A 267,677-nucleotide genomic window follows, 5' to 3' on the forward strand; every position below is an offset into this window, starting at 1 on the left:
TGGAGTAGAGTGGAAGACTGATGCTCTATACAGAAGAATCCTTCTGTTGGATGAGGCATTGACCACAAACTTCATCCCTGGTTCTGCAAGTTGGTTGGGGAGAAGGAAATTTAACACGTACAACCAGAGAACAAGGAAATTGTGGAGCAAGATATTGTTCTGGCAGCCAGTCAAAATACTAACTCTTTGTGGTGTGTCTCCGTTGGACATTCCAAACCAAGAAAACAAAAGTCAAGAGGTCTATGTTGGATGTGCATTATATTCTTCTGCTAGTGAGCGATCTTACAAGGGAGCACTGCTGTCATGGGCCATGTCATTGCTCCAGTCATAATCAATGTCCTGCAGCTTTGCCAGGGCATTCTAACGAAGGGATTATTTTTGTGTTTCATGGGAAACCAAATATATGAAAGCTATCCTGGGCCGTCACCTGCTGAGTGTGTGTATTACATGGAGACTCATCGCAACAGTATCTCTACTTGAAACTTATTTGAAGTTGCTCACCTAATGTATTCCACTGTATTCCAGTATTTGTGTGCTTAATATATTAAATGCAACCTAAGCACAACTTTATGCAGTACTTTATGAATATTATAGTAATTCTACAGTGGAATTAAGGCCATTGGCTGAATGTACTCCTGAGTGATTTATCCTGTGTTTACAGTACTAGAAGATTAGATGGACAGCTACCCTGAACACTATGAGCTCACAGCTACCAGTGGACACTGAACCAATCGCCCAGTCATCTTTAATCTTTGTCAGCATCTCTCTCTACAACTAAAAGCCACTGATCTATGAGCAGCTGACTCAATCCGACCTACCTGACTAATCCTACCTCTGTTGCCCCTGCCAGTATTCACTTTTAGACTTGTACAGAGCCTTATAGCAGGTATAGACGTTTGGCTTTATAGAGGTGGGACCATATGACTGAGCAATCGGGGAAATGCTGCCACATCCTTAAAATAAATTGGTTTCACTTGCATTGATGGATTGGATTTACAGCATGTTGGCTAATCTCATACACAATGAATAATCACTGTATGTGTTTTAATACCTGGAAATTAGCTGATCAGGTGTTTTAGGACAGTTTATATATGGCAATATATTTTAAACTCTTTATTTTTGCTGCCTCTAATTTTGGTGATCTTCAAATTTAATGATCAACTTTAAACTGTATAACCTATGGGTCAATTTTGCTAACTTTTCATTTACTTAGTTATCATTGCCACACATAATCCACATGAATGGGGATTCATCTTATTCAACAGGACAAAGTGTGTCCCAGTATGCACATTTCCCTTGAGATGTGAAACCAAAAGTCAGTTTGCCACTCTCTCTCTTGGTGTGGGGGAGGGTTGTTATTGTTCTGGTAAATGAGAGAGACTCTATAAATACTCCCAAGGCTTCCTTCTTGGTCTCAGCCACCAATCAACAGTCACTGTTCGGCAGAGCAGCTGAGAGAGGGCAATAAGCCTGAGTCAAGGCTAACGGGGGAGGGAGTGGGGGAGGGTCTGACTCAAACATATCTTGGTGAAGAAGTGGGTGAGGGACTTTGGAAGGGACTAAGGGGGACAAACCTGGTAACTACTACTCACAGATTTGAGGCCACGAGTAGGGGGGTGAGGCCTGAGTGAAACTAGTGATTTGGTGAGGTGGGGGGTTGTTGGAATGTACCACATGAAAGCAGTTTTTCCGACAACATTTGTGATTGTTCCATGTGAAGTTAAATGAACAGTCCTTTTTTTTTTTTTCTTTAAATAGCCATGACTTCCCTTCTGTGAACTTTGGTCTGTCACTGTTTTGTGGTGACACACTTGATTTGCTTGTTTTTACACACTTCTTTCGTGCCACTTGAAAAGCTCTAGTAGTAGGAGCTTCATATGACCTGTAAGAAGCTACCAATAAAGAACATCCAGAGAATGATACACATCAGAGTTGATTTGTGAAGCCTGTTTTATGCTTGCTGGAACAGGAGTCCCACTATAGATACCTGCGACATGGTTTTGGCTTACAGCTGAGCGTTATATTTCACCTGTTGATAGCACAGATATATCATACATGATCGTGCCATATGGTGCTTTAATTTTACTTCCTTCTGTAACAGCATTTGCATTCTTTCATTCACCTTCTGTTACAGAGCCACAGTGGGAAAGTCCACCTTGTTTCATTACTGGATAAGGGACTACTCTGTGCAGTAACCATTTTAATGTAGTTCCATTCAGAAATAGAGAGCGGGGTTTTGTAGTGAACGGAAAGTTTCCAGCGCAGTCTTTGCTACATGTGTATTACTAAAAAGGAGACTAAAATGGAGGGTTTTTTTTAAAAACACATTGTATGTTAGATTCACCATGAACAATCTCTGCAACTTGCAAGAGACATCCCAACAGCTTACCACAGTTCTTGTTTTCCCCATGTGGTATCTCAGTTGTACACACAGAAAGTGCCAGGAATAGTTGAGTATAGAATGAGGAGAAATTCAAACCCTTCTCAGTTTCTCACCTCACAATTGGCTAATCACTGCTTGAAGTGGTTGTGCTTATTGTATTATCAGTTTCAGAAATGTATAGAACTATTTGAACGCAGTCCCTCTCATTTCCGACAAAGAAAAGTGTGGGAGGAGGAGTTTTCAGAGGTTGTTCAACCATCCAACAAGCACTTTTGGTTTGAGTATACTATTATATACTTTATGCTTCAAAGGAAGAGCTTGTCAATTTGTCTGATACAAAGTGTCATAAACATACAATGTGATAATTACGACATTACGCAGCGGTTAACCCTGTGTGCAGAGGTGTGAAAATAAGTCAGGGTTTGAACTTCTCTCTCAAACTCTCTCAAACTGTACACCTGACCGCAATACCATGACAGATAGTCCAAAATTTTTCACCCTTTTGTCTGATTTATCCTCCAACGGCTCCCCTCTCTGTGACGGCAGGCCCCCCACCTATAAACACGTAATGCTACATCCACACTAATATGTTTTCATTTTAAAACGCATAACTTTTACTATGTTTACACCTAGCATCCACACCACTCTGGCATTTTCAAACCCCTAAAATGGAGACATTTGAAAACGCTGCTTTAGTTTAAAAACTGCAGGATTGCGTTTTAGTCTGAACAGGCAGAAATGGAGACTTCTGAAAATGATGATGCATACAGCCATGTCCGCTTCCTGACTGGGTCTTATCACTCATAAATTATACTCGTGTTATTTTCAGTAAGAGTTCCACCTCCTCATTGGTCCAGCAAAGAAATCTCTGGTCAATCTCTGGTCTTACCATTGCCGTTCTTCCTCCATAGTATTTACTGCAACTGAGCAACCAACCGCATAGTAGACAATCTGCTTCCTGTTTACACTGGCGTGCGCATGGCTATTTTATGTGACTGGTCATGTGATATGTGTTTTCAGGCGTGTTAATATGGACAGGGATTATTTCTGAAATGGTGCTAAAACGCACGTGTGGACAGGAATCGTTTTAAAATGAAAACGTATTAGTGTGGACGTAGCCTAAGACGTAGTCGACACGTCTTATGACTTTGTTTGTTTGAAACATACTGAACCCTGGAGTGAAAAGAGTTGTCATAATGCTTTAAAGAATGTGAACTTCCTGTCAGCTGAGTTGAGACCATGAAGGGATGTCTGAGGCACCAGATAACCACTGAAACAACGTCCCCACCACAGCTGAGAATTCCCAGCATACTTATCATGATACTAAAGACATGATAAGTAGTATTAGTGCCTGCAGGTGTTCACACACTCCAGTCATGACTTAATGCAAGCTATACAAACACGACTGGAGTTCTCCCTGGTTTTACGTATCCAATCTTGGCTCATTACCAAGCAATGTCAGTCATTTACAGTCAGCACCACAAGCCCACTGCTTGCATTTTCCAGGCAACACCATTCTTCAGCATTTACTAGCCTGAGGGATCATTGTCGACACAAACACTAATCATGTCCCCTTCACTGCACTTCCTGCCTCACAGCCACTGATGACGTTTCCAGTTACCTCTAGGAACGTACACATACAGCGCAGGAGTGTGGGGGAAACACAGACTAAGTGGACAACAAGAGCCGGCACAACCTGTCAAACAAGTTGTCATTATGGAAGGAGGGAGTAGGAGAGAGTGGGAGAACACAGTGACGATGTGAAGAATGACCTATTAATCATTCATTATCTCCCAGCACTGTTAATGAGGTGACGACTCTTAAATAATTAGCAATGTGACTGAAGCATATTTCCATAGCAGTAGCCTGAGGACGTGGAGAGCATTGGGGACGAGTGGGGAAGGGAATATGGGATGCACCAGGCACAAAAAAGAACAGCCCCCACACCAGCTTAGCAAACAATAACTATCCTGATAGGGGGCTCTGGGAGGAATGGACAGAGAGATAGAGATAGACATAAGAGAAGAGAGATAATGAAGCTATATGCAATATTTAGACAAGAATGAGCCATGGAGGAAATAACACAGTGAAATAGTTATGTCTATAGGTAGTGGGCGTTTAAGTTGTTCACCCAGCAGCCTTCATTATCCGTCTGTCTCATTTCAAGAGGAGCAGGCCAGGGCCTTCAGGCTTTTCTAACACACAAGTCAACGGGGAACCACAGCCGGCTAGCACCCCAGCCTGCCATGGGCCTATTCATCTTGCACAAAACACACAAAAGAGCAGACCATGAGCCGCATTCTTGACATCCAACCTCATCACCCCCACTACCCTCCCACCCCCGGCCCTGACTAGTGCCCCTCCCCCATTGCCTCACACCAGCCTGGGCAGACAGGAGCTGCTATGCTACACTACCTAACTGGCTGGCTGGCTGGTTGGAGTTGTTTGGTGGAGGAAGGGATGCATGAAGGGAAGGGAGGGTGTGGGAGAGAGGGGGCAGGGATGTTTTCTCTTCAGTCAGCTAATTGACTCACAGATGTCAGGAGGAGTCGGGTTTGTGGTGGGGCTCAAGCACCCGGTGACACTTTTCCCCTCTATAAACAAACATAACACCTATGCACACGCACGCCAGCAAATATGGTGCACATGCCCGCGCACATGCATGCACATGTACCTGTGGCCTTACCGTCTGTTTCTCTCACACACACGTTTTCAATAAACAGATATGTCTCTGTGTCGAGTAGGGGAATTGGGGGTGGGCTTTGTTCACTTCTCCAAAATAAATCTTGAGGTATAAATATGACAGTGAGCTGTGAGGCAGCTCTCACTGTAGCTCGGCCTTACAAAAACACCAGGAACTAACTGCCTTTTGCGGACAATAAGAATCTGGAATGTTCTGGGCATAATTTCATTTTTCTGTTTGCCATCTGGGGAGCCTCTCTGGCTGTCAAGCTAAAGCAGGTCTCATCTTCTGATACATTGGTGCAATAACACTTGAGGCAGTTCAAATGTTGTACAACCTATGATATGACCTATTTCCAAGCCAAGGTTTCATGTCACGCCATGTTTGCACACTGCAGTTTCATCTCCTACATGTATGCATTGCAGAATTCAAATGTCTTCTGTGAGCACCCAAACCACTGACAGCTGTGTGTCTGTATGTGTGTGTGCGTGCGTGCGTGCGTCTGTCATCATGTTCACGTGTTTGTGTGTTCCAACTAGACTGCTAAACAGCTGAGCCCAAATTGAAAGTCACTGCTGTCATTCCCTATATTTACCAAATGACTCACTCACAGCAGAAATCTGTTTGGACACACAGTTAGTATTCAAGCAGTTGGTTACAGCATCTTTGACAGCAGCAAAAATAATTAGGGGGGAAAAAATAAAGTGTGTGAGAATAAAGAAAATATTGCAGAATTACAGTGGTGTACTGATTCAATGCTACAAAAAAACAGTGTAGAATAGGATACCTTTGGTGTCTGGGGTGGTGATAAAAGTAAGTTCTAAAAGGCACGATGTTGTATCTTTTAGGGTGTATTCAATAACACTTGAGGGATCCGTACATTTTTAGAGATATTCATCCTCCAGAGAGGCATTCAGTAAAGCAATCATGCTGTACTACCAAGAAAACACAAATCATGCATTATTGAGTTTCCCCAAAAGCTCTATGCCTCAGTAAAGTTTCCCCTGTGGTCTTTGTCCACTGGCCTTCCCATCATGAAGTCTGTTAATGGTTGAGCCATATCCCGCTCGTACATGGGCGCTGACAGCTAGACGTCACCCGCCAGGAAACAGCTAGTTCTCTTTCCTGACTGGGAAGCCTATCTGTGTTGCACCACCATCACTTCTAAATGTTGAGCAATGTCCTAGTGAACACATGTCTTAGCTGGTTAACACATATGCTGTATATACACATGCACAGGCTTCAGCACAGATGCACATACATACACACACACACACACACACATGCAGGCCAATCCACTGCCCACTAGAGCTGCCTATGGTCTGCCTGTCCTCTTCCTGTTTTTCCACTCACCCACACTGTTGTCACTCTGGCCAGGAAGCTGTGGGAGAGATACGCATGACAAAGTCTCTCTTTATTAAATTGGCAAAGAGTGTCTGTGCTTTTGGATTCCCTGTATGTGTGTGTGTGTGTGTGTCTGTTTGAAAGAGGGAGAGAAACAGAGGGAGAAAGAGAAGGAGCAAGCACCAGAGAGATGGGGGTGGGGACCTAAGCCAAGGGCTAGAGGCTTATCCAAGATCCACTCTAGGCTCATCCCTGGATATTGCTGTTTGAAACCATGAATCAAGAACAGAGGATACAGAATAAAAACCAAAAGGCCATGGTCATATATCCATAACAATATCTATTCATTGCAAGAAACTGAAAAATAACAATCTGAGATACTGATTTAATAATTGCCTTAACTGCCTGTTCAAATATTTTTCTAAGGTCTCTAGTAACAAAGACTGATACGGATCATCTCATTTACACAGGACTAAGAAACAATGCTGTCATTAAATTGCGCAAGGCTAAGACAAATTACTTCTCAAAACTTATTGAAGAGGGTAGCAGCACCAAAATGTGGGTACACATCAATTGTTTAACCAACTCAAACACCCATAAGCATCAGAGAATAAAGGAACTAAGAATAAACATTGAACATATCTCTGATAATGTAACAATTGCAAATGAATCCAATGCTTTTTCCTTTATAGAGTCAGTACAGGAACTTGCCAATAATTTTAAACCAGTTGAGCTGCAACCCAATACGGAGGACCAGAACATTCAAAATCTATTTTACATCAAAAACAAAAATCTTGAAAAAGTCATCAAAATTATGAGTCACTTTAGCAACTCAAAGGCCAAGGACATCCATAATCTTGATTCTGCACTGATAAAGAAATACAGAACCCAACTACTTGAGCCGATAACACACCTTGTGAACTCATCAATCAAAAGAAGAACTTTCCCTGAGACCTGGAAAACAGCTGTTATCAGTCCAATCTTTAAATCTGCTGAGCAAGACTTGACATGTAATTACAGACCCATTGCCATTCTCCCAGTTGTCTCTAAGATACTGGAAAAAATTGTAGCAGGGCAACTCATATTGCATCTAGAGACAAATCAGTTACTGCATCAACAACAATTTGGATTCAGACCCAAACATTCTGCAGACAAACTGCTTAACTGCTTTAACTAAAAAAATAAAAAGTCTTTTTGATAAAGGTCATGCTGTGGGAGCAGTCTTCTTAGACTTGAAAAAGGCCTTTGACACAGTTAACCACAGCATGTTAATATCCAAATTTCCCAAATTCCAATTCTCTGACCATGCCTCTCAATGGTTTGACTCGTACCTCAGGGAAAGAGTACAGTGTTTGAGAGTCAATGGGGAAAAGTCTACCCTCTGCGCCAACAACATGGGGATACCACAGGGGTTGGTTCAAGGTCCATTGCTATTTAGTTTGTATATCAACGACCTACCTGAGAGATGTCCTGGGGTTGGCTGCCAAATGTATGCTGATGATACGGCCATTTATACATCTGCCAGAACATCTAGCAAGGCTGCTGACCAGCTTACTGAATCCCTACATTCTGTATCGCAATGGCTTAAGTCCTCTCATTTAACTCTGAATGTAAAAAAAAATCTGTTTTACGTAAACAACACAATAATGTAAGATTTATGGTCAAAATAAAGATAAATAAGTGATTATATCTGCAAAAAAGTAAAGTCAAATTTCAACTGCTTCAGACTCATCTGCCTTTCAGCACAGCTCAGCTCTACATGCATGCCATGATATTCTCATGCCTATCATACTGCATCACTACTTGGTCACAAGCCTCACAATCATCTATAAAAGCTATCATTTCACTATATAATAAAATAAAAAAATATTTTTAACTTTTATATTCTGAATTCTTTTTATTAAAAAAGCATCCTGTGGACAGGCGTTGTAATTTAGTTTTTCACTACAAACACTAAACATAGTGCAGCTGGTGCCTGTGCATAATTGTATGTTGCAGTTCAAATGCTATTGTGATGTCCATGTCAAATAAATAAACTTAATGAGCTAACTAATATAAATACTAGCCATTCAGTGTAGGATAATATTATGTGGTGCAGGTATATATTAACTATTATTTATATAAAAACTGTAAGAATCAGACATTAGCAGCCAAATTTTGGACAGTTAATTTCAACGGGACTGCAGCTATCAGTAGATTCACTTGTTGAGGCAAAGTAAATTGGCACTGAGCTTTTCCATTGAGTTTGACTTTGATGAACTTGCAGACCAATTGCAAGCCATCCTAACAGTGCTGACTTTTGAGAGAACAGACTCTAAAATAAAGGAAGCTATCACATTAGCTATGCCCAATTTTATATAACCGTGCTGTCTATCTGTATAAATTGCTCCAGAAAAGATTTGGCAGTCAGCTGCAAGACGTGGGTGGATAGGACAAATACATTTTCTTGAACTGACTAGCTAAATCTCGCACCCGAACAGCAATTGTCCAATCAGAGCTGCAACCATTACTAGACACGAAAGGCCTGCCAAGCCTTTTTCACATGCCTAAATGGTGCACATTGGGCTCTAATAAGAGTAATACTCCGTATCTAAAGGGTTTTTATTACCGTTCCAAAACCAAAACCACATGACCAAAAGTGTAAGTATTGGATTAAACTGTGAGTTTATCTGCTAATGCAAATGTTAGTGTGCCTGGCTAACAAGCTTAAGTACCTACAGTAATAACCTAGTACGATTTCCAAAGAGGTAAAGGGCATGTCATTAACTAACTATATTATTATGTTGGGTCACAACTTACGCAAGGCTTAGCGAACAGTCAATTAAATGTGTTAACTAAGCAACTGAGAGCGCATCTAGTCACTACACTACATTGCTGCTCTGACTGAGGACTAAAGCTATTAGTTTTCTACCCTTAAAACTAAAATTATTTTACTCAAATACTTATTTATACTTTTTTTTATCTCTTGATCTAACAGCATTCTTCTGCCTTTAAAATATTACATAACATTATTGGCCTGCCGCCAAAACCAAATCACACATTTTGGGGTGAAAGGGAATATTTTGAGCCACGACTGTGACACCTTGATTTTTACTTGAGAACTGCACACTCAATTATTTGTTACTTATGTAGTTTTACCTTTATGTGAGTTATTTTACCTTTTCAGTAATAACTGCTTCAACACTTTCATTTGTATAAAGATTACATTCTTATTTCCATTTCTGCTGGCAGCAAACAGCTGTGTACAGTCTCCACGTCCATGTGCAGGAGATAACGTCAGGGAGGACAGAGGACAAGATAAGACATTGTGCTCTGCGGTCAGGGAGTACGCCCTCCTCTCCTTCCTCAAGTCTCCCTCTTCTCCTCTGTCCCTCTTATCTGCTGCCTCTGTTTTGACCTCCACCCTGCTGCATGGTGTTTAGTCAAGGGAGAAAACAGCATGGGACTGGAACAAGTACAAGTGAATACAGTTGAAAACATTGTCCAGAGCATTGCTCTCAGAGAAATACTTCATAATGCTTTAATTTACCATTTGTTCAAAAACGGCTATAAAATTGTTACATAATAGACAACTTTCAGCTTGGTGTGCAATGCATTTGCTAGTATAGAGTAAAGGCTGTTTGTGCTTCATGCTGAGAATATTTTATTGAAGACGTATACCTAAAACAAATGAAATGGCATTTCATGGACAAATTAAACAAAAAACCCTTAAAGTATGATGTACATTGTTAGCAAATGGTGGGCATTAATTTCTGATTATGGCGGTGTTCCTCCACCAATACACTCCAAGTAAATGCACACGAAAATGGCTGGTTTATAGCCAAAATAACATTTCACTGCACATTTGGTGGCAGGACATATATTTTAGTATAGCTTTCTACACTCTACAGTACTACTTCTACAGTGAAGTGCGTAATAAAATACTTATGAAGATTCATGTGGCTATTTTGTGCTTTTTTGTTAATAAACAAAGATAATGTGTTGAATGTGACTCCTTGTATTTTATTCACTCATGAGTACAACATCATCTGCTTTTTATAACTGTGTGTTACTTGTTTCTTTTTTTGATTTACACTTTCCCCTGCTCCTTAACAAGATTATTCAGTAAAGACAGTAAACTTGTTGTTGTTGTTGTTGTGAGAAGCAACTGCACTTAAAATGTGCAAACAAGGACAACAAAAACACTTAGTGTCTGTCCTGTTATGTCACAGTTAAACCATGATTCCCATTCGTTGTGGAGTGTTATTGTGTAAATCGACCTGAAGTGCAAGTTCACTGACATTTGTTTGCCATCTGGTCTTTGATTACAGTTTTTCATCAAGTTTCATGTGTATATGGATAATCTCTTAATGACACAGACCTTGTTAGCGATGTTGTCATTCAGAATATCAGCGTTGTCCAAATATGACCACCTGAGTCTGATGTTATTACATTTTTACTTATAAGTGAATTCTGTAAATTATTTGCATATTAACAATAATTTTCACTCACAAGCAGAGCCTCTGCTGTATTAAAATGTGGAGGTATTTCCTAATGTTGAAACAGTAAAGATTACAACAGACTGTGAGTCAACACATGCTGGGAACCAAGTCACAAAGTAGAGTTGAGGTTTTCGAATAAAAAGGAACCGTATAGTAATATTCACTCATTTATGTCGAAAGCACGGCTTGTAATGAGTTGCTGTTATCGCAGCTCCCTCTATTCACAGCAGCCACTTGTTGGTTTGTTTCTCTTGGTGTTGAGGATCGTGGTATCATGTGAAAAAGTGAATACATGATGAATACAAGTGAATATGTCAATACATAGCCCCTATAGTTCTGCACAGTGTCATATAAGAAATCATATAAGAGCTGCAAACAGTCAATTGTTATTATACAACCAATACTGTTACTGCAGTGTGTTAAAAAAAATCACAGTGGTCTACTAGTGCAGTTTACCATCCTTAAAATCAATTTAAATTGGTACCTGAGAGATTCAGTGGATGTCTCAGTTTAACAGAGGAAAAAAAATCATGTTAAAAACCTGGCAGTGATTCATTTGGCTTGGCTCAGTCCTCCATCAGATGTTATTAGCAATGTTTGCTTGATAGGAAACCAATGAGAATGCATGCTATTTCAAATCTGGTATGTATTCCTAGCTGGTCGGTGTGCCTGAACACATCTGGAAGAATGAATCTCTGCTCACATCTAAGCATCAGTATTAGGAATATGTTCCTCCAATTTGTCCTCTCTGCTCAAAGATGCATTAAAACAATGTCAAGGGCTGTGTTAGTGGGGTCATGTTGCTACAGGTACCAGTGAAACATAAAATATGATCCGGGAAGTCCAGTTTAAGATCAGATCTGTGAATTTGACTTATCAAATGTCAAAACACTGTACAGCAGTTTATAGTACTCAGAAACAGGATTTTGGTGTGGTTATCACAATGGCAACTATTTTATCTTTTGTAACACTGATTGCAAGTAAATGGTAGAAATACTCTGTTTACATTGCAAAATAATGTGGCAAGAAAATGCACTTACATGTACGTGATTAGCCAATGCAGCATGATACAGAGAGCAGAAATTCAGACAGATTAAATGTGTACTCGATAATTGTTGGAAGCTACTGCTGTTTCTCTTTAAAACCCCCCATCGTTAAAAATTTGTCCTGGCTATGGGCCTCAACAGGCAACTCCATGATTACCTTGGGAGGCACATGATAGTCTATATCCTCCCCATGCCAGCAGCTGGTGTTGGCAGTAGGTTGGCAATGATCTAATTTCAGAGGGAAAAGTGGAAATTTTTTGAATAATTAAGAATGAATCCCTTTTGTAAGGTCATAAACTTCTAACAAAGTCTAACAAAAGTTTAGGCCCATGGGGTTTTGTTGTTTATATGTTTAGTTTCAACAAACTAAACAATATAACTATAATAAAGAAAAAACAAAAAATGTTGACTTTCTAAAAGGAACTCTCATCTCAATAGTGGCTACAGTAAAAAAAATACAAAAGTAAATATTAAGTTTTAATTATACTGATGAAAATATCCATTTTAATCAATGTTCTTCTTTTTCCTATCTATGTTGTTTTACACATTATGAGGGAAGGTAAAAAAAAATCTCACCTCTACTTATTGAAATATGAGTGCAGGTGAAGTTTTTGAAATTAGAATGGGCAGCAACCAGTCACTGGCTAGCTCTTAACAATTTCCTAGTTTTAGTATTTGTTCCAACTGGCTCAGTCAATTTTTTGAGCAGAAGATGGCAGAAGATGAAATGACTTCACACCTCCAGTTACATTTTGGGAGGTGTGAAGTTTATTCAAAAATGGTGGCACAAGGTTAGTTTTCCATTTCTGCCAAGGGGAAGAATACAAGTAGAAGCCATCCCCAAGTCAGTGTTAGTAACTCCAGTTCCTAGTGAAAAAAAACTGTGATCACCCTGTTGTGATGTGCCATTTTGCCTTCAGGAACTGAAACACCTACGCAAACCAGAGCGATTGCAAATACACTATTAAATTGTTTTACAGTTTAGAGCTGTTTTAAACAGCTGCTTTACTGCTGCTGTTCACTTTTAATGTTTCATAAACCCTCTGCTGTGCCAAAATCATTACGTACACATGATAAGAAGTGGAAAATCAACAATAGGTTTGGTGATCCAGAGTGGACAAAGACATCCTTATTTGACTATAGCAGCAAGTCAACCATAAGAGCAGAGCATAGCTCATTTCCATCCCTTACCAAAAGGACAATGATGGCATTATCACTGAAATGGGATGAGGTGCCACAAGCTGCCTCCTGTGGGGATTTCCTGGCGATGTGGTGATCAGGACACACACTTCCTTACACACACAAATACCATGCCTACTTGACGGGCTTTGATGGACTTATATCCCGCTTCAGCCTGGCTGACAAACACAACTCCCCTGCTACCAAATGTCACAGTGTGAACACACACTGTTTGACTGGTGATGTGTCTGACTCATGGACACATTCATAGGATGACAAAGGCAAGCCAGAATCAGTCATAGTTGTCTAGATTTATAGGCTACCCGTAAGTTACTGTCTTGTTCAGACATTGAGTCTTAGTGTATGTGACTGATAAAGTGACAGTTAGTGTTTGACAGAAAACAAAATGAAGTCTGTAACTGAAAAACATGTTTCCTTTATATGGTCATCTGTCTTCATATTAAGCTATTTCAGTGTCAAACTATTTCTTCTCCACAACAGGCAGATGATTCAGTTTCTATGAGAGGTTTTTCAGCAGTGAGGCAGTAGTAGAGTCTACAGCAGATTCCTAAGTTCAAATGAGTTGAATACTGCAGGGGAAAAAAAGCTCTTCACATCACAGCAGAGAAGTATTTGTCAGTGTCTCTTTCTGACTCACTTCCTTGTCATAAAACAGCCATACCATCAAGGCTTTTCAAAATCCCTACAGCATGTATGGGAAGCTGTGGAAATCAATAAGCTTCAAGTGCTAAATTGTTTGCTGGCCATTGATCGTCTTGAATCTACATCTCTGTAATTCAATCCACCTAATAACAACCAATTATTGTTTCCCTTGCTTCAAATCCCAGAGTTCAAGTTGCCTACCCTTGATTTGATTCCAAAGAGACAAATCTATATATTGATGCCTTATTTCTTTTCCTTAGCTGACCTTTACAGGTGTGAGGTTGAATACATAACTGTGTGAATTTGTATGAGTGAATGGTGACAACACACCACAATGTGAGGCGCTGTCACTGGCCATCACAAGCATGTTTCTGGCTGCTCACAGTTATAACTGTCCACAGAGTTATAACAGTCAGGTCAAACCAGTGTGCTGTACCACTGGATACACTTCATTCTGCCTGGCATGACATGACCTTTAGATACTGTTAATGCATTTATACATGATAAAAACTGCCGGTCTGTGACTGCTAAAGTGCAGCTGGTCATTCAGCACAGATTTGAGAGCTGTTGTTCAGTTTGGAAAGCAGAGACTAATTGAAAGAAAGGCTGCTGGGAGATATTAGTCTTTAACATTAGACTCCACCCTTCAAGGGATGAAATGACTCCATGAAGGTACATAAAAAAACTGTCTAGACAGTGCTGGTGATGAACACTACGTCAATAGGTAAATGAGAACATTGATACTACTCGTATGTCTGTATAGTAAATATGAAGCTGGAGCCATCTTAGCTTAGCTTAGCATAGCATAAAGAAAGGAAGTAGGAACAGCTAGCCCAGCTCTGTCTGAAGGCAAAGAAATGTTCCTACTAGCACCTCTAAAGCTCACTAATTAACATGTTATATCTTGTTTGTTTAATCCATACAAAAAATGAAAAACTGTGGTTTTACGCGCTGGAATTATTTCTTGGCTAGAGGTTGGCCTGATTACCTCATGGTGACGACTCCAGAGAAGCAATCCAGCACGTAACCCTCTGGTAAAACCCCAACTTGTGGTCTTTAAATTTCCGTTTTTGTACAGATTAAACCAGCAAGATATGACATGTTAATTAATGAGCTTTAGTGGTGCTGGTAGGCAAATTTCTTTCACCACTGGTCAGAGCCAGGCGAGCTGTTTCCCCCCTGCTTCCGGTCTTTTACGGTAAGATAAGCTAATTCGCTGCTGGCTCTAGCTTAACATTTAGTGTACGTGCATGAGAGTGGTATCGATTTTCTCATCTAACTCTCAACAAGCGAGCAAATAGGGAAATTTAAACTTTTGCCTGAAGAGCTGAATGGATGTCTCCTGGAGCAGGATTCTATGAAAAGCTCACTGGACTGGATCTGGAGCAGAATCACACTCTGGGCCTAATTCTCATGAACACTGGAAGTGGAGGTGGTGGTGAGTTGTGTCAGCACTGAAATGACAACTGACAACATTTCATAGATAAAATCAGCCTTCCTCTATTTGAAAGACAACCACACATCTCTAACAGTGTGATGCAACTAGTTAACATGGGAGGAAACAAATGAAGCCAATGAGTAATATGAGGTATCTTTGTACTCGATGACAACTATTACAGAAAGTGGTGCAATCTTTTGTAAAACCATGCATGGGGCTCAGGAATATAGTGAAGAGAATGTGTCACCTCTCTGTTGGTGAGATGGTGATTGCCTTATCAATATTTGAGGGGCAAGGTAAGTAATTTATAGGTGCACCGACACAATGACGGTGTAGCCAAGTGGGTCCTTGCCACCGTAGAGTCTCATGGGCTTCAAGTGGGAATGCTCGTAAATAATGTTAGTGCAGTTTGCTTATGTGTTTTGGGGGAGGGTCAGGGCGCTTGAGGCATTGATCAGCCTATGTGTGCATATTGCCAGACTTTGAATTATATATGCATGTGTGTGTGTGTGATTGTGCACACATGGTGTATTGTATTACAGGCCACAGCATCCAATCTTTTTCCCTTCTCCTCTTCTATCCAGTGAGACCCCCACTCTGTTTCTCCACCAGGCTTATCTTGCTCGCTCGTTCATTCTTGCGAGAAGCAGCGTTCAGCAGAAAGAGACATCTGCTCAGTGAGAGAATGCCCTAATTATTCATGACCATTTAACCATTCAGGATTTGGTCTGCGCGGCATATGTGGCGTTTCTCATAAGTGCGTGTCAGCCACACTTGTTAATGGCAGTTTCATTGCTGCTGTTTTGTATTCTTTACCTCCAAATTATCACAACACAGCACGCAATAATTACTATAGTTATTAGTTGTTTTTGTAATTCTAGAAAAATATATTTTGTTTGCTGAAAGGAAATAAACACAACACAAGAATGAGGACTATAATGTGTTTCTTCTTCACTTTTTTGTGGCTGGTTGTGTTTTTCTTGTAATTTGCTGCAGTTTGGATGTCTGTTCTCAAACATTTGTGACATCACACTTATATTATTGTTCAGCACTTTCTCAGGTGTGTTCAGGAAGTGTTTTCTAAAGGGGATTTCAGACACACACACACAAACTCACGAATGGACAAACTGCACTCTGCATTTGTGTTTTTTTTTTTTCATTCTGACTTGACTTCTCACTCTCTCTGTCTGCCTTTCTTCTCTCCCTCCCTCACCCCTCATCTGTTTGTCCCTATCACAACAAAACCTTGTCACCACGGTAGCTGTGGCCACGTAAATCAGCCCAGCCAGCATCATCTGTTCCCAGCTGTTTACCTCTAGCCAGACAAAGGAGTCTGCCTTTTTGTTGTCGCTGGGGTGGAGTGCTGCGTCGGCTGAGGGCTGTTATTCAACAGCGCATGCTGCTATCAGCCCCCCTCTCTGAAAAGGCCAATTCAACACAGAGAATCAATAGAAAAGGAGAGGAGACAAGGAGAGAAGATGTCAGTGTGGGGGTTGTTGGACACTTAGAAACTATAAGCAATCCTTCTTCCCAAAAGAGCAAAGACAGACTGGGCACAAAGGAGGTAGATCACAGGCAAACGTGAAAAGCAAATAAATAGTTGCGCATCCCCTCTTTTCTCAGCTCAGGTGTATGCAGGAGCTGTTCTCCGGGGAGGAGGGGGTTCAGTTTGTGTCTCCAGAGGAGGAGTAGCAAGCGTCAGTGGGAGCTGCGAGGTCTCGTTTGCATCTGCAAATGAGACAGAACCCGGCTGGCCTGTGTCACCTTGGCAACAGGCCATCAGCACCTCCCTCTCTGCTATATTAGCAGCCATGGTTGTCTGTCTGCTTGTCAGTCTGCACCCTGCCTCCCTCCATCCCTCCACTGCGGGTCTCATCACCACAACAGCAGCAGTAGCAACATCCATCTACCTGACTAGACCCATAGGATTAAGCATCTCCTTAAATCTTTCATTGAGACCGTCATATAGAGACAAAAACAGCATTATAAAAGATTAATGCCCTAGGCTTTTGTGGGTGTCCCAGTGAATCCGACTCAAAGCGAAGAATTGGCAGCAGTAACATGCTGTGGTCATGAAATTTACATGGTGTGCCTGTGCCAAGTGATGGGAGGTTGGCAGCCTGGGTTCTTTAGGTTTTTTGCATAAGGCATGCTGTTGATCAATGAAGTACCAGCAAACAAGTTGCATGACAAAAGCTACAGATACCAGGCAGGTCCGTGACACTACTACCAGCACTGTCAGAGGAAAGATACAGGTCATAGTTAACTCATCATTTCAATTATCCTCACTGTTGATCTTCAGAAGGTGGCTAATGTGTTAAACTGCTCGAAGTGAGCTGCTGTTTCAGTGTCATGTGTCAGACATATCAGCGACAAAATTTTGCACATCATGTTTCTCTCTTCCTCTTTTGAGCACTATTTTTAAAACACACAGGAATGTCAGAGTTGACTCTCACCAATGATATGTGACCATGACTTTTGTTGTCTATTGCCTTTCCACCTCCAACTTTATTGTCTTTCTGTAAACTGTTAAAGTGAACATATGATATATATGTAGTATAAACTGTATGACTGTGTAAAACTGCTTAGTTTTTCTTTGTTTGTTTCTTTCTGTCTTTCTGTCCTTGTTTCCTATTTTTTTTCTTTCCTCCTAAGTTTTGCCTCCCCTCCCCCTATTATAACATGCCACACACTTCCTGTTTACTCTTAATACAACTGGAAGAGGAGCAGACTATTTGGCTTGGGTTTGGCTCCACAAAATCCCCCAAGACATACACCACAAGTCATCGGCATTTAAAAATCATGTCAAGTGACCTCTTATCAACTCAGCTTCAGTGTTACCCAAATGCTTGATTACTGATCAGATAGAGTCATCTTACTGATTAAGCTTTTATATTACAGTAAATGTCAAGATTTGAGTCAAACTAGGTGTGCTAACAGTATTGCACACAGAGTGTCAACCAGTGTCAGCCCTCCCATTCAAATGATGCAAATATGATTTCCGTGGAAGAGATCCAAACAGTTCATACTGAAAGCAATTAAACCCAACTGATGCAACTCTGCTTGACTTGAATTGTGCACATGCTTACATCATCACATCCAGAGTGACTCTGTTTATAAGAAAACAAGAAAACATTACTACATAGATAGAAAATTAGATTGTATGTAAAATCCTGTATTGGATTTGACTATTTTCAATAGTCAGATTTTCAGTTGAGCATTTATTCATTATAAGAATCCTTGTTCATTGCTCCTTTTGTGAGATATGTATTTAAAGATGATTCAATGTAAATCAATTCATGTGATGTATTAATTTTAACTGCAATAGAGTAAAAACACTGTGTTACCTAGAAATCCAGTGCATTCACAGCTTATGGGTCAAAGAATGTTTTATGCCACTATAAAACAGTATGCCTTTACAGAGCTCTTCAGTCTGCTGGTTTCACCTTTTAACATATACGTGGTCATGACACTTAAATGATAATTTACCCTGAGTGTAAAACTTAGATGTTAATGTGACCTCTTTGGGTATTCATGTAAAAACAGAGTCCAGCACCTTCTGACCTTTGAGCCGGTTAGTGCAGCGTGCTTATGTTTGCCTTGGCGACCAGTGTAACGCTAGCCCCAGCGCTGTGGCCACAGGGTGTGTAACTTAATCACGTCCGGTGTGATTGGCAACGCTGATGAATGTCCACTTTGTTTGCACAGCACATTCATCCCCCCTCAGGTTGGATGCTACCAAGACTAAATCTAATTTAAAAAGGCCACCAATGCTCCATGCCCCCAAAATGCTATCTCATCAGTACTGATAGAGCCAGGGTCCCTGTGTGTACTGTGACAAGTACGAATCCTTTTGTTTTCCTTAACTCAGATACAAGGATCAGTCCTCCCACATGTGTGACCCATTTTTCAGACATCCTGTAGGCAATGAGCCACACCTCCGGCTGCCTTGTCTGATTTCTCATTACAGGTCACAGCACTTTTTATGGTTCCCGTGGAGTGAAACACTTCCAGTGCTCATTGATTCATTGTCATTGTGGTAAGATCGTCTTTAGTCATGAAGGTAAATTGGAAATGGATCAATGCAGGGTGATGTAGTGACAGGGAGAAGAGGGGGTCCTTGTGTCCTTTTCAATACAATGTCCTTTTCATGCCTTCAGTTGGGACTGATCCATGACCATCCAGCGTGACTCATTTATCATGAATGTACATTTAAACTATCAAAGGACATTGTGTCTGGGTTGGAGAGCAAGAAACAACACTATACAGTATATTTCACTGTATATTAGTTACAGTATGCACTGTCACTGTAGTTCTATGAAAAACTAATCATTGTGGTGTCTGGATTTTGTGACAAAAGCCCAGATGCTGGGATGGTTGAGCCGCTCCTTATATATGCAGATTAAATCAATCAAGCCATGTAAATAATGCAAATGACTTGTGACAACATGTCGCACAAAAACAAATGCATATGGATGTTTCTGCTGGGTGACAACACTGGCTAAGTCACACAGCCTTAAACACTGTAGATTTGTATTTTTGAACCAGAGGAGTGGAACACATCAGAAAACAAGTAACAAAATGGACAGTTTGTTTACTGATGTGTGGGTGAATACTGATGGGCTAAAAAATGAGACCAACTTTTATTTGCCTACAACAAATATATATTCAAACAAAAAAACTTGATATATTCTGCAGTTTAGTCCACCTCTCCACTCCATCCATATGGCTTATGAGTTCCAAACAGTCATATTTTTGTCAAAATACAGCTAAATACACTGCTTCTGTCTTAATCCTTAATGTACAACGCTGTTAAACTCGCAAACCGCTCTTCTGTTCATCAGAGAGACTTAATTTTAGCTTTCTTAGCATTTATGATACTTCTGATGAATCCGCCTCCAGCCCCTTACTCATTCATCAAAACAGTGACTACCTCAAGTAACAAAACACCACGTTCAAGAAAGCCAGCGCACAAACCAACACGTGTTTGCTTGTTAGCTTGTAAGCATATTTCAAACATACCGAAGAAAGAGATTAACATTACAGAAGTGACTGGCACTGATGCACACTGCTGAGCTCAGAGCAGCAAAGGAGCCAGTGGGTGCACAGCAGGTAGCTCGGTCTTCTTTGCTCAGCAACTTGACACATTTAGAAAAGAAACTCTTCACAACATGGCTATAGCTCCATGATCAGCTGCTGCTGTCATCTTGTCTCTGATAAGGTCTAGCAGACTGCACACTGCACTTCCTCTTCCAGCACACATGCTTCCAAAGTACTGAAATCAAACCTAATGATTGACTGTATTGACCAAGCAATGGCAGAATAAGAACTTCATGACAGGTTAAATACTTCATAAACACATTTCATAATGTAGTCTGGATGAGGGGCAGCATCCTTACTGCCTTTTGATCATGGGTCATCCCCATATATTGAGTATGCCCATCCTGATTGGTTGAGTGCCGACATGCTGATTTCAGGGTGAACATGGTTGGCTAGTTATATTTTATTAAGATATTGAAGTGGCTTAATTTATATTTTTCTTACTTCAAGAGAGAGCCTGTGACAAAATGTGTCACATGTGTGATGAAGTCATACTGAATTAAAATGAGTGATAATGGTTTTTGAAAAGCAAAGTCCTCATGAAGTAATCTTCCAGTATTAAAAAACAGCATAATTTTATCACTGAACATAATCATCTATGACCGTGATCAAATACAAGCAGTGGCAGAATGACAAAGAAATAGGTCGTTGCGATCGGTTAACAGTATAGGCTTTGTTTGACAAAGTAATTATGCAGGAAAAACTTTAAAAATTAAAGTTTCTGGCATGATTCATACCCCAAACTGTCCTTGGAAGACTGCAGTGAGCCTGGATGACAATAACAAAGTAATGCGTGCTGATAAGGAGTAGCAAAGAAGTGAAGGCCTGAAGGTCAGTCCTGGTTGTGCTGGGAGCTCCCAGAGCGCTGAGGATTCTGCTGACATCCGCCGTCTTTGTTCTGCGTAATTGGCTAAAAGACTGAGCAACTATATTTACACATCCCCCGAAGAACATTAATTACTGACTGAGGGGGAGAAAAAAGTAGCATTACTTCTCTGGTAGCTGCGCCTATGAATGCTTATTAAGGATGGTAGATAATATACTGGCTTTGATACCATTTAAGATCATGTATGGGGTTCAGAAGGCTCGAAATCATGAATATCCATTTGTATGTATGTGATACAGAATGATTCTGTATTAAATCCAACAAAACTTAAAATCATATATGACAGCCAATCGCTGTTATTGAGAAGACATTACAAAAAAAATCAACTACAGATATAAAGTGACAGATAAGGTCAGAGGTTTAATCTTTCCCCTTTGCTTCCATTGCAGGTGCAGGTTCCTTAAACAAATAATCTTTGGAAAGAAATGGAGCTCTTCCATTCAGCTGTGGATTATACACTGAGATCAAATGAGCAATACAAATAGCAGGAGGAAAGAAAGAGCAATCAAGAAAGAACTAGTCATGCTCCAACTCTAACACAACATGTCCTTTGGCTACATTGCATCATGGTCTATTGTGGCTATTGCCAGAGAAGAAAGTTGGTATTGCTTGTCTGTTCTACAATAGATTTGTCCCAGTGCAACCCTGTCTCCTAGAAATTAGGTTTATGTAATACTAATTATAAATGACTAATACATTTGGGGAGAAATTAAATATTGTTGTGTTTTTTATCAACATAATTAGGAAATGTTTTTTAATGAATATGCTTGCCAAGTTGCAAAATGTTGATACCAAACATAGCTGCGAAAGGGACAACACATTTCATTTGTTTTCCCAACAGTATCCACTCTTGCAACACAATGTCACCTCGTAGCAACTAAAGCCTGATTAACATTTATTATGTTTATGTTTAAGCACTCAAAACACTTGATTAAGGTTAGGGAAAGATCATTGTTTTGGTTAAATATCAGAAAAGTCAAAAGCAATATTTCCCTTACCTTAACCAAAGTGATTTTGTTGCCTAAACCTTACTGCACATGGGAGTGAGGAGGCGAACCCTGGTGTCTGGTGTCAAAGCCCTGCAGTTTTTACACCCACCATCCACCCCAGCCACCATATTTCCATGTGGTACAAAAATGCAGCCCTTTCTTTATTAGTAAAAACATTGCCACTTCACCTACTCCATTGAGATATTCAGTTTCTCTCATAACATATTTGACACATATTAGTAGTATCTAAATATCATTTCTAGGAGAAGGGGATGCCCAGTGAAATTATATCCAGACAGACATATTTCTTTAGTATGACACCCAACCACTGACAAAAGCACTAATGACTTCTATTGAATATATTTATGCAATCATTTCCAATTTTGATGTAGCTACCCTGAAAATATCTTGACAGATTGTGTTCTTTATTTGCAGACACAAACTAATCCAGCACCACCAATCCAAACCACATCCAGCAACAAAATGAATCCAGAAGGCAAGTTATAACAATAACATCTGTTTCAGTTTACAGTGTTATTGTTTGTATTTGAGCAAATCACAAGTTTTTTTTAGGGATTTTTATTAGCATTAACTAAGACAGACATCCCCTCATAATCTGTTTGTACATGGGTGTGTGGTGTGGGTGGGTGAGCTAAAAAAGCAACCTCACCTTTTTCCTGCTGTTCACACTTTGTATCCTGCATTTTTGAGGACAAAATAAATTTTGTGGGAGTGTCCTGTAGTTGTGACTCAGTGCTCTTTGACATTCAGTTTGAAACAGCCATGTTGCTGTGGAAGGAATTGGAGCATTTCCACTACTGGGGATGCCTGTTGGGGACCTTGTTAACCACTTCCTGTTATTGTCTGTCACAGGAAGTGGATGCCCATTGCAGAAGTTCAATGGCAGACTTTCAATTTTCCTGTGTCTGTGTTCATATTTTGCAACGGATAGGTGCAGATTACTCCATTCAGGAAAGAGGAAAAAAAAACATAAATGACCTGACCAAAAAGCAAACAAACATAATGTGATTACAGTCATTGTAAATAATAACTGCAACTCTTTATTATGTGCAATCATGGCCAAATTGACAAAATACCCCTCTAAGTAAAGCAATAGAGTAATCATTTGTGCATCATGCGGCTTTAAACATTATCACAGTTCATTTTACTATTATAGGCAACGAGAAAATCCTTCAGAGGTTATTTTCAAAAGGCAGTTGACTGAGTATAGTGTTGTGCAAGAAATACAATGGTAGCACTTGACCGGAGAGCAAGGAAAGTAGCTAGGGAATCATGATAAAAGGCAGCAGGGATGCGAACAATCTGGATCATCAAGCCATTTTTCTGATACTTCACACCAGAGTAGTGATGAAATACTACAAAGAAGGGTTAGCAATAGAACAGATTGGATGATGTGACAATATTGTTTGCAGCAAGACACCTGTGACTCATAAACTTCACTGAAAAAGACAATGTGAGGGTAAAACCTTAGCTGCTATGGCGAGTTAAAAATCAAATCTGTAAAAATGATTTATGGTACTCTGAGACCCTAATCTTTCACTTTATGGCTCTCCTGCCACGGAGAATGATATACCTCAGCAGGTAAGGAATATTTAGGATTTTCTTCAGCATTTAGAAATGATTTCTGAAGCTGAAAAAAGGAGGGAAACATAATTACAGGAGCACATAACCATGAGCACAAGAGAGCAAATAATAAATCATATTTCACAGGCATTGTTGCATCTTGTCTGATGTTTGTCAAATTACATCATGCTACGCTTTGCAAATCTTTGAGTTTATTATGTGTGACCAGTGCGGCTTATTATTTGGAGTAACCAAGAGCGGTGATGCAATTGAATGCAACCGAACAATCATTTCCCATAGAGCATGTTTTTGTGCACCTTTCTTATTTGTCTTAAATCCACATTTTTTTTGTTTAGGTTATAAACCATCAAACTAATGCTTTCACCCTATTGACACAGATGCCAATCACACTGTTAATATTTATTTTTTTTATACATTCATCTGTATATGGAGGCTATTATTACATAACACCGAATGCTGTTTAAAGGAGACATAAAAAACTGACAGAGGGTACAAGTGCCAGCATAAGGGAAGAAGAAAAACAGTTCTTGCTGAGGAGGATAGGGAGTTGGCTGATGTAATTGAGATAGAATGAGATGGTATCAGCACTGGGGTCGCCATGAATAAACAGAGGGAGGGCACTGAGGACAATTGAGTGTGTGAAGGAGAAAGAGGCCAACCCTGTGCATGTGTGTGTGTGGAAGCATTCTCCTATGCCTTCGAGCATATGTGTAGCTCGCATGCATGCCCATGTTTGTGTGTGTGTGTGTGTGTGTGAGAATCATCATTGTGATGGGGGGAGGGGAAGCCTTCGCTATAAGCCCTGGAACTGACTGACTGGTGCTTTTCCCTGTGGAGCTCTGGCTGTGTTTGTGCTGCATGGAATAAAGACCTCGCTCGCGGGGAATACCCGGGGGACAGTCACCTACACAAAACACCATAACACACAACGTTGTCCTCTCTTTGTCTCACCCACACGTCTATCTCACGAATGTATTTACTCAAACCCCATGCACTCATGCACACACGTATCACCGACACACCATCCACATCAACAATCAACAGCTAGCACAAAATATAGACTGACAACCGAAGGGTGTGATCACGAAAAAAAAGAAAACACTTTATGAATATGGAGAGCAGATGCCAATCATCAAGTATTTGCAAATAAATAATAGCATTTTCCACAACATGCTTGGAGTACCAGATGGATTGAGTTTACACATCTCTACAATGTAAACAGTGTCAGGTAATTTGTCGTAATACTTGTCACACACTTGACTTTTAGATACTTTTTTTTGCAATGTGTAAGATCACAATGCATGAACCAAATAGCTGCATGTGTGACACCAAAGAAAGAAATATCATAACATATGGCCTTGATCGGCCCTGGGATGTGTTGGGTGTGACCAACTGCCATGCTCAGGCAGTTCAGATTTAGTTACTCTTCCCTTCCCCCACGATAAGAAAGGGTAAAGCCTTTTAGGATGAGTAGAGTTGGAATGTACACTACAGTAGAGATACTACTGATGGTATCTAAACATGACCTCCAACAAGCTTGAACATTTCCTTCTTGAGCATTACAATTAAAATGGATGAGCAGAGGATAAATGTACATTAGGTCACTTGCTTTGTTGGCAATAAACATGTAGATAGCCTATGTCCTCTGATAGCATCACACACTGTAGAGAGTGTGGAAGTTTATCTTTTTTTTTGTACACAAACTTCAAAACTGTTACAGTAGGGGTACAAGTACAGAAACAATACACACACACACACACACACACACACACACACACACACACACACACACATATATATATATATATATATATATATATATATATATATATATATATATATATATATATATATATATATATATATATATATATAAAATATGAAGCTAGGACCTTGAGATGATTAGCTTAGCTGTATACATCAGTACTGGTTTTACTGGCACATGTTGATCAGAAGGCACAATATCAGAAATCTGCATTTACCCTTGTAGATCTCAAAGGTTGTTTTGAAATGTTTGTAATTGTATACTGACATTATTAAACAGGAGTCTCTCAAAGCACAAATATGATTTAATTTGGAATATTCCCAGAGGCTTTTTATTGTAACAACCTCAGGTATGTTCTTTGGGGCTTGCTGGAAGATATTCTGGGAAATGTTCGATCATGCGAATCATTAAACTGTGTCAATGTAGATGAGATGGGTTGAGGATATTCCACTCAAAATTAATCTTTTGAGTACCAACCACTCACTTCCTTTTTGCTTTCTTGCCCAGAGTTGAGAAGATTGAAGCCACTCTTGTGTTTTTACTAAATTTGAAGCTATAGCCAGCAATAGTAACTTAGCTTAGCATCAAGACTGGAGTCCAAGGGCAAACAGCTAACCTTGCTATATTCAAAGGCTAAAAAACAATCCACCCACCAGCACTAATTAACACAATAGATTTTCTTTTTGTTTGTTGTTTGTTTGTTTGTTTAATCCCACAGTTGGTATTTTTTATGGGGGTCATATGGTAGACTTTCTTATTACTTAGCTGGGTGCGGAGACCTCCTGGAGTTTCAGCTGGTTGCCTGAAGACAAGTGTTAGTTAATTTCTATTGACTTTTAATATGCACATAGATGCTCAACAGTCCAAAATTGACACCATCCAAGTGCCAAATGCGGGTAGATTTTCCGTTTGGCAAGTAAATCTCAGAAGGCTATCCGCAACACTGGCAGGTAAATGTTTGTACCAAACAGTCATGTAATAAAATACTTGGCATGATTCTCGGAGGAAATTACTAAAGTTTGTCCCTATACAGTGAAGACTGTGTGTTTTTTACATGCCTCTAAATAGTGCCCCGAAACCGTAGGAGCACTTGAGACGGACTGAGGCAAAGGAGAGCCAGCCACAGACTGTCTCGAGCACTCCTAGTTTTGCAGCACTGTTTACTGTACAGGACATCAGCTACTCGACATTGCAGCTCTCCGCTGAACTGTCACTTGCCGCCGGTCTGCTGCTAGCTACCATTAATTAAATAGCTATTATGAATATAATTTTGCTTCAGATTTTGCTCTGGCCTCTTCTTTAAATTTATTCAACATAATACCTTATTATCAATAAAATGCACTGAAAAAAATCTATATGTGACACAAAAAGGCAATTTATCATTTTGGTCATTAAAAAATATGCTTAGCTGGTGGATTTTTTTCATCTACCAGTCCCCTTGGCAGGCAAGTCAAAAAGTTAATTTCAGGCACAGCACACAGACATACACAAACACACAAACGTGTCCAAAACAGAGACAGACATGTCTGCCTTGAATATAAGCATGTCCTGGCTAGTCTCCCTGGAAGCAGCTCGTGGAGAGCCAGGGGACTGAATGAGGCCTTTTGAGTCCTGGCTGGTGAGGGGCAGGTCCATTGTTAAGGACAGCTGGGCCTCTTGTTTCTTGCTTTCTCTCTGGGGGCAATGTGCACCCAATATGAGGAGATTGGGTTTCTACCACCCACTCCCTCCCAGCCCCCCACGCATCTGCAGCAGCATTGACTGTGACTGTCTATCCTTCTGTCTGAGGCCACTTCTGGGCACCTTGCAGCTCATACGTCTGGGCATGAGAGGAATGTAATTTGCCAAGAACTTTATTTTTACAAGCAAATGCATAAAGTACAAGTTCAAAAACTTGTTTTGAATAGGATTTCATAATAAATGCTATAAAATTAAGTTGCATTTTAGCTCTAAACATGTGATGATAAATGAGAAACAATCTGTTGAATTTAAAAAAATAGCATGTATATGCAGAGATATCATACACTTGTATATTACATGAAGCACCAGAGAATCTGATATTCCTGGTGGCGGAGCGACTCTGCTCTTTTATAGTATCATTCATAAATGGTTTTTCAAACAACACACACAGCTCCAAGCTCATTCTTGTCGCCACATCTTGTCCTTCTGTATCTCCATCCCCCATTCCTCCACCCCTCTCCTTTTTCCCACACTCTCCTCCTTCCTTCTCTGCCCGAGGGAGCGCTGTGATTGGGTGAATAGAGCCGCTCTCTGCGCAGTGTGCTCCGTCTGTCACTATCCTTGTGGCAGGAGAGTGGAATGGAATAAAGCTCCCAAACTGGGCTATTAAAGGCTATTTTCATCCCTGCACGTCTGTTTCTGTGGGCTCATGCTCCAAATATAGATCTGGCACCAGTGACGCTAATGAAACACGTCCCCCTTTTCACTGGTTTAAATCTACTTATGTAATCTCTTCCTTGCATCAACAGGAGCTGGCCGTACCTTACCATCTGGGCCTGATCCTGCAGTTAACTCCTCCTGTCATTGCTGTCTTACAAACTCAGGCCTGTGTTTTTATTCCTGCAGTTCTTGTAGGTCAGGTGGAAAGTGGAAGTACGGAATGGAGCAGCACGTTTCCATTTGGATGCTGAGCACAAATCCAAGAAAAACATGCTGGGTGTGACCTACAAGTTCCAGCCGGTATCCTGTCATTCCAGTGCACAATGCAGGGAGGGAGGTGACAAATCCCTAAGCCACTTTGTGTCAGAGGCAGACACAAATAGAGTGGCGTTCCATGTGACAGATGCCGCACGCGCAGGGCTGTGTTAAAAATCAATGACAGTTCACTTCACCTGATGTTCGACGCTTTGTTTCTCTAAAAAAATAAGTAAGTGAAATAAATAAATAAAGCTGTTGAAACAAAAAGTCTGCATGCTCTGGAATTTAACAGAAAGCAGTAATGTCACCAACACCCCAAAGACACAACCATGGAAGGATTTGTTTGTGTGACCTGTTTTTGCAATAAAACACTTTGGTACATGAGGGGGGAAATCAGCAAGCCTTCTTAACAAGTGACAAAAGTTTATTGTGTGAAAGATGTAAAGTCAGGCAGTAAATACAGAGAAGAATAACATTTTATGCCATGTAGGACAGGTACACAATGTTCTTAAAATATGCTGATATGTTTCATTTTGGAGCTGAATCTCAAAAAATCGTAACTATGCTGTTTCAGCAGCATGTAACAGATACAGAGTGGATTTAAATAATACTTGATTTATAAGAACAGAGCATCCTTCTCAGTTTGCGGTTCTGCTACACGTGAGCGCGTGTGGCAACATTCCCCTCTCTCTCCTGTGTGTGTTTGCTGAATAGAGGTACTAGGGGTCAGTGGAGCAGCTGGTGACTGGGAGGAAGAACTTAACCAGGCCTCCTTTGTGGATCAGCTGTCTCTGCCTGAGCTTTGTCATTCCAAATTGGGTCCCTTACATCCAGAGCCTGGGGAGGTTTTGACATGTAAATGGAGGAGTGAGAGCTCCAAAGCCCCACGATTACTCACTAAAATGCTACAGGAGCCAAAAACGGTTCCCTGAGATGCACCGCTGGGGGGGGGGGGACACAGCCTCACACCACAGACTGAAGTGTGCCTCACAGTCTGGAATTATGTTAATGATTGTGCTTCCGTCTGGACACCAAACAGTCTCCACCCTAATAGAATTATTTACGGATGATATGGGCAGCCACTATATGGGCAGTTACATGAAGCATGCAAACTCTATGAAGCCCATTGGGATACTGTATGGTATATTGGGCTATAAAAACAAACTTGACTTCCCTGCACTATTTTATTTTATGGTTAGTTAATTTAAAAGGGCATTACAGATAAACTTTGCTAGGAAAAGGAAGGGCATCATATGTAATGTACTGTATATAGAGCTAATTTGCAGACCTTGTCCCTTTTTATGCATTTGAAATTCATTTGAATCACAGTAAAAATGACTAAACAAACAATTAATAGAAGAGTCAGGATAACAACAACAGAGCATTGTCTATGTCTACTGTATATGCATTTACATAAAGGTGCAAAAGTGTATGTGTGTGTTTGTATGCATATGTACATGTATATGAACTGCATATGAACAGCTGATCCATTCAAAATGCATTCAATGCATTGTTACACTTGCGTACTGAAGACTTTAACCTTTATAAAATTTTCAAGTTTTTTGGCATTCCAGATTTGTGAACATATATCCATACATGCAGATAATTACAAATGTTTTTACAAATTACAAAATCAGTTTAAACACCTCATTTACAAGAGCAGTATTTAATTAAAAAAACAAACATGATGAGTCTTTCTAGAGGATATAACAATGGTGATGGACTTTTCCATATTTCTCTTCTAAAGACACTGATACTTCATATGAAGGAGCATGAATGTTGCTGAACGTGTTTCACCTCGTTGTTGTTGGTTTGCAATGTAAATGTAATTGACCACAATGTGAAATTAACTTCAATATATTCTGTATATTTTTTTAGTAGAGGGATGATGTCAGACAACATTGGCATTGTCACTGGTGCAACCACAGGACAAATGCACAGAATGCATATTATGAAGAGTACATCAAACCAACGTTCCATTTTGAATTTTGTCTCCATAATGATAATATAATGAATTTAAAATACATTACAGATTTCACCTTAAACTTATCCAGAAGTATCTGAATTACAACAGTTAAGAAATGAGTATGCTGAACTAAAGGTGCCAGTGTACTCCAATCAGAGGTGTTTGTTAGATGGTCATCTTTCCAATGTCCAAAATTTCATTCAAAACATTCACACCCACTTTATGCAGTGATTGGCCAGATGTGTGAGGAAGTAAGGAGGGTTTGAACTTCTTTTAAAGCTCTCTTTTTTCATTCTTCACATAAATATGTCATTTTCGTGTTTACAACCAAGTGCAATACTATGAATACCTTTCAGGAGAGACTGTACTCTGTTATCCTCATATTTCTAAGGACTAATGCCTCTCGCCCATCTCTATGATGGCCTGCTTTCACCCTGCCTTCCAAGTGTAACCACTCAGAGAAGCTTTAAAGACTTTTGCCTTCCAACATTGTTGGAAAACAAGTCATACGAACTACCTCTTTTCTAGCATAACGCGACCATAAGGTGTATGCTGAACTCTTGCATCCATTCACACAGGAAAATAAGTAGAAAATAAAATACTCGAAAAGCGATTTTACACAAGCCTAACCTTTGATCATTTCAGTAGCTCTATAAAATGAAGCTTATGGCCAGACAGCAACGCCCCAGAGAGCTGGTGTTCAGCACGTCTGTGTGCCACATGTGTGCATGGGCTGTAAAACGACCAACACCTCTCACTCTGTCACTCACAGGAGAAGCTGCCCATATGTAGTTAAATAGTTACAATGCTGCCTTAACCAAGAGAGCAAACAAACAAGAAAAACTCTACACATTTGAACAAGCGCCAGAGCTGCAAACATCATTGCACTAACACAAATAAAATACTCTGTGGCCTCAATAATGCACAACATCACACATCTGGAATATGTGTTGGTCTCATATTTGTAAGAGTGGAGAAAACCAACAGCAGAGAGCTGCTGAGCAGCAGCAGCAGCAGCAGCAGCAGTACGCACATAGGAAGTGATATTTGCTCAATATACTGTAGCCTGCGGCAGTTTGGGGGATAATTGCTGACACTCCTGGCTTGCTAGATAGCCATTCCATGCTGCAGTGGTCAGGGAAACCCTCTGTTACTGACAGCTGTCTGAAGCACAGCACACTGTAAGGACATGACACGAGGCATGTAAACATGGATTTACCCATGTCCTCCATACTGCCCGCACAGCTTATTATAGAAGGATCCTGGCAGAATAATAAACCAGGAATTGCTGCCTGCTGTGACAAAGTGCTTCTTTCCAGGCTGCCCTACTTTCTGCCTGTAGTTTTTGACTTGGGTATTTGTTCCGAATGGCCACTTATCGCTGTTTTTTTCTTTACTTTTGCAGGTTATACGGAAATAGAGTGGCTCTACAATTGGGGGCAGAGTACATTTAGGCCTACTGCTGTGCCTCTTTGAATATTTTCCATCATTGATATCAGGGTAGAGCACATTGGAACTATGTAAACAAGGAAACATTTCACATTCACAGAGAAGACCATGATAATTAGTTTTAATTGACAGAAGAGCAAACAGTTTAAGTTGCTTAATGTGTGTGTGTGTGTAATGTAAAGCACTTAATAATGTGTTTGCATTTAATGAAAATCACACAGGAGCTGAATTGATATGTCTTTGCAGTAATGTGACGCAGTAAGAGAGGGGGGGGGGGGGGGGGGGCATGGGGGTGTGGGGGGTAAAGAGATGAACAGAGCAGCAGATAATGACCTCAGCTTCCATCTGCTGGGCACCACGGGGCGGAGACACCTTCAACCTGCCACCGGTTGGTCGCCACGGCAATCTGCCGCTCCCCATCGTCCTGGTGACATCTGCTTTTGGGTGACTGAAAGATGAATGCAGCACCAGCCGCATTGGGCACAGAACAGACGTCACGCAGGCCACTAGACACACACACTAACACTGCGGCACAGATGGCCACAGACACACTACTGTGGAGATTACAATCCAGGCATTCTCACTGCCTCTAACCTCTCAGTAAAGTGGATGTAATATTATCACAGATTTGTAGCGCCGTTAGCTGTGACTATGTTATGGGTCTCTTCCTAAAGAGCTGGCACTGGCAGCCTCTGGCTGGTATTCCAGAAACCTTGCCATAGTGCATTTTATTTAGACTATCTTACACCAACAGCCTCCTGTTACACTGCTTACACACAACAGATTTTTTCACCTGTTAAAGGAATCAGGCTCATGTTTATGGCTGTTTGAGATGTTAATACCAATTTGTTTGTTTTTATAGCATGGGGAATAAGTGTTGTTGTTTACTAGTATTCTGTATCTATGGCGATATCGTTTTGCTTGACTAGAGTCCCCAGCCACAGCTGTCACAGTTATTTAGTGCCTCTGCGGTAACCTTGGAAACACCCACCCTGCATACAAGTGTTTTCACGAAGTGAGATCCCGATAAACAGGTGAAGAGCTGGGAATATGGTGATTACACAGAAAGCGGCATGAAAAAAGTAACAACAGCATCTTATGTGTTGGGTTCAGTTTGAGGGGAAGGGCAGCTGGAGGGAGGACAGAAAGAAGAGAGAGAGAGAGGAAATTAAGGGGTGGTGTGGCACTGACAGAGGAACAGCGAAGCAGAGGAAGCCAAGGAAAAAGAGGGGAATTCAGGTCAGTGTTGTGGATTATGCATGCTGGGCCGGGCATTTTGATCCACCTCTGGTTTTGAGAGGGAGAGAAACACTGGGTGAGAAAGGGCAATTGAGTGATAGATGGATAGAAAGAGAGACCGAGAGCCTAGGAGAGGAACAGCAAAGTGAGAACATGATCAATTGTAACTGGCTTTCATAATTTCTCAGGGAGCAGGGCTGAAACTTTGTCGCAATCATCTCATGAGACAGCCGGTTAGATTTAAAGGGAGTGCTGACAGGTTATGCCAGACTTGAAATATTACACTTTGAATATGATCCAAAACAACAAGGCTTTTTGAAATCAAGAAGATGGAAACTGACATTTGCAAGAGGACCAAAGTTAAACCCAACTATAGATGTTGAAGAACTCTAATTGTTAGCTAAAACAGACCAAACATTAATGGTTTTGATTTCAGTTTTCAAAAATATCACGCAAGCTTAGTTTATGAAGGAATGATTCCACATTTCATGCAGCTCTGTTAAGCATCACTTCTTAGAGTCCAGAATAGTCCTTTTATGAGTGTTAGAAAAACAGAATATCTCCCAGACCAGTGTCAGAGGTGTCAAAGTACAAAACTATGTCAACCCTCAGTATTTACCGGGTCAAACGATTTGGGTCAACCTGGGTATTCTGATTTTTGTGTTTTGATAACCAGCTTAAGAGCCAGAGTTTATCACGCAAACAGTAAACTGGCAATCATTTTATTGTAATATATTAGACAAAACTTTTCTATATTGACTTACAACCCATTTATGACAAATCCCACCCTCCTGACACGTAAAGGGTTATTTCATCAAATTTCAACTTGAATCCTATCATTCTAATGTTATAATAGTAACCTAAAGGTTTTGTGTTTTTACATTGTGCCCCCACTCTGTTTCTTTGCCATTATTGCTGCTGTCTCTGCTGGAGAAAACCGTTTACATATGACAGCGGTCTGGAAGACAGGTGGCTTGAACTACAGCCTCAACTAATTTTCAGTAAACGCACCTTTAGGAAAAGGCTAATGTGTCTCCAAAGTTGTGTGAACAGAAAGAGTAAATATCCACAACTTCATCAAGTTTCGACCATATACCATAAATTTGGCCCTGGCCAAATGGCTCTATTTCTGAAATGTTTTTTGTTGTGGCTAGTAATGTTAATGTCACTTCCAGACCTTAGCATTAGCTGATTGTGGTAGGCTACCAAGCTAGCACAGATAATGTTCACTGGCACCTCCCAGCTGCACAAAAAAAAAAAAATATCCATTGCTCAGTGTGTATCCTTAAAGTAACTAATATATTTATATTGTTCACCTGTCATGCACACAATTGCTGTGTCATGTTAGCACAAAAATATTAGCCACGTCAAGGTCTTCTGCTAGCTGGGGGTGTGACAGGCCTCATCTCGGGATGGGCATGGGCTGGGCAGAAATGTTTGTGAGGCATTAGTCCATATGTTCAACATTTCTTCACCAGCTAATGTCTTACTGTCTGTCTGTGTGCTGTCTTGTTGCTGGGCAAACTGCATACAGTCTGTTTACCAGCATTTGTTTGCTGAAAACAGTTGCTTGCAACCCCATTACTGGAAATTGGGTTAATGGCAGCGGTGAGACATACAGTAATGTGTTGGCTTTTGATATTGTTAATTGTAAATTGTAGATCCACAATAAACAATAAGAAGATAGATCCATGAGTGCTGGTGTTTTATTTGTTTCATAATTGTAAATTGTTAAATTATAAAAATGATGTTGTGATATAGGCTATTACTCTGTAAAAACGTAAATGCTAATAAAGCTAACTTACATACTGACATAAACTGTTTTTGTTAGTGCAAACAACAACAAAAAAGTACAGTTTGTAGAAAACAAAAACATTGTTGTATAGCAACTGACTTGTAGAGGACTCACCAGCCTATTTCTGGCTCTACAGACTCTGCAAATTTAACATCACACTCCGAAGATTCCACTCACTACCACCAGCCAAGTGTGGAGGGCCACAACAACCAAGCCCCCCACCCCCAACACACACACACACACAATAACCAACTCATTTAAACATGCACACGTAGCCACAAAATCACGTTCTCCAATATACATGCGGGCCCCCTACTCACGCATGCATCCATGCTGACTTACATGTGCACGTACACAAACATACACACACCTCCCCTGCTGTGCCTGTAAAATCAGCATAGCTCTCAGAAATTCCACTCCACACCTCCCACCCTATGTGGACGCACATGTACACATATACACACACACACACACTCCCGTGAACCCACACAATTAATGTGAAATCACATCCATCTTCCACCCCTCTGCCCCTCCCCTGTTCTCCATTACAAATAGCTGAGGATTGCATTCTCTCCCTCTGGCCTTGCCTGATGTTGTTTTTACATGTCTTGTTGTGTGCAATACTCTCCCTTATGTAAGACAAAATTACCCAACATGAGTGTTATTCTCAGTGGGGATGATTGCACTGGTGCATTCCAAACTCAATGAGAGATGGAGGAAGATTGAGAGTGAGGTGAGAGGGAGATAATCTTTCTTTAATGATTATTTTTATGGCAGCCATGCTTCACTAGATAGTGTACAATGAAGATGGAGGGAAGACTGGGGAGCAGGAGGCATGGAGCAAACATCATGAGTCAGATTCAAACGCATGAGCACCTGCTGAGCTGCCATGATTCCTTAGAGTCAACAATCCTAAGTGGATCATTTCTTTGCAAATTTAACCCCAGCCTCAGCATGAGTACTGAGGATTCCTTGATAAACATTGACCAAGAGATAAGGAGGCTCTGTGTGAAGTTTAGATCCTGTTTACCCTGTACAAAGTCACAGGAGGCAGGAATCTAATCCAGTATACAGTGGATGGACAAGAGTAAAACATCCTGACAGTACAGTTTACAATGTATGTATGGTAGGAGAGTGTGCAAACACTACACACAAAGTGCAGGGGGATCCACTACTGAGAAGCAACAGAAGGACGTGAAAATATGTGCTGGTCAATAGCTTTTTGTTTCTGATGCTTCATGCACTATGTACAACAACTGACACATTGAGTCTTTTGGTCTCTTGCCTGGAATGACCCATACAAGTCTTTGAAGCACAGTTTCATGGAGGACCTTGATGAACCTTTGGTCTCTGCAGCAACTCAGCGTTACAGCCAGGCTTGTTACCAAACAGTTCACAATCCACAAGGGCCAAACCACATTGGTTCTGGCTGGGTCATGTTCCTGCATTCTTCCATACATGTGATCCAAAGTGATATGTCCTCCAATCAAGTTGTCCATTGTCCTTACACTCCTTCATGAAGACTTCCCACAGACAAAGCAGGGGGCTGAGATACTGACAGAGACAGATCCTCTATTGATAAGGCGACCAAAATAGAACACTACATTGTATAATACTGTAGCTCCTTTGTGGGCATAATGTACTGGCAAGCGCACATGAGGTATAGGACAGGAATGGAGGCAGCCTTTTGACTGATGACTGTGTCCTGTTGGCAAAATAAAACGTGTGTGGAATTGGGAACATTGTATGGTTATGGAAATCTCTCAAGCATGGTAAATATGAAAGCAATGGAAGAATGCTTATATACTGACATTTTGGGAATTAAAGCTTAAAACTGCACTACTCAATATTTTTGTATTAAAAAAATGGGTCAAATGACTATGTGTTATGTGAAAGGTATTGTTCATAGTATGAACCCACAGATAATCATCATTATTAGTTCCCCTCAGCTCTATGGAGCTTTTTAGTGTCTTCCAGCTCATTGTTTTGGTTTTCTGGCCTGCAGCTTTACTGTTCTGGTTCAATTTCAGACACCGCAGGCTGTTTTCCATGAAAACACTCTAAAAATTCATTGTACACTACACTTGTACACAGCACCAAACAGCAGACAGCAACTGGCTGGTAAATATAGTGGGCAGTTTAGCAACTAAACAGCCATATATTTCCATCATGAGTTGGTGGAGACAAAAAAACAACACAAAAACCAAGACTATCTTCGGGTTGCCAGAAACACAACTTCAAATGAATGCTAATGTAACTCCTTGTCTGTTGGGTGTGGAAATAGACCACAGTTTCACTTTATTTGATGATAATAAATCAGTGTTGTGTTAACAACTTGTTCGGTTGCCCCCAAGCGCCTAAAAGGTGATTAATGCATGTTTAAATAAAACCTTTTGTGGTACTTCAGTGTACTGTAGCGAGTCAGAAAATATTTTCCCCTGACAACAACAACAAAAAAAGACCTTTAGAGATATGAGAATTATTTGCAGCCTTGAACAAAATTCTGTAAGAATGTTGGGAAATATTCCTGTCTTACGGCAGTATGAGGAAGGAAGTAACCTGAACTGTATCAAACCGTATGAACATGAAGTATTTGAACTTGATGTGATGTGAAGTGTCAGCAGCCAGTCACACCTCTCCTGCCTGTAAAGGATGCTGCCACAGCTAAGTGGTGTGAGTGAGCTGAACAGTCTTCAATGCATGAAGAGGTTGAAATAATTGAATAACAGAGTTAGTGATAAAAGGACTGCTTGTTCATCCCAGCCTAGCATCTGACTTGAGAATGACATGTGGTCTACAAGCGCTAATGCACGTGGTCACAAGGCATCAGGGTACATCCTTTCTCTATCTTTGGTATGATCTGTTATTAGACTGAGTACTCAGTGTCCAGGGTGTTATGTCTGCCACCTCAGTTATTTTGGGGCGCAAGACTGAAATTATGTGTCAGTGTGTTTCAATTTGAAAAATAGTACTTTAATTACTGAATGGAATCCTTTACATTAAACTTACATCAAATGGAGGTGATTATTGTGATCATGAGTGCACTAATGTGGCTGTTTGTCAGTGTCCCTTATATTAATCATATCCTGTCTTTATTTAAAACTTTCAATATGCTTTTTAATGAAAAACAGAATGTGGAGCTTTGTGTTTTCATTATTAGAACAACAAAAGATTCTCTCTCTGTTTGGCTTGGCCTTGACATATCGATCGTATCATCATTCGACCATCAAAAAACACAGAACATTCACAGAACATATAATAGCAGTCCAGGTCAAAGGCCACAGCCTAAGTACTCAGGCTTGTTTGCACATTACACACATTATTTATAATGGAATACATGGCTTGATGAATGAGCCCCCATGATCTTCCTCTCAATCTCTCTATTGAGCAGGCATGTCCTCCTGAAGGGGGGCTCAGTGGAGAAAAAAGAGGAGAGCATGCGTTTTAAATTAATCAATCCTTCTCATTTCCCCCTCTCCTTCTAGGCAGACAGACCTCTCCTGGAGGGGGGTCTGCAGTAGTGGGAGGGGGGAAAAAAAACAACAAATCACTGTCATCTGTTTTCATGGAGGTGGCAGAGGCCCAGCCTCTAGCTGTGCTTTGGCTAGGTGGAAAGATAGAGAAAGGAAGAGTGAGAGGATGGTGAGGAGGATTAGGGGGTTATGGAGATAGAGGAGAGAGGAAGGGTAGAGGAAGGGAAAAGGGAAAGGTGCAGGAGGAAGGAGGTCGAGAGAAGCAGGGAGAGAGCAGGAGGCCACATGCTAGGAGTTGGGTCGGGATAATAGTCGAGGACCATGGGATATTCTGGCCTCCATACGTGTACAAAGGCAGCTCACAGATGACAGTGCTGTGGCATACCGGGCACTGATCCAGAGTCTCATTCCCCATGGGAAAGATCTCTCTTTCACTCTATCTGAGTGTCTCTCTCCCCTCTCTCTCTTTCAAAATCACTCAATTTCTATTTCTCTCCATTTCACTCCCTCTCATCTCTCTATTGTCATCCTTGGTGCCATGTTATCCAATAAACTCTCTCCCTCAATGCCTTTCTTCACTGGTGCTCATAATCAAATTAGATTTGCTCCAAGTAGCGAGAGGAAAGACTAACTCTCAGTGCAGACACCAAACAGACAACGCCCTTCAACTGACATTTGTTTTCTCAATAACTTGTGGCTTAGGCAATAGATGTCACACTCCCACACAGGCACACGCACACATGTGTACGCACGTAGCGTAAACAGAGTATTAACTAGGTTTAAGACAATGACAAGAAACTCAGAGTGTGGGTTTCCCCAGAGGTCTATGAGCTGGATTTCTCAGAGAGCCTATTGTTTGCCTTAGGCTCCTGTTTACAACCGCACCTGATCTTGTCGTCACATGTGTGTCACTGAAGCTGTCAAGGAATTTTTATATGTATGTGTGTGTGTCACATAAGAACTTCTACCTTTTAAGCAGTGTCTCTGATCTTGCATCGGTAAAAACGTTGGTTCAGAAAATATAATTGAAGCAGTATTGAATAAAAGTAGAGTGCTCCCATGACGGTGAGTGTATCAACACTCATGATTAGACAACTAAAAGATTGGCTGATTGGTAGAAAATGAATAGACAACAATTATGATAAAATTGTTTAAGTAATTTATGACACAAATAAAGGAAATTGGTTCACTGGTTCCAGTTTGTCATGTTTATTCATGTGAGGATTTGATGCTTTTGTTTGTTTTATATCATTTGAATTGGATTTTGTGGAAAAATAACAAGTAATTTGATGATGTCCCCTTGGGCTCTGGGAAACTGTGATGAGCATTTTTCACTATTTTCTAACATTTTATTGACTAAACAATTAATTGATTAATTTAAAAAAATAGCACATTAGCCAAAAATGTTGACAACAATGATGGTTTGTAACCCTGTAACACCTGATGCACAGAGCTCTCTGAACCTCAGGATTCACCTGAGCAAGAGAAACCTATTATATTCTGTCCGGCACCTGGTTAAGATTTGTGTTTTTGTTCCGCTGCAGTACTGCACTGATCATCATTATCCATGCTCACCCACATGCCTAACCCCTTTGCCGCCACAGCCACTGTTTATCCAGCCCACCAAGCACATGAGCAGCCATAATGACACTAATTGCTCAAGAGCTCACTTTTCCTCTGAGTGGTTGTGTACTGCATTGTGTCTTAAGAGCCATCTGTGTTCCCATCTTAGATCGATCTACCACCTTGCACATTCCAAAACTACAAGAGGACAGGGAGAGGCACCACTCCCATTCATAAATAATGTGTATGGGGTGCGGGGGATGTGGGCTACTGTTTCTTTGTGTGTCTCTGTTTGAGCTGGGAGTTGGACTTCACCAAACCACTGGAGGTCTTTGAGAGTGAAGTAGCTCATGACATCTGACTCCAGTGCTATCTAACTTCACAGGGTGGATGTGAAGAAAACACTGCCAACACTAACTGATATTTTACTTTGGTAGAATGTTTTCACAACTTTGGCTTGTGAACAGCTTACTTTGCATTTATATTTTTGATATGAACTGTTTAGTTTGTGCCGTATTACAAACAGTAAAATATGTAACACAGGGAACACATTTGATCAGTTAATATTCCAAAAACCTTAAAAAAATAGTGAGGAAGTTAAATTTAAACGTGAGTCAAAAAGGCAAACATACTGTTATTTAATAGAAGTCCTTCAAATTAGCTCCAGGAATCATTAGTCAACAGCCATTTTCTTATGATTTGTGCTGCTGATAATTGGCATCACATTAAACTATAAGAGACTATAGAAACGGAAGAAAAGTCTTTTTCTTTTTTTACATAGAACAGATAAGTGATTTAGTAATGACATGTTTAACTTTGCCAAGGTGAAAAGTGAGAGTTCCCAACCAAACCCACAAACCTGTTTTCCCTCAGCTGTCACTGTAAAGTCTGCAATGCAATGTATATATTACGATATGTCCATTTTAACAGTAGCAAAGTCTATCAATTTTGTATGAGGTCCAATATGATTTCAGTGGATAAATTAGGTCAGGCCCATCTCCCCCCTTTGAAAGACTTATAGCCTTGAGATATTTTGAGTAAAGTTTCATTCAGTATTCAGATCTCACCAGACTCGTTGGCCTCCCTTCGGCTCTTTGTGGAAGGTAAAAAGTATTTCAGGATTAACATTTATAAACAATCATTAACAAACAAGCGTGAGCATTCACAGCTGACTTTGGCCACAGTCAGACACGTGACCAAAACACGCTGTACAACATGGCATTGTATGGCACTATCTCGTGGTCTTTAACAGAAAACAGGAACATACTGTAGGTGGATGATACAAATGACTGCCTGCCATCCTCAGATGTGTTTCCCAAAAAGGTGAATTCAAAGAGGTGGAATTACCTTTGAATTGCCCTCTCTGTTATTTTAAGATTGCAGAGAGATGTGGGAAGCACAGAACCTCTTCATGCAGGAGGTTAATGCGTGTCTGTGCTCACTTGTCAGATGTAATTGAAGGGAACAGCTTACGAAAATGAGGTGGCAGGGATGAGGTCTTTAATTAGATCAAGATCATGGACAGAAATGAATTAGAATCACCACTCTCATTACCCATAGCAAAACTGGAGCAGCACATCCGTGAATACATGAAGGAAAACTTTAGTATCAGTTGTAAGTGGGGTTTTGAGGGGGCACTGCTGTATTTTGTTGTGGCTCATTTGACCAAGCCTTAATCTATGAGGCTACCTATATGCTTACACCTGCATTGATCTCTATGTCACAATAACTGATAGGCAACCTCATGTACTTCCATAAAATTATTGGGTTCATTATTTATAAGTAATCTTATGCATATTAAAAGCTAAATTTAGCCTGCATATATATATGAGATAACGCACTGTGGAAATTATATGCCATCTAGTGGTGAGAATATTACTTGAAAAATATAAATAAAGAATAGAGGAATAGCTTTTGACTAAATTAGAGAGTGTAAAATAATCAGGACATTGAATATTTTTTAATTAATTTCGACCCTATTACTATATGAACTTACAATGACCTTGAAATACTTGTTGCTTGACTCCAATACATGTAAAGTGAAAACCTTATAAGTATTTTGGGAATTTTTTGCCCATAATTTTGCCTCTCAGGAAGACTTCTCCGTAACCAACCCTGAACTCATCCACCTGATTGGTGGATCCTGTGGGGGTGGTACAAATCCTGGAGTAAGGGCCGCCTGAGGGGCTCAGGAAAGGGCGTAAATGTTTTAAAGTCACACACAAACGGAAGGAAACAAGCTGTAGGCTCCTACTGGGGAGAAATGTTTCGCCCAGAACCGCTGAACCTGAACTGCAAGATTGTAGCAGCTATGATGACGAGTGAAGGGAGCTAATATTTGCACTATAAACATGACATTATAGGCCTATTAGGGGTCTGCTGGGGAAGGCATCATGGAAAGTACACAGGCTTTTAATCAGCTACTTAAAAGAAACATAAATACTGAACGCAAGTACAACTTTAAGGCATTTGTACTTTACAGGAGTATTTCCATTATATGCTATTTTATGCTTCCACTACACTACATCTCAGAGGGAAATATTGTACTTTCTACTCTACTACATTTATTTGACAGCTTTAGTTAATAGTTAATTTTCAGATGAAGATTTTACACAGTGGAAAATATAATGAGCTTTTAAAATACAACACATTGTTAAAGATTAAATGACAAAAATCAGTGTGTAGTTGGGTCACATTTCAGATGTTTATGAGTTGTTAACAGCTCCACCAAATAGTTATTATTCCCTCTGAACTCTCATGTTTTCATTTCAATAAATGTTCAAATGAGCCAATATTTCACCAAAAATCAAAGATTAGAGAAAAAAATCCCCCCAAAAAACTGAAAACAGATTTGTGTACCAGAACTTTGTTTTTTCTTCTTTCCTCTCCCATTAATCATTTCAAGACCCCTCAGATTTATCTGGTGACCCTTTGGAGGGGCCGACCCCTAGGTTGGGAACCCCTAGGTCGGACTAAACTACCTAAATATATATGAAGTAGTTCAAACACAAACAGTAACATGCTGCTTTTACATTGATGGTACAGTATTAATAATTATTAATAATCCAATGATGTCATAACTAATAATATATCAGTCACAGAGATGAAATGAGTACTTTTATTTTAATACTTTAAGTACATTTTGCTGCTAATACTTTATGTTTACTAAAGTAGGATTTTTCATGGAGGACTTTTACTTTTAATTGCGGTATTGGTACTTTTACTTAAGTAAATGAGTAAATGATCTGAATACTTCTTCAACCACTGAACAAAAGAAAATGTTCATGTCTGCTTATGCTCCACACTCCAATCCAGTAGGTGGCGGTAATGCACCTGTAAACTGGTTTGCGACTGCCAATAAACATAAAGAAGAAGAAGTAGCTCAGTCAACAAAGGGAAAGGTTCATAATAACATGGAGGTATGATAAGAGCTCTTATCATACATCCATGCATAATATCCATTGGAAGATTGCATTGATGTAGTACAAGAACGGAGGGTTGATTGAGTTTAGATCATAGAGTTTAGAAACATGTAGGTCAAGGAAAGAAGAAGTAATTTGTCACAGAATAAAACTTGGTAATTCCAACTGGTTTATGAGCATTACTGAACATCAGGTTGAGGAGTCTGTTGTGCATGTGGGCCTAATCATGGGTTGTGATAAATAGATTTAAGATTCAAGATCTCTGCAACACAGCGGATGGCAATATTGAAGGTAATGAAATTTGGATTCTTCGAGCTCCAATAAGAAATAAATATTTACAATTATAAAAAAAGGAGAGAGAAGAGAAAGATAAGATAGAGATGAAATAAAAAATACAAATGTGCATTATATATTGCACATACTGTATATGATACAAATATAAACTAGAAGAAAACGTAATAAACAAGAACTCAGTCAAAGCTGGAATTAAGGATCTTACTATAAAAATATGAATGAACCTGTCAAGTGGGTCATGCAGTAGAAATGTATTTGAATTCTTCAGACAGTCAGGATTTATAGGATTTAATATCTGGTCCAAACCCCGAAGCAGAAGGTGGCGGTAATGCGCCTAATACACTGGTTGCTAACTGCCTTTAAAAAAAAAAACAAGAGAAGAAGAAATCAGCCGTCAGTCTCCCCTACACGTGCTTGAAACGCGGTGGGGCCACTACAGCTGGTGACCCGTAAACAGACATAAATAGACAAAGTTACGGAGATATAAACCACCTGTCAATCAGCCTTCGACGCCAGTTTCTCTTTAGGCGCTAGGTAAGTTGGCTTTAATGGCACCAGTGTTTGTATGCTAGAGAGTCACTAAACTGCTAAATATGCTGTCAAGTTAGTCGCTAAGAAATTGTTGCCATTCGTTAGCTAACATAAATACTGTTCGTAGCTGTGTAGGTAACGCAGGCTGTACATATTTATCTCAGTGTCGATTAGCATTTTGTCTCAAAAAGGCAACGTCTAGCTTGGGAAACGGTGGTTGTGGCAGTTTGGGGGATTGAGAGCTAAGCTAGGTCAAACTTCCCTGCCGCTCCGCTTTAAGTACTTTATACAATGTTAATGAAGTACTGATTGATTTCTTTATTAAGACTGCCATCATTATGTGAAGATTGTTGGAGGGAATTTTCACAGGAAGCTCATAGGAATCATCTTCCTTCTTCTTTGCGCGCTTAACGCGCCGCGTGTTCCCGCCACTACATTTCATATACTATGATCGTACACAAAGGTAACCCTGATATAGTTGTAACATGTGTACAGTCGTATACACACATTCAACTTAGAACAACAACTTAGACAACATTTGTTTCTGTTGGAGTGACTTGACTGTCAATGTCATTGTTCCCGGGTATTGTAAAGACACAGCCCGCCATCCAGATGTAAACAAATGCGTAGCCCCACCTCCAAAATTCAAAACAAGACTGTCAAATTGAAAGTTTTAACGTTTCTTTAAAATTACAGTATAAAGGTTTGCAAACAAAGGAGTAAAACTTAAAATTTCTTTCAGTTCTGATCTAATGAGAAATGCATGAAATCATTTTTTTAATCTAATTGCAGTTGCACGGTCAATATACCTGTTAATTATATTGATTGGGACGTACAATATTGGTAATCCATTCGGTAAAGTTCAGTATGTCTGTATTGCATCACCTCTACAACTGACAGCTGGTTAAGCAGGTTTTGTTGGACACATTTCTTGGGCTTGCTGGTTTCATTTACTTGGCTACGTTCCTTCTTGTATTTTGTTTCTAGTCGTTATATGCCACTATGAAGTACATCCTGGTTACTGGTGGTGTAATATCCGGCATTGGTAAGGGCATCATTGCCAGCAGCGTGGGAACAATCCTCAAGTCCTGCGGCCTTCATGTCACAGCCATCAAAATCGATCCTTATATCAATATCGATGCCGGGACCTTTTCACCTTATGAACATGGTGAGTAGTTGCTTTTATTTACTTTGACATATCAACTGCTTTTTTTTTTTTTTGATTGTGTCTTTGAGTCCTACAGTTAACATTTGACAAGATGTAGTGGGGCAGCATGGTGGCCTAGTGGGTACACAAACCACCCTCAGCTAAATGGCATGAGATCAACCACCTGCTGGTCTTCTCTGTTTCCATGTGATATTTTTGTGTCAGTGAGCAAAGTATTTAATTAAAAATAAAAAAAATACAAATTCCCCTGAGATGATCATTCAGCTATCAAACAAAGATATAATTGCTATATGACAAATAATTATAATATCTGTGTTCAACAGGTGAAGTTTTTGTTCTTGATGATGGTGGGGAGGTGGATTTGGACTTGGGAAACTATGAGCGTTTCCTGGACATCCGTCTGACCAAAGACAATAACCTCACCACAGGAAAGATCTACCAATGGGTAATCAACAAGGAGAGGAGGGGAGACTACCTGGGCAAAACTGTGCAAGGTTAGACACCGCTGTATTTAGCTTATTGATAACTATTTGTTGTTGAGCTGAGACCTTGATACACAAGCAGGTTATTGGTTAAAGCTGCTCTATGTGTGTTTTTATATAACTTTAAATTCCTTGCCCTGACCTTTGGAAGACGCTATATGTGCCCATACAGGCAGCACAGCAAGGCTTGTTGGTATTTGTGTTTTCCAGTTTGTCTTTATAACAACGAATTTGGCAAGCACTGTATTGACATCCAGAATCTGAGGGAATGGTGGCGTGGTCCTGTGGGTGTCCTGCCTTGACACCCTCTCCTGCTATTATTGCTATTATTATTACTAGTCATATCATTATTGTTATTATTGTTGTTATTATGCCTCTCTCTGTCTCTCTCCCCCCCTCTCTCCCTCCCTCCTTCTTTCTCTCTCAACCCAACTGGTCAAGGCAGATGGCTGCCCACCTAGAGCCCAGTTCTGCTTGAGGTTTCTTCCCGTTAAAGGGGAGTTTTTCCTCGCCGTTGTTGCCAAGTGCTTGCTCATGAGAGGATTGTTGGGTCTCTGTAAATTAAGGAGTACGGTCTTGAACTGCTCCATGTGAAAAGTGCCCTGAGACAACTTTTGTAATGATTTGGCGCTATATAAATCGAACTGAATTGAATTGATTTATATTAATATTATCCTATCAATCTGTTTTCTCAGTGGTGCCCCACATCACAGATGCCATCCAGGAGTGGGTGATGAAGCAGGCCGGGATCTCAGTAGATGATGATGGTGTGGAGCCTCAAGTTTGTGTCATAGAGGTACATTTTTCTTAGATATTTGTTTTTCAGCAAGCAGGGGTTTATGTGCACTAGAAGACTGGGCATTCAAATTTGCATTCAGTGTGAAAGTACACTGAAAATCACCATGTCAAGTCAAAAGTGTTACATTTATTAAAACTCCAATGAACCACTTTTTAGTCATTATTGACCAGGGCATTTTTCTACTGTGTTAAAGAGGAATGGTGGAGTATTTTGATCAGAAATTAAACTGAGCATGTTGCCTGAAGCGATAGAAAATATTGGCACCATTCTGCAAGCAGTGTGAGAAACTGCTGAACCTTGCACAAATGGGTGTGTCAAGTGAAGCAGAAAAATAGACATTGTAAAAAAAAAAGAAAAATCAAACAGTATAATTGAATTAAATTGATTTTGTTGAGAAGAGTCTGTAAAACTGTCCTTCTGCAAGCCAGTGTTTGTTTGCCAATATGCACTGCAAAGATATTTCATCTTTAGTGAATTTGTAGCGGCAAAGGGTCAGAGCCGCATAAACAAAGTTAAATTATTACCCTGCCTCCAGCAATTGTTTTCTTTCGGCACACATCAAGAACAGCTCTGGCAGTATTATGGGCTCAGTGCAGCTGACAACATTCTGTACTTGTTAAGGCTTTGTTAGGGTTACGTAAGGTACTGAGAACCAGCCTGTGTGTTCATGCATGCAGTTCTGCAGTCTGAGCTAGTGTTTTATGTCAACAGCTGGGAGGCACAGTGGGGGACATTGAGAGCATGCCCTTCATTGAGGCCTTCAGACAGTTCCAGTTCAAGGTGAAGAGGGAGAACTTCTGCAACATCCATGTCAGCCTTGTACCACAGGTATGTCACACTGGTGGACACACTTAACCATTAGGAATCACAGAAAGTGTGATAATGGCAGGATGACTGCATCTTCATTGCAGTCTGTTTTTAAGAACTGTGGAATAACTTCTGCAGTGTCCTCACATTTATCAGCTTGTTTATTTTGCAAACACATTTGTGCTCCAATTTGAGGTGAATTTACTTTCATGTTCCCAGCCCAATACCACAGGAGAGCAGAAAACTAAACCAACCCAGAACAGTGTGCGAGAGCTCAGAGGTCTGGGCTTGTCTCCAGATTTGGTGAGTCAGATTATACTTTGTTCCCAAGCTTCTTGCACCCCAGATACAAACATGCCATGCCCCTCCTTTCCCTTTTGTGTGTAGTTGAGTAGTGTAATTATGCATTCTTCTCACGGTAAACACAACCAAATATATAAGCAAAAGTCTGACAGAATGTGCACTTTAAAGAGAAATCTTCACGTTTGTGGTCTGGTATTGTTTTATTTATTTTTTGTATCATAATATACATTATTCTTTGTCAGATTATGTGCCGCTGTTCAACGCCACTAGAAACGGCCGTAAAGGAGAAGATCTCCATGTTTTGTCACGTGGAGCCCACACAGGTGAAGTACTGTGATCTCTGTTCATTAAAAGAACCCCAATTTAAGCTCTGTGTGTAGAATATGTTGCTTAAATAAGTTATGACCCCATGTGTCTGCAGTTGTGGTATTGTGAATTGTGTTTGATAATAAAAGAGGTCTATATATAAGAAGGACCCGGGCTTATAAGGAGAACTTCTCCTTCAGTTTATGCTATCATCAATGACGGTTGAGTAAAGTTTTATTAAATCTTTAACTTGATGATTTGCGAAAGTCGTCGGCTCTGGCTGATGAGTCAGACTTCCTTCGGCTGGAATCAATGAGGCGTGCCACAGAATTGATGAAATATCAACCACACTTAAAGCTCCGGTGTATATTTTGAAAAATGCGACTCTCAAATGTTGAAAATGAAATATAATTTAAAAAATAAACACACAAGCCACTACTACATCAACAACAGTATACCTATGATTTATTTCTTATTTTTATTTTTATTTATTTCGATGTTGAGTAATTTTCAAGGCTTTTTTTTAACAGATAGCTTATTTATGGGGGATAGTATTATATCATATATCACAAATTAAAATCACGGTGTAAAAACAATTGCTCAGCCTTACTCTCATTTAAAAACTGAAATAACACGTTTTGTAACTCTTTCCAGGTGATCTGTGTCCATGATGTCTCTTCAGTCTACAGAGTGCCCCTGCTGCTGGAGGACCAGGGTGTCGTGAGCTACTTCTGTCACCGGCTGAACCTGCCTATCGAAATGAGGCCGAGAAAGATGCTCACAAAGTGGAAGGAGATGGCTGACAGGTGAGGAAAGTTGTCTTTTTACGTTGATCCAATTCAACGCGTTGGTCTCATGTCTGAGTAAGCATCGGGAGTCACTTTTACATAAAAGATCTGTCTGTAAATGTCCTGTCATGTCTGAATAAAGCCGTAAGAAACATTTACACAAAAGACATGTCTGAATGACAAAAAGTCATCACTTTAATGGATAGATGAAGCCAACAATGTTCTGTATTCCATGTCTGGAAAGGGCTTTTTTTTTCATTTTGTGTGTTGCTCAAGGAAAGTAAGGATATGGACACAAACCATTTACCTTTCAATTATGAGATAGTCGTTTTAATTACTGAGAAACTTCTAGGACGCTTGCCAACCAAAAAATGTAGGATTCTGAAAGACAAATGTTCCTCGATCACTACAGTGCTGCATACTGGAAGTGGAAGAAGCAAGCACTGCACCCTCTATTGTTCTCTGTGCAGCTGAGTTGATTAAATGATGCATGGGGTCAGTATCATCTCACTCCCTTTTTCAGATCTGACCGTCTCCTGGAGCATGTTTCTATCGCCCTAGTGGGAAAGTACACAAAGTTATCAGACTCCTACACCTCTGTTATCAAGGCCCTAGAGCACTCAGCCCTCGCCATTAATCATAAACTAGAGGTCAAGGTATGGAAACATTTCAAACTTGTATTTTTTTATTAAGATTCCCAACTTTGGCATCATCATGTTTTTTCTGTTTTTGTGTTGACTGTTGTAACTGAACACTTGTTTAACTGGTATAATGCCTTAGATATTCTCATATTTATACAGTAGTTACCCTGTCATGATGTTGATTGATCTCCTTCCTAATGACGTTGTTTGTTGCTATTACAGTACATAGATTCTGCAGACCTGGAGACTACCACTCTGCAAGATGAGCCAGTGAAATATCACGAGGCATGGCAAAAACTCTGCAGTGCACAGTGAGTAAATAAACCAGGGAGAACATGGATGCCAGTAGGCTTGTTAGTATGATATAGAGCTTAACGACCATCAATATTCATTTTTTCCTCCTTTTTGCCACTTGATGGCAACAGAGAGCCGTCGTGCCCAGTGGGTTATGCAGCTGTGCTTTTTTAGAAATGCTTAATGTTCTACTACATTTTAATGTATAGATTACACCTCTAATGTACTGTAAAGCTTCATATTGCAAAAAATGAAAGGAAAGTATAAGAGTTAATTTTGCGGCTCTTGTAGCTCTTTTCATGGCCTGAGTCTGTGAATGAGTAAATATAGGATTGTAAAGGTTTTGTTGTTAATGAACAAACGCAGGCTTTTTGAGTTAGCTTTTGGGATTGATTAGTTTTGAAAGTCCACGGAGTAAACCAGTGTATCTTGAGCAGTCATTTATTAACACATAGCATCTTACAAAGTTTTGCAAATGCAAGCAAAATTGCAACCTGGTTTAGTATCCATACAGCATGATGTTCAACTAGTTTATTAGATTGACTGTTACAATAACAGGCCAGTATTTTGCATTTTTAATATATAATGATTGAATCTGTAAAAGTTATTATGTCAATCAATGTCTTAGTCACCAAGTATTCTAAGAAAATATGTAGTTTTTCAAGAATAGTAGTCAAATATTGGATGTCTTGTACAAAATCATCTTAGACTTTACCTCTAAAACCGTCTTTTAGTCATTGCACCGTTATCAGTAATGTGTCTTTGTACACAGGTCATTACATTGCGTAACGTTGGTCTCAAAAATAATCTGGACTACATTATGAAATGAGCTGAGACTAATTTCTTTCTTCCTACCACAGTGGTGTGTTGGTACCAGGAGGTTTTGGTGTGAGAGGGACAGAAGGCAAGATGATGGCTATTAACTGGGCGAGGAAACAAAAGAAGCCATTTCTTGGTGAGAGAGAAATGAATTCATGCTTTTTTCATCTTATAAGTTCTCGATGCTGACTTTCTTCACACAAGTGCACAAGCAGTCATTATATTATATGTGTGTAGTATAAGAAAACCAGTTGAATAGTAGACATAAAATGGTTTGTTTCTTCCCATGTGTTGACTGTTGCTTAATAAGTGGTAATTCTTTTGTATGCAGCGTCATACTGGTTTTACGGTTCTAATCTTTGTGGGTAAAACACTTGAATTAAAAGCTACAGCGCTGCTAAAATATTTGCTGCTTTGGATGTTGTCATGTTTTATTGTTTGTCAACATTGAACATTGACACAGTGGATGTAGCTGTTTTTTTTGCACAGCTTAACAGAGAAATGAAAACAAATCTCTTAATATTTTAGGTAAATTTAGTAGGAATGTCCTGATCAAAACATTTTTTCATCAGAGTCCTTTAATAACAGATATCTGCCAATACTAAGCTGACTAGTGCATAATACAACCTGAAAATGTGACCATGTAGAAGAAAGTCTAATTCATCCTGTGTACATAGTGAAAATAATTATTCATAGCAGTAGAAGATATGCAGGTTTGATGAAATATGTATCTGGCACATTAAAATAACAGGTGTAGTCTTAATTTAGCACTTCTTGTTTTTCCTGTGCTACTTAATCCAAATACTGAAGGTTCTGGTGGGAGAAAACGACTCCTGAAATGAATGTGACACAATCAGCTAGAGAGAAGATGTATCACTCTGTCGGAGTTGTTGGGACTACAAAAACGCTCAGTAGTGTTAACATCAATTAGCAACAGCTGATATAACCTGCAGCTGCTGACATTTTTCATTTTAACCAGTGACAACAACAGTTAGAGCCAGCTAAAACTAAAAAAGCTGCTACTTGAATGTTTTTGTACACTTCTCTTTGCTAAAAAAGAAAGAGAGAGGTGAGATAATAGATTTATTAACTTCTGAGCACATCAATGTATTTTCCAATCCAGGTGTCAGTCGCTCACACTGCTACGCCCGAGTAACATTCATATACAGGGAAACGCTCACACTGGGTGTCCAGAGCAGCTATGTAGCAGGCTGATGTAGGCAAAACCCAGTTAAGATTTTAGCTGATACTAATCTATTACAATATAACCAATGGGACATGTCTAAAATTAAATACATAAGTATATAAAAAATAATTAGGTCCAGATCTCAAACCAGTTGAGAATTCGTAGCAGGGTTTGCTGTAATTTGTTGTCCACTCACAATACCCAATTGGGGAATTCTGCACAGAGGAATGAGGAAAAACTTAGTGTCCCGATATGCAAAGCTGATACAGACGCGAGGCTGTGACAGCTTCCTCTGTTAAATACTAACTCGAAGGAGGAGAATTCTTATGCACTAACTCTGTGTTTTATAGTTGTACTTAATTTAGATCCATTGTAGAGATTTGTTTTCACTTTGACATTAAAAAATATTTTTGTTAAGAAAAAAAAAAGCTTAATTACCCCCATTTACAGCATTCAAAGTTGCAAAAATAATGAAACACGAAAAGTCCAGAGAGGTGTGAGTACTATTATAGGCGCTGTATAATTATATGCAAATACAGTAGTGTTAGTCATGAAAGTGGTTTGCACAGTGGGGATTGTGTTCAGTCTTTATAAATGAGTCCTTACAATAGCACAAATTATGCAAGAATCCTGCTGGTCTTCTTTTGTGCAGGGGTATGTTTGGGCATGCAGCTGGCAGTGTGCGAGTTCGCCCGCAACGTTCTTGGATGGGAAGGTAAGTAATTGCGCAGTTCACCTGGGGTGACTTCTAAGCAACATTTGACTCCTGTGGTTCCTAATTTAATGATTAAAGAACATTATGCCAGGAGCAGACTACATGATATTTTTGTCTTTCACAATGGTCACCGAGTCAGATTAGTGCCATAAATTCTTGCTGGTTCTCAGCAACAAGTATGACCCAGACCAAGCATTGTTTGGGACCTAGCCCAAGTTCATAGGTCGTCGGGGAGGAGGGTTATGAAATTGTCAATCATGGCTACAGAAGTGCTATGTGTGATGCTGGCTGTCTTATGTTCCAAAAAGAAAGAAAAAAATGACTGAGGCGTTCCTATGTGTCATGAAGAGGACAGTATGGGCAACTTGAGATAACAAATGTGTGAACATGTCAAGAACATTAAAGAAAGAAGAACATAAAGCTACCAGGGTCACTGTAGGTAAACAGAAGGTCTTGTGGAGGGGAAAAATGATTGGGTTTTGAGAATTGTATACTGTGGTAAATGAAGATACAAGGATATGTTCTAATATCAGGTGGTTTCACAATCACTATAACTGAAGTGGTCTCTGTATGTAAACACCGACAGAGAAAGTCAAAGCTGTCCGGCGGCTGTCCAGCTGAGCTGAGCCGTATTTAGTGTCTCAACACAGCGGGGAGAGCAGCGGCTCATCTCCCCCCCCTCCTCCACAGGCTGACTCAGGCAGAAAAAAACCTGCTGCTGTCATCAGAGGCTATTAACTGAAATCAAGAAAACGATGTTGGAAATTTGTCGGTGACGCTAAAGTCGGGGCTGAATTTTTGTGTGTAGTCTGATCCTGGCAACATGTCCAGAAGTTAATTTGAGCTTAGATCAGTTTCGCTTATCTCTTTTCAGATGCGAACTCCACAGAATTTAATCCTGAATCCAAACACCCAGTGGTAGGTTATCTTTTTTTTTTTTTCCGCTGTGCTCATATCACATCGTGTCAGCAGAGTTGTCCCCAGAATGGTGTTAATATCCAGTTTTATCTCGACAGGTGATTGACATGCCAGAACACAACCCCGGGCAGATGGGTGGGACTATGAGGTTGGGGAAGAGGAGAACCATTTTCAAATCCAGCAACAGTGTACTGAGTAAGCATGCTTCTGAATTAAAGATGCATTCTTGGACTGTTTGTTTGTTTGCAGGCTGTCATGTTTCTGATGACTGATATTTCATCATTTCAGGAAAACTGTATGGAGATGTGGAATATGTTGAAGAGAGGCACAGACACAGATTTGAGGTAGAGACCAAACCCAAGTTTTAAAGCTTTTTATCTGGGAGCCCACCACCTCACTACTTTATAAATGTAAACTTTATTTTTTACATGATAACACATGCATATCCTGTAGTATCTTATTCAGCCAGTACACATTACAGGGACTTGAGATGTTCCCTTGAATCAGTAGTTTTTAAATATTATAGGATAACCTCTTTATTTCTCCAAAACCTCTAAATCATTGAATCTCTTCTCATTTTAGGTGAACCCTGAGCTGAAGCACCACTTTGAAGTGAAAGGTCTTCAGTTTGTCGGCCAGGATGTGGAAGGAGAGAGAATGGAGGTCATTGAATTGGAGGGTGAGATCAAAGTTCTCTTAAAGAGAAGTGTCAACAAGCAGCTGTTATTGAGTACAGTATCATGTATATCACCTAAAAGCTTCCACACCATCTCTGTTTTCTTTAACATGCTCTGAATCGAATCATCTTTCTTTGCGAAGAGACAATATTTTAGCCATGCGTTTTATTACTGGCCTGACGAAGTGGAGGTGAATACGTCTGTACTAATCCACTCGACCTTGTTGTCACAGATCATTGTTACTTTGTTGGAGTGCAGTATCATCCAGAGTTCGCCTCCAGGCCCATCAAACCTTCTCCTCCATACCTCGGACTCCTGCTGGCTTCTGCCGGAAAACTCCAGAACTACATGGCCAAAGGCTGTCGCCTTTCTCCACGGTAAACTTTGACTCAGCAATGTGTATCATTCCAATTTATCTGGTGGAAGGTCGAATAAAACTACTAAACTGCAGCAGTTTATAAGTTTAGCTTTACTTATTGTGAGTTCTCGTTATTTGTGTTCTATCTGGTTTTTACAATTCTGTACCAGTTTCTATAATTTTTTTTTCCTGCTCTGACTAAAGTACTCAAGTTGCATCAAATTGCATTTAAAGTTTAAACACTTTCAATGCAACACTTTTTATATGAAATTTATTAACTTAAATCAACAATGTTGGCTTGAAATCTAAAATCTATCTTTGCAGCTGTAGCAACGACTTTAGCTATTTTAACCACAATGTATAAAATAAAGTAATGCTAGATTTTTTGTTTAGTGTTTCATGATTTGTTGTTTTCTTAACTCAGATGTAGTTGACTTGTTAACATGACAGTTTCTAATGGCAATTCACAGGCATATTCTTAGTCTGTGTCATTATCTGCACTCTGCTATTATGCAGTGTAATTAAATCAAAAGATCCGTGGCAGTTTACAGTGACAGTATATTGTCAACATTACACCTCCACCTGCAATCACAATAAACAATCCCTGCAAGGCATTACTGCCGCAGCACTAATTTCTTGTATTTGTTTTCCATCACAGGGACACTTACAGTGACCGCAGTGGCAGCAGCTCTCCTGAAGCTGACATCTCAGAGCTGAAGTTCCCCTCTTTGTGATGAGACTCAAGTGTTTGTGTCACTCATGCAGATAAATGCAAGGTCTGGGAAGAAATACTGGGCTGCACGTTAACTGACTCTGTAAAACCAAAAATTGTTTAAAACTGTTTTTACACTCTGGTTGTTATAATATATTGTTAATAATTTATACTCTAAATATATTCAGCGATTGTATAAAGCTGAAGGGGCATCCCGTTAACTCTGTTGGTTCATTAGACTTAAAGCTAGGGTAGGCAATTTATTTTAGAAGCATTTTTTTGTTATATTTGTTGAAATTACATCCTGACGGCAATCAATAAATCAAATGCTCTGGCAAAAAAAGAGAAAAATCCAGTATCTTTGGCTGTCTCAAGCCCGTCCAATCATTTCATTCAGCCCACTTGAAATGATCTGATGGCCTATCTGCCTACTTACCTACTGCCTATCTACCCACGCTCTGCTCATCTCTTTTATTGTCCAACTCCAAAACCTGCTCAGTCATCAGCCCGTCAGCAGCACCAGGGTGCAGAGACTGGTCAGTATCTGACCCAAAGCCGCAGTGATGCATAAAAATCTATCACCGCTTTCCACTTCTGGGAGCAGAGTTCATTTCCACTGAAAGTCTCTCGCTCTAGTGTTGATAAGGTTATGCGCTGTTCAGTTTTGCCTGCACTACAGACAATAGTCTTGTGATCACACTTTGCTTTTCATTTTGCTTTATTGATATTCTCGTCTTTTTTTTTTCTATCCTTCTGCAGTTCATGCAGTCCCGTCACAACCTATCTGTCAATGTCCCACTGCTCACCTGGCCTCCAAACTTTCTGTTGTGTGAGTGAATGCAGTAGTAAACTGTTAAACTATTGTGTTGCGTGCATGTATGAAGCACGTGCATATGTTTATGCTCGTCTGGTGGAGGGAAAACTGCCTACCCCAGCTTTAATGCAATAAGTAAAACCAGGATAAAATGTTTGTGGGGGAATTACGGACATTGTTGAAGATCTGTAAAGAAAACTTTTGTAGAATGAAAATAACAGAATAGGGTGAGAGGAAGACCCTATCAATATACAGTATGTGCAATGTCTTTTATTTGTAAGGTACAGATGATTTGGCAACATTATGAGGAGATGTACAGTGTATTTTGCAGTAAAAATAGCAATGGTGACAAAGTGAATCAGGGTCTGTGCAATCAGGTTTCTCATTAGGGCGAACCAGTCCAATGCTTAACAGTATGGAAATCCTGATAAGAAACCCCATACAGTTTTTTGAGACTTGTGTTGTCACAATTTTGCTTGTGTGTCGTGACAGACTATCATTGGTACATTTACCTCTTTTAAATGCTTGTTATTGTCTTACAAATTAATTTTATGACATTTTGAGTGTGTGTGTATATATACATATACATATATATAAATGTATTTCTCCTTTAAAATTTAATACAAGTTAACTTATAACACTCATTCAGGGTTACTTCACAAGTGTGTAAACAACATTTGACTCTGGTTTCAAATAATGTTGCATTGCATGCATATCTTTACAAGCATGAGATAAAACTAAGTCACAGTCATGCTTTTGTAACTGGGTTATTTATGGGGTTTTTTCTGTTGTAATAATGTAAATTGTTAAAGTTTTGTCAATATAACAAAGATAATTGGTTTTAATCTCTACGTTAAAGTTATTATTGCAAACTTGTGCACTTTGAGATGTTTTAACGCTTTGAACCTGAACTTTTTCAGGTTGCATGACTTTAATGTTTGAGACCTTTTACCTGCTGACATCAACAATGAAAGTTAGCTGAAATAAATGGACCAAGCTAATGTTTTTTTGAACTCCATTGCCTTTTACTGCTATGTCTGACCTGTAACTTCCTCAAATGAATTCTACTGATGCACAGTCATCTGACAATCTGGCCAACTTTAAGTGACACTTGAGTCATCACTATTAACCGGAAAAGAAAGCTTGGCATATGAAAACTGAAGTCATAAAACCAAAACATAAACCTAAATTTGATCTCAAAACATCAGTAGCATCCAACTGCAGATGATAGGCATCAAGCTTCCAAGTTACACTTCCATTTGGAGTCTGAGGTGTCAAATTGAGTGACATGAGCTCAAATTGGCCTGTTAAGTTTAATAAATGCTTCCGTTTATCTGTTGGTGGTGCAAATGTGGGGCAAACATGCCATATTTGTATATTCAGATGCATGTGTGATGTGTGTTTATCCAAAATAAATCTATTTTTATTCCTCATGAAAGTCTGGTCTTCATTTAGTGGAGCTGAAAACTGCTTTTTATCAGTAACTATGTGCCAGCAAAAGTAATGCAAGATACTCTCACACCCTTCACATTGAAAACCATAGTGTTCACTGGTTTGTTCATGAAAAAAATAACAACCATACACATTTACGATCAATAATAACTAGTAAATAATTACAATTTCCATTGTAAGGTGCAAAAGAATATCCAAATATTAATGAGTACTGTATTAAATTTGAAATTACAGTACAGGAATCACATCTAAAAAATTGACAAGATTTTAAATATGTTGGTAACTGCTAGACAAGAAGTAAATTTGAGTTATTAATGTTTTCTTATGCTGTAGTAGGTTTGTTAAATAAAAAATGTAGAATACAATCAAAGCAGTCATGACTGTTTAAATTATGTTCACAAATATTACCAGTATAAACATATATATATATACATATATTTTGAATCCCTAATATTTATTTTTTGTACCACAAACATACAGTAGTAGACATGACATCATCAAATGATATAGTAAACATAAACATAACGTACATCCCCAATAAACTCATCATAGTAAAATTAGCTGAGCCCAGAAGTGGACAGTAACAAAGTACATTTACTCAAGTATTGTACTAAGACTCTGAAGTACTTTAGAATTTCCATTTTATACTGCTTTATACTTCAAAGCCAGTACAATTCAACTCCACTACATTTATTTGGCAGCTTTAGATTATTGCTGTTTTCCAGTTGAAGTCTAGTTTTTCATTCAAAACATATCAGCTTATAAAAATACACTGCCTTGTTATAGATTAAACTACTCTTCAATAAATAAAATGGATAAAAGTAGTTTCACCTTGACTTGCTGCAGCATTAAAAACATGAATGCATGAGTAATAATTATTCAGTAATTTGTCTGATAATACTTCTGTACTTTTACTTAAGTAAGATTTTATGGGCAGGACTTTCACTTGTGACAGTTTTTTTTTTTTTTTTTTTTACATTGTTGTCGATCTTTCCTCACAGTTAGTGAAGGGTCTGAATGCTTGTTTCACCTCCGCCTGACTCTTTCCTAGTGCTTCCCAGGGGATATAAAGCGGTATTGTTATCAACTTCCCTTTTTGGTTGCAACTCCAGTCTACGGACAAGACCATAAAGCGATAAAAACTACTACATAATAAACGGGCAAACAGATGCCCACACTCACCCTCACTTTCTATGATTGTTAATGATGGCATGTAATTATAAGTTGATGAAAGCAGAAAACTGCAATGTTTGCCTCAATATGGTATCAAACGCAACTACTGCTTCCTTGTAATCCTCCCCCCCCTTTCTCTCCCACATCTGGTCTTTCCTATGTCCTTGCGCTCATGCCCCTCCTTTTGTCAAGTATCAACAGGCAAACTTTAGAAGTCCACACCCCTGCATAACCACCCTCACAAGCACATGCTTACAGTAGCAGTTAAGATCAGCAGCTCAGATGAGAATCGCAGCCATACTGGAATCTACTCTGTGTGGGACAAATTTTTCTACATAGCTGCTTTTGTGGAGGATTTTAGGAGCCAGCATGAGAATGAGACGGACGGAGTTGTGCTGCAACAATCAACTGCATAAAAGTGTGGGATGTCGACACAGACTGCTCTAATGGTTGTGAGATTCATAAGGAGTGGCTGCCCTGGTTGTTTCTCAACATTTGGAGCGTCACAAATAGGAAACCAACTGGTGGGAAGCTTGTGTGGGGGGTTCTAGTCTCTTGCAGGTTCTTCTTTATTTCTCTCTTTCTCCAACCCCTTTGGTACCATCTAGGCTGTTCACTATTCCTCTTTAACCATTCTTAACCTTACTTACAACCCCATTTGTAATTCCTGCACTGCATATTTTTCTTCTTCTCTAAGTCCCTCTCTCTATACTCCCCTCTCTGTCCCACAACTTTTACACACCTCTGTATTCCCACAAGCTCTCCTCATCCCTCATTTCCCACTGCCAGCAACAATGGACTTGACTTTGTGGCAGTACCAGTTCAGGGTCATCATGCTGGGGGACTCCACGGTGGGCAAATCCTCCTTGCTGAAACGCTACACTGAGGATTTGTTCCTGGAGTTCATCAACGAGACGGTGGGTGTAGACTTCTATGTCCACTTCCTGGAGGTGGCGCCGGGGGTCCGTGTCAAGCTGCAGTTCTGGGACACAGCTGGACAGGAGAGGTTCAGGTGAGGATGAACACATCTTGTGACAAATGAGGAAAATAGGTGTCTGTCTTCTACAGTGGTACCAGTCATAGCTTAACATCTCCCCTAGAGCAGATTGGATGCCCCAATATATCAAAACACACACCTACAGTATGCACCAGGCCTGGTAGTACAGATATGTGTCTCTTTGTATAACATGGTAAATGTTTAATGAAAACAAAGATCACAATTCTCTTGATGAATATTTAAGAGACGTGATGTGCATGCAACTATTCTATCCAAATAAACTACCACTGGTTAATCCGTTCACGACAGAGCTGTTATCAGTGTTTGCTCTCAGCTACGATTGTGTATCCACCCCGTCACCCTCTCAAGATCAGTCTACAGTGTGTACAGAGATGCAGTGCTTAAAGTGGAAAAGGCAGCTCTCTCAGCATATTAAATGCAAGAGCTAAGAGTGACATGTTCCCTTCTGTCTCAAAATTCATTATTTCAGTTCTCCAGTTGAATGAACCGCAGCAAATTACAAACTGTGCCTGTTTTTGTTTACCTACGTCTGTAGCCTGCTAATCCCACGAGTCAGCTAAAAGCTCAGCTAAATCAGTCTGTATTATACTTCAGGTTTTGTTTTTATGAAGAAGTACTCTAATAAAGAAGTAATGTTTCACCAACCGGCTGCTGAGAGGACCCTTTAGGTTATTACTTTGGTTTAAACATTCGGTGACTCATGGGGGAAATACATGCCTTTCAACTGTGTCAGTGGTAGAAGAAGGATTCAGGTCCTTTACTAAGTAAAAGTACTAATACCACACTGTGAAAATACACCACCACAAGTAAAAGTCCTACATTCAAAACCTTACTTAAGTAAAAGTATGTAAGTATTATCAGCAAAATGTACTTAAAGTATCAAAAGTTAGGGTTAGTTAGGTTAGTTTAATCCACAGTAATGCATCATAATCTATAAGAGCTTCATGAAAACGGTTTTCAGTTTTGTGAGATTTGTGCATTTCCCGGTAATCCAAGTGGGTTTTTAAATAATTTATTTAGCTTAAGAAGTAGGAGAATTTTAATCCTTCAGTTTATCAGAAAAAAATTCAAATTCATAATCACCAAATTTGGAGATACATAGTTTTCACTGGACAGGAAGGGTATAAAAAATTGTAAAAGTATAAAGTAGAAGTATAAAGTTGCATAAAATGGAAATACTCAAGTAAAGTTCAAGTACCTCAAATTTATACTTAAGTACAGTACTTGAGCAAATGTACTTAGTTACATTCCACCACTGAACAGTGTCATGATTAAGGTGAGAAAACACAGTGGTTGTCAATTTCTTACAAAGGAGCAAACTATTTGTCAATCTGCTTATCTAAAAGAGCTCAACTCAAACAGTGCACAGACTCAGCTGATTATTTGCTCACTGAAACAGGAAATAAGTTGGTAGCAAAGTCTGAACACTGCCTGGTGTGAGTTTTGGGAGGTTTCCGTGTGTTGAAATTCAAAATCTCCTTCTCTCCTCTTCCTTTTCTTTTTTGCCCTTTGTCTTTATTCTTTCCTCAGGTCGGTCACCCGCTCTTATTACCGCAACTCGGTCGGAGGCCTGCTGGTGTTTGACATGACCAACCGAGCCTCATTTGACCATATTAAGGAGTGGCATGCCGAGGTGTGCGAGCGGGTGCAGCCACATAAGGTTCTGTTCGTGCTTGTGAGCCAGAAGAGTGACCGAGATGCTCACGGGGAGAGGGTAGTGAGTCACGAAGAGGCTCAGAAACTTGCCGGACAGTTAGGGATGCCCTACGTGGAGGCCTCTGCCAAGACAGGCCAGAATGTGAGGGAGGCCTTCGAGCTCCTCACTCGAAGGATCTACCAGGGTCTGTTGAGCGGAGAGGTAGAGCTGCAAGAGGGCTGGGATGGGGTCAAGTGCACTTCCCCACAAGCGCTGCAGTTACAGAGAGCCAGCCTGACTCAGCTCAGCAAACCCCCCAAGACCAACAACAAGAAGTGCTGTAGTTAAACTGTGTGCTGGTGGTTGTCACCTATATGCACTCATGTTACTGTAAAACCAAAACCAGCTCCCTGAGCTAGATTTGTGGTGACATTTTACTGTATGACGTGATCATGGAACACACTGATTTACATCTTTCTGTGACAGATATTCTGTGACTCTGTATGTAGCTATGCGTGTACTTTCAACATCCTTGAAATCAGGTTTTGTGTACTTAACTAAGTGTTTTTAAAATGTTAAATCTACATTTTGTGTTTTTAAGATTTTGTTAGGGTCTACACTTGGATTCATGCTCTCTTATGGGAGATGCTAGGGCACATAGCTGATCAGATGCGGTCATTGCTTACCTCAGTTCAGCAGGGTCATGGGTTGTAATGATGATATCCAGTAGTTGAGGCTTTTTCCCTATTAAGTCTAATAGGTGCTATAGATGAAACTCTGTTACCCATTTAATGTGTTAGGACAGGATACTATCACATCCACTCTACTACTGATTTTTGGATCTCGGGACCTATTAACTAGAAAGGTGGCTCCCAGCTGGAGGGGGGGGGGAAAGTATATTTGGTAAAACTCCTCCTGAGGTCATGATTTGTAACCAGGGGTTGCAAGTTTGATTAATTGTGAGAAGTCACAAGCACAAAAGGTTGGGAACCACTGCACTAGAGGGACATCCTGCTTTTTCCTCAGAACCCATTTCTGTGCATAAATCTGGGAATTCTTGTCTATGTTGGTTGTTTAAGTCCAGTGTTGTGCAAATTACTGAAAATTAGTAATTAGTTACAGTTACTACTCTCAAAAGTAACTGAATGACCAATTACTGCATATAAAAGCCTAATTAGTTACGAGGGAAAGTAACATCTGTGTCACTTCTAAATGTCTGCTTCAATTCTTCTATCAATGCACACATAGCTATATTATTTTAGTGTTGCTTTGGTACATTGTGGGACAAAACAACCATCAAATTTTATCTATCATTGTACCCATTATCACTATGATGATAAGTAAGTAGTGGAACAATAAATCAAAATGGATGTTTTGATAGGCCTATTTATTGTAGCCTCAACAGGCCTTCAAATCAAACACTAGTGCACAAGTCAGTTTTAATACTCTTTTGGCAGTGTAACATGAAATAGTCCCAACAACAGTTTCTCTGTAGTGGAATTACTAACACTGGCAGCAGAGGAAGATGGGGTATTATATTGGGTCCCCTGCTTGAGATCAGAGGCATCACTCTGGGCAATTATGCTGCCAGTGCATCTTTTGGGACTGAGCAGGTTTTTGGAAAGAGCTTTGTCGCATCACCAATAATTGCACAGCGTTCTGCAAGTTAGCAATTTTAGCAGGTGTCAGTGTTACCTCGGGGTTCTACTCAGCACAAACAGAGTCGCAAGCAGTTCTGTCCACTTTAGGTCATCCCTTTTTTATTGACCACACGCATGCTTTCACAACATAAACATGTTTCTCACTCTTAACTCCTCCGCTCACTTGACCGGTGTTTCCGGAGGGCACACAGTCCACTTTCTCAAACACATAATCAATATACAATTATAACTGAGAGCTGGCATGTCTTATTCTGGCTCCAGTGTGTGTGTGTGTGTGTCTTCCCAGGTCCAGCATGCTACTGCATCAAGAGGAGAGATAATAATTAGACGACAGGTAACACCTGTGCCAATTAGACTACCCCAGTACTGCTCCCATGAGCCACTCCCACCCGTCTCTCCCCTGCAGCTGAACCTGAACCACATCCCATCACCTCAGTGCTGTTGTTGAAATGAATTACACAAAAACTCCAGGGTGCCTTTGGATATTGTTCTTTTGAAATGCTGTGAGAGGTTTCCATAGCAATTACCGTTCCTCTGGCTGATGAATAGTCTCCTGTGTTTCTGCATACCAAAATGCAGACAAAGACGCCCAGATTAAGGATTCACTGACTGGTTGTTAACTGTTGAGTCTGTATGATGGTTTGTGTACTCGGTTCTCTACACACTGCAAGTTCAATGATTATGTTTTGTACTTTTAAATGTTTTAACTCCACTGGACCCTTAAAAACTTCAATGTAGTCAAATACTGTACAGTGTAGTCCTTTTAAGAGACAATAAATCACTTTCAAACTAACAGCAATAAGCATTTTTTTCTTACAAATTGAAAGCCTTCCCTACAAACTCAAAGATAATCCTTTCTAATAAATGCAGACACCATGTTGAACTTCTCCTCAGTTCAGTCTGGCCTCCTCATTTGGTAATATCAATCATTTATTATTTTTTATGACATTATGAAAACATCTGGAGATCATTTCTTCCATCATTATTTTGATGCAATATTCTGAAAATGGACAAGAATAAAAATAAAATTTACATGGATGTTTGGAGTAAATTACTGTAATAAAACCAACTACATTCAGTTACAATAGACAACAGCACATACAGTACATGTTTAACACAAAGGCAAATAATCTACTGTATTAGAATCTATCATGTGCAGTAGGAATTTGGTATTATAAACTATTTATATATTTAAAAAAAACAATAATCAACATCGTTTGAGTAGAGTGGGTAAACAGAGGAGCCGTAATCTCTCACTCAATGTTTATGATTATCTATTATTGGCAAGATAACACCAAAGATACTTTTTTTAAGGAGGCAAATGAATCTGTAACATTCACATCCAAATGCTCTAGAGTATCAAAAGGCATACTGGATACAGCAGTGGTCACAATCCAAAAGAAGGTGTAAATGTTTATTGACAAAAATGCAATGAATAGAGTTTTGCCAGACTTTGCTAAATGGCAACAAAACTGTATCAAGGGACAAGAGTTACATTATTAATGATGCTGGCAAAACACTCAAAAATTAGGGGGAAATGACAATCAAACACTAATGTCAAAAAAATGAACCCCCACCCAAACCCACTATTTCTTCTTCACCAGTCAAAAAATCCAAGTTGAAAATGAAAAAAAAACAAACAAACCAACAAACAAAAAAGAAAATACAGAGTGGGGACAACACATTAGTGTACAGTCTTGCTATTTTTTGGTCGTCTTGCGGATCAGAGCCATTCTCTGAAATGAAAAACAAATGCAAAAGAGTTAACCTCATGTTCATTACAACACAAACATATCAAAAATAATCTATCTGTAATATTAAATCTACCATGTCCAATAGAAACAAAGCATCTTATGTTTACCTGTTTGTGAGCCTCTGTGGTGCAAGCCTTCTTGAACGGCCGGATCTCATCTGAGCCGTAACCAGGGATCCACATGTTCCACTGACGCTCTGGGAAAAAAAACACAAAGCACAATGTCAGCAGGACCGAGGCTGTATTAACATCTCAGGACATCCAACACATTTACTGTGACATTAAACACTTTCTAAATCAAACAACTAAATTTGCTGTCAGAGTTATCATTTTTTTTCTGATTAGCTCAGTCTTTCAGCATAGTGTCACACTCTCAACCTCTAATATCCATAGCATTTACAAAAATTGTTAAATATCTCGTCAGGAGTAGAAAGCAAAACATTTCAACATCCATGACTGCCTTGACTACACAAACACCGTGATGTCCTGTGTGTGCTTTAAACTAAACACTGGAAAGCAGCAGAAATGACAATACGCCCATCAGTGATGTGGTTGACACATCACCTGAAATCTGCCTATACATTTCTAAGGAAGCTCTTGCATTTTCTGACTGCGACTGTGTGTAGTCACTCTAGAAGTTTTCAAACATGTTTCTTTTTCTATTTTCCCTCCAGCATGTGGATATTTGACGCCTTAAAGATGTCACTTATCAGCAGTTTTTGTTAAATTCTAAAGGGGTGAATCTGCTCCTATCAATTACCCATGTTTTTAAATGAACACAAAGTTTGATAAATAACTAGAGTCACTTGAAATGCACAGTGCAAGTTGTAATTAAATTAAAATCACCCATGCATCAAATCTGTGTGATATACAGGGCATAATCTTTGACACCAGCAACTTACCGAGATGTAATTGGACATCTTTCACCTCCAAGGTGTTGGACTTGCGATGGCGTGCCAGTTGACAGGCAGCTGTCACTACACTCTCAATAAAGTCATCTGCAATTTGTAGCAGCATCTGCGAAGAAAACGACAATTTGAGACCCATCAATTAATTAATAAGCCATGCTTAGTAAAGTAAACCAAATCAAAGAAAAAAATTCACAACGGCTGGAAAATCTCTCATATCTCCACCAATCTCTGTTGCAAAAATAATTTATCATGCAGCCAAGCTTTCAGTGATTAAAACTTTAAAATGAGAAATGTGGAAGCAGGTTAAAGAAGCTTTAAAGCAACAGGATCCTGCAAGATGAAAGAGATATTTTCAAAGTACTTTGTGCTTATTAAAATACAAGTACAACATTAAAGTGAAACTGTAATTAAAACCACGTACCTCCTCAACGTCCTCATCCAGCTGCTCATTTGGGTCGATCTCTCTCACCAGGTCTTGCAGCTTCTTCTTGCTGAGCACCTGGGAAGAAAGCAGATGTTCAGTATCCACTTACTGTGTTATTAAGACTACAGGATATAGACAGCAACCATAGGGTGTTTTTTTTTTTTATAGGAGTCTAATGATGGCCCAAAATGCAATAATGACAACAAAGCACTCACAAGAAAATGGATTGTGGCGCCAAAATGTGAGTTTGACAGTGAAATTTATAAGGTATCACCATATTCTTTATATATGTTATCAATCGATCTATCTATCTATCATTTTGTCATCCTGATTTTCCATATTTTCATTTTGCTGTTTTGGTCTGTTTCTTCCATTTTTCCCCCATTAAAAGGTTTTTTTTTGGGATGGGTTCCTTAACCTATTTGAGGGTCTCATGACAGAGGGTGTCATATGTTGTACAGACTGTAAAGCCCTTTGGGGAAAATCTGCGAGTTGTGATATTGGGCTATATAAATGAAACTGATTTGACTAACTGATGAATTAATGGTGAATGTAGCCTATGAAGACCCTGTCTGAAAAAGGCACAACCTGGGCTATGATCAAAATGGCACACACATGAATAGAGCAACACCCATGTTAAGTATACAAAGCTGTGCTAGTATATCCTGCTTTTCCACGTGAAGCATGTTTCAGTAACCAATTGTTAGCTCACATGTGTAAGAGTAACTCTCCAAAACTATATAATGCTGCCACAGAATAAGGAAGGATTTACCGATTTGACAAAAGTCACAGTAAAATGTCACAGGAAATGTTATTCTTTGTAGCTTCTAAAAATCCAGAGTTCATTTTATTTCATGTTTTTTTTATTTGGTAAATGATTGGTAAATGGGCTGCATTTATATAGCACTGCTTAACAATTAGCCTCTCATTCACCAGTTTACACACAAACATCACACTTCGACATGGGAACAGGAGTCAGGGAGCAATTAGTGGACTGCCCACTGCCCACTCTACCGCTCAACCTCCTGAGCCACAGCCAGTTTATGTGCTTTCATTAATATCAATCAAGAACAGATCTTATTATAATCATATTAAACCCAACAAATTTGGTGACACTGCATAGAAAAAAAAAAAAAGTTTTTCAGACAGGAAGTAGTTGGTGTTATAGCAACCAAACCAAGCCCAGCACCGGTGTCAAAATAAGTTTTAATGAGAAGAAAATGGACTAACCTGAGATCCCTCTGGACTACTTCTGCCAGCAGGGCCAGGGGTTCCCAGAGCCTTTACTGCTGTTGTGGTGCTGTTAGCCATGCTGGTGGCCACAGGAGATGTGGAAGGACTCTAGAGTTTCACAGGAAGCAAAACTGTGTGTCCTGTCTGTGCCTGTATATGTCAGACTCCTGGGTAACAGTCCAAGTCGGGCACCGATGTGATGGATTATCTTTTAACAGGGACCACGTCCATAAATCTATGGAAAAAAGCCAGAAAGTATAGAAATCAGCATCACAGAGGCACCTCTCTTATCAAATACGCTTCTTGTTAATTTTAACTATGTTATAGATTTCCAGTTGTAATATGTCTCATCTGTGTTTTGTTTTTATTTCTCCTACTTTTACCTTATCTTATTGTATTGATTTTTGATTTGTTTCTATAATTTTTTCATATTTGTTTACACATATGCAACAGATACAAATTACTGTACACATAAACTACAGAAAATGTGATGGAGAGGTGCAAAAAAGAAGTAAAAAGTACACAAGTAATTAAAATAACTGATGTATTTTACGCTACAGTTTGTATTCTGTTATTCGTCTGATTTTATGTAAGTAGCTCTGATGTTTTAATATTTTTCGACTATTTCAAACAATTTGTAACTTTGTTTTTGAAGGTGCTATATAAATAGTTCATTATTACTATCTTATAACATTTTTAAATATCGCACTGTATACTACGGTAGCCGTTTTAGCTAACTTGCAATACATATACAGGAACTAGCCGTATAACAACGTTTAAGGATCTACTCAAAATATTAACCGAGTTAGCAAATTAACACCACATTCACAAAATAGAAACACCTAACAGATATCTATTATGTGGCTGTGAAACCTCGACAAATAAAACAAACGTGTAAAATACAGACCCCAAAGTAGCGTTATGTGCTAAAAACAATAGCAGCAATCGAGCTTTGACGTTAGCCGAACAGGCTAACATTAGCAACTAATCTAGCGGTGTGGCTTTATGCACACTGCAGAATACATTTACGCGTTAAATTACCAACTTACCCAATTAAATAAACATTATCTGTCCATGTTTCGGTGCCGTTGCGACGACAATGTATAAGATTGATACAGAAAGACTCCCTCGAACAGCCTCAACACAGCAAGAAAAATGAGCGAGGATATTTTTCACTACTTCCGCTTTGTTTATGTCTGTTTCCTGCGGTAACATGTCGCCTCTGCTCTGCCACCTGCTGGATAGTTTGTAGAATTACACCGAGATTGAACACTGATGAGCGCTTCATTTGTCTCAGTGTAGTGAGCGCAAATGTGCTGCAAAACCCGCACGATGTCATAGGAATAAAGTAGAATCTCTTCTTCTTTTTTTCAAGAAATGAACAATGAACAAACAAACAACAACACAGCGCTGGAAATATAATGCAATAATACATAATTATCCTATACCAGAGGTGTACTCCATCGATAATAAAATATGTAAAGGCAATAATAATTCGATAATTATTAAAATATTATTCGGAAAGAAATACCTTGAGGAATCAGGTTCAGTGAGACTTTATTTAACCACTTCACTTTTAAGGAACTATTAACTTCAGGAGGTGCAATACCTCCAAACTAACCTCAGAGCGTTTTTATTTTTAAAGACCTGTTTTGTGTTTATATGGCTTATTCTTACAAATGAAGTCACAAAAGGCATGGCAATATCCTTAGCAGTGAGGCCCAAATGTCCTATTAATTTGCAGCCAATTGTTTTGTTGTTGTTGTTTTCCCTTCACCCCTCCCCCTCCCAAAACAAAAAACGTATTTTAGATACTACCTAAGCATTTTACTCATTATTTGACAGATTTGCTGTTGTTACTTTAGGACACAGGTGACCAATTTCAACAGTATGGGTCCGCGCAGGACGCACCAATGCATCCATCTGAGACTGATAGTGAGAGAATATTTAGTGTATTAGTCTGAGGATGACTCTGCATTTTATGTCAGTTTACACAGCAAACTACCTTCAGACAGACAATCTTTTTCGATTTCATCCCCTGTACATCTCTGGTTAACAGTTGATCAATCAAAACTCGATTCAAATGACGCTAAAATGTTTGCTTGGTCGGTATTACATGTCACGCCAGGTAATTGCAAAAGTCTGCGGTAACACAGCTTTCAAATTCCCATGAACTTCCTCAGAAACACAAACCTTAACAACAACAAGCTTAAACTGAAAACATTGATACGGCTGATTGACCCAGAGACAAATGACGCACTGGGAGTGAATTGGTTATTGGAGCCGCAGCAATTTTTGCATTTACTGTCGACATACAAAATATTTCTGACATAAATGCTCATCAGCTAAAATTAGTCCTTAGAAATAAGGATAAGGAAATAAGGCTCTTTCAGCAATTTATGTCAAACTGTAGTATGGAGTTTCCCTGTCCTTTCGGAAGTTCAGAATATTTTCAGGCCATTTCCTGAAAACACAAGAATCAAAGCCCCCATGAAGCCACACCCACCTCGTTATACATAAATACTGAGCAAACTTTCGTTTCAAATTAGAAGCTGCGCAAGACTGAGTTCCGGTTGTTTTGCTACACTGTAAAGGTTTTTCACAGCCATGAAAGTACTTCTAGTTGTTGCAGCGGTCGCCCTGATTCAAAGCAGTTATGGTAAATATGTTTTTTTATGGACTGTTATACAATTTGCTCAAAGTATTTAATTTTATTGTTGCTCTGCAATTAACCATTGGTTTGATTTGCAAGTCTAGCTGTGGTCATTTCTCAAAATATATTTTTACTGTTGCTGGTACTGAGTTTTGTGTGGTTTGCATGTATATGTGTGTGGGTGTGTGTTTGCTTGCTTGCCTTGTTGTCGACTGTGTTGTCATTGTCAACTCTGTGTTTGTCTGGCCTCTAGAGGAAACAGTTTACTTTCTCCTCTGTCACACTGACGCGCCTCTTCTTGTGGTTACATGACTCGAGCTGAAACAGGAAATGTTCGGGGAACTGAAATGAGTAACAATTAAATAATTTTATGTAAATATATACAGAGGCCTCTTAACCTTGTTCTCACTCTTAACTGCGAAAAGTGTCGTGCAGTTATATTTGCCTGTAGGGAAAGACAGATGGCCTCTGTTGACAATATCGCAATAGCAGTAAAGTTGAAGAACCTGTTGCTGGTCATGTGGCCATGGTGATTTGAGAGTATTGCCAGTTTTCCAGCAGGAGCCTGAAACAAATGTCAGGAAAAGGGAGAGGTTGTTTTTGAAAGTGTTGCCCAGAACAGCAGCTAGATCCCCAGTGCAAGTCATCACGTCTTTTCCTCTGAGCCCCATGCCTATTCATGTTGTGATCAATAACCTGCATCTGTAATCTCTGTCCACATGCAGCTGCTTTGCTCATTAAAGGGCCAACCGAGCCGGTTCTGGAGGGAGATCTTGTCACACTGGAGTGTCTGTACACAGACTCTGAACACAACATCAGTGAGGTCCACTTTGAGGTGTTCTCCAAGGTGAGCAACAGGAACAAATGGGTTTGAGAGCAAAAAAGTGTTGCATTTCAAAATTCAGGACTTTGAAAGGTCAAAGTCCTCAAATGTTTTTGTTCATTTTTTTATAGAACAGATACTGTAAATGAGCATAGTGTGAACTGAACAATGTCACATGTCATAATGTCACATGTCAACTAATTTGCAATGCCTGTCCCTAGATGGGCAGTCAGCTGCTCTATGTTAATATCACACAAAGCAGCTGACTGCTGTACGGTATAATAATGTAGTGGAGAGAAATTTGTCTCTATAGTTCTCAAAATATGCAGCCAAATAGACATCTAAAATATTTTTTTAGTTTCAATTCAAGTTTTTACCATCACCATCATTCACGACAATGATTAGTCATTTTTATCAAAAAACTGTGGTGATATAATTTTTCCATTTCTTGATTCCACTCATATGTAAACTATTGTACTGCTGCTGTAGTTTGCTGTTGTGCATTTGCAAAGTGAATAAAAAAGTTAAACAGAAGTCTCTTCTCTCTCTGTCTCTCTTATCTTCTACTCTCCCTTCACTAGTACATGCAGGGCTGGCGTTCGATTTGGGAACGATCTTGGTGCTACTATTCGATGCAGATCGAGCAGTTGTCTGACAGGCTCGTCCTTCTAATTCCCCGTGCAGGGAGGTACTATGAGGGGCCCTACCGCTGTGTTTCCGACACCGATAACGTGACTGCGCCAGACAACTCCTCCCAGCCGCTGGTCATCAAAGTGCATTGTGAGTGCCTGGGTTGATACGGGTAGGATCCGTGTAGGAGCTGTCTGCTGAAAGCCTGTAGAACAATGACTCTGCGACACCGCATTTCCCTTTTACCAAATAAAGAAACTTTAGATTTTTCATAGCGCCTGTGTCCTGCAGAAGTCAAAGAGGTTTCTGTAAGAATCTGACAGTCGGCTAGATAGTATGTGACATGCAAATAAGATGCACAGTTTCTGAGTTTCGCTTTTCTTAAGTTGAGAATACTGACATGCACCACAAAGGAGGAAGCAAACAAAACAAAAAAAACTTGTCTCTGGATGTACATTGGTAAACAGTCTAGGTGAGAAGACAGAACAGAGAGACTCTGAAACCTTGCAATTTTCCTCATATTTCCAACCAGCGGGAGGTGAAGACAATCTTTCAGACACTGTGGACACAGCTTTCTTCACAGTGAGGGATAGAAAAACACATTAATAGTTAATAACACAAGACATATCTATGCAATGCAGCTGCAGAGGAGTACACAACAAAACATCACTGTTCCCTATGATAGGTTGACAACAGTTATTTCTGATTTTTCTTTTTTTTAGCACTCCAAGCAAACAAAGACGCATTCCCCTTGTGGGGCTCAAGATTGAAACTATCAGTGTAGGATACACAGTTGTGTGAAACGGCATCCATGGCGCAGCTAGTGAGATTATCAGTGTCCTCTATCTTCTCAGTGGCCATCAAATCGACCGTAATGCTGTTTGATAGGATCCTCAGCCTCATGGGGGGAATCAATAAGAGGCAAAGATTAGAATGGACTAAAGGAGATAGAGGGGGGGAGAGAAGCCAGGAGCTGGAAGGACGTGGGCCATCTATTGAGATAGAAGAGAAAATGAGCCATTATTCACAACACTGCCTCTCTAAAGACTTCGATAAGATGAAGCCCATTATCATTATTATTGATTGCTTGGTACAGTCAGTACCACTGGGAGGCATTCATACTTGAGCCCATATACTTAAATATACTCAGAAAGATCTGAGTGTTGTACCAGCTGCTACCACTGCAAACATATGTTCAGTCACGTCCCAAACTCTGGAAGAAGTATACATCTGTAGCGTGATAAATAAATCTCTTCCTTCATTAATGCCTGATCGTGCTTCCTCATTCCCACTGCGTTTTAGATATGGGAGAGCTGTCGCTGACCAGGGAAGGCTACACCAGCTACCTGGGTGTCTCACAGGAGCTGAAAGTGCGAGCAGGGGATGACGTGGTGGTGAAGTGCTCTGCCAGCTCATCAGAGCAGCCGAGCTTCTACTGGCAAAAAGAGGTGAGAAAGCCTCGGGAATGTGCACAGCGACAGCGTCCCCATTATGCTTCTGGAAACCTGTCAATCTCTCTCCCTGCTCCCTCTCTCGGCTTTTGATGTGACCTCTTTATTCTGGTCTTCGTCTTCTTCCAGTCTCTCTTTCTGTCTCGGCTTTGTTCAAGGATTCTTTTAATTCTCTCTCTCCTCCAACACACATCTCTTTTTCTCTCCCTGTCTTCCTCAAGCCACTTGTTTCCCCTCGCCTGTCTTCTCTCCATCCCCTCCACAGAAGAAGTGCTCTGTATTTAAGTGACCAGTTGGCTTAGGCCCACCATTCGCTGGGGATTGCAGCTTGCCCACTTACAGAGAATTAATAGTTTAATGAGGTCTAGACAAGAGCCAGTCAACCTAAAAACAATTATGTGGATAGATTTCTAATGATTTTTTTAGTGTTTGGTTAACCAGCGTTGAATTATTCAACTCGGCTCTTCGCTGCGATAAAAAACTCTCACTCGAGGGAAATTAAGACATCTCAGTGTAAAATGCCATGCTGACAACAGGCGTGTAGAACAAGCAGAAGTTGATGTGTTGGGAGATACACTGTGGCCTTGTGGTGAGAAAATGGTATTACACCTTCAAGATGTCGTTCAAAATGAACAGCACCGCCACTTGCAGGTAACAGTTGTAATGAAGCTATGAAACTATGAAGATATCTTGGGAACAGGCAGACGTAATTACCAAGTTTCCCCCAAGTTTCCCTTTTGTTATTCTTCTTGATAAGTCGGCTTTGGGTTAATATGCTTGTTAAAGGGTCACTGCTAATCCGGGTTTTAAATGGGCTTACAAGTCCAAATCCAATTCAGTTCAATTCTATACTGCTAATACAGTTTGTCCGCCACATGATCATATGTATTGCTTCAGGTTTATGTCATTATTTGTTAAATATTCAGCCACTGTCATTATGGTGAGGAGGAAAAATCTGCATTATTATTACTGTCAGCGTGACTGACAGGTCCATCACTGTATGGAGGTGCAATCATTTTGCACATCAACATGCCTGATTCGCCTGTCGATCTCTTTGTGCTCCATTTACATAAGTCACGAGGCCTTTGGAAAAGACATTCAAGGAAATGATCAGATGAGATAGAATGATTAAGTGTATTTGTGTGTGCATTTTTCCACTGAGTATCTGTGCATGTTCACTGTACGAATGACAGGAATGGATATGGGGCAGAGAGTGGCATCAGAATGGCCCACTTTGACAGACAGCCGCTGTGGGTACAGTGGCCCCCAGTAATGACAGCAGGACAGAAGCAGAAACGGGCCACTGCTTTGGGAGCCTGTGGATTTGCATACAAAATGCTGCTTTGGCCAGACCTGGCCTTTATGGGAAATCCTCTTAATTCAGATCCATTCAAATTGAAATGGACTTTCTTGGCAGGAGCTGCAGCTCCCAGGAGCCAAATCATTTGCATGGTGTAATGTCTTTTTTTTTTTTTTTTACCCTCTCCTCCACGTTCGTTTGTTTTCCAATCCTTGTGTTTGGCCTATTATTTGTTTCCTCCCATGTCGGGCTCTAACTCATAATAGTGCTGCTATTTTTGTGTCAGCAATTCATCCTGCTCCCTTGCCATCTCATTACGTGTTGTGTTAACACTGTGTGTTGTTGCTGCATCATTCTTTGCGGATGATTCTGTTATCTGGGTTTTTGACTTGTGTTGATGTGTGTTCATTCACTGGGATTACTGCTCAGGTAAATACACTTCATTTGGGACCTTGGGGACTGCTCTCTGAGGGCCACACAACAGCAGATATTTCTGTCTTTCTGCCTCTTTCTGTCTTTGTCCTACTGCCATTGCCAATCTCTCTGTTTTTCTTTATCTCACTTATTCCGTTTTCCTCCTTTGTCCCTCTTTACTCTTCACTATTATACACAAATCAGCCAAAATAACACTTTTTACCACCTTTCTCTCTTTAGCATTCTTTATGTCTGACATTCTTTGTCTGTTTCTCTCTCTCTCCAGCAAGCATCCTCCATCTTTCATGTGTTTTCAGTTAAGAACAATTTTAATTTGAAGGAGTTTGTCGATCCTATTAGGGCTGCAAACAGCTCAGACAATAAAACATTTTTTACTCTCTGCCCTGCTTTCTGTTTGTTTCACACTCTCCTATGCTCTCTCGTATGTCTCAATCTTTCTCTCTCAGGGTGATGACTGGATCCTACCTTCCTCTACGCTGACGCTGAGGAAGGTGAGCCCAATGAATGGAGGGCAGTACACCTGCATGGCCGAGCACCCCTCTGTGGAGTCACTCAACAAGAAACGCACCATCAGCATCACTGTGCTGCCTGGTAAGACAATACTTTAGATCTACCTGGACAGGGACTGAGTCTAGAGCGGTTGTTTCCCTCTTCCTCTGTCTAAAAACTGTATGGGCTTTCTTTTTAAATGTTGGGAAATTCAGCTGTCAACATTCCAAGAATATTATGTTCCGTTTCCTCTTCAATCGGCCAATCCTGACTCTCAGGTGTGACCAAAGAGGTCAGGTGTTTAGGTGGAATTGCGTCATTGAAAGTATTATGCAGAAGTGCTCATTCCTAAGAATGAAACCTTTAAAGCCATACATTTCCGAGAAAAGCAATTTCAGTTGAACTTACCTGTACATAGAAATGAGAAAAAAGTCAAAAGCTGCATTATAGAGCACAAACCGAAGAGACAAACACTTAAGAGAAGTTACTTTGCCATTAGCAAGCCATTAGACATATTTCTATAGAGTGACAGTCTTTGTTTGAATGCGTATGACTGACAAACTGTATTATTTCTCTCGGAACATGAAGATTGTATTCAAGTGGAGAACTAATTTCATTACAACATTATAGCTAATCTAATTATGGCACTTCATCTGTCTTCATCATCTTTATCAGTGACCTGTGAGATGACTGCACTATGTTAATGCAAGGCAGTTTTTAAACACCGTCCTCTCACCCAGTAAGATTCACAGGCCTTGTGATTTAAATCGTTGAAATTATGCCTCCTCTAAAAATGCAATTAAGCCAGTGCATGTTATTTATTATGGTAGAGTTATCTTATTACTGTCGCAATTGACTCATTGGTCACTGTGCTCCACAATGTCTCAACTATCGCCTCTGAAGCACATGTACTAATTAAAAAGCTAATCATTTCTAGATGCTGGAATAATGTTTTCTCATCCTTGAAGGTATGGTGAGCAAATGTTGCATGTCACTACTGCTGCTTTGAAGTTGTACCACAATGGCAGTACAAACCTTCAGCAAACAATCGTGGTGCAAACCTGTCTGACTAAAGCTGCCAAAGAATCCTCTTAACACAAGGAATTTGAACAAAAGCATTTGTTTGTTGCTGCCTCAAATCCTCATAACGCGAATTTTTCAATGTTTACCCTGTCTGTTACTTTAAAGTAAGGTCTCAGAGCATACAGTCCATGAAATACCTGTCTTGAAATGTTATATATAATTTTAAAATTCATGCACATGAATAGGATAATCAGCCAGTTTTTAAAATTGTAAAAGGCAGACTTCTTGAAGATCAGGGCACCACAACTGTCTGAACTGCAGACAGATGCTCTTTTATTCAACAAACAAACAGGAGGTTGCCTTTAGAAGCTTTGCTTTGAGGTGGGAAGCTCATAGTTTTGCTGATTCCAGTTTCTGTGTGATGCACAATTCCCTTCACGTCTGACTGATCTGTCCCACAGAGGATGCCCCCTGGTATGAGTCTAGTAATGGCCGTCTCACGTTGATGACCTCGGCAGCGGCTGCTGCTCTCTTGGTGCTCATCCTCTCAATGAGTGTATTCCTGTGCTTCAGGGCCAAGCAGACCAAGACCAGCAAGGGACCCATGTAAGGAATGACTGTTTGTGTTTTGCGCTTTACTTATGATCATCTTAAATCATGTTCAGTCTGATGGATAACGTGCTTCTGAAAGCTAGTGAATGTGTGCGTGTCTGTTCAATTTCTTCACCGGGTTTTATCCACGCTCACTTTCCTATTTTCCCTAACTCAGCCCCAGTTTTTCCTTCCACGGTTTAGCTTTATATTACGGATATGAAAATTGCTGCAATATTTCATTCTGTCTCATGTGATAGAACCAAGGCCACTTCAGCTACAGAGTGTGTGTCAGTGTGTACCCTGGTGTATACTTCACATTGTGTTTGTGTGTTATGTGTGTCAAGTGTTCTGGCAAAAGAGCACATGTGCAAACCTTTTGTGTGTTTAAAAGGCGTTGTCCATGCTGAATATTAAAGTCTATCTCAGCAGGTCTGACCTACTTGACCCTATCCTTGATCTCCTTCATGCTCTGTCCTCCCATGTGTTTCCACGCTTTCTTTTGAAAAAACCTGACCTAATAGCACCAGGTTTATATTCTGTGGTAGTATATCGGGTATAAATAGGGTCCTAGCAATGATAAGAACATTAGTGGAAGTCCCATTAAACCTGTATGCTGACAGCATGTTAATGTGCACTGTGACCCCCTGCGACTCCGCTCATTAACTTCTTTTCCATATGGGCTGAAAAAAAAATTAAATTTTAAAAGGAATTTCCATAAGAGCCTGCTTCATTCAGGATTTTTGTGCATTTGTGGTGGAGAAAAATTGACTTTTAAATCAACAGCCAGGTGTGGCTCCATTGCTCACTTCTAGTCTATAATTTCCCTCACTTATACTTTTCTAGTGCTTACTGGGAGGTCGATATACTGATAATCACACTCCTCTGTCTTTCCCTCTCTCCCTCTCTCCAGTGATGACAAGTCTCAGAAGAAGCCCATCTACAAATCCAGTGTGGAGTCCCTGCCCTCCACCTGTGGAGACAAACAGCCTCTGGTGTGACCGCATAGCCAGGTGGCAGGATGAAGAGGGGGAAGGAAGATGGAGTGAGAGATGAGGAATATGGAATGGGTGGTCAGAAAATGAAGGATGGCATTGAAGGGATACTTAAAGACGGAGGAGATGGTATAGGGTTATAGATGGTCACATTGGGGGAGAGGAGAGGGAGGAAAGGAGGGAGGCAAAGAGGAGTATTGGGAGACTGCAGGGAGAGCAAAATCGAAATCAGTAACAAGCAGGATGTAAAAAAAAAAAAACAAAAAAAAAACCTGAAGGGCAAATGATTGCTTTAGAGACATAGAAGCTGCTTTGCTTGTGGGTGTAGCCTGCAGTTATGCGTCTTGTACAAAAAGGTGGGCAATTTTCTCTTCATTTATTCTGCAGTGTGGAAAGTGGTGAGCTACATTCTTAGCAAAACCTTGGGGGATGAGTCCTGTGTACTGTAAAAGCTGTAAAGACTCCACAAGCAATTTTCTCCTCTCAGTTGCAAGCATAATTGCTCAGCTGTACATTATGAATGAACCATTTGGGTGATAGGACAAGGTTTTATTTTGTTGATTTCCTTCCCTTTCAGTCTTTTTTCCAAAGCAGTACCAGCTCAAAGCATTTGTGAGAAGGTTTTGTTATAATCTCTTTACTGTGACAGCTCTCAAGCACATAGCACTTCACTATTTAATTTACTGTACTTTGGATTTCTTTTATATTAAATTGCTTTGAAGAAATATGATTTACTGTCCTCCTGTGTGCCAATGATTTTGTTCCATTTTAGAGATACAAAAGAGGCTGAGAGAGTATTGACAACATGGTGAAAGCCGGACATGCATGCTCACTCAGCCGCACACCTTCTCAATCCAATGCCATCTCAGGTTTGCATCAGCTTGTTTACCAACCTTCCCTTTCAGTCTGTAAGACCTTACTCTAAAGCTATGACCTTTACACAAAATACCGTGCCCATGAACGCTTGTGTTTTCCCCCCATCAGCCTGTCAGCATGCACCCCCACCCCAACCCCCCCATCAGTCGGTTCAGCTACATAAACACGTGTGGAGTTGCAGTTACACACATAAACACTCACACATTGCACAGTGAGAATAATGGAAAAGTCGGATAACCTTGAAACTTTGCCCATCTATTATAAGAGCAGGCAGAGTTAGCCACAGCTAGTTCTATTGTAATCTAAACTACGTTTAGTCTCTTTTAATCCCCACCCACCCAAAATAACCATCACAACTTCATATTTCTAATTTTCTCCTCTGTTGCCTTGTGTCACAGCCTGTGGCAAAAAAAGGGAAGTCACAGTGGTATTCCATATATTAAAGTGAATTTATTTAAAACAAAGCACTCAAAACAAACTGAAATAACAAATTGGTGGGGTGAGTCTGAGAAGTGTAGTTTACACTGACATCTTGACCTTGATAGTGCCTCATGGATAAACCACCGGACAACAGCTTAGGGCAATGTAGGAGCTGTGCAAAGAATACAGAGCAGCCATTTTTTTTGTCTGTAGTGCAGGCAGGATCCTAACAGGACAAGGAAGCAGATTTGTGACATTTAAGTCAGGCAACTCCTCACTGAGTGTCGACATTTTGTCAACTGGGCCAATGTCCTGGCAGCCCTCACACTAACCTATATGTAAAAGTGAATTATACCAAACATGACATCTCATTGACTAATGCCCTGAAGTGCCAGGCATTTGTAACTTTGTGCCAGTGCCCACTGCTGTTCTCGTCACGGTCACTTGGTTTTGTATGTGCATCCTGCATATGTTGTGTCAAATGGCTGAAAATGAAGGAGTGTATTTCGCTGGAGAAGCAGGTGTTTTCCCTTCATTACTTCCTGACAATGCCCCATCTGGTGCGGCGGAGCTGCTGCCACCGACTCCCTGCCAACCAGGGAACAAACACTCGCAGAGAGGCTGACAGGGAAAAATGGGATGGGATGGGAATTGGGGAATGAGTGGGGCAGATATTATCCTCGCCAAAACAACAAGGTTAAAACTTGTGTGGTGGAGGAAATCACCAAGAGAAGAGAGCCTGAAGCTAAGACTTAAAGATTTCACACAGATCCATGTAGTCAGAGATCAGATATGAGGTGGGTTCAAAGCAACTTTAGGGAAGTCAAGGGTAGCTATATTAATATTAATGTTAATCATCTGCTTTGATGCTTTACTGGCTGTTTGAACTTTTCTGACAGTTTGAACCAAACTGACCAAAGTGTCTGGAGGATTTGTGACAGATGAGAGAGAAGCCAAAGCAGATTTGAGACCCATGACTTGCTATACCTAATGTCACCTGAGGGAGGCGCCAAAGATACAGTTTCAAAAGGACGCCTTCAAGCCTTGGAGGCTTCAAGCCCATGGTATAAGATCAGGAGGGAAAAAAGAGACGTGGAAAGAGAAACAATTTTCATAATGGAGCAGCACTCTCTGACTGGAAAACACAATTATGGGTAAACTGTGGCCACAGCGTGATGCTAAAGTTAAAGATCCCCTTCAGCAGGTCCTAATAGGCCCAGACTACAGATGAGCAGGAACACTGGCTGGTCCGGAGCACAAGTTTTTGCTCCGGGCCATTACCGTCATTGTGAACGGTGATTTAACCGAATACACTCAGGTCTGCTCCCTGCTCTCCTTGATGAGTCCTATGCACATTTTGGAGACAAAGCAGCTGCAACAGAATGTCCCCCATTCTCACAAAACCCAAAGGCTGCTGCATGTATTCTGTTGCTCCATCATTTAGCCTATAAGGAAAAAGAAAATCACAGAAAATAAGATCTGCCACCATATCAGTCTTCAAATGTGGGAAAGATGAGTAGGCTGTAGGCCAGTCCTCTACTTGATAAATGGCATGCAGATAAATCAGTTTTTCCAGTTGACTTCAGAGGACTTCAACATTATTGTCTCTTCAAACAATAAACATCAGTTTCATTTTCGTCATCTTTGTGCCACACGTCCATTTCTGTCTGTGAGACTGAATTTGAAATAAATTGGTTATTTGCGTCGGAAAATTAATGTTGGCTATCAATCACATTTAGAGCGAATTGATTTCAATTAATTGGAAGATGCATCCCTTCTTCCCTCCCCTGCTTCTCCTCCTGTGTAGTCTTTCTTTTTTAAAGCCCAACCCCTCTTTCTTATCCGCACACCCCTCCACCTGCTCCTACTCTCTGCAATTGGTCAGAAAGACACACAGGCCCGCCCTATTGGCAAGCTTTTAAATATATTTACAATGTAAAGTAACCAAGAAAAACCGGCCAAGCCATCATACTGAGGCATACTGAGAGAGAGAAAGTGGGTGTGTATGCGAGGGAGCATTACTATGTAAAGACCTGCTGTTACGCACAGAGCGCTTGATAAAACACACACTCGTTCACGCACAGTCGCAAGCGCGCGCACTCACACACACATACACAGACGCTGAAGGCGCTGTCGGAGAGTGAACCTGCGGGTTCATGTCACTCTGATTTCTCCAAGGAAGAGGAATACTGAGGAAGACATCAGAGGGGAATATCAGCGACAGCGATGGCGTTCGCGTCCCTGTGGAACTACTGCGTCCCTCTCACCATCATAACCGTCGCCTGCTTGGCGCGCACTGGTAAGGCTGGAACGAGAGAGAGTGAATGAGTGTGATGTGAATGAGAAGAGTGCTAAGCTGTCTCGATGTGTTGGGGCTTTTCAAGTTTGTCTAAGTCCTCAAAGATGAAGCTGAATTACGCTTGAAATGCACTGGGTCTATTCTGAGAAGAGAGGTACAAGGAGCGCACGGCGGGACAACACGTGCGGATATTCCAGTTTACAATCATACTGCGGACCACTGTTGGTATTCATCACTGTGTAATTAGAATCAAAGCCCTTTGCGCAAGTCTGTGCTACATCCTTTCTGCTACTTGAGTATGAGTCATTGTGTTGACCACTACACGCAAGCTGGAAAGACCCCAGAAAACCTTGAGATGAAAACAAAAGTGAAAGGAGGAGGTTCCATGTCACTTTTTGCCCACGTAGAAATATATTGTGAAATCAGTCCATGCACTGTTGACTCTCGTGCGTCACAGTATTTTGATTTTCTTCTCCGGACAGACGGTGATTGGGGTGTACTGTATCATAGCTGCTGTATGCGTGACGGGACGGGAGGCTGTGGCATATGCCGAGTGTGCGCCTGTGCATACAGCTATGCATGTAGTGGGCTCCGATTGAATATGCTGACAGCCACATGAGAGCTCATAACAAATGCCCGCAGTGGACCAGATGTGTGTGACACACCAGACTCGGCAGTGGTGTTATACTGCTATGATATCCTGCAGTGTTGTTGGGGACTGAAAGGACCTTTGAGACCTCACCTTATCCGATACAATAACATCCAGCAATCTATTATAAAGCCCTGTAAAGGCACCTGCTGTGCCTTTGTTGCTATCATTCTCCCCCTGGAGCATCTCAGTCTGGGACAGTCCTGCACTATTCCCTTATAGGCACCATATATTTTACAGTCATTATAACATGTGCATCTATTTCAAAAACATGGATTTGGATTAGGCTTAATTATGACTCTAAGCAACTTCAGTCTTCAGTGGTATTCTGTGCCATCTGCTTGGATGTAGATTGAAGTGCAGACTCATAACAAACCTTATTAAATTCCAGTGTTTCTAATTGAGCAGAAATAGTAATAAGGAAGTGTGCGGGTATGCACAGATGTTGCTTCACTGGTTTCTGTCCTGTTGGTGGTTGTGCTTTGTTTACGTTGTCCTGAGGCAGTGAAGGGGTTAAGTGCAAGGTCGGATATTGTCACAGTCAGACCTGTGCTGTTCTGTGCTGTGTCTTTTGTATAGAGGGAGAGCGCTACATTGCTCCATAGCCATTCTCCTGGTTGCACTGATACCAACCTCACCATGGCCTGCGCATTGATTTCTTCCCTCGTGTATGTTAGTGCGTGTGTCTATTTGTATGTATGCTCCAAGAACACTGGAGGGTTGATTTATATGCACGAGCGTGGAGGCATTTGTATGTTAGTCTAACTGGAGTACTCTGTAAGAGGGTTGTTTGTGTGTGTGTGTGTGTGTGTTTGTGTCCAGGCAGTCGTTTATGAATATGCTCGTGTGCTGCATGGAAATGTGCTTCACGTCTCTGTATGTGTATGTGTGTGTGTGTGTGCTGCTTACAGTGCCGGGTTTTGCCTGAGCTGCAGGCAACCTCTGCTGGGGGCTGCTCACTGATCACTGTCATTAATCTAGCCACTGACAGGGGCCGGGAGAGACAGGGGGGCAGGGAGTGGGGGGTGGGGGGAGATGTTAGAGGCAGGGGGTGGATGGAGGAAGGAGGGAGAGGAGGAAGTGTAAAGATGGTCTGTTTCTGAGCAGCCCGCACATATCCGTACAAACAGTGCATGCGTTAAGAAACTGTGTTTCTGATAACAAATCAGCATGTCTTGGTCCTTGGCAAAAGTAATCTAGAGGAAAGGGAAAGGAGCGAGAGGGTGGGAGGAGATGGGGGTTGATGGTAGTTACTATGGCAGGATAGAGATGCACAGATTGATTGGGTGGATAGACAGACAACTGGACAGATAGATTGAGAGGGTGCTGTGAAGATGCTGAAGCTGAAACACTTGGTCGTCCTTTGTAGAATGAAGGAGCGACAGAGGGCATGGAAAGATGGAGAGAGTAAAAAAGGCAGAGAAGAGCAAGGGAGAAAGGAAGAGTAGGAGAAGGAAGGCAGAAAGACTTCACAGTATGTCTGACAGGCAGGCCTGAGGGACACATGCACACAAAGTCAGTGCTGTGTGTTTGTGCGCTGAGTGCATGGCTTTGTGGGGGTGGCTGATCCACAGCAGCTGTGGGCCAAACTTGCACCCCACGTAAAGTAACAAATGCCGTTAACTCCACCTCAGTTGCTTGCCCACCTCTAATAGCTACTACACACCCCTCCATCACGTTTATTCTTCCACCTCCTCCCCATTCCTCTCCTATGCCTCCATTACCACCTGCCTTATCGCAGTGTGCATTAAATCACCTCCATTTGTTTATTTGAATGTGTGCAATGAGAGCCATCCGTTAAGGCTTGTTCCCCATCATGCTGTTTGGACCTTGGCTTGGGCTCTGGTGGTTGAAAAACGGCAGCAGTTGGACGTACTTGTGGGAGGAGATTTGAATACCAATTATAGCTGGTATATGTGTGCAAGCATATACTCACACACAATACACTCTCAGACACACACACACACAGAGGCCATGCATAAATCAATGTCGCTGTGAGTCACAGAAGGGAGGCCTGGCGTGTAAACACAAACATCAAGGGAAATGCTGTACACAAAAACTAAAAATATGGATGCATACGGGCAAACACATACATGCAGAAACACACATGTACACGAACACACAGTACACTTACCTACAGATAGCTTACATAGTAAATTAGTTTCTTCGGAACATAGGAAAAGGATTGCTTACACAAGAGTTTGTCTGAGCCGAATTGAAATTTTTGATGCTTGTCAGGTGCAATTTGCATCATGCCAGAGTTAACATTGCCTTTTTACTTACCACATTACGCTAGGCTTGCTATTTCAGTGTCTTTCTTTGTTCTCTAATGCGCTGAAAAAGTCTTCACCTAAGCCAAGGTTTATCCTTTGATCCAAACCTTGGAGGATAAATCACCCCCAAAAATAAAATAAACTTGTCGACAATTTAATTAAAATGAGCGAAACCTCCCTTCCATGCTCTCTACCCTGCCATCTGCTGGTTCATGGTTAAAATTTGAGCCCAGTACACAATGAAATTTCTCAATGTTACATTTTTTTTCCCTGTGATTCCCTGTCTTTTGTAGGTTTAAATAATAGGACAACCTGAACTTGGCAGACAGAGCTGGCATGCCCGTCAACACAAGAGAAGCTGAAATGAGCCTATTTTAGAAATACACTGCTGTTGTTGTGCACGGCCCTGTTTGATCAACTGATGCAGTCTTAAAGGGTCCTGACAGGGTGGCCCACTATCTCAGTCGAGCAACTGCCTCGGCATAAGCTCCATAAACAAATTGGACTGTGTCGCTTCTTGGGCAAGTCACGACTGAAAGAGTTGCAGAGCTTAGTGTTGGGTGGTTTTATTCTCCCTTAGGCATTTATGGGTCCATTACTCAGGAGTAGAAGAAGTTCCTGGGCTCACCGTTTAGTGCAGGTGAGGTATTTTACAGTAATTATCTTCTAATCTGCCCCCCAGTCTTCAACGCAATCCGTAATTCCTTGTTTTGAACTGCTGTTTCACACAATGATTGCATCACAATAACCCCCTCCTGCATCGTAGACTGGGTGCGGAAAGGATTTTATTTTTACATTGATTTGAATAGAAATAAAGGGAAATAAGACATTACGAGTCATTTTGTTCCCATTTCAGTCCATTCCATATCCCTTTTTCACATCCTGTTTACAGTATACTGGGCTGCATTTCAGTGTACTTTTTGTTCTTATGGAGAACTTTGTGTGTAAACAGAATACATGAGGCACAATGACTGGAAGGGGCAAACAAAGACACCAATAGGTAATTGAAGCCTTATATCTCATTTTACCATTTGTTTAATTGTCCATTAGTGAAACTTTCTGTCAATCTAATCAGACCAGTGCTAATGTAGACACACTCTTTATGGCTGCCACCTCATCTCCTTCCCATTACTATTCCCCAGACAGTGCCGCTTGTGATTATCATAATGGTGATCTATGTCGTCCTTATGTGTCGCTCTCTGAGAACAACTGGCGTTTCACCAACTTTCCAGCTGAAGTTTTTTAATGTTGAGTAGGATACCAAGGACGTCTCATCCATTTGCTGGCATCTGAAGCCTGCCAATCAATCCAGCACTCTTAACTCCATCCGATGTGATTGGCTCAGTGCAAAAGTGAAACGCCCTCCCTGGGTGCAGCTTTCCACACTGTGACCTGATGTCCCCTGAGCCAGCAGCTTTTCACCAGCCGCTGACCCATCTCCTTGTATATTTGTCTTTGCCATGAAGGTGTGAAATCAGTAAACAATGATTCCCTCTGCACTGCTTCTTGGCATTACTGCTACTATACTACACATAGGTATTAATCTCTCTAAACAGATATCTGCATATGAATGCAGAATCTGTAGGCAACAGGAAAAGATTTTGGTACTAGAAGCATTGTTGTTAATGTTTGTATTCCATTTTGTAGTCTGAATAGTATTGACCAATCACGTTTGAGCTGGCTTTGGTTGCATGCAGGTAAACATTCCGTGTGGAGAGCAAATGAGGCTAATGCATTGGCAGAAATGCAATCTCAGAACCCATTGGTTATTGTCTGATGACAATTTAGCTTTTTATTAGCTTTTAAAATAAAATTATAGGCATTCATATGCATATATCTGTTTATAGAGATTAGCCAACTTGTCGTCCGGACCGTCTCAAGTTGCTAATTCGACTATAAACAACGACCGGTGCACGGAAGAGGAAGTTTTGGCCAGGATATCCGTTATCTGTTATCTGGATATCCGCTTGCTAAACTGGAATCCCTGAAATATTGGCTGTTGCCCCCAGAGGCTAAATCGTCGTCAGACAGATAGCCGATGGGTTCCGAGATTGCATAGGCAGTTGCTATGTATTCTTTCTACCGGGGTACAAGGTGTAATTATGTTTAAAGTCAGTCAGGGTTGAATTGCAGTCAGGAAAGAGAGACAGAGGGAGAAAGATGGAATTGCGAGTCTGAAAAACATTACAATACACTAAAGCCATGGGGTGAGCATTCCTCACTATTGGTGACACAGTTTCCATGACTAAAAGTAAATGTTTATACCTCCTTTGTGGCCCTGGGCTTGTTTAACACCCTTCCTCGCTGCTGTGACACCTGTCTCCACAGCTCCCGCAGGGCACAGTGCTAACGTGGCCAGACAGCGGCCTCCGGTAACGCCGGTAACCAAGGTGATTATCCCCACTCAGGCGCTGTGACGGAGCCCTCACTAGCTGTGATTGGACAAGAGAGGTTGATTGAGCTGAAAAGGGCAAGTGCCTAAAATTGAAGAGCTGGAAACTGTGTACTCTGCCAATGTGGAGGCTAATACACATTCTGTCTGAAAGACTTGATGTAGACACAAGAGAAGAGGGGAGGATGGCTGGTAATGAGGTGCTCGTCCGGGGGTAAGGAGGATCAGAAAAGGACTTACACCTAGGTGAAACTGTCAATGCTGGGCACGAGGTTGCCAACAAGACCCCATTTCCCCTTACCCTTGGGAGGTCTGTGTGTCCAGTGGGGGCTGGCTGATGAAGAGTTACAAGGCTTAGCTTGGGCATCGAAGGACTGATGGGGTCAGAGAGGGAGAGTGAAAGAGAGAGGAGGAGAGAGGGAGAGATGGCTGGCTGCACAGTGTATAAAAGAGCGAAAGAAGGGAGCAGGGAGGGGAGGGAAAGCACCAGGGGCATGCGTCACAGACCAGTGAAGCAGGGAGGAGCAGAGCAGAGGAGAAAGTCAGGCAGAGAGTCCAACAAACGAGTGAATGATTGCAGGATTTCAGCTCTAAAATGAAAGGGTGTTAAAAAAAAAAAAAAAAAAAAGACAAGGGAGGGAGAGCAACTCCCGCTGTGGCGAATGATGGCTTTAGAAGGCAAAAAAAAAAGTGAGGAAGGAAGGAAGGAAGGATGAGATTAAGAAGGTGGGTCTGAAAAAGAAAAGTACAGGGTGCTGGTGTGAGAAAAGGATGGGGGTGAGGAGGAGGAGGAGGAGGATGAGGAGGAGGGGAGACAGAGAGATGGATTGGTGATACACGGAGATAAAGACAGAGAGAGGGCAAGCACTGTGTAGGTGACCACACCACAGGGATAAGGTGTCATGATCGATGAGGTCAGGATGCACACACACTCTCACACCCACACACACACATAGACACAAGCAAACAAGTATTGAAATTGTTTCCCAGCTGCTCATGGCTAGTCCTCCTCCACTTTCAGAGAAGCTACATGGTACTTCAGCTTGGAGAATTAAACACCCACACACGCACCGGGCTATTCATCTGTCTGCCATTTACAATCCGTCTTCGTATCATTGCCATTAATAGGTTCGCTTTGATAAGATTGTCGGATGCTGAAAATTGCCAGTCAACGCAGTACACTATCTACTGGGAAATCAGATGGAGATTTTCAGTAGGCGGACACAACAATGCTGAAGAGGTCTCAGATGAGTTTTCTATCTTAGAAAACTCTCAAAATGTCTCTGCCATGAATGGGGAATTCATTTGAGCTGTGACCATGTCTGGCATAGATAAAGTGTCAGTGATTTCAGAAACCTCAGTAATGACTTTTTCAGTGTTCTTTACTTGAGTTTGACCAGACTTAATTAATTCAGTTTCAACTTTAAGTTGGGAGAGAAATCAGGATGTTGGTTTAAGATCACCGCAGTTGATCTTTGCAAATTTTACAGAAAACCCTGTGTTTTGTTTTGCTGGTTGCACTAACAAACAGTATCACTCATTGAAAGACATGTGATAACAGCAGCTGCCAATAGATCAAACTGAGATTGCCCCGTTCCATTCTGGACTGATGCCTAGTGATTGTTGACACAGCTACTGGAAAAAAAATATCTACTGCAGCTTTCACTGTACATCCCTGATGATGCACCCCTACGCTCTCTCTGATGTTTGTCTCTATTCGTCTATTTTCTTTATCGCTTTCTCGGGCATAAGACAAGAGCCTCAACATCAGGAGTAGTAAGCTTTGAGCCACTTCATTAGCAAACCATAAACAACCATTAATTAGAGGCAATTAATTAGCAGCACATGAAAACAATCCTCAAAAAGTTGGCCGCTCTCAAAGACCCCCGAGCACTTGTAGGAGGGAAAGAGTGAGAGAAAGATGGACAAAGAAGGAAGAAAGAAAGAAAGAAAAGAAAAAAATTGAGAGGAAAACGCCTGCGGTCATGCTTAATGTGCTGGGGTGAGATTTACCGCAATGATTTGCCGAGCTCTTTTGAGATTCATAAGGTCATCAATTCATGCTCTGCTTTCAGCCGGGCAAAACAAAAGTGAGGCTATGCAGCCGTCTGCACTGAAGTAAAGAGAAAAGAAAAGAAGCCGGGCCAAATTGGATTGGTGCTGCGATTGTTTCTGCAGAGGTTGTTACAGTTGGCAAGGCCACTTAAAAAGTGGCCAAGCACCAACGACCTTGAGGAAAGCTCTGGCTGATTCTCTCCCAGGATTCATTTTCTCCTGAGCAGCTGAAGGGGCATTTAAGTGCACGACTGCTGATTCACCTTATGGCCGTTAACATGGACACTTTTCTTCCCTCACCTCCCATAAAGTACAACAGCAGATTGAAGCGGTGCTTTGACTCATGTCCACAGATGTGTTCCTATCTCCATGTCCATCTGTTGAGTGAATAATGTTATCATGGACTGCAGAAGGACCATGTCTCTTTTTCCTGCTCATTGCAATAGAGGAGTGGAACATCCGTACAGTCTGTGATATTGAATGAGTTTGACACAGGCCTTGGGGATTGGGCACAGTTGCGGGGAAACCGTGGCAACTGCCACCTGCTGGGCCATACTGGTGAATTGAGCTGTGAAGCAGCTTGCAGAGACCAGTGGGGTTCTGCGGTCGGTACCAAAGTCATTTTTAGCTTCTGTGGATACTGTAGCCATGGACAGCAAGTGGTTTTTGTGTCTGTAATATAGATCCTACAGTCCAGAGAGCCACATAGTACACACAGCACGATGCTGTCGCCTCTTGACTGCATATACAGTAACATACTTTATTGCAAGAGAAACTAATAAAAGAAAGCTGTGGGGGAATGTGCTTTCATTCTTGATTGGTTTTTTTTCTTCCCAGGGGCCAAGATGGATGCAATCTGTATTCCACCTAATCAGAACAACTCTGTCCACTGTTTTAGTCACCAAGCATCCAGTGTGCTGTATGTCTGATCCAAAATGACACGATACATAACTTTTTTAAAGAATCCTATCAATATTGACAATATAAAATACATTTACATTTCATGTTGGTGAATAGAATGTTTCTCCATTGAGTCAGTGTTAAAAATGATTAAATGAAAGTAAGAAATAATAGGTGTCATTCTATGAGTCTTGCATAGTGTAAACTTCAGTGTAAACTTGAATTGCATGAATTTGAGGTTATGTCAAGTCACTAAACTGTTTGATGAATACTCTATATGGCAGGAAATTGAGGTTACCAAGAGGGATGCAGGCTCAATAACATGAGGAAAGTAGATGTGTGCTTCTGCAAAAATGACCAGAGGACAAAGTTAATTTCACAATCAATGTCAAAACTGGAACAACTGAGATAACTGAGGAGATATAGCTCATATCTGGTTAATGTGTCACTGTTGGTTAGATAGCTTTTCCAAATGCAGAACATAGCTTAGTAGGACAGTTTGGACAAGTTTCTTATATAATATCATACAAGATATCAATAAATTACATCAAGTTTCTTTTTTTCCCCCATTTAGCTCAATTAGTATTCAAAGACCAGTTTTGACATTGAAAAAGGAATTGTCAACCCAACAGAAAACATTTTACGTATTCTAGACAACTCTATTTGTTCAGAGTGCAAGTACAAGAATAATATTTGCACCAAGATTGCACCTAATTATGCATATTTTCTTATTATTCTTTAATATCAATTTAAATAAAAATCTTCTTTATAATTGCAATTCATTGTTAAAAAAATTATATTCATGACTTCAATGACTTAAGTTATTTGTCAGGGAAGTTACACATCGGCAAAAGATGTCCTGCTTTAAAAAATATCAAAAGCTTTTAGACAGAAAATCAAAAACCTTAAATCCCAAATTAGATTAGTGGAATCATTACAATCAAATCAACATCATCCTACTGTATATTTAATTATTACTTTTAGCTTCTAAACCAATTCTCTTAAAACCATGACGACATTGGTAGGAAGGTCGAATTTAGATTTGTGATGGCAGTATTTGTATATGCAATTATGACTGATGCTTATTTACCATGGAGATGGATCTGAGTTGTGCTGTGGGGAAAGCGATTTATGGGCTTATGGAGAAAATAAAAAACAAACATAAAGCACTGGTAATTAAAAAGCAGGTTGATCCCAAATAATGACTGATGTGTAAATCACTGGCCTTGTTACAGAAGGTGCACAAATCTGTAGCAAAGCAGACAGGCAGGTTGGCAGGTTGGCAGGTTGGCTTAAGCACACACACACACACACACACACACAAATACACAAATTTACATATGCATGGATACAAACATTACGCTGCAATCAGGAGACTGTAGAGACCTTTTAGAGTTTCCAAACTTATTTATGGTGTCATGTTGTGTCCTGATGCTCTGTGCTTTTTAAATGCCACATTCCCACTCTGGCCTTCTTTTTATAAGCCCCCCCAGGATATTGTAGACAAATGGAGAGACACGCCTGGTTATTGTGTTTCAAGCACACAAACATATTCATAAATGCACAAAGACTGTTTTTTTTTTCATCCACGTAGCACCCTTTTGCTGCCTTTTGTTCACAAACAAAACTTGTTTTTCACTCTTGATGGCTATACTGGTTCCCCTCTCCCTGTCTTTTTTTATAGCTCATTCTTTTTTTTCTCCCCATCTGTCTTTCTCTCCTTCATTCCCTCCCTGCTCTCTGATCCCCCACTCCCAATTTTCCCGCAGTGTGAAGCCAGTTCAAGGGCCCCGGCAGTCTGCCTTTTTGTTTGTACTCACCTTGATCACTCAGAAGCATTTTTGTCCCTCCTGCCCCTCCCTGTGTGCCTGTCTTTCTATTGTATGTCTAACCTTGTTGGTGCTTAAATGCCCATGCCCATGCACACCCTCCACTTATGTGCTCCAGGTGCATGTGCCTGCATCCATCTGCTCCGAATGTTACTGGGAGTTTGCAATGAGAGGGAGACTCGCTTGATAGTTGGAAAGACAGATTTTGGTGAAGGGGAGGGGAGGGCTTTTTGGTGCAGGGAAACAGCGTTGCCAGATGGGAAATGTTAAAGTATTGTAATAGAGGCTTAAAACGATCGTATTTTGAGGAACATTAGCGTACATGAGTCATAACCAAGGGAACAAATAGGCGTAAATGTGTAATTTCAGAAAACATGTATTTACTGAGACAAATAACTTTTTGACACCGGCTACAAAACTAGCCACATTGCTGACGTAGTTATATGATGCACATTTGCACGAGAACGACAGCCCTGCTTGTGAGTCACGTTCATCACAACAAACATGATTGGCTGGAAAGACGTCACATGAGAAGAGATGCGTAAACACAGACGTATGATCCATATTTTACTATCCTGATTTTGTCGGGAAATGAATTAAAATGACATAGCCTAGACTGATTACAACTACTAATACTAAGTGTCACAAAATGATCAAATTATCATAGATTATGGGACTTTTGGCATTATTGATCGTACAGAGGGAAAAATTATCGTCCAAATACGATAATTATAGTACATCTGGCAACGCTGCCAGGAAAGCTTGCTGATGGATCTTTTGGCTAACAGTCTCCCCTGTCCTCCCGCTGTTTGCACCCTGTTCCTGCTTCCTCCTCATATCTACCCCTTATACTGTAGCCGCAGGGTATAGGGATGCCAGGGCCAGGTGTAGAGAGATAGACAGTGAGAGAGAGAGGGAGAGAGAGAGAGAGAGAGGGAGGATTGACAGGGCCCAGGTGGCCAGCTTTAGCGCCTGTGCCTCTGCTTTTCTCTTCTCATTTGCATAAACAAAATGTTTTTTTTTTTCCTCTGACTCTTTATTTTCCTCTGACTCTCTTCTTCCATTTACATATCGATTCATTTACAATATGATTTTTCTTTTTCTCCCCGCCTCTTCTCCCGCAGCTGTACCTGTTTCTCGGAATAAGTTACACTTCCACATTTTCCCTTTTCTTTTAACTTTCTGTTTTCTTTGCATAGTCAATTTCCCTTTTTCCCCCTCTTTTTTTTTTTTTTTTTTTTTTTACCGTACTCCAGATTTACCTTCTCTCTCCATCTCTCTTGCTCTGGGCTTGCTGAACTGTGCATTTTACTTATGTGCTGCATTGCAATATTCTGGAGGTGGAGGCTTATTTTCACCGTACGTACACTTCAGAGACCTCACAGTCCCCCAACCATCTCCATTCATCTCCCACCCACCTTCTCTTGCTCCCATGACTGTTTTTAACTAATTCTATGTCATCTCTCCCCCTCCTAACACCCTCGCCTCCTTCCCCCTCACTCCCTTTATTTCTCCTGAAGCCTGTGCATAACTTTGTGTTCCTGTTATTTCCAGCAAGGCAGAGTTTAGCTCCTTTATATTTAATTCCCTCATATACCTCCTACCAATCTTTTATGATCAGGCCGTCACTCACACACACACACACACACACACACATACACACTTTATCACACTTCTCTTTCCTTCTCTACTTTTTCCATCAGTCTTCTCACTTTATCTCACTTATCCATCATAGATCATGATTTACCTCTTCCGCTTGGCCTGTTCTTGGCATATTGGGCATTTTACAGTTGTGTGTATGTTTTATGTGTGTGTGTGTGTGTATGTGTGTGTGTGTGTTTGTAGGGGGCTGAGTAGTATTCTGCTCACACATGCAGGCACATACACATGCATCATTGTCCTGCCGTTTTTGTCATGCCAGACACACTCCTGACTGGCTGAGCTTGATGATAAAATGTGCGTAAGCAAGCATGCGCTCATAAAAATGTATTTTAAATAGTTTTGGTACTTTTTTTTATCAATTTCAATACACACACACCTTAACACACCTTCCTTTTCGAGATATGTTAGGCTCTCGTCTGTAAAATTACACAGAGTTATATAGTCCCACATATATACTTACATCTATAAACCGTTGACAGTGTCTGTCAGATAGCCACACACAGATTATTCTCACACACACACACACAAACACACACACGAGGAAACAGCCATCAGGTTCCCTTAGAATTGCTGAATTGAGTTATGTAGCCTGTCAGTCAACTCCCAGCTCCCACACATACACACACAACCCTGATAGATTCCTTCCACACACACATCTGCCCGTCTGACGGTGCATATTTCGCATGGGGAAGGGACTCAATTACGGCGAAGGTGAAAGAAGCAATAAACACAGCACAGATACAGTGAGGCTCGCTCAGCACTGCTGCAGTCAATCACAGAGCCAGGTAGGTAGCCGTTGCCGCTTTGCTCATCCAGTTGTGAAGTGCCAGGAATGGCCAGGGGTGGTGGATGGATAGAGGGAGGGAGGGAGGGAGGGAGGGTAGTGGGGGTGCAAAATGCTGCCATCCGACCCTCCTGAAAATGATGTGGCTGTAACCGATGTACACGGACCTGCAACTGAGAGGACAGAGAGGTGGAAAGAGGGAGCGAGGCAGTGGGAAATGACAACAACCCACCATAATTTCAGCCCTCAATGTACACACATGGATTATATTCGGTATATATACACAAACACGCACACACACACTTGACCATCACTAGCACTGTAGCATAGCTGCATGGATTTGGTCACCCACCCACACGAGAGGACCAACAGCACAATCACACAAAACAAAATAATGCATCATTTGCTCAGGATGCATCTGATGTCCTTTTCCCTTGTGTGTGTGTGTGTGTGTGTGTGTGTGTGTGCATGCATATGTGTGGGTTTGTGTGTGAGGATGATCAAACATTTCACCCATTATATTTTTTGTTACTGCCAATATTAATGCAGTAGACACTATTGTATAACAGGGTTACCATACTATGATTGGTAAATCAAACATCCTTGATGAGAGGCAGAGATTTGTTTATTAAGGCAGAAGAACAGTTCTAATATCAGAGATGGTTGATAATTCTGGTTCATTCCAGTGTGGATTGAAATATGAGCAGTCAGATGATCGTTCAGGTTGTAAACAAACCCCTATGGTAGCCAAACTTAATTGGAAGACAAAACAAAAGGCAAAGGGTGAAAAAGTGTCATCCAAACTATTTGATGTAAACATCTTAGTTCAGAGAACAACTTTCTCACTTTGTTGACTCATTGACCCACCGTATTTATTGTAGTTCTCTCATTATCAATTTTTTTTAGTTTATATGAACTGATCGTCTTGACAACTTGTGGTTTTTGCCTCATTAGACTTTGTTGCTGTGATTTCTCTGTGTTCTGTGACCTCAGCAATTCCTTTGATGAATACAATGTTATCATAATCAATATGAATGATGGTTAAAACTTTGAAAAAAGACCCACAATGTAATACATCAGAATTATTCCTCAAGTACCAGTCCTTGGTTGTAAATATCACTGAGCTAGGATATGAATCTTTGTTAGTGATACTGATATTTGCCAGCCTTGGGTATGTTCACAAACTGACAGTGTGTGTTACAACTGGCAGGTGAACCAAAAAAAACCAAAAACTAAAAGAGCTAGCCAGCTGACAGAATTCTGCTCCATCTCAGCTGTAACAGGTAGCCTAGATGGCTGTGTGGCAAAGGTCCGGTTTGCTTACCCATCTAGTGTTAAAGTATGTGCGTAACCTCTGCAAATATTTAAATCCTGTTTCGTGATTTACCTGTGGTGTATTCAAATGAAGAATTTAAAATGTGTGTCTGCACGTCCACAGAACCAGCAATCTGTGGCTGTCAGTGGATCTAACAGGCTTTCACTTACAAGTAAGCAGAGATATTCAGCCACACACCCACATAGACACACAGCTCTGAAAAGTTCCCTTCATGCCGTGTATTCCCACGCACATGTAGGGATACAATCCATTCTATGATAAGTACTGTACATACATGTGAAGCACACCAATGGTAGATGAATAAGCGCTTACTTGTGCCAACTCACACACACATATCACACTGTGTGTGTTTGGTACTGTATTTGATTTAACAGCATCACACAAAGCTAGACTTGATAACTACAGCAGAGGTAGAGAGGGAGCATACACCTACCGAGAATCTAATAGTTCCAGCAGCTCTCTCACTCACCTCCCCTACATTAATTTCTGTTCCCCTCAGCACAACCGTATTTCTCTCTGCCTCCTCCTCTGTCTCCCTCTGTCTCCCTCTCTCTCCACCTTGTCCGACTCTGAATTTACCACCAAGGCTTCCCTTTTGGCAGTCCCTCCTCTATTTCTCCCGTCCTGCTCTTCTCTCCCTCAGCCTTTTTCCTCTTGTTCCTCTTGGCCTCGCATTCTTTCCGTCGTAGTCTCTTTTGCTCAGTCTCGGTAGCAAATCCCGTTCTTTTGTACTTGGCCCAGACCTTTGCTCTGCTTTTTCTGTCTCCCACTCCGCACCTTCTTTCAGGAGTTTGAGTTGGCAGAGAGCTATAGACAGGGGGAAAGACTAGAGAGAGGAGGAGGAGGAGAAAAAAAAAGTGAGAGGGGTATGATGAGGTCAGGCGTACCATCAGAAAGAGACCCGCACTGTAAAGAGCATTGCAAACACACATCCGCTAGCTTTAGATTAATCTTATTAATTGCTCTGTGCAAAACTCAGGGTTGTGACACTCTTGTTATTGCTTTGTGTTATTAATAAAAAGAGCTGCAGATTTGAGGGGGTGCGAATCAATAAGCAGGCTTAAAGGGAAATTATACAAGGAGAGAAGGGGACAGGGCACAGGCACAAGCTTGGTGAAGCTCGGACGTTGTTATTAATTGCTGCTGCCCTTTTAATGAGGGTTATTTAACAGGCTAGGAGACAGGCACACACAGTATAGCCAGCAAATAGAACGCTGATTTGCATTTGCAAGCACAAACCAAAGTCTGACAGAACTCCTTTTATACCAAACTGGAAACAATGGGAGTGAAATATGAAGGTGCTGGAAAAAGCAAAGAACTTGGCCAACCCCCACCCTGCTGACCCTTAAATCCCCCACTCACTCTTGCTTGTGTTTGCCGTTTGTTACACTTTTATCCTCATTTACCTCTCTTTCTCCCTCTCTCCCGTTTTCCCACAGCACCTTACTTTTATGGGAAATGTATTCATTATAGGACAATAAAAGCTTGATAGGAAAGAATGGACCGCCTTTCTGAACAGTGTCTTTAAAAGCGAGACAAGAGATGGGGAGAGAGAGTATATGATGGCATTACACACCTGATATCTTCACTCAAAGGCAGAGTGCTGATTTTTCTCTACACCGCTGCTTACCCCTCGCAACCCTCAACAGAGCTCCTGTGATAGAACATCGTTTTTTATGCTATTAGAGCTGAGGGGAGTTCTAGGAAATCATTTGTGCTCAACTTCTGTAGTCAGCCTGCTCCGCAAACATAAAGCTATTCATAGGCCAGTATGACTGCAAAATGGATTTCAGAAACACTTGCGATATAATATTTACATTTAACAATTGTCTGGATCCGAGTGTGACACCCGTTCAATTATGTGATGTGCCTCCCCTGTGTAAACATGGCACAGCAGTGTAATGTGATTCATTGCAATAAAGACATCTCAAGGGTGGATGACAGAGATGGATTGAGCAAAGCAGTCACAGAACCTCATCTGCATGGTGTTCAGCCAGGGTTATCGCCTCCAACTTTTCTTTATTTTTTTCCTCTCACTCCTCTGGTGTTTGTTTTTTTTACCATTAAAACAATGAACAAAAATTTTGGATGTATTTGTTAATTTATGTTAATGACAGGTAATCGTATTACTCTGATAACACGTCTGCACATCCTTAGAAATATTTGTTCATGTAGACACAGCATGTGCATTACCAGAAACACATTACATGGCTACAATGATGTATCGGCTAGTATTAGCTTAATGCTGATATATCGGATCAGTGCTATATTGGCTGAAACCACAAGTAACAGGAATTTGCAAAAATTTGCTTAAGATACACTTGAGATCTTTTAGAATCAGTGTTTCCATAATACATTTTCCTTATCATTTTTATGGTATGTGTTTATGTAAGAACATGATCAGATTTTTTTTAGAAAAATCTTCTTCATTTTCTCCATTTATTCCACAAACACAACATTTTTAGTAAGTAGTAACACTACAAAAACACTAAAATATGTCTCACATAAACTAATAATGGAGATTCAGGTGAGTGACATGTACTTTTGTAATAATAACCTTCTTTTTGAATGTAGAATGAGGAAGAAAGCACAACCTATTCCTAACAGAATTTACTAGATTGATAAACTACTAAACTATAAATCTATGCATTTAGGCACTAGAGAACAGATTCTGAATTAAATTGATCTTGGGACCAAAACACATCTCAGAAAGAAAATTAAAAATACATTTTTTGTTGTTTCCTTCTGAAAAGATGCCAAATATGAATGTGTTGACATCATCACTGGCCTCCCTCAGCCACCATTAATGATCCGTAGAAGACCATAACCAGCCGGCACTTTTATTACATTCTGGCTCAGAAAAGCTCAGTGGCATTTGATTTGAAAGCAGTCCAGTAACAGAAACAATAGAAATGCTGCACTGCACTGCACTGCACTGCACTATACAACCCACAGAAGAAGAAAATGCTCGTGCTACACAAACCACACCATAAATAAAAAGAACTAATATTGTAAAAATGAATGATTAAAAGATTAGGGAAATGGTACTACTCAGTAAGATGCAGGTGTGTTAGCTATAGTTTAATTACAAATGCTTCTAATCTTTTTTTTTACAATTCAGAGATATTTTCTTCATAAAGCACCAACAACAGAATTGTGTGATATTAGCTGTAAATGCTTGTAATGAAGAATAATCTAACCTCAGGCTTAATTACAGAATTTGTCAAGCTCACCTGAGTGCAGTTCACTGAGCTCAGGTCCCTTAGTGTGGGCTCATACTGTTCATTTGCACACTTTCTGAGCAGACGGAGTGCAAAGCGCTGTCAGCACTGATGAATATAGCCTGCAGGTGTTTACAGGTGTAGACAAGTGTGGTGTAGATGCTCTGAGGATCAAATAGTTCAATTCTAAAAGTCTGTGATTATACAAAACCAGAAATATACATGCACAAACTCTGTGCCAGATTTGTTAACCCCTGTGTGTGCATTGTCCTATAAAATTCATCTCATGTCAGTGTGAAATTTTTCGCAAGGGCACACGCGTAATGCCTGTTCCCACAATTATCCAATAATGGATGTCAGCAAATCCCTGTTTGACCTTATTTGGACATAAACCAGACTTGTTTTGTCCTTAATCTGGAACTGGCAACATCCTCTGACAGCTTCACAGCAGTCATTTTTGTAATTACACATATCCATTACACACCGATATGTTGTGAGCTCTAACAGCCTGTTCATGGCACATGTACAGCTCATAGTATGATCTCATGCGTGTTATCCTCACATTAATGTACAATTGGAGGGAACATTGTGTATGGTAACCTTAACCTATTTCCTCGCACAAGAATCATCACACAGTAGGATGTTAATGCACTCCTTGATTAATGTTGTGTGGAGCTGTGTTGAGAATCTGTTGATACCGACAGCATGACGTGCTGGAAAAATTAGGTTCCAAATAAAATGTCGCCCAAAGCTGCTCTTTGATGTTATCTTTCTCTTTGCCACATTGCTATTTCACAGTCTTTGCTTGGTGTACTCATGAAGGTCTTTGTACGCATGGTGTAAAGTGTGGAGGGAAGTGCTGAAACAATGAATCAATGAATCAATTAGTCAATCAATAGAGAATGAATCAACAGTTATTTAGATAATCATTAAGCGTAAAGGCAAACTCCAGTGATTCATGCTACACTTAAAGTCGGAAGGCTCACAAGAGACACATATGAAAAACTATTAAAATTGAAGCAGCAGAGACTGAGATAGTTTGTAATACAGGCTTTCTGTTATCTGAGATAACCCTAATGACATTACTATGACATCCCCAGGGGTAAATTTCTCATCACAGCTCCTCCACTGCCATGTGAGATATTATAAGTGTTTTCACTGGCTAAGTACTAACATGACGAGTAAACTGACCTTCATGTGTAAAATTGGTGGTGTGGCCCCTTTAAGTCATTTATAAAGCAAATGGCAAACATTTGATGGTTTTCTCTGTTTTATATCATTTTAAAATTTAACAATTTGGGGTTTTATACCATTGGTCGGACAAAACAAGCATTTTGAGATGTCACCTTGGGTTCTGGGCAGTGGTGATGGCTATTTTTCAATGTTATCCGTCACTATTTTCACTATAATCACTTCATTGACTAAAAAATGTAACAATCAAAAAGAAATTAACATAATAAAGCACAATATAAATAGTAGTAATGGTTAGTTGCAACCTTAGAGAAGATACATGCACTCATGATTTGTTCTTCCTGTGAAATACGTGTGGAAAGTGACACATTGATTCTCTATGTGCACAAATGTATTTTTGTTTTGTGAATGACATCCAGTTCTGGTGAAAACCTAATATAAGAGAGCAAGAGTTACAGGCATATGTCACTTCCACTTGCCACTTCCTTTTCTGGATAAAGTATAAACCAATCAGTATGGATCTCAGTGTGCAAAGATTAACCTTTGCTGTGTAGAAATGACGCATTTTATTTGAAATTAAAACACATCAGTTATCACCTAAAACTGTTAGTACATCAACGTTATGTGCCACATGAAACACACAGCACAAGGGTGAAAGTGTGTAAGTTTCTCGCTATAAATCAGTTTTTTTTTGCCTGCGCATCTTTGCTTTTGCTTTTTCATTTGAGTGTATTAATGTGTTTCAAGAGATGTGTATGTGGGTGAGTGTGTGTGGGTATTATCCGCGTGCGCTCGCTTAGACTTGTGTTTGTTGCCATTTCTGTTTTGAAATTTCACAAAGAGCCCGCGGTGGGAGTGAAAGCTCAGCCTCTAGTGCTATAGGGCTTCGATGGAGAGATTACCAGGGAGAACTGTGAAATAAAGAGTGTTAATTAAAAGAGAGTGGGGGTGTGGGAAAATCAGGTAAGAGAGATAACGTGGAGTCAGAGAGCTGAAAAAAAATATTTACCTGCCCACACACACACACACACACACACACACATACACACAGAAAACCCCATTTTAACCTGAAAAGATAGGGGTTGAGGAATAAAATGAGCAAGTTAGTGATGTGAAAAGTGTGCAAGGAAGGGAGCATCGCTGAGTAGGAGGTGATGGGAATAAGGGATTAATTAATTGAATCTGATTTTAATCCTCCTGTTTGTGTGTGCTTGTTGTATACATACATTTAAAGGGTGGGCTGGTGTGTGTGTGTGTTTTCCTGTGGTTGTGCTAGGTCAAGTAAGGCAAACAAAAAGTGAAAGCCATCGGGGCTATGATGGCAGATTAAGAAGAGGAAGGAAACTATCCGCCTCGCTTCCTTCCTTCATGTTTGAAAAAGAGTAAATGGAAGGAGATAACATTTGAGTCGGGCAGCCGAAATGATTACAGTTTCTAGCCATAACATAATTATCGAGTAGAATAATGTTTATGTGTTTGAGAGAGATGGGGCAAGGGTGAGGAGAAAGGAAAGGAGGATTTGAAGGAGACAATATGAGAGGCTCCGCTCACTCATAAAAACAGTTAAAAAGTTGGCCGAGGATGGAGAAAGTTGCCGAGGTGTAAAGGGCAGTAAGAGAAATGCATGTAAACAGAGAGGTAGTGAGCAAAAGGGATTAATCGAAAGGGATTTTAATCCCGCTGGTGATATTAGGGTGAGTTATATTTGGGGGATGCAAGGGGGCGGGAACTTGGAGTGAGAGGGGGTGAGAGTGAGAGAGAGAGAAAGAAAGAGAGAGAGTGGAAGGGGAGGGGGGATTACATCTGTAAATCATTTTAATGACGCCTCTCCTCTGCATTAGGGGGCAGCCAGGAGGCCAAACAAACTGTGTATAATTAGAGCAGGGGAATGGGAAATAGAGATGGCGAGAGAGCCGGGGTAAGGGAAAGTCATTTGGTAAAGTAAAGGATTGGAACAGGAGACCTTTAGACAATAATGGTTATGGCTCTCATTATATGGTGCCGCTGTTAAGAAATAAGACCTGACAAGCTCTGTAAAACCAGAGAGGAGGAGGAGGATGATGAAGCTGCAGGCTGTGGCGGTGACGTTTCTTAGCATTGCTGTGAGGATGATGTCGAAGGTGATAATGTAAGTTACCATCCTCCAGGGACGATGATGGGGATGGAGATGAAGATACTGGTGTAATGATGATTATGATTATGATAGTTGGAATTGATTACAGTAATAGAGATTATGATAAATGTGATGACAGTGTCAGTGCTCAGTTCTGGTAATTATCCATCCATCCAATTTCTATGGCGGTCCCAGCATGCAAGGTGAGAGAGGAGAGGTATATGACAGGGTTATCATATGTCACACACTTACATTCACTTTGGAATTCCCAATTCACCTAAACTGCATATCTTTGGACTGTTGGAGGAAAACTAGAGCCCCCATGCTGACCACTCTTCTAATTATTGTAAGCTATCCCACATAATTGTGTGTCTGAGACGTCAGTGTGCTCCTTGGGTTCATTACAAGCTGTGCAGTAGTCTAAAATGTCCAGTGTCCAGGCATTTCTTTTCACAAAATTGAGAAAGGAAACAAAGGTTACAGAACTCCTGCATCTTTTCCCCCCATAAAAAAATAATTGTTTCTGTATAAATAGAGGTGAATTTATATTCAGCTAAAACTAACAATTAGTTTCACTGTTGATAAATCAGAAAGAAAAAAAATTCCATCCTTTTCCAGAGCCAAGGTTACATTTTTAAATTTGTTGAGTTTATTTGTCTGACCAACAGTCCAACAGTTTTAATTACACTGAAATCAGAGAAAAGCAGCAAAAGCTGTTTGAGAATCTGCATGTGTTTGGCATTTTTCAAGGATCTGCTAATAAATTAATTGACCAATCAACTCAGCCCTAATTCAATATTTAATGTTGATCTTGAAACATATTCTGCACTTTATTGCCAATGATCATGTACAGGTAAAGAGTGGGTGTTAATGTTTTTTATATGTTAATCGGTGTATGGTAATGATGAAAACAGCATTTCCCATGATGCACATAATGATTACCATAATGATGTAAATTGCAATTAAATTCATAATACTTGTATGACCAAGGGCAACTGAACATAGACCCTCAATATGGTCAGTTAAAGTTATGGCGATGATAGTGACAGTTGTGTGGGCACCTATGATGATGATGATGATGATGTAATTTCATTTTGTTAAGGTCATAGGTCAGCCCCCATATATAAAGATTTTTTTCTCAATCTCACATGTTAACACCGCCATTGTAAGTGTTTTTTATCATCACACAACGCTAACAATGATGATGAAAACAAGCCATTAAATTCGCTGTCATCAATCATCTAACAGGGCCCGAGAGATCGCCCTTTGTTGCTCCTCTCTGACCTCCTCTCCACACTTACACCAATACATAATTCATGTGGTGTGAAGTGGCTGCTGGATGGTGATACTGAGATGCTATCTGCTGTACAAGAACGGCTGTTTGTTTTGCTGGAGAGATGCATATAAATGAACGCAGGCAGGAAGGAAAACCATACCTGCTTATCTAAGGTGCTACGGATGTTGGCTCGGCAGTGAATGAAGGGGAAGATGAACAGAAGGATGAGAAGGAGCCAGGTGGAGAAGTGCGGCGCTGTGCACTCAGCTGATGCATAGGTGTATGTGCTCTGTATGAGATTGTGTGCGTGATTACAGATGTGTTTAACGGCGTGAAGAGGAGCGGGGATTGTGTGAAAGAGAAAATAGATGAGGAGAAGGGATTAAGGTGATCATTGATTAAGTGTTTGTGTGTGCGCGCGTGTTTCTGGGTCCCATGACCATAGTCGTGTCTGTGTGTGATTTCTCTCTGACCTGTCGCCTCTGGCTCTGTGTCTACATAGACCCTCTCATTTGCACCACACACACACACACACACACAAACACACATATACGCTCTTCTAAATCCAGTGCGTAAATCCAGCCAAGGGCCACAGGGCAGGCAGGAAAAGTACCTCAGAGACACAGAATCTCTCCATTGCTCCCTCTTTTTCACTCTCTGATCTCTCCCTCTCTCGATTTTCCCCCTCTTTCCTCCTCTCCCTCTCTCCTAAATCCTCATCTACATATTCATAGACAGAGGGGCTCTTTAAGAGGGCTGCTATCTAAAATGGGCCGGCAGCACCTCTTGTTTGTGGCTCTCCAAATGGAGAAAAGCCATTTCCTCTTCCTGTCAAGCATGGAGGTATACCAGCGTGTGCATGTGTATGTGTTTGTGCATGTACGTCTGTCATGTGCGCCTATGTTTGGATGGAGAGTTGCGTTGTCAGGCAGGCCAACTGTCGGAAGCTAAACCTCACATCTACTTTCACAATCACACTTTTCGTAAAACCCTTAAACTGCAGCAGTGCTGGAGGAAGCGAGGAGATGCAGCATCAAAGGCAGAGTCAAAAAAAAAAAGAAAAAAGAAATTGGAAGATTTAGACTTTGTAAATGTTTGCAGTTTCTTTTAAAAGATTGTATTCATATGATTCTCACATTAATATGAAACAGTGGGTTGAATTTCTTTCAAATTGCAAAAACCCGAAACCTCATATTATATACAGCCTCGAAAAGAATGACTGATTGCATCCCGTTCAGTGATGAATTATCTGTAAGATGTTTCCAGAGTGGTCGTCTGTGCTGTTTATATGGATGGGAGTAAATCACATTAGATTAAAGAGATGCTGAAAAGATGTGTACAAAATGAGTACAAATTCAAATATTACTGTCAGTCACCTGTAAAAGACAAAAACACGGAAGCTGATTGTGTTTATGAGACTTTTAAAGTTCAAGTTTAAGTTTATTTGTCACTCAACCACAGATGAATTCACACATATAGTTGAACAAAACGTCTCTACAGGGTCCAGTGCAAGTCAAACATACCCTTGTGAAAACCCCATAAACAACACTTGATTTACTCTATACATAATTGAATTCGTGAAAGGAATCTAATTCATGTAACAGAGCTATCACAATACATTCTATCTGCAGTAGAATGATGCAACACCATTGTGTTTTGTAATTTGGAGTGAATTAACATACCAACACTAGACTAGAGAGCAATCCAACACAATTTTAGTGCCTGAGGGATGAGGAGAAGTAAGAGAAGGAGAGGAGGTGAGTAAAACAACACGGGGGGGGGTGAAACAGAAAACGAAATTGAGCAAGTTGAGGAGTCAAAGAGTTTTCATTGCCTGCTCTCACCTTCCCCCCATGTGTTTTATTTCTTTCTCATCTTTGCTGTGTCCATGATGCAACTGAGGGCAATTGCTGCTTTACTTGGAGATTCATTAACTCATCAGCAGAAAAAAAAAAAAAAAAAAAAAACGACTGATGAAGGAGGTGACGAAGGGTGGCTTTCGTCCCCAATCTTCTTAGTTTTTCTTATTTTTCTCCTACTCTTGCTTTCTCTACCTTCTGCTTTGTGTAAATTGAGTTCACCTCAGTAGGATCAAAGGCATGCTGTTGCATTAATGGTACGTCACACGTTGACTCGTGTCAAGCCATCCCAAAAACACTTGCGTGTCTGGCTCAGAGTCAGACTGCTTCTTCACCGAGTCAAATGTTTGAAGCTTTTGTCTTTTAAATCTTAAATCCCACAGAGCTTTGAGTAAAATATGGGTGGTTGTAGGGTGCCGCAGATTTTGGAGTGCGTGCTCTAGGGCAGAGACAAACACAGATAGATCGAAAGATGGATAGATGGATTAATAGATGGATGGATAGATGATTCAACCCTGTCTCCTAAACCTAATGCTCATATACAACTAATTTAGATTAGTAAGTCTTTTTTGTAGGAAATGTCACGTTTAATTAAATACGTTTTTAATCAACATAATGAGGAAACCTTTATACTGAACATATCATTCACTGCCAATTGTTCATTAGTTTCCCTTACAACATCTGCTCCTGGCAACTAAAGCATGATTAACTGTTCTATCGTCATGTGTAGGCAACTCAAAGCACAAAAGAGTACTCCACTGATTCAGCATTGCACTCCTACAACATCAGACTTATGATTAATAGTTAAAAAAAAAAAAATATATATATATATCAAAATCAATGCAAGAGAAAGCCTGTTACCTAATTTACCAACAATGCAACCCAATCGTGGAAAGTTTGGTCAGAGAGCCCCATAGTTCCCCTTTCAGGTTAGGGAGGGACTGTTGTCTTGATCAATAACATAAAGAGCAGCTCTTTGAGGCTGCAGTGTACAGTGCTTTGAGCAAATATGCTCACAATGACTATGTTAACATGCTGATGTTTAACAAATGTAATGTTTACCATACCATATTTTTATTGGGCGTGCTAGCATGCAAACATTGATAAGCAGTAACAAAGTTTAGCTAAGGCTGATGGGAATTTCATTAGTTTTACAGGTAATCCAAAGATGACCAAATCAAAAGTTTGACCTGAAGATGACCCTAAATGAAAAGTCAAGGGATCAGCAAAGTTATTGTGATTCATCCTGAGGGGAGAGGGCATGAAATCTTTTTATAAAGCATCTAGTAGTTGTTGAGATATTTCAATCTGGACCAATGTGTTGGAGCGACAAGCCAATATTTCAATCCCTAGAGTCACGCCGATAACATGGCTACTAAAAAGTCATTGCTGACTTAAAGCAGAAGATGTGAGGTTTTTTACATATTTAACCAAATCCATAATCTTCCATGAATAACACTTGTGATGCAGAATGCAATCCCCGGTTTCCGGAGTCAAAAGCCTGTGCTATATATACCCAGCAACCCACCCTGACCTTCTTCCTATGAGCTTTGTGCTGAAGGAAGTCACACTTCCTGGATTGGAAATGAATGCTAGTGAATTTAATCCATGCAGAAATTATGCCTCCTTCAAAATATATTTGGCAAAGAAAATTAGCAATGTATTTGTGTTTTTTCAGAGGACAAGGTTGCATGATTGAACTACTGGAAAATGTTTGAGGCACCTCAAGATAGAGTAATGGAGGTGTTATCCATCATCAGTTCTAACTTCAGTCACAAATAAATACCTGTGTGAGTGACTGATTGGCAAAAATAAAGCACTAATGACACACATACCAATCTGCATCCTCCGCACTGCTTCCAAGCAGTGTGTCATGATTTGATTGCGACCGTTGTTGAAAATGGGTATGTATCAGCAGGTGGACAATGATGTGGCCTTAGATGGCTCTGATTCACGGTGTTTATGTGATTGTGTGTGTGTGCATGTTTGTTTTTAAGGTGACTTTGGTTCTACAGAAGGAATGTGTTTCCTCCCAGTCCTGTCAAGCCTGTCTTATCTGTCATTTAGACATAAATGTGATGTCACGCTCCTCACGCACACATGAGGGTGTGTGAGAATTCGCCTTGGTGCCTAAAAACAGAAACATAAGAAATGTGTATAAGTGTAGGGGCACACATACACTCACACACACACATCACACTGTACATTTATCCTCATTTACTCCTCCTGCCTCCCCCTCCTACTCTCCCTCTCCCTTCACTAATCCTTTTCTCTCAGTGTTCTCTGTGGGCTGATTTTCTCCCCCCCCCCTCCCTCCATCCTTCTCTCTCCTTTCTCCCCATTCTTTTCATTTTTCACTTTTCCCTTGTTTATTTCCCCCGTCTTGTTCCCTTTTCTTCCCAATCCCTCCCTGCCTGCCTCCTGTCTTTTCTCCTTCCACCTGCACTCATTTCTCTCCCTGGCTCATTTTCTCCTTCTCCCCCTGTCTCCTAGTGTATCACTGCAGACTCTTGTAGTCAATTATCCCTTCTGTTAATGAGCAGATAAATCTAATTGCTCTCTCCTTCAGTGCCTGACGGCGTCTCTCTTCTCTGCCTTTCTAAGCCCGCAGGACGCGCATCATTCTATACCCCCATCATTTTTCAACCCTTCCACCATACAGTGGTACTATTCCACTTTTTCATCATCTGCTGTGGCCTCCTGGGCCTTACAAGGATTTGAATTGACATGCCTATTGGTTTACTGCCTGCATCTTTCACGTCATCCCTGTTTATTCCTTCCCACTGCCCTGGCCCTTTTCTTTCACCTCATCTTGTAAACTTCACCTTCACCTCGACTCTGCCTCCGCTCACTTTATCACCCCTCTACTCTTTGCTTCAGTGTGACCAGTAGAGGGCTTGTGAAGGGCTTGCGGCCATAGAGATTGATGGCAACTCAGGGCATGGCTGGTTTATCTTCTCCACTCAAAAGCCCAGCTCTGTTTCTGATAATCTTTCCACTATCAACAAACTTTTATAGCCTTACCCACTGCAGTCACAGGACGTGTTAGTCTTGGTCAACAGCAGCAACTGAGGAAACATAAACTTTACTAGAGAAGGAATAATGTTGCTAATGTTTTATTGTAAATAAAAGTTTATATTTTTAACCGTAGACTACTCAAATGGACAATAGCCTCACTTAGTATTCAGTCAGCCGGTAGCCTACTGATGAGTTTTGGAGAAAGTACTGGTAGCAATCTCTTTTTCCTATAATGGAAATAGCCACTGAGGCAGTATTCTTCAGTCAGTGACATTATACTGTCTGCTTTTTGACAGGACATAAGGAACAAAAACTGTATGTAGTAAAGTCAGCAACACTGATCCCTGTGCTCATTTCAGTGATCTTCATGAGTTTCATTTTGTAGACTTACTTCCTCAGTGTGTGGTGAGTAGCGCACCTCCTGCTGCAGTCACAATAAGGTGAAAACTGATGTGTCAACACTCCATAATGTATGTGAAACGTTGGCAGAGGAAGCGTCTTATTGACATAATTGATGTCGCTGGATGGCAGGGTGACTGTAATAACAGACATTACACAGTAGTAGCAAACAGAATGGACATAACCCTGAATCAGCTCGCTGTGCAATGCAAGGGTCAGCATGAATTATCGGTTACTGTAACGCTTGAAACAAAGTTGGCCAGGCGAGCGTGCTAATCGTAAAGGATGTTCATGCCATGATTCAAACTCGATACTTTCACCCAAACGGGATGAATGGGTTAGCATTATATTGGACTTAACATTCAGTGTAGCCACACAGACAAGTGGAGTCAGTATTACAGCTGTTAGAGTGTAGTGCTAGATTTCCTCAATGTTGCTTCTTTTGATAAAGCTATTAACAAGCTTATATTAGATAGGTTAGATTGTGTAGCTACTAACATGGCAAAAAGTTTTCCAGGTGGTGAGTAAAATTCTAATTAGCAGGTAAAAATATCCAGCTGTACATAATGCTAAGTCTTTTTACATGAGAAACTTGTGTTTGTTCAAATATTTATTGCTAGACACTGACTGGCTTCACACTTAAATCTATTATATTTGCTACTCTTAGAAGACAGAGGGGTTCCATTGTGCGTGGTAAGAGTTTTGATCAACAGACCTCTTTGGCTTAGACAAGGAACAAGCAATGGGCAATTTGATATCATTGCCCATTGCTCATTGTTGCCAAATTTAGATTCTGGGCTGAAAAAGTCACTGAATTGATGAACAGATGTCACTAAACCAAATTGGCAGTAATACATTCAAGGTCCCCTTTTGTGTGACCAGACTGCACCTCTGATGAATATTTAAGTCAATGCAGCAGGACTTTAAAATGCTGCTTGTTTAATTGTCACTCTACACTGGCCCCAAAAGGACTGAAACTATATTGAGTAAGAGTGTAAGAATGTAGGAAGTCCATCAACCTGTTATTTTTTTTTTTTCCAGAAATACAAACTAACTGTCTAAGCTAGCTGACAACCTATACCCAAACTCCAGGCTTCAATATAATCCTTCAGAAACTTCACAAAAGTCATAGCTGTGTTTTTCTACATTTCATACTGTATGTGTCTCCCAGCAGATAGATAGCCGCAAGGATTTCCTGCATTGCTGAGGAAAAAAAAAAATTCTGCCACTGAAGTAACCAGAGGGGTGTCATAACAAAAAAAATCCCCTCTAGACTTTCACAGTTGGGGGGAAAAAAAACCCCTCTGATATATGACTTCGTGAAGTATAGAAGTGAAAGCAGGGGAAAGCAAGTATTTAACTCATGCACTGGCTCTGCATTAATCATGAAATATTATGAAAAAGGCTAAAATAATCTTTAAGTGTAACGTGCCATAACCACATTGTCAAAGCAATGTATGTGTTTCATTACGCATTGTGCAGTTGTGTTTTGTGCAGGCACACTAGAATAGCACTGGCAAGGAACCCAAATTTATTTTGTGCTGGCAGGATTTTAGTCTTGGTGATGTAAGTGATATACATAATGTCCCAGTATTTGGAAAGCCAAAGGGTGCTAAAAATAATCCACCACATCCATGGTAGACCTGTGAGAGGTTCAGAAAGGCATATGCACACACACAAGGGAGAGAAGACACGGCACAGCACACCCAAGCATAGGTAGGAATGATATTTCATATAATTCACACTTGTGCATACGTAAACATCAAAGCGTTCAACTATCTGCAGCCAAACACAGATGCATAAAAATGGGCACATACACAGTGGGATATTGGAAAGATAAAAACATCTCTCTAACGCACATAAACATGAAACCGCACTGAAACGTGAACCTGCTGTGCATGTACACAGTGGGATGTGGAAAATTAAGAAAATAATGTAAGAACATTGCATGCAAACAAACACACACGCAGCAAGACCGGGGGGAATACAAACAAGAGAGCGATGAGCCATCATATGGTGTTATCAAGCTGTGGGACACCTATATATACAGATGAAGTGCGTATGTGTGCATTTAATTTAAGTGTAAATGAAATGTTGTATCAAAGCATATCCGAGAAGCTTTTATCAGTACAAGTGTTTATGTGTCAGTGCTTGTGTACAAGAAAAAAACGCGAAGGGTTTGTATGTGTGAGAGACTGCGTGTACTTGCACTGCAGGTCAGGCTTAGCTCATTTCCACCTCATCTACCTCAAGCTCATCGTTTCCCGCAGAGCCAATCAGTGTCCTCCCAGACAACCTATGTCTCCAGCAGTGCCCTGAGAGCCAAGTGCAGTGATGAACGGAAGCACGGTTTTCAAAAATGCACACCTGCACGGATTCAAACACACACACACACACTCACACATAGAAATACACAATTCAGACACGCTCGAGTCTCCTGGTTGGCCGGGCTCTTTTCTCATCATGGCAGAAGCCTGTGGGAAGTGAGAAGAGGGGGATAAGGATGGTTGGGTAAAGATAAAAGAGATAGTTAAGACATAATTTGGAGCCGCACCCATTTTAGTAGTGCTGCTGTCATCAAACATAGCTCCCATCAAGAGCCAGCCAATCTTGGCCACCCCACACACGGTATAGGTCAATGGCAATGCCTCTGGCTGCCTACATCAAAGATGGTCATTCTTTCAGAGTGGGTGGCCATGCTGGTAAAGCTGCCATCCTGGGCTTTGAGACTCATTTACCACCTGCTGGCACATTAAATGCCAAATTAGGAAGCCTGTTGTTTCATCAGAAGCCTGCAAGTGTGACATTTGTTCAGTAGGGAAAAAAACTTGAGTCTGATTACAGGCAGCGATCACAGCCCTTAGGTGCTTCTTTTCAGGGCAAGAGTGAAATCTTAAATCATAATTCTTGTTTTTTATCATGTGAAATATGAAATATTCTTTAGCCTGAGGCTGAGTGAGATAAAACCGCATTGCATAGTTTGGTTTAGAGTGAAATTCATGAAAACATCATTACTGTTTAGTCTCTGACAGCCAAACAAAGTAGAACTAGAGCAGACAAAATAAGTAAAAGGAAAAGGATCACCAGTAATTATAATTTAATATTAACCTTGGGAATATTGTCACAAAAAAATACTAGTTTAAGTCCAAACCAGTGACCTGAAAAGCAACTGACACAGCCACATTAGTGACCAATGGGATTCTCATCACTTCCTCACAGGAGACAGGCACATTTCATTTCTGCTTTTCTATCGGGAAGCCGTCAGATGTGATTGATTCCATTGGAAGATACACCTTGATAATATTGATCACCTGCCCTGCCTTGGGCAACATTCCCTCCACTAACAGTGAGATGAAATCTGCTGCAAACAGCTCAAAGCCAATTTTATCCAAGCCAAGTCCTGTTTGTCTTGTGAGGAACAAGAAGCAGCAGACTTGACAACGGGAACCTTCAAGGATCTATAAGGAGGTTTTTTATAGATTTTTAGTTTTAATATTGATAACGTAGGCAAAAAGTTTAAAATCCTGGTATTTTCATTCATAGATTGGGTGGGTGGGTATTTCTTGGTAAGAGCTCTTCACTGGATTTTCTAGTCTTCCTTTCAGCTGCAGGTAAGGTGCTATTAGAGGTGAGTACGAGGGAGCCTATTCATTATGCATAGCAGGAGGGCACTACTGGACATTCATGCAAATGCGATTTATAAATAGCAACTGTTGGCAAAAAGATGATGTTCAGTTCAAAGTCAGCTATCTCAGGTGTAGTTGCTGCAGTGAGAGGTACTTGAGTTAACTGGTTTTGACCAGTGCCAAGTATATATATCCATATTTTGTTGGATGACTTTGATTTAAAATTCCTGTTACTGCAGCTAATCCGACCAGACAGCAGCAGGGAGAAAATAATTCATTATATGTCTGGTTATTCTTAGTTTTTGCTTTCACTTTTATGAGAGTGATGAAATACTGTATAGCAGATCATGAAAAATAATGAAAAGGCTTGATCTGTCAGAACCAAAAAGCAGAGTAGCTCATGCAAAACGAAGCTTGTGAAATGAATTTGGAAGGGGAAAATGAGGCACTTGAGAAGTGGAGAAGAGCTGATTAATGGTAGGGAACAAGTGTGATTGATTATATGATGAAGTTAATCTTTTATTTCCTTCCCACTCTCCCCAACCCCCTTTTTTCATATTAAAGCCCCCTCTGCTGACCTCAACACCCCTGTGAATGTTGGAAGCTTTTTAAAAAAAAAAAAACACTCCATTTTCGCAGAAGGATGTGTGATTATCTCCACTTACTGCACTCCAAATCAAACGCAGTTCACCCCATGCAGCTGACGGATCGGTGCAGAGATGCACAGCTGTGTCTTTTCCTCTTAGCAGATATCAGTGTTTCTCCCTTTATGCTCTACAAACCAAGGATAAGCCTGAAAGATTGTCCAAAAAATCCAGAAGAGCTGAATGAATTTACAAGTGAATTTGAAACAAAGAAAATGTATTATCTTGAAAGTGCAACAAGTGAGAAAATTTTATTTCACTCAAAAACAGTGCACATGGGTTTTAAAAACTACACATCTCAGTACCTGGCAAAGGAAATGATTCATTTCATTTTTATTGATCAACAACCCCATTAAACCCCTGCAGAAGTATATGTGGATTTTATTTTATTGACTTATTTATTGACGTATTCAGACTTATTCCACTCATTGAGCAGTTAAACAGAGAAAAGATACAGACTGAGATAATGTCAGATTTTAGATGATATAATGAAATTCTGACCTGGCTTGAGAAGTGCAGATTCTGCAGATCAGGTAATCATCAGGTAAAACATTAAAAAAAATTTTCCCTCACAGATCAACAAATCTAATTTCAAGATATCGTAGTTGTGCAATTTTGAATTTGTTTTGATGTAAACTTCCAGCTAACACTGGGTACTGAGACATGGCTTCACATACTGAATATGGTTCATCATTTCCACAGAACAAATCAATTGAAATTATTACTGAATATTGCAATAGCCTGGGTTAAAAAAGACAGTTTACCTTGTTACTAATCTTGTAATAACCTGAGGCAAAATGCATTAGGGTGCATTAGTGCAGGAAGTGTGTGTTCGTAAGCTGTACTGGATCAGTGATAATCGTTCTTGCATTCAGACATTTCAGTTCCAATAAAGCCGTATTTAACGTATCTGTGCATCTCTGCGAAGAAAAACTGCTGCTTATGTGTCTGGGGAATGGGAACGGAGTTTGGTCGGAGAGAATGGTGAACTGTTATTCTACATGCAGAGAAAACATTGATTGGCTGGTGTGGAGGCAGAGTGTTCGTTGGTTGGTTGGTTGGTTGGTCTGGGTCAGGAGAGTCCCCAGACAGCTCTGGAGCTCTGACTGCAGACAGAGCTTGCCCTCATCTGACTCCACTGCCTTGACAGTCTCATGTGGGCCTACATCAGTGTTCTCCCGCACGTCTTACCCGGCTCTGATTGATCATGACGACATGTCTTCTCTTTTCGCGTCTCTTCTGTGTGGTTACATTGTGCTTCATGGCAGCTGCAGTCAGAGTCAAAGGCTATGGGGGCTTGCATCATGGCAGGAGATTTTTTTGGCTTTTAAAAACCCAGTATTCCTGGAAATAGCTTCAGCAAGGTAGGCTTTATTTCAGCAAATAAATATGACAAAACACAGTGAACAAAGCGGTAAAAGGATTGTGGAAGTAACAGTAATTGAAGAAGACAATAATAAAAAGCAAGGGGCATATAAAACAACACACTTTAAAAGTGAAGTGACAAAAGCACTACTGAACTGGACTGAAGAAAACAATGAAAACAAAACCCAACTAACAAGACATTGCGGATATTTACACACTGAAAGTAGTTTCACATCTCTATTTTATATGAACAACAAGTTTTTCTACATTTTTTCATGCATTATCAGTGAGTCCATTAAAGTGAATGAGTCATATTCTTGCTACAGAAGCACATTAATAAGACAAATTGCAGTTGTTCGACACATTAGATGTTGTAGGGACTGAACCTGTGGACTCTCTGTTGAGGGTAAAGTCTTTCTAACTATTGTATCATCCTTTCTTTTTCCAAATAACCACATTGCCTCACTGTTTCAAGTTAAAACAAAGATAAAAAGGTGATGGTATATTAATTTAGTTTACCGGCTATGTGATATTGGCAAAATACTTTTGGGGGGTTTCCCGCTGAGCACATTATTTCAAACAGTATCTGAAAACTTGCTGCCGGTTATCAAAGTCATTGTCTGAAATGAACATTGGGAAAAGGAAGCTTTTTCCTCGCTGCATTTACATTGATGGATTGCAGCCGCAGATGGACAAAATTGTCTGTCAGCAGGGTATTTGATGGAGATCGAAATCCTGTGTATACCTAGGAGACCTTGTATCACACACCCAAACATCAAAATATAAAAACAAAAAAGCTAAAAACTGCTCTGCACTAAATGACAACCTAGGTGGGTCAAAAGTAGTGAGGAAAAATGGTGGAGATAAAACTGGAGGAAAAACTCAATAACCCCTGTGTATCCCTTCAGGTTGATATTTTTTTTTTCTTTTTGGCATGTTCATCTTTTGAAGTTAAACTTCTCAGTGACTGCAAAGTTTGCTTCTGGCATTCAAAGCCATGTGAGAGAGCAACGCAGTTTCTGACTGCCTGGAAGCTCTGCTGAATTACAGAGGCTGTTAAGACTGTTAGTCTGCCGTTTCAAGTCAGCGATGGATGCTTCTGCACTGCTTATAAGCTAAGCCAGGCTATGACAGGTAATCACTATTATGCCTGCGTTTCCATTTGGGTTACTGATCACGGCATAAAAGCCCATAGCCCTGATTTGTGTGCTCTATAAAGCCCAGGGAGTGAAATGAGAGAAAAAGTGAAGTGGAATGTGGGAATGGTGTTGAGAAGGGTGGAGAGATGGAGAGCTATAAGTGTTAGGAGGTGTGATAATGAAAGAATGGAAGCAGGGATATGAAGGTGGAAGAGGGGTGGTGGTGGGGGGGTACTGAAAGCTATTCTCATATGGAGATGTGGAGATTGGACAGGAGTGTGAAAGACTGGAAGAATGACAAGTGTGTGGGCCAATCAATAAGATCCTGTCAGGCAGATGGCAAATTGGAGAGTGGCGTGACACTGAGACAAATTGACACAATCAGATCTACGAAGATGAACAGTCATTGGAGGGTGTGTGTGTGTGTGTATGTGCATGTGTGTGTGACTTACAGAAGACAAATAGGCAAATCACTACACACATGCATGGAGAGGGAAGGGGGGTGGGGAGCAAGAGGATGTGAGAAGTGGGAATAGAAAGGCAGAAAGAGAAGTAAGAGAGACAGCAGTCAGAGCGAGAGGGGGAAATGAGAGGAGGGCGAGTGGGAGAAAATTAAGGTGTGTGTGTGTGGCAGGGAAGGAGAAGTGCATGAACCATAACCTTAAATCTGTCAGCGTTGGGACCAATATTCTCTTCCTCTGTCCTTGTGTCACTCACGCATTCGCTTTCCATCTCAGTCTCCCACATTCGCTTTCCATCTCAGTTTCACACACATCCCTCTTTGCAATTGCGCATTAATTTTTCAGTGTCAATCTGGCTTGTGCCCTTAGCCCTACTATCTTCTCCACTCTCAGCTTTTCTCATTTCTTTGCCACTTTTCTCAGTTTCCATATTTTTCTTCCCACTCTCAGTTTTCCTTCCCCTTGGATTTGTTTTGTTGTTGTTGCTGCATGCCCTTGGTTAATATGTGTGCTGTGCTCATGTGTTTGAGTGCCTGTTTGTACCCATTCAGCTTTAGTTTATTCAGTCAGCACCATTTGTCTCTTTTGTTTGTTTGTGAGCGAGAGATAGATAAATATAATTAGACAAATGAAATAGTGCCTTCCCTGTTTTATCTCTCTTTGCTCTCCCTCTGTTGGGCATAATCCATCTCTGGCTCCTTCCTTCTGTTGCCCCTTTTACCCTTCCCTGTCTTCTCCCCCTTGTTTCTCTCACCCGCCCTCGCTGTCTCTCACTCCCTCCCTCCTCTTTCCTTCGTGTCTTGCCCTAACGTATTTTCATTTGGGCTGTGAAAGTTGCTGTTTGAATAGGCATATTTGTCCTGCTTAATAGCATACCTCCTCGCTCACTATGTGATTTAGCTCCTTGGCCTTATCTCGTGCAAACACAACCACTTCTCTCTATATCTGGGGGCTTCTCACACTCTCTCTCTCTTTCTTTCCCAGTTTTTTTTTTCTCCTCTCGCGTGGCTCTCTTTCCACCCACACCTCTGGCCGTTGCAACGCCCCACGGCTTTATCGAAATAACGCAAAAAGGTGGCAACCATGCCTTTTGTATGACAAGATATGATAACTGTAGCGTTTTGCCATTACACCGGTGTGGGCCGCTGTTAACCATTTATCTAATGAACAGCAGGTAGCTGGATGCAAAGATTCATGAATCTTCTTGAAGTTTGAAAAAACCCTGCAGCTCCAGTATTTGGTTTTCACGGTCAAGACAAAGACACAGTCCTTGTTCTTCAAACAGTTTACTGGGAAGAAATCTGAACCAATGCCAGTAAGAAGCATATTGCATGTGTACCAGCTGGTTGAGCCAACAAGTGGTTTGAGGATTTGAAATGTGTGCAGTTGTACTTCACTAACTGCTGCGGCTTTACAAAGACTTAATTCCTTTCCCTGTGAGATTTCTTTGCACTAATCTGACTTCATTTTACAATTACAATTTATCGAACAATATGAGGTGTTCAAGGTTGACCTTTAGGAAAAAAATCTATGGAGGAGGAGAGGAGAAAAATGCTGTCCTCAGCTCTTGAAAATCATCACCAAGGTTACACTCTCAGAGGATTCACTGGTAACTGTGAATGTGATTGAATGTTAGGGGCGCTGCACGAACAAAACGTCTATGGATAGTGGTTAAAAGGTATTGTTTTGAAACACAAGCGCAGTAGCTATTTGGGTTATTACAATGATAAACTTTGTATTGAATGCACCTTTTCTCAGATAATAAATTTCATTCACCATTTTATACTAGTTTTTATTTGTATAACCATGAGTATTAACACTTCTCTGAGAAAAAAATGTTTTCAATTCTAATGAATGCTATACCCTTGTTATAATCTGTGCCTGGATGCCATCTTATCCATCTTTTATCTACCACAGTGTTGTTTACTAGACAGTATGTGTGGTTTTTCTCAACTCAAATGTCAGTGGTTTTGCAACAGGAAACTCTTTCTGTGTCTCAAATATCACTGAGCCAAACTTGGACCCATTCCCCAGGAGAGAGACACTTCCAAAACCCAATTACATTGTTCTTCTAAACCATCAGTCAGCCATTGCGTGCATCTGCATGAACTGAGGAAACAAGCCAGACTGTTGTTCTGTAGATTGAAAGAACACACCGCATGTTTCGTCTTTCATGAACTAGAAGAGGGAACATTTTATTTGGAGCCTCTTTTGTAGTTTGTTGTTCAACATTTTCTAAACATATCCGAGTGACCTTAGACACACCTCCGGTCTCAGCACTTCTGCTTGTGTAGTTTCTCGACATTTTAGGCACAGCTGTCTCAGAATGAGGATTAACAGATGTAATAAACACAGACAATGCGCAAATGTCGAAACACGCAGGAAAAAAAATCTACATACAGACAATCGATGCGTGCACACACACACACAGGCAGTCATACAACGACACACTCAGACATCCTCTCACACTGTGACTTGCTCTCACGCATATGCACACACTTTTACTGTTTCAGGCAACACACAAATAAACACTTATCCTTGCAGAATTCTTATGTAAGGAGATTTACGTAATCAATGTCTGAGACTGTGGCAGTACTGTCAGTCTTTGTCTGGCCTGTGGATGGGGAGCACTGGGAATTGTAGCAGCATTGTAGCACTCTTAAGGCAGTGAGAAATGGGACCCGATCTTCTTTAGCTTAATTGGTCTGATCTTAGTTACGTGTGTGTGTGTGTGTGTGTGTGTGTATGTGTGTGCATAGGTGATATTTTGTGTCTGCATCCACTTGTATGAGAGAGTTTAAATGAAAATATTCTGAAGATATTTTGTCTTGTATAATGTTAAAAGGAGTTCTTGGATTTGAGTTTTTTTTTCGTGCCCTTTTAAAAGTTCCCTTCTAAAATAAATATTTAGCATCAATGACCAGGTAAAATATATTAAAATACTCTCAGTTAAGAGCAGGGCAGTAGTTTATGGCCATGACCATGTTAACTAAAGTTCATGTTTCATTTGTCAGAATATTGCAGGTGAAAGTGCATGTTTTTGTCTGTTGCCTTGACTATGTTGTGTGTGAGAAAAGGCAGGTCCCAACAGGTTAAGTATAACTGACTATACCTAACCGGTACAGTCATTGTTTTGAATGAAAACCTACAAACTCTCAGCCCTCCATTGACTGTTTGTCATGATTGTTAATTAAATCTTTAAATAATCTGCTCTTGAAAGACATGGAAATATGACACCGTGACTTGACACAATCATTATTTGACCACTTATTTATGGTAATAAAAGTGTGCAGTTAGAAAAATGTGCAAACAAATCCTGCAATGCAAGGCACATAACCTAATATATTTAAATGAACTAAATATGTTGTTTTACATTTTTCCTGTAAGATCACCCAAACAAATACATTAATATAAAATATAAAAGAATTTTTTCCAGCGGGCCATTTTGTTATTGTGTGCTCTCTAAGTTTTAGGAATTGCCTGTTAGATACCAGAACCTATCTCCTGTAACCTATAAAACCATCCTAGGATAATTTGTTGCAGTCCTTTTCACTTCTCATAGCAGTCTGCGCTGCTGTTCATTTGGAATAATACTGAGACCTACATTTCCAATCATTCTGAGTGCAGTTATTCAGTAGCACCAAAGTTAAATCAGCTTTGTTGTCACCTACACAAATAGATCAAAGTAAAGGTGCTATGATGTGAGCATGAATAAACCACTTGCATGCAAACATGTTCTTATGGTAATGGTTTGGTGAAAGCATTCGGTGTTCAGGGATAGGATAGGGATTAAGTGACACATGTGCTACAATAAAATCCTATTTATGATCAGTCAGTTAATGATTATTGTGTGTGTGCGTGTGTGTGTGTAGTGTTGTCATGGGTGTGAACTGTACATGTCTGCAGCTCAGTGTCAGTGTCTGCAAGAAGGTCCAGAATCCACTCCTGCAATCTCATCTCTTAACTGTTGTCAGGGATTGTTTATTCACATCCAGCGTTCTCTATTTCCCAGCACCCCGTATTTGCATGTTTGTGTCACTGTGCTGCAGGTACGCTGTGTGTGGGTGTCCGTGTTTGGCACAGAGCTGTTTCACTGTATGCCAGCTCACTAGTGTGATTTTTCTCGGGGACAAGGCTAGGTCATGTTTGTACTTGTTAGTTTCGGGAAGCCGGCTGTGAGTGTGTGCCAAGGTGTGACTCTGGGTAATTTAGTATGTTAGCCTGTCTCTCTTACTGTGTCTGTCTCTGTCGTTGTTTCCTATATGTCCGTTTCTATCTGCGTGTAAAAGCAGGATAATGACATTTTCCCAGCTACCACCTGTTTTGTTTTATAAATACAGATGACATTTAAGGTTTTCGAAACATCCAAAAGGACGTGAGAGGTTCTTTTTAATAACATTTTGATAATATTTTAACATTACCAAAAGCACTATTGAAATCATTGTTTCCCGATATCCACTATATCATATACACTGCATATGAATCATAGCATCATGGCATGTGAGTGCCACTAGCAGCAATGTAATGATTTTTCACATTATATGTGAGTGTGGAACTTCAAACCTTGAACAGTTAACAATTGTATCTGATTTACTCGAACAATGTAGAAACACAAGTACATCCATTTTGTCCAGGTTCTGAGCCAAAAATATATTTTAAAAGACACTCAACGTTGAAAAGTGAAGAGCCTCTTTGAGGTTGAACTGTTGCACTTCCCTCATGTTATTAAACTTCCATTAATTTACATATTTGGCCACCTGGGTGCAGAAACAGCAGGAACAAGCTGTATGCACAACAATGACACATTAACAGCTTATAAAGTTGTTGTGGTAAAGGTGTTCGCAAACAGTTGCCTATTTATATCCAGCAGACACAGAGAAACGTTATTCATTTGGAGTCGTGTTTCTTACCAGCTGGTGAATGCAAGTCCGACATTCACTTTTCTTTTAGCTCCGTTTTGGTCTCCACCAGTTCTTGGGGTAGTGTGTGCTACTTGTGTACTCGGGGAGAGAGTGTAATGTGTGTTTCTGTGTCAGACTGTTTGCTCGTATCAAGGACAGAGGTGGTGTATGTGAGATTTGTTGTGGACATATGTTTATTTATGTTGCTCTGCATTCGTGTCAAAATGTCAGCCAGGATTAACGTCAATGAGTTAGCGAGTGTTTTAAGCACACTGGGGGTGACTGAGTGTGTGTGTCTGTGATAGCTTAGATGGCCTTGAGTGTCAGTGAATTTTTACGTCAGACTATCTGTTTGGATTAATGTCTTTATTCAAGTCTTTTTTTTGAATGCATGTGTATGACAACTGTGTTGTTTCTATTTTCATCTTTCTTTCTTTGTGCCCTTGTGTGGCAGCATGAGTGGGCTCTTTTGCATGTGTTCATATAGAGTACCACTCAAAAGTTTGGACACACTTTCTCATTCAAGTGAATGGGAAGGTGTGTCCAAACTTTTGTGCATGTGTGCCACAGCTCAGTAAATTGGTAGATTAGTACACAAGGATCTGTTACCAGGCTCAGAGCCATGTGTCTCCCTGCTGTTCATTAGACTGTCTCTCCATCTGGCTATGTGTCTGTCTGCTTGGCTAATAGGCTTTATGGCTTGTTGGCTGCTTGGATCACAGTATCTGTGGGTGCTTGAAAGCCTGAAAATGTCTTAAATTGCCCAAATGAAAACGTCTTCAATACAGTTTAGGCCTTATTTTTCCCTATGCGGTTTCTTTATTCAGGAGGAGTAACGGGGAAGAGGACTGGTAGTTCAATAAACATCTTTTTAATCGTATCTGCATTGCTATGCAATCACACTCAATGTCCCTTAACAATTCCCTGGTGGCCTTTTGTTTATATTGCCAATGTACAGTTTCAAATTTTTAATTTAGCTGTGTTATAAGAGAAATAGGCTGCTTTTGTTAGCTTTGATTGGTATCATTTAAAAAAGTCTGGCCTTAAAAATGGGTTTCTTAAGCTTGCAGATAACCAGAAATGGATGAAAGCATGGCTACCTTGATGATTGTGTGTCTCAGTGCGACCTGTTTGAGTGGATGAATGGATGGAAGTATGAAAGTAGTCTCCTCCTGTCTTTGTTGCTGTCTGAATGTCCAAATAGTTTGCGAGGCTGGCTGGCAGGCTGTCTGTCTGGCACTTGCCCAGAAGCATTACTCCTCAGTCCCAGTTTCCTGTGTGAATATTTAATGAGGGCGGCGTGCATGCTAATAGGCCTGCTGTAATTACCTCTTCCTCAGCTCTATCCCCATTTCTCAGACCGCAGCCGCCCAATGCCAATGTTATTTTTAGATGGCAGTAATGATAACTCTCCCACGTCACAAACATCCCCCGCACGGCAGAATCAAACTCTCCCCTGTCTCTTTTTCTCCCCTGCATTTCCGTTCTAACCCTCATTTGTTCTCCTGTTTGGTCATTTTTTTCTGTGTCTCTCCCCCACTTTTTTTTTTTTCTCTATATCATCAGCTCATTCCTCTTCTCTGCCCACTCTTTTCTAATCCCCTCTTTCTCTCTTTCATCTCCTCTGTGGAAAATGGGATATCAACAAACATTCATCCTGCCTTGCTCTGGTTTCTCTTTTGCTTCCGCCAACCCACCCCCTCCGCCCCCCCATCTCTCCCTACCTTTATCCTTCTCTCCCACCCCTTGGCCACCCTCATGTGCTTTTACTTTCGTTCTTACTCACTTTTCTCCCTTCCTCATTCCTCTGTACCCCTCTGTCTCATGTTTTCCCTGCCTTTGTCATAGCCTGTTCCTTCTTTTCCCAATGAAGTTTTAGCAGCTGTGTCAATGTGTCAACCTGAGCGATGACATATTTTTTTCTCCTCATACCACTCCCTCCATGTTTCTCACTCCCCTTTCTTCTATTCCCTGTCTGTCTTATCTTTCCTTCTTTCATTCTTCCTTCCTTTCCGTCGTTCCTCACCTCAAAGACTGAACCTCAATATCCGACTGGGCTTTATTAGTATGACATTCATGGCTGCAAAGCCCTTTATCCCAGTCTGGCCCCCCACCTCTCTTTGACTTGCTCTCTCTGTAGATGTCTTTTCTTGCACACACACTCACAAAAACCACACACGCTGACAGAGTAACAGGCAACTAAACACCTACACACACACACACACACACACACACATACACACCTCATTTCCAACATTGGCGGTGATTTTCAGACCCTCTGATCTGCCTCTTTTCTTCATCTAGCAACTTTTCACTTCATTCACCTCTTCTCTCACTCTCTGCCCCTTCTCTGTCTCTCCATCCATGCAGTCATTCATCCCACTTTTAAATCTGCCTGTCTCACTTCTCCTCTCCCTTTTTGCTGGCCTTTTTCTCTTCTTTTTGCGCTCTTCTTCTTAACAAGCGCTCAGGTTCCATTAGGGTTCCAGTCAAAATAAAGACAGCCCTGTGTAATTCAAAAGAGGAAGAAAAGAAAAAGTAAATAAAGATGGATCGAAGGAATGAAAGGGGGGGGGGGGGGGGAAGCTTGCCAGAAACTGGAGTAGGTCAAAGTATCGTGTTCTTTATTATCTCCCCTATTCACTTTTTCTTTCTGTTTCTCAATTTCCTCTCCTTTCTCTGCCTCTCTCTCTCTCTTTCTCTCACGTTATCCAGGCCTCCAGAGGGATCTGCTTTAGAGCAGCATGAAAATCAATCACTCCCTCCATCCCGTCCACCCCTCTTTCATCTTGTCGTGACGTGTTTTTTGGAGTGTGTGGGGCTGGTTCTTTCAACCTTCCTCTTTTGTGCTCTCCCTTGTTCTTTTTGGGAGGCTCAATCCCATCCACTTTAAAAACAAATCACTTGGTATTTGCGTAAGGTGGGGTGCTAAAACAAAGCCCCAATTTGGCCTCCCTATGCACCCCTGCAAACGTTTGGCTCAATGATCTGCACAGTCACTGTGGTGCGAGAGGGTGGGCGTCTAATTCGGGTTGCCCATGTTTTTTGAGGTGTGTCCTTTTCAGTGACTGATTGGCCATCTGGAAATCGGGCAGATGCCACAAGGGCTGCCTGACTATGGGCTGCTTGGGCCGCTCAGAATGGGTCATTGCATTGATTAAAATAAACAAACAAACAAATAAATAAAATAAAATAATAATAATTTTGTCTTTGATGATTTTGATTCAAAAAGTTTTACGCATGGAGCCCAAAACATTTGAGATTGGCCATATTATACCTTTTTTAACAAGACTAGGTCAAAACCTTGTATATGGCTGGACTGACTGTGTATGGTCAATGTATGAAATTGCGGCCAGTTTGATTGTATTTATTTATTTAGCAGGACAGTGTATAGTTTTAACATAAATGATGCACTGCACCAGAGTTAGCTCAAAGCTAATTTACATCTGCAGTCTCCCACAAACAAAACATACAACAGCACAACAAACAGTACAAAGCAAAAAACACACAGAACACATTATACAAAATACAAAGCTACACACAATAGCACATCACATTACAGGGATAGTCTGTGATAATGTCTGTAAGGTGAATCCCTGGATAGTAAATGTTAATCTGCAATTTTCTGTATTGGTCTCAGTAATATTTACTGAATGAAATGACATGGTTAGACTACATTTGAGTGAAAAAAAGGTTATAAATGCAGTTGCAAGAACAATACTTTCCACTCATACCTTGGGATGTTTGATTTGAAAGAGAACAGATTTTACTTCTAATTATAACTATTCTAATTATTATTAACTCCCCCTGCTCTTTCATCTGTTTCACGCAGAACACAATGTCTTGTTTTTCACTGTATTGAGTGTTTTGTCAGTGATGGTTATTTGGGGTGTTTTAACTGTGCTTTAACTCCCTCATGCCTCCCTCATAGAGGCTTATCACCGCCCAGATACTGTTGCAGTCAAATCAAACGCACCTGCAGAGCGGTTGCCCTACAATACACTGATATAACAGCTACATGAGTCTACCTGCAAGACTTCTGCTGTTCATCATTTGTGATGTGAAAACATCAGAGAAATAAAAAAAAACTTGCATCATGGTGTTGGTTCAGTTATAAAATACCACAGTGATAACGTTGGTTAGGTATCGTAAACATGGCGTAACCCCAGATTCACAGAGTAAGGGCTTAGCCATAGCAGTCGCTATTTCAGTATGTTTTCAGTTCTTGAAATTTAATTGTAACATTTAGGTCGGCTAAAGTCTTGTCCAGCGTTTGGTTGAACTAAAAGACCCTCTAAGGAGTTGGATGTTCAGTTTTTCCATTAAGTTCATTTTGTTTCAATGGTTTTAAGCCTGTTTTTAGTTAGCGAAAATTAGCATTAGCATGGGCATTATCACGGTTAACCACAGACTGCAAATACACCGTACTAACCAAGCTAGTAGCTAGCGTTAGGGTCGGCTCCATGCTCTCGTCCAAATATGGTCACTTCTTATCACTTCTGGCTCCAAAAATTCCAGATGGCGACGGTCAAAATACCAAACTCGAGGCTTCAATACACGAGTATTGAATTATTCTTGAAACATGTCAGCACCGAGGCAGGCGTAGGTAGGGTCATTTACTGTGTTGCTTCAGCTAGCAGCACTGATGTTAGCATGGGCGTCGACATGGACATTGAATTTGTGGCGGAGCCAGACCAGGGAGACAAACAAGACAATGAGGGAAACAAACAAGAGGAAGAAGCCTAAGAATCAGACTTGGACACTGGACTTGTGGCAGAAACTGACGATAAACAACAAAAAGCCTTAGGAAGTGGATTACCTGAGCCAGAGGCAACTGAAGCAGTAGGGGGGAGCGGAGCAGCGGGTGTAAGTGTGACTTCACAGGATGGTCAATACGACTTTTTCAGGTGCCCAAATTCCGAGAGAATTATTTTTCAAGTTTCACCCACATCAGTCAGCTGACGGACGGAGAAAGAGATGCTAAAGAACCTGGACAATGTGATTGACAAGGTTGCAGAGAAAAGCAAACTCCTTTGTAAGTTAGCTTGTTAACTACATGAAGGCAAGACACATTTATTTATTATTATACCATTATACTGTGGCTGTGCAGTGCTCTTTTCATGTTCTGATGAAGCTATTGTTATATGCATTGTGGCTGTGAATTGCTCTTCTCATGTGTGGTTGGAGCTATTGCATTGTTATGTACAGTGTGCCTTAATGTCGAGTCTATGTATTTGTGCTGAATGTGCCTTTAGTGGAGCGTATCATGTCGTACCACCTATGCTCTGCCAATCTCAGATTGCATTAACTAGTTGTCGGCATATATCAGTGACTGTAGCGATTATAGTTTGTCGTTTGAGTGTGTGTTCTGTGTTCTGTATGGTTTTATCTCAAGCTTTTTATATTAACATTTGAGTGGGGTCGGTGTTGGGTTTGAAAATAGGGCCGGTCTGCTGCAAATTCCAGGGCCACTTTTTGATCCTGGTCCGTCACTGGAGTCCTTTTTAATTCTAAGAGTGGGTGCCTGTTCTGCCGGGATGGTAATCCAATCTGTTGTCCTGTTTAAAAGACTAAATTAACCCCCGTCTAACCTCCAGCCCTCCTCTGTCTGTCTCGGTCTGTCTTGTTCCCTCGAGCAGTGGAGGGGAGGGAGGGAAAGAGGAGGAGAAGATTGTGAGGGAGACAGACTCACAGGATTTCAAACCATGTTATTGTGTTGCAGAGGGGTTTAAGTGCGTGTGAACATGTTTTTTTCTGTGCCTCTATCCTTGTGAGAACCAGTCTGAGCTCTTCTCCTTGAGACCGAGGACATCTCAGTCAAGTGAGGTTAGTTTGGCCAGAAACTCATTAACCGGGATGATTCAGTCAAATCACAAAAAAAAGTATTTTCTCATTTAGCTCTAGAGATATCTTGCTATAATTCGGGTTTTATTTGCTCAGATTTTAAGATATCCATCTCTGAGATTTCTGCCTCCAACTCAACACAACGGAGGTGAATGGAATTGTGTTTGTGATGCTCACAGTAACTATTTGTTGTGGATTATCCACAGTCACTGGGACACCCTCTCTGGAAAGAGGTGTTAAATAGAAATGGACTGCCTTTATATAATGCCTTTACCCTTTACAATGTGCCTTTCGTTCCCCCATGCACGTGTGCAATTATACACACTTATAGCAATGGAGCTGCCATACAAGGTAATAGCCTCACCATCAGGAGCAAATGGAGTTCACTATCTTGCTCAAGGACACTTGACATGTGGACAGGAGGAGCTGGAGATCAAACCGTCAACACTGCGATTAACGCATGACTCTGCCTCTTGAATTTTTAAAATGTCATTTTTTGATGCTGTGAGCACCACATAAGAAATTCCATTCTAGGGCTGTGGTGATTAGTCGATTAATTGATTGACAGAAAATTAATCAGCCGCTATTTTGATGATCAAATAATTGTGTCTGTCATTTTTCAAGCAAAAGGGCCAAATATTCATTGGTTCCAGCTTCTCAAATGTGAGGATTTGCTACTTTTCTTTGCCTTTATGGGACAGTAAATAAAAAATCTTTAGGTTTTGGACTGTTTTACTGTTGGTTAGGCAAAACAAGCAAATTGATGACATCACCGTGGACTCTCATGAACTGTGAATACCCTTTTCCCCCACAATTTTTAACATTTTACAGACTAAAAGATAAATCAAGAAAATAATCGGCAGAGAAATCAATGATGAAAACAAGCATTAGTTACAGTCCCGGTTCATTCAACTGCAAAATAAAGGGTAAGAGCTAGAACTCTAAGAGACTGATATTTTAAAACAGAGTGATCTGCCAAAAGGGGTAAGTGAAAAAACATGTCTAATTTAGCTAAAATGACCCTTTAATGTGGGATGAGTACTGTATAGGCACTACAGGGTTTCTATTAGTGTTAGAAATGGCTTTAGATTAGTCGGTTTAAAATTAAAAACACTTAAGAATGAGGCTTGATAGATTAGGTGTAGGGAATTATCATCAATATAAAGCTGTCATAAGCTTAAAAATAATATGACAAGGCATCATTTTATTTTGTGCGTCATTCCATCCCCAAAACGCGCACATAAATAGCCATAGGGACACAAAAGACTTCTTTTTTTCCCTTTCGGAAATGAAAGCGGAGGCAAAATAGAATACCCTATACACTCCCATAAATGCTCAAGGCGATGGAAGATTTATTTGTAAGACACAGTGCCAAACCCCCAGGAGCTTTCATCATATTAAAATTCTATAATATGTTTTGTTGTATTTGCCAATCCCTCCCCAACACACACACACACACATAAATGCACACACACACATGCCCCCTGTATTTCCAGCACTGTTCAATTTGTTATTCTAAAAATGCAACCGAATATATGCTTTTCTGTTGGCAGCTTTTTTATTCCCTGCTATTCACAGGAATTTCACTCCTCCTTTCCTTCCTTCTCTCTCCTCCTCCTTACCTCTTCCTACCCCTTCCTCTGTCTTTTTTTTTTTTTTTTTTTTTTCTTGTCAGTCCCCACGAGTCGTATCTAAAATGTCCGTTGGGGATTCTGCGCTTTCATTAAAGTCATTATGCAATCGCCCGTGTTCCCTCCTTTCCTCAGTCATTTGCTCCTTCCTTCCCAGCCCTCTCTTCCTCTCTCCTTCTCTTCTGCCGTACTCTCACGCTCTCAGCTGTCTGTCAAATGCTGTAAGAAAAAATACAGGAGATTAATATATTTATTCCCCCCTTTTCTCCTCTCTCCTTTCTCTTTTTTTGCCTCAGTCTCCCTCATTTCTCTTTTACTTTCTTGCTTCAGTTTCTCCCTCTCATCTGTTACTATCATTCTCATCTGTCTGGCAGCCTCTCAGATGCTTCTGTCTCTTTCTCTTTTCTCTCTACCCCCCACTTCTACTCCCTCATAATCTCTCCATCTTCTCTATTACTATCTACCTTTCCCTCCCGGTGCACGACTTGCCTTCATAACATGGGATGTGCATGTAAATCCTTTACTATTCTCTGCAGATTAAGCGGCGACGCAACATCCCCACCTCTGTTTTCTATCTGTTATCCATACCTCCTTTGATCTCACCATGAATTACCTCTTTCTCTGGCTGTCTTTCTTCCCATTTTCACCCCCCATACCTGCTACTTTGATTTTTCCTGGCTCTTCACTGTATTCTGCTTCGCCGTCCCTCGTCTGTGCTTCCTCCTCCCTTTCAACTAACTTTGTTTCTCATCGTCTTTTAATCCCCCTCTTCTCCCCTTCGGTTTCTTCCCCTCTTTTAATCCCTCACTCTCCTCTCTGTCATTCGTTCAGTTTCTGCAGGCTTCATCTGTACTTTCCCTTCATCTTCCTGCTAACCACCCCCCTTCTCCTTAAAATCTATAAAAAGCCCTCTGAGTGTATTAGAATAGTTCGGTTTTGGCTTCCTTTCTCTCTTCTGTAAGTCTTGCTTCCTCTTCACCCCCTCCTCCTCCCATTATAACAGTATGCGTGCTGTATATATATCATCGTGCCCTTGGTGTTGTCCCAGATCTGAATGGGACCCCTGGGGGACCACACCTCCTAACAGCCTAATGAATTCAGGGCCCAACATGAATATTTCAAACTCTGCCTTGTTCCTGTTTACTTAATGACAGAGCTAATTCAAATGGCTCCATTGATTAAAAATTCATTTTATTTGTTAGATGCTTGCCTTTATTTATTCCTACCACTGCCTACATAAACAGCCGGAGTGTGAATGTGTGTGTGCGTGTGTGTCTGTGCGGCTGTTTGTGGGGAGTTGAGACACTTACCGACAAGTGGAGGCTTGCTTTGTGCTTCTTGCGATCCCCTCTGAGTGGGAAACATGTGTTGTGCGGAATAAAAAAAAAAAGAGCATACGTGCATGTTGTGTACGTCTGTGTGTGACTGTTTGCATGGCCTAATTTTCCCGTTGTTTAGATTTTTCCCATCTTTTCTCCAGAGGCCTCACTATCACAGTAGGACAACTTCCTTTATCACAGAGAGAGAACACAGAAACCATACCGCTCTAATACAGTCAGACCTCCTTTATTCCATCTTCTCTCGCCTGTCTGTCATTTATTCCAATGATTGCTGCTATTCCACCTTCTCTGCCCTGCTGTCTCTGTATCTCCTTCCTGTTTTTGTTTCTTCTCCCCCTATCTTCCTTTCTTTTATCCTGAGAAACAAGCCTGTGTTTATTCCTTATATCTATTTTGAGTGTGTTTGTCTCTTCAGGTCAGTGCAAGTCCACAACACTGCGCTTTCACTCTTCCTGACGGCGATCATAATTGGAATGATTAACACCCAAATTATGTTGTTTTTATTTTATTTTATTTGATTACATTTTTTGTGAACAAGGATGACGTGTGTTTCGGCCAGGGGCTGGACTGTTAACCATCAGATTCTTTTAAAAATGTACTTCTAAACAGACTGTTTCCATGCATTTCTTTCTTGAATGTGAGAGCTACACATTGCTTAAAAAAATGTGAAAATTGGAGAAGGAAGGAAGGATTTGGATTTGATTTACCCTACAATCTGCACATGAATATTCCAACCACTTGAATATCTCAAACCAAAATGAGCATCATATCAGATACCTATTACCATTATTACAGGCCTACATGATGGAAAATCCTCAAAACCCATAATACGATGACAATTTCAAATTTCCAAATCATTGAGCTAACAGTCAGTTTGAAAAGTTGACTCACTCACGAGATACGTCAGATTAAATTAGGAAATAAACACTGAATCTAAAATGTTGTTTTATGGAAGCTGTGGTAACTTAGTTGCCAATGTATGACATGATCGGAAAAAAGGCTGGATCAGTTATAAAACTCGCCTCAGTTGTTGTCACTGTTTGTTGGACTGCTAGACCGATAAAATATAAAACTTTCTGGCTATTTAACACAAGACTGGGCTAGTTTGGAGGCACAACTAAGCTATCATTGGTGACAGTTTATCTGGCCACAGTGCAATGCAAAGTACGTTCTCTGTATATACGCTCTGCTCATATTGTGTCCACATAACTTGGAACTCATGTGGACATTTACACACCTTGTTTTCCTGGCTCAGCATGAGAGGATGTTTGTGCCACTGCTTCAGCTTCAACCCCTTTTACCGGTAAAAAAAAAATTATATATATATATATCCATTATTGGTCTTGTCTCCGTTCCGTTCACTGACAACAACTCACAAACTGCTCAAAGTGGAGAATTATTCAGGGCTGAAGAAAAAAATCTTCAGGACAACAGCCATGAATGTCCAGGCCAGGCGATGGCCATGGTTTGGGCAGGTGTGTGCATGCGTGCTTTTCCCCAAAGACAGCTGACAGCTGATCACAAGCCTTCTGTGCTGATGCATGTCTTCCTTTCGGTCTTCTGTTCTTCATCTCTCCACTGATCTTGCCCTTTTCTGACTTTCCACGCATACCTCCTCTCTGATCCTCCTCTTTGTGTCGTTTACACTCTCCATCTTGCCTGCTCCTCTCTATCCTTTATCCCTTTCTACCTCTCCCAGATGTCGGGTGGGGGGGGGTGAGAAATCTTGTTTCATTTGATTTCTTCCTCATCTAATCTCGTCACAAGTCCCTGGCAAGTGAGGAAGAGAAAAGGAGCGTGTGGAAAATGGAAAATGGGAAATGGGGCCTTTATTCATGTAGTTCTCGTTTTCTTCTTCTTATGTGCCGTTTTTTTTGCCAGAAGGGCGAGATTGTCGCACATATCTGAGAGGAGAACAGAGTGGGGGGAAAACACAGCGGAGAAGCGCGGGATGGCACAGAACAGCGGGGAACAGAGTGGAAGAGAGAGTCAGAAAGTGATTTTTTTTTTTTTTTGAAGGGTTGTCAGGCCGTGTCGAGTCAGAGAAAAGAAGGGACAAGAGGAGAAAGGAAGAATGCAGAGGTGTCAAATCTGTTTATCTCCCCTAAAGAAAGTGACAGTCGTTTACCAGCTAAAAATCCATTGCTGCACTTCTCTCCGACTCTCTAGCCTCTGCCTCTTATTCTGTCTTTCACTCTATTTCCCTCCCTCCCCCCCCCCCCCCTCCCCTAGAGCGTGCTTTCAGAAGTGGCCTCGCCAATTTACTGTAACTCTCCATCATCTTTTCTCTCTTTCCCTCGTTTTTTCCTTTTTCATCTCTCTGCATTTCCTTTCTCAATCAAATATACATGGGCTTTCGCTGGCCTCCCTCTCTTTCTCTCTCTTTCAGAAATTCTCTCATGTTTTCTTCCACCACTGTCACGGCATTTTATCTTGACATTTGAAAACCGAGGAGCTCTCTCTCCAAGAAAAATGTCTCAATTGTACACATGATGTTGGGCTTATTCATGTGCTTGAGTGTGTGTTATACTCTGCCTTTATTCAAGAATGTGTGTAGGCCTTTCCATTTCATGTGGTAAGTATTCTGATGCCCTCAGGCGTTGCTCACAATCACACCATTCATATTGTCTGCATGCTGTTGTCAACTTCGACAATCATTTGTGTGTGTATGTCTGTATTTGTGTGCGTGTGTTTTTACGTGTGGACACGGCATTCCAAGATTGCTCATCTGTGGACAAGGATAAATAATTGATTACACTTAGCTGCCATTGTTTCCAACATGACATGTGATGGATGCTGCGCTGGGGGCAGCGTGTGTGTATATATGTGTGTGCTCTCTAAAAGATTAATTATCACTGGAAGGTTGCTGCCCTATTGCCAAATGCCAAATGTTTTGTTCTGCTCTACTCCAGGTTAATTGGCTGATTGAAGTACAAGACTCCTACTAATGTGTGTGAACGAGTTTGTGTGTACGTGTGTCTTCTGCTACACTTATGCTATGCTAGAGAGGGACACGATTTTACACTAAAACCAGGAAAAGCAGCGCTAGGAGTGATAATGAGGGTAAATCCTGTTACATGTGTGCAGACACACTGTTCTTAAAGGATATTTCCAGTTTATTACAACTCAGGTCTTATTTTTGTGGTATGGGCTTTTTCCACTGGCTATAACATTATGCTCATTAAAGAAAAAGTTGAAATCTGAGAGCAAGCTAAAAGTTTAACCAGATTATCTAAACCACTTTGAGGTAAAAACCAAAAGTCAGCAATGCTTCATTGTACAGAAAAACAGTGTGTGCATAACTATGGCAAGTATGGAAGAGGAACTGAAAGTCCATCTGTCAACTGGATGTTTACAATGGACAGTTTAGATAATTTTTTTTATTGCTTTCACTACATTCACTTTGGTGAACCTGGGTGGTTGTTTAAAACCTGTGATCATTAAACTGTATTTGAAGGCTGGCAAACTGGAGAGAGAGAGAGGTTGTGGCCAATTCACATAGAAAGTGTTTACTCACAGAACAGATACATTTCCATTTTATTAAATGTATCAATCCACACCCAATCCGAGACAGTCTTGTGGAGACACCCTGCAATTTTTTACGCTTCGAGTCTGTTTCTATTGTGTTTAGTGAAGTGTAATCTGAGCAGGCAGCTGTTTAAATCACACAAATATCCTGCTGTATATGTAACTTATTAACCAAATCAATGAATCAATAAATACAAATACTGTCAATTTCCTCCCATGGAGCTGACATGCAAACTATTTTGGTTCAGTAAATTTTTGCTGTCATTCAGCCTGGTGAAGGCAATTTGGCGGCTCGCTGTCCTCTCAGCTCCCCAGGAGCTGCAGTCGACGGAAGGCTGCTTCTCTGGACAGAGATGCTGAATGTAGGTGAGTGAGAAGTGGGGAGACGGCAGAGAGGCGAAGAGTGTGGACGGACTGTTGTTCTCACTTGAGATGAAAATTTTTTTCTGCTCGTGAAAGCCTAATGTGTGAGTGGAACAGAAGTGACTCTACAGCTGGCATCGCTCTGAATTCTCGTTCGGTTGTTGCCTTGGCAATGCACCATGAATTTAGGGTGCAGAGCTTCTGAAGGATCATGAAGGTAGGGGTGCATTTGTTTGGGTGTTTCAAATATAAACAGTCTTTCTCCAGGATGATTGACTCTACCCAAGCGGGGCTGAAAAATGAAGCCAATGCGGAAGTGCCAAAAACTGCAGTTCCTCGAATGGCCACTTGAGGCTGGCTCCAAAAGCGAGTCAATCACCATAGACCCCCATGTTAAAATGCCCAACTTTACAGCAGAAATAAACATGTTTACTGCCTGCTACAAAAAATGGTTTTGGTCTCTATAGCTAATTTCCCCATTCATGATAACTATACAGGAGGTGAACTTTTATTATAACTCACCCGTTTAAATTTTAGTAAGCCGTAAAGTTATGCATAATTAAGGATGTGGCCGCTTTGAGTGACAGGTGTGCTAAGTAGCTAAGTGGCTAGTTTCAGCAACTAGGCTTCATTCGGCCGGCCTCAGCTCCACTTCTTTGCTCATTTTGGATTAACCGGGAGTTAGGCGGAGTCAAGCCCACTTTGAGCTTCAAAACCGCTCTTCAGGTACTAATGGGTGATGTTACGGTGGCTATGTCCATATTTTTCACACTCCATGACTCTACCTTTTTAAAGGACGACTCCATCCGTGTTTTTTCTGGGTTTTTCAAGTGGAAATTCCCACTTAGCCTCATAAAAAACCATGACGTGGGTTAGAGCACTGATGCACCTGCCCTCTCTAATAACACAAACACCATTCGCAGACAGTGTCTTCTTAACGTACTCGCTTGCTAGAGTACAAAAAAATTTCCAGATATACTATGAGCGACTATGAGATGTTTATAAATGCACCAGATGAAGTAGAGGAACAGACAGCTGCTCAGTGCTCTAGAGGAGAGAGCCGGGAGCAAAGCCGGAGCTTTGGGACAATAACACTCATGAGTCACACCAGATTCTGCTCTGATCTGGAACCGTTTACTGGCGGGAGGAAAACTCAGATTTTATTTTTTAAACTTTGAGCAGCAGCAACAGTCAGTGCTCAGTCTGTCTCTGGGACTACTGGCTATGCAGGCTAGGGGATTTATTATGGTTTATATGTTGCAACGTCATCATGCAGAAACCTACATCAGGTCACAAGGGAAAAAGTTTTTAGAAGGGATTTGGACAACAGTGGATTATTAAAGATGCAGTGTGTAGGCTTTAGTGGCATCTAGAAGTGAGGTTGCAGATTGTAACCAACTGAATACCCCACCATCCCCCTCCCCTTCCAAGCATGTAGAAGAACCTACGGTGGCTGCAAAAAGTGCAAAAGGCCCTCTCTAAAGCTATTGTTTGGTTTGTCCATTATGGGCTACTGTAGAAACATGGCAGCGCAACATGGTGGGCTCCGTGGAAGAGTACCTGCTCCCTATGTAGATATAAAGGGCTCATTCTAAGGTAACGAAAACACAACAATTTTTATTTTCATGGGATTATACACTAATTAAAACGAATATTATATTCCATTTCCTTTCTGCTAGAAGCCACTATATTCTACACTCTGCACCTTTAAATCCAGAGGGAGGCAGTAATTCAATAAGGATGCCAACTGCCATAAATCCTGAAGAAGTTTTTGAAGGCCTTGGGAAAATGGCATTTTGACACTAAAATATACATACTTTGACCAAAAATTGAATTTTCTGATTTGAATAAATATGGAACATTAGTGACTGATATAAAAACCTCAACCCCCCACCCCCCAAAAATAATGGACCTGCCGCTTAAATGTAATTTAAAAGTTACATTTTAAGTAAAAATAAGCTAAAATAAGACAGGAGACTAACAATTACAGTGCAGCTACCGTGCAGTACAAGATATGAATCAAAAGCCTCAAATTTGATTTAATAAAAGGCAACGGCAAACAGAAAATTCTTCAGCCTTGATTTAAAAGAGCTGAGAGTTGGAGCGCGCCTCAAATTTTCTAGGAGTTTGTTCCAGATATGCGGTTCATAAAAACTGAACACTGCTTCTCTATGTTTACTTTTGACTCTGAGGACAGAAGGCAGACTAGTCCCAGACGACCTCAGAGGTCTGGACGGGTTCATAATGCAGCTGCAGATCAGAAATGTATTTTGGCCATTAAACCATTCTACATTCAACGTAAGAGCGGCACAGATGGATGACGCGAGCTGATGACATGCCTTTGTTTTCATATACTTTTTCTATTTACATTGTAGCGCTATGATTCACCATGCATTCAATGCATAATCTGACAGCCTCAAATTGTTATTGTGCAGTCTGACACAGATTGTGACCAAGATTTTATTATAGGCATCTTGCACAATGTGTCATGCAATGAACTTCGTGAACAATCGTTTTTGTCACACAGTCTAAAGGAGCCTTAACATGGTGAGTACGATGTCATAATCGATACAAATGATCCCAAAAGTATGGAAATCAGACTTAAGTTGTAGTAAATCAGAATTATCCCTTAAGTACAAAATGCAAGATCTCCTACAAAAGACAGTCTGATAGGAGCCAGACACTGACACAGTTGGCTCTCAGGACTGTTGGTTAAAGAGTATCACAGCTGACCTTAGCATTGGAAACACTGTAGGCAACACCGTTCTTCCACTGAAATGTCACGTAAGCATGAAAAGAATGCGCAAAAAGCTCTGGACATGTGTGCACATGCTCATTGTGTGTGTGTGTGTAGGAGTGCTTAAAAGAGAAATGGAGATATAGTGTGCCCTTTCAAGTGTATACAGTGTGTGTGTGTGTGTGTGTGTGTGTGTGTGTGTTTGTGCGTGCATACGTGCGTGCGTGCGTGCGTGCGTGTCTGTGTAAGCCTGTGGATCAGAGTGCTGGTTAAATGAGAGGGGTAATGCTGTAGCTTTGTCAGAGCGACGAGGGGCCTAACTCAGCATTAGTCCGACTGATCTCCATTTGTTCCACCCGTGTAGAGAGAGTCAGAGAGAGAGAGAAAAGGAGGGAAAGAGGGACACAGAGGCAGCGTGATGAATTACATAACCATTTGGGAGTTTGGATGGGGCAGAAAAGATGGAAAGGAAGAGAAAAGATGGAGGGAGGCACATAGACAGAGAAAAAAAGAGGAATGAGACAAATTGGAAAGTTTAAAACTGGGTCCACACTAAACCGGCTGAATTTGAAAATATCGTGTATGTGTGAAAACGACATGTTCACACTAACGTTTTCAAGTGGTTTTCTTTAAAGCACTCTCCGTACATACAAAGGCTGGGATTACTTTAAAGTCAGTGTCAGTGAGTCTCAAGTAAGCGGATCGGTTGATCCAACACCTATCGGGAAGCGTATTCAAAACGGAGAAGAAAAAAAAAAGGACATAAACGCACTACTCAAAATTCATAGTGTGTAATAGAAACAGCCACTCAAACCCCGGTTTCGCAAGGAACGAGGGCCAAAACACAGAGAAAAAGATATGTTTTCGATTGAGCTGTTTTAGTGCGAATGTACTCTTACTGAAGGGAAGAAGTAATTTTAAAGGAGAGGAAAAATGATAGTAAAGAAAAGATAGAGAGGGGAGTGTAGCACTCTGAGGCCTTGTTACTCGGGTATCTCCCTCCCTCTCTCTTCTTCTCTCTTTCTCCACCATTGCAGTCCTTTGATCTGAGCTCATGGCAAATTTAGAGATGTGGTTTAGCCCTAACCTTTCGTCATCTCTCTCTCTCTCTCTCTCTCGTACATGGACGCACACACATTAAGAGGCACATACATACGCACTGATAACTCTCTCTCCCTTTCTAGCTTTGTCTCTGTTTCTCCCTCTTGCACACACACATACACACCCACAGCACAAATCCATGCATTCACATGGCTTCATGCTGTTATAATTTGGGTTCCGCGTGAGTGGGTGCATGACGATGACAGCTAGAGGACAGCATGTAAGTGCTGGCACCCAGTCCTCAGCTTGAGACAACGTCATAGACCCGAACCCTGCCTATCTGCCTAACCAGCACCACATCACATTATAACCAAATCTCAAATGTCTAACACTGACGCCTCAGGCTTTTTTTCTAGATGTAATTATCATACACTACAAATCTCACTCCTGCACTTGCTGTGCCACCGAAATGGATTCTTTGAAAAAAAAATTACCCATTTATGTTTCTTTTCAACAGGCTCAAAGACTGTAATCTGTTTTCTGGAATGAAAAAATGTTATGCAGTCAAAAACCAAGAATGCATGAAAGGTAGTAATTAAGAAATCAAAAAGGACTTATGAAGTTGTACAGCACATGATGTTATCAACAGACCAATATCACATTAAAGGAAAAAAAAAACATGTAGGAAGTTGAAAAACATTGTCACAAACTGAAGCGCAAATAGAAAAATTACATAGTGAATAAAAAACTGAATAATACTAACAAGAATAGGGCATCAAAACTCAAAAAGTAGAAGAGGTTCTTCAGATGCAAAAAGGGAAGACGTGGTGAGAGAAAGTTTGTAAGAGGCTATTTTCCCTCTTACTCACCTTCCTGAATGGCTTCTTGCCTTTTTATGTCTCAAAGATTACATGGTCTGTAATTGTGAGATGGTCTGATGACTAAAAGGTTCACTCAGTCTTTTAACACGTTGGCACCTTTTAGAAAATGAAATAAATGGATAATTTTATTTGCAACTGAAGAGCAAAAACCTCTTCATTGTCAATATGTGCAAAAGCACACATGAAATAATTGTTGCTGTCTTCTTTTTTGCAGAGAAGGAAACGACAAGAGCAACTATCAGTAAAAAATCTGAATACTAACTTCACTATAAGATGGTGCTCTTCCATAAATCAACTCGCTCAGCGCCGTGAGACCTTCTTGCTCTGAGGAGGTATCAGCATTATCAGTGCATCTACATTTGCACAGTTAATGTGAAATGTAATGCCCTGTCCCATAGGGATTATTAAGTTTATTCAGTTATCCTAATTCAGACTGCTGTTGAATCTGACTGTGCATTTCTTTTACCAAATTTTAAGTTGACAACATATTGTAAAATACATCTACGTAATGGATCTTTGGCATTTAGCCAGACAGGACAAAATGACACGAGGTATAGTAAAAAGAGAAAGAGAAAGCTGGCTTTACGCTATTTGAATCGGTCATTATGATCACATGGACCACTAGATCTCCAGCACACCCACTTCAATAATTTTTTGATGGAAATTATAATTTCCCACTGCAAGTGTAAACAAAATGAAAAGCTATATAGTATTTAAATCTAATGAAAACTATAAGAGGCCTATTGTACAGCACATGTTTTGTCAAATGTAATGCTACATTTGAAGGTGATTGCTTGCTCACGGGGACCTCAGTGGTATTTTAAGGATGCAAGAGCATTACTCGCTCAGTTCCCTCTATTTAACCAAACAACAGGGTATGACAACTCTTCTGGCACACTACTAAGAGTATAGACAATCTAGTTAAAGTCAATACATTAGAAGCAAACGTATTGGCCAACCGTCCAGATCCTTTAAAACTGACTTGAATTCACCAAAAGTAATTACTCTGATTCTCCAAGATCCTCGGTACAGCGTTCCAGGAGGAGGCAGTGTATTTAAATGCTTTGCTCAACTCCGTCCTAACTCAGGGAGATATTGATGCATGTCTGATCTGGGGGAATCAAACCAGTGACCTTCCATTCGCCAGCCAGCGTCTCAAGTTTTCGATACAGTTTCAGAACCATAAGCGAGTGGATACTAATCCTGTCCTAATCCCACTGTGACCTTTTAAAATCTCTATAGTGAAGTATACGAGGGTGCATTTATGGAACCTGGACCTAAAATGAAGCTCACAGAAGAAAGTTAAAGGTTGGCTGGCTTTAATGAGCTGATAGGGTTGTGTTTATGTTGCGCCTGTGTAACCGTGTTGCACCCACCCTGACCCTGCTGCTGGCAGGCTTCCAATTTGAGTTTCTGGCCCACAGTGAGAGTGTGTGAGGAGAGAGGCAGGAGCGCTGAATCTGAGACTAGTTTTTAGAATAATGTTGTGGCGGTGCACCGTCTGAGCCTGAGGGGTCGAGCATTAGCTGTGGTGATCTTGGATGAGCGGTCTGTTCATGTGCGATGCGGTGTTTATGTGTGTGCAGGTGATGCTGCTGGGTCGTGTGTTTTTATCTGAACTCGAGAGTTCAAGCAGCGGTTTTGGATGAATTATGAGTAGGTCTCGTGTGTTTGGGACCGCTGCGTTCGTTTTTATACATGCTTCTCCTCTCGCCGTGCGTGTGTGTGTTTGAAGCTCACGGGCGATAGAGTGTGTGTTGTGTGCGCAGTGTTTACTCTCGCTGTGACAGGTGAGAGGTCAGGACATGATAGAACAAGGGGGGAGAGAGAGAAACAGCGGGTGAGCTCAGTGAGAAAGCTATGTCGGCCAAGACTTTCTAATGAGACCTGGCACCTGCCCTGCAGCAAGGGGAGAGGGAGGGAGGGGTATTGAGGGAGGGGAGGAGAAAGCGAGAGAGTGACTCAAGAAGGGAGCAATTAGAGAGGGCACTGAGATATTCTATTTGATTATACATTGCAACCACCATACAAATATTATGATAATTTTCACCTCCTTTCATTTCAAGTTTGCATATCCATCTACTTTTCTTTTTTTTCATTCTTTTACTATTTAATGTGACTGCAAATGTTCCTATTACTTAGCTATGATTTTAATTTTCCGTTGACAATCATTTAAGTCATCATCTGTAATAGCTAGAAAGGAAGGACGGCGAAGGAGGGAAGAAGGAAAGGAAGGAAGGCATCGGCGGTGGAGTCGCAGATCGGGGGGAAAGAATGGCTCAAGGCTAGAAGTTGATTGAGAGAGAGGAGGAGAAAATGAAATGATGAGGGAGACGTATAATGAGAGAGAGGGAGGAAGAGATGGATGAATGGCAGAATGAGAAAAGAAAGATGAAAAGATGAGAATAAAGATGAAGAGGCATGTACGAGTTATCTGCGCGGCGCAAACAGAAGGGGAACAAATGAGATAACCTGAGGAGCAAAAACAGAAGAATGTGTAGCAAAAAAAAAGAGAGATGGGGGTGAAGAGGAGTCAGATTAAATGACAAGAGTGAGCTGAGTGATGCGAGAAGTGGATGAGAGCATGACTTGGGAAGGAGGAAGGAGGAGCTGGATGACAGGAGAGTGAGAGGAGAGCAAGTTCACAGTCTTAGTATCAAAACATCTCCCTCTGCCTGCCAGTATAATGACTTTTCTCATTCAACCACCAGTCTTATTACCACAGCTATTCAGCCAGCCTGCCCTCCTGGGTCAAGTGATGCTGACCTGAATCCTAAGTACCTTGTAGCACCTCTGGACCCATCTCACAAAGTCATTTATTAACAAGCACACTAAAAGCTTGGGGGAGAGTGATTGGATGCCCTCAGCTATGTATTCATACACTTGAGCTTAGGAGTAGATGTTGTAGCTGCGTGTTGTTCAGAAAAAAAAAGATGCTTGTAGAAAGATGCTACAGTTAGCAGAGTTACTGTAAATGTCTGAGTTGATGAGTCAAACATCAGTTTGGACAGTGATTGTTGGTACAATTGTGTTGTTTTTTTTTTCAACTGCAGAGTGAGCACTTCTGAGCCAGCGCAGTCAGCCAGTAGGGCGTAGATTTGGGTATGGACAGTAGAGACATGTCCCTGCCAGTATTTTTACTGATCTCAAACAGCCTAGCTTTAACTCCACGTAATGTTAACTGTAAGATCTCTGCAGAGTTGCCATGTTTGGCAAAAAAGTGTGCTATTATGATAAAGAGTGAAAGAGCAAGATATGGAGGTACTTGACCTGATGATCTTCAAGCATTGTGGACTTGCAGCAGCAGCAGCAATGGAGTCGATGAGGTGGAGGATCTGAAGCAGTTAGTATTTATGGTTCAAATGTTCCAAATGTCACAGAATTGAAATCAACTTCACTTGACAAAACTAAGATCATTTGATATTGTATTTAATTTCAGGTGTTAGATACTAATTTGCGATTGTTGCTCAGGCATGCTGTTTAATTAAACAACTTTATTACTGTTGGTGAAAATTCCTCCCAAAAGCAAATTAAGACATCTGGTCCCTTTTAACAGAAGAGCCAAAGTGTCAGTAACAGTTGAGCTTAGTTAATAAGAATGTTCTGTGATCAATCTAAACATTAATCTTTGAAATTAGTGGGAGAGATAAATATTTAATGCCTTCTCTCCCCTTTTCCATGAGTGGATCAAGAGCAGAGTTATTACTGCGTATGTGTGATTAAGACATGAACATTATTTATAAGCTAAATTAGCCACAGCTTGTCCAACTGATCTGTTTGTGACTGTCAGGCATCATTTCATGAAAATCCCGTCAGCAGCAGCCTGAGCGGCACCGAGACACACGGACAGATGAGCCGTAGCCTCTCAGGTGAGCTCTGATGTCATAGTGAAAGATCCAGCCGTAAGTTCAAGAGTTGAATGAAATATAATACAAATACAGCAGCTGGTTACATAGCAGCACATTACCTACAGGTTTATGTACATTTATTGTATTGTATCATTCATTGTGACAGTTATTTTTAAATATTAATTTTAGTCTCCGATTCATAGGAAAGTAGTCGATGAATAAAATACAATGTGAAAATCAGAGAAAAAAATCATGATACCAGTCTGGTTTTGGGCGAGTCAGCAAATTCAAAGTTAAAACCAAACCTCTGCCCTTCAGTAGTAGCACAGAAATCCATGAAGTTGATTCTCAGAAATGTCTTTTACAGTCCTGTGAGCTGAGGCACAGGTAAGTGTAAATTTGAGAAGTGCTGAGAGTGGATAAAGAGCGCTCCTGTTGCTTGTAGAGTGAATATTGGAATTGTGTTTTTGTGCAGGAGTTGTGGAAAAAATCTGTCACGGGCGGTAGTAGTGTGAAAAACTAGGCCGATGTACCCTTTTTTATTTTGTCATCTAAGCCAGACTGCTGTGTAAATGCTTGGCTTAGATAATGACAAAAGGAAGTGTTAAGCTACATTACATCCCGTGTACTGCAATTAGCACGTGGCTTCTATTACACAAACCTGATAAAAAATTTTTTAACTGTGGTTCAAAGCTCGGAGGATTGTGTGCCAGAATGAGGAGATGGTCATTAACAGGTGTTTATACAAATAAGCTGAGAAATATACACTTGTGCGACAAAGCAAAAGAGTGAAATAATATCACAGCGTAATGAAGGGGATAATTTTAGTAATGATATGGTGTTTTTTGTCTGTGAAGCTATTTACCTGACTGTATAGGAATACCAACTTACTTTAATACAAACAGAATTACAGTGAACACTTAAAGTGCCGTGCAAATGAGGATAATTTGTAACCACTTGTTAGATGATGATGTAAACGCAAGCAATCATGCGGGTTGTATTTATATAATTGGAATAAGGTGGTATTATTTTAAAATTCACATACAGTAGGCAGCTATAAGACCCACTGAGAGAGGGTAGAAGGTGATGATTTGTACATTCGCTATTCTTTTTTTAGCGACGTAAACCCCCAACCCATCTCCTTCTTCTGTCTCCTCCATTAATTACAGTTCCATTCTCTTCTCCTCCTCCCACCTCTCATCACTCTATCATGGGAAAGAGGTAAAAATACCACACCGTAAGACTCCCTCGCCCTGACTCCCATCCTCCCTCCGAACCTTCATCCCGACTTTTTACAGTTTCCCTCCTCTCACATCTGCCCTCTTGCTTCCACATCACCGTCACGATTTTTTTTTTTCACCACTATCTTTCCATCTATCTAGCCCTCCAGAATAGCCATCTCTCCATCTTTTTTTCTCTCTCTATTACTCTACTGCTTTGCCTCCCTGCTCTCCTCATTTCTCACTCTCCCTTTGTCCAATCACCTCTCTCTTTTTCTGTAGCGCTGTTTCCTTTTTCTCTTTCTGTCAGTAGAATTAAAGATAAAAATCTTTAATTAATCAATCCACATACTGTTGCCGACACTGTCTCTAAATCTCATGTCTCAGGCTCTGCCGCTGAAAAAATGACCTTTTTGCACCATTTCTATAATTCATCTTCACTCCAAGAACACAAGAATATTGTTTTTTTCCCCATATTTTGTAAGGTCAGTATGACTCTGACCCTTGCACGCCTGACTGAGCATTCATATAAGATACTGGGTGAAAGTTTACCTGCTGTATTAATCTGAATTAAAAGATAGTTCATGTCTTTTGTGGCATCTCTTTTATGTCTGGTCAATTAGAATCAGTTGAAATTAGGCATCAGTCTTAGTTTTTATTCATGTGTGCATGCAGTTACATTTTTTTTTTAATACAGGTTGGGCAGTTCCAATTAAAAGTCTTTTATTCAGAAAATTCTGCTTTTGTAACCATGTAATGTCACAACCCCAAAGGGCATTTTCCCAGCTGCACATATACTAACAGCTTCTGACATGTAGGAATGTGAGATAATGGATCCTGGGCACAGAAACTGACTGACAAAATACTATAGAGCACTATACTAAATATGACAGCAGACCATCAAAGTAGACCTGTGACGAAGGTTATTGCAGAGCTACTCAGCTGCTGTAAAAATTTTATTTAGGCTTACTGTTGCCTATAAGTGAACACTGTGCAGCTGTAATATAGAAGAAAAATGAGCAAAAATATAATAAAAATACAATTTGGATTGGACTCTATCAGCAGATACTCCATATTAAAGAATCAGCCAGATAATAGCTCTTTAAAGATGAAAGTTGACAAACAAAAATAAATTTCAGTACAGAAATACCGAGATATATTCGAGATAATTTGTAAATGTAATTTAGAGAGCACTGACAAGTTATTTTTTGTAAAACTTCCCACTCAGTACATTTGCTTAAAGTGGCAATCTCATGACACATATAACATTAAGTGGTAATTGCTGGTGTGTTTTTTGACCTCACTGTTAGGGATCGGGCTCAGTATTTGTATTTGTATCTGTATTTGTTGAGGCAGCAAAATTATTGGTATTTGTATTTGAATCAAAGTGGAAATAGGGGTAACGATCCTGTTTTTGTTTTTATTACACTTCTAATTTTAAAGTGTTAAAATAAGTGCTCTATAATAAACTATTTTACAAAGTAGGGTTCCCACACCAGGTCTCAAACCCTGATCTCCCAGACCATGGACACTGACCACCACTCAGCCAAAGTTCAGTCCTGCCAGACACACAGACCTGCAGCTATTTATACATCCATGACACAGAAATAGAAAGAATGGAGCAGAGGAGAGAGACGGAGACAGGCTCAATCACCATTGTGTTACCTCATTCGGCAATAGATAGTGACTTAACAGACATTTATTTAAATGAAAATCTTCAAGATTAAAACTTTAAGGGCTTTTTATTAGAAATATTTAAAGTCAAAAGCCGGGACTTCAGCCTGCTCTGTATGTTTTGTTTCAACTCTACTTCCCCACTGAACCTATGTCAGATAGTTCGTGCATGCCCAAAAACAGCCGTCTGTTCCAAAGCCTTTGTTGCAAAGGTTGTTGCTAGGTTGTTGTCTACTTTGAACCTTATCTCAACTGAAAAGTTGACATTTTGAGTAAAAAATAAGAAAAGGAAGAACACCCCAACTACTATTGTTTGGATATATAGGCTCTTTGGCCGATGGAAGTCTGCAGAGGGGTAGCTTCCAGGAACTAAGAAATCATCAGGAGGGGGGCCTAAAAGAGACAGGTGCTAAAATGGCCTGTTTCAGACAGAGGCTGAACTGAGCGGCTGTATAAAGGGACAGTAGTACCAGTCAAAAGTTTGGACTCCTTCTCATTAAAGTGAATGGGGAGGTGTGTCCAAACTTTTGACTGGTACTGTAAATAAGGAGTTTTTCAAACGGTAAATCATGCAAAGATATTCCAGTAGAGCCTCAGAGTAAAAACATTGACCTGGAAATGCGCTTGATACATCCCCTTGAAAAACAAGAATGTAAATAGCTAAAGGGCCTCCTTGACCCTTTGAGCGCTTGTACACCATAGGCCTGATTGGTAAACCACCCATGAGCATTAACTGTATTCTACTTACTAGCTGTGCTCAAGCTGCATGCAATACTAACTGGAGGGAGGAATTTATGGTTGCCTGGAAAGCCTCCTGCTTGGCAGTGACTGTCTTTCACTTTATTGCACAAGACAAAAAGCCTGCTTCAGTTGAAGTTTTGCCTTTTCTTGGCAAATTTTGTGGCAACTAGAGCAAACAATGTGTCTCTCTCACTCTGCTGGTCTCCTTCCATCGGATTATACTTGGATGTTTCGGGTTTTGGCAATCTAGGTTACTCTGAGCTCACTGTTACTCTGAACAAGAGCGGTGATCAGATGCCTTAAATGTAAATGTCTCTTTCTGTGTGTGTCTGTCTGTGATTCACAACAACATATTTTCCTTTTTCCTTGACCATTGGCATCATGGTTTCTTATCCTTTCCCTTCTGCACAACCTCCTGCCAATTCCTTGTAGTGAGCACAGTACTCTCAGCACAGACACACACACACACAAACATTCACACAGATGTTTACACATTACACCATCACACATACAGTCTCACTGTGAGCCATGATTGTCTTCTGCAGACAATAAGAGCGAGGTGTGACCTCTTGCAGCATCTCTGTGTCTCACACTGTCTCTCTGTGATCCCTCATCTCTCTCCCTCCTCATCTACACCTGCTTCTCCTCACAGTCCTCGCTTCCACTATTCCTGTCTTGTTCAGCTCCCTTTCCCACAGCTGATTTCTTTGTTTGCACTCCTTTCTTCGCTAATCAGTTGTCTTGTTGTTTCTTTCCCCCCTCCCTCTTTCTTCTCTTTGTTCCCTGTTTTTCACTTTCTCGTTCTGTTGTTTGGTTTCTCTCCTTTTCTCTTTCTTGCTCTGTTTGTTTTATCTGTGTTTTTCTTTTTCTTTTTTTTTACCTAACATGCTGTTTTTCTCTCATCATCCTCCATCCCTTCTGACTTGTTAGCTAGATCACCACTCGCCATCGCACCGTTCCTCTGTCCTTTACCTTCTCTTCTTCCCTTATTTTCATCTCATGTTGTCTTTTACAACATCCACTCTTGGCTGTGTGTTTACCTCTCCAATTAAATTAAATGAATCAAAATGAGTGTTAATTACTCTTCCTTTACTGGCAAGCATGGAAAATGACTTTATGTTACAAGGGCATATTTCACTTGTGTAACAAAAAGCCAAGACACTCCGGCAATATGTCTAAATGGATAAACACTAATTAAATAGTGTAATTAAAAGACACTGCAATGTCGGGAAGATGGTCATGCACAATTTAGCACAGCTCAGCTTGCCACAAACCCCAGTTTGACAGGTTCGTTTGCAGTTTCTGTGAGTGACGTTGATTTGAAGCATTTCATTTGGTATAACGTTGACAGTTTCCAGTTGAGAGAAATTACTCGTATTATCCATTATTAACAAAACATTTTTAATTAATTGGTTGCTAATTTTAGAAACGTTACACACAAGGAAAGTTTGACATTTTTTAAAATACACTAATGTGCTCTCTTGAGGATTGAGACCATTCTCATGTCTGTACAGTAAATATGTAGCTACAAACCTAAGCCAGAAGCCTGTTAGTTTAGCTTAGCATAAAGACTGGCAACATGAGGAAACAGCTTACCTGGCTCGGTCCACAGATAACACAATCCGCCCACCACCACCTCTAAAGCTCACCACAGTAATTAAGTGTAAAAATGACAAGTTGTAGATTTACTGTGTGCCGGCACATAAACCCACATAAAGCCGCAACTTGTTTTTACACTTTGATTTTTATATGGATCTAACCAATGAGATATAACGTGTTAATTAGTGAGCTTTAGAGGTGCTGATGGGTTGAAAGGCTTTGTTTGTTGAGTCAGGTTAGCTGTTTCCCTATGTTTCCAGTCTTAATGCTAAGCTAAACTAATTGGCTACTGGCTTCATATTTAGTGTGAAGACATGAGAGCAGTATCATTCCTTTAATCTAACCCTCAGCAAGGAAGCAAATAAGCCTATTTCCAAAAATAGTGAGCTATTCTTTTAAATTTTATGTGAAGTTGCAAAATTGATTCCAAACATATAGAGTATATATAAATACAATTTGCCATCATCCACTACTGTGGAATTAAAATACCTCACAGTTTAGATATTTACTCGACATTCAGGTAAATGTAGAATTTGTAAAACAGTAGAATAACCTTCAATACCTTTAAGTACCCTAACTACCCTAGCACCTGTCTGGGCCATGAAAAAGATTGCAAAGAATTGCTCATAATGCTGGAAAAGTGCGACAGAGAGAGCTACAGCAGAGGAGAATTTTCGTTCCTTCAGACCTCTAATCTCTGCCAATCAGTGCACTTCTGTCTCAAATGCAGGAAATGGCTTTTCAAATTTAAGCATTTCTGAATGTCTTATTTCACCAACAGCTCAACAAAATACATTGGCTGCCACTGGTTTCAACAATGAATGTCAGTATGGAGGCGTAGCATATTAAAAATGTAGACTTCATGTTTAATGCATCAATCGCTGATTAATTATCCCTTCTGAGATTGTGACATGTTGAAACAGATTTGGCAGCCAGCTACTGCACCACCTCTACTCACCAAGCTCTGCTTGGAGTTTCTAAATATTATAAGAGGAGAAGAAAATAAATGGCCTTACATTTACACATGGACAGCCAGTTCATTTTTTTCATCATATTTATAATGTAGGAATGGAATTCAGCTCTCTTTGGTGTGTCCTTTGGTTTTGCAGTCTATCTTCCTTACTTCCCTCAGCTCTCTCTCTCTTTCTCTCCATCTCTGTATGTGTCCACTGTCTGCAGTGAAAGAGAGTTATTTGAAAGATTAATTGCAACCCACTGTACTGTGTTTACTGTCAGCAGCCCCACTGGACTGTACAGAAAGAGAAAGAGAGAGCGAGATACGGAGTAAATGCAACAAGGGAGCTGTTAACAGACTGGGCTTGGGAGTGAAAAAGAAAATAAGAGGTGGCCTGAGAGACAGGAGGAGACAGAGGGAATACAGAGACATGTAAGAAATGTAGAGAGGGAAAGGGAACAAAAGTGGAAATGAGTGAGAGATGGGAACAGTGAGGAAGGGAGGGGTTGGGCGAGAGTCAGTGCAGAAAATGGAATTGGAGGCTACTGTAGCGTTACTCTATCTAGATGGGAAAATCAGGATATAGGTGGGTTCAGCACTGTGTGTGAGAGAGGCTTAGGCAGTGAGTTATATGCTATTGTGATGAGTTTGTGGGCCCCCTGTGTGCATGTGCTTGCATGTACTTCTTGCATGTGTGTGTCCTGGCGAGAATAAGTGACTGCGCTACCGTTGTGATGCTCTGAGGGGAGGCAGCATCGAGTACCTCATTGACACAACTCATTGTAGTCACACAGTGAGAAGCTCAGCGTGGATAGTGTAAGCATGTGGGCACATAATGTACTCATTATGTAGACTAAACCAATTTGCCTGTACCTCAAAGTAAAGATAGTCTCAAATGAAAAAGGCACGTGTACCATTTATTATCCACTTTCTGTGACGAATTTGAAGAGAACTCGTACTCAGTGTATGTAAGCCCGAACTAAACAACTCTCAGTGTGATTAGATTACTTAGTGCTAATCGTTTGAGAATTACATTGTGTTTTGTGATGATTCCACATGAGTAGTTATAGAATTTTTAAAATGACTTCCTAGCCCCTTTTTCCTTTAATGTTGCTCCCCCCTTTTTGTTCTACACTTTTAGTCTGTTCAATAAAAAAAAGAAATCACAGAGCCAGTAATAGTACCTGTAGCAGAGGTACCAAAATGTATGTCTTTGCAATTTGCATACTGCTTAACACGGGGCACAACTGTAGCTGTCAATGTCCTCAAGGATCCTCCCGGCACTGCCTCATCAATTACTTTGCTACTCAATAACTACTGGCAGACTCAAGTACAACAGTAAATGAGATTCTTACATAATACGACATGGACCAATAATGACTTTAGAAGCTCACTGCATTTATTAGGTTTGGTGGCCAGGTATTGCTATTCTGCGCTTACAATCCAATACTTAACTCCACACAGACCGGCAAATTCTTTTATCAACACAGCACTAATAAAGTTATGCGTTGCATTTTATGCCATATGTCTCAGTTATGGCCCAGTGATATCAGTTAAAGCATCATCAGCGTCATCATTTCTTATCTTCTGGCTGCCAACTCACTATGCACATAAAACATTTTGATCAGTTTAATTTTCGCCCCGTCTTCTCATACAAACGGTACCTCATTTTAGTTAAAGCTTTGTCAAACCTGTAATTATCTCTCTCAATGTATGCTAAGGCTACAATTCATGAACCTCTTGGCATTTTATCATCAACATAGTTAAAACAAAACTGTGCCAGGCTATTCCATAAGGGAGTAACTTAATACTCACTGTCCCTGGCTGGATTTCTTTTTCTCTTTTTTTTTTGTTATGGTGTGGTAATAGGAGAGTGGGTATATATACAGGGAATGGACACAGCCACATGAACATTTGTAAAATCGTGTTTCTGCTACATTTTTGTCAGGCATTGTGGAGCATCAAAACCAGATACATTTTTACTGAGCCGAGGGCAACCATGTCCAACTTGTCTAATCAATGTTCCTCCTGTAAGATTACCGGTATTGTGTACAGATACGGAGCTTACAAACAGCATCAAGCCTTTGTGAGCAGCTGTAATCAGAGCTTTTACTGCAGCCACACTGCCCTTTCTGCCCTGCTCTGTCAACAGGACAGATACAGAAAGGCTCATATTCATTACATGTTGGAAGTTTGAAGTTTGCATATACTGTAAGAAAGTAAAGGAACTAAAGCCAAGCAAACAGTGCATGCCTCATGAAAAATATGTTTTTTGTGCTCCGTTTCATAAAGGTTATTGTGCTTTGGATATGTAACAAAAATATGTCCTTGAAACCTTTCAGACTTTTCGTCTCGATCTTTTTTTAGATAGACTTCATGAAGCTATCTTTTTGGTAAGGTTACCAAATGTCTGGCATTGTCAGCAATTCCAAAGGTGGCTCCAACGGTAAAGACCTTCCACTGCCTTCACATTAAAATTGATTTATTGTGTTGTGTTGAATTTGTACCGACAGTAACAATAGCTTACAGCAGCAAATACACAATGCAAAACTGAAAAAACAAGGCTCCTGCTGCGACGGTTTGAGTGACAGCTGGCAAATAGTGATACATACAGCAATATTATACACTGCAGATTGCTGTGGTGTTGAAAATTCAGGTGTACAACTCAATAAAAGTCACGGAAATATTGAAAATAAGCAATTCAGTGCAACCACTGTGTAGTAAATACTGCATTTTTAAGCCTATAGTGTTCGATTTTTATTGAGACTGTGTCAGAGCTGTGTTGATTCAATTAATTTTTAGTCGCTTTTTGGTGTTTTTGAGCTGTTCTGCATCATATTTGGAAGTGTTATGGACATAAGGAGAGGGCTGGTGAAACTACACAGACGGTCAGCAGTTGGTTCATCTTAGCGAGTCATGTTGGTCAGTTTATAAAGCTGTTACATTCTGACGCTCCAATCAGCCCACACACTGGGCAATCCACCAGGATTCATTCTGTATCTCCAGACAGGCCACCTGGTATGTATGTATGTATGTGTGGGAGTTTATATTTGTGTGTCAATTTATTTATTTCTCTTTGTGCCTGTTTAACTGTACTGTATATTGGATCTTGTGTTTTCACAGTGTGTGAATTATATTTGCACGTCTCTATCTGCATTTGTGTTCATGCATACAGTACTATATGCGTTTCATCTCTGTGCGAGACTGTCTGTATGTGTTTGTGTCTGTCTGTGTGTGGCCTTTGAAATGTGCAGAGGGGGTTGTCTGTCATTGTGCATCCGTCAGTCTTCCTGTCAGGGCCGTCAGAGAGTGGAGCGAAGGAGGGTGGAGTGGGAGAGGAGACGGAGAACGGATGAGAACAGGAGGAGAAAGAGAGACAGCGACGCAGTTGTGGGAGCGGAGCTTGAATTAGAGAATTGTTTTCGGGCAGACAGTGTGTGTGTGTGTGTGTGTGTGTGTGTGTGTGTGTGTGTGTGTGTGTGTGTGCGTGCGTTGATGTGTGTGTGCTTTAAATTTAACCCAGCACTGATCAGCATGACAACGAACACTACTGAGAGCTACACGTACAGGGATATGGTTTACACACATACACACATAGTGAAACAAAGTCCCTGCAAAGGTAAAGTCATACAAAAAAAAAAAAGATCAGTTCATTAATTATAGAACACGCATGCACACCTGAAGAGAGACAGAGGCTCAAATGAGGGCACACAAATTCATCAGTTGATAATTAATAATGGTACATGCACACACACACACACACACACAGAAATCCCAGCCAGACAGGAGTCAAACATCCTTTTTAGAGATAGTTGGATTCACACAAATGCAGTAATGAGCTCTTCAAGCCTTGCCTACACACAGGCTGGCTCTCCCATGTGTATTCATACAACTCAAACATTAACAGGCTAAAAGATTAACTGCACACACGCACACACACATACACACACAGCCTTTCTAACAGTCTCTCTCTCTCTCTCTCTCTCTCACCCACACAGACAGACACACACACACACACACACATACTGTACACCAGGGCTGCTAAGCTTACCCATGTATCGCCAATGAAGTGTCAACTGTTAATTAGGCTTGAATACCATGCCTGGGTGTGCTGCTGTATATCTGTGTGTGTATGTGTGTGTGTGTGTGTGTCAACTATCTGTGTTGCTGTGTTTGACCACAGTGGATGGATGGGCTGGCCCTGGTCTCTCAGTCCCTCGGCCTTGCTCTCTCCTTCGGGCCAGTGAAATACAGCTAAATTACATCCATACGGTAGTAAGCCAGCTAAAAATCTTTCTGGCTTTATTTACACCCTAAACTGCCAGTTTTCACACCCAAAAACTGAGCTTTTCAAAAATGCTCAGTTTTGGTGGTGGCCTCACGTTTTAGTGTGTATGGCAAAAAAAACAATAACAAAAGCCTCTCTGTCACCTTTAACCATTTTTGTGATCACTATCTCTTTATGTTTATGTGTCAACAACTTCTCCATTATTAAATAGTGATCTGATTGACATCTCAGTCCAGCAGAGGATGAGCTGCATTCTTGAGCCTCGATCAAATCACTATACTTTGTCACACTCATTTGTTCGACAGCAGAACTAGAAAGCTGTGCAAATGACAAAAGCTAAATTGTAGGTTTGACTGCGCTGAAATGCAGTATATGTGACCGTAGAGAGCAGAAGGCGACAGAATGAAGCAGCTGAGATTCAGCACAGTAACCGCCGTACCACATGTTAGCTGTGATGCACAGTTGGCTTGTCTTGTTTTGCCCACTGAAAGAGGAGGAAGACATTTAGCCGTGTATTTAAACAACACAAGGGGCTGCGTCGATGGGGGCACGTTGTTTAAGGTACTGATGAGATAATGAAATACAATTACAAAGACAATGAGAGACTTTTCAGACACCAAAACACTGCACAACATAATAATTACAGACAGGATTTTACAACTCTGGAAATGTATCATGGTGGCAACTATTTTATCTTCCGTCACAACGATCACAAGGTATACGACTGGCCAACGCAGCACCTTACCGGATGATGTCGCATTGCGGCAAAAGTTGTGCCAGGTTCAACTTTTTTTCAGAATAACCCTGCATTGTTTTGCCGAGGCCCTCCGAGTTGGTGCCCTCACTGTGACATCAGATAGGCTCTGTTTAAATAAATTAGAGGGCTACACTTTTTCATGCAGGGCTAATATCAGTCAGAACGCAGCCTGATGTGGACCCACATTGTTTTCACATTCATCCAGCTTAGTGTGAGTGTAGTCTGACAAATAAAGAGTAGTAGTAGAAAAAAAAAAAAAAAGGAAAATATAAGCCAGTATGATTGCTCTGTTTGTGTGTTATGCTTATGACAAATGTGTCAAATATGTGCCAGTGGGATACTTGTTTGTGTGCCTTTGTGTGTATTTGCACCTGATTGTGTGCGCCCTTATCTACATATAACCAATGTTGGTGATGGGAAGCAATCAATCGTCCAACTATCCCATTAGGAGCAGAGCAGCCTAGAGAAAGCAAATATGGTGTGTGTCGGTGTGTGTGTGTGTGTGTGTGTGTGTGTGTGGCGGTGAGGGGTCCTCTCTGTTAATTTGTGTCAGGCTATTTGCATTCATAACACAGCCAGAAGAGGGAAGAAAGAGTGAGAGAGAGAAAAAGAGGATAGACGAACAGGAGGACAGACCGAAAGGGACAGAAAACAAATGGAGTGGAAGAGAAAACAAGACCCGTGGCAGAGAGAAAGAAGGACGGATTAGATGGGAGGGGGTTAGACTGAGTGAGAAAATGGGATGAGGGAAGTGTCAGGGAAGGCCAACGAGTCAAAGTCAGCATTTAATCCCAGTGAAGGCTCACAGGCGGGGCAGAAATCAGCCTCACTACAAGTAACCAATCACACAAATATACACACGAATACACACATACCATCTACTCATCTTGCATATCACGTGTTGAGGTTATATCCACTCGGTGCTTCTGAGCTCTCGGATACCAGCATGTCTGTTTACTCACATACAGTATATTTCCACACACATTTTCACAATTGCACACATTTATGGACAAGGACATAAGGCTTTATTTATTCATTTACTTGTTCAGTTATATTTTCTGTAAATTCTGTCTGCCTGCATGATGGTGTTTCAAAGACTTCTCCATGCTGCCAGGAATACTAAATCAGAATAATTTTGCTGGAAAAATTCTAAATCCCTTCATTTTATTTTAACTTTAATGCTTAGAAACAGTTTGCTTAATTCTAACAGAGTTGTCTGAGTGTGTTTTTGCATATATATAGTGTGCATATCTTACCGTGTACCTACAGTATGTGTTTTTATGTGTTTCCCCACCTCTACACTGCTGCACCAACAAAGGGACATTAGTTACTCGAGAGAAAATTACTTAATTCACAAGCCATTAAACACCGATCCCTTCCACCCCAGTAACTAGATACTGCCGTGTGGAGAACTTCATCTGGCATTAGCCTCTGTGTTCATTTCTTCATTACTTTTAGCATTAGCTTAGCTATAGGCACTGCGCCACCCTATTAATTAAGTCTGTTTTGAGCACAGAGCATTTCAGATCACGTTAGCGCGCTAACTGAAGCAGGACCGTTCTGTCTTGCTGTGTTGCCTCCCTCATCACACGCCTGTTTACCTTCTCAGGCTTTACTTCTTTGTCTCCTTGCCTTCCCTGTTCTCATTTTCTCCAGGGGTCATTGGCCAACCACAACAAAAAGAACTGTCTCTGTATGTTTGTGTGGTGTGTCGTGGCAATTTTGCAATTCCACTCTGACAGAGGAACGAGACAAAAATCTCTTACAGTATTGTCACACTTTATTAATGCTCAGAGCATGGTACACAGCACAAAGTTAGTTTGTAGCATGCGCACAGATGAAAAACTGTTCACACCTTTTACCTCGGAACTCTTCCCTCTTGTCAAATCTGCTTCTTCCAGTAAACATCCTTATCTGGTTTTGTTCCCATCTAAAGTACTGTGGCAATCTCGCAACCCTCTGACGCACCATTTTAGCTTTGGCCTCTCTAAACAGTTAACAGTTAGCAAACTCTCTCCTCACACTCTTAAAGACAAAGATACACATTCCAGGAACCCTTCTGTTATATTGATAGCGCCTTAGTATGTAAACAGGCTAAAGGTCTCTCAGTTAAAGGTTACATGGCAAGATTCAGAGTGATCAAATATAATGGAAATTAAACATGATTGCATGCGCAGTAGTGGTATTCGAACATGTGCAATAAAGATATTCAAACTTGATTATACATGTAGTATGTGTCATTTCCCACACAGGTGCATGTGTGCTGTATTAATATCCTTGTGAGAACCTTTTATTGAGATTAGGATCATTTTAGGTTAAGCTAAGTGTGAGGGATGCAACAGTGAAGGGTCATAATAAGGTTAAGGCTTGAGAAATGAATTGCCGTGTGTGTCTGTGAGTGTGTATGTACTGTACACTCAAAGACACATAAAGTGGCTCTGTCATTATCTTCAATGTTTAGCTCTGAAAGATGAGATTTATCTTTCTGCACCTGTGTGTGTGTGTGTGTTTATGTGCACGTGTATGGAATAAAATGTGGCTTGGCTGGTGGCTCAGTTTTGATTGGAGCAAGGGATGTGCAGAGGATGAATGGATGGAGGGAGATGAGGAGAGGAGGAGTGGATGACATGATAAAGTGCAGGCTCTGATGGGAACATTGAGGTAGAGTGTAGGATAGCTGTCCAACAGCATGAGAGAAATGAGTGGTAGTGCTGGTCTTGACAAGTTAATAGGTGAATTCAGAGTAGGAGGAAGCAAACAAGAGCAGGTGCATTTTATGATACCCCTTGCTACTTCAGAGGCAGGAGAAACAGTAGCCCCAGAAAATGATTAGTGCTGTAGACTTCCTTTTTAAGAGAGGATAACAATGTTGTAGTGAAAAAGTTTGGCAGCCGATATGATGAAAGTCCTCTACAGGTGCAGCCTACAAGAGAGGTATTCGGAGGTCACATAATTGATCAGAAATGCAAGGTGTTAGGGGTAATGTTTGAAGCTGGCTGCATGTCATGTTTCTTACTCAGGTTGAAAAACTTGAGTAAGCACCAGTAGAGTGAAGTTCTGTTACATGTTGATCTTGGCTATTGAACATCTATGAAAAATGCAGAACTGAAGAATAAATAGACTGACTAAGGACAACTTTTCACATAAAAGGGAAACACACACAGATCCAAGAAGCTGCCAAGGGAAGCTTGTGTTTTGAACACAAAAAATCTGCAAGGCTGAGCAAGGAGAAAGACTGAGCAAGGTAATCAAGTATTATGCAAAAGTACAAATTTGAGTTACTTGATCAGTCAATACAAATATTCCAAAAAAAAGAAATATATTTAAGTCTGTGAAAGCAGTCTTTCCGTAAAAATAGTACTTATGCTTTTGATGCTTAAGCAAGTTATGCTGATAATACTTTTGGGACAGGGCTTTTACCTGTAATGTAATATTTATATTGAATAATTCTTCCCCCCACTGGCACAAATACACAGATGTTTGCTACTCAAACTCATCCTCATTTAAATAGTTGTGGTATAATGATGTATATCTCTTCATATGCAATCTATAACACAGTCTATACAGTATCAAATTCCTTGCAAGCCTGTGGAGAAGTAGTTAAGTAAACTCTCTTACGCTTGCATGTGTTAGCATAATGGTGATTTTATAATATGAGATGTGTGTGTTTTAATCTAAATGGAGATGCATATAGGCAATGTGTTTTGCATTTTTATGTAGGACATTAACATTAACGTTAAGAAAATTAACAGGCAATTAAAGCCTCTTGAGTTGAACTAAATAGATGAAAGAAGTAAAGAGGAGGAGAGAGGCGAAAGAGTGGAAAAAGTAAAGAGAGACAACAGGACAGAAAGACAAATTAAAGAGAGTGAGAGAGACAGAATGAGAAGTGGAGAGAGAGAGAGAGAGAAAGAGAGAGATGAACAAAGACAGCACAGAAACACCTCTAATGAAGATGAACAACAGAGAGACTCTGTCACTGAAGAGGAGAGATGGCTGATAAATGGCAGCGATAAAGGAGAAGACGAGCGTTTTACTCTCACAACAGTCATCATCTGGCCAGCCCATAATAGTCTGCCCATCCTGGCCACTCAGTGACATCACTGCTCCTTACTGTGGGGGACGTTGGGCGTTAGTGTCACCGCGGCAACTGGCTCTCCTCCAGCTGTTGCCAGGCGGCAGTCTCCATGGAGATGTATACGGTGGGGGCGGGGGTTGAGCTGAGAGAGTGACAGAATGGAAAGGGGGTAAAGGGGTACTGTGTATGTATGTTGGTGTGTGTGCACGCGTGTATGTGTGTGTGTGTGTGTGTGTATGGCTGTATTAAACACATTTTTCAAGGTGCGATAGTAACGTCATTAAATATAATGATGATGTTGACAGAGATTAAAAACCCATAATGGCAGATATGTGACTAATTCCGGTGGTGCTTGCTGGAAAGAGTACCTCCACCTTGGGATAAAGCCAGCTTGGACTAACAGCTTTCTTATCATATGTGTTTGTGTGTGTGTGTGTGTGTGTGTGTGTGTACATAGACAGAGGTGAAGATAAAAAGAATAGGTAGAGGGTGTGTGTGAATGTGTATGTCACAATACAAGAGTAAGTAAAGATCTCTCTTTCTGTCTCTAATGATATACTACCTGTAGCTGAGACAGTGGAAGTCTCACACACACACACACACACAGACACACACACACACACACACACAGACACACACACACATAACTGCATTTTCCTCTTTATACTTTCATTGTATTCCCTTTTTCCCGCTTCACTTCACCCGCTCCATCTCTCCAACTCGCACCTCGTCCTCTCTCTTGTAATCAGATGTGAGTAATACACATTGTCACTACTGAGCAAAGTCACTACTCCTCTCTTTTTCGCAAACACAATACATACACATTGCATTATACACACATACGTGCATATGTACACATTTCCTTACCTTTGCTATAGAGGTGCAGCTGGGGGGGGGACTGCACAATCCCACTCAGAAAAAACTACATTTAGCCAGGCAGTCTTTTCCTTCAGAGCATCACATCTATGGAATTTAGTACCACAATCAATTAGAAATACCCCATCCTACTATTCATTTAAGTGCAATGTTAAGAAATGGTTTATTGACACATCATTATTTTTTATTAAAGAATGCTAACAACATCAGGCAAAGGGAAACTAGCCTTTTGGCTAACTTGGGTACATTTACATCTATTTGAGTGTTGATTAATGTACGTAGTCCCTTTTCAAGTAAAATAAGCAAATTGAAAAAAAATAGGCAGCACCAATAAATCTTATGTTTTCTGCTGCAATGCCCAACACAGTATAGTATATACTGTGTAAGCCTTTTATTGAGCCTTGTGCTGCTCAACGCAAACATATAAACTGAAACAAATAGACACATACACTGAATACCTAACATGATGGAGTAGCTGTGGGACCTATTGCGCTAGAAAGTTTTCACAATATTTAAATACATTTGCTCTCAGTGCAGCGTAGTGAGATGTGTATCTGTTTATATGGGCTACAGAATCCTCACAGGCTTACAGCGCTATTGCAGTCAAAAAAAAGTATGCACTCTGCATTTCTCTAGCATGTATTTCTCCAGAAAACTAATTTTCAGAGGGGATAAGCACAAATGTTAAACCCACTCATCAAAACATTGCTCTACAGTGTCGCTAGTGGTCAAAAAACATCACAAGGTATCTTTAAAGTCCCTCTCCATGCACTCAAAAAAATGTTTCATCTTGTTCCTGCTGTTTGAGCTTCACTGTAGAATTATGTATGTGCAGAGTTTGATACTGGAAAGCTGTTTTCACATTCATCTGTTGAAAGTGGAAAGTTTCTCCGCTCATTGGAAATCCGATTTTAAGGGTTGGGCCTATGAGCATGATTTCTGACATCACAACTAGTTTGGAAACCAATCCTGGTCCAATATTCAACTTACACTAGTGTGATGAAACTTGAAGCCTCTAGTGCACATACGCTGAGAATGGACTTTATAGTGAAATAGGAGACATCTTGTGTCCACTAGTTAAACTTTTGAAATGAAATATATTTGCATATTTAAATTTTTTCTGAATTTCTGGATTTCTTTAATGTGGGAGAGGGAGTAGATGCTATTTTAAGGATTTTAATTTGTTTTTTTTGGGGTCTTTTTTGTGGACACTCATTATTGTTCCAAGCGGAGTATTTTAATATGTCTTAATACGTGTCTGGAGGGGATCTTTAAACTCCATACTAACTTCAGTCCGTTGTTTGGCCAGCATGACTTCTATATAATTTCGAATGCATGGTGAGTTATTTGTCACAAATCCCCTCATGATTTAGATTGATTGAGCTATTTACCTCTAAGGTTGTCCGGCTGGGGAAAAATCCGGTTTTCTGTTTGTGTGATGTGCTGCTTTTAATAATTACGTGAAAGCTCTTAATGATTACATGAAAGCTCATGTATTATGTCAAAGCCTGATCAATCACTGTCATCTGGTGGGCTGAGTCTGGCAGATCCTGATGGCACATCGTTTTCTGTGATCAATTTAGTTCCTAGACAATGTCTGATATAAAAGTGTATTAATTTCCTCTGACGTTAGTGGAGGTTGTCATTAATTCAATGGAGGCAGCCTAACTCCGCAAACAGCTATAGGACAGCCTGATATTTACAGTAGAGTGAATGGCAAACCTGGGCATTTCCAATTCTGTTAAAAATAGATGTGCCACCTTCTGTGTGGAAGTAGATTATGTATGTATGTATGTATCATTTTGCATTTAGTGCTGCTTTAACTATAGTGTAACACACAATAGACTTACTACTAAAAATACTTACACCCTTAGGGCATTGAAACAAATTAAAGCCACTTTATTTTCTTTCACGTGCCATTGAATTTGTATACCTGCATTGTGCTACCTGTAGATGAAGTCATAGCTTTGCATTCTCACATGCTTATAATGGTTTACCTGTAAATGCAATTCGCAGGTTGAGCAGGAATTGCCTCGGGTGTGGAAGTTGTATTGGAGTTTTTTTTTCAGCTGAGTGTTGAGCCTTTGATGAGGACAGCCAGGTAGTTACAAGCCTCTTCCACATTTTAAAATGGGTTAATCATGCAAATAGCTCGAGAACGGTTGAAGTTAAAATGTTATTTTAGACCCTCGGTGGAAGCACAGGCTGTTAAGACACAATATTTGTGCCTGCAGGGATTAGTATTGTTACTGTGTGAACTGAGACTCCCTGGCTAACCCTGATCTACTGTGTCTAGTTGCAGCTCTGCCAGTTTTTCTGCCAGGCACTTTAATCAGCTCCTCATTGCTGCATGAATTCCCTATGTAGGCCTGGCCTTCCTCCCCTTGTGCCTGGCAGCCTGTTATTTTTTTCCTGCCACATCCACAACACATCAACCTGTAAGTGTCATTTAGCTATCAACACACACAGCTCCCCAGAGCTTTTTTTGTTATTAAAAAATGGGACACGCTCCCCCCACCACCAGGTTGCCACATGTTTTTGCGTGTTGATGTTCATTTTGGCTACAGAGAGACAGTGCTATTACTAAGAGTAACCCCGTGTTCCCCTGGAGGAATCAATGAATCAAGAATTATTTGTGTGCCTCCCTGTGTGTATGTGCTTGTCTGTGTGTAAGCGCATCTTTTAGAGCTCCAAGAAATAGGTGTGCTTATTCTTGCATGCGTTACTCTGTGTGTGTGTGTGTGTGTGTGTGTTGTAAATGTGTGTATGATATGCGTTCTTGTTATGCGTGGGCTGAATGCTGCAAAAAACTGCAAGAGAAATATAACCCCGGAAATCTTGTTTCCCTCACTGCTGTATGTTAGGTCGCAAATTCACTTTTTTTTATTGCAGTTTTGTTTGTGATTTTTTTCCTACTTATATGCATTCGATTTACTGGCTTGTATGGAAGAAAGCCTGGGTTGTATGTTAGCCTTGTTGTCTGAGGGACCAAAGTGCAACGTGAGATTTAGGTGTTTGCAATTGGAATTGTATATCACTTTATTTTATTATTTTTGTTCGTGTGTAGATTGAAATGAAGAGCGTTTATATCAATGAATCATTAAAAATGACACGTAGAGATGTCTCCGCGACGCAGCTGCCTGCCATGACTGACTTTGTATTTCACCAGCCCTGCAACTGGAGCAAAATGAGCTGTCAGATACCAAATTTGGTTACTCTGTGTGTGTGTCTGTGTATACACATTTCATGTTTGATCAAAATTAAGCTGTCAGAGATGTGCATGGTTTTTAGTGTGCACACTTTTGATCGATATTGAGCTGCCACGAGTGTGCCGTGTGTGTGTGTGTGCATATGCGCCACTTTCATGTCATTTTTGAGGAGGCACACTCTAACAGGCTTTAGCCTCGCCTAAATCTGTGCCATATTAGTATTTATATATTCAACTTTATTTTCCACTCACTTACACGCAAGCGCAAGCACATACATTCATAAACCATACACACACACACAGACACACACACATTCGCAGAATGCTTTATTTATTTGTGGGAGTTTTTAAGCTAATTAGTTTGAGTCCAGGGGAAAACAGTAATTGCCTCCCAGGAGTAAAGGGGGATGACAAAGGAAAAGAGAGAGGAGGGAGGCCTAGAGGGGGAGAGAGAAACGGCGAAAGAGTGAAAGAAACACACAGAAAGAGAAAGTTGTTGAGTGGGAGGAGCTCTGCCGCCAACTTGAACATGCTGAAAAAGCATGTTTTGACACGTACCATATCGAAACCTGCACCTATGCACGCATTTGTCTTTGATAGTGAGACAGATCACTACTGATGGCGATTGAAACAGCGTGTTTTGCGAGACATGACCTTTGTGTACGTGTGAGTGCGCATCAATTTACGCGTGCTTAGATAATGGTGTGTTTTTAAGCGGGGGCGGCGAGCGAGACATCCCTAACTGACACTGACAATACTGTATAATTTGAGTGACGGAGAGACTGAGAGCGGAGCATCGTGACAAAGACGGGCAAAGACAACACGCAGAGAGGGAGAAAAAGAAAAGCTGTGTAAAGACTGAAAAGGATTTGATGTTTAAGGAGATTCAGTGAGACAGGAAGAGAGGCAGAAAGACATACACTGACAAAGTTAGACAAACAAGAAAGAGAGATGCAAGAAAGCCCGGTGGCAAAATGATGCAGAGATTGAAAGATAGGGGGCAAGACAGCAGGAGGAATGAAATTCATTGAGAGAAAAGATGGAGATGATGAAAAATAGGCCCCCTCAGAGGGAGAGGGGGGGGATTTAATCCTGACTCACTCTTGCCCCAAACATACATCTTCCTCGTCCAGTTTTGTCTGTTGCATCTCTTCTGTTCTGTTCTATTCAGTGTTGGGATGTACAGTACAGTACCACTTATTACTTATCATTGAAAGAGCAATTACATTACTTTACTAATTGCTCAACAGCAAACTAAGTTAAATTACTCGTTATATTCCTTTTGTTTCTCGTCCACGCTCCAGGAGAAATAGAAATGTGTGGAAATGAGACATTGCGGTTGAACAAGCAGATAGAGAACAGTTTGGACTTCATGCAGTTATCCAGAGGTTCTCCTCTGGAAAGATACTGAACAAGCTGACCGTGATTGCTGAATTTCAGATTGTATTCCTTTACAATGCCCGTACAGGAAAAAATAATCACATTATTGTAACCTGTAACTCAATAATGTGTTACCGCCCGACACAGATTCTATTCACTTCACTTTAGTTTAGTTCTGTTCAGTTGTGACGTAGTAATAACAGACAAGCAGAATTAAAAAAAAACCTTAATTGATGTTGTCACCAGATGTTGTCATGTCTTCCTTTGTCTTCCTCTCTGTTTCTCCAACTTTGCAACAATGACAAAGAGTACTACGTGATTGTCGAAGATTATGACACAAGGATTTAACAAAATACAAGTGGATTATGTGTTTTATAGTACAGCACTACAGTACGATCCACCATCTGCCACAGTGCCAAACACCGAAAGCTTCATCTCGTTTGCATTAGAAGAACAGACGCTTCTTTGTGCTGTAAAGCATGTTCCCCATTTTGCAGTAAAGAAACGCAACAGATTTTTTTGCTAAATCAGACCGGGTGATGCAGAGGTAAAAACGATTTTAGAAGCTGCTCGCAGGCTTGTCTTTGTTTCTTTGTTTCTTCCTTGTTCAAATGATGCATTTAATACCTTTAAACTCCGCTAATCGGGGGTTAAAGAGATGTTTCTTCTCATTTTTCCCCTGCAGTGTGACAGGAGTAGACACATCTAACTCCTAGCCATGCGGTACTTTTATCTTCTCTACCTCTCACTCTGAATTCTCCCAGTAACTCTCGTTGTGTTTACTTTTGGAGCTGTTCTGGTGAGCTGTTGTGTGCTTCCATCAGCAGTTGCTCTCCTGGTTCTTATATGTTTCAAGGCCATTAGTCACATTGTCATGGGGTCACCGCAGGTCACGACAGAGTGCAGCTTGGGCTTGTTTACTCCTTGGTGCTCTGAGCTCATCTGTTCATCTCACTGTCTCTATTTCTCTCTGCTTTTCTCTCCACTTAGCTATCTGACCTCCACTCTTTTTCATAGCCCTGCCTTTCCGTTTGATGTCTGATTACCTTGCTCATGATCTGTATTATATGTAATTAGACACGGTGTGCATTGTTAGTCGCATACTATGTGTACACACTCCTCAATTGAACTATCTTTACTCGCAAGGATATTTCGACAATATCGCCGAAAGCAACGGCACAAATGAAACAATTAATGTAAATCAATTATCAAGTTAATCATCATTATGTATATCACACGATTTTTTTTTCCTCACTTATTTCTCTCTCTTTTGATTTCACCTATTCCCACTCCACTCAGCTCAAATCGATCCACGATGCTTTATTGACACGATCAAATCCTTCTCTCATCGCCAAAGTACAAGTGCAAATCACATCACCAATACATCTCAATTTAGATAAACAAGTAATCAAAGTTTACAAATTGTACAAATATATAAAGCTATATTCTTCTCTTCTTTTTTTCTCGTCATCTGTAGGACAACGTGCTATATCTTTTGAATGTGGTTTTGTTTGGCTGCACAGGCAATACTCGTTTATTCAATTTATTGTTGATTTTTAATGTTTTCATGGAATTTGTTTGAGAATAAGAAAGATATAGAATACCGCCAGCCTTCTCCTTTAATCAACATGATGTTTATTACTCTCTGACTTCTCTTCTCTCTCTCTAACCCACCTCTCTCTCTCTCTCCGTCTGTCTCACCTCAGTTAAAATCAATTGGAGACGTTTTACTGGCATGATGTAGTCCTTCTCCGTTGCTAAAGCGCAAGTGCAAATCACACCACCAATACGTCTCAATTTAGATCAAATAAACAACCGAGCACACCTTTACAAATCATGCAAATCTATCGTGTACGGCTATATTTGTCCCAGCTGTGTTCTCGTTGTTTTGAAGCTTCAGGTAGATTCGCTGACTTTTTATTGAGGAGGATGAGGGTTTATTGATCCTTGTGGGGGAATTCTGAGTTTATGCCAGTTATTATTGACATGTTGTAGCAACTATGACATGTTAATTACACATCCTGAGTAGGAGGTATCAAGTTTTAGGACTAATTTAGAGTTAGTTGTCGCTTGGAGACGTTTTCAGCTGTTAACGTGAATGTGCATCACAAAATTTTAGTTCATATACGCAACTTAAATTTAAAATGCTCTCCATCTGTTGAGCTGGACTTCTATGCTGTCCCTTTTTACCCGTCTGTGTGTCAGACTCTGTGTCTTCTGTACTGCTCTTTAACTGTATTATAAAGCCATTTTCCTACAGTAGCCGCTCTGTCTCCGAACCTTCCCCTGTACCCACTCTCTCCCCTCCTACTGGTTCAAATCAATGAAACTGCACAGGCCCTTCCTCTCCCCCCTCGACTCTCTGAATACTGTTCTCTCTCTCTCGTTCTCTGAATACTTTTCCCTCCTGCTGTGTTTTCTCCCTCTCTGTCTCTCTCTTTGAATACTCTCGCCCCCGTCTCAGTGTCAGTCTGTCTGTCTCTCGCTGTCTCTCTGTCTGTCATCTCAGCTGGACAGTTAGTCTGTTTTCATAAAACTTTCTCTGTCCTCCACTGGCTGGCTTTTAAAATGTCATTTGAGAGCCAGAGAGCAGTCTCTCTTTTTTTTTTTCCTTTGACGTACACAATGTCCCTCTCTCTGTCTCTCGAAAACACACAAATGCAGACAAGTACGCACATACACACAGTGAGACGTTAATCAATGCTTCCTCCTTCTTCCCACACACACATATACATGCACATACTTCCTTGCTCACACACATTAATTTGGTGACTCATACTAATAGGTAATGTTCTGTCTTTCAAGTGCGCACACACACACACACACACACACATTTGGCACTCACAAAGACAGCACTCGTACAATATAGACAGAAATACACAGTGTAGTGAGCGGTGATGACATCTAATTTTTTGCCTGTTGACATGTTACATGCAGCATTGCCAGTAATGAAGCCTGTGAGCAGTTCTAGCTCAACAGGCTTCAGCACAGCCAATTACAGCAGGAATCCTGAGCACAGCTTTTAAATTGTCCACAGCAGAGGATTTGAACACACAGAGAGTCATACGACAGCCATGTCCTGTCCTACTTTCGTGTCGTTTTAACTTTGCCATTTCTACAGCAGAACATGGGGAATGGGAGGTGACTTTGCCATATTGTTGATGCTGGCATGTAATTTGTTGCGGAGTGGAGAAAGCAAATTAGTGATGCTAATCTCTGTTATAGAGAATTTGTTTAATTGGAAATCCTTGTGATGGAAAAAAAAAAAAAACAAATAAGAAGGAAAAAAGGCAGGCACTTTTGTGTCTGGTTAACCAATCAAAAGTCTTTTAAATATGTCGGATCTGAAAAAAAAGAAGTTTAATTTCACAGCTACTTGGGGACGTCTTTCTGAATGGTGTGTGCAGGAGTGTAAATAGCTGTAAATTGTTTGTGCATATGCGCATGTTTCTATGCCTGCTGCTACTAATACTGCAATGTGTGTTTGTTTGTCTTGGATGTCTCTCTTGATACTCAATAAATGTGTGTGTGTGTGTGTGTTGTTTAATGTTATGCACTGTCAATAGCGACGTGGGTGCATGCGTGTTCGGCAGCAGCTGTGTTTGTCTGCAAAGGAAATGGATGGAAAGCACTTTGTCCAATCGCGAAGGCTGCAAGTGTGACTCTTATTCAGAGAGGGAATGAAAGACTTACAGTTGCGGCTTCTTTCAGAGGGGTGCAAGAAATAGTGAGAGATGGAAAACAGTGGAAGAAAAAAAATGTTTACAAATGAGAGAAACAGTGAAGGAGGAGGTAAAAGTGCAATTTGACAAAGTGAAAGAGATTTATTTCCAAAACAGCAGCTGAAGAAGGACGAGCACAGAGGAAAATGGAAAGGCATACTGACTGGCACTATTGTGGGAATGAACAGAAGGAGGAAAAAAAGGGAAAAACAGTGATGAGAGGAGATTGAGTTGAGAGGTTAGATGAAAAGGATGCTGAGGAGAAACACACATACACACACAAGGAGACAGATAGAGAGAAACGGACAGGGTCATGCCAGTTTCCCCGCCATTGTCAAAGTCAAATGCTGCCAGTCGCTCAGGAAACATGCAAATGAAATGCAAATGAGCGGAACCACACGAAAGGAGGGGTGGTTTTCATGTTGATGTTGTCATGGAAATGCCCTGTGACACACACAAGTAAGTGCACGTGAGTGTGTTTGTGTGCGGGCATGTGGCTGGATGGATGGATCGGTCAAAGGGTGGGACAGGGATATAAAAGAGGGGTGGACACACGGTTAATGAAGATGAAAGAGTGAAAGTGGCTGTTTATCTCAGAGTAAAGAGGGAGGGTATAGGACGGACGGGTGCATCTGGCCAATAATGCAAAATACAGGAAAATCCTGGAACAAATTTAATAGAGGTGAACTGAATTATAGGCAAGGGTAAACAATTAACTTTATTGGTGGAAAATGAGGCAAGACAAGTGGAGAGAAGGTCAGTAATATGAAGAAGATGAGGCTGAGAAAATAGAGCCTGTCTGTTCATCACTCCCTTATCCACTGTCCTTCAGGTTATTCTTCCTCTCCTCCATTTATGCATCAGTCATTATCCTCCATTGTCTCTCCTTCAACACTCACCAACCCTCAGCCGTTCCTCTTTCAATTTTCAAGGTTCAATCTCAACAACGCGCCACCGTGTGTGTGAGTCCGTTGAAGCACCATTCAGCGAGACAGGTACTGTAAGTCTTAAGTGAAACGCATGCACGGTGGTAGCTATGAAGAAGTCTCTCATCATTGTTTTTTCCTGCTCCTTAATCAGTCTTCTAGTGATACTGCAGTGCTACTGCAGTGAGAGATACGGCGGTGTTTTTCTTCACTTCAAATGGGGTCAAAGTTTTATACTGACAACAACTCAACCAACCAACCAGTCTGCAGGTCGCTCTTTGTAACTTTGAGTGACAGCGAAAGGAGCGCAAAATGTTTTATTGTTCCCAACCGTTTCCTCTTGGGAATGGAGCCAGAGTGAGCAGCAGTTCATAAAGTATGCAGTTTAAAGTGGAGATTCAGCAGTGACTGCATCTGTATGTGCATGTCAATATGAAACTATATGCAGAGAAATAAATTCTTAATTACATTACATTACGTGTAAGAAGCCAGTTGAAATCCCTAAAATCATAATTTAAAAAAAAAAAAGAACAGGAGAGGCAAGATGGGGAAGATAATGAGAGTGCAGCAATGGTGGACAAAGAGGTAGAGATAATGAAGAAGAAAAATCACACGGACTAGGAAGGGCAAATGAGAGAAAGACAGAAATACAGAGAGAGATAAACAGGCAGAGAGAGAGGGAGAAAGCCAAGGATGCAGAGTGCACAGGAGGTATGGAAATGAGCGGAGAGATAGACGGGAAAGGAGGGAAAGTGAGGGAAGGAAGTGAAACGGGTGATGTGAAGAGGAGAGAGAGGGGGGGGGGGACAGATGAGGGAGGGGAGCAGTCGTGCAGGGAAGGGCTGTGAGGCAAGGGAGAGGGCTAACGGAGGGCCGTGTTTTACAAATTGCCATTTGAGAGGAGCCAACGGAGGGATGAGGGAAGGAAAAAAAAAAAAAAAAAATACAACAACTACAGACCGGCTCCAGATTGCACACAGCGAGAGATGTACTCAGGCACCTCCAAACACTGCATCATACACACATGGTTGGATACACACACACAAACAGAAATGATTCAGATACAGGTAGACTGAATCCTCAGATACACACAAACATGTTTTGATGGGTAAAATAGAGACTCATCGTTGTAGCTGTGTCCTCATCCTCACCTCACCCGGAACTGTCCCGTCTACTATATACAACCTGCAACAAGAGTAGAAACAACAGAGAAATAACATTTTCAGGTTGTTTTTTTTCCTGATCTGGCTCTTTGAAGAATCTTTTTCATACACGATTGATTGACAGGTGTGTTTTGATTGAAATATCACATTTTTAATGGAGACAAAAGTGTCACGGGGCATAATTGTTGCTTCATTGGACATGCAGAATTTGTAACGTGCTGGCAATGTCAAGGACTGTTGCACAGTGTGATTGGATAGTATGTCACCATTGTAGTAATGTCCACTGCCTTTACTATCATGACTTAAATGATTCATTTACATGGATATACAATTTTACGCTTTATTTCTATTTATTGCTATTCTCATCCATGAGTGAAATGACAGCAGTCTTTCCAGAGGGTGGAAGAGGTTTCCTCACTCTTAATAAACTGCGGTGTAAAGTGCGACATACGGTCACCGCTGTTATGGCTGTTTCTTTCACGTGCAAAATGAACAATGGCTCGAACTCTTTTTCATGCACAAAGCCATTTTAAGAATCTTGGATATGTTTTTGTTCTTCTGTGCTCATTTCTGCTTTATGTTCAGCCCCAACATCTGTTTCAGCTGCATTGAATTACTTATTAAAAAGCAGCTCCCTTTTGACTTCAAACACGACTTTATACACGACTAACCGTGCTACTTCTAACCTGCAGCCAAAACCCAATAGCAACGTTTGAAGAAATTATTTTGTAACAAAAGTTTCTCACTGTGCTATCTTAAAATGATTTATTATGGTATAAAGGAGCAACACACACACACACACACACATACACACTCACATACAGTTAGAGACACTAACTGTCTTTGTCCCACTCTGTTAAGCCCTCCAGACCCACCAGGTGCCCACTCTGGAGCGTATCCTTTCAGAGGTCCTGCTGACACTCTTCTCTCTCAGCCCTTATCCCTCCTCTTCCAGCTTCACGCTCTGATGATACAGGACATCATAAAAGTCCCATCAGCGCAGCACCACCTCTTCTCCCCCACCCACTGTCCTTCCAGCCTCCCGTCTCACAGCTTTACCGCTCCCCTCCAGTTCACTCCGGCCATCAGTGGAAAACGAGGAGGGAGAGTGAAAACATAAAGGGATAAAATGTGCTCCTCCCTGGCAGTTTGATTCCAATAACACAATACATTAAGAAAAGGGTTGTTGAGCTCAATATGATTTGTCAAGCTACATTTAATAGCCAAAGTGCTAATCACTTAGTTTAATATTTATATATTTATTGATTTTTTTTTTGCACCTTTTGTTATCTTTTATTGTGGCAAACAGTATGGCCTATATGTTCTACAGTTCTCCTTAGATTTTATGTTAAGGGAATTGAAAGGAGTTGCGTTTTCTTCTAAGCAGACATGATAATCTTTATATTCAGTGCTTCTTCAGGCCTAAAAAATGTGTTGAATAGTGTTGTATTGTTTACATCCAGCAGTCTGCATCTTTTCTTGGTGCATTGCTACATTTTGGCACATCTCCCATCTGTATATGTACATACTATCTGTCCTTCTCCGCTTTCTACAAGGACACAATATACAAACAAAACGGGGAACGGCTTAAAAAAAACATGGCTCCATAGCAACACTAGTACTCAATAACTCAACAGGTTAACTTTATGCGTCTGTAAGAGGTGCCATTTTATTTGTCCAGCCAAAGAAGCTGCTAATAAGGATTGGACTAGTTCCTTCCAGCTAAACAGAAAAAAAACAACCCCATAAGTATTCATTATCATTGAAGATAGTGCTGAATCTAACCAACTGATCGATGTGAAATCATGTTGTATGAATGTAGGATTTGTTTTTAATCAGTATAACTTTTAACTTTTAACACTCTGCCTAGTCTTTGCTCCACTCTTCCTTTTTCCACCCTGAAACATTTCCAAATTACAACCTATAGTGCCTTAAAAAAAAACTACTATAATTGATTATATGCTTCTGTCTCACTTGGCTGTTGGCACTGCAGAAATTACAGCTGGTTCAGAGTGCCACAGTAAGGCTTTTTTACAGTATGCAGAATCAGCTGCAGAGCCAACCCCGTCTTCTAGATATTACAGTTATATATTACTAAATTGTTTCCCCACTTATGTTGTGATGGCAAATGTAATAGCTGCCTTATTATGTTCAGATGCAATGCTTTCTTGAATGAAGCATTATCACGAGTCTTAGAGTTAAATGTTAATAAATGCGTCATGTACCTTACCATGATCTTAACCCTCTACCCTAACCTTAACCAAGTGCTGACATTGCCTGAATGTAGCCACAAAAATGCTTTATTATATTATATTACAAGAGTTTGTTGGAAAACATAGTATAGTGAATCTTTTTGCAAGTTTCCAGATACTAGCAACATTTCCTCTTTATAAACATAATCAAATCTATTTCTGCTGTTGCAATTAATTAAATATAAATCAATTTATGATACTAAATTAGTTAGTATAAACATAATTTGTAGGAGACGGGGTTGTCATGGCACACATCATCCCTGTTCTTGACTTTGTGTCGCTGAATGCCGGTGAAATGCAACGTCGATTTCAAGAGTCTCTTTAAAATGTGTTTATAAAGTCTCTCATCCAACTCGTGCTTACATTAGCAAACTTTAGACCTCTCGTCTTACTTGCTGGCCAGGGTTTACTGGCAATTTAAGGATCATGCAGAGACCGAGCCCGTTGTGGTCTCCAAGGTCGCCTTCTTATTACATTTGAATTGGTCGGAGTGTTTTGAAGTGTGTCTGAGCACCAATTTGTACAAAGAGGCTTTTTATCAATGACTGTGTTTTACAGTGTGAAGTATATCTGTGTCATTTGTTTCGGTTTATTGACTTGAGAGGCACTTTGTTACACTCGCTATATGAGGTGCCGCACAGATACATTTTTACCTTTTACAAAAGCTCACACAGAACGGTTAATGTAACGTTTGTTATAAGATACGTGTAATTGAATTACCATTTTATCATTAAGTAAGAGCAACAAAACAGAGCTTTATTTGAAAAAGTCCTGTTTTACACACACATGCGCGCACACACACATTCACAGCGTGCATGGCTTTCAAGGTTGACAAGATAGATAAAAGCTTTCGGTAAGAATAGCACCTCACTGCTTTTATTGCTTTTTTCACTTTCACTGTGTTATCCACATTGATTTTACTTTCCAACCGCAACCATATTGCAGACATTGCTTCATTTCCCTCAACATATAACCTATTTATTCATCTTTAGAGGGTTTTAAATGTAGCTTAGCATTGGCCTCATACACAATAACATCATTGCCACAATAGAGTAAAATTGCCCTTTTAAGCTGGGTTACATAGTGTTGTATTATTTGGTGTCATTCAGGTAGTGTGAGAACTGTGTCACACTGTTCTGTCTAATACTTTGACAAGGGCCTTCACCATTCTGCTCTGTCAATATAGGGCAGATCCACTGGGGGACCGAGCTGAATACATGAGCCATTTGGAGGCGATCCTTTTCATGCACTGTCTGTCCCTGAGGTTTTCTGAATTCTGTTTGTGTCACAGAGACATGCAGTGTCTGTCTTTGTGCATTTGTGTGCATGTGTGTGTGTGTGTGTGTGTTTCTGTGTGTAAGGGTCAACAAAGACTGATGATAGACTGACGTAACAAGGCCCAATGATGAGAATAAGCAGAAGGTTGGCTTGACTGTCAAATCAGATTAGATTAATGGACAGAAGCTCTATTGATGTTGTTGTTGTTGTGGTTAGTGGTGGTGTGTGCATGCGTTGGTATGTGTGTGTGTGTGTTTGTGTGTACAGTAAGTGTATGTCCAAGTGATGTGTAAGAAAACTGGTCCTGTAGTGGTTTATCTCTTTCACAGTGCCGGCCACAGACAAGCTCTGTTGTATTTTATACTTCCTTTGTGCTTTTTTTTCCTTTCTCTTCTAGTTTATTTGTTTCATATATTGTTGTTTTTTTAAAGTCTGGGAATATATATGTGTTTCGTAATTCTATTTCTAACCAAATATGTTTGGATTTACAAATCCATTATATAAAATCCTGGTGAAAAGCTGATAAAACTACCATTTGCTGCTCCAGTGTTCAACTATTTTTGTTTTTTTTTTAACTAGACCACTGATGACTCATCCAACAGGGATGAGAATGTTATTTAGATTTTATATTGCAGTGCACATGGAGTGAAATGGTAAAACTGAAGAAATAGCCCAAATCTTCTCTTTGAAGTTACCAAAAGATAGAGGCCATCAAGACATCTTAAAAGGGTCAGTGTTCTGATTGCACCCTCAGGTTTTCTGTAGGATTGTTACATCTTCAGCTCCTCAGTGTCACTATGCAATATGGGCGCTCCTACTCTTCAAGAAGAAATAAAAAAAAAAAAATCACCTGCGTCATCACTTGACCACCAAAATTAAGAAGGGAGGACTTTTTACGCATCCATGCCCAGGGGACAATCATCTCATAATCTGTCCACGATTTAGAGGGACTATCATGCATAATCAGCAGCTCATTTGCATGTGTTCCCCATTTTTCTCATCACTTTCAATTACTGGAAGACTCTCTGAGCTGTCTCTTTGCAAAAAGGACCCCATTTACTGTAAACAGCAGCGATCAGTGTGTTCTTGTCGAGGACCCACAACAAAAGTTGTTGTGAGTCTTTTTGTCTCGGTGAAAATCAGTATTAAGTGTCGTGCTCGTGTGGAAAAACTGCAAAATCGAAGACAATTAATCTTACTGCTCTCGCTTTCTCATGTAGGTGTTTAAAATGGTGAAATTACAGAGGTGATAAACTGTGCGACTTTATAGAGGCTCCGAGTTTTAATAAGGACAAACAACTCTGCGGAGTATTTACTGTGTTGTTTATTGGTCACCATATTAGCTGAGTGTCGTTATCCCAGCCCGTGTGGATCAGTAGGGGAGTGAGAGAAAGGGCAAGTCATGCTGCTAATTTGGCCTCTGTACAAAGTTTCAAATTTAGTGTATGAGTATGGGATTTGGGAAGGCCGGAGACAATGGAGGATGGTAAAGATGAAGAAAAAAAAAGAAAAAAAAAAGCTTTTGTCTGCTGTTATTTTACAGCTCACAATGACCTCAGTGTTTGACAAGTGAGATGGGAGGGAGGGAAATGAGAGATGAGCAGGCGACAGAAGTGACAGATGATGCAGCGGCGTACTGTAAATGGTAAATAATCCCAGCAGAGGGAGACGAGCAAGTGAAAGTGTGGGATGGAAATAATGGGGATTGGGAGGAGGGAGGAGTAGATAGTCAATAATGCGGGGGGGAATAGGGTATGTCAAAAATGTGTGGCCTCCTGGAAATGCAGCACGGTAGCCTACTCTGCATACGCACACAGAGAAACATCCAGCGATGACATTTAAAACGTGATTTTCTTGGGAATAAATTACATGTAATTATTTAAATTTCCCATCTCTAATCATCACTCCGCATCTCTCTTTCACTTGTTTGATTCTGCCCCCATACTTTTCTGAATATATTGTTACGTTCACGCAGACACAGTTGCAAAATCACATTCTCGTGCGCACGCAGTCACAAAGGCGCCCTTATCCTCCTTGCCTCCCTTTGTGTCTGTCCTACTGAATAAACAATAACTCATCTTTGTGACAATAAAAGTTGACACCCCACCCTTCCCATGAGCATCTATTCACGCTGAATGGCCCTCAGCACAATGAAGGAGCGCCGCGCACTCGGCCTGTCCTTCCTCTCCGTTCCTAACTTCATCCCTGCCACGACTCAGACTCCTTCCAACTTTTTTTTTTTTTTCCTTCCCCGTCTCCCTTCCTGGAGTTAAATTCAAATCATGCAGGCTGCTTGATGAATCTATTGTTACTAAAGCACTTCACAGAGAGGGCTAAATGCAAGCTGAATTAATGGGGGCTCAGGACCAAATAGCTTTCAAAAGGCAGCTCCTCTTCAGCTTTTCTCATTGCTCATCATGTTCATCCCTCACCGCTCTTTTTGTTTTCTTCCTTGTATACTCTGCCTCCCACTCTGTTTTTTTCTCCTCCCTGCAGGGTTTACACAAATACTAGTTCTACCTCTGCCACATGTCTGACGAAGATTCCCTCCATTTCTCTCTCGCACCTTTCATCTTTTCTTGTTTCTGTGTTTTTACCTATCATGTTGCGTATCTCTCCTGCTTCCTCCCTTTCTCTGTCTCTTACCAGCTCTTTGTTTTCCCTCACTCTCTCTGTCATCACAAATTACCTCTCCGCTCAGTCTCACCTTCTCAGCACAGCACTCTCTCCATCCGTATGTTTCCCTCATCTGCCTCAGTCTCCCGTCTACGCACCCTTTTTTTCTTTTTCTTCTCCTCCTCATCTGTCCCTCCATCCCTCCTTTTCACTCCTTCGTGAGCAGCAGGGTGTCTACAGTCCTCCAGGGTGTGTTTGGTGTCATGGTGAAGCTTGTCTTGTCGCCGCAGGCAGCTTTCATCACCGTGGGCCTCGAAGGAGCACAGATGCACGCACGCACTCACACACTCGCTGGCATTCACACACACACACACATTTTAAGATGCTGACTCGTTGCGGCAAGGGGGTGATCCTTTTGGGACAATTTTGGCCTAAGGGCTGTGACATTATCAAAGTGTTGCAGAAAGCTTGTGTTTTTGTGTGTGTTTGTGTGTGTGTGTGTGTGTGAGGGTGTGTGTGCTATGACTCGACGCAGGGATATTAGCTATTTTAATTTGCATTTTGTCTGCTCCCTGCATGTGTATGAGAGGGCACCATCAGCCACTACTTCACATTTAATCTATTAGTGTGTGTGTGTCTGTGTGTGTGTGTGTGTGTGTGTGTGTGTCTGTACTCCAATATTATACAGGAGCCATCACTTTAAATTGCCATTCCTCTGTTCCTTTGTGTGTGTATGTGTGTGTGTGTGTGTGTGTTTGTCTTGGATGTCTCTCTTGATATTCAATAAATGTGTGTGCCTTGTTTAATGGGATGCAGTGTCAATAGCGACGTGTGTGCACACGTGTGTGTATGTGAGAATGTGTGTGTGCGGATGTGTGCGTGCAACCTACTCAACCCCTCCCCTCCCCTGTCCTCTCTTTGAACTCTGCTCCAGTGTTCGCCGCAATAACTGCCGGACACAAGGACCATACCAATAAGATTGTGGGAACACACACACATATACACACACACACACACACACACACACACACACACACACACACACACACAGGAACATGAGTCTCATCAGTTTCAGTTCTTAACGATTTTTTACCAGAAAACTACCCAGAGTTTTATTGAAAGGAACTTACCAGATCCGTTCAAACTGATTTTCGGTTAAATTTCATGCTCCCACGCACCAAAAAGTTGCTCTGTTTCCTGCTGCCAGAGGAAACTGTTAACCACAGTTTACAGTAAACAAAGGTCCTCTTGTGGCAAAGACTTCTCAGAATCTGCTTTGCTAATGGATGGAGAAGTTAAATGAGGAGGAAATGCAGAGGAGCTGCTGTTTATACTGCAGATCAGCTGTCCAAGAGCCCCTGGAAGTAATAAACAATGATGTGATAAGGAAATAACATTTTTTTTGCTGCAAATTCTGTTTTTTCATAATCCAATTTTCACCCAGAGTTTTGCATTTCTTATGTCTCTTGTTTAAAAAAAAAAACAATGGTGGAAAAAACTTGGAAAAATAAGGGGCTGTCAACATGTAGTGTGTAGGCACGTGTTACTGTAGATGTGGATACTGGCACATGCAAGAGAAAACACACGCTGAAGCATTAACACGTGAGATGGAAAGAAAGACACGGCCAGTGATAAAAGCTAGATAATGGTGTCATGTAGAGGAGATGAAACACAGGACACAAAGAAAGAGAGAGAGAGGGGGAGATAGTGTAATAGATTGCAAATACACAGCAAGACACAGAATGTGACAAACAGATAAGAAATGGCATGATGCATGATGACATGAAGGAGGACAAGGGGGAGTGAGGGAAGGAGTGGCCGAGGCAGAAAAAGGATGGCGTCAAGGAGAGGTAGCAAGATGGAGGTGGGGGTTTCAGGAAGGGTATGTGTGAGGTATTGAAGGAGAGCGACGGATAGAGAGAGAGAAAGAGAGAGAGGGCTAGGGAAGAAGGGGGGGTTGGTGAAGCGATGAGGCGAAAAAGCACAGCACACCAGGGAGAGATAGAAATGATGGATAGAAGTGATGGAAGGATTGCAGCTGAGGCACAGGGACAGACCGAGAGAGACATGGTGATAGAGGAGGGCAGAGAGACGGATGGAGTGAGACAAAAAGCGAGAGGTTTTCAGTGTTTCCTGCTGCCTGAAATAATGACATGGTAACATAATAACATACTGTCTGACAGATACTTGTAGCCAGAGTTCCTCACACTTGTGTATATATGCTCTCTACGAGCACGAGGGCCACAGTGAGAACGGAGCCTCTAACCCTTGAAGTGAGTGAAGCTGCTGCTGGTTGCAGAATTTTTTTTCCACCACAGAAAATTCAGGTTTCCAGTTTTCTTTGAATGATATCCTCAAAATTGCCTGAATAATTTAAATATACCACACTGTATGTTTAAGTTATGACTATATTCATGAGAAATCAGTTTTTCTCATTTTGGTATAGTGGTTGGCTGGAGAGGAACTCGTGAATCAGGGCTGTAGCACATTTAGGATTCTTTGTCATTGTAATCGGGAACAAAACATGTGAGATAGTTTAATAGCTTAATTTATCTATATTTGACCCACAATCCAAAAGAGAACTGACATCCTGTGATATCTATTCATGTTTCTTTACAGAGTAATATTTTTCTTCTACTTGCGGTTAGCGGTGCATGCACCTTGGGAGTCATGGTTGACATCTCTCCTTTCATGTTTATGTTTACTGGCGTGTAGCTTTCACTTTTTATCCAAGAACTAGACGTGTAGTTTCATTCAGTTTGATCACCTTTTGTAGTGATGATTCAACTGTGAGAGTTTTATGTCCATCCAAGCTTTTTGCAGGGCGCCAACTGCCCGTCAGCTATCATTGTCTATGCACAGAACGAATGGGACTTTTATGTCCAAAACGGCCAAAAATAACTTTTTAGTGCACAACACAGAAGCAGAAGAAGAAAATGGGAGCAGTATAGAATGAGAGAAAGGGGAAGAGAGTCAGAAAAGGAGCAAGAAAGAGACAGAGTGAGACTGGTGGTATGCCAGAGGATTATCAGGCTGATTTACAGCAGATTTGCCCCACTGGACAATTGGATCAAAGGCTTGATCGGGACCAATGGTCAGCCTAAATTTATCCGGTAGAGTGGAGGGGTTTTAAGATTAAATTCCAGCCTACCCTGTGAACTTGCAGATTGATCTGAACCACCTAATAATGTCAAACATGTCAGATAATTATAACCTCTATCTGCACAGATCCTGACCAAATCCTGTACTGCTGGGGGATCACAGCTTCAGTCCAGCAGCAGACATGACCAGCGAGAGTTTGTTATAGTGTGAGGTGAGGCGGAGCATGCTGAGTCTGATCCTCTGCCTCCATTGTTGTTTTGATTGGGGTTTCACTGGATCAAGTGAGTTCTTGTGAGATTAGAGTTCCTAAATTTAGTGTCATATAAAGAAGCGGCAGGATTATCTCAGTTTTACTGTTAAAAGGTTATATGATTGTTTTATGAGTTTGTGCTTCTCTATACTTTCCCCAGTGGTGTGTTTACAGAACTGGAGACAAAATATTTCATTTTTCCGCCATCAAAAGAAGTCACTTTTATAGCCATTTTTTATTCTGCATGAAAAAGTTCCACAGACTTGAAAATTGCCTAAGACAGAAAATCCATCAAAGCAAAAAAAAATGAAGCTTTGATTTGGTCTTGTTAGAGTTTCAGTTTTATCATTATCTCATTGTGCCAGAGAGTCCCCAGGTTGAGTGCTTTCATATCACAGCGTTACATTGTGCTCTGCTTACTGTCAATCACCTGACATCTACGAGAAGAAATGAAATTCTCTGGCGGGACATAATCCCTCTCAAAACATGCTGTATTACAAACACTGTCACAATCAAAAAAAAATATATATCGTCACAGCTAAGTCTTCTTATTTGAAGCATCTTTGTTAGCCGGGATAGCAGTACATTTCAAGTCTGGAAAGCAATGACAAATAATAGAAAATGTTAAGAAAAAAAGAATTCCTTTTAATGTGCAAAGCAAAGTCTGTGGTGGGAAGTAAACAAGAGATAGAAAGGCATAAATAAATGCAACTAAATAAAACCAGAAATATTTTTTGAATGAGTGAGCAAACAAAGAAAAAAACATAGTGGAATCCATGCAGTATGTATCTGATGCAGTATATTAACCAAATAGGTTTTGGTTTTAAAGTCATAGTGTGCCTCCTACACAGAGAGGGGTTGAGAGGAAGAGGAGGAGAGCTGACGAGAATGAGGTTTGAGTGCTTTGACATCAATAACAGTGTTAAAAGAACATAAAAACAGAGTGAAAAGCCTGACAGAGAAAAAGAGAGTGAGGTTTGTGCTGGTGACACTGAAGCATTATTGACTCTACGCTTCCCCTCCCCCCCTCTCCTCTTGATCACAGTAGTTTGTCCCAAGGGAGCAGTTCACCTGATTGGCTGCCTATCAGGAGCAGGAGGCTTGGGTCCAGAGGTGAGCGTGTTTCCTGATAGGTGGTTGCTAGGAGATGGATGTTGGTATGAGGAGCTGGGTGTGGAGAAAGGACCAGCTGCAATGGATGATTGTTCGTAACTATGTTTGTTTGTGATGCTGTGGGGGGGGATTGTATGTGTTTGTGTGTGCGTGCATGAGCGCGTTTTCATGGTTTACTATGTGGGTTCCGTCCAAAAAATATCTCCATGATTGAACTGAGCGAGTGCACATGTATCAATTAAAATGCGTGTAATAGTGTGTGTGTGTGTGTGTCAGTGTGTGTCAGTGTGATAGCCTCCTGCAGGCAGAGCAATGTAATAACTATCATTACCAAACCATGGGCTGAAGCTCTCATTTAAGACTAAAAGGTAATTAAAGGATGGCCACTGTCAGAGACATAGCAATCATAAATGGTTTGTGTATGCAAATGTGTATGTGTGTGCACGTGGAGGAAGAGCCGAGGGGGGGGGGACAGAGCACTGGCAGATTAACACATATGGAATACTTACACAAACATGTTTTCACTCATAAAGACTTTCCACAGGTCATGTAATAAAACTGTAGCCCCTGCATCCATCTCCTTCTCTCTCACACACAGCTTTCATTCTTTATATTGCTGTGCTAGCCTCACATAGTGCCTTATTAGGCCTGGTTGTGACTGCTGCAGCTTAATTTAGTCCCCTGCTGGGGGTGTTATTCCCTTCATTAGAATTATCAACAGGTGTACCGGGGCCTCACAGATAAAACATTGCCTGAATGCAGCAGTGTTACAAGTGTTAGTCATGCTAGTTGGGGTCTAATTCTTCCTCTTATGGTTAGCCTCTAAATGGTCTGATTCCCCAAGTTACCTCAAGCTCTTGAACCAACCATGCTGTTGATCAAGCTTAATCAAATGTGAAATTGTGAATTTTTAAAGAAGGCAGGAGGTATATAAAATTTGGGCTAGTTAATTGCTTTAAGCTATTTCAGCTCATTTAGTGGATCCCTCTGCTGTTGCTTGGCAGACTCCATCCACTTTGAGTTGTCCAGCAGCAAATAGAGGAATGCAAGTGTGTGTGTGTGCGCGTGTGTGTTGAATTCACTGTGATGTGTGCTCTGAGAGGCATGGTGTACTATCGGCTCGTTAAAGTGGTTTGAACGAGTATTTGCTTGTTGAAGGCAAACAGTGCCCAGTAGTCCACTGTACAATAAACGAGGCAAAGAAAATCTCTTAGATGAATTGATAAAATTTTTCTTCGCTTGGCGTAAGAAAGATGGAGGCTGTACCAGCTTATGCTTCCCCTGGCTATGACTGTGATCCACTGAGTGCTGTGTGTGATTGATGGTCCTCAAAAAAGTTAAGGTAAAGTAGAAATTTGACAGATTTTCACGTGAATTCTTTTTTTGTTAACAATCAGTCAAAAGTTAAGTTGAAAAACAGTTAGCAGATTAGAGGGGCCTTTGTTAAGGTGTGTGTGTGTGTATAAATTTGACTATCTCTGTTTATTAAAAGTATGATTAATATATTGTAGATATGTCAACTTAATTACTCCCTTACTGTAGCAACTAATGTGTGTGTGTGTGTTTTCATGTTTTTGGGCAGCCTTATGCTCATTGCTCAGTCCAGTGCAAGAAAACACTAATACCTATTAGGCAAAAACAGTGGTGGCACATTATAAAAGAATAAACTGAGCCTGAGGATAGTTAGAGCTGGAGGACGTGAAGAAGAGATGAGATGAGAGGAGAGGAGGAGGAGGAAAGGGCACACTGAATAAAAACAGTGTTGTGTCAGGGTCACTTGAGTGGAGGCAGTGATGGGCACCTTGAACACGCCAACTGGCTGTTTTGCACAGTACTGATGTACAGTATGTGGGCAGCGTGTTGAGTGTTACTTAGGGAAGGACAGAAAGAAAATATGCTGCATTTGGTAGCTTTAGATATCTGATGTCAACAAAAGAAACACATTTTGAACACAGAGAACGTCACCCTTCTTTTTTACTAAGAGAAAAATACACAAAAATAGAAAAATAACAGCCTGAAAAACAACAAGAACAACATAGCCCTGAAAGAAATCAAATCAAATCAAAACCCGCAAGACAGTTCATGTTCCTGGACTTAAGTCAGCAGTGGCAGAGAGACACTGTGAATAAGAGAGAGAGAAGATTGTATAGCCTGAAGAAAAGTGATAAACTTATTCTTATCCAATAAATCATACTTGCTTTTTCTATCAGTAGTCATTATTCTAATCTGTTTAACATTTTCTCTTAAACCACAGTTAGCAGTAGCCTCATCATGTCTTACAATTAGTGACATATTCATTTGTCTGCATTGATCATCATTGGTCTGATATAATCATAGAGGAGGACTGTAATAGAGAATGATGTGGTAAATTACACATTATTATAACTATGTTCAAGTTAGTTTATTGAACTTGAACATAGATAGATACAAAAGCGATTGTGCTGTACAGAATAATAAGTGGATACCAATAGACAACAACAATAAAAAATGACTGTCTTATGATAAAAAGCAAAGTCAATGTTTATCATACAGTAGCCAGCTGTATGAGAAAGAAAACCTTGTGTAACTTACTATGTATAGATCAAAAAGCTCAGACTTAAAATATTGAAGTTCTGATCTGTAGCTCTTAGAAATCTGTAATTATTATTTTTCTGCAATTCCAGTGATAGGAGAGAATCCTAAAAAGACGGATATTTAAAGTGAAAAAGAGCAGCAACAGTAGGCTGAGAGAAGGGGAAGGAAGTACAGAGAAGTAAAATCAGGAGGACTGCTGTCAGAGTCACCTTGTAGGAACAGAAAGTGAATGTCCCAGTGAGGGATGTTTGGTACAAGTCGGACTAAAGAGAGGAGGACAGAGTTGGAGAAGGAAAAGACAGACTGATGAAAGAGGAGGAGCGGTTAGGAAGAGCTCTGACAGATTGTCATTACGAAGGACAGCCGCCTTTTTCTGTGCGTGGTGATTCTTATAATCTATAAACCATACACACACACACACACACACACACACAGAGGCAAAGGCATGCACATACTCACACACATTTTCATTAATGCTTCCAGGTAGTCTCATCAAAATTGAGATCTCCTTTTCAAGAGGAACTTACATGTGACAATGATAATGCACAATCTAATTCATTAACATGATTATTCAACATACACTTAAAAAGCAATTATTAAAAACCTTGGAAAATGTGAAAAGGCAAGAAATTTTAATTTCACAGTGCTTTGCAGCCGGTTTTGTTTATATTGTGCAGAAACCAGTCATGTTAAGAATGTATGTGCAATGTAGCCTACTTAATTATAACAGGCTCAGTGAACTGTCACCGTAATTACTGGACCTAAAAAAGACTAGAGATTTTAACAACATGGGCAGCATCAAGAGAAAAGTTCAAAAGAAGATAAAATGCAATTCTCCTTCTTAGTCTTACAAGAGCCAACCTTTGATATGAATCACAACGTGGATCAATTTTTCTCCTGTTATACACACATGCAGACCTCATTTAAAAACAGGATAGGTAGACTATGGATTTTTCTGACTTTATATAACACTTGCATGCCATACTGTATGTATGTTAATCACTGTAATTATTCCTCCTCTTCATACTGGCTGTGAAGTGATAGCCTCTTAATACAACTCCACCATAAAGGTGTGCTCCAGCCCGTTCTCACTCCCAACTCATCCAATACTGATGCTTAGTCACGCCCCTAGGCATCACTTTTTAATGCACTGGGTACCCCTTAGCATCATTTTTCAATGTGCAGGGTAGTCTGATAGACGTCTACAGAACCCCCACAACATCTGAAATAGGTGCCATGAGATCAATGATGTCATATATAAGGTGACAAATGTCCTTGTTCAGAGGTGGTGGGTTGGATGGATGGTTAGATAAATAGATGGTAAAAAGTGGACTTAGCTGGACTTTGCTGCAGGAAACCACTCTTTGCATCCTTCTTCCAACCACACTTCAAGTGATCATTTTAACCCAAACCATGATCTTTCCCTATGCATTCCCATGTAGTTTTTGCGCCAACCTAACCAGACCTGAATCTGCTTCATAAATGTACAGAGACGAGAGGAAAAAGGGGAGAGACTGGAGAGAAACTAGAGTTCATAGTGACTTCTGAAATCAGAGGCTGACCGGCTAACTTCTAGTTAGCTTACAGCCAAAATCTGTACTGTTAGTACATTGGTTGTCTGGGGCAAAGCAAACATGGCGCTGCACAAACAGTCCCGCAGTCAAATTCAAGCGAATGAAGCAAGGTGAAATTTGCTTTCTGTCTGAACACGCTGTAAGAATTCCAAAATTCAGCTGAATCTTATGAGGCTTCAGCAGTCTGACCTCGCCAAATCAACCGAGTATCTTCGTTCATAGGTATATTTTCAGTGTTACATCCCAGAAACACGCCAGGATGTCTCCTCCTGCTGCGGCTCGGAATAAAATAAACTGTAATTTTGGAATATGCCCATTTGATTTGGCTATCTCAGACTGCTTATGCCATGTATTAGCATTGGCTGAATTGCAGAATGCAATTTTGCACATAACAAGAACGGTGGATCTTTTACAGCGCGGTGGCACAAAAAATCACTTCACAGCCACAAGGGAGAGGAGGAATGATTTCAATGTACTTCTGTGAGTATTGCATTAAGATTGAAATCCAAACCTATCCTTCTACACAAACATACACATGCATGCCGGCATGTGTGCAGTCATACACGTACATGCGCACCCCATCACAAAGTCAGACAGGCGTGAATGAACTAATTAAACACACTCTGTCTTTCTCTGGCATACTCCTGTTAAGTCTATAAAACAGTGGATAATTGAGCTGACGTACCTACAGTGTATTAACATACTGTAGCTTTAATATGCAGCGAGAGAAAACAGAGTAGAAGGAAGGACAGAGAGGGAGAGAGTGTGACAGAAAGACAGAGATAGGGGGAGAATGGAGATGAAAAACATGACGAGAGAGTGAAAACAGATGAGAGGGAAAGAATGGAAGGAGGAAAGTGGGAGAGATAGAGGTGGGAGAGTGATAGGGAAGCAGTGGAGCAAATCAAAGTAAAATTAAGTGCATTTACATATTTAGATGAGCGCTTCTAGTCAGCCTGTCTAATTATTTCATCTCCATTTTTCATTTGCACGCTGTTCAATCCAGAGGCAGCAGGCCGTGAGGAAAGTTTCTCTCTCTCTCTCTCCTCACCATTACTTTATCACATTCACACTCGCCCTTCTCACTCGGTCTCTATGACTCTCCACCCCTCGCAGCCACCTTTCGTTATCCGGGTCATTACCATACGCTTTTTGTCCGTTCGCACTTGTTCATCCTATCTCCCTCACGTCCCCCCGCTCCTACTGTCTCTCACCATGTTTTATGCATACAAGGAGACTGAACCACATGTGTGTGTGTGTGTGTGTGTGCACGTGTGCAAAGGTTCACTGCTAATGCCCTTTCTACAACTATGTTTTATGCATTGTGTTGTCCTGGCTAAGGCAAGTATGTTACATGTGTCAGTGCCCAATGTGTGTGTGTGTGTGTGTGTGTGTGTGTGTGTGTGTGTGTGTGTGTGTGTGTGTGTGTGTGTGTGCATGTGTGTGTGTGCGTGTCAGTGTACACCCATCCACTATTAAACCTTTCAAATTAGCATGAACCATGTCAGGAGCAGCCAAGCCACGTTAACCTTCTATCACTGATTTTCCCCCCTTTCTTTATGCCTTTCTTCACACTCCATAAATCTGTCTCTCCTTGCTCCCCTCAGTCTTTCCTTCCCTCCCTTTCTCCTCACCCTCCTTCTCCCTGCTGCTCATCACTTTGTTTGCATCCCCTCTCCCTCTATATTACTTCCCCTTGCTCCTATAAATGTCCCCCCTCCTTCCACTACACACTCATCAACACAATCTATTTGTGCGTGTGTGTGTGTGTGTGTGCTTGTGTGTGTTGTTTCTGTTTATGTGCACCTCTTTGCTAATACGAGTGGGTTTGTTCAGCCTAAATCTTTGTGTGCAGCAGTGAGTGTGTTTATTTCCTGCATGTGTGTGTGTGCCCTAGTGTGTCTATGCATGTGCAGCCCATATACGCGTGTGGGCAAGTGCGCGCACGTGCATGCGAGGGTGTCTGCTGGCATAAAAGGTTGTTATGTGCTTTAGGTGTTAATTGGCTGAGGAGCTTCGTTAATATTCTCCTTGCGAGCCCGCTCGTCAGGAACAGAGCCGGCAAACTGATGAGTGTGTGATTTTCCTCCAGAGAGAGAGCGAGAGAGAGAGAGAGAGTAAGAGAGAGAGGAAAAAGAGAGAAAGAGTAACAAGAGTGACTTAAGTGCAAAGATCCTCTGTAAGGTCAAAGTGAGAGAGGAGTAGAGCAAGAAAAGGATCGGAAAAAAGAAACAGAGGCAGAGAGAGGGCGAGCAGGGAGAGAGAGACAGACGAGCAGGGAGGGGAGGGGAAAAGCAACAGACAGAGTGAGAAAGACAGAAAGAGATGGAGCGAGGGAGGGAAAGAGAGATGTGATAAAAAGCCATAAAGGGTTCCATTGAGGCACTGGGTGAAAGGAAAGATTATATCATGCGAGGAAGAAATTATCCCTTTGTTAGGCATTTGTGAATTGGCGGAATGGGGGCAAGGCGGTTGGCAGAGTACCCCACAGCAAAGTGGCACATAGCTGCTCAATTCTAATCACCCACACTATGCCATGGCACACCCAAATACACACATATAACCCTGCAGAGCGCACAAAAAATGAAACATCATAAGCTGCGGCCTTGACAGGTTGATATGCACATTAATAACACATCACACGCATATACATGGAAAGTAAAAAGAAAGATAACAAACTGGTGCACGCAGATATGGGCACAGTGACACACTCTCTGTCACAAGTACACACATCAGGGAACAAAGGAGAACTCCACACACTCCGTAACAGGCAAATGTTAGCACATGCACCAAGAACACAAAGCAGAGAGATTGACACATGCACCGCAGTAGAGAAGACAGAGAGCAGAGAGTTGTAGCCTGTCACCGGGAGGTATGATGCCACATGGATAATGAGTGTAACTCCCAGCAGGTAGCTGTGTAGCATGTGGCTCACAGCGCACGCAGAAACACTCGTTAGGAAGCTCCATCGGTACGTTCCCAACTTGGCAGGTAACACTGTTTGCATTTATCTTACTGAATAAGGGATGACAGAGCTTAGCGTTCAGTTTCACCCAATGGGGGGGCTAGCATGGTTGTGCATAAAATATGCCTGTAATGCCTCCTTACTCTTTAAGTGTGCATCTTCCTATTAATGCATGTATGAAAACAGCAAGGGCCAAGGAGCACATTTAAGTGTCTGTGTTAAAAATCTTTACACCTTGTATCCTGCAGTTCTCTTTATCTGAGCAAATGAGAAAACCTGCAGCTTCTTTGACTGCCGCTGTATCTTTCTCGATTGTTACAGATGTTATTCACACTAGTAAGGACTCCCGCCTCTTCTGAAGCCCTTTTCACACATGACTTGTTTTTCCAGTTACTATCCATAAAATGTCCAATAAAGATCGTTCGCATATGACACACATGTGATATCATAATCCCAGAGAAGGGCACTGCTACACAATATATAGTATATCTATAATTATTGGTGTGTTCCAGGCCTCCTCAGTCATACACAACACAACCCTGTCTCCAACAAAATATGTTTATGTACTAAATTTTCTTATCGAATATGTTTTGTAGGAAAAATAATTGCTGCCTGGATTACATTGACTGGCAGGTGTTTTTCCAGACCAAGAAATGTGACTTTTTTCATACAGCACAGAATTCACATGGAGGAGGTGAGCCTCAGTACTTGGGTGTACAGAGCACAGGACTTCGACATCAGAGATCATTTTGTGTCCTGTTTGGTTGTTGTATTGATAGGATTAGGTGACTAAAACAATAAATTAAGATATGGGAATGATTATGTTTTGATTAAATATTGGAAAAAGTCAATACATCCCATCTCTTGCTTTAATTCGCCATTGATTTTTGTGTGTGTGTGTGTGTGTGTGTGTGTGTGTGTTTAACCGAGACCACGATTGTTCTCTGACTTTAACCATGTGCTTTTAGCTGCCTAAACTTTAACGTAACAGCAGTGATCATTCTTTAGTTGCCAGAAACTGAGGTGTTTGTGAAACCACAAGAAACACGATAACAGTGAAGAGTTTGTAAGTTAAAGTAAGTTCAATTGAAACATTTCCTTGTTAAATCAATGAAAGAAAGCAAAAAGCTCTTTTGTGTCAATTTGAGCAAGTTGTAGGAGTTTCTTTTTAATGTTTTTGACCTGAGAGCCTTGAAGCTTTTGTCTGCATTGGCATTGGAGAGGAATATTCCATTGAATTTATTGTTGAGATGAATTATAGATCTGGCCCACATTCATGTACGGCACCAAAGCAGAAAGAAATTCTGGTAGATTTGTGGATGAAAGAATGTGACTGATAGAAAGGTTCTGAGTCCTGTGTTAAATAACTGCTCTATCCAAGTGAATTAAACAAAAGGGTAGCATTTCTACTGAAGTAGAATACTTCAACTGGCCTCTTCAACTAGTTATCAGTAGAATTCTCTATCTTCGATTCTTGGCAGTTTGTCACTGGAAAGTGTTTTGTTCTAAAATGCATGCTCAGTTCTTTGCCTGGCTTGAAAAGAATACGCAAAAATTGTCCCCCTTAATGCACGATTGATCCATGGTAAATGCATAATGGGATGAGACTAATAATAGGATGTCTACAATGGCTACCACAGCGCCTTTATGTCTTCCCTTCCACTCTGCTGTCTGCCAGAAAGTCAGTTTAATCTCCAGGTTTACTATAGAGACACAGAGAAAGGTGAGGCAAAAATTGGAGTAAGATATAAATTAACACACCCTGTGCTCAAGCAACACCGTCCAAACCGTGCAATTTCAGACAGCCAGTGATTCAAATCCTAATATTTGTTGTGTATTCTTGTTAGCCTGTCCTGATGTGAGCCATATTGACTTTTATTTATTTGCCAGGCTCCACTGTCAACAGACTGTGAAAAATAAAGAAAATCAAAACTTTGTAATCCCAAGTTGTGTGAGGAAAGACAGGCAGCGTCACTCGAAATATACCCAAATGATCGGGCCGTATTGATTCCTGTGTCCAGGAGCGTGAGGTGAGCAGGAAGTAGCCTGCGCCGCGCCTCCAGAAACTGCAGTCACTGATAGTGTCCATAGATCGAGGAGCTGTGACTTTTCTAATTAGAGAGTTCACAGCAAACCCAGTTGGATTAGCTAGTGCATGGCTCTAGGCTAGCTATTAACACCAAGTCAGCCAGACAAACAAGACATCAGAAAGACTAGAGAAAGGAGAGCAGAGGCCCAGGGAGGTGATCATGCCAACCCTGATGCGAATGTACACAGAATTGGGTCGAAATTGTTGTTTGTTATAAGAAAAATAGCCTATAATTTGGTATTTATGATTTTCTCTTTGTAAAAGAGAAAGATAATGTATAAGGAATCAAGCCCGGTACAGTTGTTGTAAATAGTATTGTGTATTTTGTTTACACTGGAGAGAGTCCCAGAGGAGATTACTCAATCAGGACAGTACAGATAATACTTTCCTATGAGCGATTAAACTTTCTAGTGTTCTGGGACTTTGTGGCAGCTCCATAAAACAAACTTTATAAAACATTTTTAAAAAGGACAAGAAAATGCGATTTGAATTTCATTTAATATACACAATCTGTATTCATGAATATCTGTATGTATGAGTTCACATCAATGTAACCGCACTAATACTTGGATGTTCACTTATGCTCAAACACCCTTGGGGAGATGCTCATTTGATTTATCTTTACCTTTCAGGAACACATGCCCTCCTTCACACTTTGCCAGCTAATAAACCCTCAAAATTCACGCCTACTCAGACGCATATACATGTAACCCCCCCCCCCTCCATCGCACGCTTACACACACAGACAAACACACACATGCATGCTCTCAGCCCACTCGCCTGCACAACCTCGAGGGAGACATAAGAAATAAATTCGACACTTCCGCTTACCCAAGAAGCGCCTTAAGGACAAAGAGAAATTTAATCTTGGATAAGCCTCCCGATAGAATCTCTGCATTAGCCCTCTGCTGCTGGTTCACAGCTATCCCATCAACCCTTACCTCCCACACCTTGGCCCGATTCCCTCACATCTCTCCTCCTCTACAGTGATTTTTTTTTTTCATTTCCTTTCCTCTCCTGTCTCACCAATTCTTTTCACCCTTTTTTCTCCTTTGTCTTCTCCTACATTCTTTAGTTTCCCACTCTTTTCCTCACCTCACCACCAATCTTGCCACTCTCTTTTGTCCCTCCATCCCTTTGACTCTCACTTGTCTCCCAAACATGTCCCCCCGCCCACCCACCCATCCGCCCCCACCCACCTCTACCCACCTCTTTTCATTCTTCCCGCCAGCCTCCATCTCTCCATCTATTCCCAGTTGTGGTACATACTGTATATATCTATATTTCTGTTCCTCTCCCTTGTCGGAGCGCTTTAATACCATTGGTATTAAATGCTGGCACGACCTCCTCGGCATACTTAAGCAGGCAGGGATCCTTGTAAGGCTGTTTGAGTGCTTAATATTTTCAGCACGCTGCTGACTTAAGCCCCTTAAGTGCTTTGGCAACACTTATTCCACGGTGGCACCAATGAAGCCCATTAAAAATTAGATTTGGATGAGAGAGAGAGAGGAGGAGAAAAAATGGGAAGGGGGATAGGGGACACAATTTGCCATTACCTCCCTTCCTTCTGCGCATACTGCGACAAAAACAAATACACCCATCAGGGGGTTGCCCACACAGGGCCTTTGCAGACACACACACAAACATGCACACACTCACCAGTCGTGCAATGATTTGTAATGTGTTCTTTTTGTCTGTAATTATGTCCTTTGTTGCTGCGTAAAGCACTTCATGATGACCCTACTATGTTAAAAGCACTTGATAAAGAAATTCGACTTTATTTGACTTGATAATGGGGAACAGCACGTTTCAAATTGAATGCATAAAGATGTTTGTAAATAGAGCTTGTGGCAGATTAGAACTGATATTTTATGATCACTTGATTAAGAACAAGTACAAGTGCTATTACGACATCAAAACTGTGTTGCCTTTTGCATTTTACAGGACAATGAAAGTCATAGACTCCAAGTCTAGAGTAGTTAGCTTTCACCATTGGCTTTGTATTGCCAGTTTTATTGCCAATAGCAGTAATGATAGTACATGTGGCAATGAGCTTGAACACAGGAATTGCATTATGCATGATGTGTTGATGCAAAATATACTGACAGGTTGGACTAGCTGTTGGCGATGATTTGTTTCATCAGTATAAAAATATGGAGCAGATACCTTTTATTGAGCCAGTTTCACATCAGCATAACTCATAACACAGCCATAGTCATGTTCATTTCTGCTTTATCCACATCCGCTTCAAATTACAAATGCCTTGCACAAACACGTACGCAGTTCTTGTCAGCAGACAGCCGAACACATCCCTGCAGCCATAAAAACGGCCATTTAACATAAAGAGGCACTATGATGCTTCTGTGTGTGCCTGCATGGGTAAATTAATGGGTAGTAGATAGTGAAAGGGCCAAACAGACAGCCAAATGTACACCCTGCTTCAGTCAACACTGGACAGTCAAGCACATTCAGACACACACGCCGCTACTGTTTGTTGACCTGAAAGACGACCATTGTCACTGCTTCCATCCACACAACCATCCCTATAACCTTCACAAAATAGTATTCAAAATATGCAGACACTGATCCCACACTGACACACACACATTCTAGCAAGAGCAAGGGGAGGGAGGCCAGGGTTATATAAACAAGTGGAAGACAGAAAACGGATAGAGGGTCGGACGTGATCAACAACGATACCAAATTGGGATTATAACTTTGTTCATAGATCAACAGGAAAGAAGTGAAGCGATGGAGGAAAAAACTTGTGGGAACTAACTAGCTGCTGCGGATTGACTGGAGGATTGAAGGAAGAGGAGAGAGTAAGAGGGCAGAACGGATAAACCAAACACAATTTGAGGAGATCAATTTGAACAAGTGAATAGATTTTGTTTCCTTCCGTCTCCTGCAAGGACCCAGACCTGCCAGACCTGAGCTGCTGGTGTATACCAACACAGAGTAATTTTCTCAGCGTCTGCCAGTTGACCAGTGAAGTCAGCGCTGTAGGGAAGATTGGCTATGATCCGCTTTCGGCTTTGCCAGGAGGGTCAGGGCCATCACCGTTAGAGCTCATTGTGTTTGCAGTGGCACAGAGAGAAAAAGAGAGAGAGAGAGAGAGAGAGAGAGCTGGGCAGTGTGTGGTAATCTAAGGATGACACTCGCACTTTATTCCATCAGATAGTCGTGCTCGGTGAGGTGTGCGGTGCGGCTCGTCACGCTTTGTCTCTATGCTTCGAACACACACATATTAAACACGCGTACTTACACATACAAACACACAAAAGCTACATACTCTCAGGGACCTGCGGTGCATTAGGTGCTGACAATCAGCGGAACGCCATCCGGACCTAAAACACAGCAGGCTTTCAGATCAGTGTGTATGAGTGAGTGTGTATCTAGAGTGCACCCAAGCGCTGACTGTACCCAATGGAGCATGTTGGAAGGGAAGTGTTAGTCAGGTCAGTGCTGCACTGTTATACTGTCTGATAGCCTGTGATTATTCTGAGGAGTCCGAAATTACCATGTAAAATCACTGTCCATTTGAGCTACAGTGTATACATGATAGCATATCGAAAGAGTTCTAGCATTCAAGCGAATAATAATAGATACCTTGTGAGAATAATGTGCAAGTCTCGGGGGTAAAATAACGGACCAAAAAGTTTAATATCTGCAGTTTGCTCGACCCCTAACAAGTTGGTAATTCTACACGAGGCAAGCACTTCCACTCTCTGTCTTTATAGAGCTGCACTCAAGCTCAATGGATTTTATTTAACCATAGCCATCTCTAGATGAGTTGCAGTGAGAAAGTGTATACATCTCTCCAGAGACCTGGCCGGTTCGAGTTATAGCTCAAAGGAACATTGACTTCTGCCTGCTGATTTGTTGGGTGAGAAGTGCTGAAAACCCTGTTTGATTCATTAAAATACAATTTGTTCGAGAATGAACATTGTTGCCCCGGATTTCTCTGTCCTTGAGGGCACAGCGATGTAGGTAGCTCTATTTTATAAGTTAGCCTTCAGTCAACATCAGTTGATATAAACTTGACTTGCTTTGGAAGACATTTTCTCAGCCTGTATCTGACTAAAGTATAGATTACTGATGCTTTCTTTTTGTCCCTTGGAGCAGTGTGGTTTGACCTATAGGAGGCAAGCAGTCTATTTGTTATTGTGGTTAATTGTGTGGCTGATTGTTAGGGCACATGGTGCTCGAACTAGCTTAGCTCAGAGTTTGACTCTGTGGTGTACAGACAGTGACTAACTAATTAAGTTGTCCCTCGTTTGGTTAAAACTGCATTGCTGCCAATGCTGCATACCTTTTCTGGTAAACATAGTATTGCAGGTCTGCTTTGGTCACTTTTGGTATTGGTTTTTCTAGTTTATTGATCTGAGAATCTTGGGCTTTGGTCTCAGGAGGCTCAAAGCGCTGTGCGGTAGAAAAAGCCTAGCAGTGTTTGTTGTTTTGCTTAGATGGGACTGAGCTTCTGTACTGTTTTGTAGCAGCAACACTTCTGCACTGTGAGGATTAAAGACAACACATGTCATAAGTTCTTTCTAAGTACCACAAGGTGCTAAATTCAACAGTGTTATTGCTCCAAGTTCATCTGTGCGTGCATTGTGATACAGTGTCTAAATTGCTTGCTCTGTTAGCACCCTGAGCTCTGACCAAACTTGTGTATTGCATGCAAGCTCTGGCTACAATTCAGCTTTATGTGACTTTCCAGCTAAAACAGTTTTTCTTTGCATGTGTTGTGATGCAACGTAGCACATTCGATTCCTTTCTTTAAGTATTGTCCTCAGACAACATCTTCTGTCTGATTGCACTGAAGTAGAGCTGGGCAGTTAGTGTGTGCACGTGTCTGCAGTATTGCAGTTGAGAACAAATCAGAGTGTGTGTGTGTGTGTGTATATATATGTGTGTGTGTGTGGAATAGTTTGTCTGTAGCAGTGCAGGCAGGGTCACAGAGGAGCCATTGATCAAACGTGCACATCCACACAAACACACATTCACACATACACACACAGCTTCTCAATACACAATGAGGCCTGTCCGGAGCTCTGTCCTCTGCCGCCTCCTCCCTGCCCCCTTCTCTCTGGCCCTGCGCAGCTTGGTCCTGGTCCTGCTCTGCATCACTCGTAAGTCATGCTCGCATGAACACTCACATGTACATACACACACATCCAGATTAAATGAGACGTGCAGTATTGATTCTCGAGGGAAACTCAGGTGTCATTATGCACCACATAAGTCAGGGAAACAAGTACATAATGTTCACACACTAATGTTATATTATTGCCAATATGTAGAAATATAATGTAAGCACAAGCTCCCTTTTTTTAGGTTAAACCCCCTCAGGATACACCCCAAAATGTTGTAATCTGATTGCTCCGTTAAAAAGAATATGATACTAATTGGTGAAAATTGATACAGAATGAGATCCGGTGCATTGCCGAGCACATGACTACGGGAGGAATAGCGTGCAATGGAATCATGAAATGAGAGCTTCGGATGAATTGTTCAAAATGCTGGTAATTAAGTTAGAATCGGTAATTAAGATTAAGAATAGAGAGAATATGAAGACATGAGCGTATACCCAAAGGGGGTGAAAGGACCAGGGAATGAGAGACAGGGCAGAAAAAGAGAGGGGATGAATGGACCAAAGGACTTTAAGGGAAACAGTTACGAATGAAAATAGAAAGAAAGAGAGATATAAAAGTAGCTCAAGCCTTTTTCTCAGCTTTCCTCTGAAGAGCCTAATAAAAGAAAGTTAGACCCCAGAGTAGGAGAGATATAGAATGCCAAATGGAGAGGTTGTCGAATAGAAAGAGGGGGGGGGGTGCAGTACAAGAGACCAGTATATATTGAGAGACAGACCGACACAAGGAAAGAAGGACCTGGCAAGATAGACGCTTGTATGTGAAGGAGGGAGGGAGCAGCAGAGGCAAAAAGAGAAATAGCGAGACAGAGATGGAGAACAACGCTGTCTGTGTGTGTGCAAGAAAGACAAAGATGGAGGGGAGGGGTACAAAGATAAAAACAAGAGACAAGGCCTGAAAAAGAGCTGCATGAGGTCGAGTTTTGAAATCAAGAGTCGCAAGATTGACTGAACACCAGGCAGAGACGGTGAGAAAAAAACAGTACATGAAGTGGAGTGAGATCAGTGGCAGTGTTGCTAGGTGCTATTAATACCTCCTGCCATTATTATTATGCACTTAATACAGGGAGATGTTCTTTCCTCGCTTCTCATTGGTAAACAAGCACGGTGCCGCTGCGCACCATACCTTCTCTTCCGTGCCAGGCAAAATTTCAATTCAGTGCTGGGTTGTTTTTTTTGGGTTTTTTTTTTTTTTTTTTGCATATTAGATCAACAGAAGGACATTGTCTTTTGTGAGATGTTGTGGAGGATGCTGGGTAGGGGTGACATAGGGGAGTAAGGGACACAGAGAAAGAATGAGTTTGTGTCTTGGCAGTCAGCATAGTTATGTAATTCATGCCAGGAGGGCAGTTTTGTGTCAAGCGTTGAACATGCACACACACATATACTCTCGCGCACGCACACTTGCCTCTAAATGCATGCACACGCCGCATACACACTCAACCGCATCACACAAACAGTGCACAACAAATACACACCAAAGGGAATCCAGCCATGTGGTGGATTTTGAAGGGGTGTTAAGACCACTGCTTTTGGCTGTGGTGAATCTCCAGTGTGGTAGCCGTCGCGTAATAGCCCTGTAAATTTCCTTTAAGCCGCTGTTGGGGTGTGCGTGGTGGCCATTGTTGCAGGGTTGTTGGGGCTGTGACAGACCTGGGCCATAAAACTCTGCACAGTAGATAGAGCTAACCGGATTTAGATGACAGAGAATGGGAGGAAGGAGAGGAAAAGGGAAAGAGACAAGAGGAGAGAGGAGAAGATGGTGGTTTGTGAAGGGTAAGAAGAGGTGAACAAGAGAGCAGAAAGAATAATGGGATGGGTGGACAAGAGGAGAGGAGAGTGCTCAGGGAGATGCAATGCAGCGGGAGAGGGAAGAAGAGAGGATGGGGTAAAAGAGGGACGGAGTGATTGAAATACGCCAAAGGGCTGGAGAGACATAAAGATACGAAGGTCAAAATGAGAGATGCAGGAGCGGGGGGAGATTAGGGGAGGAGGTAAAGGAAAAGCAAGGTGTAGGTGAGAGGAGGGAAAGAGAGAAGACAACAGATTTCAATGCGGAGGATGAGGGCAGCGTGACTAGGGAGCAAAGTCAGAGTGTTAAAAACAGGATGAGAAATATATAAATAAATGAAAGTAAATGATTCTAATGAGAGGTCAAGAGTGAAAAGAAACAATTTTATGCTGATTTTGCTGATTAGCAGTACACCAGTGGGTGATGGAAATAGAGTCGGATGAGAGGAAGTCTGAAGTTCCCGCCAAAGAGAGAAAGATTAAGAGAGACGGAGAGAAAAAAGAGAGGGATAGAAAGTGGAGAGCGGGCTGAGTTATACGACAGACGATTAAAACAGTCAAAAGTAGAGGAGAAGATGAAAGAGGGAGGAAAAACTGAGACATTCGGTCTCCCTCTCCACTCATTTGTTTTGTCCTCTTGTCCCATTTACTCCTCTGACTTTTTTTTTTTCTGTCTTCCCCCTGCTCCCTCTCTTCCGCTCTCCCGGCACACTATAAAAACAGCGTGATTATGCTGCAGACTTGAGCTGCAGAACAAATCACATTTAGCGAAGGAGAGTGTGGAGATAGAACCAGCAGAGAGGCAGGAAAAGATTCCCACTGAGTCACAAAAAGAGAAAGAATGAGAGAGATTGCAAGGGGGAATGAAAGCACATTGCAGCTTGGAAGGATACTATTGCGGGGGGGGGGCGGAAAATGAAGAAAGGAAAGAGAAGAAGGGACAGGAGTGAGACAGCCTCTAACAGGGGAGAGAGAAAGAAAGATTCTCCTGAGGCTCAGGGGAGAAAGAGAGGGGAGAGGAGATGTTTGGGACAGCACTGACGAGGAAGATGCATGATGAGCGATGGACTAAAAGATAAGGGAGAAGAGAAGGAGGAAGAAGATGAGAAGAAAGGAGAAAGTACTGGTGAAGGGAGGAGGACTCAAGGATTAGATCAGGCAGAAGGTGGGGAGGAGAGGGATGGAGAGACTGAGGGTTTAAATAAAAAGAGAAAGAGGGAGATGGTGAGAATAAGATTAGACATGAAGGCAGCAGGAAGAGAGAAATATGAGTTGTGGACCAAGTGGAAGCGAGGGAGGGAGGGGAGGGAGGGGTGGGGGAGTGAGCTCAAAAAATCAGAAGAAAGGCTGAGCAAAGGAGAGGAAAGAAAAGGAGCACAGGAGAAAGCGGAAGAAAGAAGGTAATGAGAGAGACGAGAGCGAGATTTGTAAAGGATTATGTATTATTTATAGAGGGAGCTTTTTTTTTTTCTTCTTTGCACTGGATTTGATTGGCAGAGTTCTGGCTCCCTGAGAGAGATGGAGTGATAATTTTAGACAGGGAAGAAAAAGGGGGGAAGAGGGATTGGGGGCGAGATGTGGGTCTGCAGAGGGAGGTATGGAACAGAAGAACCTCAAAGTCAGCTATTTCATGGAGTCGGTACACCACAAAACTCTGTGATTAACCTGGAGCAAGTGTTTATACACACATACAGTACACACTCACACACATAAACATTGCAGAATTCATTTGCATACTGTCGAAACTGGCTCACCTCGCAGACTCCGGGGATAACGGGAAAAATGTACATCCAGATGGGAAGAGATGGAGAAGTTGCCAACAGACGACCCCATAAGAGTGGAAACTATGAGCCGCTGTTATTGTTTTAATTAAAGCTGTAATAACATAAGGGGTTGTGCATTGTAGTCTCCATCATTGATTCCCTTGTAAATCCGTGGCCTGCATGCAAAGAAAACACAAGCTCTTGGCCCACTTCCAATTGAAAGATAATGAGAGATAATGAATAGGGAGACAGTGACTGCACTGCTTCAAGGATACATGGGGGCTTGTTTGGGGCAAATTGAGACAGCTCATCTCTTGTGCGGCTTGTCTTTTTGTTCTATCTTTCCCTCACTCTCCTTCACTCTCAGAGATATGTATAGAGAGAAACGGGGAGCGAGCGAACCGGAGAGGGAGAGCAACGCAGCAAGGCGGTAATTCAGTCAGCTAACCCTGCACCTGTGAGGCAGCTTCTAGAATTTACCGTGACCAAGGTTGAGCCAGCAGTCCACCTGGCTGCCTCCCAAATCCCCCTCTTTTACATAACTCTCCACACCTCCCATCCCTCTGTCCCTCTTTCCTCTGCCTTCCTCGGCATATAACTCAACCCCATTGCAGGACCATTAGGATGGGCCCCTAAACAGCCTTGTCTTATGAATTTGCACGGCCATTATTTATTTATTTGTTTATGTATTTTGAAATGATGGCCCCTCTCAGATCTCTATTGCCGTAGTAAATAAAGGCTCCTTTTTTTTCCGGGGCCATGGCAGTGGGGGTAGAGGCATTTCAAATGATGAGAGGCACCAATTCACCGCTATGAAATACTGCCCCCGCTTGGTTGGAGAGAGAAGTGATTGTTTTTGTTCCCCCTCTTGTTTTATTTATCCGTTGATCATAGCCGTCAGTGCACTACCATGGTATCGATTGCTCTCAGCATTCTCTCTTAATATGATTCAATGCTTGTGGAGTATTTTATTATGGGCATAGATTTTAATGGGGGCCAGATTAATACCTCTGTCACAGAGGTTGATTCCCTCCCTCTCCTTCTCATTCCCTCTCTCTACTGAACTATAGTGGTGATCGGAGGCACAGGCTCATGGCCTTGATGTGAATGGCAGCCAATAAAACCTACAGTCAAACTAAAGTGCTATACCCAGCTGTGTTATGAGCGGGAGTGGAAGAATATGCGTCATCTTCCGTATATTTTCGTCCAGCCCCCGCCAGCTGCATTATTATACCCAAACCATCACTTCCTAACTCCCTGCTATCATTTCCTGGTTAGAGCCCTCACTCCCCCACCGTCTCTCCATCCCTCTGTTCTCTTCACCCAGACTGATCATCCACCAGCAGCCAGCAGGTGTTTCTGGGTGGCATCTCTCAGCAGGCGACAGCGGATGCCAGCCGTCACGCTCGCAATGGCGGCTAACGATTTTTTATTTTTCTTTGTCGCTTTTCTTTGCTCTTTACTGCTACGCCGCTGCAGCTAATTTTCCTTTGAAGGGGTGACAGCTGTCAGGAGAAGTGGGTGTACAAATGGACAGCTAATTAGTTTTTCTGGCCTCCTCCCACAAGTAAACTTTTGGCCGCTTTCTTTGTCTGGAGTCGCTCTCCCACTTGAAGACCTCTTTCTCTGTTGGCTCTGATGGGTCACTAATCAGACACAGACTTTGTCATGATGCACAGCAGCAATATTACAATTAACACTGTTTAAAACAATGGTGGCCTAGCCTGGTTGCCACGGTGATGAGTAATAACAGCCATTAGAAAAATAATTGGGATGGCGGTGGCAGGGCCTGATGGCCCCCGATATGAATCACAATATTGATGCAGAGAATGGGAGCAATAATGACTACAATTAGTGGTAATTGTCAAGATTTTTTTCTCTTTTCCATAGAGTATTAGAGTCCCCTTTGTCTTTATCCCCTCTTGGTTTATTTCTGTCTTCAGTTCAATATCCATTGTGTCTCTCTGTTTCCCCTGATGTGATGAATATGTAGACTTTGAGTATTTCATTAAAAGAGATTAAAATCGAGGGGAGAATTAAATTTGGATGAAGTTGGAGGGATCAGATGATGTCAAAGTAGCTTAATTGCAATATGCCAACCCCTGCAAATGCGTACCCCACACACATGCCAAACTATTGTACATGTCGTACAAACACACACACAGAAAGGACAAACTCGGTTGCAGATATAGACATTTATTTTGGCCCAAAGCTGTCAAGTCAGCAACTCCAGCTATGGCAGCCACCATCTGTTTTTCTCACAACATTTCCTGCCTTCTGAAGGTGTTTTAGAGCTCACAAAGACTGCTAGACCCAGCAGTTAAATATATATAGTCCTGCCGTCTTTATCGGCAGTCCTTATTGCCTCCTTCATCATCATGCTTCAATACTGATGTCCTTCTTTCTCTAAATCTTCCCCACGGCCAATACTTTGCCAGGGAGAGAGGGAATGCAAATGGAGATGCAAATTGGTAAATACTAGTTTGGGGAGCCCAGCAAGCTGGTACTCTCTTCAAGGCAATCACATTCCACTACTAGCTGGAGCCATATGACTAATTGCTCTGCAAATCATTTGAATTCAAACGGCGGAGCTCGGTGTCCATTGTGCTCAGTGGGAGGTGTGACTCAGCCGAGCCGTGTCAACAGCCTGACCCACAAACACGGAGGGCGCTCCAATCAAAGCATAATCAACCTCCTCATTACTGACTCTTGGGCTGTCAGCAACATCAAAGAGGCTCCCTGCTGTTTCTCAGCCCCCTTGTCTAAAAATATTGAGTTTAGAGGCCAGACAAGTTTGTTTGAAAGATTATGTGCAAAAGTTTCTGTGAGTGTGGGTGTCACTCTGCATGCAAACACATATCTGTGTTTGTATGTGTTCTCGTTCGTGAGCGTGCACATGTTTGAGCACTTGTACACACGTGGATGTTCATACAGGTGCGTGTGTATGTGCATATTCGTTTGCAACAGCCAAAGTTGGCACATGATCTGCCTGTACTTTCCAAATACCTGTAATAAAAAGCATTACATTAGGATAATAGAATGTTATCAATTGGTTTAGCTAGCCTCTGAATGAGAAATGGCATTAAGAATATGTGAAGTGTATTCGTGGCTGCCACCACAGCTCTGCACTTTGGCCAGCGTTTTTACACAATAAGATTGCTGTTCAAACTATTATTATATGCACAAGGTGGCCAAAGTCCAGCCTTTAATCTGTGTGTGTATTGGTATACAGAATGTGTGGCCATGTTTTTGTTACTGTGTGTCCATTCATGTGTGTGTGTGTGTGTGTATCTAATTTCAAGACCGAAAGGCACTTAGAGCTTTAATAAGGCATTATGTATTCAAATATGTGTGTTGATGCATTCTGTTAGAGTAGCCAGAGGCAACAGGACTATTTGTATGTGTGTGTTTGTGCACGTAAAAAGATGAATGGCAGTAATTATAATCATTCCTATTATAATCATAACATTGTTCCTAGGGACCTTCTTTTACTTGTTGAGTCCTTTGGTGTCTTTTCTCTAGCTCTCAATCTTTTTATCTCTATCACTCTGTCTCCTCCGTTCCCTTCCTCTCTCTCTCCATCTCTCTCTTATTGTGTCCATATGATGAATAGCGAGTAAATGAAGGATGCTTTGAGTGCCTTATTTTTAAAGGTTCTATCTCAAGTGAGCAAATTGAACATCTCTTTTTCACCGCATTTGTTCCCCCCATTTGTCCGTCTCCTCTTATTTACTTCTTTTTTTTCCTCTCCACCATCCACCCTCTGTCTCACTTTCTTATGTCCATCTTTCTCTTCCCCAGCCCGTTGTCAGGCAGTACAGGCAGAGAATGTGACAGTCTTGGAGGGAGGTACGGCCCAGATCTCCTGCCGCCTGCAGAATTACGATGGATCAATTGTGGTCATCCAGAATCCCCGCCGGCAGACCCTCTTCTTTAATGGCACACGAGGTGTGTATCTGCATGCACGTTTTTCCCTGCAAAAGAACCTAATCTATCAGTGTCTATTCACTTGCCCTCAGTGACATTTGAAGCCAGCCTTTTAAACACATTAGCAATGACTCACTAACACTCACACTTTACATTTTTCTTATTGCAAGTGTCCTCACTTTGTCTTTGAAGCGATTCCACATTAAAAAGTCAGATAACCGCAGAGTTAATTTAGGAGATGGTTTTACTCTCTGCCCTAACAGTGTGACTGCTTTAACTGTTTTAAAAGCATAGTTCAAAGCTCTCTGCATAATCCACTGTTAACCCCAGTGATGAGATCACAGCTTATTACATCTCCTCATTAGAACATGGCCTTGGCAATCACATGTTTTTTTAAAGGTGGTTTTATGGCAAATTATTATTGTAACCAATATTATAATGAAGGCAGATTTTATTTAGGGCCTCAGAGAAGGCAAACATTACATGTTTTTTCTTAACTAATTAAGGGCAAAAGTTGCCACCATAGCCAGATTTTCTGCTGGTGCTGCTAGGAAACCTCTGAGCAGAAAAACAATGATCAAGGATGTTAAACATTGTCTTTGTGTGGGGCAGCTTAATTGGAGTAAAGTTTTAACATTATTTTAGTTATTCATGCCCAATGTCATGTATGTGATGAACTTCTTAAGACATTAGCTTGGGCTTAAGGCTAGGGTTAAAACTGTGGTTTGTAACTGTTTAGATTTAAATCAAGGGCAAGCGTGAGAATTTGAATATATTCATGGTTCAAACGTACAAGACACCATCAACCTTATAACGTAATGAATGCCTTGATTAATTTATGTCAAACCAGTAGCAACTGCAAGTTATAGCAGTAGTTGGAAGTGCAAGATTTATGAATGGAGCCCCTAAAAAGAGGAAAAAGAGGCACTGAATAACCACCCTGTAAATAAGGGGTACATTTATAATAGACCAAGTTTTGGACTTAAAAGGCTTGAATATCAAATCAAAATCAACTGACTGTGTGTGACAAGTGTTAATTCGGCTCATGGGAGAATGTTGGGTCTAAATGAAAGAATATGGTCTTGACCTGCTCTATGTGAAAAGTGCCTAGAGATAACTTTTGTTATGATTTGGATCTATATAAATAAAATTGAATTGAATTGAAAAATGTTCTCAGCTTGACTCAGATGCTCAAAGACTGTTTGATACACTAACTTTACTCAAGCTGCTATAGTCGAATGTTACTGAGCTCAAAAGTAGCTCATAGAATGCTTTTTTCTTTATTTCATTGAATGTTGTCAACAGTCACATAAAAATCCATGCCAAACAAAACAGTGCAAAAATGCAACGCTCTACAACACAACAGAAGCATAACACGAAGTGAGAATCTGATGGCAGGTGGGACCAAAAAAACACACACAACCATTCAAGCATTCTCAAACTGACAGTCAAAATTTGAGTTCAAAATATTAGTTTGTCCCATGGCTTTTAGTTTGGGATAGATAACGAACCCCTCAGCTACAAAGTTCAAGTGTCAGTTTCATGCAGCCTTCGAACTGGGTGAATATCCATCATATCTCCATTACATAAAGTAGCAAAGAAATTCCACTGCTAGTGGTGTGTTGTAGTAAGAAGGTAGAAGGCCTTTACTGTAGTAAGGTCGTTTAAGTGTCTTTGTGCAAGAAAATGAATGGCTACCAGATCCAGAACTGTTTTTTCTGTAGCTGACCTTGTAGTTAAACCTTCATATGATCAAGTGGTTAAAGAACATTTCAAGCAATAGTTTCATATCATTAGTTCATATCATTAGAGGGTGAAACATGCTCAAAGTATCTAAGAACTGCTCAAACATATTTGAACTTGTGCTTTTAACCACATGAAAAAAAATGCAAACCTCTTCTAACTTGAAGGCATTATTCTTGTATTTTTTTACTTACTTGTATGTACAAACATATAGCATGATATTTTTGTTTGTGAGATTTTGCACTTGAACATATTTTCACATTTCTAATGATTACAACCTCCAGCACTTTTAATTATATTGCTTTGACAATCAGCACTCCCACACTCCCCATGGGAACAGTCATTGTTTTCTGATTAGATTAATATACTAAAGACAGAAGAGTTGCTTTCGCTGTTCACTGGCGAAGTATTCAAATACTTTTGTTCTACGCACCTTTTCTTCACTCGTTAGTCACCTCGATCACGGAGAGGCCCTAATTGGGTAGTCGAGGTTGGAGCTTTGGGAAACCTTACTTTCAACTCTCCCCCCAATTGTATCAGATCAGCACAACCGGTACGTCCCATTAAGTATTTAAACAGAGCCGCCCCGTATGCTCTCCCGCGAGACATGGACTTGCACCCTTCGGAAAGCACGATGAAGCCTAATCAGAGCAAGGAGGAAGAAGGGGTGTGAGAGCTACAATAAAAGAGAAAATGAGAAAGACTAAAGAAAAGAGTGGGACAGAATGAGACAAAGGGTGGCGAATTAAGAAAGACACAGGAACAAAGAGAATAAGGAAAGGCCTTGCAATGGAAAAAGAGAGATCGCTGGGAAATGATCCAAAGGTTAGGCAAGGTATAAAGTATAGATGGATCCCAGTAACTAATTTGGCTCCTGTAAGCATCGGAAAGCCTCGCTTGGGACATTTTCTGGGAGTGTAAATTACATCTCACTCTGGCTCCCTCTACTTCCACATTTGCTTCATCACTCGCTGTAGGGCTCCTCTATTTCTGCCAATTGTCCATCTGCTGCCCAGATATCAGGCTAACAAACTGAGGCCTTTCTGTGCCGAGCCATTCCACACTAACTGCCCAAATAGAGCTGCTGCTGTAAGTGCAGGGAATTAGGCTGCCTGTTTTGCAAGCGAGCAACCAGTCAGGGCTGTGTTTTATGAGATTGTGGGGACAGATAGCCATAATAGAGTGGTGGAACTAACCAAATGGACCCTTTCTCCTCAGTGGTCCATATCTCTCTTTTGCCCCCCATTGCCAACTCTCTTCAGCATGCAAATGAGACAGGACAATAAAGGTGAACTTGGAGTTGAACACAAGTCTGACATTTAGTTGCCATTTAGTGCAGAGAGGGAAAAAAAAAGATTTACCTATCTGTGGGGAATAGCTCTCTAACAATGGTCTCGCTGACGGGGGAAGGGAAATTTTAGGGGTGAGGCGGAGAGATTAGTTTAGTATACTTCCAGGAAGAGTGGACTAACACTATCGCTCTGGGCCGCTCTCAGTCTCCTGTGGTTTTTTTGTCTCTATCTATATTATTTTTCCCCGCCTGCCGCATTATGTAGCTATATTAGTCTATTTTTCTCATTCTTTATTCCTCCTCTGCTCTCTCTCACGCACGCACACACACACGCGCACCCACACACACTAAGCCAATATCTATACGTGTCTGTGTTGTGATGAATTATGCTGCGAGATGGCCGGGTGTTACATCAGGGAAGTGTCTGCTGTTCCCTCAGTGAGCCAAAGCCAACACGGAGGAGCAAAGAGAAAGGGACAGAATAAAATAGAGATGGAGAGCGAGGGAGAGGTTTCACAGTCAAGTCGATACAAAGTGAGTCTCAAAGGTATTTATGAGAATCTATGGACATCGAGCCACTGTCACCCACAGACTGTTATTAGCGTTATTTGTTATTATCAGCATTTTTCTCGCCATTGATTCCACTCTTTCTTCACTAACAAAAGGAAAATTGTTTCATATTCACTTCTTCTCATCCTCCCTGTCACTGTCCCCTCTTTTCTCTCGCCTTTGTGCGTTATGGGGTTAGTGATTGTAGCAGCTAATTGGTCCAAGGTTGAGGATTGGCTGTAGAATTAAGCATTTAAAAGGCAGATGTGTTTTTACTCTTCATGTTCAATCTTTAGTTATTTTCTGCAGTGTTTACCCTGCGTACAGTCATAATGTTTAGTTTGTCTCTCACTGACTTAAAGGGCAGCAGCACTCAAAGTAATAGCTTTACTAAAATCATTTTTGGTTGGAGCAATAAGTTTTATTCGTATAGCACTCTTCAGAAAGTTACCAAGTGCTTCACAGCAAGTAAAACAATAATGATTTAAAACCTAATAAGATGAAGAATAAAAATGCCAGACACTAATTAGAAATGGGCTTACAGAGGAATAAAGCAATCCGTTACAAAGAGAATGAATGAATAGATTCTAGTTTAGGATAGTCCAATCAGTACTTGGGAAAATGAACAACACTCTCTCAAAGCTGGAAATGAGAGAACCAAGACATCTGTTGTATCAATGTACAGCCTGGAGCTGCTCCATCGAGACTGACTTTGCAAACTCCCTCTGAACTTTTTTTTATATCAAACCAAGCTTTAGATTTAGCCGCACTATCAATTCCAGAGCAGAAAATCGTCTTGGGTGCTGTCACAGCCACTATTTCTCCCATGTTTTGCAATTTTTCCTCTGCAGTGCTGTCCATGGGAGTGACATCACAAATTAGAGGGCGGTGAAAACTCTTCTCTCATCGCAGAGTGTGGGAGATAGAACTGACTGTTTGCTAATGCAGAGCAAACTATCTTGAGGCTAAGGAATAACTGATACCAAAGCTGCAAATGTTACTCTATTCAATTAAAATGCCCTCTGCCTTTCTGTTGTGCTACATGATGTACAGTACTTGCCAATTACTGCTTGCGAAAAAGGTAAAATGTATTGAATCCTCAAAGATTCACAAACAAAAAATATTCACCTCACAAAGTAAAATTTCTCCACTGTAATTTATGCAAAGTAAATGATGCTCTGCAGTATCTGAGTTTTCAGAACAACAACTTAAGACCTCTCGGTTTGAATCTAACCTGCGGCTCTTGTTGGCAAGAAAAGTGCAAGAAATTCCTGCAACTGTTTGGCCTTTGTGGCCACATCTGCATACCTACATCTACAGGTCTAAACCGCTGTCCACATCAATTCACTGACTTTTTTCAGTTATTCAATTAGTTCTGGTGCTGCACTCAATAATAGCTTTTGTACTGGTTGGAATAAACAAGAGCCAACAAGAGTTTTGTAGGTGGTATTAAAAATGGAAACATCATCTTCCTACACAGTTTGTTACCTAGCTACATCCATTAAAAACAAGATATTGTGTACAGGTTGTTCGAAGTCCACTTAAAAAAGGACATCTCTTAACTATGCATATTTTATAGATGAAAGTGAAAAATGTTAACTGGCTCTTAACCACTACTGCAGCTTCCATGTTGACTGAAACTGGCATGAAAACTGCAGGACAGATATGTCACTCGCTACTGATTGTTGAAGGCAAAATAACAACCCTTTCCAAAGAGAAAACAGCTTTCAGCGTGGGTAATGAAGTGAAACAAAATGGCAAATCAGTCTCGTTATCACGCTAGGTTTGTATATGTAGAGCTGATCTGGAAATGACCAAATAGCTCCTTGAAGAGAACCTGCAGCCTGCTGAATGTGAATAAGTGAGTTTGTGAGTGAGGTATAAAAATCAGTCCCCTGAGGTGCTTCCCATCGGAAAACGAATTCCAAATAAAGCCAGTAAAAGCCCGCCAGTAAAATGTGTTAAAACGTTCTTTAAAATATGACACTCAATTTGGCAGTCTGAGCCTGTGTGTGTGTGTGTGTGTGTACGTGTGTGTCAGTCTGTCTCTGAAGCATTAAAGAAAAAAATAATCAATTACACTGACCCAGAGTGAAAGGATTTTTGTTATTTTCGTTTCCGCTTTGTTTTTACCTTTACTCTTTTTTTTTTTGCATGAATGTAGTTAAAGTGCCCCTCCACTCAAAAATGTGTTTTTCCTCTTGTTCCTACAGTTGACTTTTTGAGCTTCACTGTGCAGAATGATGTATGTTCAGAGTTTGAAACTAGAAGGCTGTTTTCACATTCATCTGCTGAAAGTGGAAAGTTTCTCTGTGCTCATTGAAAATCCAATTTTAAGGGTCCGGCCTACGAGCACGATTTGTGGCATGACAACTAGTTTGGAAACCAATCCTGGTCCAGTATTCAACTTACCCAAGGGTGATGTGAAAACTTGAAGCCTCCAGTGCACAAACACTGAGAATGGACTTTATAGTAAAGTAGAAGATATCTTGTGTCCTGCAGTTAAACTTTTGAAATGAAAATTACTTGCATCTTTATAGATTCTGGAATTTTTAATGAGATTGAAGATGTAGATTTAAATGTATGGATTTTACATATCAGACACAAATTATTATTCAAAGGAGAGTATTTTATATACATCTTAAAACATGTCTGGAGGGGATCTTTAACCCTCCTAATGTGTTAGAAAAGGGTTTACACCTTTAGTGTTCATGGGTCAAATTTGACCCGTGTTTAAATTCATTAACAAGCACTGGAAAAAAAACAATAATTATCATCTAGTAAAATGTTTTACCTGCTAAGTGACTTATTATTCATCAATAACCATAACATATATATAGTTACTTTGATATTTTATGTACTTTAGACCACATTTAACTTACATTGTACAAATCGTTTTTAGTTTAAAACAGGTACAATTTATCTATTTTATTGCTTATGATGAACAGAACAGGCAACTATGCCATGAGATGATCTGATAAACAAAATAATTCCCAAAATAATTTAAAAAATTATATTTTCTTACACGTTAAAAATGTGCATGCTCTACCAGGTGTGCGGTGAGATGTGAGAAATAAAGCACAAGAAAGCCCCGACCTATATACTGCTAACAGGGGAACAGGAGATGTGTACCTGTGTGTGTGTGCATGCATATGTGTGTGTCTGTTGTAGGCTACTTTTGGGGACATAATTTTAATATTATTACACAATATTATTATACTATTTTTTTATAGGATTTCATTTCTATTATTTTTGTTTTGTTGTAATTTTTGTTATTCATGATGGTTTGGCAACAATTAATAACTATGTATTTCCATGCATAAACAACCTATAATTACTGCCAGATCAAATTTGACCCATAACACAACAGATGTAACTTTTTTATATAGGCATTTAAAAAAAAGAAAAATGATCAAAATGTGTTTTATAATATTAGGTAGGCCATTGTAGAGGATGTAATGAAGCCTTGTTTTGATCAGAAAAAAATAGAATTATTTTTCACACATCTAAACTTGAAAACGGGTCAAATTTGACCCTAACACAATAGGAGGGTTAAATGTAGTCTCTCATTTCACAGACAGACTGTGGTTTTCTCTGACAACGAATGATGTTCTCACTCCCCCTTCCTTGTTTTTGCCACTTCCTGTCACTTACCCCCCACCCTCTCTCATAATGCCATCTCCCCTCCTTACTCTCCCACCTCCACTCTCTTCCTCTTCAACAACCCAAACTCATGCTGTCCTACTTCCACCCTCTACATTGTCCTCGCCCACCTCCAGCTCTGAAGGACGATCGTTTCCAGATGGTGCTCTTCACGCCACGGCTGGTGCGCATCACGTTGACCAATGTCAGTGTCATGGATGAAGGCGGCTACTTCTGCCAGCTCTACACGGACGCCACACACCACCAGGTGGCGACACTCTCCGTTTTGGTGCCCCCGGAGACGCCCACGGTGGAGGTGAAGCAGGAGGCCGTGGAGGGCGGCGAGGTGGAGCTCACCTGTGTGTCACCGCGCAGTAAGCCAGCCGCCACCCTGCGCTGGATCCGTAATGGCCGGGAGATACCAGGTACCAGGATATGGCTGACAGATGGACTGATGGATGGTTAGATGATTATTAGAGATAAAGGAGGAAATTAATGAGGGAATGTAGGGCAGGTGAAGCGTAATGGGTGGATAATATCACAGACTGAGCGCTGAATAAAGGAAGGATGAATGCATGTGTGATTGATGGGTTGACAGAGGGAATGGCAGATGGATTTGTTGATGTGAGCAGGTATGGATGGATGAATGGATGGATGGATGGATGGAGAGAATGAGCCTCTTCTCTCCTCCCGTTTTCTTGATTTGGACCAAGCGTTGTTTGCAATATTTAGAGGCGATGATCTAGTTCCAAAATGATCAAACGCACTTTTTGAGATGTGAACAGTAGTCATTTTTCTGTTTTCTTTCCCTCAAGGAAAAATCATATGTTCTTGGAAGTACATTTATATATCTATGTATTCATAAGACAGACATGAACAGCAACTACTAGAAATATTTTAGAGCTTTTCTGTCTTTCTAGTATGTCCACTTGTCAAATTCTTTTGCTATTAACACATTCCCCTACCTCTTTATATTTCGTTCCCTATGCTCTCTAATTCCATTGTGCTTTGTTTGCACATTCTCTGACATGTCCACAATTACATGAAAGCACAGATGCTACATAACACTCCAGATTTTCTACTTTTCTCACTCTACCTCTCTCACACAAGCACTCAAAGACCTACTTTTTAATTCACCATCGTCTAAATTCTCCCTCACCCTCATTTCTTTGCTTCTGATGAATCTATGAGCCATCCATCAGTCTGCTACCTTGATCTATCCTTCTTTCTTTCTTGCTGTCTCCCTTGGCTTCCCTCAGTTAAAGGGGCACTTCACTCAATAAAACATCTGAGACCTATCTCTCCCCTCGCCTTCAGTCTATTTAACCCTGAAGAAATGACTTTTGCACTCCACTGTTACATCAGCATTTGCGTATAATGCCGAGATTTGATTTGAATTCCTCAAAAAGCTCTTTCAGTTGACTGAGCACGAACCAAAAAACTCTCGCAGACTAAGTTATGCGCAGCGTCTCTCGCTCAGGCTTATGGCTATTATTATTTTTTTTATTCAATTTATCTTTTTTAAATGTTTTTAATAAATACAGACATTGTACAAAACACTCTGAGGCGCATTACTTTATTGGTATTCATGAATTCATACTCTGTGCCTTCAAATAACTCACAGACCAGATGAAATAATGTGAGATAATCTGGTGTCAACAGTTTTTGGGACATGAATTGAGCAATGTTTTGCCCTTTCAAACATGTCAGCCGCCGTCTCTTTCACTTTCTATTTTCGTCTGACACCCCGTGTCTCTTTCATCCAGTCTCTCTCTTTTCTCTGTCAGAACATGCCTGTCACGTTAGTCTGTCTCTCCCCTCTGTGTCCTTCCCCTTTACTCATTCATTTCTTTTCAATTGATCTCCTTTTCCTTTTTTCTTTCTTTTAATTTCACCGGTAACAAAGATGTGGCACTCCCTCCTCGGCTTGGTTATTGGTTGCACAGAGACAGACAGGGGATGCACTCTATTTTGTCTTGTCTTCTTTCCTAATGCTTCCTTCTCTAATGCTCTTGTTTCGTCACTTCTCCTTTCTCACTGTCTGCTCTCATCCTGTTTCCTTTCCTCACTTCTTCTCGTTTTCTCTCTTCATCTCTCCTCTCCTCTCCTCTCCTCTCCTCTGTCTTTTGGCCCTGAGTTAAATGAACTGTGACACTAAAGGTTAGAGGCAGATCCTAACAGATATGGGAAAGCACTCTTTAATTAAGACACTATCTTCCTGCTGCTCCCTTATTCCTGCTCATCTGCTCCCTTCACCCTCCTCTCGCACGCTTCTATCGGGCCTGCTTTCATTTGCTCGCCGGCAATAATTGAAAACTCAGCGCGATATAAGTAATATTGTTGTGTTCTGCCTCAACAAGCACAAACTCCCAGTATGTGACCATGTCAAGTCCCGTTAGTTTGGCCCTGCTGTTTCTCCTCCCTCCTTCTGTCTCTCCTCCTCCTCCTCTCCTCTTGCATCTTTCTTCCACTCTGCATCTGGCTTGGCACTCTTATCGTCCTCTTTCATGTTTGGGCTCATTGCACCACAGCTCTCCTCCTCCCCCCCCACCCCACTTCCCCCCATCAATGATGCCCCGTTTTGCTGCCCCCTCTCTCTGTCTCTGAGTCCCTCTCTCTTCTTGCCTTTCTTCTCTCACCCTGTTCCTTTGACGCCCTTCTCTCTCTCTGTGTCTGGCTGAGTTAAAATCTCAATTCGGTTATGCATATTCTCTCTTTTATCCTTCTCTCCCCGCCATCTCACTCTCTCTCTCTTTCACTCACACATACACACACACACACACACACACACAAAACATTCAGTTGATTTACCATCTGCAAACAAACAGTTCTGCTTCTAGTAATTGCCATGAAATATAGATGCAAATTGCTTTCTCATCTTTCTCTCTTATTCTGTCCTCCACCACTCATCCTCCCCTCTACAGGTACTTGATGCTGCTTGAGAAAGCTCATTCATCAGTCACTAACTTCTTCCCCCTTTCACTCTGTTTGCTTCCTATATTCACCTCTGTGTTCTTCTCTAAAAGTCTCTTCTTCTACTCCCTCCCTCCTTCTTCACTGTTCCACTCCAACAACCGGCATAGATGTGATGTCTCAGCAGAACAAAGGAAGAATGGGCATGTTTTGGCTGCTAACTGGTTTCTTGGCCACCCCACCTGTCCTCTTTCTTTCCAACATCTCATCCCCTCTGTTCTCTCTCTCCCCCTCCAGGCGTGGTATCCCAGCAGGAGAACGCGAAGACGTTCAGCGTGTCCAGCACCATCCGGATTCCAGTAGAAAGGAAAGACAACGGGGCAGCACTGAGCTGCGAGGCATTCCACCCGGCCCTGGGCGGCCAGAAGAGGATTCGACACTACCGCCTGGATGTGTATTGTAAGTCTTTTTTCCAGGCCAAATGTGTCTACTTTATGTCAAAGCACTTTCTATCAATCTTGGGGAAAAAAATTAAGTAACATAATGTTCATGGCCAAATATTTCAAAAACACAAATTATTCCATCTGTATTGCCGTCATTTATGTGACTACTTCAGTACTATTCATTATAGTGTTTTGCTTTCATGGCAGCAATCATTTTGTCAGGGTTGCAGCCTCATTTTTCAAATGGTGGATATCTCATTTTAGAATGAAGCTCATTCATACACAGTCCAGGATTTTAACAGACTGATATTCAGTGCTGCCCTGTATGAGACCTGCTCTCATTAAAACCTAATACATACAAATCATGTCATGCAGGGAGGTGGCTGAAACAGGCCTGCAGCCAGGTTTGGGTGCTGGCCTGTGGTTTAAGGAACTGTGAAAACCTGAGTCACATTAGCATGTGCAACGATCCCAGTACTGTTCTTGGACTGTTTGATCTTTGCTGTCTTATTTGCAGGAGTATATATGCACAGAAATCTCTGCATATGTGTCCATTTGAGGGAGGCAAAAGCAAAAAATAAACTACTGCAAGAGATTTAAATTCATAATTGGCTAAAGTCTAAAGAACATTTTTTTTTTTTTTTTTTACTGAATTCTTAATATTTTCATAAATCTGTAGATGGTTCAGTAGGATTAATGTTGAAAGTATCAGACAGCCCTAATCTACATCATTTTTGGAAAAGTGTGAAATTCATCATTAAATATCTATGAAATGTAAATCCATTTAGTTTGCTTCTAATCCTATGAAACATTAGGAAACATGCTCCTGTTACTGCAGTTTTGACATTTCTGGGTTTTGTTTTTGTCTGGATTTTGTTTTGATGTCAGGAGGAACAACTGTCACTGTCTTACAATTCAGTATAATTACAATTTAATACATATTAATTTAGTTATTTTGATTTTTGAGACCAATGCAAATCCTTTTTTTAAATTCAGAAACACAGATATCAGATATCAGAGAAACATCTGTGGAGATCCAGAAGATTTTCAGTGATTAGTTGATACATCAATACTATTTGTGTTCCATGAAAGTATGAATCCATCGCTGAAAATGCATATAATTATTTTTTCTCTAAGCTTATTAACAAATGTTGACAGAGTTTTAAATTGACATGAACCTCCTATATTACTGTGATACTATCCAACAAGACAAACAATATTCAGTTAATCCATTTGTTTTCTCTTCATATCAGTATTCTTTACAGTTCAATATGATTTTTATCCCACAATATGTCAATAATTTCCGATATTCAAACATTTCATAGTCACATATAAGTACATATTTACTGATGGCGATGTGATTCATTTTCAGCAAGTACTCCTCTGTCAGTCTTCAGGTACAGTTAATTTGCCACATGTATACTAATGTTTGTTGATAGATCAAAATGATTAATATTCAACAGTTTTGTCAATCTGCATGCTGGTGGTTTCTCCAGCCAGAGAACTGGCAATAATGACCAACTGTCAGTGTTGATTTGGCTTCCCATTGCTCTGTTACTGAAGTAAGTGCAATACAGCAGCTGCTGGAGCGGTGGGCTGCTTATGATAACAGGTGTCTCAACCATGGGATTGTCGGCTGGTTGCCTTGGAAACAGATGTTAAAGACCCTTCCTCCTGCCACTTTCTCACTTTTCCCTTGTTCCTCTTTGTTGTTCCTTCTCTCGCTGTCTCTCTCTCATTTCTGATTTTTTTTTTTTCTGTTCTTTCTGATTCTCACTCCAGTTTGATCATTTTGATCCATTTTGTTTTCTGTTGTGCTTTTCTCTTTCTCTTTCACTTTCATACACACACATTTATCTTCCCCCTCCTCTTTTTCTCCCTCTCTACAGTTGCACCTACAGTGAGAATTGTTCCTCCTACTGGCATTTTGCGAGAGGGCGACTCGCTTAGCCTGACCTGCTCCGTCACTGGGAACCCTCTGTAAGTGTTTGTATGTGCGTCTGTGTGTAAAATTGTTTTGTGGCGGTGCGATCTGCCTTCAGTAAATGCTGTCTGTGTCCTCCATTTACACATGATACAATGGCACAAACCTGGTTGTTGTATGATATTATAAGAACCAATATGTTTTTTATGAACACAACACATGCAAGTTCATTCTTCAAGTTGATATCATATGTACTGTCAATGCTATTGGCAGTGAAGGTAGCAATTAAAGGCCAGTGATGAAACGGTCCATGACCTTCAGTTTTGAGTAAGTCACATATTGGACCATTATTGGCTTCAAAACTAGTTGTGATATCACAAATCATGCACCTTAAACTCAGATTTAAGGTGCAATTTTAACAGAAAAAAATTCCACTTTGACCTCTTCCACTTCCCAAGGACGCCAGTGTCTGCGGGTAACATTACTGTCTTTCAGAGGCAGTAGTGGGCTCAGTTTTAAAGTTACTAAGATAAGTGAAGATACTTGCATCATATGAAACTAGGTGACATAAGGAATCCATTGGTATCATGCTAGCTTGTTGGGAAGGGGGCTAAATAATGCTCCAAAGTTAGGATAAATTTTGGTGAGGGAAAAACTGGAATGGCCATTTTAAAAGGGGTCCCTTGACCTCTCACTTCAAGATATCTGAATGAAAATAGGTTCTATGGTTACCCATGAGTCTCCCCTTTACAGACGTGCCCAGTTTATGCTAATACCATGCAATTTTGAGCAAAAACCATGCAGTTTTTTGCATGCAGTATAAATGTGTTATTTTTGCCTATTCTAAAATGGTGTATTTGAATATTTTTGCATACTGGGTCCCTAAAGAGTCTTGGAATTGCATAAATTTGGTATGACTGGAAAGCTGAGACTTTTATGGATTCAATGAGCTCAATTGTATTCATTTGTGATAATGTTAGCCGCCAGAGTAGTCATTTCATTGTAGTGAGACCATTTTTGAAACTTGACCTCACTATGTAAAATGATGTTTTGTCACCTCTAGGATAATCACAGCCTCATGAAACTTCACAACCACAAACTAGAAACCTAGGGCATTCAGAAAATATATGGCTTTCCTAGGCATATTGACAACAAGGGGGTTTCTGAGCAATTTCCAAAACAGAAGTGCTTGTCATCCAATCACCAAAAAATGCAATTCTTACAGAAATCTCCAAATGTCAAAAGTTTTTGATAAATCATAGCATGAATTTTTCTATGGTGTTCCTCAAGGTCTTGGTGTATTAATGTGGTATTTTGGAAGGGGTTTTTGACCATTTTTATCAATTCTCGAGTGGTCAAAAATGGTTACATTTTGAATCAAATCTGTGTAACAAATGGCATCAACCCAAAAATTGCTGTAACAACATATAAGACATAAGTGAGCATGGGAATGACCATCATATACTTCCATCATAATGTTTTAAGAACTTATACACTCTAAACTTTCAAAATTTAAACCAAAACACAATGTTCATTACAGATTTATTACTAAAAAATCTTGACACACAGTGCTGAACTGCATCTCAAATTGATCCCAGCTTTCAGATGATGTATACCACTTCTATGTTCTATGTGGTTGCCTCCCACTAAACATCCCCTGTCCACCCCAGAAATGGGTCTTTGGTAGGGGGGTGGGAGTGGAAGAGGTTAAGCAGATATATGACAAAACAGCTTTCTAGTGTCAAACTCTGCACATACATCATTCTGCACAGTGAAGCTCAAACATCCAACTGAGCAAAACACATTTTTTGAGTGGAGGGGGACTTTAAATTTAGACATGTTCAGTTCAGACATTTACCCAGAACACCTTAGAGAGTTCAATTGATGGAGTTGATAAGTATCTGGTATTTTTTTTAGATTTTCTACAAAAATAATATTAATAATAATATAAAGAAACTGGGCCAGGGCCGATTGGAAGATTTTAAACTGTTTTTAGAGTCTCAACACATAGATGAACAGACACGTATTAAGTGTTGGCTGCCAGCAATGAGTTGCTGAGTTGAAAATGGTTGTTTGCTTGAAGGTGATTTATGGGCTACAGAGATGCATCAGATAGGTGATCTGTGAATGTCACATGGACAGCTTTACTGAAATAGATTACTGGTTATTTTCCATGTAATTACTGACAAGTCGCCACACATAAACATCTTCTCCCTCTCATAGCTTTTGTGGAAATGTCCTTGAGTAACCTCTACTTAATCCAGTTGAGTTTTTCAGCGGCTGCAGCAGAAAACATTAGTTTTCCTAGAAGGCTACCAAATGTGTGTAAACTGTGTAAGAGTAAAACAGGTCTTCACTGAAAGGACAACTTGTGCACTATATCAGAACTCAATACAGGTTCTAAAAGAAAGAAAGAAAGAAAGAAAGAAAGAAAGAAAATGGATGAGAGCTGCTTCCTTAAGCTTAAAGTAGCCAGCTGGATACAAGAGATTTTCCCCCTTGTGTTTGTCTAACACACCCATTGTTCTTTTTATTACAATAATAATAATAATACGTTTATTTAGTGTAGCACCTTTCACGGAAATGAAATTCACAAAGTGCTTCACAGGAACAAGAGTTGAAAATAAGACCATAAAAACATACATAGTGTAAAAACACGTGCCACAAGTTAGAATTAAATAAAAAATAAATAAAAGTAAAAATAAAAAACACAATCAAACAAACAACTCAAGAAGACACAAAAGCCAATTTAAAAAGATGGGTCTTCAATAGTTTTTTAAAAGCTTCTACAGAGACTGCTGACCGTATTTGTACAGGGAGAGCGTTCCATACGGTTGGAGCCACAAATGCAAAGGCACGATCACCTTTGGTTTTCAGCCGTGAGCGAGGGACAGCCAGTAGGTCCTGGTTGGAAGACCTAAGTGACCTACTGGCGACGTAGGGATGGATAAGTTCCATGATGTATTCTGGAGCCTGTCCATGCAGGGCTCTATATGTAATAGTAAGAACCTTAAAATAAATCCTAAAACGAATGGGCAACCAGTGCAAAGATCTTAAAATAGGAGTGATGTGAGTCATCCTGCTGGACCTGGTTAGCAGTCTTGCAGCCGCATTTTGGACCGTTTGTAGTCAGTTCACAGATGCTTTTCTGAGACAAGTGAAAATGGAATTACAATAGTCCAAACGGGATGATATGAGCGTATGGATGATCATTTCTAGTTCCAGTTGTGAGACAATGGACTTGAGTTTAGCGATATTTCATAGATGGAAAAAACATGTATGGGTCAGATTTAACATGCTGATCAAAATGCATAGCCTGGTCAAATATGACACCAAGATTTCTTAAGTTTGACCTAACAGCTGATGAAAGGGACCCAATACTCTTAGCTACCTTGGGAGCTATACTGTCAGAAGCAATAATGAGAACCTCTGTCTTGTCAGTATTAAGCTGTAGGAAGTTGTTTGACATCCAGTCCTTAATAGCAGTCAGACAGTTGTGCAGCACAGACAGTTTATCAGGCTTTATCAGGCTTTTTCAGGCTTAAAAGATATATAGAGCTGAATATCGTCGGCATAACAATGATAGGAAACATCAATAAATTTGCTGATAACCTTACCTAGGGGGAGCATATATAAGGCAAAGAGAATAGGACCCAGAATGGAGCCTTGCAGCACACCACAGGAAAGAGCAGCAGTTTTGGATGAGTAAGGACCAAGAGACACAGAAAAACTCCTATCTGCGAGGTAGGAGGAAAACCAGTCCAGGGCGCTCCCTGAGACACCCACATATTGCATGAGCCTTTCAGTCATTATTCTGTGATCAACAGTGTCAAAAGCTGCGCTAAGATCCAGCAGCACTAAAATGGAGCACTCACCCACATCTGAGGACATCAATATATCATTGGAAACTCTGAGAAGAGCAGTTTCGGTGGAATGCTTCTGTCGGAAACCTGATTGAAACCTATCAAAAATGTTGTGTGCAGTCAAGACAGCAGTGAGTGACAACCTTCTCTAAAATTTTAGAAATAAAATGCAGCTTGGATATAGGCCTATAATTATGGAGACTCTATGGATCAAGGTTCGTTTTTTTCAGAAGGGGCTGAATAACTGTATGTTTGAAGTATGCTGGGACACAACCAGATTGCAGGGAGCTGTTTATAATGGAAACCAGGCATGGCCCAATACAGTCAAGTGCATTTTTGAGCACGGAGGTGGGTAAAATGTCAACAGGTGAGGAGGAGGATCTCATACTGCTCACCAGATCTGTGAATTCTTCCATGGTAATAGGAGAGAAGCTGTCCAAAATTGATGGCCGAAAGGCATGAGTAGAGAGGGGAAGATATGTGGGGATAATGCTAGCTCTGACATCTCTAATTTTATCAACAAAGAAGGAAAGAAAGTTGCTGCAGTCCTTATTTGACCAGACAGGCACATCCGGAGGTGCCGGAGTGACAATGTTGTTAATTGTATCAAACAGGACTTTTGGATTGCGCTTACTGGTGGACATAAGGTTGGAAAAATAAGAAGCCCTCGCATCATTAATCAAGCTGTTTAGCTCAGTTAATAGATCTTTGAACATTGAGCTTAGTGGATTTCCACAGTCGCTCTGCCCTCTGACATCTACGCCGGGGACAACGAAAGGTGTCATTTAACCAGGGAGTTGAATTTATGGATGGAACAGGTCGCAATTTATAAAGTGCTACTTTGTCCAAGATCGTGGAGCAATGTGAGTTAAAAGATTGGACTAGACAATCTGTGTCTACTTGAGGAAACAAAACTGCACTTGGGTTAAAAGCTGCAGAAAACTGTCCAGCAGTGAGGTGATTTAAGATGCGAGAGCATTTCAAACTTTTACTGGGCAGAGAATCTAGTTTAAAAGACAGGTTGAACAAAACACAACTATGGTCGGTAATAGGCAGCACCTCAGAACAAACAGAGTCAATAGATATACCATGTATAAAAACGAGGTCCAAGGTATGCCCCCTAATGCGTGTGGGCCCAGACACATATTGAATAAAATTGAAGGACTCAGTCATGTTAAGGAAATCAGAAGCAAAGTTGCAAGTGACATCACCCACATGAATATTAAAATCACCAACTATTCAGATATAAAAGAATTGTTAAAACCATGGGGTCGATAAATTAAAATACAATAAAATGGATTAGAGAGACCAACTTTAGTTAACTGCAGTTCAAAACAGGTGAAGATTGCAGGTGAAGATTATGTTATGTTGAAATGAACACTAAGTTGACCTCTTTCTATATAATTACTACCCTACATAATTCCAGGGTTCTTTCTTGGAAACTTCAAGAAATTGCCAAATACTTGTAATCTCCACCAACATCTTCCATTACAGCACAATCTCTTGGTTCTTTGTAGGAATTATCCTCAGAAATCAACATCAATTTCGTATCAGCTATTTTCCAGGACATTATTATAAAATAGACTATCAAAATGAAAATATCACCACATGCTGTCCTCCACAAATGATGCAGGCACCCTTTGGGCCAATCAATCCCAAATGCATCATCCCTTGAAGCATAATTGAAGTTAAACCAGGGGTGTCTAATATATCGCAAGCAAATTTAATTTTAATAACAATCTCATCAGACCAATCAGGACGCTTTTGTAATCATGAAAACTCAGAATTATTGTTCCTTTGACTTTGATGAATACCAAAAATGTTGAGTCTGTGGTATAAACTGACATTTAATGTTTGACGGACGGATAAAAACTGCCTGATCCATATTTTATTGCATGAAGGACAAAGAGAAAAAGAGCTTAAGACTGAGGCAGAGAGGTTACTGATAGTGTACAAGGATACTAGGAACTGAGTGCGAATGTGGACTTATTATAAAGTTGTATGGGACTCTGTGTGTGGGCAGGAGCTACTAAACCCAATCAGCAGTCAACAATTGTAAGAGCCAGCTTTGAAACAAAGCCCTTTTTCTAGTGTGTTCACAGCCCTTTGTGCACTTTCCAGAAGGGTATTGGGTCCTAAGCTCTTAAACCCTCCCCTAGATGGTCCGTCTGTCTGTGGGCATCAAGTCCACTAAAGCTCTCCAGTAAACCTTCATGCAGCCAAAGTGTGAGTGTGTGTGTGTGTGCATTTGTGTGTGTGTTTGATAACTTTAGTGAAATCCCACAGTGAGGACTGGCTGAGAGGCCTATTGGCTATAGCCCCACTAAAGCTTTGTAACGGCTGGTTGGGGACGCTTTGCGTGTGTGTATGTGTGTGTGTGTGTGTGTGTGTGGTATGTGACAGTGAGAGTTGGGACAGCGGGCCACTCTGGACTCTGACCCTCATCTCACGCTGGACTGCACAGACACACACACATTACAGCACACACATTACAGTCCCCATGTCATCTTCACACTTGCTCCCTGGCCTTGTTAACTGCCTGTCTGCCTGTTAAGCATTAATTACCAATTATACGGCACTTCCTTTTGGTGGAGGGGTGCACTCATTGTCTATCTGTTCTTAGGAGAAGAAATGGAGACCGAGAGAGAGACAATGTTTTGTCATTTTGCTTGATTGCCTTCTTATTTGTGTGAGTGTTTGGAGGATTTACTGCGTGTGGGAGAACACGTATGTGTGTGTTATAAAGAGAGAGGAACCGAGGGAGATTTTGTTTGTGCATGTCTGGTGTGTGTGTGTGTGTGGGAGGCATGAGAGAGTGTTTGTATGTGTGACTAAGCAAGAAAGAGGTTTAATTAGACTTCCTGGGGGATTAGAACTTAGATGAGTCAGGATTGTAATCTGGCCAGGGTGGCATGACACCAAACCAGACACACACACATACACACCCACACCGCGCTTTGTTCACCAGGGTGCCTCTGTAATCCTCGCATCTCCTGTCTGCTCTGCCTGCTCGTCTTTCATGACCATTTAATTTTGTCTGCTCCATCTCCCACCACACCACCTCTTCTTCTTGCTGTCTTATTCTCTACCTGTAGTAACACACTCCTTCTATCCATATCTTTCCTCTTGCTTCTTTTGTTTTGTTTTTTTCCACGCTGCATATCTGTCACCCTATTTCTCTCTCATCTGCCCTCTTTTCCCTCCTGCCAACCCTTTCACACCATCGGCGCCCTCCTCATTATTTGTCAGGATGCAGCCCTCTGTTGCCATCGGCTCTTTCTCCAAACCCCTGTCATACTTTCTTCTCATGTCATCCTCCCCCTGTGGGCTTATTTCCTCTCCTTCCTCACCTCTCCTTTTTTAGCATTGATCCCTTGTCTCTTTTCACTTTTTCATTTTGCACTTAAGGTTTTAAGAAACGTGTATAAAACTGCTAGTAGTCCTCAAGTAGTATTAGTTGGAAGTGGTAGTAGTAGTTAACTAGTAGAAGTGATTATGTGTTAACAATCTAACTGTATTTGAGTACTGTACATTACAGGTTTAACAGCATGCTGTTCAAGGATTTATTGGTTGAGTGTTTGTGCATGCATGTGTGTGGCAATGAGAGGCTGACTTGGTGTAGGTTTGTGTTTTCATATAAGTTTTACATTTCAAACATTAGGGCTGCAACAATCAATTATTTTCATTATCAGTCTATTGGGTTTTTTTTTTTTTCAATTTATCATCAAAAACATGTGAAAAATGTCCAAGATGGTGTCTTCAAATTGCTTATTACATTAGACCAACAGTCCCAATCCCAAAGATATTAAATTTTCTATTATATAGATTAAAGAAAAGCAATAAATCCTTGATAAACGGACTATCAAAATAGTCGGTAATATCATTTTCTGTTGATTAATTATGAAGGGATCAATCGACTTATTGTTTCAGCACTATTAAAAACCTTTAATCCACTTTCTCTATTTTGTTTCCTCTAGGCCAAGGAATATTCAGTGGTCCAAGATCAATGATACCTTACCTGAGAGAGCAGAGATTTCTGGCCCCACTTTTCAGATTTCCCGTCTCAGCCAATCACACAACGGGACATACTTGTGCCAGGCCCAGAACAACTTTGGACGAGCTGCTGATCATTACACCCTATTGGTTTATGGTGAGTAACCGTGGCTACCAGTTAATTATTTCCTGCAAGTTTTCCACAAGTGCTTGAAAAGTCAGTTCAATTGATTCTTTTTCTCTGTTGTTTTCATCTCCAGTCTAAGTATCCAAGGCAATTATACCTGTTCTGACTAATTTTATGTTCAATGGGTCTTTTGTTTGTTACATTTCTTTTTCTCTTGTGTTTTGATGATGTTTTTTTTGGGTGAAATCTTTTAAATTTTATTGATCCTTTTATCTTTTCAGCGTCTTTGCAATGTGGTTGTTCTGGCACCGGGCAACAGACACATTAAATCTTGATGCTCATCTCATCTGTCTTTCAGCTTTATTTGTTTTCCTGATTCGGTACACAGCAGGAAACCTCTGCTAAATCTCCTGTTCAGTTGATTCAACAGAAATATTGATTCCAAAAGAAGACATAGGCTACTGTGCTCAGATACTCGTCACCAACATCATTATTCCGGCTACGTCTTGTAACGAACCAATTTATCATCTCCCCTGTGACCCAATCCTCTCTTCAAGGAATTCACAGTAACTTAAATCTTGTTTTTTGACAACCAAATGGAGTTCACAATAAAGCTGGCACGTAGGAGACAGAGATGACAGATCTTAACACACAGTGCAAAGTATTAATGGGATGCTGAATCTGTTGGAATTTTACATGGTAACATTTGGCAAAAAACAACAGTGGAACATCTGTTGCATTTAAAATTCAGGGGAAACAACTTTGCTGCTTGAGCAGAGGTATCAGAGGCGGAGGAAGATGTGGGTAAGGGGCTTTTGTTGTCGGGTTTTACAAGTTTTCCAAGATGTTGCACCTAGATTCACTGGTGGCTAAATTCATAATGAAAGCTGACCCAGATAGACTGCACACCGTGTCTGAAAGAGGATGATGATGAAGCTTGCAACATCGCATGAAAAACTCGCGTTAGCATGAAGTTATTTTTCAGGAAATGTGACAAATTGGCCCACTTTCTCTCCCAGATTTTGAAGCACATTTGGAAATGAGGTTTTGATGCCTGTTAGTGTAATTCAAACATGAAACAACTGAGTAAACCTGCTTGATTCAGTCAAATAAGGACAAAATGGGAATTGTGAGTTTTTAATGAAACTGCAGTAAAGCCAAATTGCAAAGCTTCTTCATCATAAGAAGTGTCTACGGTTTCACATCTTATACATTTGTGGTTTGGCCTAATTACATGCGCACTTCTGTCACTCAGCACGTTTGCCCTTTTGATCTGCTCCACCCCCTACTGGCTGCTCCTGTTGTTGCACCCCATCACCTGATATATGGAGATCAGAAGCACAGGGACGGATGGAAGGAATAGATACATGAGATCTTATGTAACATTTTTTGGCTAGCACCCCTTCATTTATCCATCACACTAAGACTCTCTTTCTCTTTCTCTCACATGCTCACACACAATCAGCAATCATACACTCTTGTAGAAGCACGTCTAGCATCAAACAGCACATATAATGGAAGCATTCCTCAGGCATCAAGGGTGGCAACAGTGGCAAGATGAAAGGTGACATCCCAACCCACTTCTCTCTCCCTCTCTCTTTCTCTCTGTCACTCTGTCTCTCTCTCCTTGGAGGTTAGACATGTCGAGCTTTGATGTACGTTGCCACCTCTGTAGAAAACTGTTCTGTCTCTCTCCCTCCTCCTCACCTCTCCTCAGCTTACTCCCTCACCATTTTTTAGCTGTCTTCTCCATTTGTTTTTCTCTATGCCGCTTCTTTTTTTCCTGCATTTCAATAGGTATTTTCTTCATGCTGTTGCTCTGTGGTGGTCATTAATTAGATTTATCCCACTTTCTTTTCATACCCTCTTATTGCGGAAAAAGGGTTGTTGTTTTTTTTTAAAAAAAGGAATCTTGTCTCAACCCAAATGCATAAAAGACCAGAAATCCATATAACCAACATAAGCCAAGCTTCAGCTCCTCTGCTCTGCTCCATGGATTTCCAGCAATCAGCTTCTTAAATCCCCCTGCTGTAGCCCTGTATCAGTGATGGTTTGCTGTACTTAAAAAATATGTACACGCCCACTGGGCAGATTGTTTCAAACATTATCTCAAAGAGCTCAGAGTTGTTGATTCAGCCATCATATTAATCTGTAGAAGACTGTAAGTCAGTCTTGATTTTCCTATATGTCACAACTAAATATCTGGCTACATGGTGTTAATTCTTTCTCAAGAAATGTCAGATGAACTAATTGCATTCAGGCTTTAATGTTTACACTGAGACATGTCTCTTTGTAAATGTTATACCACTGTAAAACCGTGCATTTGCTATACATAACTGCCAGTGCAAATAAAGCACCATGATTTAATTTGGTGTTAGTGAAATGCTCTACTTTCTGATGTTTAAATTAGAAGTTCATCAGTCATTATTGAGAATAAAAATGATTCCACGCTATAAAATGTGTTAAGATGACTCATAACCCTAACACTGGATTTTTTTTCATTCCAGCACCCACGTTGTTAGAGTAGGTGTCTTATTTTTTTTTTCTGTTTTTGAAAAAGTGAATATTTCATTTTGTAACAAAGCTCTTCACTTATTCCTGAAGACCATGTTGATAGAGAAAAGATACACTCTTGCTCTTTTTCTTATGCCTCACTTTTTCATTTTCTGTTTGTTATTCACTCACTCTCCTTTTTTCTCCCTCTCCCCACTTCTCTCAGTATCCTTCCCTTCCTTTACTTTGCCCTTTACTTTGCTCTGCTGTCACCTCTTTTACACCTTCTGTCCACCTACACTTCTTCTCTCTACTCCTCCCACACCCTCTCAACTGTTTTTCACCTTGCCACCAGTTTTCCCTCTGTTCCTCGTTCACTCACAGTTTAGTCTCTTTATTCTAAGACAGCCTGTCTCTCTGAGAATAAGGCACAGAGAGAACTGAATGTAACTTAGTAAGGAGTTACTGGGGAGGCATGGATGAACGCAGAGAGGGAGGAAGGGAGGTGTAGAGAGGGAGGAGGGTGATGGAGGGATGAAAAGGGAGAGAAGAAGGACGATGGAGGTCGAACGCAGGTTAACATTCAGTACCACAGCCTGTCAGATAAACGGAATGTCAGTTTAGTTGGCTCCCAGCCTTCCCAGAGGGAATCCCAGGGTGCACTGGGGGAGAAAGGAGGGAGCGCTCGAGGAAGAGTGTTGTAAAAGGATGAGTCAGCAGAAAAGAAACCATTTCATTGCAGGTGCAGAAAAACTACCATCGCTCTCTCTCGTCTCCCTCGCTCTCATTTCATGTCAACTTTCCCTCTGTGAGAGTTATCTACCATCAGGGTCTGTACACTGAGCACAAACTCGGGCAAAAGTGGCTGCCAATTTGTTGCAGGTGCTTTAGGCGCTGTCACTTTATGAAGGAAGATGGGCTTAATGCTGGTGAAGAACAGAGAGTGAGAGGTGGGAAACTCCAGGGAGTGCAAGCCGTGGCAAAGACGTGATGCACTGAAGTTGAGCTTTATTTAACTGTTCACACTTGTGTGTACATGTAAGTAAGCTTGTGTGTGTGTGTGTGTGCGCGTGCGCATGCTGTAATGTGTTTATGATTTAGAGAAAGAGAGTGAAATTGTCAGTGTGCGTGTTTCTGTGTGCACAAGTTAATACGATGAAATTAACTTTCTGCAACTTTCAGAAATATACTAATGATATAAATGTGAGAAATTGTTTTGAATGAATCATAGAGCAAGCACACATTGGAGGACATACACACTCATTACACACTCATACACATGCACACACACACACACACAGACAACTAGTATCTGCAGAATGCGGAAAGGATGTGGCCTCTATTGGTTGTTTCATCTGCGCCACCATTGTTAAAGAGAAATTGGATTTTTTATGTATGTGTATGCGTGAGGGTGCATGTGCATGCGTGTGCATGTGACTGGGAGGAGAATGTTGCTGATTGTCTGGTGAAAGCCCGGAGGGCTCCCTTATGTAATTGAACTGAGCTGCTGCACTCAGATGAATCGCCAAGCCAATAAAACCCATTAGAATTGAATTGCATGAGAGAGTGAGGGAGAAGGAGAGAGAAGGAAAGAGAGAGGGAGAGAGGTAGAGATGAGGAGATAAGAATTGTTAGTTCCGTCTCACACAGGCTCCGCCCTCTACTGGACTCTATGGGTAGTACGCTCCTCCAATCACACGCATGCAATCACCCATTGAAATTTGCATGTACACAGCAGGCCAATCAGGACACACCAACCAACTCCATGTGTCTCTCACAATATGTAACGCAGCGCCTCACTGCCACTCTCATCCTTTTCACCTCAGCAACGGCCAATCTGCTCACTGATCTTACTCTTGACCTCCACGGATGGAGTCGCTGCTCCGCAAGTTTCCTGCCCGTCGCGCCCTGGCTTCTTTGCCGCTGCCGCCACCCCCACCCACGCCGCCAGACATCTCCTTTGCTCCGCTTTGGTTGAGACCACGCAGAGAGGGGCATGATTCAGCCACTGCCCTGCATTTTCTGCCAATGACTTCCTCCATTTTCAACACTGTTGCCCTGCTACAAGCAAAGCGTGTACGGCTTTCACAGCTCCAAACCAGTTAGCCAGCTACATGAAGGCTTTTACGGCCTGGTTCATCTGGCTCAACCCACATTTGTTTTGCCTCAGCTCCTGGACATTTGGTAGTGTGTTAAATCCCCCCTCCCCATCCTGCTGGTGGATAGGGACACACTGGAATATTTGGAGAATATATTCCGGCTGGGCGCGCAGCTAGCCTCAGTAGCTAACAACCTGGGTGTGTTGGACGTCGCAGCGGCATACCGCTAGATACCTCCCCACGACTGCGGAATGGCCCATGCCAGATTGAAAAACTCACTGTGTTGAAGATGTTTTCATGAAAACAAATTACATCGACCAAAGACCAAAATCCTCCACCCTCCCATCTTCAGCCCTCCATGATGCTGTGATGATAGCGGCCCAGCCTGCTTCATCCAGCTGCACACAGAGGCTGTGTAATGCAGAGAACATTCACTCAGCTGACGCCCCTGCCTCTCTTCCCTCTGTTAGGGAAGCAGACGGCGAGTGGCCTCATTCAGCTGCAGGCTGTGCTAGCCGAAAAAAGCTCAATGCTGAGCCCATTCACGAGTACTATGTTAGGCATGATGTTGTTAGAAAGAAACGCTCGCTGGTACTATTATCTATCGGACCAGCACAGCTTGCCTCTTCAGCTGACAATGATGTGGCGAGCGGCATTTTTTCCTCACTGAGGAATAACGCCTTGTGCTCACACACTGGCCGGGGAGAGGACGCTTCATGTCTGCTTAATGTCAGCTCTATCTCTCACTGTGCTCGCTGGTAACGTAATCTATCGGACCAGCCAGAGCAGCTCGTCTCTCCGGCTGACGGTGATGCGGTGAATAGCATTATCTCCTCACTGAGGAATAACGCCTTACATTCACACACTGGCTTGGGAGAATACACTTAATGTCTGCTTAGTGTCGGCACTGTCTCCCGCTGTTTTCAGCGCTATCCCTCACGGGACCAGCATACACAGCATGTCCCTTGGGTTAATGATAGCATGGCTGCTGGCGCTATTTCATCTTTAGAGAATAATGCCCCAGGCCCATACGCAAACCAAAAAAAGGAGAAATCAGGTTTGTTCTGCTCCCATCTGGTTATTTCCGTTGGAAATAGGGAGAAAAATGGACACACTGACACAACATCTAACGCTGTGTTGACGCAGCTGATGGTGATGCGTTAACGGACCACACCGTCAGCTTGGCCGTTTCGATATCAGCCACCCCATAGGCCAGTCTTCCGTTTATGGTGGGTTTGGTGGTGGGGAGGGCCGAATCAGAGTACCACAACTTTCTGGCTGCTGCCCCCAACCTGGTCGCCCACCCCCAACACGGTTTTACGAGGACTGGCGTCACACTTGTGTGTTAATGGAGTGGATGGACAAAACACTGAGCATGGGTTGTTCACTCCAATTCTGTAATGTTCCTCCTCCATTCTTGGGTATCAAGGAGATAAATCTATTCTCCAAAAGAAATGGATTCTCTCCTCATGGAGATCCAGACCCTGTTGCTAAAAATCAATCAAATCAAATCAATCATTCCCACACGACAGACAGAGGATGTTTCAAACCCATTTTGAATCTCTTAGTCCTGAACCAGTGCATCTCCTGAAAGACATTCTGCATGCTAACCATCAGGGGATTGCTGGAACTGGTTCAACCAGGTGACTGGTTCACCACCATCAACCTGAAAGATGCATGTTTTCACATTGAGATGGCACCGAAACGCAGGAAGGTCTTGCATTTCGCCTTTCAGGGGATAGCTTATTAGTACAACAGACTACCTTGTGGCCCAGGGAATGGGCCATTTTTCCACACAGCCAAGTTGGTGCTGCACCTAACCAGGTTAGGTTTCATCATCAACTGGAAGAAGAGCGCTCCCCAGCCACGCCAACAGGCGGAGTATCTGGGAGTTGTGCTAGACTCGATTAGACTGCAGGCTGTTCTGTTGGACTCCAGACAGACAGCCCTGCAGCAGGCAGTCCTCAGACTCGATGGGGAGCAGTGGTGACAGCTTTTTATGTTAGCACGTTTTTCTGTCATGCAGGTGTTGGGGCTCATGGCAGTGGGTCATCCAGTGTTCCTGCTGGGGCTCCCTACACATGTGCCACCTAGGTAAGGTAGTTCACCAGCCTGCACTTGGACCCCAAGAGGCACAAGGACCATAGGGTGAATGTTCCCCCATCAGTGTGGGAGGATCTGCACTATTGGGAGTCCCCACAGCATCTGTCAATGGGGACACTGCTGGGTCGAGTGACCTCCTACATAGCGATGTTCACAGATACGTCCCTGACGGGTTGGGTGGGCACCTGCCCGGCGAGAGCGATAGGTCATGCGTGGCCTTTAGAGGAAAACCTACACATCAATCTCCTCGAACTTCAGATGGTGCTCATGGTTCTCAAACACTTCCTGACTCTGGTTCAGGGGAGACACGTGTTGGTTAGAACAGACAACAACACCATGACCACCTACCACCATGGTGAAATAGAGGGCTATGATATTGTAACCGTAATTCTCTAAGCACAGGCTTAGCCCTCTACCTATAGACCCTGCCACTCCTATGCTGTCCACTGAAGTGGTTTCTGGATGAGAGTGGCAGTGAGGCGCTGACTTGTGTGTCTCACACTGTGTGAGACACAGAGAATCAGTAAGCGCATCCTGATTGGCCGACTACGTACATGAAAATTTCAGTGAGCAATTGCATGCGTGTGATTGGAGGAGAGCATTACCCATAGAGTCCAGTAGAGGGCTCTGCCTGTGCTTATAGAACAAGGGTTACAATATCATAACCTTTGTTTTTGCATATATGTAACACACACTTACATATACAATATATGAATGTGTATGTGGGTATGTGTGCATATAAATGAGTGGGAGGAAGAATATACAAAAATCCATGGAAAGCAGAGGGGAGTGATAGAAAGATGAAAGGATGGGTACACAGTGAGATAGAGAGGGATACTAGGTGACCAGGGATTAGTATGTGTCTCCTTGGCTGTTGTAATGAGACGTCAGGATAATTGGAATGAAAAACATAGACCTCCATTTAATGAAGCAAGACTTGCAAAAAAACATAGAATGAGAATGAAAGTGGAAAAAGGTTGGGGGCTAGTGGCAGAGGAAGCCAGACGGAGATAATGCAGAGTAAATTTGTTTGAAAAAAAATTGTCTTCAGCGCTGTTTTCCTCCACACATGACAACGCACCTTTATCCAGGTCTGAGTAAATTTTGAATGAGTCCTCGGCCAATCAGTGTTGGTCTTTATGGCCTCAACAGTGCACCTCTGACCAATGTCTAACATTCAGTGCACTGATTGACAGCTGAAGTCACCACTGCTCTGGGCAAGGCACCTATAATCAGGAACACCAAACATAAAGGAATAACAGGGCTCATCCAAAATGGCGGCACGGTATCCTCAGGCGCACTTCTGCGAGAATGAGATACGAGGAGAAACATCATTATCGCAAGTGCCACCACATCCATCCCTGGAAATAACATGGGCTTTGTGCCTGATTGGCAGCCATGTAGTGTTAATGAATAACAATATGATGTGGGGAAAAAAGGACACTATCGGCCAAGAGAATGACAGCTGTATGGCATTCTCCTTAATTAAGTTGAAGAGAGGCAGTGAGGGAATGTAGTCATGGAGGAATGAAACCAGAGAGGCAGTGGAATGAAAGGAAGTGAAGGAGGGAAAGGGGTGCAGATATGGGAAGGGAGTTTGGTTTGGGAAAGTGAGAGATGTTTGCAGGAAGATAAGAAAAGGTTGGAAATGGTGAGAAATAACAATTTTTAGGTCATTCGTGAGAAATTAATCAGCGTCCAGTTAATTAGTGCAGCAACCCTGGCCATTAATCCTCAGCCCTCAAGCTCAAGTGACATCCACATGCACACACACACACATGCAACGCATATGCACTCATACAGGAGAACGACAACAGAGATACACACTCGGTTAATTGTAGGGTAATTTCTCTTTCTCTATCGGTTCCAGTCTACATTTTCTCCTCCGTCTCACTTTTCTTCACAGAAAACTCTATCTTTTCCATAAAATACACTTCGCATCATGTACATTTCTTTACAGAGAGAGAAGACTACTAAGGTTGGGCTTTAAGAGAGGAAAAAAGTGGGAGGGGGGAGTTATAGTGCTGACATAAGAGGAGTGCAAAAAGAGATTGATGATCTCAGGGCCAGTGGGAGAAAGGGAGAGAAGAGACAGAGGAATACTTACCAATAAATTATTCCTGAGCAGAAAGGGCAGTGTGTGTGTGGGGGGGGATGTTTGTGTGTGATTTCTGTTTGTGTGAGTGTATTGGCAATTATGCATTTGTGTGTAAGCAAATGTGCATGAACATGTGTTGTTTATGTGTGTGCGCGCGCGTGTGTGTGTATGTATCTGTGTGTGTCCTGAGACTTGAAGTACATAGACTACCTCACACATTGCAGTTTCATAGAGATTGTTTGATGAAGTGGCATGTTATTCACTCTGAAAGTGCTGATGCGCACACACACAGACATGCACACTCACACCCACTCCTCTATCTCCCTTTTAGCTCTTGTCAGCCATTATTTTTGTCTTTAACGGCAATATGAACTTGTCTCTTTCTACCTCTCTGCCTACTATTGTGTCTCAGCCACTGATTTGGAGAATGTGTCAAGATCCAAGCTATTGTTCGGCATTGAATGAGACAGTCCCAGCATGGCACTGTTCCATTGGGAATGCATCTGTCACAGACAATGTCTCTGTCTCTCCTGCCATTGTACCATAGAAAATGTGTCAGTGATAGAGAATGTGTTCCTATATATTCCAATTGCCTCATAGATGAATGTCAGTCTGCCAGGTGTGATTCTCTTCAACCCCTGCTTTAAAGCATGTCTTTCCCATTGTAAATGTCTTCTTTAACCCCCTCAGCTGGTATAGATGTCAGCCAGAGAGCATAATTTGTCTGTGTCCTTATCGCTTGTCAGGGGTCGAGATCGATTCAATTTCACACACACAGTCAATTTGGAAAAAATAATTAGTAACATTTGTCTCTGGTATCTAAATGGCATCAGCCTCAATTGCTGATCAGCATGTTTGAAATATTTGTATGTGTATTTTAAACCTTTGCCTCCTTCTCAAAACACATTGGAAGAAATGGGCTGTCTTTGAGACTTCCATCCAATGATAATCGAGCAGGATGCTGAGGCACAGCAGCCAAGAAACTCATTTATTGTTCATCCATAATAAAACACGTCATATTTAATACGCAGTAGGAACTTTGCTATAAAACCCTGCAAACACTGTGTTGAAATGTCACTGCATGTTGTAGATAATAGTATTTGTGTATGTGTATGTTCCCATTCCTTGTCTGTCTGTAGATAATGTGTCACTCACTACCACGGTCCCTCCCACTCCTACCACCAAACCAATCACCTCCCATCCCACCACCCCAACCCTCCTAACACGCCGCTTTGCCCCGGACCCGAAAGGTAACACACACACACCTTTTTACTCTGCCTCTGCTACCCTCCATCTGCCTACTCGTCCTTTTTGTTCTCCTTTGGTGTCTTCCACTCCCCTACTCATTTGATGGCTCTCAGGTGGCCCACACACACACACGCACACACACTTTTTCTGCTGCAACCTTCCTTTACCCCGCATCTACATGAGCGTATGTGCCTGCAGACGCTTGGGTATGCACCACGCACAACCACCCACTCCCTCTCTCTTTCTTATCACTGACTGTTTGATGCTCCCCACACACATTGCCCAGTCAGCATTTGTGTACCTATGTGTGTGCATGTGTGTGGTCTTTGGTGGTTCTCATGGTGATTGGTGGGTACTGTTAATGAATCTGCGTTAAGAGTTTAAGGAACTGGCAGCGCATCCAGCCTTTTGCTGACTGACACTGGCCTCTGGAGGGTGAGGGAGATGCTACATAAACATTCATCTGAACACACACACATACAAACACACACATATACAGATAGAGGGAGAACGAGAGAAAGAAAGAAAGATAGATCAGGGATCCAGGTGGTTGTCTAATCGTATTCTCCCAGAGTGACAGCTGGAGAAAGAAAGGCTGCTTGGCGCTACTATGCTACACTGCTATTGTGTATGTGTTGTGTGTAAAACTACACACCCTCTTTCACTAGTCTCCCTATCTTTTTATCCAAAGAATCTCTTTATCTTATACATACACTCACACAAACACATGCTCACTGGTATCTCTTCTTTCTCTCTACACCTTTGCCTGCTCTCTGTCTCCTCTCTGTTACTTAAAAGGAGAGATGAAGTGAAGGGAACGGGAGAATTCTTCTTGTTCTTCAGTCGCTGCTGCCGTCATCTCTGGCAGAAAGAGGTTGTTCACCTGCTGGGCATGCGTGGAAATGTCAGAGAGAGTCATAGGAAAAGCCATGCCTCGAACACTTTGGTGAACGTTTAGTCGATGTTGATGTATCATCTGAGAGGCTCCTCAGAGAAACAAGACACTATTAATACTGTCAGTCATTTCCTGTGGAGCTTTGGACCGGGGTGGATTAAGAACAGGGTGGCATGAGGTAAGGCCGAGCATTTGAGTGCTTGCTTTTTCATCCCCTGTGAAATACTGCCTGGGCCCACTGCTTGATCCTATTGCAGTTAAATCACACGTGTCCTGTGTGTCTACAGAGGCAGCGATTCATTCATTCTATCATACCACACACTTATGCCAATACTTGATCATACACATAAGCAGGAAAGTGATGCACTTTACACAGCACTCAATGAGACACCAAGACCAAGAAATACATGCACAAGGACGTATCGTCTTTTCTTCAGTTGTCAATCCATGCTCTTCTTCCTTTCCTTCACCTCTTTCATCACTTTCTATTTCTTTCCTGATCTCTATGTGTTAGCACTGTATTAATGATTCATGTTTTAATTCTGCTCTGTTAAGGTGCAGGAACTGCATCAATAACACTGTCTCCTTGCCTCTTATTGGTCTCGCCAGCCCCATAAAAAAGAAGCTTTTTGTTATTGTCACCAAGTCAGACACTGTCTCAGTATTTAAGTCCAGACTCAAAGAGTTATATTTTTGCAGTACAAATTACCTTTATTCATAAAATTGCAACCATTTTCCTTCATTTTCTTTATATCCTTCCTGTCTATCACCTGCTTTTATTGTTGTCAGCCAGTATTTACCGCTGAAATTGTGCATAGGCATACCGTGTTTCTGTCAAGGTTTGCCTTTATTTTTCTTTATGGTCTATAATAGTGCTGGAACTAATTAATTGATTATTAATTTTGTTTTTTTGGTCTAAAAAATGACAGAAAATACAAAAAAAACACCCATCACAGTTTCTCAGAGTCTGTCTTTTAATTGGTTATTTTGTCCAATCAGCAGTCCAAAACCCCAAATTATTCTTTTTGTGTGTATAAAACACATTTGAGAATCTGGATCCAATGAATTTTTAGCATTTTCGCCTAATAAATGACCTTTTTGATGCCATTCAATTTTCTGTCACTTGACTAACTGATTAATAGACTAAATGTTTTAACACTAACCCGTATGTCCTGTCATCATTCCTCTATTTTTATTTTCGTATTTGTCCTTTACTTTAAAGGAGTGTGTAAAGTTAGTAGAAGGTAAGATTGACATGAATAATTCCTAAGTGCGACTGCAGTTTTAGACCACAAAATGTCACCGAATTTAAATTGCTTTTTTACCTTTTTATCTCTCTTCACTCATCTTGTGGTGAAGTGTTTGATTTCATTTCCCAGGGCTGCACTCAAGGTGTAAACACACACACAAGTTTCCCTCATTCAAAAAACATTGTGCTCTTGACAGGTGGAGTGGGTTTTTAGAGGCTGACGTACTTATTTCTTTATTCACTCTCCTCATTTCTCCACCCTTTTCCCACCCATTCTGTCTGTCTGGCATTTTGTGCAGTGGGGGGAGATGAAAGGTGATGATGCAAGTTGGGTGGTAGATATCGACTTCTCTTTTCTCCTGTCTCGCTCCCTTTACTCTCTCCCACATTGGCGTTTTAATGTGTTTTCTTTCTATCACTTTTATCTCTTTTTTTTCTTACAGCATCTCACCTGTTTTCATTTTTGATCCATCTCTTTCTTTGTCTCTGTTTCTTTTACCTGCATTGCTCTCTCCCTTTATTCCACATTTCGCTTTATATATCCCACACTCCACCCACACAAGCTATTTGTTTCTCTTGTTCTTTCTTAGATCCTGGTGCAGTGGTAGAGACTCACAGCGCAGTACCTTTTGCAGTGATAGGTGGCGTTCTGGCATTGCTGGTTTTCACCGTCATCTGTGTCCTCATTGTCACCATCTGGTGCTCCGTCCGACAGAAAGGTAACACATACACACACAAACACACAAGGAGGTTTCTTTAAGTACCAAGAGACATGTCTTCGCAATCAAAGTGTTTTATCACATTTTCCATGGGCACGTTGTCCCGTTTCTACACTTTCTAGTGAAACACGCGGTGAAAAAAAATCATTGGAGGCCAGTTACACCCCTATTCTTTGAAAAACAATCTTTTAAACCAAGGTGTAAAGTTGCTAGTGCAAGGCAGATAGGATGGGATGCTCCTCTCCACCCGGGCACTGTCCATGATGGATGACCTTGGCCAAGATAGCGGATGATAGGGTGGGGTGGGAAATGTAGGTGTGGTCCCCATGTTTTATGACTATATGTCAGTGTATCAAGGCTCATCCATTAAAAGAAGCCTCCCTGCGCTCCCTATCTTTTTAAGTGCCCCTGTGTTGGCAGCCTTCGACTGTGTACCACAGCTGCCAAGAAATGATCCGGGAACACTGTAGCAGGCTGCAATGAGCTATTACTTACCCTATGGCTAGACAAGCTGTCAGTCAACATTCAGTATGGCTTGACCACGAATCAGCAAAGAGACAGGACCATTACAACCAATCAGTGTTGAGACAGGGCCATTAGGCCTTTGTCTTCAGCCCACTTTGTCTGTCAGCATGCCAGTCAACCTCTGCGGTTAGGAGAATGAGAGTGTCACTCACCCCTGGAGTGTTGGGACACTCAAGCAGGAAGATGACTTGAGCACTTCTTGCTCTTTGTAACCTGCACTCCGCTGAAATCATTAATCATATGAACCTGAGGAGTGTTAAAATATGTTTGATGGGTTTTCTTAGTGACGCAAGCATGTCATTGTTCTGTTGCACCTAACCTTCCCTCCACCCTTTTCTGCCAATTTCTCCTCCCTCTCTTTTATTCTCTATTATCTTCTCAACTTCCCCCTCCTATTCGGCCTCTACTATTCACACATCCCATCTCCTACCTTTAATTTCCGCCGGTAGGCTCGTACCGTACCCGAGAGCCTATTCTTGCTTGGTATTGACCTAACAATCAGTTAACTAATGAATTAATCTGTCACAGGTATGGTACTCAATAATATTAGCTCTGACTGGTTTGATAATGCTGCATGGCGCTGCAATGATCATGACGCTTTGCCACCTAACCTTCCCTCCGCAATCTCCCTCTTCGTCTCTCTCTCTCTGTCTCTCTCTCTCTCTATCTGTTTCTCTCTCTGTCTCTCGCTCTCTCTTTCTCTCTCTCAATCTCTCTTCATCCAGGTTCCTATCTTACCCATGAGGCCAGTGGGTTGGATGAACATGGCGAGGTGCAGGAAGCCTTCCTCAATGGGAACGACGCCAGCCAGGGCAAGAAGGAGTACCTACTGTAGCCCTTCTCCTATCCTTATCCCCTTCTCTTCTGACCTCATCCCCTATCCCTCCCTCTCCCTATCTCCCACCTTATATACAGTATACACACACACACGCACACGCACACACCTCTATACAACACGCCATAACAGGCAGCCTTCTGAAAATGACTGTATACAGTTACTGCACACAGCCAATCCATCCCACTCCATTCCATTCCATATCCTCCATACACACCCAGAAACAGACTGAGAGAGAGAGCCTATAGACCCACCAGCCATTAACGACTGTGCCATATTCTGTAAGTCGAAGAAACTAGGGGAAATGGAGAGGTGGGTGGGGGGAGGGGAGGGAGGGGGGGTGAGGTGGATGTAGACAAAAAAGAAATGATGCCATAATTATTTTGATTGAGAGGGAAATGGGGACCACAAAGAAAACCGGCACTCTGCCCGTGCAGCCGCCAAAGTGGAAAAGGAATTAGAGGCAGATGACTGCTATAATTCCATGCCTGGAGAAAACCATCCATTTCACAAAGCTCAATCTTTAACTGGCGGAGACAGTGGGAGCAGTGTGTGAGGAGCGAGAGGGAACCGAAAGAGGTGGGGGGCCTGACCAGGAGCTATTGAGCGCTTGATGCTAGAAAATTGAAATTTTTCAAATTGCCAAAGCATCTTGTCTACAGAGCGAGAACTCATATATAATTCCCTAAGAACACTGGAGAGTGTAAGCCCAGAGTCCCGGGAAGTATCCATACTTTATGAAGAAGTTAACTGTCCTGTTTTGCTATCCCTGTTGGGTGGCTTGCCAATAATTTCTGAAAAAATTAGGTTTTAGCGGTTCTCCTTTCCTCTCGCTGCAACAGTGAAGGAAAGGTGGTTTTCATTTCTTTTAATTTACCCTCCATCTCCTCCTTTCTCTCCATTCACCTGTTACCATCCTCTCCCCTCTCCCTTATATCTCTCTTTCTCTCTCTCTGTCCCCCTCTATCGCTCCTCCTTTGTTGGCCCCTGGTAATGAAAGGATTAGTGTTGGGCTATGTTCCCAACAAAGAAGAAAGGAATATGACTTGCTAAGGCATTAAAGAAAAGCTTAATTATTTTAGAATGTCATTAAGAGGATAAAAAGGTTTAAAAGTCTTAATAAGAAGGGCAAAAGGAGTGATAGCAAAAGGAATGAAGGAGAAAATAAAATGGATGGATATTTTTTCTGAATACTACCACACATATGCAGATACATGCACACATTCATACATACAGTGAACATGTTGACAGATCAAGTATACATATCTCTGAATTCCTTATTTGTATAAAAAAAAGAAGAGCAACATAAATTAAATGAAACTTTTAAGAAATAAGAAAACAGTTTACTATTGAAACGCATTATGAAGCAACTATACTAACACAGAATATTAGCCTATAGAGGTGCAAAGCCGAACAAACTACTGTCCAGTGATCTTTAAAGAAAATAAAGAAAAGAATAAAAAAAATCATTTGTCTTTATGAGAAACCAGAGGTCTTATTGATTTTTTATTAATTATTATTATTATTTGAACAATTATGATTGTTGTTACTGTTATTATTATTGCTGTTGTTATTATTATAATTGTAAATGTTAAAGAAAATGTACACTTCCCATGGTTTGTTTTTGGTTCTACTGTAGAGAAATTGCTGTCTTTTTTCACACTTTTCCTCTTACCTTTCCTCTCTTTCCCAGTATTTCTCTCTCTTCGTCTCCTGTGCCTAGTCGTCTCTTCTCCTGTCTTTCACTCTTGTTTATTTTAGAGTCCATTTGTCATTGTTGATATATAGCTAACTATTTCTTTATAGGGGAAAGATACAAAGCACGACAAAATAAAAAAGAATCCAAAAATAACCTTGGGTATCAGACTGGTTTTTGGATGTGTTTACTGTGTAATTAGCAGGTGCTGTTTTTGAAATCCTGTAAAAAGAGAACAGGAGACGGAGCATATGATTAGATCAATGGGGAATAGTGGAGTTATAGGTGGGAAGATAAAGATGAAGGCAGTGGAGCCGGTTATAACTGGCAGCTTATTCAGAATAAATAGAATAAACAAAACAGAAGGTTCTGTGGTGCTGCTAATGAATCATAAGAACAGATAGCAAGGAAGAAAGGGTGACAGGAGGGTTGAGTCAGATGCACACAGAAAAATATGACTCCGCCATTAACTTCCACGCAATCAATACACGATTCTGTCGAGAAGCACTCAACATGTCCATCTGTGCGCAGGGCTAGATTTGAAAGCCGCCGGAGGTCGCTGGGTGATAGATCGATGTGTTTCTTTTCCATCGATGGCAAGGCTCCACGGTCGCCTGTCATAAAGACAGATTGTCAAACGGCAATCAAAGTAATGGACTTGCCAGGCGCTACCAGCATGAGTTGACACTCCAACAAACCAATTCACACAAACACATACACAAGTCAACACCAGACATATCTTCAGTTTATGAAGACGTAAAGGTAGGACAGGTAGCTCTTTCTATCAGAACCACTGTGGTCGATGGGTAATAAAACTGAGAATATTGTCCCTTCATATTTCTTCAAAACAAAAGCGTGTGTCCTTCAAACAAAGGTTTCATCTATTGTTTTCCTGCAGGATTCACAGCACTTAGACTGGTTGTGTTTGTTGGTTGTTTGATACGGTTTTTACTTCAAGTACTGTTTTATATGTTTTATCATACAGAAAGGTTGTAATCACATTCAAATTTACAGGACTTATCGTTGGGTAGCTGCTAATGTTGTTACTGCTTGCTCTGGTGCATTTTGGAAAACCGGCCATTATCTGACCATAACAATGATAGAACTCAGCTGGTAGACCTGATTACAATCAAACTACCACTGTGATCATTGAGGGCGATTATCAAATCGATAGACATAAGCAAAAATGAAATAGGTACAAGACAGACAACAGTTAAATGTATACCTCCTCAAGTTTATGACATGGGGTGAATGTACCATAATCTGGTCAATAATGACAGCAAGAAGTCTATGAATAACTCACGCAGCTTCTCCCTGATGCTAGTTTCACCGATTAATGTCTTGGAACGGAAAAATACCCTGTTTATGACCACTTATGGTCATAAACAGGGTATTTTTATTTAGGGCATTCATATTTCTTTTCTATGAGTTGCAGTAAATATCACAGTCCATCCAAACACAAACTCTTTGCATTTCTGGTGGCTACATAGCAGATTACACACAGTTTTATCCATCTTTAAAGCAAGCCCTGGTGAACCCAGTTTATGCTCACTGGTCTTGGCAGTGTGACCCTTGTGAGGCAAGGAGGTGTGTACAAAGCGGCAGCATAGCATGAGGCATTGATTGAGGTGGCTGTGTGTTGAGGCCTAGCATAATCAGGAAGCAGAGCTTTCAGGCAGACAGAACAATTGAATGGGTAGCCGCACCAGGGAATCTGGGGAAATCTTTTTTTCTCCCTTTACCAGATTTCTCTATCAATAATGTGTTCCAGTCAGGGATTTTTTTTTTTTTTTTTTTTTTGCAGTGATGGAAGACAGACACTGCGTATTTTTTTTGTGCACATAAAGAAGAAATGGAGAGCAGGGAAAAGACATGACAAGTGAGAAAATGAAAGAAACGGAGGCACAAGATCTGTAGAAAGAGCTGTATAATGATCAGCAAACAAATCTCACAAAGGGAGAGAAAAAGCAGGCGTATGATCACAAGAAACAGAGAAGAAGATGGAGAAAGCGTGTCGCCTGTCATGCAGAAAGAGATGGATTTCTCCTTTTTTCTCCACCAGTGATTTCCTACATCAACACAGTTCAAGATGAACAATCCAATTAGTGTGAGCAAGGCCCATTTTATTACAAGAGAGCATCACTTTGTATTTACAAGTTTAATCAAAACAGGCATGAAGATTGTGTCATAACCAGGTTAATTATGTTTTCCCTACAATGCTGCATCCTCTCTGGACCACTATGTTATTACTGAACGTTTAATTAAATGCTGTCGCTCATATATCTACATTACTGGTGGTTGGCTTAGCAGAGACTTAAAAAAGGGTTAGAATAAGACCCATAGGATGAGCAGTCAAAGAAAACAGACATCTGTGATCAGGATAGTAGTCATCATCTGGAGACTTAATTTTCTCGCTGACATTTGGTGTGGGACCTGATAATTAACTGGCCTTTTCATTTGCAAGTTATTCATAATGTCTGTGCACAAGGTTGCTGATTAGTTAAAAACCACAAACAGGAATATGCTATATTTATTCTACTTTAGTCCACAAACCATTTATTTCAAACTAGCTATTTGTTATGCACATTGTTTGACGAAGATTATTTAACTGCTTCTAGTTGATGACTAATGTTTTCATTGAGAACAGAATTCATTTTGTTAGGAATTCAGACCTCTGGGCACACTTTGGCTTTAAGGGAGTGTTTGGCTGAAAACCATGGAGCTGCCTGCACTGCTTCACACAGGGCCTTACGGACAGATTTCCCTCTGGGTGGTGCGACTGCAGGTGGAAGGTGGAGGACAGAGAGAGGAAATGAAGCCCGTTCTTCACTCACTTGTTTCCTAGGAGGAGTGAAAAGAAGCTGGGGCACAAGACTGTACAGCTGGAACAGGAACATGGCCGTTGCATGAGCCCAGACGGGAAGATTGGTGCTGGGGGTGAAGAGCAAGAGAGCATGGATAATATGGAGTGGCAGGCACAACAGAACTAAAAGGGTGAGGGACAGAGCCAGGGAACGTAACCTGCAGGAGTCGTGTTTAGAGGGGTCTGCATGACTAAAAGGAGTCTTCCTGGGTTTCATGCGTAGCAGGTCAAGGTAAATGGCCAGCAGGCAAAGTAAGGGGAGCATGAACACTGTCATCCCATGGACATAGACTAAGAAGTAGGGGCTTAGAATAATGTCAGGGGCACACACTCCCCAGTGGCTGCTGTGAATCTCAGCGTAGGTGAAGTTGTGCATGTCCTCCATGTAAAACTTTGACAAGAAGCCTCCATATGGAAGGAACTTTCCAATGACCTTGCGGTCAGGATGGTTCTTCGTGAGCGGGGAAGTGGTAAGACGAGGTAAAGAGGTCGTCCAGTTATCATCCAGCCCAAGGCCAGCTGAATCTTGGCCGGTCCCACCATTTCTCCAGGTGTCAAGGACATCTGAGCCAATGAACTGTGCGAACGAGGACAGAACAGAACACACCCAGCAGAACAGGACCACACACAGAGCTCGCTGACGGGTCACCACTGTGGAATACCTGGCAGTGACAAACAAGCGGATAAGAGCATATTTGAATGATGATATTACTGAAACTGCATTCCAATGACATACAGAGAAAGAAATCTACACATGCTGTTCCTACAGTCCTAGACTGCCTTGACACTCCCCTTTCACTAACACCAAAAACACAACATTGCTCTCCTTACCCCTATCAGAAAAAGGGCATTTTCATTTCAAAAACTAATTTCGGACTTTTTGCAGAGATCTGCCCTAACAGCTGCAATAGCTAGATGTCAGTAAGCTCTTTAACTGACCACAGGTACCGGTAGTTATTTTTGAAAATAGGTAGATCTGAATGAAGTGCACAAAAATCACTTCTTATTTACACCAGCTGGTTAACTAACCGTTGCAAAGCAATTGAAGGCCATTACAAAACAAATAAAACTCCTAATACAGACTCTCTTCCACTGAAAAGCCGGATTTGTAGGTCACTGTCAATCAAGCATCCAGGAGCCTATTGATATTTACTCAACCTTTTCTCTCGGCTGGCAGTATAAGCACTCTGTGATAAAAGCAGCCTTATGAGCACTGAACTAACAGTCTGTTTTGATGTAACAGTATTCCATACAATAGCACATCTTGACATGTTTTCTGCTTTTTTCTGTTGCCCTTATATTGATTTTCTTCATTTACAGCTGAAAGCAGCTTAAGAGTGTTGGTTGACTCTTGCCTCCCACATATTCAACCTTTCCCACACACATACATTTATGAAAGCATGAAAGGATAGTAAGTAATATGTAGTTTACCGTATGTGATGCTTTCTTATATTTCTGAGGTAATGTATGGTTGGTACACTTCCACTTTTACTAACATTAGAATTTGTGTGCTTACCACTGCTTACATCTTCTAGACTCACCTATCAGCCAAGTGATGCCGCAGGTGAGCGTCCAGTGTGAGCAGCATTAACAGGAACATGGTAAACTGCCTAACCAGCAGGGGGCTACACACCAGGGTTATACAGGTGTACAGACACTGTGGGGTTCGCAGGTTGAGAAACACGGCCACAGGGACCCCCACTGCACCACCAATGGCCCCTACCCAGCCCAGGCACAGCAGAAGACAGCATGACACACTCCCAGGTTGGGGCCTTGTACCCTGGGTTCCCTCCTGAAGGTCTGCCACAGTATCATTGCCACTTACTGCCATACATAACCTTACACTCACCACAATTACAGCTACACAGAGCATACACTGGCACAGAGAGTACAGCCATATGCATTCCATGTCTGGGAGAGATAAAAAAGAGACACAGATAAAGGCAGATTATATTTTTGAATACAGTTTAAAAAGTAATTACTGACAATGATGTTAAAGAACAAAAATTATAAAAGAATGCACGTATGTATTGACGCTTATATAAATGCTGTCTCATTCACTCCCACTCTTGCCACCCTTGCCCTGATGCTCCCACATGGCCCTTACAGCAAAGACTGCCCCTGCTGCATTAACTTGCATGGTCAAGAGAAAGACTAAGAATAGAGGGAATACATATTAGAACCAAGTGACAAGGGTAGAGGAAATTTGGGAGTTAAGCACAGGAGTGTAGGTCAGAATGAGAGGTAGAAAGTACAGATGTGGAAGGATAGAGAATGTGATGCAAGTTTGTGCTAGGGGCAGAGAGATGGGCAGGGAGAGAGTAGATATTTTGATAGGTATTGGAGAGCTGTAAACGTGCCTGGAGAGAGAAAAGGTCAGGCCAGACCAGACTTGACAGAACCTCTCCACTGAGGATGTGAGCACCATGCAAACACACAGCAACAAGCACCAAGCTAGGTGGCAACATACTGTTAACACTCTCCTCTTCTTCTGTGTTTTGTTTTGCTACTCTTATCCCCTTCTGGTCCAGCATGCATCATTCACACACTCATACACACCGTAAAACAAATAGGCCTAGACATTTACACGTAAATACATCAACACTCAATCACACAAGTGCACATTCCCATGATGAATAATTTCCAGAAAATGCATTCAGAAATGATTGGCAGCTAATTTTAGAGCATTTTCAAGCAATAGTCTCACATAAAGCGGAGTGAATGAATATTGAAATAGCAGATTTGCAGCTGCAATATGCCACCTGTCCATTCCACGTAATTAGTTTGACCTTTTCAGAACATTTGGTGTTATTCGTCACTTTTCCATAATAATCACGACTGGCTGAAATAACCTCTTTATACCGCTTCATAATCACTTTACACAGTTGTCTCCTGTCTCACCCCTTGAAGGCCCTTCTCAAAATTGATTTACTGAGGTAAGTAATGGAGTTTAATCCACCTTCTGTGAGTTTTCAATTCAAAATGGTGGCTGGTCACTCCCAGTGTAATTAATTGCCTTAATTAATCAATTAAGCTCTTTGAAACATCATTCAAGCTATACGGCCAAGCCTTTCAGCATGGTCAGAGCTTTTTTGAGGGTTGAAAAGTCATCATCTGGATGTTGATATTATGTCAAAGAAGTAAATTAGGATAAAAAGTGACATTTACCTGTTGTGAAGACCTGCGATGATACCGATAGTTTATACAAAGCTCTATAATCTATTCTCTATGACTTGGCTGCCTTTTTATTTCCCTCCAGGATCTCTATCTATCTACCACTCACCTCTCACTCTTCACTGTGTGCCCCTACTGACAGAGTAAACCTGATTGATAAACCTTTGCTTATCCACCTGCCTTCTATCGCTCTCTCCTGTCTCAGCAAACATATCAATTGTGTCAATGTTGGATCATGGCTGCCCTTTCCATCTGAGATGTACAAAGGGCAACACCACCTCTATCAGCCAGAGAAATGTATAAATAAGGCACACTCACACTCACACACACACACACACAGACACACTCACACACACACACACGCACATACTGTATATGAGCATCGACACACACACTTGTAGAGAAATATGGTTTATTCTCCAATCTTATGGCAGAAACCTTTCTCACTCAGATTTTCTTTGATACAGTTTTACTCTTAATTTGAGATAAAAACAGAAAAATGAGAGCTAGCCCTTAACTTTGAAGGAGGTGCGCTTTTTTTTTTTGATGGAACGGGATATCAAAGAAATTTTACACACTCCTATCTAAAAGCCTTGCTCCATGAAAGTAAATAAGCGTACAGTGTACTTATCTATATTGCTAGGATACCTACACAGAGAGAATGTGCATGCCCTCAATAAAGAATATAGGCTACCTTTAGGCTAAATAGTTCACATTATCCATGTACATGTGATCTTACACAGTTCGTTCAATAATACATTAAAGGGAGAAATCATATAAAGCTCAAACTGACAACCAAGCCTGCAGCTTCTCTACTGAATTGTAGAGTTTTGTGTGCTCAAAATGTTTACTTTAGTTTGTATATGCAAATGAGCTTCATTGAACTGTAGGACTGACAGTTATTGTCTGGAATGTGCCTTTATTTCCAAAAAATCACCCAAGCATATCAATGTGTGTACAAATCATTCTCACATTGTCTGCCTAAAGGGCCAAGCTCCAGGCAGGGGCCCAATTGAGGGGGCTCCATTTCATGAAAAACATAACCACAAAACAAATCAAGAAAATAGCCTTGATTAACAAAGTAACTTTAGCCTGCTGCAATTTTAAATAAGCTATGGCTACAGAACATCTGTTGTTTAGTTGTGGAAGATGAGACCCTGAGGGGGGCAGGGTGAAAACAGATCAGCCTACACAAGTAGAATCATAATGAATCAGCATTATGAAAATAAATGCATCCTTTCTATGTGCCCTCAGTTTAAAGGCACATTGCTTGTAGCACCAGAATCTATCTAAATAATCTCTTTTTTTTCCCTCCTTCATTTTTAAGAGACTTGTGCATATTCACCAATGCTATCTTCTAATTTTATTAAGGAATATGTGTGTTTTAAAACAACCCTACTGCCTATAGTCAAGAATAACATTTTTCTCAGAACAGATTTGTCCATGAACAAGACAGGTGAGGAGGGGTCAGGTCACAGTTCCTCAACCTAGAACCAATGCAATGAAAGAAACTGTTATGTATAAAGCCATTTCTCATTGGAATAGTTTGCCATACTTTATTACTTAGCAACAAGTTAAGAACATTTTAAAAGCAACTAAAGAGGTTATTCTTGGGTAAAGTTCAGCAAAATGGTGTATGTGTGTGTGTGTGTGTGTGTGTGTGTGTGTGTGTGTGTGTGTGTGTGTGTGTGTGTGTATGTGTGTGTGTGTGTGTGTGTGTGTGTGTGTGTGTGTGTGTGTGTGCATATGTATAAATATAGAGAGTGATGTGTAAGTGTAAGTGAGTTTTACATGGTTTTGGTGAAACTATATTTGTTTTTTGTAATGTTTATACTGTTTTAATTGGGGTGCATGTATGTGAAAGCATGTGTATACATTGTGTAACTGTTGCCTTGGTAACAACTAACAGAGATCCAAATAAACAATAAACAACAAACAATCCATATTTGATCTTCAAAGGTGTTAATAAAGTAAATTTTGGCTGACAGGGAGACGCAAATACTGAAACAACTGCCAGCAAAGTTGATCTGTTGCTCTTGATCCTCTATCACGATTATAATGTGGCCATTTTTAAAAAAAAAACTTTATTTAGAATATTATATTATATGTACAATTTCTTGTAGGAATACTGATTATGCATTCCTCAGAAAAAAAGAAAAGAAAAAAAGCAGATCTAAAACAGCAAAGCTACACTGACAATAAACAAATAAAAATAAGGCAAAGTATAATTAGATTCCAACAGTCAATGTAACAATTTTCAATTAGATCTCAGTACATATTTAAACATGCCCATTGTACCATAAATCATTTATATATTGAGACCCTATCAACAAATCACACAGATGTGGTGACAGAGTTCATAAATAAATAAATAAAAACATTCCGTCTTGATCAAAACACCAGAAACTGTGACATAGTTTGACAATTATTTTTGGCTTTCATATTTACATGAATTAATGTGATATTTACCCATAATTATGATGATATTGACCATATCAGATATTTCTTGATTTGTAGAGGCTTTTAGAATTTGCCGTGCGTCAAATGGTATGATCATTATAATACCTATTAATTATTCAGGTTCTGCCAAAACTGTAATATGACTGAACATGAATAGAAGAGATGGTCAATAGTTTCATGCTCTTGAAGACAGGAACAATAGGGGTCAAACCCAAATCTTCTCCGCGTTTTTGCAGCTGTACAATGTGGTCAGTTGACTGCGGTGAGCTGCAGCGATGGAAAAAACAACGCTCGGATCTCGCGTAATGGAACGAGATCTGCCCGTTTTAACATGAGTTGGAAACCCCGTTTCACTCTCTTCCCGTCGCTGTCCACAAGCAAGGTAAAGCGCTACATCTCCTTCCCCGGTTAAATTACACTAAATTGATTCAAATGTTTTCCAAATATCACCAAAACGTGGTCACGTAGGCTATAACATATTGTTTAATAAAGCGGTTAAGCCCTGTGTGAGGAAACTAGACGCGTTTTTAATAATTTCGAAAGGTTTTTACTTGAATGATAGTAACGTGTGTCCCCATGCTAACGTTACCTCGCTGGGGCCTGCTAGCCGATAGCTAGCTGTGCTAATATAGTTTATATTCATTACTAAATAATGATGTCACGTTGCATTTGGTCAAATCCCATTGTTGATAGGTATTGTGGTGTCGCCCAATGTTCGTTTTTTAAATGATAAAAGTTCACGATCGAAGGGTGCATATTCTGAAACGGTCATGGGTATTCAGCTAATAACGCGTAGGTAGTTGCGGACGCGCTACAAGCAAAGCTAATGCCGGTAGAAAGCATGTAGTTGGGAACCGTCACACATGTATCAGCCCTAAAATGTTTGCTTGCTGCTTGAATTGTTAAATACATGTTTCGGTGCGAGTAGGTTTATCACAACGCGTTGAGATGAGCGCGTTACTCGCATTCAGATCGAATTATTAGTGATTGTGAACCCCGACGCAACTGATGCTGTGCATCAACTCGTGTTCCTTCTGATACGTTAGCTTACCATAACTCCACAGATGCTGAACAACTTTGCTCTCATGTTATTTAAAGTCGTAATTATGAGTGGCAACTATCACTGTTCTCAGTGTATATCAATATGTGTGTTGAGTGTAACGTTTGTATAATTTTTTATCGTAATTAGATGCCTGGTGTCACAGTGAAAGACGTCAACCAGCAGGAGTTTGTCAGTGCCCTGGCAGCCTTCCTGAAGAAGTGAGTATTATGTTTTTCCATAAACGTCTGATTATTGGCATTTCAGTCAATGATAAGGTCATGAGAGATGGTATAGATCAAGTATGTTTTAAAATGAGTCAGGTACCTATATGAACACTGAAAGAGGTTTTCCTCGCTGTAATCATTCCTCCTGTTCATACTGGTTAGTAAAAGACCTCCTTTAAAATGTGCTTTCAGTGTAAATGATGGGGGGCAAAATCCACAGTGGTTGTGCAAAAATGTGCATTTAAAAGTTAATCTGAAGCTTATATGAGGTTTCAGTAGTCTGCGTTCATTATATCAAGTGGATATCTGCCACATTTACAGTCTTTTCAGCATAAAATCCCCCCTTTGTTTCATGAGACAGTGTTTCCCTATTGAGCTGCAGTGAAACAAATAGTAATAAAAAGTATAGTTACAATAAGGGGGACAAAGGGGCACAAAAGACTAACATTGAAAGATATCTACTTGATTTGACTAATTTGGATGGCTGAAGCTCCATGTTAGCTTCAGATAAACTTGAAATGCATTTTTGCACAGGATTGTGGATTATCGCACCAAGTGCACTATGAAGGGATCTTTCAGTATCAGTTCATTGGGACACCTGACTGTTTTAAGACACCTTCGAAAAATTGTGAAACCATCCTTTTTAAATGTGAGAATAAATGGCTCAATATTGCATAAATTAATGGTATATGTAAATACAATTATATGGGGTCCTGTTGTTTTAATTCTGACACTTCTCTCTTGTCTCCAGGTCAGGAAAGCTGAAGGTGCCTGACTGGGTGGACCTTGTCAAACTGGGCAAGCACAAGGAGTTGGCTCCCAGTGATGAAAACTGGTTCTACATCAGAGCTGGTAAGTCCAAATATTGGTTTGTTCTGGGTTTCCACTGGTCACGGTTGAGACAAGAAAGAACTAACGGTTGTTGTTTTTTTGTTTTTTTAAATGTTCTCAATTTGATTAAGGTAAGTATTTATCTGTGGGAGCCATGTAATTTGTCACCTGCTGTTGTTAGAAGCAGCTGTTAGCAGCACTAACTACCCCCTTTTTTCTCCACAAATTTCTCTTGCTATATTTTATTATAGGTTTTACTGTATATTTATAAAAGGCTATATTTTATCAAAGTTTGTAGACTCCTCATGTTGGTATAAGGTGATGCATATTGAGTGTGGGCTTAAGTGGTTGCATAAATGTCAGCAGGAAACCCTGTTGTGAGTTTGCTTATAGAAGCCTCCTGCAATCTCTCGAAATTGTCAGCTTGAGTGATGGAGACTGATGGCTATGTTCTACATTCTTTGTAAACTTCATTTAGTCATTGTTTAGAAAGAGGAATTTTTCAGGGCTCTACAGTGAAGTTTTTCCCGAGGAGTACATGTGTCCCTAAATGAGAATTTAGGAGCACAGTGAAAAATGTTCAAGTAACACAGTTTAACTCGGTAATGGGCCAACTTCTCTGCAGTTTATCTTTAACACTGAGTCATTATGTCTTTGTCTTTAGCTCATTGTCAGCTACCACCTGCTGTTGTTTCTGCTGTGCTGTGTGTGGGAGGGTGTGCTCAGGTCTTTGTCAAACAGACTTAAATTTAAATACACGGAGGGCAGTCTGATGCAAGATCTGTATTCTGAGAGAACACCATTTCTCCAAGGCGAGTATCAATGAGAGAACAGGAACTCATTCACCTTTTTATGTTGGACCACAGTCAAGAAGTTATTTCATTAACCAGGACCAGTCCTCATTGCATGTTTTAAACTAGAGCTGCTAAGATTAGTCAGTTAATTGATTTAGATGATCAACAATAACTGAATTGATTCAGCTACTTTGGCTCACCACTACCAGAGCGCCATTACTGTCCTCCTCCTGATGGAGGCGCTGAACAGACTAGTGACAGTCAGATGAACAGCAGTTGTAGGTGACAGCAAAGAAGTTCAAGCTAAGCAACCAGCCATGAGCAGCTGCTTTCAGACTCTGTGACTATAGTGGAAACACAGAGTTCACTGGAGCTTTGACAGTCACTAGAAGCACATTGATGGCCCTTTGTAAAAGTTTCTGTGGTACCTGTGTTTTAGCTGAGTGAGCGCACTAAGAGGCTGTCTGATGTGTGTTTGAAGGGGAGTGTCAGTACGTAGCCGCAGCCCTGCTGTTCATTATGTTACTGTTACAGTCATCAGCCCTGAATATCTTGTAAAGGAAAAAATATATGTTATAACAGAAAAGGAATACATCTTTGGGTTTTTTAGCACAATGTCACCTCTCTTCCATCTCTTAATCAGACTTGCTAACGCTACCGGCAGCTCTGTGTGAGAGGAACAAAGTGAGGATACAGTTAGGTGCTGATATTTATACGTGGTGGCATTTCTTTTCTTTGAAACTAATGTATCAATAAACGTACGTTATCTAACTATTACTAGTTTTTGAACGATAAGCAGCAGAAGGGAAACAAGATTATTTTAGCTTGTAATCTTGTACATTGTGCTTGAAAAATATATTTTTCTGGTTCGTACATACCTATTTTTAGGGGCAAATATGAGTGGAAAAACATGCACTGTAGAGCCCTGTTTCATTTGTTTCCATGGAGAGATTGAGATGCTGAAAATGGTTAATGTTGAGCCTGTGATGACTTTGGACACTTTTCAGTTTTTAAAGTAAATGGTTCTGTTGGCAAAGGGCCATTATTCCCACAATATTCTTGTATTCAGACTTTAAGAAGTGCTTGAAAAGCAAAATAAGCTAATTATTAAGCTAATTCCTCAAGGCAACGCATTGCTACTGTCACTGCATGATAACACATTCATCTCTTCTGCTCCTCAAGCATCCACAGTCCGCCATCTGTACCTCCGTGGAGGTGCTGGTGTTGGCTCCATGACCAAAATCTATGGAAGTCGCCAGAGGAACGGTGTGTGCCCTGCCCACTACAGTGTTGGATCCAAGAACGTGGCCCGTAAGGTGCTGCAGGCCCTCGAGCTGCTCAAGATGATTGAGAAGGACCCCAATGGGTGAGTGTCTTTATCTATTGTGTCCACTAGATCTTGCATAAATCTTACATTGTAAAGCAGGAACTAGATCTTGTATGAATCTTACATTGTAAAGCAAGAAATGGTTAATTGATTTCTGAAAGTAACTTGTTTGAACACAAGTGAACTTTACACTGCAGTGTTTCCTATATATTAATTTATTTGTGGTGGCCTGCCACAATAAAAATTTGCCCACCACAAATTTTCTATTTTGGAGCTGCGCATCCTGCTCTCGCACTCTTTCTGATATACTCCCAAACAGACGCGGATGCACCTGCACCATGACTCGTCCCCCCCCCCCCCCCCCCGCTCACAAACACCCTCCTCTGAGCTCTTTGAGTTTTTACCCTGCAGTCACGTCACACCATCTACACTTGAGAGGCACGGTCGTGCTGTCTTCACTTGAAAACTTGCAGATCAATTGTGCGTCTACATTGCTTTGTAAAGCGCCGGCCATAGACCATAAAAACAAGGGACTTCATGGTGCATTCAAGTGCACCTCGTAAACTCAGAAATCTATGCTAAAATGGCCAAAGGAAAGTTTCTGTTTTTCATTTCCTTTTGTTGAAATACATAAATCTGTCATTACTTACTTGTTCATTCACCACAGCATTTTTAATAATCACATAGCAAAGCAAAACCATAAATTCCAATCTTCAAAATTCTGTAAACTAATCAAATCAAATTGTTAGCAGCAGTTATCAGCAAACCTCAGCATATTCTTGTATAGTGAGTCTCTAAGTATCTCTGATTTTTAATGTTGTACTGCAGCATTTTTAATAATTACATTCTAAAATCATAACAGTATCCCATTAATTTCTACATAGGCACATTTTAAAAATTGTAAAAAAAAAAATAAAAATCTTGTTATCAACAAACTCAACCCGACGGACTCCCCTCTGGTCAGCCATCACCACGAATAGAATCTGATTCTGTCAGAAACACTGCAGTGTCTTTTTTTTTTTTTTTTTTTAATGTATTATTCTCGTACATTCATTCAAGTCTGACTGTGTACAAGTTGGCATATGCATGATGTGGTGTTGTGTGTTTTGGGGGTGCTGTGGGCACTGAGGAGTTAACACCCCTCTTCACACACACATTTTTGCAATACTGAGTCACACAGTCAATTTCCTCCCTGCATGTTCATCTGTGCATAATCATGATGTGAACTCGAGCCGTTGTGATGCAGAATAACTGAAACAATAAGTGCATAAGCTAGAACTTTGCACTGAATCACTGCGGTAAAGATGTAATCACTCTAACAAGAGGTCTAATTGATTGGCTCAATTTTTATTTGGTTCAGTTGTGCAGGAAAAGGAAATTCCATTTTGAATTGGCATTTGTTTCAGGGTTGATAATGAGTGATTTTTTTGCCAACGTGTTAAGATTTAGAATTGATCAGGCTTCCCCTGATTGATATTGTGGTCAATGTGGCATAAAGTAGTTATCAAAGACTTAAGCTTTTGCTGTATTGATTTTTGACTAAGTTATATTGGTTGATGTGTTCTATTATGTTTGTTTTTTCCTAAATTTTTGCTGTTCTCTATTCCCCTTCAGTGGTCGTAGACTAACCGCCCAGGGAACCAGAGACCTGGACAGAATTGCTGGCCAGGTGAGAAACTAATCTTGATTCATTTGTCTTTTAGTATCTTACATAGACACGTAAATGATTATTTGAATACATGGATTTGAGTAGTCAAGCAAAGCATACATAGTTACATGACTCCCAATGACTTAAGTGGATTAGTTGTTAGATACTTGGGACATGCATCCCAGTAGTAGAGTAGAATTTACACCAAAAGATCAAAGTACCCAGTACTGTTAAAGGACCAGTGTGTAGGATTTAGTGGCATCTAGCAGTGAGGTTGCACATTGCAACCAACTGAATACCCATCCCCTTCCAAGCGAGTAGGAGAACCTATGGTGGCTGTGAAACTCGCGAAAGGCCCCCTCTAGAGCCAGCATTTGGTTTGTCCATTCTGGGCTACTGTAGAAACACAGGGGTGCAACATGGTGGGCTCCATGGAAGAGGACAATGATTCTAATGATCATATGAAAACATACTTAGGAATATTATATTCCATTTCTGCCAAGTCCATTCAGTTAGATGGTACTAAATTCTACACACTGCACCTTAAGAGGATCAGCTGATGTGGTGTACTGAATAGAGTGGTTATGAATCAGTTATTAACACTTTGGTCTGTAGTGTGCCAAAACTTGTCAATTATAACAACATGCACTCATGGCCTGTGGTGCACAAGAGGCCATACCAGACAAACAGAAATAATTAGATCTGATGGACAACAATAGGGGGGAGAAATGGGTTTTAACAGACATGTTTATACACAAGGGCAATGTGATTCTGAGTGAGTGTTTGCTGCGGTATGTCGAAGAAGACAAATCTATTTGCTGATAAGTGCTAGTGCTGTACAATAGCTTTATACCTTATCATGCGTAATAGTACTAGTGATAATGTTTGTAACATAAACTGATTTGATGTCCCCACCAGAAACACCTTCATCTTGCCTCACAATTTTCCTGCTGCCATTTTTAACTTGCTGCTTTGCATTCTACCCTGTGCCCCATGTGCAGAGTCAAGAGTCAAACAAAAACAAACCACACTAAGCCAAGTCATAATCTGGTTATGGCCTCTTGTTAAAGGTCCAGTGCGTTAGATTTAGTGGCATCTAAAGGAATAGACTTGGAAGAAATGGAATATAATAAGTATAAGTAATAAGTGTATAAGTATTTTTTAAATTAGTGCTTAAATAAAAATGAAAATAAGAATTGTTTTTGTTACCTTTAGAATGAGCCCTTTATATCCACAGAGGGAGCAGGTCCCCTTCCATGGAGGCCACCATGTTGCACCAAAATGTTTCCACAGTAGCCCAGAATGGACAAACACGGGATCTAGAGAGGGCCTTTTGAGTTTTTTGTGTCCTCCTCCACACTAATCATTTGGTTGCAATGTGCAACCTCACTGCTAGATGCCATTAAATCTTACACACTGGACCTTTTAATGTAGACAAACAACAGTTGCAATAAGAGTATTTCCTACGAGCAGCTGAAGTCTGTGGTTTAGTAAAGACCCACAAACATCCCTGCTGGCTGAGGAATGTTTCCTATTGTCTCAATGGAAAAATGGATTGCCCACCACTTGATATGGTAACCATTTTACTGAACAGCTGTAGTATATGCTACAGCTTAGTCTAACCCACTGCTAGAATTTAAATGCTCCCCAGCTGTTGAATGAATGTCATTGCAACCTCATGCTGGTCAGGCCATGGCTATATTCAGTGACTGTGTATCACACACACTTCCACTTCATGTGACAGTCAGGCGCACTTGAGGTGCCTTGAGAGTGCGTGATCATAGAAATATCATCCCTTTGTCTTTTGAGAGAGTACATGGTCCCAGTGTCATTTCAGCATGCAAGGCTTTTTAAAGTACTTGTCCTTGGGCAAATTTTCCTCTGTCAGCCAAGTGAGTTATGCATCTTGTGTGGCGCACTACTGGAATTGTTTGTTCACCTTCACTAAAAAATAAATCGCAGTTGGGCCTTGTCAAAAATCAGGAGAGAGGCAGCAGTGTTGTTATAATCCAAGGGTAAAAGGGGTAAACATGAGGAGGGAATTTCATGCTTGGCAAGTCCGCCGTATGGCACCAGTTTTCTCCTTGTTTACCCATGCTAATGAGCAGTATGCAGATGAGCAGACCTGGTCCCGGCCCCGCCTGCCTGCTGCACAAAACTGGCAGGAAGCATGTTGGTGCGGCTCCCCTAACTCCTCATGAATCCCCCTTGTGTGTTGTAGTTTCTGATGGCTTTTTAAGAGATCGATGCTTTTTCCCTTGCAAGCAAGATTTCTGCCATGTACTTTCAGTACACTGTAGATGGTGTTTTGGCAGCAATTAGAACACAGAAAACCGTTTTTCTTCCAAACTGTTCTCTCTGAAGTCGCCATGAAATTGCATTTTGATATCTTACTCCCTTACGTTATACATTTCCTTTTGAAACACAATATTGCAGTTTGCCATAATTTGGGGAGAAATCTGCAAGTAAATGGTAAACCAATAGAATATTAAGCAGTGGGGAAGTCTCATTTGACCACAGTTGAATAAAACCATTTAAATATCATTTCTCCCAGCAGGAAAATGGATTTTAATTTGAAGACAACACAAGTTTTTAAAATGCACTACAACCACCATCTCTGCTGCAGGACTTGCCTGATGATTTGTCTTGTGTTTTTTGTTTTCTTACAGGTTGCAGCTGCAAACAAGAAAACTGTTTAATAAATCTTTTTTGGAGAAAGTCAAACGCTGTGTTCCTTTCTTTATTTTAACTTAAGTGAACGATCAAGGTGAACCCGACGAGACCAGTGGTCTGTTAAGTATTTTGATGTATTCAGCTCACCTTGTCTAAAGAAATTGCTTGAATGGTTTTGCCTCATGTTTCATTGGCCTTGTTCAAGTTGAGCCAAATTGATTACCAAGGGAGATAAAAGTGAATGCGAGATAGTTGAACCGATAAGCTGTTTTTGTTTTGTAAAGTATAAACTTTAGAAACTCAGCTTGCTAGAAAAAAACAAGCTGCTGCATAAAATCATTCCTCACTGATTTCTGGCTCCCCAGTTTAAATGTCATTTAGTCTTAATGGCAGCAAATGACCATTAGTTGTATTTTCAGATCCTCAAATCCTCTAAACAGCAAAAGCTCACTACAGGGTGCAGTTTGATAAGGCTTCCTGGGAGCTGTTCCAACAGTGGCCAAAAGCTTTCCACCACCACAATACCGCTCATGCTTCCATATTAATCCCTTGTTCCTGCCTCCGTGTTCATGTATCAGATGTAGTTTGCACAGATTGAACAACTGAGGAAAATTGTCCAGTTAACAAAGGCAGACGATTACATTTTCATGAGCATCGCAAATTGACAGTTCAATAGATTGGTAAGGGGTGATGTCATGATTTAGTCTTTTCATTCAGGGCCACAGTGCCACCTAGAGACTTCTACAGCCTACAACATGTTCTAAGACGAGCTTGAAATGTTAATGGAATAGATCAAACATCCCCTATGGTTTTATACTATCACTGAGAGGGTAATATGAACATTTGGGCAACAGTTAAACAAGAAATTAACTCAGTAGCTGTGCAATTTGTGTGTGGGCAATGGGTTACAGCTTCATCCAAGTAGGCCAGTAATGCTACTGCAGGTGTGCCTAATGTGTCTTGTTAAAGCATCCTTAATAATAGGTGTGACTTTATGCTTGAATCTGGTGAGTCTTCTGTAAAAAGGTATACATCTTAAATTTAGTTTTCAGTTTGAGTGAGTTCATATAAGTCCTTGAACATTTCTAAGGAGATGCACTTGAAAATTCAGTCGCACAGAGCTTAATCACTGAGAGCACTTGAGTGAATTAATTTGGTGGTGCTTCTGAATTCCTGCAGAGGGTGCCAAAGCCTACAGAATGTCATGCCTACAAATTGGCTTAAGGGTGGATGCCTTCACAGGTATCAAAACCAGTAGCTCTTTCTGATATAATATCGTGAGCCTGTTTCCAACGGTCTGTATTATTATATATGAGGCAATGTTTAAAAAAAAACAAAACATTTTTCATGTAAAATTTGAGGTGCAGATAAACTGTTTCAAGGGTCACTTGTTTTTATTAGTTTCTAATACTTATCTATCTCTCTCACTCTAGCACCTCTCAAAATGTGTTCGTTATAACAGCTTCAGGAGCTTTCCACAGAGAAATATAATGCCCTGGGCCAATCGACTGTAAAACATCCAATCTCTATTTTCGTTCTCTATTTTCAATTTGGGCCGGTGGAGCCTCATGTGCCAGCTTTCTTCATTCCTTGGCTAGCCTCAAGGCAGCAAAACTACAAGCACAACTAAATGAGAAGGGAGGAAAAAGTGCACTGCAGTGTTCATGTATCTGTGTCCCCTTTGAGATGATACAGATTGCTTTTTATATTGTTAAATCTATTCGTGTCCAGATTTGAAGGACCACAACCAGAAGGCATTGTTTGCTGACAGAGCCGAGCTGTTGTACACAACCTGCTGTGCTCAGTGTGTGTGTGTGTGTGTGTGTGAGAGCAAGCTTATTCTCTGGCTCCTGTGTTTGCAAGATACTGTGTGTCGCAGATCCCTGGACAGTGAGCCTGCTTGTGTTTGCCAGTCTGTCATCCACTGTATCTGTGTGTATACAGTGCAGTGCATAAAATGCAGCATGTGCTTCCTCATCCAACCGTGCATATGGCTGACATTTTTATGTCAATCATCATTAACGGTCTCCATCAATTGTTCTGCACATCTCTCAGGAAATATTAATCTCCAGTCTTTTTATACACCTCTCTCATTCTCTCTCACCCATCCCCTCCATCTCCCTGTCCTCTGTCCGCCCACTCCCCCTTTTTTTTCATTTGCAGACCAGCTGTTCCTGAACACCTGAACCCATCCTCTCCCTCCTCTGGCCCATCCTTTTCTCCCTCCCCATTTCTCCTCTCCATGATCCCTGTTTTTCTTCTACCCTGTAATTTGGAAGGGAGAGAAGAATAAACATGTCCTTGAGAGGTAGAGAGAAATGTGTGGAATCCACCAGAGGAGATCTGCCATGTTTGTTCACTTGCTACTGTTGGCTGCGTCTGTGCATGTTCACATATGTGTGCATGCATATTCGGTGATGTGTCTTTTTTTTTTTCCGAGGCAATTTCAGCTCCAGCCATTCAACTTGTTTGTCATTGTGTGCAGTGTAATTATCAGCAGCCTTCACTATAGCAATTACTGCTGTGGAACAATTACCACTTTAACAAATGCACATCTAAGTGGTTTGTCATGCCTATAGTGTGTGTGTGTGTGTGGAGGTGGCTGCACCTACCCACTCTCCCAATTCTCTGGCAGCGCAGCTTGATCACACCGAGAATGGATGCAGACCTGCCTCTCACCTCCTCAGGGCTGGAAACAGCAGATAACTAAGAAATGTCTCCGCTGCACAAGGCTCTCTAAAATAGAACCTCTATCAGGATAGCTCCTACACAAACACACACACACACACACACACACACACTCTGTCAACCCACAGCTTCATGCCCTGTGGCATGTTTTCCTCAGAAGACAAGACATACCTCAGAAAGTTTCCCAACATTCCCAGTCTCCAACATCTCGAATTAACTGAAGTTTCTTGGGAAGGCCGACACAGACCCTGTCGTATACGCTGCTGGGTGAACCAAGATAATAACATCTGCCCTTCCTGTCACACAACACAATGCTTTTCTCATAAATCATATCAGTTTCTTACCAAAAGCACAATCCTTCTTTCCCCTTCAGCTTTTATAGACAATCTCAATCCAGGTTTGTTTGTCTTTTCTGTCCTTGCCAATGTATTTGTGAAGTCTTCTTATACAAGCCAGTGGTTAAATCAGCACAGTAGATGTGGTGTAGAGGCCATGTACAGTGTGTTGATGCTGTGTGGCGGGGGTCAGCCCTATCCTGCAAGAGTGTGTTTATAGTAATTAGTGTGAGGGCAAAAGGTCAGGGTTGTTTTAGTAGAGAGCTGAGCCTCTGCCTAACAAATTTGTGTGAGAACTCCTTAGCCTCAAGAGGCCTGTTCTACACACTTATCTGTCCCAGTGGATGTGTGAAAGCTGATTGATGGATGGGATCGGTGTTTTTTTTTTATGTGTGTGTTTGTTTGTAGAAGAAAGAATACGTTTGACCTAACTGACTTCCTGGATAGTTAAAGGGTTTTATATACACCTGTCTTCTGTATGTTTGTTGCTGTGCTTCTGCACGCCGTCAACTGTAATCCCTCATCCTGTGTTTGCCCTGAGAGCAGGTGGTGTAAACATGCAACGTGCCGCTCAGCCTGCCTGGCACCACAGGGCACTGCAGCACTGCCCCACAGCAGGTGTGTGTATATACGTGTGTGTGTGTGTGTGTGTGTGTGTGTGTGTGTAGGCGAAACACTAACCATGTGTGAGCGACTTCTGGGCCTTTGTAAGTTTTGTGTGTGTGTGTGTGTCTCCTTAGTTTGTGAGTCTGAAGCTCCTCCACCTGTCACAGAGGGTGGGGTGCAAAGGGAGGATGACAGGGCACAGAACAGATGCTGTCTGCAAAGCCAGCCGAACTGACTGAATTGCACAGTGTGTCTCCCCTCTCTCTCTCTCTCTCTCTCTCTCTCTCTCTCTCTCTCTCTCTCTCTCTGTTTGTGTGTGTGTGTCTGTAGCCCATATTATTTCTATGCTGTGCCCTTGCTTGTGCGCGCGCACACATTCAGACCACAGCTTTCAAGTCATTCATACTTTGATGTTTCGGCCCTGCGCTTTCTTCAGCACAGAACAAAAGAGTGACAGAGGGAGACAGCCAGACACCAGTGTGACACCGAATGGCTGCAGAGATAGTTGACACAGTGACAGACTGAGATAGGAGGAAGTGTGTGTATTTGTAGCTCTGTGCTTCATCATTTCTCTATCTCTCACTGTCTCCCCCTATCTTTGTGTGTCTGTGGGAGGGAAGAGAAAAAAAAAAGAAACAACTCCCAAAGAAATGCCAAACAGAGGTGTCAGAAACTGACCGAGCCACATATGAACTTAACCAACAGTCTAGCTTTAATTCTAGCTTCCCCGGCCCAGATTTTTCATCACCCAAAGCCCTTACAAGTCTCCTTCCCGTGTTACACTGTAGAAATATGTTCAAGCTTTAGTGCATTAAAGAAGGAGATAGTTGAGATCCTCTTAAGCATGCTCCATTTACAGTGATAGGTTGAGCTAACATTGCACTCCATGGCATTTTGCTGGGTTTCATGTCATGTTGGATTTACTGTAAACACGAGCACTTGACTGGGAAACTGTTCACTAAAGGCTGTTGGCAGTGGAGAAGATTGTTTAGAGAAGAATTGGACGGTTAAAAAGCATTTGAAGATAATAAAATCAAATGGAAAATATACACATCGAATAATAGAAATACAAGCCATGTCTGCTGTAATTTGCCTTTGCTTGATTGATGTCCTGAAGACGTGAAGACTTCCAAGCCGTAGCGATGAGATGTCATCCGTTTCCCTCCTCAGATATACACCAGATATACATCGGCTGACCCAGACACAATGCAGCTTCCAGTTTTAATAGAACTTTCAGTTAAACAGGAAAACTTTTTGACTTCTCACCCTCATTCCTTCCTCTCTCTTCACTTGATCCATGCCCCTTTCTCCTCCTACTCCCTCCTCCAATCTAAACAATCCCTCAGACTCTCACTTCATCGCTCTAATGATCTTTCTCTTTCAACCTCTCTATTGTAGGCTTGTGTTCCCCCTTCTCCCTGTTATCTCTGTTCCCCTATTACCCTTCATTCTTTATCCCTTAGTACCATTATTCCCCTATTACCCCTTCCCCCAGTTTTACCATTCCTTATCAGAATTAAAAGCCCTCAGCTTCTTGCGTTGCCATTGTGTCATGCTTTGCCTTGTGCTCCACAAATCCCTGCACCTCGTATATCAAACATTGAATCTAGTGATTTGGTTTAGAGTATTTTAAGGAAAAACTTGTTAATATTTGCATGGTGATTTCTTTATATAATCAAAGGATGCAGACAAATCCTAGGATGGATTTTCTGAATACATTAACAGCAGTACATGGAAAGCAAGTAAAAAAAAAAAAAGAATAGCTGTAGATTTGCTGATCTCATTAGGGAAATGTGATTAAGAAGTGTCCCAGAGTGGCTCAGAGCACATTTAAGAACTATCAGGACATCTGTCATTTTCAGAGAAGGATGAAATGCTGTGGTTGATTGATGTGTCTGACAAAGATCCTTCAATTGTAAGAAATATTTCAGTGGTGAATTTTGGTTTATGTCAAATTGCTTCTTATTTTTGTAGTTTTAGCCATCACTCCTGCTGCTGCTGCCTATTGAGTGCTTTTTTCTTATAATACTTCTGTATTTGTGCCATAAAATATAGATACCCTGAGGTATTGCTACTTTTACTTAAGTAAAGGATCTAAATACTTCACCTCCACCACAGTTTAACCAGTTTAACCATTCTATAAAGAGGTTAAACCCAAATCGAGGGTACTCAAAATGTCTCTAATGATGTTTTGGGTTTGTTTAAAACCTGTATGATAGTCTGATACTCATGTTTCTTTCCCTGTTGGGACTTTTTTTTTGTTTGTTTATGTTTTGCAAAATTGCCACATTCTCAGCAATTAACTTGTAAAGTAATTTTTGTGAGTTTTGGTTCTAGAAAGCAAAACTGCAGTGCCTCCTGACATGCAGCTTGTGAGTGCATAGCTTCAGTGTGATTATCTTGTGACTTCCTAATATGTTTCACTATTGAATTTTGAAAACATGGCGGAGGCAAACTAGATAAAGCTGTAGGGCTGCTTCAGATTCAGCAGTGTGCCACCACATTGTACAAGATTGGCTATAGTTAATGTAAAATGTGTTATTTGATAGACTTTCATTCATGACACAGTTACAGTTTGTCTGTGTACATGTGTGATTGTGTTTGTGGTGCACGCTTGCTGCAGTTACGCAACTCGTTTCATGCTGCTGTTGTGCTTTTGTGTCTCTTACACACAGTGACCTCCTCGACTCCATCTAATGTCTTCTCCTCTCCCTCCTGGAGAAATTCCAACATGCCTTTATTTTCTCTCAACATCCTCCCTGTCTTACTTCTCCTTCTGTCTTGTCTCCTTTTTAGCTATTTTCATTTCCACGTATATTTTCCAGGCTCGCTACGCAGTATTATTGTCGTATGTTTCCTCTCTATTGCCTGTTTTTTTCCTCACTGCCTGCATGTCTCTGTCCATGTGTTGCTATTTTTCATTGGCACTCCGTGGCACTCTTTCAAAACACACAATTATTTAAAAAAAGTGTCCTTGGACTCAGGAAACCCTCAGTCTGTCAATGAGCTTTTGTTTGTGTATCTCACCTCCCTGAAGAGATATAGATAAACTTGTCGATCGTTCACTGTTGTACACTGTTCCTGTCTTGGCTTGTACATGCATAGTGTGTGTGGGTATGACTTAAGTCACTTTCAGGGACACACACCAGACTTAAGACCAGTTGACTGGAGACGGCTTGTGCAATTGGGGACAAAAGCAGTTGGTAAAAATGCATATTTTTGGGTCAGTGGTTAAAGTTAGGGTTAGGGTTATGGGGGTTAGGGTTAGGCAAGTAGTGGTTATGGTTAGGGTAAGTCTCCAGGAAATGAATATAAGTCTATGTAATGTCTCCAAAGATGACCTAGGACAACGTGTGTGTGTGTGTGTGTGTGTGTGTGTGTGTGTGTGAGAGAGAAAGAGAGAGAAAATCCTACATTTCCATCCTACAGACATTTCCTGCGCAAATGTGTGCGTGCAAAAACAGTGTGACAGTAAGGTTGTGTTAGCATAAATCTCATTAACTGCTGAGCTGCTTTCAAAGCTTCCTCTTCTCTTTACCCACAGTCCTCCGTCAAAACAGAAAAACAGAGACAAACTTCTTCTCTCTGCTTTGTTTGAGTAAATGGGATTTTTTTTTTTTTAACATTGCAAGGTTGTGCATATTTCTGCACATTTTGCAAAAAAATATTTTCCAATTTCACATAATGACTCCTGATACAGTATATTGCAGTTGTGCAGGTTTGTGAGCCATGATTAGGTGCCATTTGGGACCTACTGGATTCATGACTTCAGGCTGAGAGACAAGCTGAGACCAAATGCTGCATTTGAACACAACAATCATAAAAATTGTCCACTTCCTGCATGGAAATCCAGGCAAATCACCGGGACTCATCTTCTGTAGGGATGCCTCCCCCACCCCCTGAAACCCGGTTCTGAATTGGAACTGGTTCTCGAATGTTAAGAACCCAGGGTATTTTTTAAAGTCGGTTCTTTTATCGGTATTTTCATATGTTTTGGTGTAACTTGTGGTCGCGCTGCAGCATCTCCTCTCTGTTCTCTCCTCTTCTCTGTGTTGGTTTGACTGATGGCGGGGCTCAGCAGAGCAGAGAGGCCGGTGGAGACAGTGAACCAGGTGAAGTGAAGATAACTTTGTCTTCTTTCTAAACTCCACGCGGTATTTTGATGTCAGGGATATTAGTGATTTTATTGACATTTCAGATTTGTTTCCAGTGAGATATTTCTAAGTTTTTTGTAGACTTTCTGAGGCAAAACATTACTGATGCTGCTCTAGAACCCATATTTAGTTATGTTTAAAATATTAATCAATTCTAATCCTCTCCTGAATTTATTATTTTTTAAATTAATATATTTTTTTAAAAAGCAATTCTTTTCTTATGAAAAAGAACCGATAAGAGTATTGATAAAGAACCGTACCAATAAGGTGTATAGATAAGAGTAGTAGTATCAATAAAAATCTAACGACACCCGTCCCTAATCTTCTGAGAGAGCATTTAATTTGGTGGCCGGCTCCTGCTGTGGCAGAGGTTTGGTACATTAGGCTAACATTATGCACTAGCCTCTGGGCCTGCCGAATACAGGCAGGCAGCAAAGCTCAGGGTCACGCTTCTCTGGCTCCTGATAGAGAAGTTGTTATCCTGGTTTCTCTGTCTCATTTTCTCTTCTCATTATTTCATTTTCCATTATACAGTTTTTTTCTCCTCCTCAGTCTCTCTCCCTTACTCGCATCTAGCCGTTCCAGCTGAGGTCAATACTCGCCACTCAGTTATAGCACCAGGAGGACACAAGAATCTCATGAATAGAAATGTACCAAACCTCCTGACATTTGGAGAGTATGTGTAAAAATGAAATTCATTTCAATATTTCGACTGTAAAACAGAAGATCCATCCAATTTCAGTTAATTTTGAAAAAATACTATCCTTATATAAAAACAAGCCAAATTTATCAATCTTCCCATCCTGTCATTTTCCTTTTTTTCGACTTAGAACCATTCAAATGACGCTCAAAAAAGGATTCCCTTCATTGCCATTTCTCACAGACACACTTCACCCTCCTCAAAACCACTACAATGCATCTAGTGTCCTTTAACTTCGCCAATATCATTCAGACAAACTCTGCTTATCAGAAGCACGGTGTAGCTCTGTGCTTTGTGTAGCACAATAATGTTACACACACAGTTAAGCATTTCTTTTAGCTACTGTCTGTCTGCCTTTTCAAACCAGCTGCTGAAGTTCAAGGTCTGGCCAGTGAGCAGTTTATTCACATGAGTCTTGTCTAGTCCATTAAAGCTTGTGTGTGTGTGTATGGGTACCTTTGTGTCTGAATGAAAACACTTCATGCCTTTGAGACAGCCTCGGTCTAGTTTTCTACCATTTTGTAGCCCTTCCAGAGTAGATTATTCCACCAGGTCTGCTTTCTCTACTTCCTCTACTTTTGCCCAAAATTACTTTTTCTACCCGTCATTTCTCCCCCACATTGACTCTCTCCTCACTTTGTTGCTGTCTAACTCTGCTTCCTACATTTTCCCTCTTAGCCCCCATCAACCACCCACCCATGTTCCTTTTTCTCTCTCACAGCTGGTGGGCCAGCCAGGAGGCAGTGCGTGCGTTTGAGGAGCGTAATCTGCTCTTTCTCCCCTTTGCATTTCCATTTCAATCCACTGTTCACAGCTGGAACCAAGGCGCTCTGCATGCAGATGAGCAGAGTTGACTTTTTCCAGAACGCACATTCAGACAAGAGACGGGCAGGAGATGGGGGAGAAAGAGGAGGAGGAAGAAGAGGAAGAGAGGGGCACCAGATAGAAGAATGAAAGATTATGTGATGAAGCAAAGCAACAGTTGCTGACAGGAAATTGTTCAATTCAACTGCATTGTCATTCAGCCTTACATGAATGCGCAGAGGAAAATGAAATGTTTCTGCGGGTCACAACACCTTCCAAACAAGAACCAAAACAGGACAAAATGACAAGAAGATGCAGTCTATCAATCAAACAGCAGGTCAAGGCACATTCAAAGTGAAACAAAGTTGTACAAAACAGAACAATACAACAAAGCAAGGCTACAACAAAACTAGGACTGGTTGTGTGTCACATATAATAGCAATCAGGAGTGTGTTAAAAATAAGAGTGTGAATACAGAATCAGAGAATTTGACTATCTACAGTCATGAGCTACAAATACCACACATTAGTGTATTTCTTAAAAATATAAAGATGAAGAATCTTTAGATATTGCTCTGTTGGTGATTCAGGCCGTTTTCATGCTGAAGAAATATTTCAGTGTGACCTTGTGCGAATTGAAAATCTGCTTTTAATTGATCTGAGATGAAAAACAGAAGAACATAAAATATTGTGAAAAGTATAGAGGACATTTTTGGCCTTGTGTTAATAATTTAAAGCCCTTAGAAGCTAGAAACCCTCAACATGACTTCCTTTGAATAATCAATGCTTTATAGAATTACACAAAGCTGGTTAACTCCTTGTACAACCAAGTCAATAAACCAGGATTTAGTTTTATACACTTCCTGCTCACATGCTACTTGACACATTATGATGTGTGATGATCTCTGTTCATCTCTGCCTGTGGTCAAGTGCTTTGTCACCCTCCCTCAGATCCTGACCGTGATGACAAATGACCACAAGGTCATCACCTAGCGTGTGACCTAACAGCCAGGCCCGTGTTGATGACATCAGAGTCCTGTGAGACGGCGGAAGCTGACTCATGTTGGACTGGTGATTGGTGAATATAGAGGATTGTTTTGGGCTGACGGGCAGAACACAGAATGCTTTGGGCAGTCATACGATCAGTCAGCAGCATCCATAATATGGGGCAAAGATACAAACACACTTAGGGACATATACACTAATTGATGTTATTGTTGTGGGACGGGGCCCCTAATGCACTCTGCTCAAGCACCGTACAGCCGGGCACTCGAGTTTCAGTCGAACCCCATTTATGGCAAAAGCCATCTGCTGCCAATTGATTACAATAACAGATATTGATTTGAATGGGCAAGCTCAGCAGCAGAAGTAATTCACTCATAAGGAGGCAATGAGGTGTAACAAAATGTGTTGACCACTTAATATTTAATCTTTAATGCCACTGTTATTGTTCACTCCTTGAATTATGATCTGTTTCTAAAATGATTAGCCCAGAGATTTTTTTTTTTCTCTTTGAACCAAAAAAAAAAGAAAAAGGTATGCTTCCTGTCTGTGTGGGTGAATCAGCTAGAAGTTAATGTGATTGAAATTTCTTCCCCTGACTCACTCCCTCCCTCCTCCGCACGTGGCTGGCTCCTCTTGCTCTGCCACGGCGGCGTGATAAACGGCCTTGCTACCCGCCTTGTTCCCATTGGCAGCCTGCTGCAAAGTTGCATTAAATCTCGTCATGCCAAGTGCTCTGCCTTGCCCAGCAGGCTAAGCTAGACAAACTGCATGGCCGGTCAGAGGGGGCCCACTGGCTCGCAAGTGCTCACTTTTGCTTTTATTGACAGAAACCTTCTCTTTCTGCTCTTCCTCTTCCTCTTTTCTTCTCCCTCCATCTCCTGCCCCGAGTCGATTTGCCGCAGTCTGAAACGCATCGGTCTCTCCCTCTTTTTCCTTCCACTCAATCACTTTCTTTTGATCCCGGCTGCACTCACACGCTCCCTTCTGTCTTTCACTCTCTACTACTCTTTAAAACATCTAAGCAACCCACTCTTACTCCTCTTTTTTTTCTCCTCCTTTCGCCCTAATTGACTCTCCACACCTCTGACAACCACCTAATGCTGTCTTTCTTCCCCATTTCTCTTTTTTTTGCCCACTCCATCCCTCATTTTCCCTTCCTCCTCTGTCCCCTACTCTCCCTCTTAATGGCCTCCTGTGGAGTCACAGAAAACCATTTTGATGGCAACACTTGGCTGTGGTGCGTGAGCATGTGTCACGGTTCCTCAGCCCCCACTGCACAGTCATTGTGGCTGTAATACCATAATTACCCCCGCCCATTATGGGCAAGAGAAGGGGAGGCAGAGGTAGTTTCAAAGGGATGGAAGGGAGTGGACGTGAGGAGAGATAGACGAGGGGTTGGACAGAGAGATGAGTGAGGGAGGAGATGCTTGAGTCTGACAGAAAGAGGGTAGACGTTTGAGGATTAGCACGCTGGTCAGTAGATCAATCGGGTGGATGTCTTGTTGTTAGTGTATGTGTGTGTGTGTGTGTGTGTGAGAGAGGCTGTCTGCGACTGTGTGTCTCAGGGGACACCCTGTCCTTGGCTCCTGTCGTGGGGGGCCACATCAGTAGAGATGTAATGGTTCAGGCTTCATTGGACACACACAGATGGGTCTCTCACTTGGGGCAAAGCATACACACACAGGTGGAAAAACCGATATGACAGGACTGTAGAGGAAGAGAGACAAATATAGTTTGAGGTCAGACATTAAGATAATGAGCAATCTGGATATCGAGTTGATTATGATTAAAAGTCTCTGCAAAATTCAGTTCTGGATTAAAAAGACAAAATGTTCCACCTACTTAATGGCCACAAAATACAAAAGCTTTAAAAATCATAAATCATTTTATATGCGTGTCTGGCCATTTTTTATATACTTTAAATTAAGTAATGTCTTTCTCTGAATCTGACTTTAAGTATATTTTAAGAAGAGAACATAATTTGTTCTGTTATAAAAAACAACAACAATAAAAACATTTATCTTTAGACAACCTCAATCATATTACTAAAAGTGATTTACAGGTGTTTTCTAAAGCCAAACATCTCATTTTGGATAGAAACATCATGTTCTTGTTAGGCTCAAAATGTATAATATGTTGACCAGCTACTGATTATACAAGCAGTTTTGAGTATGTACACACAAAAGGGCTTTCAAATTACAGGGTAACATTGCTTCAGGTCACATCAGGAAACCCACCAGGAAAGCGTAAACATGCAAATAAGAATGTGCTCACACATAACTACACCATTTAAGTTTGACAAAGGTGGTAACGCTTTCATATTCTATCTATCGTTACCCTGGGGTGGACACAGAAAATGCAATTCCCTGCAATTCATTCAGTGGTGAAGGATGATTAATATTCTATAAAATAGTTTATGTATTCACATTCAAAGCCTAAGGGGTTGAGTGCAGAGACGATGCCAACGTTGAGTTGGTGTAGGCACGATAAAGTCCACACAGCCAGCAGGCATGTGAGATTGTGTGTGCGTGTGTTTGTAAGCAACAGAAAGTGCAGCGCAGAGACGTTAGACTTTGAAGGCAAAGAGCTGATTCCTAATTAATTTTCCTCTGAAAGCCACATTTACATGCATTACAGGAAAAGGCGACTGAAGAAAAGCCAACTGTGGTTCAAGAGTATAAAAGAGTAAGCTGCATAAAATAAGAAACAGTATAAAAACATACAAATTCATAATTTCGGTAGGAAAGTCATATTTATGGTCTTGCTCTTGAAATTCTCATTAAATTGTTCATCCTTTTAATTTTTACAGCCTGATTACATTTATTTAAGTTAACTTAAGCTTCCATTTGTAACTCTACATCAGATTGTGACAGGCAAAATGTACTGTATGAATTAAAGAAGACCATAATATGGGTATATAAGTAGCTCAGGTTTAATTTCGACACCTTATATGGTGCACGTAATAAAAATAAACTGCGGATAAGGATTTAATTCTTATGATTTTCTGCACCTGAATGATGGTTATCACCAATATCCATTAATTCTATCTTTTGAATGCCAGCTCACTTCAGATAACTGGCAAACTTTAAAGAGAAAATCCTGCCTCAAACTGAATTTACATTGTCTTCATCCACCGCTTTGTACAGTGTAAAGCTAGTTTACATTTATACTCAACTGCTGTCCTAGAATGGAAATCATAACTTATCTTTATGATATCAGGTATCAGTTTAGTCCTGCAGCCACATACACCAGTGATAGCCTTAAAAAAATGTCTGTTTATTCCTTGTTATGGATTATATTCTGTACTAGATTCGTGTGCATTAAAATTGATGGAAATATGTTTGGCACTGGTGTAAAAATAAGTAAAGTAAGTAAATAAGTAAATAAGTAGTGATTTGTGAGACTAAAACAGGCAAAACACTGTGTTAGCTTTTGAAATAAAGCAAGATAAATGTAATTTGCAGTGGATTGTAGCTGTTTTCCTCATGGGCTTCACACTACAAATAATACTGAGCAAATTTGAATAGAACAAATAGTATTATAAAATGCATTATTTGTGCGTTACTGAAAATTATATT

General features: G+C 41.0%; 6 protein-coding genes across 13 annotated transcripts; 5 read left to right on the forward strand and 1 right to left on the reverse strand.

The window, feature by feature from the left end:
* The first annotated feature begins 43,784 nt into the window (after positions 1–43,784).
* On the forward strand, positions 43,785–56,745 carry ctps1b (CTP synthase 1b). Of its 2 annotated transcripts, XM_042424558.1 has the most exons (19): positions 43,785–43,955; positions 44,940–45,120; positions 45,444–45,614; positions 46,298–46,398; positions 47,113–47,229; positions 47,428–47,511; positions 47,754–47,834; positions 48,472–48,623; positions 49,129–49,261; positions 49,469–49,557; positions 50,401–50,495; positions 52,198–52,260; positions 53,135–53,178; positions 53,277–53,373; positions 53,467–53,522; positions 53,761–53,857; positions 54,088–54,232; positions 54,872–54,989; positions 55,685–56,745. In XM_042424558.1, exons 2-18 carry the CDS (start codon positions 44,955–44,957, stop codon positions 54,945–54,947), a joined length of 1,767 nt encoding a protein of 588 aa, XP_042280492.1. In that variant the 5' UTR covers positions 43,785–43,955; positions 44,940–44,954; the 3' UTR covers positions 54,948–54,989; positions 55,685–56,745. The 2 variants fall into 2 exon arrangements, with proteins under 2 accessions (XP_042280492.1, XP_042280491.1); XM_042424557.1 differs by having other exon boundaries at positions 54,872–56,745.
* A 2,236-nt stretch (positions 56,746–58,981) lies between these two features.
* rab42b (RAB42, member RAS oncogene family) lies at positions 58,982–63,782 on the forward strand. Its single transcript, XM_042424205.1, has 2 exons — positions 58,982–59,376; positions 60,913–63,782. The coding sequence occupies exons 1-2, from the start codon at positions 59,159–59,161 to the stop codon at positions 61,364–61,366; spliced, it is 672 nt and encodes a 223-aa protein (XP_042280139.1). The 5' UTR covers positions 58,982–59,158; the 3' UTR covers positions 61,367–63,782.
* A 297-nt stretch (positions 63,783–64,079) lies between these two features.
* taf12 (TAF12 RNA polymerase II, TATA box binding protein (TBP)-associated factor) lies at positions 64,080–68,199 on the reverse strand. Its single transcript, XM_042424204.1, has 6 exons — positions 68,050–68,199; positions 66,998–67,235; positions 65,765–65,842; positions 65,335–65,449; positions 64,541–64,629; positions 64,080–64,415 (listed from the first exon to the last, which is right to left on the reverse strand). The coding sequence occupies exons 2-6, from the start codon at positions 67,076–67,078 to the stop codon at positions 64,380–64,382; spliced, it is 399 nt and encodes a 132-aa protein (XP_042280138.1). The 5' UTR covers positions 67,079–67,235; positions 68,050–68,199; the 3' UTR covers positions 64,080–64,379.
* Positions 68,200–69,531: 1,332 nt separating this feature from the next.
* si:ch211-79k12.1 (uncharacterized protein LOC568891 homolog) lies at positions 69,532–78,120 on the forward strand. The gene is made up of 7 exons (XM_042424203.1): positions 69,532–69,659; positions 70,379–70,500; positions 71,058–71,256; positions 72,409–72,554; positions 74,739–74,883; positions 76,266–76,410; positions 77,309–78,120. Exons 1-7 carry the CDS (start codon positions 69,608–69,610, stop codon positions 77,394–77,396), a joined length of 897 nt encoding a protein of 298 aa, XP_042280137.1. The 5' UTR covers positions 69,532–69,607; the 3' UTR covers positions 77,397–78,120.
* A 2,530-nt stretch (positions 78,121–80,650) lies between these two features.
* Positions 80,651–235,387, forward strand: cadm4 (cell adhesion molecule 4). 7 transcript variants are annotated; one of them, XM_042424825.1, is made up of 10 exons: positions 191,589–192,823; positions 200,199–200,345; positions 207,687–207,974; positions 210,760–210,921; positions 212,795–212,885; positions 220,670–220,842; positions 230,745–230,855; positions 232,971–232,992; positions 233,588–233,716; positions 234,967–235,066. In XM_042424825.1, the coding sequence occupies exons 1-10, from the start codon at positions 192,727–192,729 to the stop codon at positions 234,983–234,985; spliced, it is 1,239 nt and encodes a 412-aa protein (XP_042280759.1). In that variant the 5' UTR covers positions 191,589–192,726; the 3' UTR covers positions 234,986–235,066. The 7 variants fall into 7 exon arrangements, with proteins under 7 accessions (XP_042280757.1, XP_042280758.1, XP_042280759.1 ...); XM_042424826.1 differs by lacking the exon at positions 232,971–232,992 and adding an exon at positions 234,691–234,769 and having other exon boundaries at positions 234,967–235,057; XM_042424823.1 differs by lacking the exons at positions 191,589–192,823; positions 232,971–232,992 and adding an exon at positions 80,651–80,985 and having other exon boundaries at positions 234,967–235,387.
* Positions 235,388–245,610: 10,223 nt separating this feature from the next.
* On the forward strand, positions 245,611–253,859 carry rps19 (ribosomal protein S19). Its single transcript, XM_042424935.1, has 6 exons — positions 245,611–245,651; positions 246,459–246,529; positions 247,287–247,387; positions 249,343–249,526; positions 251,102–251,156; positions 253,805–253,859. The coding sequence occupies exons 2-6, from the start codon at positions 246,459–246,461 to the stop codon at positions 253,832–253,834; spliced, it is 441 nt and encodes a 146-aa protein (XP_042280869.1). The 5' UTR covers positions 245,611–245,651; the 3' UTR covers positions 253,835–253,859.
* The last annotated feature ends 13,818 nt before the right edge of the window (positions 253,860–267,677 follow it).

The sequence above is a fragment of the Thunnus maccoyii genome, chromosome 10 (assembly GCF_910596095.1).
Source record: "Thunnus maccoyii chromosome 10, fThuMac1.1, whole genome shotgun sequence".
In the NCBI taxonomy this organism is placed as follows: Eukaryota; Metazoa; Chordata; class Actinopteri; order Scombriformes; family Scombridae; genus Thunnus; species Thunnus maccoyii.

What these genes read in the sequence shown, in the direction of transcription:
- cadm4 (XM_042424822.1), top strand. Translation starts at nt 192,727, where the DNA reads ATGAGGCCTGTCCGGAGCTCTGTCCTCTGCCGCCTCCTCCCTGCCCCC. An exon ending in TAATGGCCGGGAGATACCAG is followed by an intron (nt 207,975 to 210,759) that starts GTACCAGGATAT and finishes CTCCCCCTCCAG; the next exon opens with GCGTGGTATCCCAGCAGGAG. An exon ending in TTACACCCTATTGGTTTATG is followed by an intron (nt 220,843 to 230,744) that starts GTGAGTAACCGT and finishes GTCTGTCTGTAG; the next exon opens with ATAATGTGTCACTCACTACC.
- si:ch211-79k12.1 (XM_042424203.1), top strand. Translation starts at nt 69,608, where the DNA reads ATGAAAGTACTTCTAGTTGTTGCAGCGGTCGCCCTGATTCAAAGCAGT. An exon ending in CCTGATTCAAAGCAGTTATG is followed by an intron (nt 69,660 to 70,378) that starts GTAAATATGTTT and finishes GTCCACATGCAG; the next exon opens with CTGCTTTGCTCATTAAAGGG. An exon ending in ACTTTGAGGTGTTCTCCAAG is followed by an intron (nt 70,501 to 71,057) that starts GTGAGCAACAGG and finishes TCCCTTCACTAG; the next exon opens with TACATGCAGGGCTGGCGTTC.
- rab42b (XM_042424205.1), top strand. Translation starts at nt 59,159, where the DNA reads ATGGACTTGACTTTGTGGCAGTACCAGTTCAGGGTCATCATGCTGGGG. An exon ending in GCTGGACAGGAGAGGTTCAG is followed by an intron (nt 59,377 to 60,912) that starts GTGAGGATGAAC and finishes TTCTTTCCTCAG; the next exon opens with GTCGGTCACCCGCTCTTATT.
- ctps1b (XM_042424557.1), top strand. Translation starts at nt 44,955, where the DNA reads ATGAAGTACATCCTGGTTACTGGTGGTGTAATATCCGGCATTGGTAAG. An exon ending in CAACGTTCTTGGATGGGAAG is followed by an intron (nt 52,261 to 53,134) that starts GTAAGTAATTGC and finishes ATCTCTTTTCAG; the next exon opens with ATGCGAACTCCACAGAATTT. An exon ending in GGAGGTCATTGAATTGGAGG is followed by an intron (nt 53,858 to 54,087) that starts GTGAGATCAAAG and finishes TTGTTGTCACAG; the next exon opens with ATCATTGTTACTTTGTTGGA.
- taf12 (XM_042424204.1), bottom strand. Translation starts at nt 67,078, where the DNA reads ATGGCTAACAGCACCACAACAGCAGTAAAGGCTCTGGGAACCCCTGGC. An exon ending in GTAGTCCAGAGGGATCTCAG is followed by an intron (nt 65,843 to 66,997) that starts GTTAGTCCATTT and finishes CTTTCTTCCCAG; the next exon opens with GTGCTCAGCAAGAAGAAGCT. An exon ending in CCACAGAGGCTCACAAACAG is followed by an intron (nt 64,416 to 64,540) that starts GTAAACATAAGA and finishes TTTTCATTTCAG; the next exon opens with AGAATGGCTCTGATCCGCAA.
- rps19 (XM_042424935.1), top strand. Translation starts at nt 246,459, where the DNA reads ATGCCTGGTGTCACAGTGAAAGACGTCAACCAGCAGGAGTTTGTCAGT. An exon ending in CTGGCAGCCTTCCTGAAGAA is followed by an intron (nt 246,530 to 247,286) that starts GTGAGTATTATG and finishes TCTTGTCTCCAG; the next exon opens with GTCAGGAAAGCTGAAGGTGC. An exon ending in TGGACAGAATTGCTGGCCAG is followed by an intron (nt 251,157 to 253,804) that starts GTGAGAAACTAA and finishes GTTTTCTTACAG; the next exon opens with GTTGCAGCTGCAAACAAGAA.